Source organism: Aspergillus pseudotamarii (genome assembly GCF_009193445.1).
Source record: "Aspergillus pseudotamarii strain CBS 117625 unplaced genomic scaffold BDV38scaffold_26, whole genome shotgun sequence".
NCBI classification, from domain to species: Eukaryota; Fungi; Ascomycota; class Eurotiomycetes; order Eurotiales; family Aspergillaceae; genus Aspergillus; species Aspergillus pseudotamarii.
The window spans coordinates 1-219,475 of NW_022475040.1; the positions used below are offsets into that span (position 1 = coordinate 1).

At 48.1% G+C, this 219,475-nt stretch overlaps 80 protein-coding genes across 80 annotated transcripts; 37 read left to right on the plus strand and 43 right to left on the minus strand.

Moving 5' to 3' along the window:
- Positions 1–789: 789 nt before the first annotated feature.
- Positions 790–2,587, minus strand: BDV38DRAFT_271139 (fungal specific transcription factor domain-containing protein; the record flags this gene model as incomplete). The annotated part of the gene is made up of 4 exons (XM_032057258.1): positions 790–1,046; positions 1,111–1,586; positions 1,643–2,335; positions 2,565–2,587. The coding sequence occupies 4 exons, from the start codon at positions 2,585–2,587 to the stop codon at positions 790–792; spliced, it is 1,449 nt and encodes a 482-aa protein (XP_031913594.1).
- An 867-nt stretch (positions 2,588–3,454) lies between these two features.
- On the plus strand, positions 3,455–5,198 carry BDV38DRAFT_84447 (sideroflexin family transporter). The gene is made up of 4 exons (XM_032064024.1): positions 3,455–3,878; positions 3,941–4,169; positions 4,237–4,768; positions 4,825–5,198. Exons 1-4 carry the CDS (start codon positions 3,775–3,777, stop codon positions 4,971–4,973), a joined length of 1,014 nt encoding a protein of 337 aa, XP_031913595.1. The 5' UTR covers positions 3,455–3,774; the 3' UTR covers positions 4,974–5,198.
- A 225-nt stretch (positions 5,199–5,423) lies between these two features.
- Positions 5,424–5,939, plus strand: BDV38DRAFT_282786 (uncharacterized protein; the record flags this gene model as incomplete). Its single annotated transcript, XM_032059880.1, has 2 exons — positions 5,424–5,820; positions 5,881–5,939. 2 exons carry the CDS (start codon positions 5,424–5,426, stop codon positions 5,937–5,939), a joined length of 456 nt encoding a protein of 151 aa, XP_031913596.1.
- A 2,410-nt stretch (positions 5,940–8,349) lies between these two features.
- On the plus strand, positions 8,350–10,136 carry BDV38DRAFT_271141 (major facilitator superfamily domain-containing protein; the record flags this gene model as incomplete). Its single annotated transcript, XM_032057259.1, has 4 exons — positions 8,350–8,406; positions 8,690–9,002; positions 9,055–9,147; positions 9,229–10,136. 4 exons carry the CDS (start codon positions 8,350–8,352, stop codon positions 10,134–10,136), a joined length of 1,371 nt encoding a protein of 456 aa, XP_031913597.1.
- A 4,199-nt stretch (positions 10,137–14,335) lies between these two features.
- On the plus strand, positions 14,336–14,819 carry BDV38DRAFT_282788 (uncharacterized protein; the record flags this gene model as incomplete). The annotated part of the gene is made up of 3 exons (XM_032059881.1): positions 14,336–14,441; positions 14,505–14,714; positions 14,785–14,819. The coding sequence occupies 3 exons, from the start codon at positions 14,336–14,338 to the stop codon at positions 14,817–14,819; spliced, it is 351 nt and encodes a 116-aa protein (XP_031913598.1).
- Positions 14,820–15,242: 423 nt separating this feature from the next.
- BDV38DRAFT_271142 (putative C6 transcription factor) lies at positions 15,243–17,760 on the minus strand (the record flags this gene model as incomplete). Its single annotated transcript, XM_032057260.1, has 9 exons — positions 15,243–15,754; positions 15,806–15,989; positions 16,040–16,200; positions 16,269–16,413; positions 16,610–17,154; positions 17,202–17,342; positions 17,391–17,494; positions 17,550–17,669; positions 17,723–17,760. 9 exons carry the CDS (start codon positions 17,758–17,760, stop codon positions 15,243–15,245), a joined length of 1,950 nt encoding a protein of 649 aa, XP_031913599.1.
- A 511-nt stretch (positions 17,761–18,271) lies between these two features.
- On the plus strand, positions 18,272–18,583 carry BDV38DRAFT_282790 (uncharacterized protein; the record flags this gene model as incomplete). The annotated part of the gene is made up of 1 exon (XM_032059882.1): positions 18,272–18,583. One exon carries the CDS (start codon positions 18,272–18,274, stop codon positions 18,581–18,583), a length of 312 nt encoding a protein of 103 aa, XP_031913600.1.
- Positions 18,584–19,338: 755 nt separating this feature from the next.
- Positions 19,339–21,530, plus strand: BDV38DRAFT_246326 (copper amine oxidase). The gene is made up of 2 exons (XM_032054538.1): positions 19,339–19,739; positions 19,792–21,530. Exons 1-2 carry the CDS (start codon positions 19,431–19,433, stop codon positions 21,334–21,336), a joined length of 1,854 nt encoding a protein of 617 aa, XP_031913601.1. The 5' UTR covers positions 19,339–19,430; the 3' UTR covers positions 21,337–21,530.
- Positions 21,531–22,344: 814 nt separating this feature from the next.
- On the plus strand, positions 22,345–22,955 carry BDV38DRAFT_246329 (uncharacterized protein). Its single transcript, XM_032054539.1, has 2 exons — positions 22,345–22,560; positions 22,652–22,955. The coding sequence occupies exons 1-2, from the start codon at positions 22,530–22,532 to the stop codon at positions 22,786–22,788; spliced, it is 168 nt and encodes a 55-aa protein (XP_031913602.1). The 5' UTR covers positions 22,345–22,529; the 3' UTR covers positions 22,789–22,955.
- BDV38DRAFT_246330 (M28 family metallopeptidase) lies at positions 22,956–25,180 on the minus strand. Its single transcript, XM_032054540.1, has 2 exons — positions 24,544–25,180; positions 22,956–24,449 (listed from the first exon to the last, which is right to left on the minus strand). The coding sequence occupies exons 1-2, from the start codon at positions 24,607–24,609 to the stop codon at positions 23,025–23,027; spliced, it is 1,491 nt and encodes a 496-aa protein (XP_031913603.1). The 5' UTR covers positions 24,610–25,180; the 3' UTR covers positions 22,956–23,024.
- A 1,045-nt stretch (positions 25,181–26,225) lies between these two features.
- BDV38DRAFT_271145 (major facilitator superfamily domain-containing protein) lies at positions 26,226–28,381 on the minus strand (the record flags this gene model as incomplete). The annotated part of the gene is made up of 10 exons (XM_032057261.1): positions 26,226–26,297; positions 26,363–26,553; positions 26,630–26,933; positions 26,985–27,148; positions 27,198–27,370; positions 27,416–27,514; positions 27,562–27,635; positions 27,682–27,881; positions 27,938–28,031; positions 28,082–28,381. 10 exons carry the CDS (start codon positions 28,379–28,381, stop codon positions 26,226–26,228), a joined length of 1,671 nt encoding a protein of 556 aa, XP_031913604.1.
- A 595-nt stretch (positions 28,382–28,976) lies between these two features.
- Positions 28,977–31,575, minus strand: BDV38DRAFT_292756 (putative poly(ADP)-ribose polymerase PARP; the record flags this gene model as incomplete). The annotated part of the gene is made up of 6 exons (XM_032062083.1): positions 28,977–29,809; positions 29,860–29,942; positions 30,000–30,848; positions 30,910–31,203; positions 31,322–31,435; positions 31,524–31,575. 6 exons carry the CDS (start codon positions 31,573–31,575, stop codon positions 29,240–29,242), a joined length of 1,962 nt encoding a protein of 653 aa, XP_031913605.1. The 3' UTR covers positions 28,977–29,239.
- A 1,499-nt stretch (positions 31,576–33,074) lies between these two features.
- On the minus strand, positions 33,075–35,135 carry BDV38DRAFT_271147 (glycoside hydrolase superfamily; the record flags this gene model as incomplete). Its single annotated transcript, XM_032057262.1, has 5 exons — positions 33,075–33,311; positions 33,366–33,648; positions 33,701–34,164; positions 34,200–34,751; positions 35,112–35,135. 5 exons carry the CDS (start codon positions 35,133–35,135, stop codon positions 33,075–33,077), a joined length of 1,560 nt encoding a protein of 519 aa, XP_031913606.1.
- Positions 35,136–37,454: 2,319 nt separating this feature from the next.
- Positions 37,455–38,970, minus strand: BDV38DRAFT_292759 (FAD-dependent oxidoreductase; the record flags this gene model as incomplete). The annotated part of the gene is made up of 3 exons (XM_032062084.1): positions 38,217–38,970; positions 37,948–38,154; positions 37,455–37,889 (listed from the first exon to the last, which is right to left on the minus strand). Exons 1-3 carry the CDS (start codon positions 38,901–38,903, stop codon positions 37,455–37,457), a joined length of 1,329 nt encoding a protein of 442 aa, XP_031913607.1. The 5' UTR covers positions 38,904–38,970.
- A 4,414-nt stretch (positions 38,971–43,384) lies between these two features.
- On the plus strand, positions 43,385–43,993 carry BDV38DRAFT_246336 (uncharacterized protein; the record flags this gene model as incomplete). Its single annotated transcript, XM_032054541.1, has 1 exon — positions 43,385–43,993. Exon 1 carries the CDS (start codon positions 43,730–43,732, stop codon positions 43,988–43,990), a length of 261 nt encoding a protein of 86 aa, XP_031913608.1. The 5' UTR covers positions 43,385–43,729.
- A 957-nt stretch (positions 43,994–44,950) lies between these two features.
- Positions 44,951–46,897, plus strand: rfeD (putative transcription factor RfeD; the record flags this gene model as incomplete). Its single annotated transcript, XM_032057263.1, has 4 exons — positions 44,951–45,064; positions 45,267–45,435; positions 45,501–45,646; positions 45,743–46,897. The coding sequence occupies 4 exons, from the start codon at positions 44,951–44,953 to the stop codon at positions 46,895–46,897; spliced, it is 1,584 nt and encodes a 527-aa protein (XP_031913609.1).
- A 252-nt stretch (positions 46,898–47,149) lies between these two features.
- Positions 47,150–48,771, minus strand: BDV38DRAFT_84516 (Lactonase, 7-bladed beta-propeller-domain-containing protein). The gene has a single exon (XM_032064025.1). The coding sequence runs from the start codon at positions 48,304–48,306 to the stop codon at positions 47,401–47,403; it is 906 nt and encodes a 301-aa protein (XP_031913610.1). The 5' UTR covers positions 48,307–48,771; the 3' UTR covers positions 47,150–47,400.
- A 514-nt stretch (positions 48,772–49,285) lies between these two features.
- Positions 49,286–50,296, plus strand: BDV38DRAFT_84597 (Zn(II)2Cys6 transcription factor domain-containing protein). Its single transcript, XM_032064028.1, has 3 exons — positions 49,286–49,527; positions 49,587–50,143; positions 50,196–50,296. The coding sequence occupies exons 1-3, from the start codon at positions 49,471–49,473 to the stop codon at positions 50,200–50,202; spliced, it is 621 nt and encodes a 206-aa protein (XP_031913611.1). The 5' UTR covers positions 49,286–49,470; the 3' UTR covers positions 50,203–50,296.
- BDV38DRAFT_84519 (uncharacterized protein) lies at positions 50,274–51,036 on the plus strand. The gene has a single exon (XM_032064026.1). The coding sequence runs from the start codon at positions 50,391–50,393 to the stop codon at positions 50,991–50,993; it is 603 nt and encodes a 200-aa protein (XP_031913612.1). The 5' UTR covers positions 50,274–50,390; the 3' UTR covers positions 50,994–51,036.
- Positions 51,036–52,193, minus strand: BDV38DRAFT_84557 (flavin-dependent quinone reductase). Its single transcript, XM_032064027.1, has one exon. The coding sequence runs from the start codon at positions 51,673–51,675 to the stop codon at positions 51,079–51,081; it is 597 nt and encodes a 198-aa protein (XP_031913613.1). The 5' UTR covers positions 51,676–52,193; the 3' UTR covers positions 51,036–51,078.
- On the minus strand, positions 52,150–52,802 carry BDV38DRAFT_246361 (uncharacterized protein; the record flags this gene model as incomplete). Its single annotated transcript, XM_032054542.1, has 1 exon — positions 52,150–52,802. A coding segment is annotated over exon 1 (167 nt), but the record flags the coding sequence as incomplete, so codon positions are not given.
- Positions 52,803–53,047: 245 nt separating this feature from the next.
- Positions 53,048–54,640, plus strand: BDV38DRAFT_271151 (HET domain-containing protein; the record flags this gene model as incomplete). Its single annotated transcript, XM_032057264.1, has 1 exon — positions 53,048–54,640. One exon carries the CDS (start codon positions 53,048–53,050, stop codon positions 54,638–54,640), a length of 1,593 nt encoding a protein of 530 aa, XP_031913615.1.
- A 1,789-nt stretch (positions 54,641–56,429) lies between these two features.
- BDV38DRAFT_271152 (cytochrome P450) lies at positions 56,430–58,387 on the minus strand (the record flags this gene model as incomplete). Its single annotated transcript, XM_032057265.1, has 7 exons — positions 56,430–56,586; positions 56,689–56,852; positions 56,918–57,037; positions 57,112–57,396; positions 57,460–57,691; positions 57,753–58,065; positions 58,135–58,387. 7 exons carry the CDS (start codon positions 58,385–58,387, stop codon positions 56,430–56,432), a joined length of 1,524 nt encoding a protein of 507 aa, XP_031913616.1.
- Positions 58,388–59,168: 781 nt separating this feature from the next.
- On the minus strand, positions 59,169–61,229 carry BDV38DRAFT_282801 (fungal specific transcription factor domain-containing protein; the record flags this gene model as incomplete). Its single annotated transcript, XM_032059883.1, has 4 exons — positions 59,169–59,872; positions 59,921–60,064; positions 60,125–60,395; positions 60,447–61,229. 4 exons carry the CDS (start codon positions 61,227–61,229, stop codon positions 59,169–59,171), a joined length of 1,902 nt encoding a protein of 633 aa, XP_031913617.1.
- An 850-nt stretch (positions 61,230–62,079) lies between these two features.
- BDV38DRAFT_292768 (thermophilic desulfurizing enzyme family protein) lies at positions 62,080–63,527 on the minus strand (the record flags this gene model as incomplete). Its single annotated transcript, XM_032062085.1, has 3 exons — positions 62,080–62,948; positions 63,000–63,121; positions 63,181–63,527. The coding sequence occupies 3 exons, from the start codon at positions 63,525–63,527 to the stop codon at positions 62,080–62,082; spliced, it is 1,338 nt and encodes a 445-aa protein (XP_031913618.1).
- Positions 63,528–64,694: 1,167 nt separating this feature from the next.
- On the minus strand, positions 64,695–66,827 carry BDV38DRAFT_246365 (SIR2 family NAD-dependent protein deacylase). Its single transcript, XM_032054543.1, has one exon. The coding sequence runs from the start codon at positions 66,374–66,376 to the stop codon at positions 65,168–65,170; it is 1,209 nt and encodes a 402-aa protein (XP_031913619.1). The 5' UTR covers positions 66,377–66,827; the 3' UTR covers positions 64,695–65,167.
- Positions 66,828–67,182: 355 nt separating this feature from the next.
- Positions 67,183–68,276, minus strand: BDV38DRAFT_292769 (uncharacterized protein; the record flags this gene model as incomplete). The annotated part of the gene is made up of 1 exon (XM_032062086.1): positions 67,183–68,276. The coding sequence occupies one exon, from the start codon at positions 68,274–68,276 to the stop codon at positions 67,266–67,268; it is 1,011 nt and encodes a 336-aa protein (XP_031913620.1). The 3' UTR covers positions 67,183–67,265.
- Positions 68,277–69,881: 1,605 nt separating this feature from the next.
- BDV38DRAFT_271156 (uncharacterized protein) lies at positions 69,882–70,771 on the minus strand (the record flags this gene model as incomplete). Its single annotated transcript, XM_032057266.1, has 3 exons — positions 69,882–70,156; positions 70,193–70,422; positions 70,488–70,771. The coding sequence occupies 3 exons, from the start codon at positions 70,769–70,771 to the stop codon at positions 69,882–69,884; spliced, it is 789 nt and encodes a 262-aa protein (XP_031913621.1).
- Positions 70,772–71,423: 652 nt separating this feature from the next.
- BDV38DRAFT_246366 (uncharacterized protein) lies at positions 71,424–73,225 on the plus strand. Its single transcript, XM_032054544.1, has 2 exons — positions 71,424–72,205; positions 72,257–73,225. The coding sequence occupies exons 1-2, from the start codon at positions 71,680–71,682 to the stop codon at positions 72,964–72,966; spliced, it is 1,236 nt and encodes a 411-aa protein (XP_031913622.1). The 5' UTR covers positions 71,424–71,679; the 3' UTR covers positions 72,967–73,225.
- On the minus strand, positions 73,206–74,457 carry BDV38DRAFT_84647 (type 1 glutamine amidotransferase). The gene has a single exon (XM_032064029.1). The coding sequence runs from the start codon at positions 74,384–74,386 to the stop codon at positions 73,472–73,474; it is 915 nt and encodes a 304-aa protein (XP_031913623.1). The 5' UTR covers positions 74,387–74,457; the 3' UTR covers positions 73,206–73,471.
- Positions 74,458–75,068: 611 nt separating this feature from the next.
- On the plus strand, positions 75,069–75,472 carry BDV38DRAFT_246368 (uncharacterized protein). The gene has a single exon (XM_032054545.1). It carries the CDS (start codon positions 75,181–75,183, stop codon positions 75,379–75,381), a length of 201 nt encoding a protein of 66 aa, XP_031913624.1. The 5' UTR covers positions 75,069–75,180; the 3' UTR covers positions 75,382–75,472.
- A 749-nt stretch (positions 75,473–76,221) lies between these two features.
- Positions 76,222–78,599, plus strand: BDV38DRAFT_246371 (DUF4246 domain-containing protein). The gene is made up of 5 exons (XM_032054546.1): positions 76,222–76,423; positions 76,498–76,571; positions 76,628–76,706; positions 76,754–77,731; positions 77,784–78,599. Exons 1-5 carry the CDS (start codon positions 76,292–76,294, stop codon positions 78,384–78,386), a joined length of 1,866 nt encoding a protein of 621 aa, XP_031913625.1. The 5' UTR covers positions 76,222–76,291; the 3' UTR covers positions 78,387–78,599.
- A 1,229-nt stretch (positions 78,600–79,828) lies between these two features.
- Positions 79,829–81,664, plus strand: BDV38DRAFT_292771 (uncharacterized protein; the record flags this gene model as incomplete). The annotated part of the gene is made up of 2 exons (XM_032062087.1): positions 79,829–80,096; positions 80,166–81,664. 2 exons carry the CDS (start codon positions 79,829–79,831, stop codon positions 81,662–81,664), a joined length of 1,767 nt encoding a protein of 588 aa, XP_031913626.1.
- Positions 81,665–82,272: 608 nt separating this feature from the next.
- BDV38DRAFT_271159 (transferase family protein) lies at positions 82,273–83,863 on the minus strand (the record flags this gene model as incomplete). The annotated part of the gene is made up of 2 exons (XM_032057267.1): positions 82,273–82,295; positions 82,441–83,863. The coding sequence occupies 2 exons, from the start codon at positions 83,861–83,863 to the stop codon at positions 82,273–82,275; spliced, it is 1,446 nt and encodes a 481-aa protein (XP_031913627.1).
- A 2,193-nt stretch (positions 83,864–86,056) lies between these two features.
- On the plus strand, positions 86,057–87,381 carry BDV38DRAFT_271160 (TauD/TfdA family dioxygenase; the record flags this gene model as incomplete). The annotated part of the gene is made up of 4 exons (XM_032057268.1): positions 86,057–86,332; positions 86,387–86,652; positions 86,705–86,965; positions 87,018–87,381. The coding sequence occupies 4 exons, from the start codon at positions 86,057–86,059 to the stop codon at positions 87,379–87,381; spliced, it is 1,167 nt and encodes a 388-aa protein (XP_031913628.1).
- A 79-nt stretch (positions 87,382–87,460) lies between these two features.
- Positions 87,461–90,211, minus strand: BDV38DRAFT_292772 (anaphase promoting complex subunit 2; the record flags this gene model as incomplete). The annotated part of the gene is made up of 2 exons (XM_032062088.1): positions 87,461–89,807; positions 89,870–90,211. The coding sequence occupies 2 exons, from the start codon at positions 90,209–90,211 to the stop codon at positions 87,540–87,542; spliced, it is 2,610 nt and encodes an 869-aa protein (XP_031913629.1). The 3' UTR covers positions 87,461–87,539.
- Positions 90,212–91,136: 925 nt separating this feature from the next.
- BDV38DRAFT_271162 (sugar porter family MFS transporter) lies at positions 91,137–93,909 on the minus strand (the record flags this gene model as incomplete). Its single annotated transcript, XM_032057269.1, has 6 exons — positions 91,137–91,379; positions 91,434–91,510; positions 91,567–91,912; positions 91,972–92,444; positions 92,507–93,014; positions 93,895–93,909. The coding sequence occupies 6 exons, from the start codon at positions 93,907–93,909 to the stop codon at positions 91,137–91,139; spliced, it is 1,662 nt and encodes a 553-aa protein (XP_031913630.1).
- A 1,211-nt stretch (positions 93,910–95,120) lies between these two features.
- BDV38DRAFT_282814 (V-type ATPase assembly factor PKR1) lies at positions 95,121–95,678 on the plus strand (the record flags this gene model as incomplete). Its single annotated transcript, XM_032059884.1, has 1 exon — positions 95,121–95,678. The coding sequence occupies one exon, from the start codon at positions 95,121–95,123 to the stop codon at positions 95,676–95,678; it is 558 nt and encodes a 185-aa protein (XP_031913631.1).
- A 659-nt stretch (positions 95,679–96,337) lies between these two features.
- On the minus strand, positions 96,338–98,530 carry BDV38DRAFT_271163 (glycoside hydrolase family 71 protein; the record flags this gene model as incomplete). Its single annotated transcript, XM_032057270.1, has 5 exons — positions 96,338–96,903; positions 96,992–97,449; positions 97,514–97,739; positions 97,802–98,345; positions 98,402–98,530. The coding sequence occupies 5 exons, from the start codon at positions 98,528–98,530 to the stop codon at positions 96,338–96,340; spliced, it is 1,923 nt and encodes a 640-aa protein (XP_031913632.1).
- Positions 98,531–101,365: 2,835 nt separating this feature from the next.
- BDV38DRAFT_282816 (uncharacterized protein) lies at positions 101,366–101,731 on the minus strand (the record flags this gene model as incomplete). Its single annotated transcript, XM_032059885.1, has 1 exon — positions 101,366–101,731. The coding sequence occupies one exon, from the start codon at positions 101,729–101,731 to the stop codon at positions 101,366–101,368; it is 366 nt and encodes a 121-aa protein (XP_031913633.1).
- Positions 101,732–102,786: 1,055 nt separating this feature from the next.
- Positions 102,787–104,665, plus strand: BDV38DRAFT_292774 (glycoside hydrolase family 15 protein; the record flags this gene model as incomplete). The annotated part of the gene is made up of 3 exons (XM_032062089.1): positions 102,787–103,296; positions 103,356–104,163; positions 104,215–104,665. Exons 1-3 carry the CDS (start codon positions 103,074–103,076, stop codon positions 104,663–104,665), a joined length of 1,482 nt encoding a protein of 493 aa, XP_031913634.1. The 5' UTR covers positions 102,787–103,073.
- An 11,567-nt stretch (positions 104,666–116,232) lies between these two features.
- BDV38DRAFT_282820 (uncharacterized protein) lies at positions 116,233–117,752 on the plus strand (the record flags this gene model as incomplete). Its single annotated transcript, XM_032059886.1, has 6 exons — positions 116,233–116,663; positions 116,722–116,801; positions 116,864–117,092; positions 117,158–117,238; positions 117,291–117,350; positions 117,410–117,752. The coding sequence occupies 6 exons, from the start codon at positions 116,233–116,235 to the stop codon at positions 117,750–117,752; spliced, it is 1,224 nt and encodes a 407-aa protein (XP_031913635.1).
- A 677-nt stretch (positions 117,753–118,429) lies between these two features.
- BDV38DRAFT_246388 (uncharacterized protein) lies at positions 118,430–121,685 on the plus strand. The gene has a single exon (XM_032054547.1). It carries the CDS (start codon positions 118,797–118,799, stop codon positions 121,566–121,568), a length of 2,772 nt encoding a protein of 923 aa, XP_031913636.1. The 5' UTR covers positions 118,430–118,796; the 3' UTR covers positions 121,569–121,685.
- Positions 121,686–122,260: 575 nt separating this feature from the next.
- BDV38DRAFT_282822 (uncharacterized protein) lies at positions 122,261–125,136 on the plus strand (the record flags this gene model as incomplete). Its single annotated transcript, XM_032059887.1, has 3 exons — positions 122,261–122,638; positions 122,713–124,599; positions 124,654–125,136. 3 exons carry the CDS (start codon positions 122,261–122,263, stop codon positions 125,134–125,136), a joined length of 2,748 nt encoding a protein of 915 aa, XP_031913637.1.
- Positions 125,137–125,598: 462 nt separating this feature from the next.
- Positions 125,599–126,416, plus strand: BDV38DRAFT_84845 (mRNA splicing protein SMD1). Its single transcript, XM_032064031.1, has 3 exons — positions 125,599–125,725; positions 125,816–125,865; positions 125,970–126,416. Exons 1-3 carry the CDS (start codon positions 125,712–125,714, stop codon positions 126,278–126,280), a joined length of 375 nt encoding a protein of 124 aa, XP_031913638.1. The 5' UTR covers positions 125,599–125,711; the 3' UTR covers positions 126,281–126,416.
- A 478-nt stretch (positions 126,417–126,894) lies between these two features.
- BDV38DRAFT_246396 (S-adenosylmethionine-dependent methyltransferase) lies at positions 126,895–127,892 on the minus strand. Its single transcript, XM_032054548.1, has one exon. It carries the CDS (start codon positions 127,746–127,748, stop codon positions 126,927–126,929), a length of 822 nt encoding a protein of 273 aa, XP_031913639.1. The 5' UTR covers positions 127,749–127,892; the 3' UTR covers positions 126,895–126,926.
- Positions 127,893–128,066: 174 nt separating this feature from the next.
- Positions 128,067–129,378, plus strand: BDV38DRAFT_246397 (succinate dehydrogenase assembly factor 3). Its single transcript, XM_032054549.1, has 3 exons — positions 128,067–128,319; positions 128,404–128,503; positions 128,590–129,378. Exons 1-3 carry the CDS (start codon positions 128,101–128,103, stop codon positions 128,673–128,675), a joined length of 405 nt encoding a protein of 134 aa, XP_031913640.1. The 5' UTR covers positions 128,067–128,100; the 3' UTR covers positions 128,676–129,378.
- Positions 129,379–129,404: 26 nt separating this feature from the next.
- Positions 129,405–130,297, plus strand: BDV38DRAFT_282826 (GNAT family N-acetyltransferase; the record flags this gene model as incomplete). The annotated part of the gene is made up of 3 exons (XM_032059888.1): positions 129,405–129,786; positions 129,927–130,036; positions 130,130–130,297. 3 exons carry the CDS (start codon positions 129,405–129,407, stop codon positions 130,295–130,297), a joined length of 660 nt encoding a protein of 219 aa, XP_031913641.1.
- A 489-nt stretch (positions 130,298–130,786) lies between these two features.
- Positions 130,787–134,436, minus strand: BDV38DRAFT_84872 (KAR9 family protein). Its single transcript, XM_032064032.1, has one exon. The coding sequence runs from the start codon at positions 134,071–134,073 to the stop codon at positions 130,903–130,905; it is 3,171 nt and encodes a 1,056-aa protein (XP_031913642.1). The 5' UTR covers positions 134,074–134,436; the 3' UTR covers positions 130,787–130,902.
- Positions 134,437–135,227: 791 nt separating this feature from the next.
- BDV38DRAFT_85042 (uncharacterized protein) lies at positions 135,228–137,491 on the minus strand. The gene has a single exon (XM_032064033.1). It carries the CDS (start codon positions 136,908–136,910, stop codon positions 135,381–135,383), a length of 1,530 nt encoding a protein of 509 aa, XP_031913643.1. The 5' UTR covers positions 136,911–137,491; the 3' UTR covers positions 135,228–135,380.
- Positions 137,492–137,944: 453 nt separating this feature from the next.
- Positions 137,945–139,067, minus strand: BDV38DRAFT_282829 (alternative oxidase; the record flags this gene model as incomplete). The annotated part of the gene is made up of 2 exons (XM_032059889.1): positions 137,945–138,746; positions 138,808–139,067. 2 exons carry the CDS (start codon positions 139,065–139,067, stop codon positions 137,945–137,947), a joined length of 1,062 nt encoding a protein of 353 aa, XP_031913644.1.
- Positions 139,068–140,527: 1,460 nt separating this feature from the next.
- BDV38DRAFT_282830 (GMC family oxidoreductase) lies at positions 140,528–142,688 on the plus strand (the record flags this gene model as incomplete). The annotated part of the gene is made up of 4 exons (XM_032059890.1): positions 140,528–140,705; positions 140,797–141,140; positions 141,210–142,015; positions 142,082–142,688. 4 exons carry the CDS (start codon positions 140,528–140,530, stop codon positions 142,686–142,688), a joined length of 1,935 nt encoding a protein of 644 aa, XP_031913645.1.
- A 623-nt stretch (positions 142,689–143,311) lies between these two features.
- BDV38DRAFT_282831 (acylphosphatase) lies at positions 143,312–143,796 on the minus strand (the record flags this gene model as incomplete). Its single annotated transcript, XM_032059891.1, has 3 exons — positions 143,312–143,491; positions 143,623–143,668; positions 143,729–143,796. The coding sequence occupies 3 exons, from the start codon at positions 143,794–143,796 to the stop codon at positions 143,312–143,314; spliced, it is 294 nt and encodes a 97-aa protein (XP_031913646.1).
- Positions 143,797–144,675: 879 nt separating this feature from the next.
- BDV38DRAFT_282832 (putative glycerol:H+ symporter (Gup1)) lies at positions 144,676–146,739 on the plus strand (the record flags this gene model as incomplete). The annotated part of the gene is made up of 3 exons (XM_032059892.1): positions 144,676–144,934; positions 144,985–145,694; positions 145,741–146,739. The coding sequence occupies 3 exons, from the start codon at positions 144,676–144,678 to the stop codon at positions 146,737–146,739; spliced, it is 1,968 nt and encodes a 655-aa protein (XP_031913647.1).
- Positions 146,740–147,501: 762 nt separating this feature from the next.
- BDV38DRAFT_282833 (putative HIT finger domain protein) lies at positions 147,502–148,458 on the minus strand (the record flags this gene model as incomplete). Its single annotated transcript, XM_032059893.1, has 2 exons — positions 147,502–148,112; positions 148,191–148,458. The coding sequence occupies 2 exons, from the start codon at positions 148,456–148,458 to the stop codon at positions 147,502–147,504; spliced, it is 879 nt and encodes a 292-aa protein (XP_031913648.1).
- Positions 148,459–148,614: 156 nt separating this feature from the next.
- Positions 148,615–149,658, minus strand: BDV38DRAFT_246433 (uncharacterized protein). Its single transcript, XM_032054550.1, has 3 exons — positions 149,410–149,658; positions 149,230–149,335; positions 148,615–148,938 (listed from the first exon to the last, which is right to left on the minus strand). Exons 1-3 carry the CDS (start codon positions 149,571–149,573, stop codon positions 148,858–148,860), a joined length of 351 nt encoding a protein of 116 aa, XP_031913649.1. The 5' UTR covers positions 149,574–149,658; the 3' UTR covers positions 148,615–148,857.
- A 219-nt stretch (positions 149,659–149,877) lies between these two features.
- Positions 149,878–156,011, minus strand: BDV38DRAFT_292786 (cellular morphogenesis regulator DopA; the record flags this gene model as incomplete). Its single annotated transcript, XM_032062090.1, has 7 exons — positions 149,878–151,342; positions 151,392–152,857; positions 152,908–153,137; positions 153,201–155,443; positions 155,505–155,654; positions 155,715–155,839; positions 155,921–156,011. The coding sequence occupies 7 exons, from the start codon at positions 156,009–156,011 to the stop codon at positions 150,083–150,085; spliced, it is 5,565 nt and encodes a 1,854-aa protein (XP_031913650.1). The 3' UTR covers positions 149,878–150,082.
- Positions 156,012–156,474: 463 nt separating this feature from the next.
- BDV38DRAFT_282836 (guanine nucleotide exchange factor MON1) lies at positions 156,475–158,624 on the plus strand (the record flags this gene model as incomplete). The annotated part of the gene is made up of 5 exons (XM_032059894.1): positions 156,475–157,078; positions 157,139–158,001; positions 158,063–158,244; positions 158,322–158,556; positions 158,616–158,624. The coding sequence occupies 5 exons, from the start codon at positions 156,475–156,477 to the stop codon at positions 158,622–158,624; spliced, it is 1,893 nt and encodes a 630-aa protein (XP_031913651.1).
- A 124-nt stretch (positions 158,625–158,748) lies between these two features.
- BDV38DRAFT_85254 (proline iminopeptidase) lies at positions 158,749–160,736 on the minus strand. The gene is made up of 9 exons (XM_032064034.1): positions 160,581–160,736; positions 160,288–160,523; positions 159,971–160,215; positions 159,815–159,900; positions 159,592–159,756; positions 159,522–159,542; positions 159,327–159,465; positions 159,172–159,268; positions 158,749–159,114 (listed from the first exon to the last, which is right to left on the minus strand). The coding sequence occupies exons 1-9, from the start codon at positions 160,621–160,623 to the stop codon at positions 158,899–158,901; spliced, it is 1,248 nt and encodes a 415-aa protein (XP_031913652.1). The 5' UTR covers positions 160,624–160,736; the 3' UTR covers positions 158,749–158,898.
- Positions 160,737–160,996: 260 nt separating this feature from the next.
- BDV38DRAFT_246444 (pyridoxal phosphate-dependent decarboxylase family protein) lies at positions 160,997–162,704 on the plus strand. Its single transcript, XM_032054551.1, has one exon. The coding sequence runs from the start codon at positions 161,055–161,057 to the stop codon at positions 162,600–162,602; it is 1,548 nt and encodes a 515-aa protein (XP_031913653.1). The 5' UTR covers positions 160,997–161,054; the 3' UTR covers positions 162,603–162,704.
- A 63-nt stretch (positions 162,705–162,767) lies between these two features.
- On the minus strand, positions 162,768–165,098 carry BDV38DRAFT_292788 (putative Kelch repeats protein; the record flags this gene model as incomplete). Its single annotated transcript, XM_032062091.1, has 3 exons — positions 164,468–165,098; positions 164,261–164,406; positions 162,768–164,195 (listed from the first exon to the last, which is right to left on the minus strand). The coding sequence occupies exons 1-3, from the start codon at positions 164,913–164,915 to the stop codon at positions 162,768–162,770; spliced, it is 2,022 nt and encodes a 673-aa protein (XP_031913654.1). The 5' UTR covers positions 164,916–165,098.
- A 574-nt stretch (positions 165,099–165,672) lies between these two features.
- On the plus strand, positions 165,673–170,407 carry BDV38DRAFT_282840 (RecQ family helicase MusN; the record flags this gene model as incomplete). Its single annotated transcript, XM_032059895.1, has 4 exons — positions 165,673–166,087; positions 166,142–169,707; positions 169,766–169,844; positions 169,899–170,407. The coding sequence occupies 4 exons, from the start codon at positions 165,673–165,675 to the stop codon at positions 170,405–170,407; spliced, it is 4,569 nt and encodes a 1,522-aa protein (XP_031913655.1).
- Positions 170,408–170,745: 338 nt separating this feature from the next.
- Positions 170,746–171,860, minus strand: BDV38DRAFT_282841 (uncharacterized protein; the record flags this gene model as incomplete). The annotated part of the gene is made up of 2 exons (XM_032059896.1): positions 170,746–171,615; positions 171,678–171,860. 2 exons carry the CDS (start codon positions 171,858–171,860, stop codon positions 170,746–170,748), a joined length of 1,053 nt encoding a protein of 350 aa, XP_031913656.1.
- An 880-nt stretch (positions 171,861–172,740) lies between these two features.
- BDV38DRAFT_85312 (telomere maintenance protein PBP2) lies at positions 172,741–174,519 on the plus strand. Its single transcript, XM_032064035.1, has 3 exons — positions 172,741–173,370; positions 173,434–174,310; positions 174,367–174,519. The coding sequence occupies exons 1-3, from the start codon at positions 172,864–172,866 to the stop codon at positions 174,387–174,389; spliced, it is 1,407 nt and encodes a 468-aa protein (XP_031913657.1). The 5' UTR covers positions 172,741–172,863; the 3' UTR covers positions 174,390–174,519.
- Positions 174,520–174,648: 129 nt separating this feature from the next.
- BDV38DRAFT_282843 (uncharacterized protein) lies at positions 174,649–175,437 on the minus strand (the record flags this gene model as incomplete). Its single annotated transcript, XM_032059897.1, has 2 exons — positions 174,649–175,139; positions 175,251–175,437. The coding sequence occupies 2 exons, from the start codon at positions 175,435–175,437 to the stop codon at positions 174,649–174,651; spliced, it is 678 nt and encodes a 225-aa protein (XP_031913658.1).
- A 172-nt stretch (positions 175,438–175,609) lies between these two features.
- Positions 175,610–180,503, minus strand: BDV38DRAFT_85318 (FG-nucleoporin NUP159). Its single transcript, XM_032064036.1, has 3 exons — positions 180,319–180,503; positions 179,559–180,252; positions 175,610–179,506 (listed from the first exon to the last, which is right to left on the minus strand). Exons 1-3 carry the CDS (start codon positions 180,403–180,405, stop codon positions 175,923–175,925), a joined length of 4,365 nt encoding a protein of 1,454 aa, XP_031913659.1. The 5' UTR covers positions 180,406–180,503; the 3' UTR covers positions 175,610–175,922.
- A 369-nt stretch (positions 180,504–180,872) lies between these two features.
- pup1 (proteasome core particle subunit beta 2) lies at positions 180,873–182,192 on the plus strand. The gene is made up of 3 exons (XM_032054552.1): positions 180,873–181,133; positions 181,205–181,252; positions 181,346–182,192. Exons 1-3 carry the CDS (start codon positions 181,008–181,010, stop codon positions 181,988–181,990), a joined length of 819 nt encoding a protein of 272 aa, XP_031913660.1. The 5' UTR covers positions 180,873–181,007; the 3' UTR covers positions 181,991–182,192.
- Positions 182,193–182,319: 127 nt separating this feature from the next.
- BDV38DRAFT_85340 (uncharacterized protein) lies at positions 182,320–184,699 on the minus strand. Its single transcript, XM_032064037.1, has 2 exons — positions 184,344–184,699; positions 182,320–184,275 (listed from the first exon to the last, which is right to left on the minus strand). The coding sequence occupies exons 1-2, from the start codon at positions 184,657–184,659 to the stop codon at positions 182,372–182,374; spliced, it is 2,220 nt and encodes a 739-aa protein (XP_031913661.1). The 5' UTR covers positions 184,660–184,699; the 3' UTR covers positions 182,320–182,371.
- A 589-nt stretch (positions 184,700–185,288) lies between these two features.
- BDV38DRAFT_282847 (class I SAM-dependent methyltransferase) lies at positions 185,289–186,475 on the minus strand (the record flags this gene model as incomplete). The annotated part of the gene is made up of 4 exons (XM_032059898.1): positions 185,289–185,986; positions 186,054–186,215; positions 186,271–186,350; positions 186,450–186,475. 4 exons carry the CDS (start codon positions 186,473–186,475, stop codon positions 185,289–185,291), a joined length of 966 nt encoding a protein of 321 aa, XP_031913662.1.
- Positions 186,476–193,255: 6,780 nt separating this feature from the next.
- Positions 193,256–194,189, minus strand: BDV38DRAFT_85350 (thiamine-binding protein). Its single transcript, XM_032064038.1, has 4 exons — positions 193,952–194,189; positions 193,747–193,852; positions 193,500–193,602; positions 193,256–193,435 (listed from the first exon to the last, which is right to left on the minus strand). The coding sequence occupies exons 1-4, from the start codon at positions 194,009–194,011 to the stop codon at positions 193,372–193,374; spliced, it is 333 nt and encodes a 110-aa protein (XP_031913663.1). The 5' UTR covers positions 194,012–194,189; the 3' UTR covers positions 193,256–193,371.
- Positions 194,190–194,532: 343 nt separating this feature from the next.
- On the minus strand, positions 194,533–195,761 carry BDV38DRAFT_271183 (putative pyruvate dehydrogenase E1 component alpha subunit; the record flags this gene model as incomplete). The annotated part of the gene is made up of 3 exons (XM_032057271.1): positions 194,533–195,038; positions 195,090–195,544; positions 195,607–195,761. The coding sequence occupies 3 exons, from the start codon at positions 195,759–195,761 to the stop codon at positions 194,533–194,535; spliced, it is 1,116 nt and encodes a 371-aa protein (XP_031913664.1).
- A 1,460-nt stretch (positions 195,762–197,221) lies between these two features.
- BDV38DRAFT_246469 (putative DNA repair protein Rad4) lies at positions 197,222–199,921 on the plus strand. Its single transcript, XM_032054553.1, has 2 exons — positions 197,222–197,900; positions 197,951–199,921. Exons 1-2 carry the CDS (start codon positions 197,555–197,557, stop codon positions 199,708–199,710), a joined length of 2,106 nt encoding a protein of 701 aa, XP_031913665.1. The 5' UTR covers positions 197,222–197,554; the 3' UTR covers positions 199,711–199,921.
- Positions 199,922–199,925: 4 nt separating this feature from the next.
- BDV38DRAFT_246470 (uncharacterized protein) lies at positions 199,926–202,087 on the plus strand. Its single transcript, XM_032054554.1, has one exon. It carries the CDS (start codon positions 200,079–200,081, stop codon positions 202,026–202,028), a length of 1,950 nt encoding a protein of 649 aa, XP_031913666.1. The 5' UTR covers positions 199,926–200,078; the 3' UTR covers positions 202,029–202,087.
- A 208-nt stretch (positions 202,088–202,295) lies between these two features.
- BDV38DRAFT_85366 (BSD domain-containing protein) lies at positions 202,296–203,856 on the plus strand. The gene is made up of 2 exons (XM_032064040.1): positions 202,296–203,279; positions 203,355–203,856. The coding sequence occupies exons 1-2, from the start codon at positions 202,361–202,363 to the stop codon at positions 203,654–203,656; spliced, it is 1,221 nt and encodes a 406-aa protein (XP_031913667.1). The 5' UTR covers positions 202,296–202,360; the 3' UTR covers positions 203,657–203,856.
- BDV38DRAFT_85363 (RanGTP-binding protein) lies at positions 203,679–206,506 on the minus strand. The gene is made up of 6 exons (XM_032064039.1): positions 206,360–206,506; positions 206,261–206,292; positions 206,141–206,198; positions 205,999–206,067; positions 205,902–205,936; positions 203,679–205,850 (listed from the first exon to the last, which is right to left on the minus strand). The coding sequence occupies exons 1-6, from the start codon at positions 206,378–206,380 to the stop codon at positions 204,056–204,058; spliced, it is 2,010 nt and encodes a 669-aa protein (XP_031913668.1). The 5' UTR covers positions 206,381–206,506; the 3' UTR covers positions 203,679–204,055.
- A 280-nt stretch (positions 206,507–206,786) lies between these two features.
- On the plus strand, positions 206,787–209,374 carry BDV38DRAFT_85384 (translation termination factor GTPase eRF3). The gene is made up of 2 exons (XM_032064043.1): positions 206,787–209,060; positions 209,120–209,374. Exons 1-2 carry the CDS (start codon positions 206,949–206,951, stop codon positions 209,177–209,179), a joined length of 2,172 nt encoding a protein of 723 aa, XP_031913669.1. The 5' UTR covers positions 206,787–206,948; the 3' UTR covers positions 209,180–209,374.
- Positions 209,357–210,325, minus strand: BDV38DRAFT_85381 (pre-rRNA-processing TSR2 family protein). The gene has a single exon (XM_032064042.1). It carries the CDS (start codon positions 210,143–210,145, stop codon positions 209,570–209,572), a length of 576 nt encoding a protein of 191 aa, XP_031913670.1. The 5' UTR covers positions 210,146–210,325; the 3' UTR covers positions 209,357–209,569.
- On the minus strand, positions 210,326–210,872 carry BDV38DRAFT_85380 (uncharacterized protein). Its single transcript, XM_032064041.1, has one exon. The coding sequence runs from the start codon at positions 210,789–210,791 to the stop codon at positions 210,507–210,509; it is 285 nt and encodes a 94-aa protein (XP_031913671.1). The 5' UTR covers positions 210,792–210,872; the 3' UTR covers positions 210,326–210,506.
- BDV38DRAFT_85399 (uncharacterized protein) lies at positions 210,873–215,983 on the minus strand. The gene is made up of 5 exons (XM_032064044.1): positions 215,616–215,983; positions 215,275–215,563; positions 212,345–215,212; positions 211,642–212,292; positions 210,873–211,588 (listed from the first exon to the last, which is right to left on the minus strand). Exons 1-5 carry the CDS (start codon positions 215,655–215,657, stop codon positions 210,954–210,956), a joined length of 4,485 nt encoding a protein of 1,494 aa, XP_031913672.1. The 5' UTR covers positions 215,658–215,983; the 3' UTR covers positions 210,873–210,953.
- A 158-nt stretch (positions 215,984–216,141) lies between these two features.
- BDV38DRAFT_246481 (WD repeat NOL10/ENP2 family protein) lies at positions 216,142–218,930 on the plus strand. Its single transcript, XM_032054555.1, has 2 exons — positions 216,142–216,410; positions 216,478–218,930. The coding sequence occupies exons 1-2, from the start codon at positions 216,194–216,196 to the stop codon at positions 218,421–218,423; spliced, it is 2,163 nt and encodes a 720-aa protein (XP_031913673.1). The 5' UTR covers positions 216,142–216,193; the 3' UTR covers positions 218,424–218,930.
- The last annotated feature ends 545 nt before the right edge of the window (positions 218,931–219,475 follow it).

A 219,475-nucleotide genomic window follows, 5' to 3' on the forward strand; every position in this document is an offset into this window, starting at 1 on the left:
TTTTTTTTTTTTTTTTGGTTGAAGATAGGGAATAAAAACAAAGATATCATTCACTTTCATTGTCCAAGGTTCAGTTGTACAGTTGTATTTACTGTTTACAGTTTAATCCTTCAACGGTGGAGACTAACCCACTTGGTCATCGAAAGTCACTCGGAAGCCACATACTGATTCGGGTTACTCGTTGCTGATCGCTTGCAGCTCAGTCTTAGACTCTCTTCGCATCCTGCGCCATTCAACGGCCGGACATAATGCGACCCTCCTCCACATACTGCAATCATGTACTTACTAACTATATTTTCTCTCCATCTCCTGACTGCATTTTGTTCCTCCAAAACAACTTTGATATGAAGTACTCCGCAAGTGCCACCAGTTCCAGGGTAGAGCTGGCCAGACCCTTCCATGGCTAACAGGGGGGGAAGCTATACGCCACCTCCAGAGATTCGCTTTCCGCCGGGCACAATAACTTAGAACCCCGGCCTATAATAAGAACAATAAAAACCTACCTGTTAGCCCTCTAGGTGACGTAGCCCATTCGGCCGATCGACTCTGATCGACGAGAGATCGCAATTTATTATTAATTTAGCAGGTATATTGGATTTTTTGATATCGCACGGCCCTATTCTGCATGTTCGCTTTACTTACTTCTGACTCTAGAAATATATATAACCCCCCCGAACAAAAAAAAAAAAAAAAGAAAAAAAGGCAAAGACACATGACTCGATACAAATGAATTCTATACTCGAAATATTCGCCACACTCGTAAAGTATCCGAGGAAAACACAAGCACTTCTACTGGTACACAGTCTCATCAAGCGCTTCCTTGACATGCTTTGGAAGGTAATAATTCCGGCACAGTCCGGTCCAGTGAATTCCATCCAACCGTACCAGAGCCAGATTCATCAACGAGGAACCATCGCTCTGCCTTCGAAGCGCCTGTCGCCACATATGCACTAATTGTCTGGCCCTGATGGCTTGATCTTTCGACGGTGCTTGTACGAGTAAGAGTAACATGAAGCTGGAAACCGTCGCAAAACCGATCCGAGACCCTGAGCGCAGATAATATGTTAGATCATGTTTGCTCAGAGAAAAGAGGAGATAGAAGACGCATACATGAAAACCATTGCCCAGCCAAGTCACTATATGCCATTCTCATCACCAATCGGAGCATCTTCGCTGCGCAGTTCTCGGCCGCTTTGAGAACTGCACTCCCCGCACCATTCTCATTTGACAGGTCTATTGCTGGGGTCGGTTCAATTTCGTCAGGTTCCATGATATGAAAGATGTAATCATCAAGGGCCGTGGTGAAGTTGTTTGTTTCTGTTTCTTCGAATAAGGGCGGCGGAGTAGCTGATCGGACCATAGGTCGCAGAAGAGCGCGGAAGATAAACACTTCCAAGAGCGTGTATGCAAAATGAAGACAGGTTAATTGCGGACCTGTCCCGTCGATGGATGCGAAAAGCCTATCATGCAGTCTGAGTGTTGCCGGTAATTGGACGTACCATTCCCTCAGCCTTTGTAGGAGTGGACGAGCAGTTTTGAGAGATTCCGAGAAATTCGATGATAGGCGCTGTGATGACCGCAGAGCGCTATTAAATGCCGGTTAACAATGATACGATTTCTGTATGATAAAGATGTCACCTACTAAAGGTCGTGCTGCACCTCGTCTGCTATTCGAGACAAACGGGCAAAACATTGGAATTGCTGCGCATGCAGTACATCTTGTGTCAGGAGGCTGTTTGGAGGTGACAACAGGGCGATCTGCGCTTCATCAATTTGGAAATCATTGTTGTCGAGTTCTGCTACATCCCACTCATCATTTCTGATATATGGGGGTCTACCCATTAGGAGGCTTCTCCATTTGTCCTCGGCATGAATCGCCCACCATAGTCTTCTTCGCAATCGCCGCTCCCAGGCCGGAAGGCCCATCGGCCCACATTCCAGCTGAAGACCGAGCGATGTAGCAAGTCCGACGAGCAATCCAACAAAAGACCATACAGATGCGCTGTCAGCAACAGCACTTTGACTCTTTTCGGGTGCTTTGTGCAAGTAAAGAAGTCCTGCTTGAAGGGCTGCTAAGTGAGGAGTGTGTATCTCTTGTAGGAGAATCTCCCACACTATGCGCCAGAGCTGCTCAGTTGGCGGCGTTTTGTAAGCGTTGAGAACTGAGAGATACTCGTCAAACTTGGTAAATGGCTGTGCCGAAGCGTATATAGCGGCCAGGAGATGGACCGGCATGCTGTTAAGGACATGTTGATCGGGTGTGATGCGAGTAGAGGTGAGACCGAATAGTGTCCTAGAGATGATAGGAAGAGTAGGGAAGACGAATTTGACAAACCTGTTATGTCAGTTGATGCTAGTGAATCATAGGAGGCGGCCACTAACAAGGCTACCAGCTTTTGGCCGCAGTCTAGGGGAACAAGACTGTTTAACTCATCCCTCAAACTCTGACTCCTGGGAATCGCTGTTTCTTTCTTTGTGGACGCATACAACTCGTCCGCAGTTACTAGGAAGTGAACGGGAATCTTTTCGTCAAGCGGAACCCCTCCCGCATTTCGGAAATGTACCTGATGGAAAAGAAGAAAACCATGGTCGTCGAACTTGCAATGTCGAAGAAGCCATGGGTCTGATTCGCCTGATGCCCCAATGACTTGATATGAGAACCCGTCCAACTGATCCAACGTTTGAATCGCCTGAGCTGGAGGCCTCTCTGGAAAGTGATAAGTTGCTGGAGCCGTCGTAACGGGTTCGCTTGACGGAATATGTCTTGAATCATGGCCAGCTGAAGGGTCTAAGGAGAGGATAGGCTCTGATTGGCATCGGACCAAGTCATCTGTGTTGACTGAGACGTTTGCCTCCTCTACGGGCTGCACCGTCGTCACTTGTCGGGCCGAAGGAGGAGACGCCTGGCTCGCATCCGGGAGTGCTGTCGATGGCTGATGAACAACCTGAAGGCCACCGAAGGTACACAAAGTACCAGAAGTTTGACATCTTTGACAACTATTTCCTCTCTCCGCTTGACATCTTAACTTCTTTCGACGACATGGATCACAAGGCGGATGCCTCTTAGAACGATACGGGCGATTATAGCTCGGGGTATGAGGGTTATTTGCATTTCTCGGGGAAATTGACTCCATTCTCTGGCTTTTCAATGTTCGGCGAAAGGTAGTAGGGTAAAATGGATTATTCTGTGTCTGCCGAAAAGTATTTCGGAAACGTTCGGCGAAATAATGATCTGATTCGTTCGGGCTTTGGCCCGGACCAATGTTGTGAGAAGGCGCAGTCAAGAGTCAGTCTAATGGGTCTTGAACAACCGTCCAACCAGCCCCCCTAGTGTAGTCAATGCAGCCCCTAAAGCGATTACAGGAAGTATTCTGCATTTGGCTTTTGAGCAGTAGTAGGGACTGTGTCAGACATTGCAGGTTGTACTAGTGCGTGTTAAGGGTAACCGTGGTCAGGTGCGTGTCTACTACTTCAACAACATGGATGCGTTCTCAAAAGGAGACCATGTTTCTATCCTAGACCACATTTAAAACCTTGTAAGAACAAAATACGAAACTGTGAACTCTGCATCTGAGAACATCTTCGGCCTTTGGTGGATCTTCCCCTTAGCCATATGTCTATGTGTTTTCGGAGGGCGCAAGAGTGGCCCTCCAGGAGGCCAAAAAAACAAAAAAAAAAAAAAAAAAGGAAGGCTTGATGCAGTTTGTCTATTAAAGAAAATTTCTAAAATTATTCTGGTCATCAACTCATACCTTCTTGTCGGACACAATCACAATGTCCATATCACTTCCAGGAAATCGGGATTTGCCCGCGTCGCAATATGATCTCTCGACGTATCTGGGACGTGTTCGTCAATGCGCAGACCTATCAGACCCTAGGTAATTTGACATTCATTTTCCAATAATGAGACATCAGTTAACCCACAATGTGATGCTTAAAGGACATTGTTTACATCCAGCGCCGGACTGCAGAATGCGAAAGACCTTCTCACGAAGTACAGATCGGGGGAAATCCAAAGCATGAGCCCAGAACTGTGGCAGGCTAAGAAGATTGTCGATTCAACCTTGCATCCCGATACAGGAGAGCCAGTGCTTCTACCATTCCGCATGTCGTGCTATGTCTTCTCCAATTTGATTGTTACCGCGGGCATGCTTATCCCGGGGATGAAGGTGAATGCGGACTAAATGATATTTCGTTCTATTACGTATGATAAGCTAATACAATGCTCCATTACAGTGGAAAGGCACCTTGGCCTGGCAAATTGCCAACCAGTCCTTGAATGTGGCCATCAACAGTGCGAACGCGAACAAATCCACCCCTCTTTCCACAGCGGGAATGATTAAATCGTATCTCATGGCGGTATCTGCTTCTTGCTCGGTCGCGCTCGGGCTGAATTCCATCGTTCCAAGATTAAAGTCGGTTTCACCAAGTACGAAAGTGATTCTAGGACGCCTCGTCCCTTTCGCAGCTGTTGCCAGTGCTGGTGCGCTCAACGTGTTCCTCATGCGCGGCGAGGAAATCAGACAAGGAATCGATGCTTACCCATTCACATCAGTGGCAAGTGAAGAAGTAGACACTGGAGAGAAGGCACTGGTGACAAGCTTGGGAAAGAGCCAGAAGGCTGCAACTATCGCGGTAGGCGAGACGGCCATTAGTCGCGTTGTCACTTCTACGCCGGTTATGGTCATCCCACCTCTCCTTCTTCTGCGCTTCCAGAAGACAGAGGTGCTGAAGAGGCGCCCATACCTTGCGATGCCTATCAATATAGGTCAGTTAGCCCCTGTAGGAGTATGATCCATGGCCCATATACTAAGCCTTTTGTAGGGTTGGTCTTCTTGACGTCTGCCTTCGCCCTCCCGTTCGCTTTGGGCGTATTTCCACAGAGATTGGTGATGAATTCCGATCGTTTAGAAGAAAATTTCCATGGAAGAGGAGGTGAGAATGGGCAAGTGGTATTCAATCGTGGTATTTGAGGTTCTTTCATCGATGGGGAGGCGTCAGGGCTATCTATAGCCAGAAACGCGTAGTCATCTGAGGCACATCTGAAGCGTGCTCGCACAGTCTATGGCTTGCCCTAGAGCTTGGTTTATCTGTGATGACCAGTTCCTGAAAATATGGACATAAAAAATAGACTAGATAGCCAAATTTCGACATACGACCAACATTCGTATCGAAAGTTTTGAGTGGCAAGCGATATTAGGCTAATAAAAGAAAGTCCTAGAGCCCATACGTGCTAAGAGGCAGTAGATCCTCCCCGGATAATCGGATGTCGCACAGACTGTTCACGTATACATGCATGAATTTAATGACTTCTGCTCAAGGACGGGTCAGGTGGTACTGATTTGCCTACGATTCCTCTTTCTTGAAACTCTGCTATACATTCTTTCCGCATTCTCGTGCATACCTAAGTATCTTAGGTCAAGATGTCTCAACCACAATCAGATGATTTAGTTGATAGAAACCACCAAATAGAAAAGACCAACCTCCCTCAACAGCAGACAATGTTCTACCCATGTGTCTACACCACGCCATATCCAAAAGAGCCTCCAATGTCTGGAACTCTTCTCGATGAGAAGTTAAAGAATTTCGACGCAGATTTCATCAAACTGGGCGACGAGCTCCGCCGTGAAAGGAAGATGAAGGTGGTAAAATACTACACCCAACACTCGAGTGATGACAAGAAGAGGTTGAAACTGTTGCTACGTTTTGCAATCGCCTCGAAGCTACGTAAATTGCAGCGTTTGCAGAAAAGAGATACCGGTAGCTCTTTGGAGCGTCGAGACTTTGCAGGATCTTCTTCGGGGCTTTCCGGGTCGCATGGTCAGTGTGTCATACATAAATAAGTGTAGAATTTACACTAACGGTTGGTATGATATGAAGATGCTGAAAGGCTGGCTATGGTTCAAGACCTCAACCATGGCTCTCATGTGGATGCCTAAGTATCAGCATGGTGATAATCACCTTGACCCTAGAGAGATAGGAAAGCGGCAAGGCATCTGCGGCGGAACAACTGAGATGTATAAGAGTGTTGACAGATTTCTGGTCGAAATGACTACTTTTCAAATTAATCTAATCCATACATCTTGTTAGGGTTGCACCAAATCTCTGAGCTATTAATTCTCGATCCTTGTACATTTTATACTAGTATTATATGTGGACTGATATTACTACCAGGTAGAAACAAACTCATGTTAAGTCATTTAGATAAGGTTTAGTGCACTGCGTGTCATAAAATAACTAGGGTATACAAGTATATTTTTATATTTCCGATATAGATAACAGTCTCTACTATATTCTAGAAGCAGGTATATCATGTTTCTTTTTATTAATTCACTGTTACTCCTTGCCTTATCCTAGAGGAGCAATATCCAAGTAAAGAATTACCCCGGTCACAAAGTCTGGATTTCGGGACTGTTTGATTGCTTAGAACCAGATGGACTCACTGTCACTCACACAAAATTAAACGGCAGAGATATCTACCTAGCAGTGGCCTGGGAGGAAGGCCCATCGTGTTCGGAGACATTACCGTGGCCCCTTGGGTGAGAGGTGCTTCTGGTGATCTATCTTGCTTAACGGGGAAGCATCCTGAAAATTGCTACCGGAGAAGAAATTTGCAGGACTGTGACTCTCTTATACCACCACTCTCTACTAATTGTCTTTTACCGTAAGCTCTCAAACAATGGCTATGGCTCCGATGACTCCGGCTGGTGAAGCACAGCAATACGTACCTAGTCAGATGAACCATGCGGTTAAACTAATATTGCAAATTTAACCAAGATGAATTACTCTGAGAATTCAATCCGTAGAATAAATATAGCGGTGACTGATGTGGTGATGACCATATGTGACTTTGAGCTTGCTTGATGTTCTACCAAAGCTAAATGTATCAGATTTCGAGAAACTGCTATGTCGAATAAGCTTGGGTCATATGCGAGATACGGTGTCGTGATAATGCAGTCTTATTACCGCGCCAGACAGCAACACGGAAGCACAGGAGCCATGGAATATATAGAATTGGATAAACAGCCGATCAGAATACTCTCAGTCAGTTTTCTTACATTTTATTTTGTCTTTTGATGGTGTTTTTGGGTAGTCGTTATGAGATCTCGCACATGTATTTAGTTCTTTATATATCTAGTTATCTTATTGTTACTTGGATATATCTTCGAGTGGTCCTTCACAGTTCGACGTTATGACGACCATCCTATAATTTAGGGGAGCATACCTCGGTAAGTGACCTACTTAGCATTCTCACTCCCTTCTATCACTTGCTACTCTATAGGCCCCAGCTTGACAGCCTGGGTATCAGTACAGTCGCAAGCGCACCCGTTCTAACGAACAGTGACTAGTTATCGCGACAAAAGCGACAAGCAATTGACTGCTTGTAAATTTTATTAGACACAAAAGAGCATCACAATAAGTTCTGAAAGGAATGACCGACGCTAACTATGGGTACCCTTGCGACAGCTGCCAGACCACAAGACCCGTGACATTTCGATAAGAACTCACTATTCAAAAGTAATAGCGAAGGTTACAGTGGTCTTATCGAGAACGGTAGTCCGGCTAGTGACCTAGCGAGTTTTATTAACAAGTTCTTATTGCGTAAGTCACGATCACGATGAACCCTTGCCTTCAAAGTTCCGCCATTGAAAGACCGAGCATCATCTTTCTTCTCTCTCTTGTCAAGCCAATTATAGTTCTCTTTATTTATGCTAGCGTCACTATCCAAGACAGCCGACTTGGAGGTATTATTCTTGGTACTCAGATAGAGGTTCGCAGCAAGGAATCGGAGATATAAAGTCCCAGAACCCCCAGTCCTTTAGTTCCACACCACATATCAACCCTACGTCACGTGCATTTCATAATACTTCAACATCCCCAATTTAAAGACAAGAAAACATTTCAACATGATTGGGGCCAGTAAGCACCGAGTAATGAATCCCTGGCCATGAATAGACAGTAGGAATTATCCGGTATATATGGTAGGGTTAGTTCAAGATCTAGGTGATTTTTCAAAGGTACATGGCAAAAGCTTCCCGAAATCAGCTTTATATGATTGATGATGGTTGAAAGATATGGTTGATCTGGCTGTTGGTCCTTTTGGTTTTCTTCCTGCCTGGCTTTCTAGGCTTAAGTCGACTTCGGCAGAACCTTGAACGGGCCCCTGCCGAAGTCTAGAAGTACGGACTCTCGACGAACTACCTGCCACCACCATCGACGTCATTAAGTCGTTCTAGATTAGTTGGCAATCCTTCCTGTCCTTTGCATCCTCCTAGTAATTGACCCGGTGGTTATTCTATTTACTACGCCGAAATTGCGAAAAAAAAAATGTAATAAGCGTGATCTGTAATGCGTGGACCTGGCAGATCGCCGGTCAAGGCTATCGGCTCAATTCAACCAATAAACGTTCGAGATGCCCGAGCTTCCCATCAGAAGCATCCTTTCTCACTCCACCCAATACTAGCCTTAATCGGCCACTAAACTAGATGGAGTCTTTTCCTCTTTATGTCTCTCCAGCACTGTTCGGGTTTGCTCTGAAAGCTGCTTCAGCGGTCGGTTTTTTTTAGGATGGGGCTCCAATACCGAGTCCACTTGTCGGTCCCGCAGAGAAGGCATAAGATATTTATAAATATATGTACGGAACCATCCATCGCTCTAATGTATCCTCTGGCAACTTTGCTCTCTCGAGAATCCGCTACTCGTTGCCGTTCTCATTGACTTGGATATGTCAGGCAAAGAAGATCGAAGCTTGGCTCCTTCAAGGACGTCCGAAAGCCCCGAGCTAGCAGATCATGGAAGCTATCCCGAAGGAGGGCTCAGGGCATGGCTGGTAGTCTTCGGGGCGTGGTGTGCTATGATCCCATCCATGGGCTTGCTGAACTGCCTGGGGATCCTACACGTCTGGACGAGCACCCATCAACTTCAGGGATACTCCGAATCAAGCATTGGTTGGATATATGGTGCTTATGGATTCTTCCTTTACGTTGCTGGAGCCCAAGCTGGTGAGTGAGGTTGTTTCAGTTACAAGAAAGGTTACTCAACTGTGTGCAACAGGACCAATCTTCGATGCATATGGACCAGCCTATGTCATTATTCCTGGGTCGATTGGAATTGTAACTGCACTGATATGCTTCAGTTTTAGTGAAGGTATGTATGACTGTATCAACTTCTTGCTGGCATCCCTATTCTATGGTCCTCAACATATACCACAATACTAACGCAATGCAGAATATTATCAGATTTTCTTATCTTTCAGCGTCCTCGGCGGACTCTCAGCCTGCACATTGTTTACACCGGCAGTCTCATGTGTCGGACACTGGTTCAATGTCCGCCGCGGCTTTGCAACAGGCATCGCCTGCACAGCTGGCGGACTAGGCGGCGTGATATTCCCCCTGATAATACTATTCGCAGCTCCCAAAATCGGATTCGCATGGGCCATCCGCATCATCGCACTCGTATGCGCCGTTCTCTGCACACTAGCCTGTCTCCTCATGAAAACGCGACTCCCACGCAACAAAAGAGCAGGAGCCTCCATTGATTTCAAAGCCCTCAAAGATATCAAATACGCCACCACAACCGCAGCCGTCTTCCTAGTAGAATTCGCCGTGTTCATACCAATCACCTACATTGCCTCATACGCAGTCCACGTCGGAATCAACGACACCATCTCCTACGCACTAATCGTCTTTCTCAACCTCGGCGCCGTCCCTGGCCGCTTCCTCCCCGGCCTCATCGCCGACCGACTAGGCCGCTTCAATGTCATGGTCCTCACATCGCTCATATGCGCAGCATTAACCCTAGCTCTCTGGCTGAAGGCAGGAGACAACATAGCCGCCATTATATGCTACGCCGTGCTGTTTGGCTTTTGGAGCGGAGCCGCAATCAGTCTAACGCCCGTGTGTATCTCACAGGTCTGTGCGACAGAAGACTACGGGAAGAGAAACGGGACGACGTTCACGATCGTTAGTATTGGCACTCTCACGGGGATTCCGATTGCGGGTGCTATTCAACAGCACAATGGAGGGGATTATTGGGGTCTTATTGTGTTTGGGGGTGTGCTTTATTTGACGGCTACTGTTGCTTTTGGCGTTGCGAGGGGGGTTTGTGCGGGGTGGGCTTTGAAGACTAGATTTTAGAGAAATAGATATAGACTAGAATTTCATGAAGTGGTTAACACATGCTACAATGATGGAGACATAATTTCCTTGCGTACACATTCCGATCTAGCCAACTCACTCAGATCTAAACACTTGGAAATAATGGCTAGATACTAAGTGAAGTTATAATACATCCTCCACCGAAGCCATCCAAGACTGGTCCCAATATAAAACGCAAGATTTTCACATTGATTGCTACGAAACCCCCAAAAGAAACACAAAGACAGTAATGAGCCACAACACTTCCCAAACCAGACACCAAGCCCAGACATGGAGAACGAAAAAAACGAAATGATACATACCAAAGAGTGCTCGAGCCTGAAACCCACCGCTTAAAAAGGCCAAAAAAAAAAAAAAAAAACTTAATGTCTCAACAAACCGTCTCCTATTTCACCCAACCCCCCCAGAAATGACGATCTCGGTGTTAATTCCCAATTCTTGTTATAAGACTATGTTATTCTTGTCAATAGTTGCCTGACTGTCTTGGTTAACTTGGATTTCGGCGAACATCAGATCTATACATACGCGTGGACCAATGAGAAGCTAATTTCCCCGAAGGGTTGGGGCCTTCTCCACTCAGCTGATGTGTACCTGCCCGAGATCCATACTACAGTATGTATGTATACCTATTTTTTTTTTTTTTTTTTTTTTTTTATTTCTGATTTTGTTTCTTTCTTTCTCACGAGGAGGGTTTTCCTTTTTCTTTCTTTCTTTCTTTCTTTTTTTTTTTTTTTCTTTCTTTCTTTTTTTTTTTTTTTTTTTTTTTTTTTTTGACTAAAATGGCGTTGAAGAGGTTAATGAGTAAATATCAAGAATGGTATGAGTTGTACATACATATATATCAACGTCATAGTCGTTTGTCAAGCTCGAGAGAACTCGATGGTCTGTGATAATATATTTATTCTCTTGGGGCTATTTTCTCCCTTTCTTTAGCTTGCCTCTGCTTCCACAAAGCAAACTCTACGAACCTCCCTACCACTTGAATATATATTATAATGAATGAGAAGTCGAGCCCCAAGAATCTCAAGACGAAGATCCAATCATTCCTCCATAGATCAGACCGCACAAGTGCAACGAGAGTCTCTGACACCGACTCGGAGATCACATTGACAGCCAAGTAAGGATTGTGTATTGTACTTTGAGAAACATCGAGGTATCTATACTGACCTATCTTAGGGATCGAACTGATATTACTAAAGAGTCTCGTGGGGACCCTGTTCTGTATAATGGTATGTTTGTTGTGTTGTTTTAATCTTTGAGATCTTCGAGGAGAGTTGACTTTGAATTCGGGTATAGGAGACCAGTGCTTCGGGACTTGTTGTCGGGGGAGTGGGTATCCAAGATAAAGGGATAGAAGTAGTGAGAGAGTATATGTATGTACAGTAGTGATTAGGAACTTGAGGGACGGGGGTTATTATTGACTTGACCGCACGTAGATAGTCCAACGTGGCGACTGCTTCTTGGCTCTCCCGGAGGGGGGGGGGGGATTGTAACTAGATTGCCATTACTGTTCTTGAGCGGGTTCACGATCCGCCAGAGAAGGCAGGAATAGTCTCGAGGACTGTGGTATCCAGGTCGAATAGTAGTTGCGAAAAGGCTGAAAGTGGTGCTAGAAAGGATTGTCGAGTGCTTTGAGCTGCTGGTTCTTGACCTTTAGCCATCCACTCTTCCAAGCTGATTGACTTCGTGGGGTAGTAACTCTTATCATCTTGCAGAAAGCATATATACTATATGCGTTTGGTCTACTCCTCAAGATAAGTCTAGTAGACTAGTGTGGATGCTCGCCTGAGTAGTAGCGACGATAAAGTCACACTGACACCGAGAGTCAGAGGGATATAATGTTTTGGATTCCATGGTGGATGAGTGAAGGATTTAAAACATGACCCTGTGAAGCATATGGATGTATAGATTGGCAGGAAAGAATGTCAAAGACCTTCACCCGGAGAGTATATCTCGCTCTTCAACGTTCGTCCCGTTCTCTTACAGCCAGGCAAGAGTACATAACCCAGCTCCTCTTCTCCGCAGCGCCCCTCTTGTAGGTTTGCAGTCCAGCTACTTTAGCTAAAAACAAATCCTAATTCAGTCAGCCTGGGAAAGTGCTCTGGCGCAGCACTAGTTCATTGGCTGGTTCGAGCTATATGATAGATAGGTAGGATGCTGGCCCATTATCACCAACATGCTTAGCAGCGTTGGCCTCAGCCAGCCTTCGACTACACCTGATCTGAAGACAGATATGCCGGAATCACCAAAGCACTGACAACGCGCAACTTGGATTTTCCCCCTCTACTACGATTAATGGGTCTAGCTAAGATCATAATTTGTTACTCGTCGGCGTCCTGTTAAATTAGCACAAGAGGCACTACTAACTCAGCTTTCTCGGAGGTCGCACTTTTAGGCTAGGTCAGACTAGGTGTTATAAGATATTATACCTGTCCAAGTACGTACTACTCAGAATACCCCTAGCGCCTATGAGGTGTCCCGTCTTCTCCAGGGTTGTTATAATTCTCCGGTTTCTTTTCCATCCACCCATTCTGTGTAAATGCGTCGGTAGGGAAGTCCCCACAGTTCAGTGTTTCCTGCATATTAGGATCACATCCCACCTAGACATTTTTTAAAACGAGCCCGTTTATTAATTCCTCTTTTCTTTTGCCAGCTGGACTGTAGCCATGAATGTCTTGACACCGCACGGGGGAAATAGTCAAGCGGGGAATGCAGACCTATATTGTGGGAGAATACTACCTCCTCCTCAGTGTGGCTTGTCTTAGCGCTTTACAATAGAGAGACATGAAGCGATTGGAATACTGCAATCGATACACGTGAGCAGATTAGACTTAGCGTAATATTTGGCTGTACTTGCTAGCGCGGAGATTCCCGACGCTATATTTTCCATAACCAATCGGTCCAGGCACGGGGTTCTGGTCTATAAGAAACAAGTTCAATCAACCTGCATAAACGAGTGATGATTTCTGCAGGTGGCTAAAAGTCTACTAAGATGTCTGTGTACACTGTACACTTCGCCCTTTACCACCGGGGAATTGCGGTCGCCCGGCATATCCGAGCTTCCGGAGCTTTTATCCTTTGGCTTTGGATATTGTCATGAACTATGGGGTTGATGCATATAATCCTGTTATTATTAGTTTCTCTAGCCTCATGCAGCAGGGAGAGAAAACCTTCTCTTCTTTCTAGTCAATGCCGCTTTTTATTGGTGCAACAAAACAGTTGCTTATTTGGTTTCCTTGCACAAGGTCACAAGGGCTGTTGAGCCTTATTGTTTGCTATACCAATTATGAACTGCATGCTAGAAATAATATTCTAAGCATTGCAAGGAGAAGAGTCTAAAACAAACTAAAAAGTGCTGAGGGATATTATTGACTGAAACCCATAGGGTCTCGGATATTATAACCAACTTTTTGTATACTCGTTCATGTAACCCAAGACATATACAGCACAGCTTTACGCCTCTTAGGGCATCATATGCCACATTATGACACTGCTGTATGCACTGGCAGCTGAGACCTAAGCCAATGACTATAAAGGGTAAAGTGTGGTCAGCCTAACATTTATTCTGACAGAAGTCTATCCTAGGAGAACAGAGAAGTAGTGGCTTGATTTCCTTGTTACCCCATAATAATAGGATGTTGAATTTATGTACAAGATCCTGAGCTGCGTGTAAAGCGCGTAGTGTTTGCTATTAGAATGAAAGGTGATAGCATGTCAGTTTAGTAAAACTGCTTTGTTGATATTCAGTGTTAAGATCGTGGTGGGAGTATAGTAGGAAGCCATCCTGTACAGTTCATCGGCATGGCCGATAAGAGGCTGAAAAGACTAATGCATACCCTGAGCCTAGAATTTCGTATCCTCAGCCAGCCACTCTATGCTGGCTTATTATGGATTCCAATAACAGCATGCATGATATGGAAGTGTGCGGTCGCGAGTCGCGACCATCGGTACCGAACTGCGTACTAGGCGCTAAAGGTATTATGAGATACGCACAACAAGTAACGTTGGTGGTAGGACCATACTTGATGGCCCCTGCCCTTCGCAAAGTCTTATAAATAGCTTGACAAGTATTCATTCCTCAGACCATCAAACACAATCATCTTCTCCTTTCTCTTTGCTCAGAACACCCAACCCACAATTATCTTGCTTATCCTTCTGGCTTTCTCCCATCATACAGCATGAGAAATTTCAAGAGCTTCCTTCTGCTAGCAGCTCTCTCAGGAGCCTACGCTAGGAACTGCTGGTCCGGCCTGGTGTACTGCGGCTGGGATCTCCTTAAAATAGGTACGAACGGCAAAAGCCCCATCATAGCATATACGGGCCAATGTGTTGCTGACCCAATGCCAGGAAATTATGAGGAAGATATCGAAGATGCACTGGAACTTGCTGGACAGCCTATAAATGCACACACCAAAAGAGACTCGCTCTTTTTCTGCGGTGGGCCTGACGACCTGTCGTACCAGGGTACTTGCCACCGCGGTGAGTGCCAGTGGAATAACAATAACGATTACTGCAATGGCGATTACGATATTGCACCGACTTTGCAATTCTCAACTGGTATGTAGAAAAGCAAAAACAAAAGGAAAGCTTCATATACCGGTGTTTTTAACTAACCTGACTTGTAAAGGCGAAGCCTCTCTTCTGCGGTCACAGGGCCATTAAAATCGATGAGACCTGTTCCAGGTGGATGGTATTGTTGGCCATATTTTGCTGGGATCATGGTAAGGATGATGGCTTGAACTGCAACTTGGATGATATAGAGACCCAGTAGCAGAAATGAGAATTATCGCGTATTCATACTCCTAAATGCTTCTGATATCCCGCCCCCTAGCTCAACGCATCTATACTTAAAATCAAGATATATCAATCAGCAATAGGGAGGGATTTTGATTAGGGGTTTGCTGGGTTAGTCGGCTTAAGTTCTTAGTTTATGTATGATATTGAGAGAGCAATTCTTTGGAATGACTGAGGGAATTGGTTCGTGCCTTCCGCTGTCTTCATGACTTCACAGAATATATGTCTGTTATGCAATAGATGCAGGGTAAGAAAACAAGAAACACAGGACCTCAAGTTCCTCAGTATCCTCTACCCATCACTCCACAACCACAAATCAGTCTGCAATCCCTCTCGTTCAGCATCCAGGACCAAGTTATTCGCATTCAACTGATCCGTAACAGAAAGCATCTGCTCCAAAGACAACCCACAGTCTCTCCAATCGAAGTGCATCTCATCGTCGTGAACAACATCAGCAGCCTCTGGCACTGACAGAGCCGGGCTGATACCTGCGTTGAGAACAGCCACAGAATCATTCACCTGCTCCGACGGTCGTCCCTCCCCCACGTTCTTTGCACTACTCCCAGGTGTTAAGGGTTGCAGTTGAGGCTGGAGCAACGGCTGGACTAATTCTTCTAGCTGCACGATTTCGGATTTCCGGAGCTGTGCTACGCGGTTTCCCCGGGCGATCATGTCGTCTAGTAGACTGAATCCCATGTCTCGGTAGCTGGGGTCTGGGATGATGTCCGGGAGGATGGCTGATATCAGGGATAGGATGAAGAAGGATGAGAAGAGGTTTTCGAGATCGAAGGGAAGGAAGGTTTCTGGTTGGTACTGTTAGTATTGTCGGTTGAGGGTTAGTGGGAAAAGCGAACCGAGGAGGTTTTGGTCACGCAGTGCAGTTAGAATCCTCAAGGATTTTAACGCGGAGTCGGTGGATGCGTGCAGAAGGGTCTGGACTGGTGATGATAATGTTCGGAACACGTCGCCTTGCTCGAAGCAGCTGAGTCGCTCCCAGAGGAGAGCTAAGACTAGTGGTCGAGTAGTGACGATGATACACTTAATCCTGGTTAGGAGAGCCGTCGGTGCAATTTCCAAGAAGCACATACCTGGTGACAGGATAATGTCAGCCGTGTAGTGACGCTAGATAGTGACTCTACAGAATTCGAAAACCGATGCGCGAAGACATCCTCTAGCTCGCGCGAGAGGTCCGTCATTTCCTGCAGGACTGATCGAACCTTCCGGAGGAAGATACCACCTAGCTTTCCGTCTGGACTATATACAGCTGAAATGTGCCTAGTTAAATCAAAGTACAATTGAAGGGGTGGACATACTTACTGTCCAGTACGCGAGTGATAACCTGTGTTATCCGCACATGCAGACTCAATGCGGCCTCCTTTTGGTCACAGGTTTTCGGATCTGAGAGGGGAGTAGTTATCTCATCATCCTTGACCGCGTTGGGTGATCCGATCAACGATGAAAACTTCCGGTCTAGGATATACACTGTCCACCATATATTTTGACACCGATCCACTAGTTTTTGACCTAGTTGTTCAACTGGCGGGGCGCGGTGGTGACCTTCTACCAATGCCATGCGCATGGCGTGGCCGATCTACATTGTTTAGCTGCTTGAATACTCAGAAGAAAAAGAAATATGGAAGAAAACGAGCTCGACTTACATAGCAATATGCAGTATCTCTCATGTCGATCGAGTGGAAATAAAGCCCGATGAGAGTAAGAACCTCGATAGCTAAAACAGGATCTTGCCATAAGCCTGTAATATCAGGAAGAAAGGACATGGCCCGTAAGAAATATTTCGTCCAGCTGGCAGCATTGGACACCTTTCGTACCGGCGCTAAGAGAGCCTCTCCGAACGCCAATACGATCAAGAATTGGACGTACCAGAGACGGCTCTCTTGTACCTTCACTTCGGCATTATCATAAAACTCGTACAGATGGTGAAGAAACTCGTCTTCATCAAACAACAAGTACAAATGACTAAAATGGAACTGGACCGTGTTCAGTATATAGAGTGCATGCTCCAGGGATGGCAGACCACTGATGTCAGGAAGCTCCTCGGAGCTGGCTTGCCTCCACTGAAGTTGGTAAGCGTCGCCATCCACAGCGAGGGGCAATGGCGTTGAGTTTTGTGGACCCAGACGCGCTTGGATGGTGTTAAGAATTCGACGACTGAAGGACCAGGTAGATGTAGGTCCGAGGAATACTAGACTGGTCAGCTTTCTGAGAGGGCTTTGACAGCAAGTGACATACACCACGTTCTCTGCCTGCGGCCAGTATGTTTGACGTAGCCAGGCGATACCAAGGCCAAGGGGTTGGAAGCGAATCGTTCCTCATATCGAATGGCCCCGGATTGTTCCGGGGTAGGCTCTTGGGGCGTCTCGGATGTTGGTACTGGTGCCAATTAGCATATATCCGGTGGTATGGTTGCATCCGCCTTACCATAAGTGCTTCCACCCACACTACTGCTCTCCAAAGTACGAATCCGTTTTGGTGGTGGAGTGCACTCGATCTCCTCCACCCTTCGTTTTAGGGATAGAAATAATCTGAAACATTGTCAATATAGTGCAAAGACAATAAAGAATTGTGATATATATGTACTCCTCTGAAACAACAATCTTTCGATCATCTTCAAACACACAATCTAGACGACGCTGTCGACATTTGTCGCAAGGATGTGTGCCGGAGCATTTGACTTTGCGAGATCGGCATCGCTTGCACCTGCGGAGAGTCAGATCCGAATTACTGATAGGCACCGCGGATTGGAGACTTACGCGTTGGAGGTCCGCTTTGGACGCTCAGGGTGATCCATATTGATCACCAATGACTCTTGGCATCAGCCTAAGTTATTGTAGCTAGGATAAAAGGCATTGATATCTCTTCTCCAGTCGGTCCATTCGTCGTTGTTGATGGTATCCACGTGGTGAGTCAGCAACCCCGCAGTTTAATAACCAAAATGAGAATTAGGGCATTTGCCGAGCGGATAAACCGATAAGATTAGATAGCGATATTTCGATTTACAGTGGCACAGTGACAGGGGTTACGGTTGGGACAGTCTGTTCGATATAACTGAAGACAATCTCAATTCGATGTTAGCAAACATCACTCTGAGTGTTATTAACCAACTCCAGCTTACTAGAGCTACTACCAATGTACCACGGCATGATCTACGCACCCAGTTTGCCTTTTCCCGGCCGTTGAATCTTTTGCTCTCGTATTTTCTCTCCGTTGGGGTTGCGCTTCCTCTAGCTGCTGTAGGGTAGTACTGGTCACTCCGACAGAATGGCGTTCCAGCGACGGAAAATGGCTTTCTACAAGTGGTTATGACTACTCGGGGGAGCCCAGAGTTAGATCAGCTGGCGAAGGGTGGGTGCTTAGGGGAGAATCACAACGAATCGGCGCAGCTTAAACAACTCGAAGTTCAGTTTGGAGAGATATCTCGAGCAGACAGTTCTCGAGAGGAGCCGAATAGCCTCGGAGCTGTCACGCCGGAGCTAAGGATGGCTGGATTTGCGCCTAAAGATGAGGTTACTCTTCTCCGTGGAGAAAGATATGGAGTCACGTATGATGATAAAGATGCCAGTAGTAAGGTGCTCGATGGGCTCCTGCTCACTGACGATGATGTACATAATTAACCATGCTATACAATTTTTCGAGTTTCGGCCAATATCCTCTGCGACGAAACTAGAATATGTCAATAGATCAGATTTGAACTCTGCAGGACAATACTCGATGTACTGAAGTTGACTCTTCACTTTAACATAACCGACCTTGTTCCCAATAGAACGCCACTATCCAGAACCCCAATATTTCAACCAGAATCATGATTATAGTGCTAAGCCGAGTCCTACTTGTGTAAACGGTAGAGTGGTCGCCCGTTCAGCCAAAGCTCGAATGTTCCGAGTCGGTTGTGATATTACCCTAAATACAACTGTAAGCAAACTCTTGTGTTATACGGAGTAAAAGAGATCGTATTCAATTAGAAACCCAGTTATAAATTTATAATACCAGCTTCTAAACTATAAGGAGGGCAGATAACAAGAGTGTCCAACCATTCTCGGCGGCCCTTCCAAAGCAAAGAACACAATGTCGCCGAGCTCAACCGGCACCTTTAGCCTATCAGTGCTTAATGGTGGGTATTTTTACCAAATAAATAGATCATTGGCCAAGAGACTATGCATTTGTCCAAGCGCTGCAAACGGTTACATATCGGCTAAACCATGTTAGGCAAGAGATACGCCGAGTCGGGTATGCACCAATCAGCCACCAGTTAATGTAGATGTCAATTCCCGAAGGGGCTTAAAGCCAAATTTACCGCCGTTTATCCATCCCCTTTGGAGCAGGCTTGGCTCTGGGGGATTATCAAAGGCCCACGAGGGGATGTCTGGGGTGACTGCTATATAAACCGGACCTAGCCCGGACTCTTAGCCCATCAATTGTCGGATTCTTTCCTTTTTCATATTCTGTCTCAGTGGAAGAACAATGGCGTCACTTCCTCATCCGTTTGACCCCATTACCCCCGGGGAGATCCAGTTGGCCACTAAGATCGTTCAGGCCGCTTTTCCCGGGGTCTCTCTTCGATACAAGAAGATTGATATTCAGGAGCCAATTAAGAAGGAAGTGGTGCCTTTCATCGAAGCAGAGAGACTAGGAAAGCCATTGCCTCGCCGGCCGACCCGATTGCTGCAGGTTCTCTTCCATCGATTGGACAATGGCGCATTCTACAAGGCATTGCTGGATGCGGGGAAAAAGTCCGTCATCTCGGCCAAGGAATTGCCCAAAGATATTCAGGTATTTTGTATTACATTATGACGATGTTCAACTGTGAAGCTAACATGTCCAGGCCAACGTTGACGTCGATGAGATGATCGAGATGGAGCAGCTGTGCCTGAACCATCCGGCGGTCCAGGCCGAAGTGGCCAAGATGCAATTACCCGAGGGGGTTACGGTGTGCAACGACCCCTGGATCTATGGGACAGATGACCCCAAGGAGACTCGCCGTCTGTTCCAATGCTACATGTATATCGTCGCCACCGACCACCCGCAGAACAACCAATACTCCACACCCTGCAAATTCTCGCCGGTATTTGACGGACTCACCAAACAGCTTGTACGCATGGACTACCTTCCTAGTGGGACCGATGTTCAAGCCACGGAGACCCAGCCGTGGAAGCCCGTGGAGACCATCCAATATGCACATGACCTCCTCCAGGAGCCCCTGCGCACTGACCTGAAACCGTACATTGTCCAGCAGCCTCAAGGGGCATCCTTTGACGTTCAAGGCAATGTGGTCTCTTGGCAGAAATGGAGGTTCCGTGTGGGTTTCAACAGCCGCGAGGGCTTGGTGATCTACAACCTGACCTACGGTGGACGTAATGTGTTTTACCGTCTTTCCGTATCGGAGATGACCGTTCCCTACGGTGACCCTCGGGCACCCTACCACCGCAAGCAGGCGTTTGACGTTGGAGACGTTGGGTTCGGTATTACCGCAAACCAACTGTCCCTGGGATGTGACTGCCTCGGCCACATCAAGTACTTTGACGGCTACCGCTCCGACTCTAAGGGCAACCCGATCCATCTGCCCAACGTTATCTGTCTCCACGAGCAGGATAACGGACTTCAGCATAAACACACCAACTACCGGACCGGGGCCGCGACGGTCGTCCGCAACCGCCAGCTCGTTGTGCAGATGATCTGCACGGTGGCCAACTATGAATACATCTTCGCGTTCATCTTCGACCAAGCAGCCAACATCGAGTTAGAAGTGCGCGCCACCGGCATCCTCTCCACTGTCCCATTCGACAACGAGGAGTTTGGCAAGACCGTTCCCTGGGGTACGAACGTGGGCCCCGGCGTGATGGCCCCTTACCACCAGCACATGTTCTCATTCCGGATGGACCCCGCCCTGGATGGGTTCCAAAACACGCTTTACTATGAAGACAGCGTGCCCATGCCCGAAGACGAAAACAACCCGTGGAGCGTGGGATACACCACCGAGCAAACCGTGCTCCGGACAAGTGGAACCGCCAACACCAGCGTCGACCGTCACCGCGTATTCAAGATCCGCAACGACTCTCAAATCAACCCTATCACCTATAAACCAATTGCATATAAGCTACAAACCGCACCCAGTCAGATGCTCCTCGCCAGCCCGAAGTCCTTCGGCGCCAAGCGTGCCGCCTTCGCCACCAAACCCATCTGGGTAACCAAGTATCAAGACGACGAGCTATTTGCCGCAGGCGAATTCACCAACCAAAGCAAGGAGAGCCAAGGTGTTGAGAAGTGGGTGCAACGGAACGACCCGGTCGAAAACGAAGACATTGTCCTCTGGCACAGTAAGTCATACTCCTCACCCCTTGTGCAGAGATGGATAACTGACATCCAGTAGCATTCGGCCTGACTCACAACCCCCGCATCGAAGACTTCCCCGTCATGCCGATGGAGCGGATCAGCGTCATGCTGAAGCCTGATGGGTTCTTCACGAAGAACCCGGCGCTGGACGTGCCGCAATCCTCGCAGTTATTTAATAAGTCGACGTTGCACCCGGAACCGGCGGCATGCTGTGGTCCGGCGAAGGGCAAGCTGTAGACCTTTCATGTATTTGATACTAAAGAGACTTACAATGAATTGATGACTTATGATCAATCGGGTTTTACATAGCCAAGTAATCTACAGAGTTAGTGAAACTAGGGTACATTAATTCCTATTATCATATAGTATAAAAATTAGAATCCAAACATTATTAGTACCTTCTAGTACTACCCCTACTATTCTGATTAACAGGGGTACGCCCTAGTATAATACCTACTAGTTATTCTAGAGCAATAATTTACTTCCAGTCTCTATCTAGTATACAACCATACCTGCAGGCTACTTTACTGGTTGTATGTATCTTTTACCTATTTATCTATCTACTAATCTATGATCCTAGCTTATGTATGTATATGTCCATGGAGTCTATTTATTGAAAATAGCATATTATTGATTGGATGTAAAATTGATCTAAACAGATTCCAGAAAGGCACAGTGAACCCCGTAAAACGCCGTTTCTCTCATACTCAAAACCCGGCCTCGGCCGATATCAGGAATGTATCAGTACCAGTATCAGTATGAAATCAGGGTACTATAGTACAGTACAGTACAGTAGTATACAGTTACCGTCTACAGTGACAACCCAAACCCATACTCCAAGAACTACTAAGGTATCTATCACAACATAACCCTATAACCATGGAACCCAACATACCACATCTATGACTCTTATTGTAGATCCCTATCCATATCCATATCTATATCCGTATTCATACCCAAGTCCACCTCACCTAAAAGAAACCGAGAACCCCGACCCCGAACCACTCGGGGACTCAACTTAACTTCCCCACCAAAATCGGCGATCAAATCACAACTTAATTATGACTAAGACGGGCACCTTTTTTTTTTCTTTTCTATTTAAATACTTGCTTTTTCAACCACCAATTACTACTACCGAGGAACCTTACTCTGTACAGTTGCTATATTATATTACAACTACACTACTTCTCCAATACATATACATATAAATATCCAAACTCCAACTTCAAAATGTGCATGAAAGCAACCTGTTCTACCTGCCGTATGTCCCTCTTCTTTTTTTTTTTATTATTATTCTATCTCTAGTATTTTATTGGATTGATTGAATGGTAATGACTGACGAAGAAAATTAGACAAAACTTCGTGGTGGGGTTGCGGAGCGCATATTCCCTCTGTTTTGGATGCCGTGCCCGAGAGTGAGCGCTGCACGTGTACGCCCAAGGTTGAGCGGGATGGAAAGGAGTATCCGCCTAAGGCTGAGAAGGCGTGACTAGCCGGTTGTTCGATTCTCTGAGAAAGGTGTTTTTGGTGGCGAGGGGAGTAAGTTGGGTTTGATGAGGTGGTGGTGATATTGGGGGGGGCGGGGATTACTGGAGTCTACTGTGTGGGTTTTTGTTCATTTCTGAGAATAAAACATATTCTTTTTTTTTATTTTCTTTTATTTATTTACGGCTATATGTTTTTTAAACTGAATTTGGTTGACTATGGGTAAAGTGTAGAACTAGGCTATGCCTCGACTTGCGAATGCCAGCATCCAGATCCTGATACGTGAGCGTGCGTCTTAGGCGCTCTCTTGCCGAAGGGTCTCCTGGTGCGGGCTCGTCGGTGGAGGGAGGAAGTGGTATTCCGCTTGGGAATCGAGGAGAGGTCGTTGGCATAGGTGGCTACGGCAAAAGCGGTGGCTTTGGAGTTGATCAGGAAGGCTTCATGGTTGAGGTTGGTCATGTTGTCTCCCACGGCGTGGTAGTTGGCGTCGTAGGCCACGCCGGCTTGGCCTCCCCAGTGGCTGGCGTTCTCCTCGGACATGATGCCCTCGGCACCCGTGAAGAGTCCACCAGCCGGGATGCCGTTCAGAATAAAGGCTTCGTAGTCGGAACGTCCGTCGAACTGAGTCGGGATATGAGCCAAGTCGCTGGAGTCGAAGTAGTCCTCGAACAATTTCTCGATCTGGGCGGAGCCGGCCGGTCCGCTCTGGTTGAACGCCGATCCGTCACCGTCATAGATCATGAGGGCATAGTTGGGCGAGGCGATCATGTCGAAGTTCAGGTACAGTCGGATCTTGTTCAGCTCGGTGGCATTCAAATGGGAGACGTAATAGTTGCTGCCCAGGAGACCGAACTCCTCGGCTGTCCAGAAGAGGAAGCGCACGGCATTCTTCACGGAGTACTGCGTCAGCGCTTTCGCAACGACCAGGTTGCTGATGATGCCCGAGCCATCGTCGTTGATCCCAGGGCCCGCCTCGACCGAGTCCGTGTGGCCACCCAGCGCGACGACATTGTTCGGATCGCCTCCCTTCGTCTGCGCGACAACGTTATACGTCGTACGGTTCTCCTGCTTGCTATCCACCCAGAGATCCACCGAGACCGATCCAGCCTCAGCAAGCTTGATCAGCTTCTGGCCATCCTCCAAGCTGATCCCGACGATGGCCGAATACGGGCCCTTATCACTCTGCGCCGCACCAAGAGTCCCCGCCATGGATCCTGCCACATTATTATAGACAATTGAAGCCGCGGCCTTGGCTTTGGCGGCGAGCACGGACTTGTCGCCGAACGGACATTCTCCACGTTGGATAAGGGCGACCTTGCCGGCGACATCCGATGGGTAATCCGCCTCGCTACATCCCAGATTCTTGACCACAGCCACATCGGCGGTCACCTCGACGCTAGGACTGTAGGTCATAGTCTTTGCCTCGATGTCCTCGTCGCCTACCTTTAGCGTCTGGTCGGCATTGCTCCACAGGTGGACCTGGGGCTGCTTGTAGACGTCGTAGTAACCAGTCTTCTTCAACTCCTCGTAGAGGTAGTTGACCGTGTCGTCATGGGCCTTACCACCAAAGACGCGATTGCGCTCAGGGTAGGCATAAGCAAAGTCCTCGAGCTGTTGGGATCCTTCCAGCAGATCTTCCAACTGAATATCTTCCGGGAATTCGTCCTAGAAATAAACCATTAGTCCGACGAATATACAACAAGCAACACCCAAAAGAAAAAGCAAACAAAAGAAAAGAGAAAAGAAGAAAAGAACCAACCGGCGAAACAAGCGCCCTCCCAGCCAACACGCCCGAAACCACCGAAGCCCACAAAAGCGACCTCATAACGATACTAGGTTTAGTACCAGGCAAGTAGATAAAAATAAGGCTAAGGCTAAACCCAACCCCAAAGGATAATTTGAATCAAGCACCTCTACAAAAGAAGAAAAGGTATGCAAATTCCCCAGGGGTCCCCCCGTCCAATTTAAATACCGTGAAAACACACGCACCCCAATCGCGACTACCCTTTTCCTTAATTTGCCAATTTGCCATCTCTCCCGTCCCAACCTCTCTCCCTCCCCCGCCCTCAATGTTCTGTACTTCAAGTTTCTACGCCATCTGACCAGCAAAGCACGCCTCGGATCGTAATTTGTGAGGGGTCAAAGGAGCCAAGACCTTGGCGGAGATAAGAAGTCGGACAGGAACGAGCCAAGTTGAGGGGCTTGCCCGACGGTCCACGGCGGAGGAGAAAGACTTGGGTTGCACTGGCCAAGAAATGAGGATGTACTATATGATATGATACGAGGGGTTTCGCCGATGATGAGGTGGTCAATGGACAGGACAGAGTATCATCGTTGATTGCTTGGCTTGGCTGAGCGACTATCCTTGCTATTTTGAGAGTGGGAGGGGGTTTCGGGAAGGAGGTTGTTTTTATTGGTGTAGTTTTGTTAGGGGGGGAAGTGAGGAGGTTATCTACCATGAAGGTTACTTGGGGAGGAGGTTGGTGTTTCTTTTCTTTTCTTTTCTCGATGCTTGGGTGTACTTTGGGTTTGGGGTTGGGTTTGGGTTAGGGTTATGGTTGTGGGGGAGTGAGTGGGTGGATGGATGTATGTAGGGTGAGTATAATCCTGGCTGTGGTCTGGACTGGTCTTTTTCATTTTCTTTTCTTTTTTCTTTTTTTTAATTTATCCGATCGATTTGTATATTTTAGTAAGGTACAGAATAGATATTGTCGAATGAGGAGTTATTCAAACTATACCAGTTACATATGTGGGTTACTCACTTACTCTCTTACTCTCTACAGCCTTTTTAACTGTAGTCTGTAGATACTACATTACATCCGATACTAACCCAGACTACGGATTACACTCAATCCACCAACCAGACAATATTCTCTTAGCCAACAAATTACAATCCCTAACCACAGTCTAATCCAAAATTAAGATGATAGAAGTAAGATCTCCCATAAACCAAAACCTCACACAAAAAGACACACAACACACAACCATCTATCTGGAAACCCTCGTTCCCATCCAAGAAATCAAAAACAAAAGGAAGAATGTCGTCTCAAAAGACTTAAGCTCGCATGACCCTAGCAAGGATCGCCAGATCTAACAGCACGAGTCAATTCTCTCTCCAAAGGTCCTCGCTGATCGGCAGGGGAGCCTGGTTTGCCAAGAGGATGTTGGAGGAACATGATCAATGGTATCTAGTTGCGACAAACTAGAAGACTACTCGGAATGAAGACGAGAAGATCTAAGAGGGATGGATGTATTACGCGTTTTATGGGTAAGCGGTGTCTTCTTTTGCTGAGTAGGTATTAGTTCTCAGCGTACTCCATAATTGGGATGAGTTTCCATGATGTGCTGTTCAAGTCGAAGAAATTAATACCGTGTCGTTGAACTAAACTGCAGGCATAATCCCGAGAGATGAAGCAAGTGACTAGTTGGATGCTACTCCCATCAATGCGCAAACCGAAAATCCAACCTCTTACTCCCCGTATCAGTCGTATTATTCAAATAATCCTGTCGTTGCTACAGCATAATTATCAGTAACCTATTAACAATCATATAGAAAATCAAAATGGAAAGATTCTCACCTCCTCAGTCATGCTACTCCACACCCTCTCCCGATGCCGATTCCTCAACACATAGTACACTTTCGTCCCGATGAAGAGCAGAATGCCTAGAATATTCAGGGCGAAGAGGACGGCGTTACCCCGTCGGTATTTCGGCTTGTCGTCTGCTCGGTAGACATTGTTGCCGATGATGTTGCCTAGTTGGACGCACACTGTATCTCAATTAGTATCATATCTACACCTTCTGGTAGAGATTAAGGTCAAAGATAAAAAGTGAACCAAACTCACTATTGTATAGCGCCGCTGAAACAGTCCTGGTGCCTACGTTGTTTGAATTCTTCGATGCCCAACCCACTACTATCGCATGGCAATACGGATAGGAAAGCAACACCGTGACAACTGCGTAAGTCCCCCATGCGTTCTCCATGGTCCCTGGCCAGAAACGCAAAGCTATGACGCAGGGCAGGGTCCAGACACATTGGAGCATGGAGGTTAGGGCGCGCTCGTTGAGATAGCCGCTGAGTCGGGTTAAGGCGAGCAGGAGGATGATGTGGCCTACGCTGTTGGGGATTGTGAGGAGGTTTGTCACAAACTAGTTTCCTTGTGTTAGTTTACCTTCGATAGAAAATGGAAGGGAACGCACCGTGTTAAACCCGAGATCCTTCAGGGTCAGAGTGATGTAGGATTTCACGGGTACCATAGGAGTATAGGCGATAAGACCGATGAGGTAGATGGGCCAGAGATCGTAGTCGCAAAGGGCGTTCCAGAGACGCCTTGGGGTGATTGCCTGGCGGTTATGCATGTCTCCTGCTCTATTGTGAGTTATGTGTCTAGGACTTGCTTGTGGATGGGTTACCTTTTGAGGGATCATCTCGGAGGACGCGGTTGACGACAATGCGGACTTCACGGTCGGTGAACCAGCCCTTTGGACGGAACCATTTCTTTGTCTCGACTGCTGAGGCGGGCATTCGGAAGAATGAGGCCAGTCCGATTAGGAGGGTTATCAAGCCTTCGATGAGGAAGAGCCATCTATCTACGTTAGGATCCGTTATGGATGCAGGGGACGGTACTGACCTCCATCCAGCCCACCCGAGTACTCCCCGCATGTGGAGGATGCCGAATGCCATGAATGATGTGACGATCGTTGTCACCGACAGAGCGGTCCAGAAGATACTATCCCTTGTTAAACACTTCATTGTTGAGCAGGAAAAGGGCTGTACCTCAGTCGAGTCGGGAGTTCTTTGCTAGTATAGAAATAAGATAACCAGAGGACGATGTCCGGAATGAATCCACCCTGTCATCGTGTGAGCCCGGATACGTTGTATGGCAGTAGAACTTACCTCTAGTATCCCTAGCAGTGCCCGTGTCGCATAGAATGAAGACCTCCCCATCAGGCCAGCTTGGCAGGTGGCTACTATAGACCACAGGGAAATCTGCATAGGAATCCATCGATCGGGGCCAATCTTCTTGGATACCAACTGAGAGGGCAGCTCAGCTAAGAGAAATGAAATATAGAATATAGTGTTTCCCGTGTTATAATCTGCATAATGTCTCAATTAGACGGCGATTCTCCTCGAGACTCCACGAGAAACCTACCATTCGAAGAAAGATTCAAGTCGTCCAACAAATTATCAGACACAGCCTGAACCAAATTCCCCCGGTCGACCTGCAACCCAAAGAACATCACACACTACACAAGCATCAGCCACAGCCAAGCAATAAAGCCAGAAAAAGACCTACAGCCCATAAACAAACTCGCCAATCCAGCTTCCTCACCAACGCCCTCTCCTCCTCCGGAGTCCAAGTCAACGTCGGATCGAAAACATGTCGACATTCATACTGCGCCTTCTCATAGATTAACGCATATCGTTCCGCGACCTCCGGATCAGCAAAAGGATTAGTCGCCTGAGAATCCACGGACTCCTCATACGGCTGTGTCTCCACTTGATAGGTGCCCTTAGGATCTGTCGCTGGTTCGGTGTAGTAGCGCCCGTTGTGGTCGTCTACCAACTTCTGGGTAACTCCCTTGTTGGTGGCCATAGTATAGGGGCCAAGCTCTCAAGGCGTGCTCTGGGCATTCTTGTCGTTCTGGGCGGCGGAGGACATTGTTATATGTGGAGTTGTAGACTGGGGAACCATGTCTTAGGGGGGTGGTTTGGCACGCCATATGGAGGTATTGTTGCGTGTAGATAAGATCTGCTGCCGGTTGTTTTTATCTTTCTTGTTTTGTGGCCAGTTACCATTCAGTTAGGGAAATATACTAGCTTATGCCAAGAGGTTTATGCATGTCTCGATGAGATGGGAAGGTGGTTATGTTGCAGGCATCGGGAGATGATTCGGGGGAATACTCTCTGCTGGTCAGTAATTGGTTGTTAATAATTCACAGATGGGTCTATCATGGTTTATAATTAGCTGAAGAATTAATACAGAGTTATTGTACGTCAGGATATCCTTTTTCATACAATGAGAAGACTTTGAGATGGTTGATCCAGTGCCGGAATGGCATCATCCTCCCTCAAGATTCGATCAACTTGGCGTTGGCTTGCGTGACCTTTTGGCACGTTGGCGACATTGGAGTCAGAACTTTAGATTGCATATTGCATTTTGATTTCTGAGCTAATTTGGTAATAAGAATGCTTTCTCTCATCAAGTATCAGGCTATTGTACACACCACTGATATGTGGAAAATAAGAGCAGTCGTTTGTCTATACGACGGCGAAGATAAGCTTAAAGCACGAGCATTGGCAACGAAAAAAAAAAGTTTCTAACCCGAACGCCCCCCCGCTTTCGCTCACTACTAAGAACCAACAGGCAGATTAAAGAGTATAAACTCCCAGACTCCCGCTTGAGAACACCATAAAAGCGAATAAAAGAGACCATTGAAGCACGGCCCAGCAGTTATCTCATGTGCACTTGGAATAAGTATTTCTGGCGGATCTGCGCAACATCGTACACGATGTACTCGTTGTACATCAGTGACTGCGCGTTGGCGCTCTTGGATGAGGCGGAGACATCAGGCATTGTCACCCCTTGAAGCTGTGGATTGACAGCCCCAGCATCCTTCCAAGCTGCCGGGACAGTCCTACCCTTACCGAGAGTCGCAATCTTGCCGTCCTTTTTGGCATCTTCCCCAGCGTTGTAGTTGCTGTGGTCCAACTCCAGCATGGGGTCTCCGAGTTCAACATCGCACAGTAGAAGCAAAGCCATACCACCGCTGTTGTAGGAGCAGCAGTAGTTGGCAGATTTACTGGACATGTCCGCAAAGTAGACACCTTTGCCAAACATGTATCCGCTCACAGGGGCTTCTGGTGGCGCAATGCGCAGACCCTGGCTCAAGATACCACCAAAGTTGGTGCTACGAGATCCATGCCACAACAGGCGGCGGTCGCTGTTCTTGATCTTCCCGTATTGGGAAGAATTAAACCGATCGGTTTCACCATCACGCTCGATGCGGAAGATATTGACGACCTATATTCAATCAGTACTGTGGTATTGCGAGGAAAAGAGGTCAAACTCACGTTGTAACGGATATGATGAGTAGAAGCGCGCGACTGGTTGAGGTAATTTTCCAGCTCAATAAATTCTGTAGAAGAATGGTCCACTATTGCGCGTTAGTAAAATTTGGTCATATAGAAGAGAGGGCGAGCAAAGGACGTACAAGGAGTCATCTCTTGCATCTTGAGGCTCTGGAACTGGCGATCCAGCTGGTGGACTGTGTCGGCGTCCTTCGACTCTTTCATGATCCCGTTTGCAACTTCCATATCTGTCAAGGCCTCGAGAAGTTCAATCTCCTTCTTAATATGCTGGTCAGAATTCAACACGGGAGGTCGATTACGGCCGAACACGTGAGGGATCGTAGTAAAGTATTGGTTGCTGAGGTCCTCTGCAGCTGCATTGTAGGTTGTGCCATATTGAGTGGCTGCCAGATTCGGATCCGCGATGAGCTCGGAGAGTTCCTTCAGCTTCAGGAAACCCTGCCTCAAAGTTCGCTTGCTCAGCTTCCCAAGCGGCAACTTCTTAGCATCGTAATCCATGGAAGCCATTGTAGACAGGAAATGGTTCGGATTGAAAATGAAAGACATAAGATCCTGGACCTGTTCGGGCAATTCGCTCTTCACTTCTGGCTTCTCTTCGTTGTTCTTTTTCGCTGTGCCCTTATCATCATCATCTTCTTCTTCCTCATCAGAGTCTTCTTCGTAGTTGCGTTCGATGAAAGTGTATTTGCCCTTCTTTGGAGGGTCGAGTCTGTCGTCCCATGATAGACCAGACTTGTCCTTAAACTTCTTCTGGAAATGAATTTGTGCCTCGGAAAGACCACCGCTTCCCAAAAGACCATACTGGCCAGTCTCGCCCACTCGACCCCATCGAGTCCAAGTTTTGAATCTAGTCCCGGATCTGTCAACCAAGAGTTGGATGCGGTAGAATTTGTTGGCGTTATTGGCGGAAACAGTCTGGTTGAGAGTAGCATCCCAGATTAGGCCTGCTGGGTCAATGTACACTGCGAAGCCTATCACCAACGTCGTTAGCACCTAGTCTAAGGTACATATAGACAGCAGTGGAATAGTTACCTGAGAGATAACAGCCCTCATCAACAGGAACATTCAAGGTCTTAGAACCCAATTTCTGGGCGTCTTTGGCCTTTTTATTGGAAGTCTCCTCGCTAACCTCGAGCGCTTCTTCGAGTGTACGTTTCTTCTTCTCCTTTTTGTCGCTTTTCTCCTCGTCTTGCTTATCATCTGACTTTGCATCCTTCCTGCTGAGCAAGTAAGGCTTCTCAGGAATTGGCTTTTTCGCGTCTATAGACTCCAGAAGCCAATCGATAGAGACAATATTACAATTGTAGACATTGCAAGCTTGTTTGTCTGTGTTGATTCTGATAAGCCGAGGTGCCAGGGATATTGACGAAGAGACATATGTGGAGTGGGTACAAAACCGACAGAAAAAAAAACAAGGATATGAACGGGTCTGAGAGAAACTTACATTTGGAATTGTTGTTATCCACCTCTCTCTGGGAAGTGATAAAATGTGTGCAATCACCTGTCACAGTAGTGCAGAAGGTTGCACCCTGACCTTCCACGAGTTTTTTCACATCCGCTGCAATCCCAAAATAGCATTGGTTAGCTCTGGTGTTCTCAATGCTCTACAAATTTAGGGGACCTGCCTTGCTTATAGCCAGAAAAACTCCCGGCGACAACGACGACAACGTCCTTGAATAGATTCTTCTTTGGCGGCATGATTCCAAATCAATCCAATGATGGACAATGCGGTGTGAAAGTAGAATACGAGGTGATAGAACCAATTGAGGTAATCAAGCGATAGTGAGGTCGTAGCTTGATGCTTTTTGAGATTGTTGCCAGGGGAGGGAGAAAGACGAATACGATCTAATGTGATAGGAAGATGGCTGGGTTATCAAAGAAATAATAAAAGGGACGCAGGAGAAAAGGGAAGTTGGCGTGATTGAGAGATGACAATGGTAGAGTGAAGAGGATGGGATGTCAATAGAGCCGATACTTATTCAATCTCTAGGGGTCCTACCTCGGACTGGCTGCCTTAGCTAACAGGCCACTAATAGCCGCTGCTGCCTTGTGGTCGACGGATGGGAACGTTGATTGGCTGCGATGACCCCAGGTCTCAGGCACCAGCCCCACAGCGGCTTCGACTGCCTGGAACTTTTCCTAACTCGATCGGGGTCTCTTATCGAGATCGATGAGAACCTAATTAGACTGATTCTTGCCTACGGAGTATGTAACTGGACTTCTCCTAATCCATGATGGTTCTTAGCTTTCCCTTTCCATTCTAGCTTTCGTTGGAGGTTAAGTTACTGTTGGTAGATTTACCTTTTCATGTCCGAGGTATTTTGTACGCTCACGTAGGTGGACTTATAGGTAACTGTTTATTTTCTCGTGTATTCCGAATAGTTATAATTTCAAGCGCAAAATAACCTCTTGAGTAAATAGAAAACGGTGTTGCACCCTGTTGTTCAGACAGAAGTTCGGAACCTTGGACATTCATTAGCCGCCGCTTTGGGCTTTTCCGGTCAGTGCTTCTCCGACGAGCCTGCCATCCTTGGCCTTTGTCTCTATAACGTCGTGAATCCTCAGAGCCACCAATGCCCGGGGGTTTAAGCCCAGCAGCAGGAGACTTCTAGGTGAAGGGTGAATCTCGGGAAAAAAGAAATAAAAAGTAAAAAATAAAAATATAAAAATATAAAATACTCGAATTCAACGCACAATCCTTCAGTGGGCCTGCCCAGCTGCTAGCAAATCTGACAATATTCCTGCGTTTCCGCATGTTTTAGAGAGAACTACCCTGTACATCAGGTAAATAAATAGGTCTAATCACCATAATAAATCTTTCAGCGCATCGTTTATCTTGGATCTTGGAGAAGGTGGTCTCAGTGGATAGAACATTTCGAAACCAGCTATCCCTCACACTCCTGCAATTTCCTGAGGACCATGGGGTGATACACTACTGGACAACCTGCAAGACATTCATGGGAGACGATTCGTGCTATCTAGATACGAACACTTGTACAGTATTATATATAGTATGTGACTCATCACTCTTTACAACCGCTCCACCAAATTGCCGGCATTCACACCCCTCTGGCCTTCATAAAGTCGACCAAATCAAAGAAACTCTTTTTATAGTGACGTTCTTATATAGTGCGATTAACCGTTTACATGCCAAACTGCTGGTCATAATTTCCAAACTCCCAATTGTCAATGAAGGACTACGCATATACCCCTTTAACTGGGACGTGGTCCTCGTGGGTGGCCTTCAGAACTTCGGACATGTATGCTAGGTAATATTGGCCGCGAGGCGAATTGAAAAGCTGATCAGAAAGCTCTTTGGAAGATTCATGATACACAGGAAATCCAAACTCGGTGATGGCTATCGGGACGGGCCAAGTCTGGTAAACGTAATTTATATGCTCGCGAATGAAGGTTGTAGTCGTGTAGACATACGACTGCGATCGATAGCCTATATTTCATCCGTAATCATTCAGAGATGAGGCCTCAACGCACCACGGCTGGAGGGCTGCAGAGGTACTTTGAAGACAGTCTTGAATATTGCTGGTGTTGCCCGAAACTGGAGGGGTCACAACTAAAGGACTGTAAACATCCAGTCCAAGGAAATCTATTGTACCCTTGGAGTGGTTGATGTCCTCAGCAGTGAGGGGATTATAGCTGTCTCCGGTGAAATTCTTGAACAACTCCGGATATTGCTGTCCAAGAACCATCGGGTTAAGATATGAGCCTAATTGAACGGACTTGTAATAATCCGCCGCAAAAATATCGGCTTCGCTCGTTGAATTTGATGGAAATCTGGCCAGTTCCATTCAGGTCGTCCTTGTACCAATGATAGACATCAGCATGTGCTTTAAGAATGTTATAGACTGCTTTAGTGGTGTTGCCAATCTCTGGGGGCTGGCAAAAGGTAAACCACGTCGGAACACGATCGGCATAGTGCGAGAGGACTATTTTCGCGTAGTTGACAAAGGCATCACTGAAAGTATCATTTGAGTATCCCGCTGTCAGATAGCCAAGGCCTTGAAGTCCTGTCTTTGAAAGACCTTTGCCAAGAGCTTGAGGGTCGTCAAAAAGTTGCAACGGAAGATCGAAATGAGTGAGGGTGATCACTGGCACCATCCTCTTTTCAATGATGAAGTTAACCACATCATAATGATCAATAGCCTTTTGGTTCACGGGTGTTCCGGGCATGGCAAAGGGGGGAATGCGAGCCCAGGCAATAGTGAACGAAAAGTGCTTCACACCCATGGCAGCCACCCGTTCAATATCTTGCTTGTAATAGTAATAATGCTCATTGGTGACATAGGCTTTGGGTTCATCATCACCGACAATGGTTCCATGATTGAAGGAGCCTTCCCATCGTCTGCAGCAGTCCCCTCGATCTGGCTAGCAGATGGAGCAACTCCGAACACGAAGTCATTAGGGAATTGATAACAATCAGAGGGTCCAAAATAGTCGCGAGGTGGAAGCACTAACTCGCTACTGGGAATCGATGTAGGGGATACAGTACTGCTATACACGCTAGTCTGGTTGAAATCGACAGGACGAGCTTCTTTCCATTGGGTCTTCCAAGCGGCTTGACCGTACTTGTTCGAGGTGTCGGAGGCGTTCAAGCTCGCACTAGGTTCCCATTTACCCCAGGTGGTATATGTGAGAGATGGCAACAAAGTGGTCAAGGAGTCTGAGGGCGCAGCATAGGTAGTAGAGGATGTAAACGAGGGTACCGACGTGGCATACCTCCCGGTATCGGATGCGCTATACCGGAATTTTCCTGCCACATAAGACGTCGAACTTGTCGGGTGAGTTGAATGGGCTACATTATCCTCTGTCATGCATTGGGGTCGAGCTGTTGCCCCGGTAGTCGTAGTGTAAAGCTGCTGCGAGGCAGCAAGCGAGGCCAATAGCCCAGTCCAAGCAAAATATTACAGAGCGCAATCCAAGAAAAGAATGTACCGAAGGGAATACTGAGTGGGACGATCACTTTGCGCAAGAATCCGATGATATCGATGAACTTTGATTTCCATACACAAAATAATCCTTATACACAAAATAGCGCAATAAGTCAGAGAAGTCCAAACGCGCGAAGCTAGCCAAGGAGCCACTACATAAGAAGCTTTGTTACCTCAAAGGAGGGAATTTCCGGGGTCCCCACATGTAATGTGCCTCTTATTCGACCGTTGGCCTCAGACCTTGGTGAGTCCCCAGTGACCTGAGCTAGAGTCCAGTGATCATCGCACCGAGAAAGCAGAGAAATTCCCCATACAGTGCGGATATACGGGTCCCCCGCTGGGCCCGCGGGGTTCCAAAGGCTGGACTTTCCTGGGTTGTAAGGAACGGACCTGATAAGGCCTAGCGACTATATAGGCCACTACGTATATCGGTTCTAAAGAATGCTGATTGAGGGAACAATCAGACGTTGTGGTCTTTTTACCTTGTTATTTAGCGTACTCTAGAAGCGCTATCCCTAACAAATTGATTATAACGGAAGAACGGTAAGAGTTTAATAGTTTATATTAGGCCAAGTAAGGTCTCTAGAGGGCTTCTAAGCTAATCAGGTAGTGAGTACCTCCTTATACCTAGTTGCTTAGAGTCTATTTAGTTAACTAATTATTACAATGTACTATAACTTAATTCGGAATTTTATACTATAATAGATGTTTAGTAGATAACCTATTGATTTATAGGCTTAGGTTTCGGGTCCAATACCCAAACCCGGCGAGGCCTACCGAACAGTAAAATCTACTAGTGAGCCTGAGCTTGAACGCCCTCATAAAAGCAGCGACAACTGTGATAGGTAAGCTCCAGAAAAAATAGGTCGTACACCTTCCTATACATCTCGTATCTTATGCTACCTCTTCCCTTACCTTCAGTCTGTCATATTTGCTGCGAGTAACTCGCTATAAGGTAAAATCTTTCAAGAAAATGTGTCAATCCCACTTGACCAAAATACCATAACGTGCCTTGAACACTGTCAGGAAGGAAAGGGATCGGAATACAATAGAAAGGAGCGTAACGAATAGAAATTTAAATAGTTCATAGAGATTCCCTTAGTTCAAGACATTGGTAACTGCGGCATCTATTCCTATTCGATTAGATCTAGTCCTTTCATTCAGATATCCATGTTCCTATACAGAGTGAAGTGGAATCAGCTCTCGTAATACCTGAAGTATATTTTATCCACAAAAGATGGGGACAACACCACTACACAGTACACCTTTTCAGTACATAAGAGCCTAGTTTGATTCCATATCACTTCGATTGCTATACAAATCCGAGTAAATCTCATATGAACTGCAGTACGGTCTTTACTCACTACAAGTAGTTTTCTTATTCGTCAGAGCTCAGCAAAATAAGCAACCACAGAGTTCATCTGAAGTAGAGAGAATGCAAAATATAATTAAGTTTATCACAAGATATCTAGAATACCTACTGGCATATGCAGGAATAATGAAAAGCTGAGACCACGATTTGCTGACGTCAATCTCACTTCCAATTCTTCGAAATGCCATACACCACCAAATGCCCAAACCTACAGACCATCAGTCGGAAAAGCGGTGCGGGGAGGAAAAGGGGATCGGAAGTGCCGTCCCCAGGACTTCCGATCGACAAAACATGTCAAACAAGCCAAACCTCAGCAGTCATGTTTGCATTAGAAATGTGGTTGATCGATTGGCCAACGAGCCGCAGCCTTTGAAACTGCGGGTGGGCGATCAATGGCAGGGGAGCCAATTAGATCCATCCAGGACTTGTCGACATCCTTTGCAGTGTTTGGTTCTGCGCAATTAGTGAGGGATCATCTGGTTCTAATGATAGGTACAGAGTAAAAAATGTCTGTTTAAAGAGAGAGGGTGACCAGGATGATCATTGCAATGGTTTTATTGTTGTTCTGGCAGACTTTTCAAGTATCCTTTGCTCTGTGTCTCAATTCACTTGTGCACTTTCAATTAAGAACAATCAATCATGCTCTTCTATGATACAGCACTCCTACCTTATAGCCCGATTGAGTCCTTGTTAAATCCATTTTCCTCCATATGGCGCTGGCTATATCCTACAAGTTCATCGGAGAGTGTATGTGATGAAACGACTGGAACCGAATCAGCCACATCTCTCGCGATACCCATCGCAGTAACACTGAAAGAGGAATAAAGTTCTGGTTTGAACAATGCATCTTAATGTGGAATCGATTGGTACATCGGTAAGTCACTCGACTGGTACTGTAGTTAATTTACTATTGGCTAATATTACAGTCTGTATAGACTCTGATTCTTCTGGAATAAAGTTCATGCCGATTTAGTTTTGTATAATCATTAAAGGGATTTATTTCTAAGCTCGAAGCAATCACAACCAACCAAGGTCTGAAAGAAAAAAATATGCTAAACCCGAAGATCTTGATTATACTTAAAACATTGATGTCACTTGCGCTTTCAAATTTCTTTTAAAACTATATAGCCATGGTTGTATATATATCATAGGATATTTTACGAATAAAGAAAGCTATATACGGGATGATAGGTACATTACCAAATAGTCGCTCTAACAAGACACCAAAAATGCAGGATTAGCAGAAATGATTCCAAGCTCTATATCGACGCCTTGGTCACGCTAGACAGTCTCTTCTCTAAACACTTCGTGGCATCCGCACACATCTGGGGAATGTCCACGTTGGCAATAACACCATTCCGGTAATTGATCGCGTCCTCGATCTTCTTAAAATCACTTCCCACACCTTCAGCTCGCCACTCGTAGCTATCTCCGATAAACCTGCTGCTCTGAACGAGCCATTGGGACCGTTCCCGTCGACTAATATCATACGCAGCAAGAACAGCTTCGAGATCCTTGTGCGTTTGAACCCGCTCATCCGCCAGCAATGTAGCAAGAACGGCAGTGTCTTCGATGCAGAAGCCTGCTCCGGCACCGTGGTGGGGTGATGTAGCGTGTGCAGCATCGCCGGATATCGCGACTCGGCCTTTGTAAAACGTAGGAACCGGGTTTTCTCCAAGATCAAAGATAGCCCACTAGATGTTATTAGTATTTCAGCCACTGGCTTCTGGGTCGAGTAGTGTATAAACCTACCACACTGAGCTCTGCGTCTGTCAACTTCAGCAGGTTAATAACGTTCGGCCCATATCCGGCAAAGTCACGGAGTGCCTCGTCTCGTGTACCTTGTCGCGTTAATCTGGGGTAATCGGCCCATTCGTCCGGAGACGTATGGAAGGCAACAATGTTGAGGGTTTTCCCTTGGTTTACAGGGAAGGTCAACATATGACCACCGGGGCCCATCTGTCACGCCATCAGTATAAGAGCGCACATGGGAGAAAGCATACTAAATGAGGATGTCTTACATGCATACACGAATTGGAAGCTAATTCCTCTCCAACCGCCTCGATCGCTTTTTCCATCGGGACCAGCCCGCGATATGCGTATTTGTGGGTATACGACGGCTTAGCGGAGGGGTGTTCTTCTCCTACAATCACCTGTCGCACCTGCGACTTGATACCGTCACAACCAATAACCAGATCGGCTTCATCTTGCGTTCCATCAGCAAACTTCAACAGGAGTTTCCCGTCTGCCTCCCGCTCGACAATGCTTTCGAGCCGTTTGTGGAATCGCGCGATGTCACCGGGGATCAGTTTAATTAATTCGTCAAGGAAGTGAGCGCGGTGAACGCCAGTTTGGCCTAGGCTGTTGGAGATAGTGAATGCAATATCCTGGCGGCTGGCATTTTTTGCTGTTGTCGAGGTACCCTTGTTGTATCCGTCTAGATAATCGAACCACACTTTTTGTTTCGAAGGCCACAGGTTCTGCGTGCAGACCTTTTCAAATGCTTCGTAGATACCCGCATGGCAAGCTTTCATTGCCTCAACGGCATTTGGGCCGAATGAGACGCCCGCGCCGACTTCACCGAAGGCTTCGGCCTGCTCGTAGATGGTGACTGAGATATTTCGGTGGTACAGGGCGATAGCGAGGGTTAGGCCAGCAATGCCGCCGCCGACGATGGCGACATGGAAATTCTTCCGTTGCGGGGACATTGGGTAGAGTTGCGTGTCTTGAAGTTTTTATGATTTAAGATGTACTTAGGGTGTACTTCAAGAACTCAAACACTCTGAAGGGGATGTTGAGCCAAGAGTCTGCAAAGACGCGAGGCCTCCCCTTTTCTACTATGCATCGCGCACACCGCATTCCATATGGAATAGGCATATCGGAACTTGTCGACGACATCGGCTTTGGGGTAAGGTCCTTCGGATGGTGACGAGACCCGCCTAATCGACCCCCGTGGGGCATCGGCTTGGCAATGGGGTGCGGATTATAGGTTATAAAACTGCCGAGTTACGTGCCGGCGAATCTTAGTTATTAGAGATAGTATTCGTAGTACGGGTTTATCGGAGTTAGCTGGAGGCTCAATATTGGGATCGTGAATTCGTGGGCCTCTGTGGTCGGCTGGTTATAGATATGGTCTTCCGCGATGTAATACCTCACCGGAAGTCCATTTGTAACAAGGTGTGTATACCGATGTGGAAGACTGCCAACTCTTCGGTTTAGCTATGTAGTCGGTGTAAAGACTTGAGGTTCTACCTCTTCCCTCTGCGCATTCTCTTACACCCTCTCCCCCTCTCCTAGAAGGTAGATAGTGCACAGCCTTGTGCTCCTCGCTGAACAGCACTGACTACCAAGGTGACGTGGAGTGTGGAGACGTGGAATGGATCCCACCCGATTATGTAGCTTACGGAGTACAGTGAGAAACGGCTCCCGAGATACAGTATCAGGAACAAAGGCCCGTTTGAGTCTTGATAGAAGCTCCAGTGTAGCTTACCGTTATTTCTGCCAATGAGTGAAGACTATCCAAGTATCCACCGAAAACTATTATGGAAGTTTAGAGACTAAGGATGTATTTACGCAACACCGTTGAGCTTTAAGTGAAACTACCTTTTTAAGGACACCAGGCGACATGGTGAACTTCATACCGTGATGTCCCTTTTGGTGAACTTGACGTAGATCATGGACTTTGGGTCATTCATAGGGTACATCACGAGTGACCCCTAGCGTCGTTATACAATACAACGCAGCCTGACTTCACATAAACCGGAGTTGGCATTGATCCACGTCGAGTCTCCAGGTATGTGACTTGGTCGCATATTCAGCTGACTTTGTTCGGTGCAATTTCCAGCGACGAGTAGAATAGAATGAGGTCATTTGCGCAATGCCCAGAAATGGGGGAAGTCATTCGTAGGTAGATTAACTTTGCGGGGAAGCTGATACTGAGAAATACCTGATGTTGTTCGGAAAGAGTACGACGGCGAAATCCACCACTACCTGAATCGTTCCCGGCTTTTCACGACTCATGCTGAGTATTGATGCCTAAATGGCAAGGCTTGAATCTTGAATACACTAGTCGGCAAAATATTGGGAACCGTTGAAACCGGAGAGGAGGCAATCGGTGAACATCCGGTCAAGCAAAGACATTATCCGACTCCAATTGATTCTCGGTGTGAATTGGTCCGTGTTGATGTATGGTGGGGTTTCCAAGTTCGATGTCATAGGGAACGAGTTACTATATCTGGAGTAGGGATTCATAATTACTCCTCTTACAGAACTAAATTTGGAGAAGAGTAGATAAGTATGTACTATGTAGTGATATCCAGCGTAGCTCCTGTGGGGTCTCAATCTAAGCAGTCTTGTTAGTCAGGATTCGATAACGGACCATTGTACTATCTATAGATACAGGGCACATCTAAGACTCTGCATCCTGTACGATGTACTTCAGGTTTTTTTGCAGGATGAGTACCAATGTTCGCGATTCTGCGATCTATTCTGATCAAATGCCCAAGAACCCCCCCTTTGTGTGAAGCCTCTGTATCGGTACTACATCTTGGAACCGGCTAACAAGTGCCGAGCAAAAGAAAGAGAAAAAAAAAAAAAGAAGAAAAAGAAAAAAACCACAATTTCAGTGGGGGAATTTTCACTCAGGCCGCGTTTTACTTCTCTTTCCATTGGTTACCATGTATCACTCATGCCCCCATATCCACCAATCATAATGCTTTTATTGCATGCAATGTGCTCGAAAGGGAAATTAACTGCAGTGGCCCATGACCCATTGCAAAAACCCAAAAACGAATAAAAAAAGAGAGAAGAGAAGAAGAGACGCAGGCAGCTTCACGCCCCATGCAGGTGTCCTCGCCCGGACTTTGGCTGCCGTGCAGGTTGCATGATGAGACATTACTATTATCAGTACTAATCGTCGTTCCTGGTGTGGGAAGAGTAATCAAGAAATCATTCTGCGAGATGTTCTTTTTTGCATTGAGCAGAATGTAAGGAAGCTAAAAAGGATCATGTTTTGGGGGAAAAAAAAAAAAAAAAGGTCTGTTTTTCTCGATTTCGTTCTTTGTGTGTATAATATCGAGAGTCGTAGTATCCAGCAAAGATGTCTGGATATTCCATGCTCGAGGTCGAAACTAGGCGGAATGGTTGCCTGCTAATTATGGACTTGGGATCCACCTGATAGGTACTTGTACGAATGTCAACCTCTCATTTGATGAGAAAAATTTTCAATCGGTCAGCCATGTGGGTATAGTATGAAACTTTACATTTTCCAGAACAATCATAATCCTTGTCCCTTAGGGCAATAGTTAAGGTACGACGTACAGAGTACCTATAGGCTAGTACACAGTGGTATGGATGTCCTCCAGCCTTCCGAGGAAGTCGTCCGAATAGAATACCTCAATTGGTACGGCTAGTGCATCCTTTCAGGACGTCTGTACCGTCCGTACTCCGTACTTGTTCCTATCCGGGGCAATGCATAGTATGTATGTAAATCAACAATCAGGCTACACTTTTGAAGGTCACCGCATGTTTCAGTGCACTAAGAAGGAAATGCTCTCAGGTAGGGGTCAACCTCCAAGTTTACTGAAGATCCAAAACTCACGGACGGGAATATACGGCGTCTTCTTCGCTTAAATAAATTGGGCACCAACCCCTCTATTCCGTGTGGAAGAATAGTGTGCGTTCAGGAGGACACTAGCCGTTGAGGGTGATGGAGAACTTATTGATTGATTAGGACTTTGAAGGTGGACGTCCTCTCCGAGGTCCCTTGTGCTGTTTCTGTGCCACTTCGAACCCATGGAATATCATCTACGTCTCATCCTTCTAAGGCAAAAAAAACTCTTCGCCACGTTCTCGAAGCATCAATGGAAGCCAAAGATAAAAATAAAAGACTTTTGCAAAAATGTTTCACTTGTTTTATTTTTTATTTGGTATTTTGTATTTTTATTTATTTTTCTTTTCTTTTTTTTTTTTTTCTTCCCCTAAGGGCTCCTGTTTCAACACCGGCCCCACTCGGACGGGAATAAGGAACTGGAGTGGCGGCGCCGCTACTTTGGCTAAGCTGGAATGTCGCCACCGAGTTAAACCTGATCGGTGATAGTCGGACGGAGCACCAGAAAACTTGTGAAAGCTCGAGCTTTGAGCTCTGGGCCGGGTTGCATGGGAAGCTCAACATTCGGAGCTGGGGAGAGCTGGAGAGGTGTGGGAGGGGTCAGGAGGGGTAGGTTGCACATGGTCGCTTTTAGCGCTACTTCGTATCATGGCCGATTTACTAGTAGTAAGCCATCCTTAAAAACCCTGGTTGAACTAGTCATAAAGTATCATCCGATATACTCAAATTCATTTCATTAGATAAGTTTGGTCATCGTCTGAGAATTTCCATTACTCGAGATGTGATCATGTTCTCGAGGGATTGAAACTTGGCAAAAATCCCCCTTATGCTTACCTGCAGCTGTCGCAAACCTCCAGAGAGGGGAAGCGGTCCCACCGGCGTTTCCGAAAGGCTGGTCACTGATACTGTACGGGGGTACTGTAAGTCTGGAGGTATGTACGATACGGTAATGGTGACCTCTGTTCAACTCCCACATGCCATATGTTCCATGTCCCAGGGACAAGTTGCGGAATTACCTCAAGTTACGTGAGTGGAGGATGCAATACCCTTGGGTGCGAAATAATCCGAAGTCAGAATATTGCCTCGTATAGTAGAGTTGAGCCCTTTACAAGGATGATCATCACTTGCCCGAATGGTTTGGAGCAATGAATTTCTCGGGGAGTTCAGATAGAGGCACACCCCTCCCAAGAACATTTCTTACCGTACGGTCATGTCACCCGAGGTAAAATGGATTCATTCTACACTAAAGTTTTGAGTCGCAAGTGGGAGTGTCATTGATTTTTTGATTGCTATGTACTACGCCGTACTACGATTTGTACTTACGTCTACTCGTAGACAGTGTCTTCTATGCATATCAGGAATGACTGAAAAATGTATGAGATCATATCATATCATCGATCATATTATCAAACTCTTCTCGATTGGGGGAATGCAGCTTCGGGAGGCTATTTTACAATAAAACGAGAGCATACCAAAAATGAACCATGTCTCTGGCGGTTATGCCGGCGATCCAAATCTTTTTTTTTTCTTTTTTTTTTGTTTTTCGTTTTCTTTTTCTTTTTCTTTTCCCTTTTTTTCATTTTTTCCCTTTTCTGTTTCTAACTCGTAATACCGGGTTGACTTCTTATTGATGAAGGTTCCAATGTACAGGAGGGCTCATGTTGTACCACGCGATAAAGCCCCCAAGGGATAATCGTATCGGTCAAGGGATATGCTTATCGGCCAGGTGCTACGGTGGTAGCTATCGACCCTGCTCCTCTTACTCAGATGCGATATTATAAGCTTAGGTTTTAACACCCACCGAATCATGTACTCCGTACATGATGTATCAATACCAACGTACAATAGGTGTTCGCAATCGGACGACGAACCAACATAGGAAGAACAACTAGGTAGTAGTAACTTTTTGTCACTTTCCCTGGTACGATGTGGTATTTACCATGTCACAAACCTTGGTTGTGCAGTCTGGGTTTTATTCCCCATGAATGGAGCTTTTTATGTTTTATGACCCGGAAGCCTTTCTATATTATGTTTCCCTTGATGTATCTGTATGCGACAGGCAAGTCTTTTGATGGAAAAACCGCACCGCATCGTCGATTCACTATGAACGATCATTCCTTTGTTCGTTCTTGGTCCTTTCTCGGGGTTGAACCTTTCAGGCTTTCAACCCATTTGCCTCCTGCATAACCGGTTGTGAGGCCACGCGGTCGGCGGTTCCCGGGGGCTGAGGGCCCTCATCCCTTAGGGGTTTAGTGAGGTATCCATACCCAGTAATTAATCAAATTTACACACAATACCACTGAGGGACCATTGAAAGCAAAGGAGCTAAGTTGCGGTATCTGCTGCTGCTTTTGCCCACCCACACGAGATACTCGAGACTTTTTGTCTGTTTTGCGTCCTATATTTGTCTTGGAATTTCTCCTTTTCTTTCCCTTCTTCTCTCTCGCTTTTCTTCTTTTTTTTGTCCCTCTTCGATTTCCTTGCTTGGTTTGTCCTTGCGTCTTCTCTTATTGTTCTTCTTCATAGTCCTATTTTTTTGTTTGTCATCCCCCATCTACGGGCTGTCACCGTGGGCTATAAATTACATTCTCCGTCTTTACAACTCCGTACCGGCACTCACTAAGCTCCAGAGAGAGTATTGAGTTACCCACTAACAGTACGTTAGTGACTACCACTAACTGACCTTAGCTTCCCTTTCCCCTCTCCCTTGACTGCTGCAGCGACCTTTAACTTAGTACTCGACGACCTACGACTACCTACGGTCTCTTCGCAAGGCACTGGAGAATTGCACTATTACTCATTCCTCTATCCCCACAAGCCCTATAGATCTCTTTGTATCTTTTCCTTCTTTTCTCTCTCCTCAACTTCAATTCATTCCACCACTTTGATCACTTTCCTCCACCGAGTCTCCATAACCCCTCTACCCCTCCATAGATTGCATGCCATTTTTTTTTAACCATCGCGGATCATTTTGATTTCCTTTGATGGAGCATGTGCTAGTCGGTTGGGCTCTGCTGGTTGAATTGAAACGTCTCATTTGATCGATTTATGGGATTATCTCCCTTTCATACATTAGCACCTGAGTTGTTCGCCTCCCTTCCCCCCCCGTCCACTCACCCCGCCGCCAAAGACGGATTCATGCAGACCATGCCGCCTCGAGCGTCTTTGACTAGTTCTTTTTCTGTCACCGACGCCAATAATGAGGTCGTCTGTCCCTTGAAGAATAATGACGGCTCCAATTGTCGGAAAAGATGCCTCGGAGTGAGTATTTCCCCCATCTTTTCTTTGTGTGTCGGCCGATCGATCGGAGCCCCACTTCTACTAGCAACACCCGCTATCGCAGCTGTACGACGCTTTTATCGTGCGAAAAGACCAGCATTCCATGTTTATCTGAGCTTATTACCCTATCCGCCCGTTTTGAAATGTATAAGTTCATATCTAACGTTGCTATGCGCCCCTACAGGAGAAACGCTATCGCTCCATGCAGGAGCATATCCGTCGGGCGCATCCGAATAACTACATTCCGAAGCTTCCGGCCACCGAAGAGAGCTTTATCTTAATGGTTACAACCCCTCCGGAACAACGAGCTCACATATCTCCGCCAAATCAGGTGCAATCTCGCCGTCGCAATGGTTAGTGGCCCGGGGGTAATGACTTCTAAAAGCCTGGGTAGAGAAGCTAACTCGCTTAGATGTAGCCGATCGAGATATATATGTCGCGGACGCCAGCTCACCCGCAACCCCACGGGGCATCGATGAAGCTCACCCTGCTGCCGCAACTGCTGCTGTCGCATTGGCCCAATTGCATCATAATCGATTAGCCTCGGACTGGGATACCGATATGGTATGTAGGCCGAATTGTTTTGTTCCTCAATGATTTATTTTTTTTTCTCTCCCTGCATCTTTTCTTCCGCGGGAGATAGGCTAATAATCTTTCAAGGAAACCCACTCTGATAACGATATCGGACGAGATCGCATGCGTTCTTCTATCGAGTTGCCCTCCCTGCGCGACCATTTCAAACAGGAATCATTACCGCCCTTTTCCCCACGTCCACGAGAGCTTCTACCATCGATCCTCAATCACTCGCCTCCTGGTCGCTCATCAACCCTTCCCCCCATCCAGAGAAGGGACAAGTTGCCTCGTCCACGCAAGTCCTCCATATCAGCGGCACGGAAACCTAAACATGAGCGGGTCAAGTCAAAGGAATATGGCCGGCGCCCTAGCCTGGGCGATCGCAAAGCACTATCTGCGGAACCGCAGACGGCAGCGTGGGCTCAAGGCAAGCGCTGGGAGGATCTGATTGAGGCGGCTACGTCGGCTACGGAGGCAGATGATGACCGACAGTCAGAGGTGAGTTCGCTATCAGATACCGAGGAACGACGAGTTCACCCGTTGTCTCTTCGCGAACAGCTTTTAACTGTTCCGTCCCAGGTCGGTCGGTCACCGACCCTTGCACCTCTGATTTCGAACATCACCTCTGCTCCTTCTGCCCCCGGGAATCGGTCATCACTCCCTCCTGCTTTCCAGTCGGGGGGCGCACTGCCCCCACCCAATTCCCATCGCCCATTTCCACCACATTCTTTTGGTGCTTCCTCCTTGCATCAGTCCTTGACTCCCCCGCCGTATGAAACAGCCCGCAACCGTGACAGTGACTTGGAGCCTTTCCCGTCCATTGAGTCTTCTTTAGACTCGGCATCGACTGCATCCGGGAAGAATTTTGCATTCTCGGGCCATCTTGGACCGTTGGCGAGACCCGATTCCAGCCCTGGTTTGAGCCTCTTCCCTCGCCAGCACCATCGCTTCTCCAACCCAACTCCAGCATCGTTTCGGCAAAAGGAGGTCCAGGTCTATTGCGCTAGCTGTCATCGGCCCTGGGCGCTAAGCGAATGTTATGCCTGCACAGAATGCATTTGCGGGGTATGCCGGGAGTGTGTAGGAATGTACATCAGCAGCCCCACTGCATCCTTTCGGAATGTGACGTCGAGTCCAGGTAGCGCCATGTCACACGGTCCGACGAGCTATCCTCCCCGGGGTTGTCCGCGGTGTCGTACCATGGGAAGCAAGTGGAAGGCGTTCCAACTTGAATTTAAGTGAGCCATCAGGGCCGAGGTTTTCAACGGGTTGAAATTTACGCTGCAGAATCATGTTTTACGGATGTTACGATTAATGTTGAGGGTCACGGTTACTCAAAAGGATTACGCTTCAATGATGACATCTACGCTGGCGACAATACACGCGTCCACGAGCCCCCGTCTATCTGAGGACGAACTTTTCCAGGGCTGGACTTACCGTACATGCCACGCACGATAGGATGATTGAAAAGCTGGGCTTTTTTTCTTTTTTCAGTTTCGTTTTTGTTTGAATTTGCAAATTTGGTGTGGTTGTGTTTATAACATCGCTGGGCGGTCTATATACACTTACGGTGGCATTTTGGTGTTCTGTTACACTCTGTATTTGAATGAGTCGCAAGATCTGCATTTGGAATGATATTCAAAGACATACATCAAGACATATGAGGCTGACAGGCGCGTTTTCTATCCGGAAGTACGAATGGTCAAGATATCATGTATACCATACACGTATCCAATTACAGGCATCTACTCGTACCACACGATGCTACTCAAGCCACCCCAGGATCCCTCGGCAGGCGCCTCGCCAACCAGCAGAGAGGCGACTTCATTGAGCAGCTTTCCAGTCTGTGGGTCCCTCTTGATGATGACTACCGTGGACGAATCTTGATTACCCACCGCGACCAGATCCCCCTTCTTGTTGATCACGAAGCTGCGCGGGGTCTTGCCACCGGACGAAAACAGGTCGTCGTCGGTTACCGTCTTCTGGCCGGGTTTCAACGTCACCAGGGAGTCATTTCCATCAAATTGACCATCCTTGCGGACCGAGATATGTAGAGTCGGCCCCGCTGCCCGGATTTCACCTAATGTCGTTTGATTCGAGGGAAAGTTTGAGCCGGGGTAAGGGCGGAAGCACGCCGACAAGGGCTTGAACACGGGGCACCCGTTCTTCACATATGACACATCGAACGAACACACATCGCCGCGGAGTTCTTCCACGGTATACAACGTCGTCTTTTCTCCGTGGCGCCTCGTGGGCCGCTCCCTATGCGGGCTTCTGGCCAGCCGTGCGTGGTGACCTTCACTCGAGGTCACAAACACTCCATGACGCGGCCCGCTTCCCTTATCATAGTAGATCGTCGAATTGGATCCGCACTTGTTCAGTTTCCCCGACTCCTGGTCAATGGCAAACACGTGCATCACATCGGATCCCAAATCTGGTGACAGGAGGAACGATCCAGTGGGGTCGAGAAGCACCTGATGCGGTTGCGACTTGGGCTGTTTTTCGGTGACATTTGTGGGCTGGGGCAACTTCACCACGTCGAAGGGTGCCGGTTTTCCTTTGTCTGCGAAGGGGATGTTGAAGAGTGAGATGGAGGAGTTGCCACTATGTTCCGTGGTCAGTATTGAATGCAGCATCACAGGATCGAACATACTAATGCGCTATCGCGAGGAACTGGTTGTCCTTTCCGTACAGGACACTATCGACACCGCCCGGAGGTGTCTCTACCGTCACGGACTTGACGAACCTCCCGTCCTTCTCGACCTGCAAGGCGGTCAATGCTCCGGGCGTTCCTTCACCAACGCACCATAGGAGCCCGCGGGCAGAGTCGACTGTCAGTGCACTCGTTGAGCCGGCACCGCCGCATGTAGTCTCGTTGTAGCTCTTCGTGAGCGAGAACGTATCGCCTTCCCCCTCCAAGTTGAGAGCGTAGACGTTGCCATCGTAGTGGGTTGCAAAGAGTCTTGCAGCGGTGGAAAGAGAGGGCAGCGCCAGGGAGAGCGCTAAGGCAGACTGCAAGAACATTTTCCAAATGAACGTCAATCGACCAGTCCAGACCGGTCTCAGCTGGGTAGAATCGAAGATGCAAGAGAGTGTGTTTTGTTGCTTGCGACTTTGAAAAAATTTCGAAGGGTATGGGGAAAACATTGACTGATCTGCACGGGCGCGAAGCGACATAAATACTACTTGCTCAGCCTTGCAGAAGTGCAGGAAGCCTCAGCCCTCTCTCACGGTTGGTTCACCCTGTGGCTTTGATTTGTCCAGCGTTGCACAGGAACAAGTAGAGGTGGAGCGACTGGCGCTTTGTCCGGCATGGATCTGCATTGTCCGGTGGTGGACTTGAAACACCTCTAGGGTCTTGGGTCGTATAGAACGAGCAACTGGCCATTGCCCCAATGCCTTTAATCTCATTCTTTTACGCTTTGACGGGTATTGTTCGAGCATTAATAAAGGGAATTGAAAGGGTGATGAAAGATTTACCTACAATTTCAAGGATCCACTTTTAGCCGCCGAAAGGGTCTCATCAGTTTGATGCCTGAGGTATAAATAAATTCACAACATCTCCCCATCCCCTTCAATCCTCATCCATCCATAGCCCTAAGGCAGGCTGTTTCCAAAGGAAGACACAATGACTCCGCCCCCGCCATTCTAAAATAGGGATATGAGCAGTCTGGCTTGGTACACTCGGCTGACACCATATGGCTTGAACTGATCTTAGTCAGCACAAAGGGACCCCAGCCTTGCAAAGTGATTGATCGATAACTCAGATTAAGGCCAGCCATCCACCGGCTCGGTTGGGCCTCCTGTTTCAAGCCATGGTGGGAGTTCCCCACAGCACCGGCTGTGAAAGCTGTCGGAAGCGCAAGAAGAAAGTAAGGGCCACTGATAGGACACTGGAGAAAAGGAAAAGCAGTGATTAACCTTCCGCTAGTGCGACAACAGGGCACCCGCATGCACGGCCTGTGTCGCCTCGGGGCGCATTTGCCCAGGATATCAAAAAAAGTATAAATTTATCAATGAAAACGCATCTCTCCTGGCTCATTATCGCAAGAAGAAGTACCTCCTAGAAGAAATTGGTGCTGACCCGGATGAGACTGTGGCTTTATCGAGATCCACGAGGAATCACATTTACCACACCGTTTACTCTTCCAACTGGATACGCTGGCCCTTGGTTTCTGACCGGGATCATGATAGCGCCAATTTAGTTTATATTCTGCAGGATCCCACGAGTCAGATGGTCTTCCCCTTGAGATCACATGGGGGTTTTTATCAGTATATTCCAAGTCGATTGGGGCGAAATATAGCTCTGGACTCTGCCGTTGCTTGTCTTTGTACTGTGTATGCGAATCTCGTGGCGGCTAAAGGGACTATTTCGAAAGATGCTTGGCGCAAATATGCCCGGAGCATTGGGGCGCTACGCTTGTGCCTGGATGATCCCGATCGTTGCTTCCAATCGGAGACTATCTGTGCTTCGATTGTATTGCAGATGTGCGAGGTATGATCTTGGACCCTTTCGCTGAGCTAGACTAATATGTGACAGCTCTTGACAAATGCCGATAATGGTCGGTGGAACCAGTTGACGCATGGGACTAAGGCTCTCATTCAGAATTGTGGCATACGTCGGTTTCAGGAGCCGTTTGAGCGCGCGATGTTAGAATCACAACGGGCGTTTTTCGTATGGCTATCGATGCATCATTGGAGCTTACATGCTGACAAGTGGTAGATCGTTCAGGATATGAACTTGCGACAGCCGTGCTTTCTGGCACAGCCTGCTTGGCGGGAGTTCCTGCGGGATACGGAAGATACTACATCGGCACCTGCAAGTCGGGCGTCTGTTCTACGATCGCAGCTTTGCGACTGGCTAGTGGATGTTCCTCTGCTTCTTGAGAAAGTTTCGGGTATCCAGCATAGTGGAGGCTACGGGGCGAAGCTGGAGAGACTTGTGCAACGAGTCATGATCATACATGGCCAAATAGAAGGATGGTACCTCACCGAAGTGGTGCCGGCTGTTCCGTATGTTCAACAACACGGGGACAATAGTGCACCACTTTGCCCGTCGGCTGAGTATTCGCAGCCCCTCATGGGTGTACTGGATTGTGTGGTAAACTCTACGCTCATTGCCCTGGAAGATGCCATCTCCACCGCCGTGTCCCTGTTATCCGAGTCGGATGGTTCCCATAAACCCATCGACTACTCTAACACAATTTGGAAACGACAGCAGACTATCTTCAATGCTCTTGAATATGTCCGGGGATACTCCCCAGTGGCTGCCAAGCCCCTAGAATTCGGTTTACAGCAGCTACGATCACTCAGAGCAGATCAAAAAGGCATCTATTGAACGAAGACTTTACCAAACAGAATGATAACACTAACACTCAAACACACTATCGAAATTAACCCTTATACATCGGACTATAAGCCTTTCAAGCTTCGGCTAACAACAACTTCACTATCTCCCGAAAACCCTCCACCACCTCCTTCCTCTCCTCTTCCCAGAAAGACCAATCCAACTCCCGCCCCTCCGCAGCATCCATCAAGATCTCTCTACTGGGAAAGGTCAACCCCACCGTCCGCTCAAGAGGCCTCATCCGAATCCCACACAAAACCTGCTTCAACTGCTCCGCCGCCTTCCCGCCCCCATGTCCGCCATAACTGACAATCATGGCGGGCTTCCCATTCCATTCGTGATACAGGTAGTCAATCGCATTTTTAATACTAGCGGGATACCCCCAGTTGTACTGTGGAGTCACGAACACAAACGCTGCATGGGAAGCGATCTCTTTGGACCATTTCCGCGTATGCGGATGGAGATATTGGTCTGATGAATGGATCTGGGACGGGATGCCGGGTTCGTTATACAGGGGAAGATTCCACTCTGCCAGATCAATCAGGGATAGTGTGACTGCATTTGTGCGGACGCTGTCGGTAGCTTGGAGATCCTTTAGAATGGTAGTTCCGATATGGCGACCGGCGCGGGGAGTGCGCTGGCTGCAGATGATGAGGCCGATTTTAGGGGTCATTTTTGCCAGAAAGAGTGAGTCGGAGTAAATAATGGAAGAGAAGAAGGTTACGCAGGGAACAGGGTCTGTGAAAACTTTTGCATTCTGGGACAGGCAGGGGGGAATTTATAGCTTGTCTACGGTGTAAGTCCGTGATGGGTTCATATCCTAATCAGGCAAGAAAGCTAAAATGTAGGGGTTGATGTTGCGCGCCAATGAGGATTGGCCTGGTGGGTCAGCGATATTCTTAGGCATGGCGTCTACATTAAGAATTAACAAATACTATGCCCTACTACGATAGGGGTATATTAAGAAGTTTTGGATCCAATCATCGCACCAACTTCTAGTTATGTTTCTCCAAGACTATTAGTATATTATATCTAGGTTGGGTAAGGAATTTTATATCTTAATCTAACCGAGGTCAGTTAGGTTAAGTTATGGCTAAGTGACGGTCTAGTGGCGCCTTATTATTGCTCTGCCCCGCACACATAAATGCAGGATTTCATGAAGCCATAACTAGAGTGTCACATATCATTTTATCTTCTGTACCGGCTGCGGTTTATTTTTATTTATTTTTTTTTTATTTTTTTGTTTACCATTCACGACAGTCGGGAGTCAGAGTGGGTATTCACGCTGGCTATCTATCTTTTAAGGTCACTGTGGATCTTTGCGCTAAGACGAACGTTGAAAACAGGACTCAACCCGGCAGATGGTTTTCTGGGGTGAGAATCGAAAGCAACTGAGCAACCATGTCTTTACATGTAAATGCAAAGACTTGGATCCTATCGGTTTACTTACCGGCACAAAATCTTATCCCAGAGAAATAGTATGCCTCGGAACCATAGGTGACCTGAGGCGGAACTTGGACTGTTCTTTTTGCCAATTGTTTGTCCAGGCAATGGAATTGAGCAGCCACAAGGATGATGAAAAGCCAGATACAGCAGAGGTATATTGCAAGCATAGCACCAACACTACTTACCTCTTTCTGTTCACTAGTAGGGGGCTAGGTGGTATAATAGACCTTTCTCGCCAAGACGCCATCCAAGCGAAATCAGAGTTGGCCTACCCTGGCGTCGGAAGTAGTCTGAGTGATCTGAATGATGACCCAGGAGACCACTGTGCGGTTAGGCAAGGCCGGGTTGATGCCGCCCTGATCTGTTCATGGATCGACTGCTGTATACGTGATCATGGACAATACTGTTGTCCACCTACCATGAGGAAGGTCCGGACCTGTATGGGAGAGTTACCCACATATTTGGCGCGCGGGATGACCCGAAGGATACTGCATCTAATGCTCGTCGATGTCCTCGAGGAGCGGCTAGTTGAGCATTCTGTGTCAGAAACACCAGAAATACCATATATCGCCTTGAGTTATGTATGGGGGCAGACCCCAATGCTTCAAACGACCACGGAGAACCTCCCAAAAATGCGTATGCCAGGGGCATTCAGTACACAGAACGTGACCCTGCCACGGACCGTACGAGATGCGATGGCTCTGGTTAAGGACCTGGGGTATCGGTTCCTATGGGTGGATGCATTATGCATTGTTCAAGACGCCCCAAACAAGAGTGATCAAATACAAGTGATGAACTTGATATACAGGCGAGCCAGGTTGACCATTGTGGCGATGGTGGGCGAGAACGCTGACAGTGGTCTCCCAGGCATCATGCAGGGAACTCATATTGGGCCCCCAACTGCGGTAATTGATGGATACACGTTGCAAGCCGGGCCACCATCTTTCGAATTCGAGTTGAAGAGATCGCTTCATTCCACCCGTGGCTGGACCTATCAAGAAGTTCTCCTTTCTCCCAGATGTCTATTTATCTCGCGGTATCAGGTTTACTTCCGCTGCACCAACGGAGTCTCGGTTCAGTTTACAGATCCCTACTCACTTAACCCGATTACTACCCTGGTATGGCCTACTTCAGTCAGGTCTGAGGATGCTGAAATACTCATTGAAGGCTATGAGCGATACGTGGAGGTTTACACGCGCCGACAGTTGACATATGACAATGATATCCTCAATGCCTTTACCGCCATCCTACAGGAGTTGTCGCTCATATTCTCAGTTACATTCCATGATGCGATTCCCAATCTGAATATCGTGCGCGCTCTGCTTTGGTGCCCAACTTGTGAAACTTCTCCCGAAAGGCGTTCCTCCGTCACCAACCCATGTGCTGACTCTACTCCTTATTTCCCGAGCTGGTCATGGCTAGGGTGGAAGGGGCCGGTCACCTATTATATCGCAAACTTTGGGAAGTTACGGAATGAGACATGTATGCGTGGCCTCCTACCCCAGGCATCGCTTTTTTGGAAGCCAGCCATGTCAACAGCGTTCCAGAAAATAGAGACCTCCGACACCAAAACAATCAAACGGGAGGAAAAGGAAGTGAGATGCGGCCGTTACAATTGCCAGACCACACTAGTGGGCACGGGCAGGACTCCACACATAAAGGTCGAAGATGTACCCTATAGGAACCTCGCGGAGAGAAGCCCAAATGAACACCTCATGGGACCTGGAAGCCCGCAACACCTTCCAGAAAAGTTCATTAATCTATCGATTCTCCAATTCCGTGCTTCCACAGTCATGGCCCGAGGCTACTACTTTGGAGAGTGTCAATATAAATCTTGGATGACTGATAAATGCAACGAGATGGACGTCTTACCGATCTACGACATTCAGAGACGGCAGTGCGGTGGCTTTTTCAATCCTGCGATTCCCACCCTTACGTCTGACGAGTCCCAGCAATTTGCTATCATAGCTATGAGTGTTTCCCCTGCAGTGTGCCTTCCTTATAAGGAACTTATTGACAGGTCCTATGGCTTTATGGGTATCGATGAAGAAAAGTGCATGTGCATCCTACATGTCATGTTAGTCAGGTTTCATGGGGAGGTAGCAGAGCGTGTCGCGACAGGCATGATGCATCCTAGAGCCTGGAAGGATGCAGAGCCAGGTCCAGAATATAGACTTATCAATCTGGCGTGATATCCTCTTTTCCTTTTTCTTTTTCTTTTTTTTTTTTTTTGGAACTTGACTGGCAAATGCGGTGACGGTGCTAAGATCCAGACCTTTTAGGAAGGCTATTCCCGTTTAGAAAAATCTGTTAGTTATACATGTATAATATTATATAATAGAATTAAAAATAGAATATACATGTTCTCACTATAAAAGTAGACCTGATTAGGGTACCAGGAAACCGCATCCGAGCTGAGACAATGTCAACGTTAGATTCAGTAAGTGGTCCAGCCCCGAAGCTCTATAGATACCACATCCGGACTAGAGAAGAGTGTATTTTGAACTAGAGTTCTCCCGAGGTCCCGGAGAGCGTCCATCGCGCCTAGTGTTGTAGGGAGCTTAAGGATCTTTCCAGTATTTAGTTCGGCTAGGGGGTATCTCACTTATACAGCTATGCTACAGAACTGCATCCTTCCACAGAATGTCTTGGCCTAAGCTTTCAAATGGCCACTGTGGTCTCTCTCTAGTAGGATTAAATCCCCAGCAAACAAAGCCTGGTGGGGAGTCGGGACTTTGTGATTTTGTCGAAAATTATAAATATATGCTACCTCCTATCTACGCATGATTTCCCCAGCGGCTCGACTATCTACATTCATGTCAATAAGAACTGTCTCCGCTCCTTGATAATGACCAACTACATGTGTATCCAGCGTGTGGTATGTGATTTCCATGTTATGGACAAGCATAACTAACGTTCAAGTCTTTCTAGAGCACGTTGATCTCCCAACCAAGAGTCTTGTCCAGCGTGGACTTAATGTAATCTCGGAGATGCCTCACCCGTAACAATCCTTACAAGCCCTATTATTGCCGCCGCTAGGCTGAGCAGACATCGAAAGAGTTGAAGCTTTGTATTTTTCTCAAACCTGGAAAAATAAATTGTGCTTGTAGAGCAACCGAATACTCACGTAAACCAAGTCATACTCAAAGGGAGATACTATTCACTGTGGAATAACAAAGATGACATTCTATTTATGCAATACTTACGGTTGAAGGTACAGTTCGGGATATTATAAAGTCCTAAATGTGGCTAGATATATAAACTCAATTCCAGAAAAACAGTGCCACTTGCTACTAAATAGTAGTTACTGAGCCAATACCACCACAATAAATCGATGTCACATACAGTCCTACATGAAATATGCCCATGTAACTTACAAAACTCCGATGGACAGGAAATCCCGATCCCTCGACACAAATCCAATGCCGATCCCGATAATGTAGCATTAAATTAAATTGCGGGGCCGACGGGGCCGAGTCGCTTACTCCCGGTTTTCTCTTTTTAAACTGTCGATCTTAGTTTCGGGAAGAAGTTTTACTGTTTCACCGGATAGAATCGTGGACCAGTGATGATGACTGTATTAGGGATTATGCTTGTTCATATAGTTTCCGTAAATTTTGGATTTCTTGGTTTGTTGAAGTGTTAAGTGAGTTTATAGTCTTATAGAGGACTGGGAAAGTGGATTTATAGTTATAGGTGGTGAAAAAATAAGAAAAAGAAAAGAAGAGAGAAAATAAAAGGAAAAGAAAGTCATATCATCCAGGGTATTCATAGATTTATCTAGGCAAACTATGAAGGAAATCTGTGGACCTCAACAGCATGATTATTCATAATGGACCGGCCCACGATGTGATACATAATTCAAAACAAATATTCCATGCACAACATGGGTCATATTGCACGTCCTAAAACCTAAACTACCTAACCCCAGTACAAACATGTATATAGTATGTTGTTACTCTGAAAGAAGCTATACGGAAACTAATCGACAGCTTCGAACTTCACCGGCAAGCCAGGCTTCCCATACTCCATCGTGAAAAAGTCCTTCTGCTTCGGTCGCTGGAAATCCGGCGGAAGACTGGGCCGATAGTTCCGGAATATATATGCCATCACAATCGTGAGTTCCGCGAATGCGACGCTAAAAATGACGAGGACCATCAGTATCCAGTCTCAACCAGGAGGAAATCAAAACATTCTTTGCTAGGCGCAGATATTCAGCAGATAGGGGGTTTGAACTCACTTCTGACCAATGCACATCCTAGCACCCTTGGAGAAGGTACAGAGGTACTGGTCCAGATTTTTGGAGTCGGGCTGCAGCCAGCGCTCGGGGTTGAAGGTTCGGGCATCAGGGCCCCAGAGCTCTTCGCTGTAGTGCATCGTGTAGGCGGAGATTGAGATGACGGTCTAGAAAGGTTAGTTCATCCATTTGAGTTGGACACTACATGGAAAGAAATTGGGTAGATACATACTCCGGGGGGTATGACCTTTCCATCAACAGTAAAGGGCTGAGCTAGGTCATCGGGGACAATGCGAGGTAACCGGCCAGGGACGGGCATTCCGATCCTCAGGGACTCTTTCACGCAAGCCGTCTAAGATCTCTGTCAGTACTCGGAACTGTTCCGTGGCAAAAGGGGTTGCGATAGAGACGATCAAGAGGATATACCAGATAATCGATCTTTTCAAGTTCTATAAGTGGCAAAACTCCCTGCTCGTTTGGTTGCACCGATTGTAACGCCTGGACCAATTTGGTTTGGACCTTTTTGTCCGGGAGAATATGGAGCAGGGCTGCTGTCAGGGTAGATGCAGTGGTATCCGCTCCAGCAATCAAGATATCCATGGCCTCAGTGACTTTCTGAGGGTAGGACACTGAAGTAAGGTGGTCGAAGACAACTGGATGGGGGGTGGTATTGCCGTGTTTCTCGTAGTGATTCATGCAGCTCTCGGCGAACTAATAAGATAGGTCAGACAGTGAATCTGAGCACGAAGGTTGTAATGACATGGTATGTCTTACATTAATTACTTCAACAAAGGATGCAACCTTTTTGTTCAAGATCTTAACAATACTCTTTGGCAAACATGACCCAATCTTCCGCAGTATGGGCCATTCGTGGGCTGTCCACAGGTCGCTGGCGACCGAATCAAACGCTCTCAAGAACCATGAGTCAAATGTCGACTCTTCCTCTTCGAGCATATTGGCGGAGCGCGCAAAAGCAAACTCCATGATAACCTCTGTGGTGAGACATCTTTACGCTGTTAGCCACACGCTCAACACCTTTTGACGGAACCGAATCAGAGAGAGATTACCGAAAGGCATCATAAACGTTTATCAAGTGCTTCTCCCTCAATCTGTCGATCTTTTTCATCATGATGCCCGCCTTGGTATGAATAACCCCTTCAAGCTTGAATACACCCATTCGAGAAAAAAGAGGATTCAGCATTTTGCGTCTTTCTTTATGCAGCGCCGGATCTGTCTCACCAAACAGCGAGTGGTCAATGTTGAATGAGCTGTAGAACGGGGGATGCTTGAGGAAGGGCTTGGATTGGCTGTAGATGACTTTGTATTGGTGAACGTCAGAAAGGTGAAGTTCATTAGGGGCAATGCGAAGGGCCTTGGTTTCTAGATTTTTGAGATGGACGCGTCATTAGCAACATACACAATGTTAAAGCTCCCTTGGGGAGGGCGTACGGTATTTCTCGTGCAGTCTTTCAAATTCATGCTCTGGAAAGCCTGCCTGGTTGGTTTTATAGAGCCAGTTCGTGGATAAAGATGCATCAGGTGGGCCTGAGAATTGGGACAGTGGATGGAAATGGCGACGATAGATGCTTCGGACGATATGTAAAGTCCCCATTCCAATGATGAGCGCTACCAGAATGCTGGCCCCCTGTGTCTTTAGGAAGGGCACGCCCAAGTTGTCTGCCATATTGGCTATGTTTGACATGGCGGTCTGCATACACACTATTTCACACTGGTCCTGATCTGATGAAGGATTACTACAGAGCAATTTCCTCTCAAGTGCTGGACCTCACCGGCGTATTTATAGCTTTGATCCCCCTGCACTTGCTGTGGGAATCTCCACCGACGCTCGATCACCGAGCTGGGATGCATACACATCGAAGTCTCGATTTGACCCGAATACCTGCTCGGAGGCTTGTCTTCTATCTTCTGTAGTACATGCGGAACCTGTTCTGGCTGGCTGCATCTCCGCCGGGTAGTGGATCGTTTATGTATCGGCTCCGCAACGGACTAAGCGGGTGGATAACGCATAAGCAACAACCATTGTCGTCCTACCAAAAGCACTAGTATAGTAATGTAATAATTCAAGGATAGCGCAGGTCGGTAATGTCAAGTTGCTTAACCCCTCTCGTGGGTTGACCATCTTATGAATGATACATGTCAATACCCTGGTCGTTATATAGGAATAGCCTGGCTGTACAACATAGACAGATACGCTTTAGGCATTATACAGATTGCTATGATAGGTGTGTCCATTGTGAACGCGTGAAGTATTGAAATGGTACCTGGAGCCAGGCGATAAAATATCACGAGGCCCATGAGTACGGGGGATCGGTCAACGGTTTCACCTCCTCAACAAGCTCTTCGAGAGAAGATATAAATCCTGTTCGAAGATGTGGCCACGCATTATACGATCTAAGAATACGTTGACATTCCCTGAGGAGACGTGTGGAAGCCCCTGGTTCCAAGAGGACTCCAACACCAGTTTAGTAAGGTCGACAGTCGGCATCGCCAGCAATCCACTGTTTCTCCAGCACTGGATCGGGGTCACGGTCGATCCTTAACAGCCTATATGGCGAAGACCGGTCTGAATGACGCATTTCTGTAGTAGTGCCGGCTTGGAACCGCTCATAGACCCATAAATATAGGAACGCAAATAGGAGACTGAAACAATGGTAACAGGCAGGAGCTGAGACACCACGAAGCTCCCTAATTATTGCACCAGCATGTACTACACATTTACGCGCACGTTCCGTGTCTTTCTCCATCATTTGAGCGATGCGATTCCCGGCAGCGATACTCTCCACAGTAGTAACAAGCCACCCGGTGTAAGCAAGTATATCCCGTATAGAAGTGTATCTAAAGATGGAAATTAAATGATAGCAGATATTGAAGCAGTCAGCGAAAGCGGGCACTGACTTTGCTAGTGTGCAGTTCGGCTCTAAGAGTTGGTATCTGGAATCCAGGCTTGAGTATGAGTTGGGCGTCTCCTGCAAGTACGGCAACGTGCAGGGATTACCGCTAGGCACTAGAAAGCGAGCAGAACACTGAGACGCATTGACAGCTTGCTTCTCTCCGACAAAAAGACCAAGTAGTACTGTTAATCTGTTGAACCAGGGTAGTTGTTCAAGAGAGAGGTCATTACTACAGCTAGGCGACAGAAATTCTCTTATAGTGATCGCTGGTGTCTCTGGTGGAGGTTAGTACTGAAAAGGTCAAGAATCAGATTCTAACTTACCCTGGCAGGATTGGAGATGCGACGCCCAGGAGTGAGCATCCTGGCTGCTCCAGAGTTCATCTGGATATGGGAGTCTGTGCTCAAAATCATCTATCGTATAGCTTGGTTGCATATCATGAAATATGACACAGAACGAGTCGAGCACTGGGTCCAATAGTAAGCCGGTTATTCTGCTATTAAGTTCAAGAGCAAGATATAACGCACGGAAAAACGCATATACTAGCCGGGTGTGGGCTTCTGCTTGGAGCCATGCATGCCATCGGCCGTGGATATTCACAGTTCGGGAGACATCCAGCAAGGCAGAATCTCTTTTGCTGTGGGGTTTAAGAAAAGGGCGGATGAGTGTAGCCAGCCAGGTCCGTAGAAACTGCAAATTGATGATATTGTCTCGGAAACCATTGAACACAAGGTTAACATTGAGCAGCAAAGTTGATTGCGCCAGGGTCACTGCATCGAATTGCAGCGCTTTCATAGCCTGGAGCGGTTAGCATGACCAAATCGCGTTGTATTGAGACGTTGGGCGTACATCAAGAGGGATCGCACGACGTAAGAGTTCGGAGAGAACGATGATGTACTGTCTACCCATAGCCATTCTAGTATATTGGCTCCCAATAACCGCCACGGCAAGCACTAGAACCCACGAGCCGTCGCTTTCGAGCATTATTGGATGTATAAATGGCATCTGTGCATGGAAATACTCAAAATACAGCTGAACAAGACAATTGAGGCGGTTGACGTCGGGAAAAGCCAACTCCTTGAAACAGATGTCCGTCTGAGACAGATAGAAGCTCTGAATCTTTTCATACGTTTCATTACGTATGGCACCAACATGGAAGAAGTTTTCTGCGATCAGTAAATCATCCTCAGAATGGGAATCCAGATCCCCTCTAGAAGATGTAGAGCTAGATACTGTGGGATCATTTGGTACATGCGCTGCGGTTTGGGAAGATTGATGAATTTCTTCCGCGGGAGTAGGCAGTGACCGTAGCGTAGCTGGTTCAATAGGTGTGCTCGACCTGGGCGTTTGTAAAATCGAAGGAGGTTCAAGTGGGAGTGGAATTTGATGACAGAGCGAGTCCAAACCATTGAATCCAGCGCCGCTGTTGAGGGAAGCATTATATTGCGGATCATCAAGGCAGTCGAATGGACCCCATGTGAACAAATTGCCCAAGTTAGGAGCATAGTTCGAATAGCCCAACGCACCGAAAAGGGGCATTACCTCCGGCGGCGGTTGAACGCTAGCGTTTCCCACTAGCTGCTGGTCATCCGGTAACAGCCTAGACTTCCCTATGTCTCCATTGAAGCTCATTTCTGCTTGGTCTATGCCATCTTGACATGATACATGCACTGTGCATGATTTGTTCCGATCGTCATCATCACCACCACCACGAGAGTGATGATCAAATACACAAGTGCGATTCTTGTTAATGCAGCGAGTGCAAGGCGGGTGCCCACTACAGCGCTGTTTCTCCCGTGCGCAGCTTTGACAAGCATGATTGCTTCGAGGCCTTTTAGCCCTGGATGTCAGAAGAGGTTGATTCTGCTGATCGCCATGCGTGCTGATATGCCGTTGCAATGTGTCTCTATGTACCAATAAGCTAGATGGCCTGACTCCATATGCAAGAGCTCATACCTTCGTGAGAACGATTTTGAGCACAAGGAACAGCTAAAAGGGCGCACCCCTAAATGACCCCTGAGATGGCGGTCAAGGTGTTCCTGGCGACGGAAAGTTTCGCGACAAACATCGCAAGAGAAAACCGGGGTATTCTTGGTAGAGCCCATCATTCAAATCATGGACAACCCCTTTCAATGGGAACAGGCCTTGAGATTAGCATTTTTTTTTTCTTTCTTTCTTTTTTTTTTTTTTGCCAACGCATTACTTCTGCAAGTAATGGATTTTGATTGAAACCTGAAGGTTTTCTCGGAAGTTGTGACTGGTCAGTAAATTCCGCTTAGTAAGAGGAGGTTTCCCCGCAAAAATGTGTTGCCTGGATTGAAGGGCAGCAAGGCAACCCTTGTGGATAGGACGTATGAGCAGTAAGTTCGTAAGCACTAGTAGTTCTTACACGAATACCGATATCGGATAATTCACGCAAATACAGATTCATCCATACCTAGAAGCTATGGTTATAGCTAAGCTGTATGATACGTACTACCATCTAGGTGTACCAGGTAGGATTGGGGACTTCATTCAACAACCAAAACCGTCCCAGCTCTGACTCCTTGTAAGCCACAGGATCATGCAATGTATGAGTCCGCACATCCTTCCAGAAGCGATCAAACCCATACTTCTCTGCTGTAGATCTTGCTCCGGTAACTTCAAACACGCCGCTAGTAACCTCCAGGGATGTATGAGTCGCTACCACCTTCACACTGGCAACCCATTCAGCCACCTCACCACGTTTACGTGCAGACAGATCCCTCTTCGGCCCATTATCAGTGAAAGCATCGGCAATCTCTTTACCTGCACGATCAGCTAGAGCATCCGCAGCCCGTAAGGAGGCAAAGAACCTTCCGTAGCGGGACAGAACGTAGTGCTCATCCGCTGGGTTTGGCTTGGGGTCATGGGCAAATGGCCAGGCACGAGTTTGAGTGAGAGTATAATGCCTCGCCGTGCGCAGAGCACCTTGCGCGATCCCAATATAGAAATTAGAGAACACGAGCTGGATAGTAGGCAACAGAAGGGCGGTAAAGGGGACTTGGAGGACTTCGGGGATCGGTGCTTTTGTTTCGCTTGACCATCCCAAAGCGTCCTCCCAAGCGATGGGAACATTTTCAATCTTAACCGAGCCAGACTCCGTGAGACGTAGACCAATATTGTTCCAGTTATGTGAGAAGACGATACCTGGCTGGTTGGTCGGTACAAAGGCGAATATGTGGCCTTCTGTGTCTTCATAGACACCTTCCAGGACGGTGAGATCGGAGACTACACCTCCCGTGTTGAAGTTCTTGAATCCGTTGAATACAAGACCATCACCCGATGGAGCACGAGTAACTCGGCTATCATTATCGCGAGGGTTTACAGCTCCTTGGGAGAGTTAGCCGGCCGTTTTCATGCTAGCAACTCGATGTATGTTACCTCCGATGAAGTAGTTGTTCTCAATGATCAGTTTCTCATATCGTTCCTTTTGTTCATCCGTACCCACAATATGTGCAGTAACTGACCAAAGCAAATGGTACCCCAACAGCATACCAATTGATCTAAACAGTCAATTAGCAAATATCGAGTCACTCACTTTCATTTCGTAATATAGACTTACCCGTCTCCTGCAGCTACCTCGCGGATGACCTTGTATCCTGTCTCCCAGCTCTCCCCACCACCACCGTACTTGACGTCACCAAGTACCTTGGTTAGACCGGAGCTCTTCAGCAAAGAGATCTCAGCTCTGGGTGTCTTTTGGTCTTTGCTCCTCGCCGATGCATCTGGAGCAAGAATGTCGGACACTTTACGCGCTCGCTCTAGCCATCCAGCCGTTGTGGTTGGCTGACCCTCCGCTGCGAAAGCGTCGTGGTGGACTTGGTAGACAGAGGGGTCTGATGCAGGGGGTGCTGGATTTGGTGCAGGGTGGTTTTGAAGAGTTAGAACTGTCGGGTTGGATTGTGACATGATGTCTTGAACTAATACTTGGCTATGGTTCAGCGATGTATGCAGTACAAGTTTATAGGAAGATTGTGCAGGGTCAAGCGTCAGTTTATATAGCCGCGAGTCACATTGTTCAAATGCGTACATGCGTTCGTCCGAAATACCTGCCGATGATGCCATTTCTGATGCGCATTTTATCGATAATTCGTGATCATGATCGACTCTCCGTTACTCTCTGGAGGCCTAATATTCGGCATATGATTTCTGGACTAAATGGATAAGGTGATAAGGTTATTGTTTGGAGTGCAATAAGAGCGGGTTGCTGTAGAATGATTCGCGGTGGGTCGTGATTGTGTGCTTCTCGCTCCGATCACGTCTTCAACTAGTCGCTGACTCAATTTTGGATTTATCGCAAGCTCGCCCTCTTGTCTGGTAGGATGACATTTAAATAAAGGCTAGGTTGAGCCTCTTTAAAGAGAAGAGTTGTAGTTGACCTGAAGGTCAATGTGTTCATCTTGTTCATTACTGAATTAGTACTCTATAGGATGGAGTACATTAGGTGGATGGATGATTTTATCGGCCTTAATCCCCCCAAAGGTTGAAGCGATATATAAGACTAGGTCAATCATATTCTTTCTATCTCGATTGTCTATATTATTGATTTCTTATAACCAAACTGTGTGCTAGGCCTAGAACTGAGCGGGTAACGCGTTGAACCCGACCCGGTGATTTTCTAGAACCCGGCTCTGGGTTCGGGTCCTAGGACCAAACCTATCCTGACCCTAGGGAATCTGTATAGGTTGGGTCAGGTCGAGTTAATTGGATCGTCGAGCTCGATCCCGGGAAAGGCGAGAGCTACCTGGCTGGAATTTGCATCGACAAGCACATCAACGTAGACAGGTGGGTGCGCATGCGAGATCTTATTTGATGCCTGTACCTCTAACAAGCCAAGTAGAATGCTTACCAATACTATGAACGTTGCCCCTTGGCCTATTCTGTCGAATCTACAGTCCTTGTGGATCAGGCCTGATGTTTGGCCCGAAAGCTCATTTACCAGGATAATAGTCCTGGGGTATCCGCTCAAGTGGTCCTTCTTACCTCCCATATTTAGCCTTTCTGTATGTCATTCCCCAGGGCCAACTGTAGGCATTGACCCTGTGAGGTCTCCGGCTTTGGCAGACGAGCCATAGAGGAACAAGGTAAACTTGGAGATGACCTAGTCTTGGAAGCCAATTATTTTTGTTCGCCGAGATTGTACGGGAATCGTTCAAAAGAAAACGAGCGGTGTAATGTCCTGTGCTCTTACTATATCGTGGTAGTTTCACTGCTGGAGAACCTCGCGGGTCTACAGTGCCTTTTTGGTCTTGCGGTTAACTCTACCAATGCAGCGGGATAGGACCGTCACAAGTGGCTTGGGTTTCTGGGGACTAGCAAAATCACTTGATATACAAGCTATAACAGGAAGATAAACACTAAACTACAGTAAGAACTAGAAAGCGGGGACCAAACAATGCACCAGTTACTATGTCTCTTGATTGCATGGGCGGTTACCCCAGCTGACTCGGTTCAAGAGCACTCAGGTGCTAATTGGCATCGTTATTTAGTAAGCCGTGCTGTCGACAAAGGTGCCAATTCAACACTTGGCCTGAGCTTTAGCCATGCTGCTACTCGAGCTGCGAGATAATGCGCGGTATCTCTCCAAAATTCCTCAACCAGATGGGGCGGATCCCCATAGCGAGGTAGTGTTCAGACCGCTGCTCAATCTCTTGACCAGAGGGCACCCGATCGTCGGCCAAACCACCAGGCCACGGCAACAGCGCATAATGATATCTGCCAGGCCACCTTTCAAAGGCATCTTGAAGCAACTGATTCATGTACCTGTCTGAGAATGAACACCCAACATACAAGGCCACGTGAACAGGGTTCTCCAGGTAGTCAGACTTGAAGCATTCCAGGACCTTTGAGACGGACTGCCCATATTGCGACTGATAGCCACTTGTGGCGAAGACGTATGGTACTGTTGTTATAATGAACGGTTTTCTCGGCGTATATCCATGCGGATGGTACACTGGGAGGTATAGCCCACCGGGCCCGATTGATATCGCAAAACGGTTCGGATCACCTGCTATTTCGTCTCCACGCATCGCAATTGCCGCGCTGGGAATCTGCAGATCTGAAAGTGCTTGCTCCATGAAATCATCGTAGTTGTATGTGATGATGGCGTCCCAGCCCATAAAATGGTCCCCTCTTTCGGGAACAAACTGATTCCGTGCTAATTTTGCAATCGCGCGATGTGTCTCGCTCGGCATCCTATTCCCCTCGTAGAGCATGGCTGTCATCAGGGTAAACAGTCGCTGTCCGCAAAGGTCGTGACAAACATCAGCGCCGCGCATCAAGACATCAGCATCAACTGATTGACCATTCCTCTGGGCCTGTTCAATACGCTGCAGAACTTCGACCGCGGTCCTCTCTTCATCAGCGTTGTATCTTCTTGCTGATTCTCTGTAATAGCCAATCGTAAAGTTCCGCTGAACGCCATTCTCACCGGTATGACTGTAGTCAAAGGTAGGTGTCCAGTCGGTACCTGCGATCTTTACTGGGTTCCTGGAGATGAACCTCTCATTGACAAGCCCTTGTGGAGCATCAGGAGGCAGCTGCTCCAAGTCCTGAGGCTTGGGAAGCCAAAGCTCCATGACTCTGCCAATTGTCTGGCGCAGCAGACCCTCCACTAGTGCTGGCCAGCTTGGAGCATTGCAAGGGGCCGCCATCGACACGCCAGCCCCAAGCACGAGCGACAGCGCCGAGGAGCGGCGTATCTGGCGAAGAAGAGAAATGTCGAATTCTCGCACATTCCAACCAAGTTCCCTTCTCATCTCCCTAGTTGTCTCGGAAGTGTTGGTCACAAACTGTCTCACACGTTCTTGAGTCGCATCGACATCGATGAGAGCGTGTCCCAGTTGGCTGTTCAAGTGGTGACCCCTCTGAACACTTCTGCAAAGCCCATTGATAATTGTTTCGATCTGATAGAGCGAATGGGCCGAGGGCTCACGTCGTCGCAGGTCGGCAAGAACGTTTGGATCGAAATTAGCAAGCAATTGCCGCCATTGTGTCGGGAAGTTGCTGGGCCGTGCTGGTACGGCAGGTGGAGAGACTGCGCGAGACCATACTGCTCTTAGACGTTTTGACAGCTTACCACAAATCACACTTGGAAAGAGTTATGGAATACCTGGTTCGTCAGTTCCCTGTGGTGGGGGTTCACTATTCGACGCCATTGCTGCGTATTATGAGGATTTCTACAGAAAGTGACAAATAGCCGTTTCATCTGTACTTGAGATCTTGCTAGGATTCTCTAAGGCAATCAATGTTGTCATTACAAGAGAGTAGAACAATGGTTTTCTATTCATGCATCATGAGTTCGCAGAATCATGAGATCAAATATAGGTGATGTAATGTAGGTTCTAGACATTGTTTAAGCTTCGAAATTATCTGAAAGCGGAAACATCTGGACGTGGTATGACCTTCTGTTGTCCTAATCCGTTCTACCCTTCTTTTCGGCTGCTTTTATTTAATTAATTTGTTAGATGGCTCTAGATCAATACCTCTGGATGGGGCTAGGCTCTTCTGCCCCATGACACAGTCCTTGGGGTGAAACGTTATAGCAAAGCACGGCAATAATTACTATCGACTCCGCGTTGGCGTTGCTTTTGACAAAGGACAGACAGATTCACAGTATAAACATCAGTAGGAAGTGAACTATTGACTTTAGCCTGCAAAATCGATTTCCCCATTTTTCACATGCTGAGAGGTATAGCTGACGCCAGCGACCTTGAGCCCATCGCGATCGAGAAGCGTGATAGTGTCACCGTCTGTAGATAAGGGGTAATTTGGAACCTCAAAGGCCTCGGTGGCCTTTGCACCTAAAGCCGCATCCATAGGGAGAAACTGTTGTGCCCAGCGCGAATTGCGGATCCTCCAACCTGCGAGCGATATCTTGCGGTTTGTGAGGTTCGCCAGGGTAACAAACTGCTTCTTGTCTTCTCCTTGGCCAAAAGAATCCACAACGGCCTTGCGGATAGCAACTGAATTTTCGACAAGGTCCCCAGGCAGGAGGTCTTTCCAGGTGACTCGTGATATGGCATGGCCACTATTCTCACTTGTATGCACGGCCTGCGATGCAAAGGCGAGGAAAATACCAACCCATCTATCGGCCTCTGGGACGGCCCCTCGGAATTGGAAGAGAAGCGCGCCGTCCTGGAACACGCCATCGTCACCCGAGTACCTTCGGATGTTGCCCTGGTTCATGTGGACATTGTGTATTCCATCCTTTCTGTTGAATTGCTCGCCGAAGATGTAAACGACAGCCCTCTCGTCGATTGCTTGCTGGACTTTAGGCACCAGGACATCGATAATGTCATTGTTTGGACCAGTAATGTCGTGCTCAAGAACCCGACCGGTATTTACATCAAAGAGATTACCCCGGATGTAATCAAGCCGTAGGCCGCCCCGTTCTGGCTCTTTATCGTCCAATTGCTCGAAGCCGGGCTCGAGCTCCGACAGACCCCCAACGAGCGGATGGCCGCTCATATCCTCATTTACCCAATAGACAAGTCGCGACTCTTGTCGGTCTCCAGACCTGATGTTTATGGCGGCGTGAAAGTCTGGCCCTCCATTATTGTGAAAATTAAGAGTTAGATGAGGTTTTCTGGTCCCACGACGTTCAACATTGTAATCTTTGGGATAGGCCTTCCAGACGCCGTAATTGACCAGCGGCATGTTGCTTCTAAGCTGGAAATGATGATGTGAATCAAAAGCGCTTGTTGACCGTAATATACGACGGTTCTCAGGATGGAATTGGTTAGATTTGGGGGCATCTATACCCCGTGGGTTTGTAGTCATACGATGGGTAGGACGCTCTTGGACAACGTCACCACTTGGAGTGTTGAGACTTCCTACCTTGGTTTGATTTATGTCACGCATAGGTGAACCGTACCTGATATTATCCAATGAAGTATCAATTATACTTGTGTGAACAGGTGGTTTCAACTACGGTAGCCAACTCCATAGCATGTAGATAGACTGAGCACCCCACAGAATAGGCAAAGCAGCTTGATCTCTGGCATTTGCATGACAAAATATTGAGGTATTCTTATGGCGTCGCTGTCGACAGTAAATGGTTGGACTGACTTATCTTACCATGCTGATTTCCTCCCAATATCCATGAGACACTGCAGGGGAGTTGCCTTGCTTATAATCTATAATCGACTTATGTAGAGCCGCTTAGCCAGGTTATATTATAATATTGTCTATCACAATATTGCAGTGATGATGGATCCAGCAGTTCCCAATTACCAATTAATGTAGATAGATAACATCCAGTTGTAGCACAGAGCAAATGAGGTACATAGAATCAGTCCTGTCGGGGAGTTATCCAAAGCAACTTCCGTAAGAAATGTGGTGATTGGCATTTTCTCTTGGTAAGGGTTTGTTTTCCGCCAGTTCCAGTACCTATAAGATGATGACAGCAGGAAGGGTAGCGCGCAGATAACAGTCTTCGAACTCTTATCAAACAAGATGTAAACTGTAGCAAAGAGGTATGAATAGCTCACTACATGCAGAACTGTTAGCAAAAGCAGACGGTGTTTTCCCTGGACAGCAAGAGGCAACAAATTCCAGAAACACCCAAGTAGTAAACCACCAGACGGCACTAAGAGCGTAGCCGCCACTTCGGGATGCCAATAAAGACGATATGAGACAAAGGAGACGATGACTCCTATATAGGAGAGAGAGAAAAGGGTGTAAGGCCATGGCTTTGAAATAACACAATGTAAAAATTTCAAAAGCTCGCTGAATTGGGAGTACCGACTTCGACATAATCCGTTACAGGGAAAACCATACAATATGTCTTCTCTGAGATGAAAAGACAATCTCTAGAATGAACACTGGCTTTTCACCGACAGTTTGAAGCTGAACCTTGGTGAACAGAACAGGATCGTCTAAAAAGATAAAGTTGGAAGCATATCTCATATCGAGTATATACTCGATCTCTTTAGACACGCTGTGACCCGCTCTATTAGATCTCTTGATCAGACATCTCTCTAGTGCAACGGGTGATAGCACGCTCTGCAATGCTGTCATCTACATCTTTCTCGGGCCATCGTCCCCACGTTCTGTGGTCGAACGACATTGGACTTTCGTTTGTCTTCTCATACAGCCTTTCCTGGACTATCTGACTGGAATGGCTAATAAAGTAATCGGCTCGCTTCTATGTTGGCATTCTAACAGAGCACTACCTTTATCACTATCAGATATTAGGAGTCTAATATGCACCCCTTGGTTCCTGTCACCCCTTGGTTCGTGGCGCTGAAAGGCGAGCTGCGACTACAGAATGGAAAGGATATAATAGATCCGCAACCTTTGAAAGCAGCTGGTGAAATGGGCTAGAACCCCGATCCCTGACACATTGCTTTCGGATTCATTGACAGATCCAGATTGCGTTTGGATATTCCAGGCAAAAATCGAATGATCGTTGTAGCGTTTCATAATTTCCTCTTGTCGCCTGACAAAGGCCTTCTGGCTTTCTCCGTATATTAAGGGCATGTTGACGTCAAACAGGCCAAAAAGACAGTACGCCATATCCTCCAGCCTTGTACTTTCTCAGGACGATGCCCAACTCATCCCTGCCGCAATACTTGCTTTATCGATGGAAAGCGATGGGAGCTGTTCACCGTCACCATGGCCAAAAGCATTCGGGTTACTGACTTCGCCGTTACAAAGAACCATCCTGTCGATTCCCGTGGCTTTACTGATCTCCTCCCTCAGTTCTGCCCGGTTTCCAAAGAGCGACCAGTCGGATCCGAAAAACTTTACCTTTCGCAGTGCCAGCAGCTCTTGCGGTGTCCATCCTCTAGTGAACCAGTGACTCTATCGTAATGATTTATTCGGTATATTAGCCAAGAAAACGTAGCAGGTTGCGGCCTTTGATACCAACGAAACATGGAATTGATCGATTCCGAGAGTTCGGCGCTGCTGCTTTTGTCGATGCAGCAGGTGTCAATCCAGACGTAGTTAAATTCATCATTAATGGCCTGTTCGCAGGTTTTATGAATCTTCTCATAGCCTGCTTTGTTTGTGTATTTGCCCGAGGTATCTTGGATGTCATCAAAACTGACTTCACCTTCGCCCCACGTATGCGAAAGAATGGCATATGGAGGTGCCTTGCTCTCGTTAAATTCCTCTAATCGCAAAGTATAGACGTTTAATAGGCGCATTTTGTTCCAGGAAGATACAAGGAGATTAAATGCTTTACAATTACTTTGCTGCAAGGTTCGGAGTCTATGTGTCTCACAACTTCAGCTGCTTCCAGCCATGTTTATGGTACTGCCACAGTTGTGACGCGGCTGCGGATTATTCGCTGGATAAGCTGTGTTCTTTTTTTTTATTTTAAATTATTTTTCTTTTTGAATTTTTGAATTTTTGAATTTTTCACTTCGAAAACACGACACACCATCTTCGTTTACATATGACGATCGCCGCGGGACTAATGAGTACCACTGGTGAGGTCTTAGTTCTATGATTTAGTGGATAGCGTCCAGAGCCAAGCAAAATAGACTTCCCAGATCGGCTTGTATGGTTGTATATAGGCATAAAATATATTTGCAGGCAGGGCAGCATAGTGGTTTTCGATTTTCAACACTCGGATACACACTGGTCTGTTCAGACGTGAGTCATGGACAACACAATACATGTCATCAGGTTGGGCATTGACTCCCTCTCTTTGGTAGGCGACAATCGCTAGAAGCTAGGTCCACCTGGATACCCCTAAGGACCTTCGCGCTAGGCTACACTGATATAAGGCTGTGTGGCTTAGCCTGTAGAGCTCTCAAATAAAAAAGTGCCGGGTGTTGAATATGTCGCGCAGACCGGTATTTTGAAAATGATCGATAAATCAACGTACGCCACATAACCCCACAAAGACAGGGACATGATGGAGCACCCTTTTTTTTCAGCTTCGAGGGCAGAGCGTAACCCTTGCCCCTCATCTGTACTCCACAGCTGAATGCAAGGTGTCTGTGCCGCAGAGAACAACACATCACAGCCACAGCTGCTAGGCGCCACGACGTACAACATGAGATAAGAGAGATTATCTCTGCCAAACAGTGATAGCCGCCACTTGTTCATGTCAAGATATAATCAAGGTTCACACGAGCTACTGATACAAAGTAAAAGAAGTACAAAGCAGAGCGACTCTCACATAATGTCCTTCACTGCAGCTGAACGACGCCAAGTCTTTTTAGCATGCAAGGCGATCTTCTCTGGCCCTCATGCCCTATTTCGAAAGTTAAAGATCATTACCAAACTTGTTACGAAGCATAAATCCTCACTCTGCACTTTAATTCCCGATTTCAACATCAATAGAGTCTCTCTTATCGCTCAGGAACTCCTGAAAGATAGGGTATTTGAGTCAGATATCAAGGCACGCCTCATATTCCCCGATCTTCCTGCGTCATCAACGACCAAGAAGAGCGAACAGGATTCCTTTGGAGACGAGGCAACCCGTATGGTAGCGGAGACTGTCAGGGAGAGCGAGCCAGTAAGCGACAGACAGGAATGTGAAACCACACAAATTCCTCCTGTGTCGGTGTCCGTGGAAGTAGAGGCTTCTGCGGAAGAAAGGACTTGTATCGACCGAGCAATTACTTGCCGTACGTACATTATCTTACTCTTTCGATCGTTCATTGCTCATCTCCCAGCAGTGCCTTCGCCCCCATTATCAGCAGAACCAGAGCTGCGAATTCCATCATTATACCCATTGTACTTCCCATACCATGCTCAACATTCTATCTTGTCACAAGTCCAGCAAGTACTGGAAGAATGCTGTTTTGACTTTACAAAGAAATGGCTGCCGTTGGAACTTGAAAGCCATGGATGGGATTGCGCTGCAGCGGTAGAGCTCACAAAATGGACAAGACTGTTAATGGAGTGGTCACCACAGCTTCCTGATGGCTCATTACAATCGAATGGCTCGGAGTTTCGCGAACGTCTTGCTAACGTTTCTGGAATCCGACACACTGCAGTTCATCGAATCCCAACAACAGCCCGAGGAATCGACACGTTAGTCGTTTCGGCTATGAGACTGACGGAAGCTTTGCGGGATACATTACGCACGTCACAATTGGAAGATCTTCACCTCGATATTCAAGCTAAGATCGAGGCGATGGAGTTTAACAAGAACGCTCTTGAAGAGCATCTTAGCCGTGAGTTGGAAGCCATCCAGCGGCAACGAGAAGAACTGGACAGGAAGGAGGTAGAACTTCGAGCAAAAACTATCGCTAATGATAATGAGAATAGAGGGCTTATGGGTCTCTTGGTCAGAGAATCAATGGAAAGGATCTTTAGCAACGGGACTTATGAGAATAGCTCAACTGGGTTTGTAACAGCTGATGAGAGGGCGGAAGATGACTGAATATAAGTTGTCACTCAACACACACACACACACATAGAGCACTCCCAACATGCCTTACCGTGGTATGCTGCTAGTGATACTATGTATGTAGGGGTCGAATACCCAGAGGGGCTACGACTCATCATGAGGCATCTGCAACAGCGGGCCTCTCTAATGTTACCATAGAGTCGGTGCTTCAGCCCTACAACCCATTCTAGCTAGACCTGCTGCGAGAGAAGTGGGGTTGAAGCTGTGCCACGGTACTAAAGTTGGATTTAGTGGTTATAGCCTTAAAAAGTGATATCCGTGGTAGGGCCAATTATGATAATTGAGCCAATAAGACCCAGAAAATACATCCCAATGACTATACTCGTATTTACAAGATGTTGCTCATAGCTCGATATGGACTATACCAACTTGGATCTTCACATTCTGTACGCCACTACCCAATCTTTTCCAATTAAACCTGTATCCCTCTTGCTCAACACGAAACCTTGAGGCAAGGGAGATACCTATCCTATCAAACTCATTCATTCAACCCACAAAAGAACGTAGCAACCACCTCAGCAGCAACTTTCGAATCATCATCCTCTCCGCCCTCAATCAACCCCACATAACGCGCAGTCTCCTCCTCAGTCCACTTTAGCCTCCTCCCAAACGCCAAACACGTCTCCCGGTTGACAAAGACATCGAACTCAAAATGCCCCTGATACGTCAAAACCCTCCCAGGACAATACAACCCCTGAACAGGACACAGCTCCGTGGACCCAACATTCACCCACCCCGCGGGCAACTCCGCCGTCGGTCCAGCAACAGGGACCACCCAATCCCCATGAATCACCTGCAGCCGCATCTGCTTCCGTGCACCTGGTAGCTTCCCTACCGCCTCCGGAAACGACGCCACAAATTCCGGCGTCAAGTCGATGGGAACGAGACCAGTTTCACGTCCATCCGGACAAAGCTCAACTTTCATTGCGGGGCCCGGCGCACATTGCGGGGCTGATGTGGAGAGCAGCGCCTGTGCGATAATCTGGTGGCCGAAGCAGGATCCGAAGAATTTTACATGCGGGTATTGGGTGTACACCTGTTGGATCCAGGACTCTAGGGGTTTAATCCATGGGTAGATTGAGGTGTCATAGGCTCCTGCTGCGGCGCCGGTGATGAGGATGCCGTCGATTGGTTGGGCTAGTGGGTTTGGCATCCCGTTTTCATTGCTACAGGCTTCTGAGCGCTGGGTGGTGCGCAGGCTTTCCAGTGGTGGGAAGGTTCCTCCTACGACATCGTATGCAGAGGTGAAGATGCTGATTTTACGGCCAGCTTCGGATAGTCGTGCTGCGGCGGATTGCAGAAGATGGCGAAATTGAGACGAGTACAGGCCGCGGGCACTGTAGACGGCTGGAACTGGGACGTCAGTGTCCAGGACAGCGATGTGGAAGGACATCTTGAAGTCGGAAGTGGGATATATAAAGGTGGTTGACGCTACAAACTCCAAGGATGTTGAATCGTTTTATGCTTCGGATCCGGTTGCCAGATCGGGTAATTGATTCCCAACGGCCCACCTTTTTTTGGCTCTCTCGGACGAGTAATGGATTTGGTATATGACTCATACGTGAATTTGAATCTTAGGTAAAAGTGAAGGGATCTTATAACTGCATGTCTTAGCAACAGATACAAAGGTGTAGCGTCAGAGAACGGGAATCATATCAATGTCACCAATTCGAAACGCTTTTTTCAACAAAATGGTGAGCTTGGCAGGATGTATCCAGATGAAACCAATTGGCAGTTGCAATTCGTGTCATTCTATCCTAGGGCTTTATACGCCCTCTATGGGGCAGACAGTACGAGGCCAATAGACATTCCTTGGATACAGAGCCATCAGGTTGAAGCTACTGGTGCGCTCTGGACATGATGGGAATAATATCGGTTAGGGCATATTCCTACACGCTTTGCAAGTCGATACAGTTTGCTCCATCCTGTACCAAGATAATTTACTGAATAGACGTGCTTTGAGTTCGGTAAATGGAAACTTATTTCTCCAACTTTACAAACACTTAGAGTATTTATTGCTGGCTATTGAATGTAATTATATAGCTTCGCTATGTAGGCCCAGGCCCTCTGAAATGGCCTTCAACCCCTCTTGTTGGGCCTTTATCTCCTTCATACGTAACATCATCTTCGAAAACCAATGTAACTAAAATTTACATATTACACCGTCATTCCCCGGTTGACCTTAACATGCATCAACTCCACGCGCAGAGCGCGGGAAGTGCAAGGCCCAGGACCGATTACGAGCGATGGCTTGAGGACCAAGCTCCAGACCACCAGCCCACCGGTGATGCACACAGTACCATCCACCTATTCCGAGCACCAACGAAGATATCCTACCTCTTCATGGTAGCCAGGAGCTTTTACTGCAGAAGCCCGATAGCTCCATAGACTCGAATAATGCACACTCCCACCCAGTACACCTGTCCCACGGCTATTTTGTCGCAGAACCAAGTTCACGAGGGGTCTTTGAACTGCAAAAATCTCTTAGTGGAGCCCTTCTATATTGTTGTGGCATTCTCGCAGTAGTAGTTCTTTTGATTATTGCTGTCCTCACTGTCGCAAGGTCTTTTAGGACTCAACACCACTACCGACAAGGCTCTCAACCAAGTTGCAACGAATATCTCCCCTCTGACGCCGAGAAAGGAGTTCTGGCCTAAAGAGTGGCTCTTTCTTTAGTGTGGAATTCTTTGTTCAAGTTTTGTTGGCTTCCTGGTTGGCTTTGTGTAGCGAGTTTTCTTTGTATCTATAGGCACGAATGCTAACGCACTGCGGATGACTTGTGATGCGTTGAACTATGATCTGCAATAATCTATTTGTTAAATGCTCAGAACCCCCTCCACCCACCCCCAACTACTTCAGGCTCACTATTTCGACATATTCTACGGAGTATGCCACGAACTTTTCACCCCAGCATATCTAGCACTCATTCCTACTTGAGTGAGTTCTGTCTGCGAGAGACAGAAAACAAGACGGGGGACGGGCCAACAATGACATAGCTAAGGAATGTCCGACACTGGACATCCCCCTTGGATGATATGGCGATTTTCGGTTGCCATGCGCTGTATTACCAGTGGAGTGGACAAGTTTGACCAAATAAGGAATTATGGTAGCATAGTAGGGTCACGCTGAATAGATTCAGGCATCCACCAGGCAGGTGAGAAAGCTGTGGGTCCCACACCGTAAAAGGACTAGCGTTGAGTGGGTGCCTGGCGTCTGCCTGTAATTTCGGTTTTGCCACGCTGAACGTGACCCCGCTGTCGATCTCCACCATGCGCTATAAACCTACATCACATACCAGATGAGGAAGATTGTTTATACTTCTTATCCCAGTCTACTATATCGATCAATTAAGCGCTATACAATGTCAGCCGAGCAGCCGAATCGTATTCAGTTACCAGGCTATAACCTACCACTGAATTATAGACCGGATGTTAGTATCACCAACACTATCTGGATCCGAGCAATGCGAGTTGGAAGTATAACTCACCGAGATTCCGTTTATAGAGTGGCCAGAGATTCGGGCGTACACTTTTCCCAAATGCCTTGGATTATGGCGACATTGAGTATGGCTCGGTTGAGTAAGTCTCCGCTATGTATCAATTGCAACGGGCAAGGTTTACTGACGCATGTTTAGCCGTATCAATGTACACAGGGAGATATTGATGATGCGTGTAATGAACACCATCACCGACAAACCTGAATGGGACAAAAAAGTATGTATCTCGTTCCGCAATTGCCACCTACCACTCACACGATCCAGGTCTTCGATGAAACAATTACTGCCAAATGGCGGGAAGAGATCGCCCAGAGCGGCCAGGATGTAACCCCCAAAATGATGGATTATATCATCAAAGAGCTGCAGTGGAAAACGGAGGATTTCCAGAAAACGGGCCTACTCAGCGCATATGATGCGGGTGTGGTGAAATCCGACACTACCATTCCCGAGGACCTGAAACAGGCGTTGAAAGATTCAGTGGCCCCTTTTGAACAGGTTCCGGAGGATCAGAAAGACTATCACCCTGGTTCCGATATGAAGGTGGTTGATTTGGTGCACCCCTCTCTCTTCCCTGTTGTTTATGGCCGTACGCGGATCCTTCCGGACAGAGTCATCGGCCTTGATGACTGCCTGGGAAGTGTAGGACAGGGAGACTTGCTTCCAGGTCCCCCAGAAGAAGAAGCCCAAATTGAGGGGTATAGCGCGAATGCATACGGGTGGCGCAGGTGGGAGGTTGAAGCTCTGAGACCATTCAGCCGAAAGTTTCAATGGCTTCCGTGCGACGTGAAGTTTACTGGCCAGAATGATGACTGTCGCATTGTTTCATACATAAATAATGTCCACCCTTCTGAACATCGAGATCTCTACCATGCAGTGGAGAAGGTCATCGCGCGGACAATTCCTCTTTGGAACAGGACTTTGACTCACGTGCAGGAACGGCGGCATGCACGTATAGTCTACGATAGCGTTGATTATCACCCAGGTTCTACGCAAGAGCCGAATTATGATGATTATAATGATGACGAAGAATTTGACCGGAAGTATCAGGAGTGGCAAAGCTCACAACAAATAGTACTCCCCGAACCAGGGGAGTTCACCCCTCCTAACATGTCCGAGAAGACAGACTTACGGGAACAATTCCATGAATCAGGGCTGCAGATCATCGTGAAGCTGGCTAACATTGAACTGACCCCGGAGAAGCCAGAGTATGAAGGCGGCACCTGGCATGTTGAAGGACAATTAGTACGCTCAGCATCCCATTCCATGTTACCGTTTCAATGCTAACACTCGTCAGAATGAACGCATCTGCGCAACGGCCATCTACTACTATGACAGTGAGAATATCACCCAGAGTACACTTGCTTTCCGCCAGCGCGCAGATAGGGAGGAGCTATCAGAAATTTCCTATGAGCAGGACCGCCATGAATTCATACACCAGGTCTATGGCTTCGATCCCGAGGTCAGTTCCCGTGACGAGACGCAGATCACCCAGGATCTTGGCAGCGTGGTTTGCCAGGAAGGCCGACTCCTTACGTTCCCCAACATCCTCCAGCACCGAGTCTCTCCGTTCTCATTGACAGATCGATCCAAACCAGGCCACCGCAAAATCTTAGCCCTGTTCCTTGTGGATCCTCATATGCGTATCATATCCTCGGCCAACATTCCGCCCCAGCAGGAGGATTGGGGAAAAGAGAAGCGAGAGCTTGTTACTGATATGCTGTCTCGAAGATTACCGGTAGAGCTTCAGGATATCGTGAGCGAGGATATCCTTTATCCGTCCATCAGTCTTGAAGAGGCGAAAGGGTACCGAAAGGAGCTCATGCAAGAGAGGAGTGCGACGACCAGTGAGCAGAACCAGAAATTTGAAACTGGTGAATTTTCGCTCTGTGAACATTAATGGGGTTGTGCATTTGAGATTATCTGGGCAGTCATTCCGCATCTCTACTTTTGCATTCAACCACCAGACGTACAACAACAGAAACCTTCTATATGCAAAGAGGTTTTACCTCAAGGATATTATCTCTGTATAGCTTAGTTGATAGCTACTGAATTACGCCGGAGACTCTGGCCCTTCGCCTCAATAATTAGCAAACCATTCTATGCCTAATCATAGTGTCTGCTTTCGATTCGGTGCTCAATTTCGAGACGCATCCTAATCCCTCTCCCAGCTGCATAAGTAGTAAACACATACCCTCCCATGCCTCTAAGTTACTTTATGAAGAATAAAGACATCAACCAGACCCAAACCCATAGACACTCTTACTCAACACCTTCCTAGTCACTTTAGCACCATCATCCACCCTCCAAACTTCCGGTTCCCGCTGCACCTTCACCACCGTCCATTCTATCCCCGACACTTCTGTCCACCGTAAAACCTACTAGATCTCCACTCAGGTTCTTGTAAGCGATGTCAATCTCTTTATAATTTCTAAATAGCACCCCGCCATACATGCCACGACTTCGGGTCGTATTCTGCATAAGCGGCCCCATCCGGGTAGGGGTGGGAGTCGGGGCACCCTGAGGCTATCGAGTAAGTAAGCTCATAACCTTGTGTCGACTATATCGGTACGAGGCTTTAAGTTTACGTTAAGCTACCTGAATGGTCTGATTTAATCCGCACCTGCTCGTCAGCTTAGTTATTCAGATCAATTCACATGATCATGTACTTGCTTATTTGAGTTTAGTTTGACTCCTTTTCTGGATGTGTTTAGTCGTTCGTTACCAATATATTTGGCCAGGTTAGACCTTCATATCCCTCTTGATTCAAGGAGCCAGGACGAAGGCATACACGAATCCATGCTCTGCGACAATGATCAGATATTCAAATTCAAAGCGTGCACGGCCGGCAAGGATGCCTGCGTAAGTGAGACAACCGTTTGCACGATCGGAGATTACTCTATGTATTTCTAGGAAACGAAGTTCGAATATCTCAGACCCGAGAAATAGTTCAAGAGACTTTACCGTAATACAGACATTATGTCTGGACCTCCATACATCTATTCTCCTAGTCTTGGGACGTAGCCCTCTTAGACTTTCTTTTAACTCTGAAGATTTCAGAATAGACTTTTAAATTACAAAATTCTAGTTTGTGGGTTAGAAAGGCCTATCTACCAAAAGCTAAGGAATAAGCCGCTTGATATATATCCCAATAAATCCTCGGATGCCCCACGTGGTCCAAACAAGGCTGTGACGATCCCAGGCCACGGTGTTAAGATCTGACTCACCAACGATAAAATGAGCCTCTGAAGAACAATGTTGTATGGTCTTATTGAATATCCAGAAGAAGCCTACTGCATCGAGTTTTGTAACACTCGATCTTGAAATTGCCGTCGGATCAAAATGTCAAGCGCTATCAAACGCGCCGGTGGTGGTCGGCAGCCCTATCGACTCCCACTCCTTCTTACTGTTCTTTGCAATCTCATTCTCCTGGCGCAACTGTGCACATCTGAAGGTGTATCTATTGATAGGTACCGTCAAGGCTACCGCAGAGGGAACGCGGTGTATTACGATGACCTATCCGGGATTAAAGAAATGTTTAATGAACCGTTATACATCAAGGCCAATGCAAGCGTCAAAGTTTATCCACCCAAAAGTATAGCTGTCATTGGTATAGTCTCCTTTTTTTTATATTTTGTCTCTTTAAAATTGGCGATGTGACTGTGCTGACATCCTGCAGGAGGTGGTATGGGCGGTGTCTCCGTTGCACATTCGTTCGGGCCGGAAAGCTGCCGTGTCAATTCTCCGCAGGTGACTATCTTCGAGAAAGAAGATCGCCTGGGAGGTCGGATCCATTCCGTCCCCAAATACGACGAGGCCGACTGCGATGTGGCCGAGGCGGGAGGACACACGTTTGACTGGAGAACATACGGGGGATCCGCAGCAAGTATTGCGGAAGATGTGGGTGTGCCTCTTCAAGAAATATATCCCGGGGAAACGTCCAACGACATCTTGGTGAGGGTAGGAGCTTGGAACGGCGAGGAGTTGATTGAAAGCCGGTATGAGCCGGCGCCGACCCTGCGGACGTATCTGAAGAAGCTCCCAAGTCAAATCGCTATGTACATCTGCGAAAGGCGCTGGGGTGACACCAAGGGATGCGAGGAGGATTGGGCTTGGGCAGTCCCAAAGCCAATAACTCAAGTGAATAAGGGAGTATCAGACGCTATGCGGAAATTTGCGGAGTTGTGGGGTATTGATATCTGGCGACACAAGAAAACATATCCACGGAGAGGGGGAAATGCGAGGTTACTAAAGAGAGCAGTGAGGCTGTCTGAGGCAGAGTTGAATTTGAATTCCACCGTGAGTCGGATTGTGAGGCATGAAGATCTTACATTCGATATCCATTGGACCAAAGAATTCCCGGATGGTCAGACCGAAGCGCATGTCGATCAGGTTGACGCTGTAGTCATTGCAGCCCCTTTCCATCAAACCGGCATTACTATTGAGCCTCCCCTGCCATCCACCCCGGTGGAAGTTAACTATACTCCTCTCCATGTAACGCACTTCATAACCCGCCATCGGCTGGATCCCAGGGCGTTCAATAGATCTCAAAGTAATGAAATCCCTGATACAATCTTGAATCTGAATGGTGACAAAGCACCACACGCGACACGACCGTCTTCCCTCCCTTCGTTTCTAGCCATCACTCGAGAAGATTCAAGCTACGCGGCTGGATGCATCGTTGACATGGAAAGCCAATATAGAATTATTTCGCTGAACCCAATCTCCGACAGCGACATCGCTAACTTGATAAATGCTAGTAGACAAGCCCCGGAAGATGTTACATTCCCTCATCAAGCGTGCTACCCAGTCAGGCAGGACTGGGCCATGCCGTTCGGAGTGGACTCGCCTGAGCCGGACCATATGTACGCAGAATTTGAGGCCAAGGCGGCGGAAATCGAGTGGCACGAGCTTGAAGGCGAGGGAAATGATGGATGGTATTTGAGGAATATAGGCTGCGTCAACGCGCCTACTATTCGATGGATCCATCGCCGGTATTGGCCGAATGGTGTTCCCATAGTGAATCATGATGCGAAATGGGATCGACGCATTGAGTTGGCTCCGAGGTTATTCTATGTCAATGGATTTGAGGGCTTTGAGGGAGCGTCGATCTCGCAGAGTGGGAGGACTGGGCAGCGTATAATGTATGACTTGTTGTATAACTACATTAACCCATGACAGCTGGAACCATTCTAATCGGGCATAGTCTTTCTATATCATCTCTAAATTAGGGCCTAGAGTAGTTTGGTCTAACAATTTGCTAAGTTCCGATGTCTTTCTGCGCATGCCGGCTGAATATTTCTTTCTCAGTCTCACCGAACTAATCTGGTTCAGTAGATATCTTGGCTGCTTAGGGCTCGGAAACAACTCTCGATGTGCATGAGACGGAAGGCAGTAGTCGGTCCTCACTGTATATAGTTCGACAACATTCCATATCTTATATATAATTAATCTTTACTCTAAGCTCTAATCATCTAATACTGTACGAATTCACCGAATTCAGAACTCATCATACACAGTCCTCATCGAATTTGAGACACTAAAATTACTTTGGATTACTCTAACTCTTTGTCTCAATACTCTCCAAGTACTCAAGAAGTGCTTAGTGTGTATGCTTCTACTTTCTTTTTCTATACTCCGGATTAATTACTGAGCAAAAATGCAGTCCTGGGCTAGTCCAAGGGAAAGTTGCAAAGTTTCCTACACAAGAACTTGTTTACAAATGCTGGCCTAATCTTAGTCCCGGATATCTTCTACAGTACTGCATCCATGGATATTCATTTAACTCAAATCATAACTGTCATTATATCTGTACATGATATACTACCTAATCTACTTCTACTCATTTCTCATACGAAACCTCTTCTCCAACACCCTTCCCACTACCTCAGCATCCAAATAAACCGCCAAATCCACTCCCCCATCCTCCGCCCCGGCATCCATCACCTGTATACATCCATCCATCTTCGGCATGATCGCATGTACATATCTCGGTTTCCGACCGCGTCCATCGAAATCCACCTCATACATCCCTAACCGCAACCACGACGTGATCAGCGTATGCTTCTGCCCTATAAACCCCTGCCACAAGCGCTGCGGCGCAACCTCCAGCCCCGCATCATATAGCATCGCACCTAGCTTATCAGGTGTGAATTGCTGTATCGTTTCTCGAATGCGAGATGCATTCTCACCAACGCTAGACCTACATACCTCTTCACCAGAAGCGCAGGCATGCGTGATGAAGATCGGTGACCCAATGAAGGTACCCGGGAGGGGTGGTGAGACGCGGGTGCGAGCGCCTAGGCTGAGATTCAGATAGACTTGGTCCGAGGACTGGTCGTATCCGCGGGCTTGATTGATGAGGGACCAGATGTGGGCGAGGAGGGCGTCTAAGCGGGAGATGGGGGGGCCATGATTGGGTCCGAGTTGGGTGCGGGCCAGTTGGCGGAGGTGGTCGAGCTCGGTGCCTGTGAAATGGATCTGGGTGTAGCTGACTGGCTTTGAGAAGTCCCAGGTGGCCCAGGGGGCTGGGGTGGATGGGGAGAGGGTGGTGTTGGTGAGGTATTCCGGGGAGGGTTTGGAGTTCTCGGTGTTTGGGATCATGATAGGTGGGTAGTCTGGGTCGGATGCTTTCCACCAGTCGTAGCGGTGGAGGGGGAGATTGCGGGCTGTTGTGATGAGAGATTGATCGGGGGTTTTGGTGTTGATGTCGCCACTGGCTTTGGAATCGAGCGTTGATGGCTCAAAGACCGGGTCCTCCATGAGTGGGACTGAATTGGAATAGCCGTGGAGGATGCGACAGGCTGCTGCCCACTGTTGCACGAAGACCATTAGGGCTTGCGCGTCTGCTAGGCAATGGGCCATTTTAATTCCGATAGCGTACCCTCCCCCCTCGAACAGAGTGATTTGTATCGTCATGGCGGGGAGGCCTTCGTAGTCGCGGAGATTGCCAAGGGCTAACCGGGTTTGGGAGAGGAAAGTGTTTTGCGTAAAAGCATCCCCGACCCAAAACCCATTGCTGGCACGTTCGGAAGCTGTTGGAGCAAAACTGGTGATAGATTGAGCAAGTCGCACGACAGACCATTCTACACCTGGATCAGACGCCGTGTTGTATGTGATCATGGGCCGGTGGGTTCGGCCTGGCTGAAATGGGACCCATTGCAATTGGCCGGCCCATTGGGGAAAATGATCTAGTGCTTGGATCAGAGAAGCTTGGAGGTTGTGTAGAAACGTTTTTTCATCCGAAGGGAAATCATCGAAGAGCCAAATTGCGCCGGTGGGGGCAAACCGAACGACGGTGGCATCGAGAATGGAGAGTGGAATAGATGTCGGCTGGTGGGTATGAGACGCGGGGAACAGTCGTGTCGGTGAATCCATGATTGTTGATGATCTTAATTGTACTGATGCCAATGGTTCTCAATAGCGGCTGCTGTCTCTTCTTTTATCTCCCCAAACCCGGCGGACCCGCGGCTCGGATCTGAAGCTAGACTTCATTGGTATCATGATTGGGGATGATCCGAAATGACGAGAAATGAGTCATCCCCAAGGAACGAGACGACGCAACAACTTCCAACGAATAAAGCACAATTCTAGCCATATCTGTATATTAAAAATAGATTGAATGATCGATTCAGGCTTCAGATCTGGTTGAAGTGTCACTGCACCAGGTGGGGGAAGTTGCGCTAAGTCTTGACTCGACGGGAATTCGCGATTCGCGACAGTTAATAACTGGATTGGGAATTAATCTAGTAAGTCGAGTAAGAAATACTTTTAGATCACACGCTAATTTATAAACTTTCCATAGTTCCTATTATCCTGGCCCTTCTTCGTAAAGTTAATAGATTTCCGTCGTTCACTGTTGAGCAGTACTGACGTTAGGGCTTTGGTGTTCACGTATCCAGCAATACATGCCCCCTGGTCATATCATAGCTGACAGAGTCCCATATAAAATACTAGGGTTACGTCATCTGAAATTAATACCCCAAGGCCATACATTAATCTTCTGAACATATTCTATCTTCCTTCTAGCCTACCTAAGACCCTTCGTACATACTACTAGTACATCTCTTTTGCTATCTCGATTGTCAACATTATTAGTATACCACAATCATTCATATACTTTTCACCCACTTGCTTTTCAAGAGGGAAAAAAAAAAAAAAAAAAACCTTCGCGAGCCTTGGGAAATATCCAGGCATCGATAGCAAGAGGAGAAGCTTCAGGAAGACGAGTATCCCGAGGCTGTTGACAAAAGGATCGTGGTCGGGGACACAATGGCGGTAAAAGAGTTTTATCAGACTACAAAGAGGAAACAGCAGGATTCAAACACAGCGAGGCTAGCGAGGGCCAATTGGGCGACCTGCAAGATCAAGAAGAACCCGATGGTGACATGACTGATCATGAAGCTGTCTTCACTTACATATGCAAAGCAATTGAAGAAGAGGACAATGCTCTTTTTGGTCACAGATGAGATCAAATGCTTGTCTCTTTCGCTGTGTTAGAAATGAAGAATTGAAAATAGGTTACATTACATATAAATTTGTATGGGAAGATTTAGTCCGCCGTAGGTTAGGGCATTGGTGCTCACGTATCCAACAATTATAAATAGAGAGGGGTAGACGTTATTAGCGAATAGTACAAAGTAACTATACAATATAAAGATACCAGGGCTGTGCTAATTTATATTAATATCTACAAGGCTAGAACATCAGTTCCGAATCTTCCAAACCCATTCTATCTTCCTTCTAGCTTGGTACAGTGGTATAGTAATGCCTCTCCTCTACGATATCGACTGTCAGCATTAGTATTAGTATACGGAGTACACAATCATGCATCACACCTTTTATCTTTTTTAAAAAATAGATCTATACATAATCTCAACTGTAGTAAAAATCCCAATTAATAACAGAAACAAAAGATCAAAGATAAAAAAATATCAAAAAAACATTCACAAGCTCATCTGCCCCAACCTCACTACTAAAACCACCACCCAGAAAGACCCAAAGACACCCAACCAGGAACAAAAACTGACAAACACCGAATGCAACCCAACCCCAACACATGAGAACAAATAAGAAATTCCATAACTCAAAAACTAGACCAGGTATACCTAGTAGTCCACGTACCTGGACCTATTGAAGCACCAGAGCCGATTTTCCGACAAGCCAAGCAGAAGATCCGCATCACAACATCCGGGGCCATTGATTGCGCCATCCGCTCCCCAATCACGGCACTTGTTCATCGGCGCCAACGTCCTATAGGAGGTTTCAACTTGTCCAGCACGCCATGTGATCCACCTCTTGCATGGTCGGATTCTGCATGGAAAGGTTACGTTACTTATCGGGATAACTTTGTATGCGAGATTATCTTGGGGAGGAGGGGTAAAGGAACTTGCATGGAGGGGTGAGGGGGGGAAGTATATAAGGGGGGTCGGTGGTACGTGTTAGTTATAGGAAGCGTATAGGGTTTCCAATCAATCAATTGAGAATTATCAGTGCATTGGTTTGGGATTGTTACTTCTTTTTTTATTTGTATTAGTTTTCCCCGCGATTCAATTGAAGTGAAATACAAATATGGCCGCCCTTACCCAAGCTCCTGTTGCTATTCCCCTTGATGTCTTTCCCGATGGCTTGAAGACTACCGGCCAGCATGCGCCGCTGTACGATCATATTAAGACCTTTGAGCAATTCCCCAAGGAAATCTCCGGTCCGACCGTTTGGAAGGCCGAGGAGTATCGCGATGCGCCGGAGAAGTGGACTCATCGGTTTACGCCTGAGGAGATCACCGAATTGAGTGCGACCGCGGATCAATTCCTGGCGAACAAGATTCCCTTGACTGGTATTTCTAAGGTGGGTTTGGGGATTATCATACATGCTACAGTACATCGGGCTGATCCTGTATAGAGCAACTTCCCCCTTCCGAACCTCTCCAAGCGCCTCGTTGAACTGCGTGCGGACCTCATCGATGGCAAGGGCTTCATTCTCTTCAAGGGTTTCCCCGTCCAGGAATGGGGTAACCACAAGTGTGCCGTCGCATATATGGGTCTGGGCACGTACCTGGGTTACTTTGTTAGTCAGAACAGCCGTGGCCATGTCTTGGGTCATGTGAAGGATCTAGGTGAGGATCCGACCCAGATTGATTCCGTGCGCATCTACCGGACCAATGCCAGGTATGTTAGGCTTCCATGTGCTGGTAGGGATGGCGGTGCTGACAGAGAGCAGACAATTCTTCCACGCTGACGACTCGGATATCGTCGGTCTGTTGTGCATTGCCCGTGCACTCGAAGGAGGCGAGTCCGACATTGTTTCTTCCCACCATGTATACAACACCCTCGCCAAGGAGCGTCCAGACGTCCTTAAGACTCTCACAGAGCCCATCTGGTACTTCGACCGCAAGGGCGAGACCAGCAAAGGACAGGAGGAGTACATTCGCACCAGCGTGATGTACCTTGAGCGGGGCGAAAACGCCCGGGTTTACACCAAGTATGCTCTCCCCTTGTCCTTCTCCCACTGTAACTGATGCTAACGGGCGCAGGTGGGATCCGTATTACGTCCGCTCTCTTTCCCGCTTCTCCGAAGCAGGCATCGTCCCTCCTCTCTCCGCCGCCCAGGTCGAGGCTCTGGAAGTCCTCGAGGCAACCTGCAACCGCTTGTCACTGCACATGATTCTGGAGGTCGGCGACATCCAATTCCTGGCCAACTCGCATGTTCTGCACGCACGCACCGCGTACACTGATCATGCGCCTCCAACCCCTCGCAGACATCTGATGCGTCTGTGGTTGGCGACGCCCGAGCACGAAGGTGGCTGGAAGCTGCCCTTCTGGGATAGTAACGAGAAAAAGAGGGGTGGCATTCAGGTCGACGATCAGGCTCCAGTAGCCCCGTTGGATGCGGAGTAATTCCGTCCTTGGGTTACATGCCAATGATGTTTGATGTGTGTTGTTTTAACGTAATGTCTGTGCGCTTTAGCCTTGCGATTTGTTTAGCTCAATACCATGTTTAATTAGTAACAACCATTAATCTATACATCATTAGTCATAAGTCGTGTACAATCGAATTATTGGACGATCTTGTAGTTGCCTCCGCTGATGATCTCGAGCTTTCCCTTGGCCACCATCCCCGCCAGAAACTCCCGCAGTTCTTCGTTGCTGAACGGAAATCCGCCCGGTACGGCGATCTTCAACATCATCACAATACGTTGCAGCGGCATTGCGCCTTGGTTGGTCAACATTCCCATGATAAACTGCCAGTACAGATTCATCTTCTCCATCGCCGCCGCCTCTGCAGATTCCTTCGCTGCTGCGGCCGCTGCTGCTTCGGCGGCGGCTGCCGTGTCCTCCGATGCATCGCCTGCATTATCGTCCGCGCCTGATACGCCAGTACCTCCGACAGCCTCGTCCTCTTCATTCGGTAGAACCTCCAGCACACGGAAGGTATCTCGCTGCACCTCGGCCAGAATGCGTTTGCTGACCCAGAACAAACATGCGCTGCGCACCAAAGCCACCGACATGTCTAGTTCCTCCGCCAATTCATTGGCGGTTCTGCTAACGGAATCACCGGACGGCGAGTTGAACGCATAGATGACGGTCGCCTGCCACGTAGATACTTCGTCCACAAACACTCGGTCCTCGAGATCCAGCTCGACCGTGACTTGTCCCAAGCCATTCAGCCAGGTGAGCTTCCGAGACTGTTTGAGCGACGCGAATCCTGCCGCATAACGCTGCTGCAATTCTGCAATCTCCTCGGGTACGTGGAAATCCTGCTCTTGGATCTCGGGCCAGAAAAAGTGGGACAAGATCTTGGCATGCAGCTCGGGGATGTCTTCATTGTCCGAGCTAGGCGTAGATGCTGCAGGTTTTCTGGTCAGGTCCTGGTCATTTCTCACAACCGCATCGACTCGCCGCGAATCGAAGATATCCCGCATCATGACCTCGCAAGCCTGCAGAGCATTATCACCAAAGCGAAGCTTGAGAAGTTCCAGCACCGACATCTCCTGATCAAAGTCCGTCCGCTTCTGGAGCAGCCGGTCTGCAAGCATTCTCTGCATTTCTTTCACAAAGGCCTCCTTCGAATCGAACAAACTGATTAAGCTACCAATGACGTCCGAAGTCTTCGATTTCCGATAGTCGGGCGCAGCGTCGACCGGATCAGGTATCCAGTTCATATCATCCCAATCCAGCTCTCCTCTGTCACTCCTCATGGAATTTTGGTGCGCCTTGGTCAATTCTGCGGATAGTTCAGCCAATGTGTCTCCAGAACTAGTCTGATCATGGGCATCGGCAGGATCGGCCATAAGACCCCCGACAATAACCTTCACGGTATCAGGTCGATCTCGAAGATACCTGCGAATGGGCCGAGCGATTCGATCCAGAAGGACACCCTTCGGGTCTAACAGGTTGAACGCGCGGATAATCGATATATAGACCTGCAATATCTCAACAGTTGAAGCGCCCGGGTGCAGAAGACGATGGTCCAACACAGCAGAGAAAGAGTGCGTCACCTGGAATCGTCCTGCTGGGTATGCCGTGAAATGACGCAAATCCTCAATCGCACCACTGCTCGCCGGCCACTCGACTATTATATCAAACAGTTCCCCAGTTCGAAGTGCGCCCAGTCGAGAGAGGCCAACTTCCTGCCACTTCTCCACGTCGCTGAGCTTCACGTCCAGACGGTCAGCCTCTCTGGTTCCAGACTCGGGGACATTGATGATGGATAAGACCTGCACAGCCAATCGAGCATAGACATTTTCTATCCAGTGCCGAAGGTGTTGTGAGACTTTCGACGGCCCCTCCCACTGCCCTGAGTACGCAGCCCTGATAAACTCCGTCATCATGGTGTTCATCACACTGGCGAAGACCTTCTGAGCTCTGACACCACCCAGCCCAACAAGCTCAAGGTCATTGAAGAGCGACAGTAATCGTTCACGAGCAGTAGTAACACGCGTATCCTCGCCTTCGGTCATCATCTGCATCCGAACCTCTGCAGAGGACTCGTCCCGCCAATCTCGATATGAAACGGAGTGCCGTTGGTCGATCTCCATGCTATCCTCATCATCTTCAACAGCCTCATCCTCCAGCGTAACAATCCCCAGTATCGTAACAGCATGTGTCATCAATTCTCTCGTAAGCAATGGCGAGACACGCTGCCAAGGTAGAGTGTAAGCGATCATCAAGTGAAAGCCCCGCCGCCGCTGGACAAAGACCTTTTCCTGCTCCACAGCACCCAGCAGTGGGAGGAGGTACTCCATCAGTGGCGCAAAGTAAATCTTCCGTATCAACTGCAGACAATAAACGATTTTCCGTAGCCCATTCGGCTGGTCCAGCAGCTAGATACAGTATTCTCTCTTAGCAAAGTCATCATCCCGCACACATCCAAGGAAATACCCACCTTCACAAGCCCAGCCTTGAAATTCTTATAAAAGTGCCTCCGCATCTCACTCCCATACCATTCAAATATACTCCATTCCTCTCGATCCGCAACCCCCTTATCCGCCGCCAAATAGGCCAACGCATCATTCACCTCCCTCCCAGGCGACTTAGGCACATAATCTTCAATACCGCGGAATCCCTGGTCCGGAATTGATAAGAATTTCGTCGCTGCCAACCATGCCCGATCCCACGTCGCTTGCTCCGGGTCTCGGGACTTTGTTTTGGGTTTCGGATCGTCAAGCTGAACGGGTGGGAATACAGACGCGAATATACGTCGCCGGTTCGGTTCTGTAGTGGCCATGTCGTTTCCTCCGCCCCTCACTTTTTAAGGCATTGCCGTTGTTTGTCGATAAATGGGCTTGTTTGGCTTCCTTCAATTTGCTACTTTTCGCGCCTGCGTTCACGCGTTGATGACTCAGCGGGGTAGATCTTATCGATAAGGGAGTCCACTAGCCTTGTTTAGGTAAGAGCTAAGCTGCTCCAAGTGTCTGTAGAATAGAAGCACTTACCCTAAGTGCAACTGGGTTTTACATTTTAGGAGAGAATAACAGAATACTCGAAAATAGCAATTATCTTACTTTAATATCTAGATATACAATTTTTGTAACACGCGAAATAGTCCCACAGCAATTTATGGTTATTCCCGCCGTTGAGCTTCTTATTACCCTCGATATATATAATTTGGTGGAGTGATTACCGCACAAATGAGAATATAAACCAACATACCTATACCAGATCTTAATATATATGACGGCCCTCTCGAACATGGCAAGAAGTGAATTGTGAAGTTGGTCGCCTATTTTCCACGGCCTCTTCATAGCATCCTTCATATAATTTACCACGTTAAGTCACCGAATCATTAACTATATTGTGACCTGATAACTGGAGTAAATCGCCTAATGTTGACTCTTAATCTTTTGGACGACGTGATATGGATATTGATAGGCTGTACCAAGCATCTTTGAGTCAGGATGAGCATAGAAACTCTGCCACCGGCAAATCCATATCCCATTAGAGCTCAAGATACATTTCTGGCAAATAGTCACTACAATAGACACAATAATCCATAAATCATTAGCTCGTTAAAGGCCTATCTACAAAACATCTGATATACAATAATATGAATCGAAGTGAAAGGCCCACCTGGGACCCAACATGTCAAAGTCAACATCGAGCGGAGATTCCAACACACAAGGACTCAAAATTCGAGTCTTAAAAACTCAAGTTCAAGCTTCCATTGCGTATCTCTCCGCCTCAGCTCGAAGCAGCTCCACCTCGATAGCATGACGGCGAGCCTCTTCAGCTTCGCTTGAATTATCCTTAAACACATGGTCCATCTGCTCGAGTGTCCGTCCCTTGGTTTCAGGGACGAAGAAGAACGTCCAGACGAATGCGAGGAGACAAAATACTGCGAAGAATGTGTAGGCGCCGAATCCTGTGTTTTGCACTAGGGGTGGAGTGATAAGACCCTGGATGTTATTGTTAGTATGTTACCCTGATTGGGTCCAGTGGCGGATACTTACAATAATGAAGTTGTTGAGCCAGTTGGAGCATGTCGAGAGCGCAACACCCTTGGCACGGAGGGATGATGGGAATACCTCTATAAATCGGTTAAAAGATGGTTTTCTTTTTGGTGGGGAAACAGCGTAAACTCACCAGAAGGCATAGCCCAGCCTACTGGACCCCAGCTGGCGCCGAACGCAATCATATACACCAACAGCAAAGCGACGCAAGCCCAACCCTGCGACCGGTGTGCGGGCCAGTTGTCCCAGTATAGACCGACGAGGACTGCGATGATCACATGGCTGATTGTCATCAACAATGCACCAGAGAGCAGTAGGGATCGTCGACCCAAGGTGTCCATGGTCCAAATGGTGGTGATAACGCCAACTAATTGTGTGACGTTGAGGATTCCGGACATTAAAAGCTGCATGTCGTAGTCTAAGCCCATGGTCTCGAATAGAGTGGGAGAGTAGTAGATCAACGCATTGATGCCGACAAACTACAGTTTGAAAATTAGTCCTAGAGGTTGTAAAGGAGGAGCGAGGTTTGGGTACTAACCTGTTGGAAAAACATGAGTCCAACACCGATATGAGTTCTCTTCCAGCAACCGGGCTTGAAACAATCCGCCCAGGAGGCCATCTCGAGAAGGAAAGCGTCCTTGAGTCCACCCCCCTGGAGATTAGGGTGCTTTTCGGCATTCATTTCTTGGTGGAAGCGAACTTCTGCCTGGATGTCCAGGAATTCCTGACGTACACGCTTATCGGTAGTAGGCAGCCGCCTCAATTTCGCGAGACTCTGGAGCGCTTCCTCATACCGGTCCTTAGAAGCTAGCCATCTGGGGGAGAATGGGAGAATCATGACACCTCCAATGAGAACAAAGCCAGGAACCATTTGCAGCAGGAAGGGAAGTCTCCAGGACCACTCTCCAGCCATGAATCTGGTACCGTAGGTGATCCAATAAGCGATCACGATTCCGAGGACAATACAGAATTCTTCCAGCACCAAGAGAGTACCTCGACACTCGGGAGGACCTAAGATGAGTACAGATTAGCACCGCGCTCCCTTTGACTTAGGATCCATGTTCTGGACATACTGATTTCAGAAATATACAATGGGGCAACCATCGACAGCATACCAATACCCACACCTCCGATCAACCGCGCCACTGTCAACATCGCGTAGTCAACTGCACCGGTTTGGAGCGCGGAGCCAATGGTAAAAATAATGACCGCAACGATGATAGAGTAACGTCTTGAGATCTTATCCGCAATCCAACCCTGGTTTAGAGCTCCCAACAAGGCACCTAACTCGATCATTGCTGTCATCAAACCCTTCCAGAAACCCGAACCCGATGAGTCAGGGGACACTTCAGGGAATCGCTCCAGGAATTGGTCCATGACTAGGATGACTGACACGACGCCCTGATCGTAACCGAACAGCAGACCTCCGAGGGTCGAACAAGCAGCACACATCAAGACGAATGGGTTGGCAACTAGACCCGCAAGGCCTGGAGGACCATAGGGTTCCCTATCATTCAGGATGTCCTCTGCATGGTGAGAGAATCCCTGGATATCGGACTTCCCATCCAGGGTGTCCTTCGTCTGCACAGGTTCGTCGGACGACGCCATGCCTACCGGCTATAGGAAAGGGAGGTAGGTGTGGAATGAGTATATAGAAGTATGGGTAGGCAATGGCAGGGATTTGACCCGGTGAAGTGTACAATTCACTTTACTGTAACGCAAGAGAGGACGGGAAAACCAGGAGCTACTGTATGACTTATATAGATAACATGGTAGGGTTACCCACCCATACCAACTGGAGACCCAGGAGCCAACCAGGGATTAAACAAAGTGAAAAGCCGAGCTGCAGTCCTGATTCGCAGGACGGCCGGATAGCTTCTAGATCCATGAGACAGAAAAGCAAAGAAAAAAATAACCCTACCCCGTCTTAGCTGTCTGGATTGATGGTCGATCCGCCGGATGGCCGAATAGGAAGCGGTTACGAGAGTGGGCCGTCGATTGGAGAGCCTGGACAGACTTGGGCTAAACTACATTTAGAAAGTTCCCGGGAAGCTTTTGGGGAGACTTTGATAGTGGGCCTGCATGGTTGGAAGCCACTAGAAATTCAATCACAGTTGGCAGACATGGAGATAGAAGAGGATAGAAAACCATTGTCGGCCCTAGAATCGTTGTTCGAGTATCCCCTCGAACATCGATCATGTAGAACTTTCTACATGAGTTTGTGCAGGGCAGAGGTCATGTTTGCAGTCGGATAAGCTGTTTAACCCTCCCTTCTTTGATACGACCGTCCCGTGATACTACGCTGGGCACGTGCCGAAGACCGGCCTTCAACCGGTTTAGGTAAACAGCAAATCACGAGCACCGCGAAAGGAATCTTCCGCGAGCATGTCCAGAATCCCCTCCTCCTCCACCGCAACGTGGAATATGCGCCGACATGGATCCTCCCGGTAGCTAGTGAAACCCAAGACGAGGACATGCAGCGTATAGGAGTCGCCAAATTTGTTCAAGATGTCATCATTCACGGCCAGGAGGAGAAACCCATGGGGTCCGATCGTCCCTTTCGTGGGGGTCACCAATGTAGACCTCGGGATCTTATCAAATCATGGCAGGCGGCTTACTACGGGGTTGCGGGGGAAAGGATTGGCGGGTGATCGTGTTTAGAGTTGCATTGCGAGACGGCAACTGAATGAGGGCCTTTCGAAAGCCGACCGGATGTTCTCCGTATACGCCCTTTTACTATGGATGGTAACACGACGTACTTAGGGCAAAGGTTGATTTATTCTAGGCTGAGGAGCAAGCATAGGCATCAATGCGTATAGGGAGAATAGGGAAACCGAGAATTCCCGAGCTGCTCTTCAAGGTAGCCGAAAAATTGGAACTCCCACCAAAGAGCTAGAAACACGAATCAATCTTTTGGGTGCCCGAGTCGGAAGAATCGAATCATTTGGCCTTATCATGAGATTTGTCGATGTTTCGTATCACATCGATCACGGGTGATGCCTGAAGATGACCGGACGTGGAATAGCGTCCGGATCATCCTACCTGACGGCCTGACTGCCTGAGGTTTGTTGTTTGTTCTGCCCCTCTGTTGGTATGACGTGCCTTTTCTCCTTCTTCTTCGCTTCTTCGTTTTCTTTTCCCTTACAAAACCTCCAACTTCGCCAACAATAATTAATATCCATACGTGATTTTACTTACCGTCTTTCCTCCTCCACCCTCTAGTCAGTAATCCCCACGGGGAAGGACCATAGATTTTTAACTCAGGCCTAGCTTCCCCCCTGCACAAACTTGGGGCTGGCTCCAGTTTTCCGGACTTGACCTTCTCCACACCTCGCATTTCAAAGGCCGACCGCTCAGCTTCGGTTACCCGCCGACTTTTCGGAGACCCAAGCGTCCTCAACGTCGTCGCTTCTTTTCACCCAACCCAGACTGTGCCTTGATTCAGCGTGTCCGACTTGGAACCTGGTCTGTGAAACCCGTCCCAGCTTGGCAGATGGCATCCCGACCCGGACCGCGCGTTTGCATTTGCATCACTAACAGTCGTGCAGTAGCGCAGTCGAAAACCCTCCACGGATTCCATTTTCCGATCCAACGTCATTCCACAGCGTAAACCCCTGTCTCAGACACGGAATCCATCTCCCTTCGTCTTCCCCGCGAGTAACCCGGCCCGAAGCATAACCAGAAATTATGGTATCGTTTGTGGAGGATCTTTGGGCTAGCATCTTTACCCCGGGTCCCACTCCCACCTTGCTCGTCGCTGCCAACGCCACCTTCGCCGCACTCCAACTGGTCCTGTTCCTGCTCCTTCTCGCTACCTACAGTATCCACTTCGTCGTCCTCTCCGTCCTCTCCGCGTCACTATGGTGGTCGATCAACTGGTTTGCTCAGGAATTGGCAGCGGTGCAGAAACAAGAGGCTGAGAAGGAAAAGACGCAGTCGAAGGAACTGCTCACGGAGGAAGACAACGATGACAAGAGGAAATCGGAAGTTAGTCGGAGAACACCGGGAGCTCTTGACAGCACGGACAGTGACACTGAGACCGAGAGTCTGATGGAGCGTAAAATCTCTGCGGTGTCCGCTGCAGCTCCGCCGTCCACCACCACTACCGCCACTACTGCGGCTACTCTTCAACCCCCGGAGCAGCAAGGAGGAATTCGGAAACGGCCCAGCATGAGCGGAGAGAGCTCCGGATATGTGAGCACGGATAGTGAATGGGAAAAGGTGGATGACAAAGCCACTGCGTAGGCATAAGTTCTGTTTGGATAAAAATTGGGCGGCCTGTTTTGCAGTGCTCGAGTGCCGCTCGCAGGCATGACATTCTTACAGATACTTTCCGTATCAGATGATATAACTCTATGTTCGACGTGCATTTTGGTTTGCGTGTACCGACAGATACCCCATAGATGACGACTCTGCTTTATGCACCGTTGGTAAATGAGTTTCACCGTGTTAACTCGCTCAGAAACTTACGTTCGTTATGCTAGTCCGAAGAGAATATAAAAATCACAGCATCAACTTGTAGAGTTGAACATGACCATTCCACTCATAGCCACAGTTATGCACAACTCACATAACAGCGATAGCAGAAAGAAATCAGACTTTATAAATGAAGGTCAAAACTACACACAGATAGAGAAAGGGGGAAAACAAAAAGGACCCCTGGATTCCGATTTCCGCAGCACACGACCAGCGAGAACTACCAAACCAACGGAAAAACACCAAACAGATTTCCGAACAATTTCCAACGCTCCCGGAACACAAAAACAAATAATGAACGTTACCACCTGCTAACAATTTGAACTCAGTCCCGTATACGTCAGTTCAAGAAGATAGAGAACGACTGATTGATTGAGCACGGCCCGACCTAAATCCACTCCCAGAACCTTGTCCCTCGAATATATTCATCAGACGAGTTTACACGCCCCCGGCGGACAATATCCATGATCGCAGGCGAAACTGCACAGGCCCTTATATGAATCGTCTAGTCCATCTGCAGGGACACCTCTCTGGCCGGTTGTCGGTGGCGTCGGGACTGGGGCGCCATAGGCATTGCAGGTGCAGGGCCCCGGGGGGCAGTAGCCGTATTGGCAGCAGAAGTCGCAGAGGCCTTTGTGGTTGTCTTGGCCTGTGCCACCGGTGCAGACGGTTCCTGGGGGTTGGTTCGGTGGAGGTTGGTTTGGGGGAGGGTTATTGGTTGGTGGTGGTGGTTGTGGTGGTGGGTTTTGGGTGGTTGTAGGGGGTGGATTTTGGGGAGGAGGATTGTTTGTTGGAGGAGGGTTTGTTGGTGGATTGTCCGTTGGAGGAGGGTTTGTTGGAGGGTTGGTCGGTGGATTGGGATTGATGGTTGATGGAGGAGGAGGTGGTGGTTTTAGGGAAGGTCTGGCTTCACATTGCACCTTGAGGCCCTGGGCGAAGCGAGAGAGACTGTCTGGTTGGAGATTGTCCATGGGCTCTGGGGGGAGCATTCCGACTAGAAGTAGGAGTGAGGGTTGGTTGTCAGTGGGACTGAGGGAGCATATCAAGGTGAGTTATATGTTTGGCGATGATATAGAACTTACCGAAGGCGTTGAAGTTATAGATACCACAGACACATCCGTCGATGATATCCTTGGGGCTCGTCCCGGCCAGGACCATCTTGTTGTCACGGACCACAGCGAAGCTCTGCTTCCCGACGCCCATGGGGGCTTTGAAGGCTGTGGCTCCGGCTTTGGCCTCGAAGACTTGTTGGCTGTTGCCCGAGGAGATTTGGATATTGGCGGGGGATTTCAACATGGAGACGACGAAGACCACGTCTTCCATGGTCTCCCAGCCGTTGGGCCGACCCATGAAGTAATTGCCGCTGCTGTTGTCTGCAGGAACCATACAGGTGTCGGTAGCGTCGCAGTTTACGCCGCGGGGAGCGGGCCGATACCAGTAGATCAACTGTTCGTCCTTGATATATTCGTTGACGGATGAGGCACCCGCCTTGTAGGCGGCTATGAAAGGCCGGGCCAGTTCCATCCAGCCGTTGTGTGGCCTATCGTTGTTAGTTAGTAGTAGTAGTAGAGTGGTGATGGTGGAGACGCTGGTCTGGAGCTTACATGTCATTGACATATTTGGAGCATCCATCATCTGTATGAGGGGAGGCCAGAGGGGCAATGTAATGGGATTCACCGTAGTCATTCCAGGTGACAATTTCAATGAAGCGTGGCTTGAGGTTCAACATCTCGATCCATCGCTCATACCAGAGATTGTCCGATGGAAAGACCCAGTTTTTGCTATATGGAACTTCGGGACCAAAGTGCGTGGAGAACCAAGGCGAGACGGCTGAACGATAGTATTAGCTCTCGACTAGAACGGCATAACTTAGGGTAGAGGAAGTTACTCACGAGCGATATAGGGTTTGCCTCCCAACGCATTCATATACTTCCTATCACCGTCCTGAACGGTGACGAGGTGACCTGGCTTAGGTGCCTTGTTGTTACCATCATTGGGCCAGGCCATCCAGTTCAGCAAAGCATCGACTTTGGAGATATCAGCACTCTCCGGTCTATGGTAATTAGGAGCCCAGTAGATCGGCCGGCCAGCAGCAGAACGGATGGCGTTCACATCCACTCGGTCACCAGCAAAAGATGAGACGAAAATCTTGCCGTCCATCATGAGCTGTGCAGGCTTTCCCCCAAACTTGGCAATCTTTTGCCCAACTTGAGAGGCCTCCGAATCTTCCTTCCACCAGTTGAAGTCAAAGGATATGAACACTTTCATGCCATTGTTCGCGGCCGACTGGTACGCAAACTCTAACTGTGTATCTGTGAAGGGATCCACGCGATCCACGCCAATGTTGAGAGCAAAGGCGTCGATCCCTAGTTCTTTCGCGCGTTTCATATCACTGTCGAAATCGGCAGCCGACTTGCGGTTGCTGACGATTCCGATCTACCAGGCTGTTAGGGGCTTTCTGTTTGGTGCTTGATTATGCGGAGATGGCCTACCATGAAATGTGCAAAGACCATTCGGTCAGAGGCTTGTGGCTGGCTGGTCTCATTGCCTGCGCTTGGTAGTGCGTCCACCAGGGAGCTGAGCACGGAGGCCATACCTAGAACAAAGAGCTTGAGCTTCATGTTGGATAGTGGTCAAGCCTTGTCTGGATAAGGTAAAGAAAGAAGGTCTACGATGATGAGAGTTTCGTATGCCCACATCCTCTCTTATATGCTTCTCTAAAAGTCACGGAGGCCTCCACAGATGCAACCATAATGACTGTAACCTTGAATAAGGTATAAAGGATATTTCCTGAAAGACGGGGGTGTAAAAAGGGAACGGAACCCAGACATGGTCAGCTTTGAACAAAGAGTGGCATAATCTCCGACAGGACTAGTGGATAAGAGAACCTGTAAGACAATCTTCGCCTTCGACATGACCACGGGTGGAGACTATTCGAGGCATCAGGCCGCACAACCGGTATAACGAGGTCAGTGAAGGAGCGAGGTCAAAATTAGATTGGGCAGTTCTATATGCTTCAATTAGCCGCTGGTCTGCAACTGGAGGGGATGGTTGGATAGACACCTAAAGCCTAATCGTTTAATCTTGGGCGCTAAATGACTAGTGCACAGTAGGCACCCTATGAAAGGTAGCTCAAAGTGTTTCAAAGTTGCGGGGTATAAAGAAAAATCGAAAAAACAACGTTTCACAGGGAAGATTAAGTGTGACTTTCATTTTATGTCGAAAGACTGAAGGTTGAGGTGCTGTTGTGGGACATCGGCTTAGGGTTGACATATCACATCGTATCAGTAACAGACATAATAAGCCAAGGACATGTGTTGGAAAGCAGTAACTCGATTGAATGAAATTAAATAAAATAAAAAGATCAACAGTACTGCAGATCATCGGTATCAGTCTGAGAGTATGATACGTTTGGAATCATATTGTTGTACCATAAAACGCATGCGGTACACGGCTCTCCTACCTGTCTCCTCCTCATGGTCCTTAAATGCCGCATAAAATTTCGCTGCCGAATACCAGCTGGAGCCTCTGCATGTATCTGTATCCACATCCAGCTCACAATACCAACAGGATCCGAATGCGTTTGTCCTATGTTCATTGCCGGCGTGACCCGAGTACATGGACGACATCCCCCACCAATAACCCGCATCCCGCCAGTACACCAATGCAGTGCAACTCGAGCACATCACCTGCGCTATCCGCAGCCAAGCCTCAATGGGTGTAACCCACTGCTACCAGCTTGAGGCAAGAACAGGATGCACGCGGTCTGGTGAGTTCTGCACATGGCTAGGAGGCGGGAACAACCTCGCGCAATTGGGTTCGGACTAAACCTAGATTATACATCAAGAAAGTGCGCAACTATCGGCGATTTGCTAGCCCAGTCACATAAGTGCGTTGACGATTCAGACATTGGTCACTTTGCAATTGTCCCGGGTGTGATCTCGAAGCTTGTCGTGCATATGTTGTCAATCTCTGGGGTAGGCCATCCAGTCATCCGTGGTGTACATACCCGAGACCGCGATATTCACTGCAACCACGGGACAGATCACTACTAGTAAAGCCAAGAGGTATCATTCTTCTTTGGGCAGTAACTGTTGCTATTCCCATTGTAGCCCCTCCACTTCTACTTCTATTCGAAAAAGTTTGAGTGTTCACGCGACGCTGTTCGGCGTAGCATTCTAGAAACGCCTCGTCATCAGACATGCCTGCTGATTAGTGGAGCATATGCAATCGAAGCGTTTGCCGAATGTGGCGTGCTGATCTGTAAATTGGAACTGGATTTCGGGTCTTCAACGTAATTATCCTCTCATCCGTTACATTGGATTTGGGTTGTGATAAAGAGTCAGTGCCCAAGCAACCGGTGTGGAGGGCTGGAATGATCGAATGACGCTCTTGAATATCTCTAATTGAGGATTCATTTTCTCAATATGGTAGGAAAGGCTTCAGACACTTACGCATTAGAATATGTGTGGCGGCCACCCGGCTGGATACACCACATTGGCAATAGCCCAGCATGAATATGTAGCCATGCATGTTTTCCACGCATGCCATGCTGTTACGTATATCAATTTAAATGGATTCTAGGTTCAGGCCGGAACACTTAGATGCACTATTAGGGTCCACGCATCGTGACCTTGATTTATGACGCCACATTGTCGGACTTTCTGGAACATATTGCCTGTTTCATCGGATATTGCCGAGCTTACATTGTGCGACAAAGTGAAGGAACAGAGAAAGAAATGGTTACCGGTTAGTGAGACAAGGACGTCTATAATTATAATCGAGATCTTTGTAATATAGACACGTCTAGAGGCAAGGTTCTAGTGTTAGCTCTGTCCACTGTCTTAGTAGGGCGTCAGATGAGAATACACAGTACATCATGACAGACAAACCTTTATATCTCATCACCAGATCGTACCCGGTGGAAGATCGAGCTAACCCTGCTGGCACTTTCTCGATATGCAAACCTGAAAAAGGCTGTGGGCGGTGGAATGCAGCTGACAATGAAAATAACCCACATTTCGGTCCTGAATCGCGTCAATCCTCCATATTCTAACTAGCCCGGTCATATATCGTACGTACTGATTCCACAGAATCAATTCAGCTAATGTCCCTGGAGTGATAGTTAGTATGAGTTACTTCACTTCTAAGATCAGAGCCTCCGTGAGTACGTGCGTAGTATCTTCAAGTTTGGTCAAAAGTTTCGGTTTAACTGTCTTGACTATCGTACAGGCCCCTGCCCTGTTTTAAGTCAATAAACACCGTTGCTTTGCTGGAGGGCTCCCTACATTACACCAAGCCCCATAAGGACAGAAAGTCCAATTTTGGTTGCGAGTGAAAACGCCTGGACTTTCCGGAATATGAGCACGGGGTAAACCGCTAAAGCAAAGTCACAAAACGCCGAGTAGGTTATAACAACAGCTGATTAACCCCAGATTCATTTTCCTTGGCGTAAGCTACTCACGTCCCTGAATATATCCGAAGACCTGAACTCCTTTCCGCCCAGGACAATGTCCGGGTATCCGTTCATCCCATAGCTTCTTTGCAGGGGAACACTGAACAGAGACCAAAACAGCAGCAATCATATTGACGATGAAATTGCTTCCGGCAATAAACCAAAGGAACACCCTCTTGTACTTTACTTCGTGTTTCTGGAGATGGTTTATAAAAACGACAAGGGCAACCTTCCCAAGACCAATAGCAACGAGAGCCAAGAACTGATTCGTCCAACCAAACAACAGAGCATCCTTATCGTCATTGGTTTTTAGGGTAGCTGAGGGAGTTCCGAGGCTGTATGCTGCTCCCACTATGACCATGGCCATGCTTGCAATGCCAAGAGTCTGGCTCTCGTCAGTCGTCTGGCTATCTGCTTAACAGGGGGACCTACAAAAGTAATTATCGACAGAATTAGGTCAGGTCCAGTGTATTGGACAATTTTTCCAGGCTGTGAAGCATCTAGCAGACAGTAGAACCACAGCCAAGCCAGTTCCAACCCAAGTAACCATGAAGAAAGGCTGATCAAAGCCAGCATGCGGGTAGTTATTCATCGGACACTATGCCCCTGCGCAACGGCTACCTGTTACAGTAAAGATATGGCAGTATAGAAACGCACTGTCTGTAATTGGACTTCAACATGGAAACTATGCCTCCGCCCATTGGGTGGCAGCCAGAACTACGCCTCCCATGCCAAGAGGAGGTCTTCCACACTGGTATGTAACCGTCCCTGGTCGGTCTAGCTAAATTCACCCCTAGAGGCATTCTTGGAGTACAGTCAATTAGTCGTATTGCAAGGGTCTCCGGTGGAAACCGAATCATCAGTCGAAGTCGCGGTGGAGGCCATGTGATGACGTCCATGAGATGAATAACGTCATGAACTTTGCTTACTTCGAAAACGTTTACACATCTCAATCCAGGCACCCGAGGATAATCCAAGGATCTCCATAACTACTACCCGTACGAGTGCCAGGGCATCCGTTTTAATTCAAAGCTAAGCTAACCCAAGAGGGAGGCATATGCCGATGCATATATGCATATCGCGAGCTTAAGACATCGTGTCGGCCTAATGGCGGCGAATCGGCCATTCACCGAACTTGGGGCATCTAATTCAAACGGTGAGACATTTACTTGACATGAGAAATATTGCTAAGTTTGAAGAATGCTTGAGGCACGGTCCAGATACTACCCGTATGTACATCACTCCACTCGGCCCCGATCCTGGCTTAACTTAAACCACAGTCAAGAATAACACTCCGCTGGATAAGAATATTTAGACTCAACTAAGACTCGGGGGTTCAGCCCGATGGGGTTTCTACCAGTGACATCCAAGAGAATGGCGGCACGGGCAGATGTCGGGATGATCACTTTTAGTCGCTCCGACGCAATATCGATTTCAATTGGATCCGCCGCGCTGAATCCCGGAAATTAATACCGGACCTGCTTCATGATGGATCCTTGCCCTGCGAGAACCGTTGCGAGACAAGTAATCTCCGACTGATCGGCCCGTTGCCTGCTAGTTAATGTAATGTAACCCATTGCTGATCGGTTCACGGCTTTATCTACATTGTGTCCAGGTCGCGCTATAAAAGCAGCAGAAGTTCTCACACTGAATGAGGCAGCCAACAAACGCCTACGATTATTTCCTGTTTCCTAGAAGCCATCTTCATCATGCGGAACAGCTTCCTTTTCTCCCTCAATGCCATTGCAGGCGCTGTCGCGCATCCGTCGTTCCCTGTCCACAAGAGGCAGTCGGATGTCAACGCCTTCATTGAGAAACAGACCCCCATTGCCAAACAGGGCGTCCTCAATAATATCGGTGCCGACGGCAAGCTTGTTGAGGGGGCTGCCGCGGGTATCGTTGTGGCCTCCCCATCCAAAAGTGATCCTGACTGTTCGTACAATGTTATCCTCAAGACCGCTTCATATGACCACAGAACTGATCTTCCCTAGACTTCTATACCTGGACGCGTGATGCTGGCCTGACTATGGCAGAAGTGATAGAGCAGTTTATTGGGGGAGATGCGACTCTCGAGTCGACGGTCCAGAATTATGTTGACTCTCAAGCGAAGCAGCAGGCAGTCTCCAACCCATCAGGCAGTCTGTCGGATGGCTCGGGTCTTGCTGAGCCCAAGTTTTACGTCAATATCTCTCAATTCACTGATTCTTGGGGTCGACCCCAGCGTGATGGACCAGCTTTACGTGCTTCCGCTTTGATCGCATATGGCAACTCCCTACTCGCCAACGACAAACAATCTGTTGTCAAAGCCAACCTCTGGCCAATTGTCCAGAATGATTTGTCTTACGTAGGTCAATACTGGAACCAGACCGGGTTTGATCTTTGGGAAGAGGTCCAGGGCAGCTCCTTCTTTACCGTTGCTGTGCAGCACAAGGCCTTGGTGGAGGGCGACGCGTTTGCGAAGGCTCTCGGAGAGGAATGTCAGGCGTGCTCCGTGGCGCCGCAAATCCTCTGTCATCTTCAGGACTTCTGGAATGGGTCCGCTGTTCTTTCTAATCTACCTACCAATGGGCGCAGTGGACTGGATACCAACTCACTTTTGGGCTCCATCCATACTTTTGACCCAGCTGCTGCTTGTGATGATACCACATTCCAACCCTGCTCCTCTCGCGCTCTGTCGAACCATAAGCTTGTGGTTGACTCTTTCCGGTCGGTCTACGGTATCAACAATGGACGTGGAGCCGGAAAGGCCGCGGCAGTAGGCCGTTACGCAGAGGACAACTACCAGGGAGGCAATCCATGGTTGGTACTCTCTCTCACATTTATTTCAATCCTTAAACTAATAGACAATAGGTATCTTACTACCCTGGTTGCTGCGGAATTGCTCTACGACGCCTTGTATCAGTGGGACAAGCAAGGCCAGGTGAACGTCACCGAAACTTCCCTTCCCTTCTTCAAGGATCTCTCCGGCAATGTCACCACCGGATCCTATGCCAAGTCTTCCTCAGCCTACGAGTCCCTTACAAGCGCTGTCAAGGCCTACGCAGACGGCTTCATCTCCGTTGTCCAGGAGTATACTCCCGATGGCGGTGCTATGGCCGAGCAGTACAGCCGGGACCAGGGCACCCCGGTTTCGGCGTCCGATCTGACTTGGTCATATGCAGCGTTCTTGAGTGCTGTTGGAAGGCGAAGTGGCACTGTCCCTGCTAGTTGGGGCTCTTCCACGGCCAATGCGGTTCCCAGCCAATGTTCGGGGGGTACGGTTTCTGGGAGTTACACTACCCCGACTGTTGGGTCGTGGTAGGTAGAATGTCGCAAGACTGTACTTTCCAGTGCGTGTAGTCTACTCTGACGTCGTGTCATGGCTGTTGCGTTTGCCTGTTTAGATATGACCATACTGTGTATTCTGTTCTATACTTTGTCACTCATTATTGTTTCAACAGCAAAGATTGCTTCAATTAGTACGCAAACAATATCATTCTACAGTTGCAACGTCCGTCCTAACAAAACCATTGTACGTAAATCTCCAACCAGGGCCTCTCACCCTATCCTCTTCAAACCGAAGCGACCTCACAACAACCACACCAACTAACACAATTCCTCCATAATTGCCATTCACGTTGTCGAAAAGTGGGTCCAAAAGAGGCGTTACCCCTTGCAGCAACGACCATGTCGATCAATTAAATTCTCCCCACCAGCCCTGCTGCCTTGCACCGCCTATTGCTGCCTTCATCTTCACAAGGCCCCGTGCCTAACCTAATAAACATAAGCTATAAAAGTATAAGTATATCCAGATCTTTAATCTCACACAAGAAATTCATCCACTCTAATAATTCACTCAATCCTTTAACTAATTAATCAACTAATCCATTAAACCCATAACAATGAGCAACTGGCCCATCTTCATCACTGCCCCAGAGGCCCCAATCAAAGTATGTGACATGCCCTATACGATACTCACGCCTAACCCAAACCAACCCAACCCAACCATAACCCTAACTACTCGCTCTCATCCCCCAAGAAAACCACCATTCCCTCCCTCCCCATCAACCCACTAAAGTAACAAAACACGTTTAAACAGACAATAAACAAAGCTCTCCTCCAACTCACAGACTACGAATTCAACTGTCCCCCCCAATGGACCCTACTACTCACCGGCCCCCTAACGGAACCAACAACCCCCAGCATCCCACCACTCCCTTTTGAAGAAATCACCCTAACAGACGCCACCAATGAATTCGCCTCCAAATCCCCTGATGAGATATACACTTACCTCGACGATTTAGTCGCCCAAGAGCTATTCAAGGATGGGAATCTGTCGACTTCAAATTGGTTGATTATTGACCAGAAGGGTCTGGAGATGGAGTCTTGTTTGTTGGTGGAGTATGTGCTTCCTGAGGATCGGGAGGAAGATGAAGAGAACGGTGAGGAGGGGAATGGGAAGGGATATCGAATGTGTCGGATTCCATGGACGAGGGCGTGGGGTATGTTTTGTAATTTGGATATTGGGAATATGGGGTTTGAGGAGTGGGTGGATGAGGAGAGGGGACCTGTGGAGGAGGATTTTGGGGCGTGGGCTTGGGTGGGACCTTTTGAGGGGGAGGATATGGAGGATCAGGAGGTGAAGAGGAAGAGGGAGGAGGCTGTTAGGAGGGGGGTTGAGGAGGGGTGGATATGATTTCTTTTCTATTCTCTTTCTTTTGGATGATCGAGTGGGAGTGAGGAAGGTTTGGCTTCCCGACTGAGCCAGCTATATACAATGTATACAAGGATTTTGTATACTATTAGTATACCGGATGCTTCGCTCAGTATCTTAGGAGAGTAAATTTGCTAACTTCCTTCTCCAGGCTCCTATTTCGGCCCCGCAATGTAGGACAGACAAGAGCAGTCTCTGAAAATCCCCCAATTATTGTCTCATATTTGATATCAAACCAGTGTAGGGTCAATCTGGACGGAATGTGGGTCTTAGTTTGTGGATAGAAGATAGTTGTATTCCCCTAGGTTCTAGGCTATGGAAGACTGATTTCATACTAGTTGCTGATGGAGAAAAGCCTTCAAGTACGCGGCCGTACTATAATGAATCAGGGTTGGAATGAGGTCAATCTGATGGTTGTATTGAACTAAGAACCGGGCGATGTGAGACTAATTCATACTCCCTGGTTGTTGACAAAAGAAACATTCAAATACGCGGCAATTATCCTCGGAAGACAAAAGGCCTGGTTATACCCAGATTTTCTTACAACCATTTTCAAATAAGATAAAGGAAAGGGGAGAGAAAACAAGAATCAGGGTCAATATTGGACTTCGGCAAATTGGTATGCGGTCAGTGGGATGGTCCGGGGGTAGGGAACTTCGATCTTGCAATAATCTGATTCCTTTCAAGGAACGACTCCTCCCAAGGAGAGGTGGCCTTGTAATATGGGGATTTAGAAGATGTGGATGCTGTCGGGGAGCTCGGAGGTGGTCCCTTGTCGTCTTTATCTCGTAGGTATCGAATAGCCCGTTTCTGCTGTTCGATGATCCCTGTCTGGGCCTGTAGTTCTTGGACCCCGAGGTCGTGTCGCGTACGGAGGCCCTCGAACTTTTCCTCCAATTCCTCGTACTTCCTCTTCGTGAGTACGGTTGTAATTGGCGGTCATCATCCTCGGCGGACTCATTCTCTGCAAGAAGACCTATTCTCTCCACCCTTTTTGATACACTCAATTCCCTCTTCCTGTTCAACAGGCTCGTCCTATTCAATTGGTACCGTCACTCGACCCGCTGCATCCGCATGACTACCATCGCTGAGCTGGCACTCCTCTGGAAAGAACGCGGTCTGCGGAAAGTGTGGGATTAATGGCGTAATGATCATAACTCAGTGTCAGCCGTTTCGATTGTTATAATTCCCCCGGCATAAGTTTGCGTTGCTGTTTCGCAATGAAACAGCTGTATTTGTTTGCCCACAAGACTTAAGTTGGATTGGAGAAAGGTTTCCATCTTAACATCACTACTCCTCGAGTATGTAAAGACCGGTAGCCAGAAAATCTGACTTTCAAGACTTTACGATAAGTTGAGAGCTTGATAAGCTGTATACCAAAGGCGGGCTCTCATATTGCCGGCAATGTATAATCCATTCTTCGCTCGGCCAAGGGTTATACATAGGCAATATCAGTAGATATGACAGCCAATAGTATCGGTGACAGTCATGTCATATATAACTAGGCGCCTCTCTCTCTCTTGAAGGGTGAAAGTTCTTCGTAAGGGGCGTTTTGAGCATAGTCACACAGATACCTGATGACTCTGTGCATGCTTTTATCGAAGCTCTCTTGGAGAACCTTGTAATCCTTGTCCGAAAGCAATATCTATAGCCCGATACAGAGCCTCGTCCGAGATAAAACCCTCCTCTTCGAGATAACCTGATAAACCTTTTTGGTTGACTATGCTCGATTTCGATATCGTAACCGGCGCCGTCCTCATACTCCAAATATTTGAGGTACTCCTCGTCATCAGTAAGGATAACGTCGGCGTACGCTTCCGAGTTAAAGGGACTTCTTCAGAAATGTTGCAGCGGGTATCGACTTCCCGCATACAAACCTCACTAGCGGTAACAACCACATCAAGGGACCTCCAGAGTACTTGTCGCAACCGGGCACTTACGAAACTAAAAGTGGTAAGGGGTAAGAATAACTATCTAACAAAGGCGCGCGTAGGCGCTAGGCCAGAACGGGAACCCGCGGTCAACACACCCCTAGGCCTCACGCCGTAGAAGCCAGCGTAATTTCCTGATTAGGCAATATCTTCATCCTTCAAGGTGTTGATAGTTTGCAACATCATTCCTTTTCTCGCAGCCATAAAAGCCTTGCGATTCAACGGTTTGGTCAACGCGTCTGCCACGTTCTCACTTGACGGGACGACCCTTAAACGAGCCTCACCAGCCTGTAGGAGGTCTCGTATAAAGAGATATCGGTTGTCAAGCCATCTAGTAGCAGGCGTATAGTTGCCGCGCTGTAGGATCTTCATACTGTTTTGGCTGTCTGTAGAGATATATAAAAGCGTTTTATATCCCCTGGGGCTGGGTACTCCTCTTCCCAACTATCAGCCCATTTGCTATCCTGGATACCAGGCATAGCGGGAAAAGAAAAAGGTAGAGGGTGGCGGAGGGCAATAAAAAAGAGCTTGTCGCTTAGTAGAGAGATATCCTGCAGTTCCTGCAGCAGTGCTGTGGTAATGTGGAAGCAGGTTTTCGGCAGACGCACTAGCTGGGCGTGGAAGAATTTGTGTACTAGTTCAAACGTACTCAGCGAGGCCATTCGCCGGTGTCTCTTGCATCATATGGGTAGAAGTCGATATCAAAACGCGTGCCATAGCCGATCGCAAAAATTAGGAGGCTTAGGTGTGGACGTAGTCATAGAAAATTCTGTTGACCAGTTCGAAAGTGCTGCGAGACATGTACTGGCTGACATCCTGTGTTTCTAGTTCGCTGCTTTTGGTTAGAGCTTCCCGTATGTGCGAAAGGTCTTCCACATATTCTAGGGACTAATTGGATCGGACCTAGTAATCTAGGGTCATAGGGGTTGTAGTCTAAATTCCGTATTCGAAAGATACGCCAATCTCCAAAGCAGCCGATAATAGCCCTAGTGTCATGAAGGCCCAGCGAGACAAGTCACAAGTAGATAAATGACTCGCTCATGAGGCAAGGTTTGCACAGAGTGCTCGGCAGGTTCTATGGGCTCTGGTCTCGCTTCTTCTCGATGAGCAAGCAAGCCATGCTTTCAAAGCTCCCATAGAAAGATCGAGTATGGAAGTGGATATCCAGCTTCCATATGCTGAAGATGGAGAACGCACATTGTACAGTAAGCCGAACCCTCTCATTCTGTGCCCATGGCATAAAGTCGCATGGATAGGGTGTCTTGGGTTCGACCTTCTCCCCTCAATAATTGTAGCACTACGTTGCTGCCATAGCTTTCAACCCTGTTCTGACAGATTCGGGCAGCAAGTGGACCATAACCTCTGTCATCCGACGATAACCGGTGGAAGGTGTAGGTCTATGTTGTATATAAGTATCTGGCTCCTTATATTTGTTTTGCCATGAAGTTGAAAAGTTGTCGAATCCAATTCACTTCGATTGACGTCCTGTACAAAAGCAATCGTCAATCGTTGAGATGTACGACCGGGTGGCTTTCAAGCTTTTATAGTCATAGCCCTAAGTTCGATTCTCGATTCCAGCGCTTGGGCCCATTTCGCGGAGATTACTCGAGATTGCCCAGCGATAGCATTCCCTCGACCTTAAAGAATCGACTGATAACTTCGGGCTTCACTGGACTCCTTGAATGTCGGCGATGAAGTTGTTGCTAACATGGGCTAAAACAAAGATTTGTCCAGGTTATATTGCCGTGCTTCCCAGGCATAAGCAATCACTCCAAGCTTTTCAGCCACGCTGTACCTGAATCGCCGCTTGGGGTTTGCAGTTGAATGACCCATCATCCAAGGGTTTTCTTGTCTTTCTGGACTTGTCCACCAAAGCCCATGTTGTGATGATAAGGCTCCCCGAGCTGCCGGGATTAAAGTAGGGCTTCTTTGCTTCATAAGAGATAGAATGTTCATCTTTCGCACGTCGCTCTCCGCAAAGATTCTGCCTTTAGCCGACTATATTGCCTTTAGTCAATGTCCGAATACGTTAACGTATAAATTGATGTTTTAAGCGAAGATGAGGACACGACTCAATACGACTGTAGGCATTTTTGTGAAGATGCCAAGTCACATACACCAAGACGCGGCGCATCATAATCAAGGGCAACCCGTACTGGTATCGCAGAGCGAAGAAAAGATAGACCCACACGGTTCTAAGCGGTCGTAGTTACTTGAAGCTCCTGCGCCTGTTGCGGCCAATATGTTTTCTTTTCTTTTTTTGCTGCTATATCCCGCAGCGCGCAGTGTCTGTATAGACTCCACATATCTGAGGATCTCGTTCAGGTTATCACCCGACTCGGAATCGACGTATGATAGCTCACAGCGCTGCCTATTTTTATTTCTTTAGGATGAGGTTTGGTGTCAGGATGGTATCTGGCTAGATTACGCTACACGACTATTTATCGAGCAGGTGAACAAAGAGTTTTATTTCACTACGACTACATCGGAAGGTCGTCTGACTTGCAGGGGTCCTTCACAGTATATTAGTGAAATATGTAGATAACAGTAACTTCTAGTCGATATTCAATAGATGCGCCGTTTTTGTCTGGGATATCCTAGTTTGTCTAGCCCAGACGGCACTTCCCTCGAAGAAACCGAACACGTCGCCTCAATTCAATCCATGCACCAAATAGGAGGTTATTCCTTCTAGCCCCCAAATTTCATAAGCATTCCAAACGAATACTAAGAAATCCTCCGGTCGGTATCATGGCTTACCGGTGTAGAATGGCAAAAAAGAAAATTAAATAAAATAAAAAGAAACGGGAGATGTAAGAGTTACTTAAAGGCCCCTGTTTCCTCCGTTTTTGCTTCTTCACTTTTCTAACGTCTATTGGGAATGCAGACGAGTTTCTCGTTCTTTGGCTAATATCAATTCTAGATTCACCAGGTACCTCCGAATAGAGAACGGGATAGAGGCAATCCTGCTAAACTCAATATTTCACACTATAAGACACTAAGACACATAGGCGTGGTTCCGGACCGATAGAATAGTCCGATGGTCATACATATACTTAAGCCCTATCCGGTCGTCGTTTTTTATATTAATCAATTGCTAATTAACTGAACCATGTAACCATAAACTACGCACTGTTGAAAGACGTTGTGAGTGAATTCTCACTACTTGGCATGTATATAATTTCAGACATTTGCCGTAGATTTAATTAAATTGAAGAAATTGTTATAAACCCCCTGTTAAATTGGTTTTAGTGACCCTTATGTGTTGTCCAGAATTATGCAGAAGCGCAGGGTTTAGGCACAGTATATATATCCGGAAAGATCCGCAAGGTGGCCAGCTACTGGTAAATGAAATTGGGAGTCTATAATCAATCATACTATGACTAGTGACAACATTGCGAGTATGCAAGGCTAAGGATCGACTGGATTGCCCGGCTCTAAGATTTTAGTAGTAAGGAGGAGCCTAGTAGGTAGGTCTTACCTAGTGACTTACTACCATTCCTTCGGGGTTAGTTTTTCCCATTCGTAGCCTCGTGAAGGATTTTCCGTTCCTGTTCCTTCTAATCTTAATTTTTATTCACACTATTCCTGTTGTATCTGCACATTGTCATCTCTGGTTATATGATTTGTCATTGTTCTCCTGGAATTAGCAACAAGTAGCGGTCAACGAGGGCTATAATAGCACGCCGTTAATTTATCTTCCGTGTCCGCTGACACAGAAGATGAAACCGCAGTTCCCAGACATGGGGTACGTAGTGCTCGGAACGTAGTAACAAGGAACAACCAAGACTCGGGGATACTTTAGCATTAAGAATTTTTGAACCCACTTAATAAGAATGGAAAGTAAAACCATTTACCTAGCCTGGTAAGTCCTGGCACATGACGTAGCAGAAGTGGACCGGGGGGCCGACGCAGGGGTACCGAAATGGGAATCCCACGTGGGTGACACCGTTTGTTCTTCAACTTGAAACCAATCGACGTGATTGGGCCTTTCCCCATATGGAGAGGCATCTCCCCCTGATTGAACATGGACAGTAGGTCCTAGTCGAGTAATCGGTAGGTGGAGGTACTACATTAGGAGGGAACTCGGCGGAACTTACCGCAGTCAAGGAAACGAAAAAGAAGAGGAAAAAAAAAAAGGTAATATATTATACTGAACCATTTTTAGTGTAGCAAACCATTGTTTGATACCTGTCGTCGGTGGGTTGGACTAGTCCCGGTTCCAGTATAGTTGCTGGAACCCGTCCATCGATCTTTCAACGGTTTGGCAGATCAATTACCGAATAGGGTAAGGTTTTACGACTCAATCGGAGACCGAATGTCTTTCTTTCAGGGTTGAACTGGGAATTGTGTGGGCTCATGAATGGAAAGGATGTGTGTTCCTTCCCGGACCCGAAGCATGGGACCATGGGAGTCGCGGTGGAAAAGACTAGGCGCGTTAGCGACCACATTGTCGGGACCACGGTTAGGGGTGAGACAATTATTAGTGGTATTCCAATTGGTGTATGTACTTTTTTTTTTTTTTTTTTTTGGAGGGTTGTGTTGAGTCTACCTGACTAGTACCGACAATTTTTTGTTCGTGGGCGGTACGTGCGTGCATCGCTTGAGGCTTGCATAGGCCCTGTACTACGTTGGACAAGGAACAGGTACCCGTTGGGCTGGCCTTGAAGGTTATCGCGCTATCGGAAAAGGGAAAGGGAATTAATTAAAGATTCTCTAATCCCGGTCCATCGAAGAACCCCAGCTTACTGGGAGCCCATGTAGAATACCCACTGACCATATGGTATCCCGAACTACGGAGTCGTTGGAGAAACCTAGCAGGATCGATAAAAGTGCCACCGCACGTGGAGACCAGTCGATCGTCTGATCCTGAAGAAAGAGGTCTCGGGTTGAGACACTCGGCCCAAACTCTGTCATATATATAATAATATATATATGTATCCATCTGGTACTAATGAGCCAAAGGTTATATTCAGCGATATTAAGATGTTGAATTGGGCGAGGTGGTGGAGTCGTGATGTTACCTCCCCTGCAAATCCCGCCCAGCAATTTCTCCATCAGGGGCCCGAATCGCGTGCGATGTCGGCGTTACCTCGTGGAAAATGCCCAGTTCTCCCAAATCAGAGTTCATGGAATTGTTTTTCCCAAGTTGAAAGGCGTGTCGGTTGTCGTTCGCCGAGAAACGGCCCCATCATTGAATTGCGATAGACCAATCACGGGCGCTGTGGGGAAAGGAAGCGAAACCGTAGAAAGGCTGAGGACGGAAGAAACTGACTGATATGCCTCCGCGAGATGGGGTTTTGGATCAAGTGACACATACTTCGTAATGGTATCGGCCTAACCATCCGTTAGCTTGGCCGATTAATCTATTTTCCTTTCTGACTTATGTCTAAGCGCCAGTCTAAACCCGCCCTCAATGGTCGATCAATGGCGCCGATAGGAATAGCCACGCGCAATCCCAGACATCAAGCGGACGAGGATGATGTATTCGATACGCTTTCCATGCGAGCGCGTTCCGGCCGAGCGGTTATCGAACATGAAGGTTCTTGATCCTGGCCGATCCTTACCGTGGACGTCACCAACCACACCATCTGCTTTGATTCGTGTAAAACGGTGAAAATAACGTGTCATATCCGTTTGCCTGACCATGTCCGCCGAGGCGCTTCGATCGAGTCTTTCCCGCCAGTGTTTCAGTGTTGGTGTTGGTGCGCCAAACCATGTGATAGTATAGTTGAAAAAAAACCGTATTCGCTTCCAATGGACTGGTTGGATGCCTTCAATAACAAGGTTCTTAAGCTTGCATCAAGAAGTGTCCGCCATGGTCCGGTTCGTTATCTAAGCTGTCTTCCCTCGGGATGTGGGTTTTTTTTTTTTTTTTTTTTTTTTTTTTTTTTTTTTTTTTTTTTTTTTTTTTTTTTTTTTTTTTTTTTTTTTTTTTTTTTTTTTTCCTTTTTCTTTTCTTTTCTTTTTGTCCAGTTTTCTTATTTTGTTTTTACAAGTCTAGTTCAAGTCAGTATTTCGGTTGATAATTGAAAAAAAGAACATGGAGTGGGGATCAACCATGAGTTCAACGATGAAAGAACAATCCAGAACCCAGAGAATGGGTTGATTTTGTTTCTTTTTTTTGCCTTTTAGGGTTTTGTTTTTTTTTCTTTTCCTAACTTTTTTTCCCTGATTTTTACATGGTCGTTCGGTTTTCCCTTTGTAATCTTCGTATTTTGGTAATTTGGTTGGTTTTCGTTAATTGTCAGGGTGAAATCCCCTAATAGCAAAAAGTAATATAATAATACGAATTGTCTTGATCGAAAAAATGCGGATCCCCTCAATTGTGGCTGGCGACGCCTAAGTCAGTGGGGGCCAAACGAACGCGAGAGAAAAGAAGCCGACATTGTGATTATTTATTTTTTTTGATGATTTTCTTTTTTTTTGTTTTCTTTTTTTTTTTCGCTTTCAAAAGTCGTCTATCATGCACACACGAGAGCGGGTACAGTTAATATTGGTAGGTTGAGGAATGGATCTCCATTCCAGGGGCTTTTGGTTGATTGTTAGTACTCGTCGTGACTTGATCCTAGATATGAATTGAGCCCATGCACCACCCGTTAATGTTAATTACCTCAGGGAAGGGTCCTTCCCCCCCTCCCCAAAACCTGAACCACCCATGACTGCTTATCGCCATGTGGTCCCTGGGTCTTGATCTCAAGCACCCGCTCTCCCTATCATGACGATCCTAAGCCCAGAACCTGGCTCCACGTATGCCAGCCGGCGCCCGTTTCCTCCTGGTCCAGTAGTACCCGCCCTAAGTTAGACGCTTAGTTCCAAAGTACGAATCGGCTACGTGCTAACTAGCCACCCTGGCCCCCAATTTAATAAGCAATAGCTGGCCAAAGAGAGACAGGAAAAAAACGGGCACACTACACATGGCGTCCGTTAGCTCCTTGGGGCTGAAAAACCATTTGCGTTTCCCCAATGCCGGGGGCCAGGAGCTTACCTCCCCCGGTCCCTTACGACAGATCCAGCAGCTTGTTCTTGTTCTTGTTTCTCACCATGCGCTTCACCCAGGATCCGCCGTAGCCCTGGGTCCATCGAAAATTCGTAGGCATTTCCAATTGCCTACCCAGCACGTATCTATTCCGAGTAGACACCAGGCATGGTAGGGTGGAGCTAGACGGGAAGATGCGGTTCCCCGAACAGCCTACCTTTTTGGTTGTTTCTTGAGAATGTCGGAAATCGTTGTGCAGAACTATTCTGGATTGAGTATCCCGAGTTAGATCTTTGACCCCGTAGTTGAACGCTTGATGACATAGGAGGGAAATGGGGGGTGGAAGTTGACACAGCAATTTCATCAACAATGAACCTTACCCCATTTGTGTGGACCTTTTTCTTTCCCTTTTTCCCTTTTTTTTCTTTGGTTTGTATTTTGTTCCCACTTGCTCTGACCTGCTTCCTCTCCCTTCCAAGGCTGCACGTGCGTCCAAGAAGAGAACCAAAGTCCAGGGAGAAGAAGAAACATCAAAACAAAACAAAACAAAACAAAAAAAAAAAAAAAGGAAAGGAAACACAAGGGGCAGCCAGTCAGTCAAACGGCAAGATCATCGACGTTGGCTTGCGTTTTAGGACAAAGTCTGACAGGCCTTACTTAGGCAAGTGGCAGTGTGAATCATGCTAACTAAAAAGTATTAGAAATTAATTCTAGGCAAATCAAAAAAATCGAAAATAATAGACAAATGGGATAATAAACGATCACCTTAAAAGTAAAACCGGACTTACCATAAGCTGAGCTGTAGACTAAGTACTAAACCAGAACGAACTGAACTATCTTTGGTTTTCCCCCCCAGGCGAATCTGCTTATTCGCTTACCCTCGTCCGTTTTTCTCCATTTGTTGACCCTAGGATGTTTAAATAGTCGCCGTTGCTCGGTTTCCTAGGGATGGCTTCATTGGTTTCCGTATAATTTTGCATTATTTTTGCCAACAGGGTTCAGTTGTTGGATTTCGACATTACCGCCGTGGTTGTCAAAAGGATTCAGTCTGCGCTTGTCATCTTTCTATACTGTAGGTCCAGTGATCTTTCCCCTCGCCGTTCCCTCCTTCACTGTCCCCTTCTCCCACTTATATGATCACCTTACATGTATGAAGTCTCGGGATTTTTACTGTTCTCTCCCTCTTCGTTAAATTTGTACTGTGTCCGTCTAAATTCAATACCATTCCCATTGTCTGTCTTGCTAAATCAGTGTACTATACCTCTCAAATGTCCTCCATAACACTGGAAACATATCACTTACCTGACATTTCTTATCATGATCGCAGACACCTGGCTAGCTCTCCACTGCGGAGTCTGAGGGGCACGTCAGAGTCATCCGTATCTTCATTCGGACTTCATCCGTCGACTTGGATTGAGCCTTTACAGCCGCGGAATACTAGCCCGCCGAGTACCTCGGGCTCGTATTGGGGTCTACAGAGCCCAAGTGCACCATCCGGCCTCAGGATCTCTCAAGGACAAGACTCAGCAACCAGATCCAGTAGCAGCTCAAGCTCCTCCTCGTCGTTTGAAGCCATTCCGGTCATTTTTGGTACTCCGCTAGCCTGTGAATCCAACTATTTAAGGCCAGAGTACGAAGATCAACCGCCCTCTGGTCTATCCAAGCAGATCCGAGAGGACATCTCGATAGAAAATTCACTGTATGTTGGCCATGGTCTGCACCGAGAGCATCTATTAACAAGAACTTTTATGACAAAGTCCACCGTGCTTTGAGTCATCTATCCAAGCACAGCTGAAGACCGACTTGATGGCAAGTATGGCAGATAATAACACACACAGTACGATACCTAAAACGGTCTATCCATGCAGGCCCATGACATTTCGAACTAACTTCATCTAGGTTATGGCTGGCAAAGCCGGCCATCACATCCTCTTCATCCTTCCTCGATGGCGATGGACCAACAACCGTTTCCCCAACCACAGACTCTCCCACCATCGACTGGATATCATGTCGGATATCATACTCCGCAGGCCACAACACAAGGGTTTTATCAGCCCGGAATTCCCGCACCTCAGTATCTTTGCTCGCCACATCCAGGTCTGCTCCAGAGCCGACAGCATCCCCGAAGGTAGGCCCTCTCCTTACAACCACGGCTCGTGGGACCAAAAGTTACTGACTTGCAGCATTGTATAGTTCGTCCATTCCATATTCCTTTCCCAACAGCCACATTGCAGGCAGCCCTCCAACAATAGCGGAACAATCGTTCACTTCATCGTAAGCTTTCCAGGGTATCTAGAAGCAGCTCACGACACTAACTAGCTTCTAGACCTCCCTCTTACCTAGTTAATCATCAAGAATATTATTATTCCCACGCTCCTTCACTGTCGTCAGTCACACCCCCACACGCTTCCGCTCGAACTTGTATACTGACAATCAAAGTTCCAGGTCAAATCCAAGCTCTTTAGCAGTGAGCCCTCAGTCACAACATATAATGACACCAGGAACAGTATACTCGTCTCCCGATACAGCACCGGCAGGCTCAGACCCTGAACAGCAAGTCCGTGTCATCAGCTTTCGGCCGAAACCGCAATGTTGGGATCATGGATGCAACGGCCGTGAATTTTCAACATTTAGCAATTTGCTGCGTCATCAAAGGGAAAAGTCAGGCGTGGTTGCCAAAGCAGAATGCCCCAGCTGTGGTGCCGTATTTACGCGAACAACAGCTCGAAACATTCATGTCTCCCAAGGGAAATGTAAAGGTGGAGGGAGGGAAACGTCAAGCGAGTGATGATTGCGCCCGTGACGGAGTGGATTCTCCATCGAATCCCAGCGACCTACTTCTACAATAATACTGTTCAACTCGGAGCACCACGTTGCCATTTTCAAAGTCACTGTCAAATGACTGCAGCGAAGCAAGCTCGTCCCTGGGTACCCTTCCAGGAGCGGAGTTCGGCGCCATGGCGAGCCTAGAACAGGGAACGAATTTTCGAATCCTTCTCATGACAAGGATTTAGCGAGTCTGCACGAGAAATATAGACAGCTCTGCATTTTTATCTATATGCATGGTGGAGTAAGGGTACACTAAATTGACAGATATAGCGGTATATACCTTGTACATACTTTCTTCTCGGGCCAAGCCTACACTATACAATTCCAAAGCATAGCCGCGGACCATCTACGCGCTCAAAGATCTCATCTAATATTTCGGTTTTGATACGTGCAGGACCTAAGTACTGCCTTTGATAGCCAAATTCTTTGTTAATGCATATTTCTCGCTGGAAGGAAGAGAAAGGGCCGTATTTGCAGATCAAGGACAGCATGTTCTCGACAGAAGCTGGCATCATGCCTTAGGCGCGTAACCACCACGTGGCCCCTCACATGCTTACATCACGCGTCACCTGACCGGAACATGTCATGCAGTACAAGACGATGGGATGCCTTAATTCCTCAGGGAACACCAAGTGAGTCACTGTATGCTCTCCACCATGTCGCCGGCGTCCTTTTAAGTGTCAACTGCCTATGTTTGTATGACTTTCCAGGACCTTCTCTTTGGAAGGACTTGTCTAGCTTCCGGTCAATTGCGCCCACAACTACATCTCTAGCAGCAATATTTTGAGACCCCAAGATGACTCGATTATCAATAGCATTCTACAACCTATGTAAAGTATCCCAAGCTTGCTGGCACTTACACTGTTTATTGCCCCCTCGCATACCTCGGTCTAGCCTGGTACCTATCTGAGTCATTATCTGTTCAACCGCTCGCCTCATCACGCTGTTCCGATTCAGAACCACGGGCTGCTTTTGATATACTTTGCCTTGAAGAGCCTGAAGTATGGCGTCCATCTTTACGTACGATCCTGACCCTCCAAGGGTCTCTTCTCCGTGGTCCACCTCCGGATCCTCCACTCCGCAGGTAGCTGGGACAGGGGGCCGTACTGTGACTCGGAATCAGTCCGCTACCAATCTGGATCGTCCAGATCCCAATGTCTTGTCTGACTATGGCATTACGAAGCTAGAGCCGGAGCCGCAAGAAGGACCAACTGAGTACAAGCTGCATCTTCTTCTTCGAGCAAGGAGACTCTATACAGCTATGTCCACCGGCCATCTCGTTGGTGGTTCCTATCACTCCCGGTTGCCTTTGTCAACCTCGGTTCCAACATCTTCCAGTTATGAATCAGCCTCGAAACAATTCCAAGCTCGCTCTACCCAGAGCCGTCAGCAAAGATTGCAGCAATTGACAACTCAACTTCTGTGGCGCTTACAGCAGTCCTCGCCTTTTCATTCGTCCACCGCTGCCAATCTTGTGCTCCCCGTTCTCCCAGAGGCAGCATTGGAGCTTGGTATCCCTCAGAAACCGGCTCGCTTACTCCCTGGTCTTGAGGAGAGCCAGGGTGCTCTGTACGAGATCGGAGTTGCCGACGATGGCACTTTTGTCGGACTCACTTACGACGAGCTGGAAGAGAGTCTGTTGAATTTACAGGTGATGGCTGGTAGCCTTGGCTGCAAGGTCGAAATTCTTCGCCGGGTAATCGTTGGGAATTGCGAGTGGACCGAGGACACCTGTATGCCAAATGCTGAAGTTGGCAAAGCTCATGCGGAAGACCTTTGGGTTGCTGAAGCTTTAGTGAGTCCGGATTGGGATTATTACCGAATTGAATCTCCAAAGAATGGTTCCCACGAGGGCAAGTCGTCTTCGCTGGCGGCCAGACAAGGAGGACTGGAGGGCGATCACTCCAAAACGGAGCAAATACGCATTTCCATCACTGGCCCAACTACAGCTGGAAAATCGTCGCTTTTGGGCACACTGACCTCATCTGTCCTCGACAATGGAAGAGGCACCAGCAGACTTGGTTTACTCAAGCATCGGCATGAAATTTCTTCCGGAGTCACTAGCTCAGTTGCACATGAACTGATAGGGTATGCCGCCAATGGAGTGTCCGAGGATACCCTCGAGGTGGTCAATTATTCATCGGGCAATGTTGCAGCGTGGGACGATGTACATGCAGCCTCGGCACAGGGGCGTCTAGCATTTGTCTCTGACCTCCCGGGATCAGTTCGTTATCTAAAGTCTACGCTTCGGGGTCTAGTTAGCTGGGCCCCACACTATGTATTCCTGTGTATCCCGGCAAATTGTGACGATGAGGCCGTAATGGAGCCTCAGCCCGATTCCGCGGAGCAAACTACCGATATCAACTTGGCATTGTCGCACCTCGACCTCTGCAATAAGTTAGAGATCCCTACAATAGTGGTCATTACCAAGATGGACCTTGCGTCTCGCGCTAGCTTGAAACAAAATCTTACGAAAGTTCTATCGGCGTTGAAACTTTCCGGCAAAAAGCCCGCCATGCTGCCCGTACAACCTGGCAGTCCTGAGGCTTCACTAGACCTGCATCAGGTCGGACCAAAGGATAGTATGGAAATCAAGAAGCTGATCGCTACTACCGAAAATTGGTCTTCCACCGTTCCAATAATCCTTACAAGTGCCGTCGATGGCTCTGGAATAGGGAGGTTACATGCTTTGCTGGGAAATCTCCCAATCCCTGCAAGACCATCACTCCGAACCATTTCACCGTCGAAGGCACTACCACCACCGGCACTTCCTACAAACATTTTTGATGTTGACGAAGTGTTTGCCATCCCTCCGTCGAAAGTCTACTCAATGTCCGCGGAGCAGTCCTCAAAGGAGAACCACGGGGTGGTTCTCTGTGGCTTGGTCCGCTACGGATCAATTTCAATAGGTGACGAGCTGGTCATCGGACCTCTCCTTGACAACGCTCTACTGGAACATGGAGGTAGGGTTCGTTCAGAGCGGCGCTCAGACACCCAGCCCCAGTCTGAACCTTTTCGGAGTAGGCCATCATCGGGGGACTTTTCCACCTCGTTTGTCCAAGGATCCTTTCCGGGAAAGATACCCTATCCAACTCAAGCACACTGGCAGCGTGTCCGTGTAGTCAGTGTTCGGAACCTCCGATTGCCCGTCCGGAAGTTGGTTGAAGACCAAGTAGGCACAGTAGGCGTGGAGCCCCTCCCCAGTTCCCAAGACGAGCCACCTCCTCGGCTTGGCCGGGTTCGGAAAGGAATCATCCTGGCCAACTTTCCAGCACCGCCTGCCAACTCCATTCCCAAATCACTATTATTCCACACAGGCTTTGTCGCTAGCTTTGACTCTAGTCAGTTCGCTTCATCGCTATCCCCACCACTACTTCTGGGAGGGAATGCGATCGTATACATTGCCAACATTCGGTCCACTGTAAAAGTGACTTGTATGGCACTTGCGGATGATGAAGTCGTCTCTTCACCTCCATCGCCAACAGAACCTGAGTTCTTCAGCTTTGATAGCGATGCGAATGATCGCGATAAAAGTGACCAATCCGAACTCAACCATATGATTAGGTCTTCGGCCAATTCGAATGTTGGGGATGTCAAGATTACATGTTGCTTCGTGGCGTCGGTCGAATGGGTTGAAGTTGGGTCTCGCATACTTCTCATGCCAGGGGCATCGGCTGCTTTGGCTTCTGCACATGGCTCAGGCTTACCTTCCGGACTAGAGGGGTTTGTTGGTCGGGTTTGTGACGTGGTTTCCACCGCAGATTCCAGTAAATAATAGGATCCACTGCTAGCCATCAAAGTTGTCTGATGTAAGGAAGATCATGTAGTTACATGCTAGGACTTTTCTTTTCTTTTTATGTTATCCAATTCACACGCTGTTGTATGTTTTCCTGAATGCTTTGAATGTAGTTGTACTCGGTTAGGTACTATATTTGTAGAACTAAGCCACTGGCACGTGCGGTGTGGGGAAAGGTGACTGATCGGCCCAAGGCGGCGACCGTGCCGCTGTTAGTGTGACTTTAAATGACCTCAGGCTCACGGATGACCCCAAACTTGACCAACAAAGAAGTCGGCATTCCTTCCACAACCCACTAAATTTGCTCGACTCCCAACGATACTGTGCAATATATGAAGTTCTCCTGACCAGAACGGTTGTGGAACGATTTGTCCCTCATGGGTACTTCTGAAGTGTCTGAAACTTGACCGGATTTGATTGGATAGGCATCATTCTGTGGTACGAGCCATTTGGTGGTTCCCGCCGCCGCAACCTCGGCTCATTAATATTACCTACTTCGTTTTACCCCCGGATTTGACCCGCCAGATTCCGCATCAAACAATCAGGAGCAATCGCGACATAAGAAGGACGATCTTCGTACTGACACCGCTACATTCTCCTTCGCTTGTTTGTGTTGGCCTTGTAATGCCCCATAGATATCTGGAGTATCTGTGCGCAGTTACTAGTACGCAATGACCTCATCTGTCAATAACCTGGCAGAGGCCAGCAGCGCGTACGCGGGTTTTAGAATCAACACCGATTTAAATCAGCACTCGGATGACGACGATGAGTTTCTTTCAAGTGCGAGTACGACTTCTGAGGGGGTTCAAGAGCATCTCCTGGAGTACAAGCAACCTGCATTAGAATCTATGAATTGCCAACAGGGGACCCTGTGCGACCCCACAGCAATATCATCTTCGAACAGCTTGCGGGCTCAGGAAGTTGAGAGGTCCGGGGTGGAACCGGTAGAAAATAACTTCGTACGCGATGGCAAAGCTCTGGAGGTTAGCCGACGGCCTTTGCATTTGCTTGACCTACCCATGGATATATTGCAGGTAATCATTAAAGAAGTAAGCACGGGTCGACTTCCTTTTAGATCACCCTTTCCCTCTGTTGCTGATTATAGCCATCTTTAACGATATAGGTGACACATACCAACGACCTCACCTCGCTAGCTCTAACATGTTCCAGTCTGCATGCTTTAGCGATTCCTCAAATGTATTCTCGGTTTGATATCGTATGGCCAGAACCAATGTCACCGTCTGTCCATCCCACGGGTGTCGATGCTCTTTCTTACGGATTAGCAACATTAGTAATGGGCGAAGATGTTTTTCACGAGCTTCCTCCACCCCATCGTCCCGTTGCGCCCTGCCATCACTGCGGCTGTAGCGCCCAGCATGTTCAACACGGCCCCCGACTTGAGGCAGATGGCATACGGAGGATACGTCGAGGGAATCACTATGCGCAGTATACACGCAAATTTTCTGTGGGCAATGGGCCGCCAGAGTGTGTCCAAGAGTACTCTGTGACGAAAGAGACGGGCAAAATGCTGGGAACTCTGGTAGCGCTGGCAATCGCTCGCATGATAAACCTAGAGTCTTTCATTTGGGATATGCCGACTGGCGTTTTGCGGGACGTCTGGATAGCGCTGTCATCTCTAGCAGATCGACCGGGACATGACTGCCGTCTGGAACGTGTTTGGGTTCGTTGGCACGATAACTCCATGATACGCATAGTTCGGACACCATCAGACATGACACTACCGGGCATGCCGTCTCCCTTCATCTCTCCATCTGCTAGATCAACGCGTCTACAAAATTACGCCCATGTAGAGTATCCTACTCTTTCGATTTTACCCCCGCTGAAGAGCTTAAGCGTTCTCGATATAGATGAGTCATCATATATCGAGGAAATGGCTGTACTCATTGAGCGCTCACGAGGGCGCTTAAAAGAACTACGCATCGGGATTTCCTCGAGAGTCTACCAATACAATTGGTTAAAAGCATTAGGAGGCTGGTCTCCTGTACAACAAGACGCGTCCAACCCTGTGGTGTCCGGTTGGCCTAAAGTTGGCGGTGTACTCGGTGTCCTCCTGGGTAATCCCCACACTCAATTTCCCTTTGAACTAGCTGCCGATCAGCCTTCCTCGAAAGAAGTGCAACCGGGTCAGCATGGCAGTCACCAGGGGCTTAGCGGGACGGTTCCGCCAGCTGGGGATATTGCTAGTAACGGCACTTCTAATGGACATTCGACTACACAACTTCCGGATACGGCACCTCTAGAGCACTCTCCCAAAACCACCGGCGCTTCTAGGATAGATAGTGTGACATCTCCCCAAGTGACCGAGGAGCCATATCCCACCCAACCACCGAGACCTGGAGATCTACCAGAACCATCAAGCAAGCGTGTCGGCATCAACAAGCCCTTTGCATCCGCCTCAGCGACTAGCCCTAAGTCTGACAGATTGAAGTTGGAGGTCTTGGAACTAGAGCGCGTCTCTTTGTCCATCCCAGTCATGATGCACGCGATCGATTGGACCCGGATCACGACCCTGACAATCCTTCGCTGCGATGGTCATGAAAAGCTCTGGAGGGCGCTCCGTCGCCAGTTTTCTCCGTCCGCGGCACTGCGCGGTAGTCCAAAACCAGAAAATAAAGACATAAATAGCTCATCCTCGGAGTACTCTCTAAAGCTCAAGCATATTCACACAGATGCTGTATCCCCATACCTGTTACTCTTTATTAAGGATGCCATTGCGCCTAATACACTGGAGACCTTATTTTTACATGAAGCCCCGATGTACGACTCTATCGTTCATGTTGACGCTATCTATCGAAATGTGATCCGTAACCATCGAACAAGCTTGAAACACATCTTAGTTGATAGCACAGAGCGGTCACCTGGTGGAATCGAAATTAGCACTAATCGCTGGCGTAAGTGGATGTTCACCCGGGAAATGATCTCGTTCATTACTAGCGGCCGTATGCCGCGGCTGCGCGAACTATCGATGACGATGCATTCCAAGGACTGGGTAAATTTGTCTCTCTCAACACTGTGTGGTTAATCCCGTGCTAACTCTCTTCAGCACTACTTTCTCCAGAGGCTCCCTAATATGCCCCAGTTACGCGCCCTTCATATTCCTCACATCACCAATCCTATTCACCGAGACCCGAAGGAACTCGCATTACAGATCCTTGATATTATCACTATTCGCACCGAAGTTGGAATAAGCTACATTGGAATGATCAATAAGTGCTACGAAATCCTTGAGGGCAAGCGTGGTGAGAAAGACGATTTTGATGATGCGGACGACAGCCCCAGCGAAGGCTTTGTGCCAGGCAGTGATGACTGGGCACCGTCTGACACAGATGATGATGATTCGGATGACGGCGGCGCCGGGAGCGCCATAGAGTCAAACTCAGAACTCTCGTCAGACGACCACAGTTCGTCTGATGGATACGACTCCGATCTCGAGAGCAGCAAATCGCGCGTGGCTTTTCGGCTACGGGAAATTCTATTTTATGATGATAAGATCTCCATCTTCAAGGCACGACATGGAGTTCTATGACCTGCGAGCTTGTTTATTGTCACTGACTTGGTGTTGGGTGATTTCATTGGATTACTTCTTTTTCTTTCGCTTCCTCAGGATTCTTGTTTTCCTTGTGACCTTTGAGATACCATTTGATCGGACTGGGGCAGAGTAGAATTCATATTTCTGTCTATCTATTTGATGCTGGTGTGATGTTGCATGTTTCGGGTTATGAGAATGAACACTGCTGCATCACATGCTTCTCTCGCGTGTACGCTTGGTAGGCACATCAATAGAAGCTTTCATTTCTGGAATCTATTGCCCAAGGACTGCATTAAGTTACTATATTGTGTAGAACCTTCTTGTCAGCTTCTATGCATTGTATGACTAAGCTATGCGACAGTTAACTAGTTGCGAGTAACGTGAGAGTGGATGACTAAGCCTGAACCACCTCTGCAATCACCGCCGCAAGACAGCAATCGCAAGGCTTGAAGGTACATCTGGTCCCGCCCAACCCGCCAGTGTTCAGATATCAAGGCTGTATTAATACTCATATTAATACGAGCATTCTTTCTTCGACCTGATTTTTCGGCGTTTTGCGCGTAACCGTCACCATGAAGCTCGTCCGGTACGTTGCTCCAAGCTGTTGAAGAGCTGTTTCCACAAGCAATTCGCAACCGTAAGCTAGCCGACTGATACTGACATGGTTTGCTTCCAGGTTTTTGATGAAGTGCGCCAATGAGACGGTGACTATTGAGTTGAAGAATGGTCAGTCCGTCCCTGCCGCAGCTCTGGCAATCCCACCGATTACAGTCGCACACGTCCCGTCAGACGTCTTTTCTTTCCTGTCCTTTCTAACACTTCACCTCCAGGCACAATCCTCCATGGCACAATCACCTCGGTCTCCCCGCAGATGAACACCTCGCTGCGCACCGTCAAGATGACGCCCAAGGGCCGCGACCCTATCTCGCTCGACACCATCAACATCCGAGGCTCGACGATCCGCTACTACATTCTCCCGGACAGTCTGCCACTGGATACTCTCCTTGTCGACGACCAGCCGAAGCCTAAGAACAAGGCGCGCAAGGAAGCTGACCGCGGTGGTCGCGGTGGCGGCGGCGGCCGTGGTGGCCCTCGCGGCAGGGGCCGTGGACGCGGCCGGGGACGTGGACGTGGATTCTAAACGGGAACATAGACAATGGCTAGGAGTTCTTCTCTTCTTCCGATTTGATTCATTTTGGGTGATATCTGCGATGGTTTCATTTTTGCACCTCGAGGGTTCAGCTTCTATTATTCCTTTGTGCAATGGGCGGGAAAAAAGAGAGTTCTAATTCACCTTTTTTTTTTCTTTCTTTTTCATAAATTTTGTCGGATTCTGGTCGTATGCATCAGCGGCAGAGGGAGCGCTTGAAATCAGTGAGACTATCGGTCCTCAGATGCGGTTGTTTTTTGACATGATTGACAGACAGCCATACCTCGGGTCTCGTGCAAGCTCAAGGCATGATTAGGCTCTTGTCGCCGGGGGGAGAGTGGGTTTTATCACGCATGAACGAGGGAGCGAGATCATCGGACATTGCTGCAAGCTGATACGTGTTGATGGGAGGATCCATGGATTGACATCTAACAGAAGGATGGGTGGCATGGCCTGCCATACGACACTTGAAAACGATTTATCTCGCAGAAATATGATCAACCCTTGGAAAAGAATATGTGACGGATAACGTCCACCGGCCTGTAAAGCATCACTCAATCATCAGTCATATCGGTCATTAGTCTATATTGCTCTATTTTGATCTCCCTATATCCGTAGTCTAATCATCATCACCAGATCATGCCGTTTCCTTCCATATCCGAACAATAACCAACTTCTCCCACCCAGCCTGCTGGCCACTGTTCCCAACCGTCTCTGCCTGCCATCCATTCCCCCAAGCCCTTATCCTCTCCTTAACCTCCTGCGGCCGATTCTGCGCACAAAACAACACATATGCCACCCCACGGCCAGGAGCCAACAACCCCGGGATCTCATCCAACAACCGATCCGTTGTCTCCATCCCATCTCGGCCCCCGGCATACGTCAGCGACAAGAAGTACGAGTCGCGCTCGAACTTGGCAGACCTCGACATTCCCGTCTCGTCGACATCCTGTTCCGTAACGGAGGGTAACCGTGGCAGGTCCTCGCTGGGCACATACGGCGGATTGAACAGAAGGACATCCACGCTGCCTGGGCGAAGGGAGCTCCCTAGATCGGCCATGACCGAGGACAAATACACCGTCTTCGGACTGTTGGCTTCTTCTGATTCTGTATCCGTTTGGCGTTCTTTAATTGCTTTATTGGCTGTTTCGCGGGTCGCGATGCAGGCATTCCGATTCACATCTATTCCTAGAGGAAGGATATCGCGCCGTCCAAAGATCACTTGCGAATTGGCTGCTACGAAGCCGAGCACGACTCCCGAACCGGTTCCAATCTCAACGACAAGTGGGGATGCGGTGGATTGGTCCGGGGACGAGGGGGTAGCGTTGAAGCGCTGAGTGAGCCATGCTGACTCGGATGTGGAGGCAAGGGTGTCGAGGAAGAGGTAGGAGTCTTCGGAGGGTTCGTAAATGGTGTCGAAGGAGACGTGGGATGTGCACGGAGTGGGGAGCATTTTCATGTATTTCCCTTGTTATATCCACACACACACACCAGTTGGCATTGATCACCCAATATAGCCAGTTATGAATATCAAAACAGTCGTCAATAGAACACCAACATGCACCATGAAACAAATCGTAACAAATATACTAGTAGTGATACCCAATGATCCTAAATAAATGCAATAATTGAACTCCCGACAAGTTCAATCAGATAACCCGATAAAAAAAAGCCTAATCCCAGCCCTCCAATTGGCCAATCACTCTCCGCCTCCGCCGAACCGCGGCAATACAGTACATCATCATCATCATCAATCGACTCTCCTCTAAGCCAACACCGACACCAAGTCCCAATTACACCAAACCACCACAATGCGCGCCTTATCCCGCCTCTTAATGGCTACGCCCTCAACTATGGGCTCCAAATCTAGCCTCAGCGAAGCTCTCGCCCTCCTCCCTCCTCTCCAACTCTACCGTCGCATCCTCCGCGTCCACCGCAAGAAACTCGACCCCGAGATGCGCATCCTCGGCGACTCCTACCTGAAGAGCGAGTTTAGGGCTCATAGGAATGTGGAGAATCCGTTGCATATTGTATGCCTTTTTTTTAATTCTTTCTCTTGTTATGTATATACTGTGTGGGGTTACATGAAGCTAATATTGCTGGAATGAATATAGATCGGCTTCTTGACGGAGTGGCAATTATATGCCCAGAAGTTGGAGGGTGATACCTGGGTTGGGGAGAAGTTGGATAAGGATAAATTGGATAAGATGAGTGGTATGTTTCTTTGATTCCATTACTTTGTCATACTCGTTCTCGTTCTCTTTTGGGTGTATGTCAGGCTAACTATTAGTATTATACAGACCAGCAAATCGGCCAATTATACGAACTCATGAACGCTATCAAGAACACGGAGGGCGAGGGCGAGGGCGAGGGTGAGCAGAAATGAGTGAATGAGGTTGTTTCCATGATACTACTCTATGATTATCGAATTATCTTGTCCATTGCAGTCCCCCATGTTAGAGGGTATATTGGGATATGGTCCGACGCTGATAGACCATTCCCAACCCTTTCAGTGTCTTGGATAGGAAGGGCACCATGCTGGATATTATATGGTCCGGATAAGGACGTGCTAGACATGCAGTCAACGACACAGGGTCCTGGTGTATAATAGAATGTACTATATTATATTGTTGGCAGCATATACATACATATATCTATTCCCTCGATAAATAGAATCCATGTAAGGGTTACTATTACTGTATCTGGAACAGTACTAATATACAGTTACACATGCATAAATCATGCATTGGCATATGCATATATCAATAACATACAATCAACCAAAAATAAACCAAGAAATGAAAAATACATGCATCCGGCTATTCTTAAACCCCCACCAATCAACACCATATCCGGCTCACGCCCTTCCCAAAACAAAACAAGCACCATAAAAAAAATGGAATCAATGACTAATCATACGATAAGATCCAGTTAAACTTTTATATACCCCAGAAAAGCAATCTACAACATCCTTCAATTCCCCCAGAACTTATCCCAGAAACCCATCCTAGTAAATTCCCCCTCCCAACCCCCCAAACTACACAAGAACCAAAACCAAACCAAACAAGAAAACAAAATCAAAAAGAAACAAGGAAAGGAAAGCAAAAGAAAGAAAATGCCGTCAATCCTCGAAGACCCCACCACAATCCTCCCACCTCCCCAACCCGCCCTCCAAGCCTCCCAAACCCTAACCCCCCGATCCGCCCACCTGAAAGACGGCTCCCCCGTAACCCTATACCCAATTGCCAATGGACCGCAAAGCATCCCCTCCGACCTGGTCGCCTTGCTCCACCGCGAGTTCAGCGCCGAGATTCAGGCCGGGTGTACGTATCCCATGGAGGAGCCGATGACGTTGGAGCGTTTCGCGGAGTATTGGTTTGGGACTTTTGCCGTTGTGGCTGTTCTTGGGGAGGAGAATGAGAATGGGGGGTTGAGGGAGGGGAGGGATTGGGAGAAGGAGTGCTTGGGGACGTTTTATATTAAACCTAATTATCCTGGTTCGTTTCCTTTCTTTCCCTTGTTTTTTTTTCGTTGGGTGATTTGTTTGTGTTTGTTTGTTTGAGAGAGTGGAGGAAGTGCCGGGGGTTTAGTGAGTGAGTATGTGAGTGCTGATATGGTATTATTCTATATATGGCAGGTCGGTGTTCGCATGTTTGCAATGCAGGATTCCTGACAACAGTTGCTGCGCGAGGCCGTGGAGTGGGTATCGTCATGGGCGAGACGTATCTGCAGTTTGCGCCGAAGTTGGTAAGTATTCTCTTTTTTTTTTTGGTGTCATTCTTTTGGTTTGGATGTATGTATGTGTGTGTGTGTTATGTCGGGTGTTGACTGCTGCGTTAGGGTTACAAATACTCCGTCTTTAACCTGGTCTTTGAGAACAATGTTGCGTCGGTTAAGATCTGGGAACGGTTGGGGTTCAAAATCATTGGTCGCGTGCCTGGGGCAGCGCGGTTGGCGAATAGTGAGGAGTTGGTGGATGCATTGATTATTGGGAGGGAGTTGGTTTAGTTGAGTATTTATCAGCAAGGCATGAGGGTTTAGATGGGGTGTTTTTATATATAGATTTATAGATTGAATAGATCCATTGGTTTACATCTTTCTTCTTCTTTGAGGATTGTTGGCTTGTGGGGATAATGAATGATGAGTACCTTTGCTTGGGTTATCTTAAGATAGGGTTAACTGTTATTCTCGGGTGATTACTTTTCCTACTCATAAAGAGAATGTAAATATACGTCCTGAAAGGCATGTGAGATTTATTGAAAGTGTTAAAGGTCCTGTTGGCTATATCAAATGCAATTAATTGGTAAATGCTGAGAAAAAAGCTGGAGTAAAGAAAAAATAATAATAAAAAAAATTCATGAAAAACAATGCCATGCACCATACAAGAACGCTAATCTCAATCACAATGCGAGTGGGGAATCAAGAAAACCAGTCTGACCCGCAACGATATGGTATATGGCGACACCACAAAGTACCCGAACCGCAATGCACATAATACAGGGGCATTAAATATGCGAGTATAAAGTGAAATAGTACATAAAACAGACTCCGATGATGATGAGGGTGGTTATGATACGGTGAAAAGGACTCCGTCGCAGACAGATTCGAGCAATTTATCGCCACGGCGGACGTTCACTCGGCTTACTGTGAGTGCCCGCACTGCTATCCCGGCCGCTTTTGTTTCGCGGCAAAGGAAGCAAGCTGATGCGACGACTGCCCCCATGACCCAGTGCGGTGCCCGGGCGTTCAGCCTTGGTGGGACTGAGCAGGCCACGGTTATAATCGTGTGAGACACTGCGGCCAAATGACATCCCGGCAAAGCTTTGTCGGCTTCGAGGGGTGTTGTTAATGCCTTCCGCCCCCGGCGGACGTCGAAGCTTGCTGTAAGGTGGAGGGTCGAGGAGGGAACGATTGGGCGTGGGAGAGCCGGAGCGGTTAGGGCTGCGTGATGCAAGGCGACTGGAAACGCGGCTGGAGACACGGCTGGGGGACCGTGTTGTTGAGGGAGCGGGAGATGCAGCAAGATCCCGACGGGACATCATTGATAAGGGACGGGAGGTGCGGCTTGGAGCTGAGGACTTGCGGAATGATGTGCTCGATTTGTAGACATGACCGACTTCCAGATCATTGGTGTTCACACTCGAATTCCATCGTGGGCGATTGTCCTTGGCAGGTGGAGGCAGGCGTGGCACCTTCTTCGCAGCTGGAGTAGGTGTGAATAGACCACTTGGCTTGGAGGGAGATGGGGCTGTCAGCGTCGGTTTCGGGATCGCCGATTTCTTGCTCGTCAGGGTTGTCGTGGGCTGGGGTATCCCTGAGAATCGTCGAACCTTGGCCACGGTACTCCGGGCGACTGAGCCCACAGAACTGCCCCGTCTGCTAGAGCTTCCCAGAGAAGCACCCGTGCCCTTGTTAGCAGGAGTCATGACCACCGATGAGGGTGGGGAGCTGCCGGGAGTGTCGATAAGACTGGTGGCGGGACTGTCCATCGTGACAATAGTTGATATAGAGTCGCGCAAGTGCTGGCCCGGGGCCACGTTGTATTCCGTAAGCGAGGAATCCATCACCTCCACGCTCCTTTTCAGCGCATCCATCCTCGACGCCATGTCTGACAGGAGGTTCACCGTCTCGCCATTCACCGTCAGTTGATCCTTCACCCCCTTCTCAATAAGAGATATAACTCGTTCGATGGCAGGGATGTAGTGCTGCTTTTTGGCCTCGTAACTCTCAACGCGCTTCGCTAGTCCCGCCGGGTTATGCACATGGGCGCCTGTTTCAAGGGCTTCTTGCAACTTGGCAATGCTTCGTTCGACCGACAGGAACATTTTCCGCGCTTGCATGCCAGCATTGCGGAAAACAAGAACCCACCGGTCCTCACTGAACTCCTTCCGCAGAGCTTCCGCATCTGCCTCCAGGGTCCTATAGCTCTGCTCTAGGCCTTTTCGCCGCTCTTCCATCTCCGCACAGGCGCTGGGGAAAATCCGCTCCGCTCTGCATTGAAACATGGACAATCGCATGGGCAAGAACGCAAGGGATGCCCGCAAGGGTTGTATGCGGGCAAATACAGCAATGAGATCCGCATGCTCCGAGTCATCCTGTGGGGTTTGGATGAGCGGGGTATCCAGGGTCGGTGGCGCATCGAATAAGATACTATGTCGGTTACTATTCGAAAAACTGCCGTTATTTGGTGTTTCCTCGACGATGGTCTCCAACTCGCTAATATCGAGCCCCGAGCTATTCGACTCCTGTTCAGCAGCCCATGCATTTGCCATGTTGATGTGTCGCTTCTCTTCGATCTCGAAGAGTAGTCGGCTCAGACTCTCAACCTCGGCGCTGACATCTCCCAGAATGGTATTCCAGAGCTCCTCCCATTCCATGGCCAGCTCCACTTGTTCCTTCACATTTCGAAGCCGGTTCTTGATATCTGCCCAGCTCTGTAATATACCGTCCATCTGGATCACAATGGTCTTCAAACTGTCGGCACTGACGTCGCCAATGTCGTCTCGGAGCTGCACATCTTCAATGGCTTTCACGTAAATGTTCATCAGACCTTCGAACCGCGTAATTGCTTTGTCGATACCGTCTAACCCTTCGCGTCCGCCGGCTGCCGCCCACTCTACTTCATCCTCCGCATCGAGACCACTCAACACATCGGAGGCCTTCTTTATCCATATCTGAATTTGCGATGCGGACCCCGTGAGAGATTTGACGGCCAATGGCGCGTTTGGTATTGCGGCAATGCTGGCTTCTAGGGACGACGGTTGGGGCAGTGGGATGGAAGTAAGCTGGGTTAGCTGGTGACTGAAGGACGCGCGAGAGAAGGAGTATATTGATTCGGGGCGCTGCGAGCCTTGGGGGTTAAAGTAAGATTGTACGTTCGAATTGGCGGACGGTGGACGCGGCGAATCTTTTGGTGGAGGCGGAGGGGGTTGCTGAGCTTCATTGTCACCGGTACTTTGGATGAACTTCTCGAAATCTGTTTGGACATGTTCGACCTGTGTGTTAGGGGGAGCACCTGATTCGATGTCCACCGGCGCTGGCGGAGACGCAACGGCAGCCATGGCCACTGGGGCTTCTTCCGGTTCCTCCACGTCTTCCACTTCTCGGGTTGGGCTGGCGTCTGCTGTTGGTGTTTGATCGACGAGGGTTTCTTCGACGGGATCTTGGTTTGCGACCGACGTCAAGCTTTCCTCGACAGGTTCTACCGGTTCTGACTCCACTGGGAAAGGCAATTCTGTGTCCGGGTCGTGAACCTCCAGGTAGGTCGACTCAGTCTGTTGCGGTTGTCTACCTTTACCACCAAAATGTACACCATTCCACGACCGGCCTCGCTTTTCAATCTTGATCGAATGGTCTTTGTTGCGGCTGTCTAATTCCTTGATATGCTCCTCGGGGATCCGACCAACGGCACCGGGGCTGCGAGTGGGAGTCGCGGTCTTGTGACTCCCATCCAATAGCTTGACGCGCGCTGCTAGACCAGGAGACAAGCGACGAAGGATGGAGGGACGAATGAGGGATTTGTCCGACCCCGGTTGATCGTGGATGTCGTCGAGATCGTCGTCGTGAAGGCTACTCCCAAGACTTCCAAGACTGCGGAGACTGCGCAGGGATGATTTCGACTTGATTCGTCGCGGCGATGAATTCTCTGGAGGAGAGACGGCGACGGCGGGAGGTGGAGGAGGAGGGGGAGAAGATAGCAAGTGCGATAATGACGATGTCGTGGGCGTCTTCGGACCGGAATCCGGGTGGGTGGGTGCAGTTGTGACAGTTGACGTGGTGAACATGGTACGTATTGACGGGGCGACCGCCCTGGTCTGTTTGTGTTTGGTGCAGTAGTGTGAAGATAGCGTGGAATGTGGTTGGAGCAAATCAACGTTCTTTGGGCGCGTCTTTGGGTTCTTGGGGGTGGACTTTGTTGGTATGCCAGACGGTCACTCCCCCCTTTCCTGATCGCTTTTTTTTGTTGGTGGTCTGCAAGTATAAATAAAGAACAATCAAATATATCAGACTAGTAAGCCAGCCACTAGTTAGTATTTATGTGCAGTCAGACGAGTTGCAAGATTAGTCCACGAGTGTGAGTGCCTCTTGAAAAAATAACAATTGGGGGCGATACAAATGATCGGCTACATGGTAAGTCAGTAACGTAGGAGTCGTAGTAGTTGTTGTTAGTTGTTGAGGTGGTATTTTTTGGTTTTCTTTGGTTTGGGCAGCGGGTAATCTGGCGGCGGAGGGAACCTTAAAAGACCGCAGGTGAAATTGGGAAAATTAAATTAAAAAGGAAATTAAAACCAAAAAAAAAAAAGGGTATGAAATCGGAATGACATTTTCATCTTCTCCCTTGTTTTCCGGAAGCCGTTGATCGTTCCTTCAGGAGAACACCACTAGTAGTGTATATTTCCCCTTCCAGGTAAGGTCGTCATCTCGTCTCTTTTTCAATTCTCGGATTCTTCTTTTTCTCTTTTCCTTTCGACTATTTTCTGTCTTGGTTTTTCTTCTCTTCCCTTTTCTCTCATGTTGTTGAAATTCCTCAATTCACCAATCCTCTTTTCTGTTACCGGTTTCTTCACATGTAGAATCAAACCTAACCTTAAAAAACAACCCGTGGTCAGGTATGTTGTAATTCATGGTATGTTTGGTACCGTCCACACACACGGAGTTCTCTTCTGTTATGTACACATCCCGTGGGAACCCAACTGGAACTCCGAAATAATCATTTTAGGCATATCCCCAAAATCATGTAGTTGTTGAAAGAAACATTAAATATAGAGAATAAGAAAGACACAAAAGTGACAAAATTGGCAAAATGGGCAAAATTGTTCATAATCTCAGCCAAAAAGAAGTATATAAATATGAACCACCTGAGAAGAGCAAATCCATCGAAAAATAAAAAAAAAAAAAAAAAAAAAAAAAAAAACCAAAAAAAAAAAAAAAAAAAAAAAAAAAAAGAAAACTCCCACATAGCAAGCAAGTCTCCAGCAAGTAAGGGGTATCAAAGTGGACAGCAAACAAACGTAATAGGGAGCCCAGAATACTACAGTACGTGGTCCCAGCCATCAGGCACCAAAACTCTCCTTCATACCGATCGCGTCCTTCACGCAGGGTCGACGCCCACCCCGTCATGAGGCACTGCATCGGCCTTCCCTGAATCAGCCCCCCGCCAATCTCGCATCAGCTCTTCGCGAACTGCCTTGCACCAAGTAAGGAGGGCTGTGTCAAACTGCCTCCAAGCCTCATCGCTATTCCCGGAAACCACTCCCATTACATCCATCTCTAACTTCGTTTCCCACCGGATTTCCGCAGCCTTGGTCCAATACCGAATATTGTCCGCCCGGCGGTACGGTTTGGCGACATCCTCATGGAAAGATTTGATTTCGCAGAAGGGTCTCTTGGATTTCTTTACAGCCTGATTATGGATTTGGACCAGGCCGCGTCCGTCTCGGAACCATTCGAGCATCGGCGTTGGTAAGGCCTGACCTTCGGGGGCTGTCCATGTTGGCAATGCATCCGTCTCCAGCAAACTGCGCAGGAAAGCTTCCTCGCGCGCCCTCTCTTTACCACTCCAGTCGCCACGCGCCCAAGCCCATCCTTGTCGCTCCTGGGCTTCCGCCTCCTCCATATGAACTTCTTGCGCCAGCATGCTGCGCACGTTGGCCATCCAACCCATGATGGACGAGCGCTCGTCGTCCCGGAGTCCACCGGTGAAATTACGGGAGGCCCATCGTTTCAGGACTTCCAGCATGTCAAACAGTTCCTGTCGTATTTCCCGCTCACTTTTGATCGAGGCCAGACGCTCTGGCCGTTCGTGGGCGGTGTAATAAATCCTAGCAGCCCGAATCGCAAGAGTCACAACATCCAGGATACGCATGCCCTGGATCTCGTGCCAACCCAATGGGGTGGCTCCTGCTAACATCTTGCTCGTCGGGTCGCCAGTGTCAGGAAGTTCGTCTACGTTGATACGTGGAGGCTTCATGTTTCGTGGCGGCTCCTTCTCGGATCCAACCGTCTCCATGATCTTTCCGGCCTCGTCGAGCGCATCCCGGAGATCCTTTCGCAGGGCTACGAGATCTGGCGGCGGTGGGAGGTGGAAAGTTTTCACGCTATAGGTGCTCACTGTCGGAGGCAGCATCACCTCCTGCTCATCGTACTCGTCGTCGGCGGGTTCCGAGCTCTCGTCCGTCGGGCTTTCGGTCATATCCTCAATGAAGCGAGCATTTGGGGTGAGGAGTAATCTCGGTATGTCTTCCGGCTTTTGCTTCTTCTTCCACTCCCGAGCCTGGCCGCCCTTCCCTTCCAACAAGCCTGTGCGGGCAAAATAATACTGCAGATGCGCTATACTGCCCAAGCTCATCACACTCTCACGGTGTCTGGCCGATTCAGCAAACTCGACCCCCTGGGGTCGGATATACCCTCGTCTTCTCGACGAGACGGTGGACACGGAGGATCTGGCATCGGCAGACGTGGCGGACGAGACGGATCGGGACGAAAGGGTCGACACGGTTGAGACGGTGCGGTCTGAGGGGGAAGGACACGAGGAGATCGCAGGCGTCGGTACGATGGATGGTGAGGGTGAAGAGGCTCGGACAGGAGGGGCAACGGACTCGGACTCGATAGGCTCATCCATAATCGCGTAGATCTAATGCGCTGACTCTTTTCGGGCGGGTTATGTGCAGCACCGTCGAAGAATTTATAGATCTGGGAGAAATGCAAGGAGGGACACAGATCTGGTTGGAGATAATATGATGTATCTCAATCCCAAGCAGGACAGGACAGATGGACGGTAGGTCGACCGCAGAGACAACAACAGTCAGGCGTTTATTAAAAACAGGGACTCGTCCTCGGTTGAATTGGTAACGGTGATCGATCGGCAAAGAGAACAATTCTTTGGAAGTTCGAAAGGGGGGCACTTTTTCCCACTAAAAGGGGAAGCGGGTCGATAGCGTCGTGAACACGTCTTCCTGGAATTAATTACCTCCTCGGTAGTGATGGTATTAATAGATCAATCAATCTCGCGTCCGGTACTTCCGTTTTATCCAGAGAAGCCCCTGACGCTTCTGCATGTTTCCTGTCGAATTGTTCTGTAGCCCTGCGAACCTAGTCATCCGAGTGATCCATGGGTCTTGCGCATCCCCTCCGAGGTTCCCAAGTTATCGATGGCTCGCTTTACCATCTTTCTTTTTTTTTTTTGGGTTTATCTCTGGGCGCTAGACCCGTTGGGGCTTAGGGCGGGTCCCGTACCTGAACGCCCCGGATTTCGACCAACCTTTTCATGAGCGCGGATCACCTTTTCCCATTTTCTTCGACGCTTCGGTGTTTCAAGATGAAATTAAATGGCTTTTAAACCGGCAATGATTCGATCACTCTAGGCAAACATATTCAAGAAGAGGAGTTCTATATTCTATTTACAACCTGTCCATATGCCAATGAATATGTGCTTTGCAACAATCATTGCGCCTGAAAAAGACGTGCGCCGTGCACAATGAAATCCCATAATGAAACAAACTTGCTTCAGCACGGCCAGTCCTGCTAGGTGCTATTGAGGTAGGAAGAAAAGAAAAATACAAAGAAAAGAAAAATACAAAGAAAAGAAAAAGGAAAGGAAAAAGAACAAGAGAGATTTAAACATTCACACCCAGTCCTTAATGTGAATGACGACACTCAAATCACTTCTTCTCTCTCCCACCCCGTTGCTTTCAAATTCGCAATGCCCTTGCCAGGATGGGCTTTGCTTGGGTCCTTGTACTTGACCGAGTACGGATTTGGGTCTGCGGCTTGATTCAGGTTTCCTAGAGTGTGGTTCACCTCACGGTGCTTGGCCTCGTCGGCGCGGACATACATCAGCAGGTCCTTCATAGTCCGTTGGCCCTCGGGCATCTTCCAGTATTGGACGGCGATCTCCGGGGCTTCCAAATTTGTCCACTTGGGGAGTTTCCCGTGGTCGATGTCTTGGATCGCTCGAGTGTAGGTGATCACTGCCTCTTCTTCAAGGTAACCAACGAATCGGTGGCAGATGCGCGGCGACATGAGATAGGAGAGGAAGAAGCCGTTGAAGAAGACGCCTTGTGCACCAAGGACCATGAGTCGCATAAACCACCCTGGCTCGGCGACTTTCAAGAAGGTGAGCAAGTGCATGCGCTCGTTGTAGGCCTCCTCGAGCAGAGTTTCGATCCATCCATTGTCCCTCTTCATCCGTCTCAGGCTTCTTAGATGTCTCAACATGCCTCCAACCATTCCTGGTACCCCAGCAACACTCTCCAGGAAGACGAATCGAGTGAGCCATTTCTGCTCGGTCATCTGGAACTTGGCCTCATGTTCTTTGCCCGGAGGAGGATGTCGGTACCCGGTTACAAAGTCCATGCCCCATCGGAGCAATCGAACGGTGCTGAGTGCTACCCAGTCTGCCCAGTCCTTTGTTTCCCGGTGAGCAACTGTGACGTGGCGCATCTGTTCTTCGGTATAACTAGTATTGTTAGCACCCACTCTCATACTAACCAGAATGCTTTAAGTGAAGGGGTTCTTACACAGGGTGGGCCCATGCGGTCTCTACCTCCTTGATGTGAGGCGCAGTTGGTGGAGGGAAGAATTCCTTCGTTTGTGTGTGCGGTGTCGATGAGATGGAACGTTTGGTGTTCCGGTGGTTGATTTTGCTCGCTAGCAATGGACCGCCGCATCGTAGTCCAGCTGTGGCAACAGAACCGGTGCATCCTCGGATTGTGAGGTGCAGGTAGGACTTCGGAAGTGAAGCTGCCCTAAGGGGCACTGCGGTTGTTATCGAATTCATCCGAGTATAAGTTATTGCAATGAACTTGAGGTTCAGTAATAGTAGTAGTAGTAGAAAGAGTCCTGTTTTGATCACAAAAGGCTTGCTGTTTACTGGATACTGGGACCTCACGTCTCTACTGTGTATCTATATATAGTCTTGGATGAGAAGGTTATGGCAGAAATCGGAATAAGGCCGGAACCAGACAAAGCCAGTATACTGTCATAGGGCGCAAAATCTTCTCGCCAGAACATGCTGACAATTCGGACGACTCTGAGCCACACCGGGATGACCAACTGAGATCCGTTTGCGGGATTCTGACATGCCTTCCAAACAATAAAATCAAGATATGGAACGGGTATTTCTTGGCGGGTCCTCTAGGGACCAAACTTTCAAGCCTTTAGAAGTTACACCGAAGTTACATGGAAGCCACCGTCGCGAACATCCTCTCGACACCTAAAGTCCTCAACTGACGTATGTAATACTGGAACCCCCCTGGATCCTTTCTGCAGCTGAAGTGAAAGCGAATTTAAAAGTCTCCCCATTATCCCTATACCCGAGAAAGAACCTGGGTATCCAGCGGCGAGATACCGTATATTACATATTGATACGGCGTGTGTAATTTAAAAATATACGAAGGGGCGGGCAGATGACTTCGGTGGAAACCGGAACGGCGTCTGACTCAACGCGATGCCGAAGCTTGACCTCCGAGTCGATTCGGAACCCCGATCGTCTTTGGTTGATTCAGTACGGAGTACTCCATAGTACTATAGCAGTTTATCGGGCTCTCCATACGTCAGACCCCTTGCAAATTTTCCTCAGCTCTGAACTCCTTACGTACAGCAGATCCCGAATGCCCTTATATGGAAACCCTTCGTACTATATTATATCGTGAGCTTCACTTTTCCCGGCCGAGAAGTAGAGATATTTTGTTTGTGTCGATTCCCAAGTAAGGAACGGGAAGACAAGTACTCCATACCTCCACAGTGCATTAGTGGAATTATGGCAACAGCAATGTGATAATGGAGGGCCTCCCCTTCGTTTATGATGCGTGTGAGGGAAAGGGAGGGTGAGAGACACCGAACTAACTACTAATCGTCGAGAGTGACAGTCCCTAAGTGATACACGATATATCCATTGAGATCTCCTTCTGGGATTAACGATGATGTGGCACTAGACTTGACCTTGTTGAAGTCACCCAATGGCCGGGGTAAGAAATGCAAGCTGATTGTGCTTGCTTTATCTATGACACATTGATTGGCCAGCTTGTTGGTTATTTCGAGATTTGGTGGTCCTAAGGCGGACAGTTAGGATGGGAGGCCTAACTGCCTCAGCCTCGAAGAAACTCTGTACTCGTCGTATGAGTTGAGCTTATTCTTGGGATTCGTATTCAATTCAGGGCGCAAGAGATAGATGGGATCGCGGCGCCATCTCCAGCTCTATCGGCCTCCTCGATGTGTTTGAACTGCTGCGCAGCCACCATGTTCTCCTTCCTGAGTGGTACTCAGAGGACTACGCAGTTCTGGTTTCGTGCTCTTATCTCCTGGACCTTCGCCTCATCGCTCGTCTGCGCTGAAACACCATTCTCACCAGTCATGGGTGGACTCTACAAAGAGCTGCCTGAGGGGCTTGACGAGGTCGATGTCGTCATCGTCGGAGGTTCGTGGATCCATACGGACTGCTGCACTGAGTTTCGGCTTGGTCAACATGCTATGAACCACGAAAGCTAACCAATGGATTTTTGACATAGGCGGCACCGCGGGCTGCGTCGTGGCATCTCGACTAAGTGATGCCTACCCCACCCTATCCATTCTGATTGTTGAGGGTGGCCGAGACAACCAAGGCCTTCGAAATGTCACCTACCCCGTGCTCCTGCTCAACAACATCTTGCCCGGAAACACCGACACGCTTTTCTATGAGGGTATCACTGAGAAGGCCGTGGGCAATCGCTCGCTTGTCGTGCCGTCCGGCGGTGTCCTCGGCGGCGGCTCGTCTATCAACCTGCTCACCTACAGCCGTGCTCAAGCCGTAGACTACGACCAGTGGGGAGTCGAGGGGTGGTATTCCAAGGACTTGGTTCCCTATCTCCAAAATGTATAGGATGCTGTATCCACTGATCTAGTTCGTTGTGGGCAATTGGGCACTGGCTGACTCGCTCGGTAGCTCGAGACTTATAAAGGTGAGGGCACGCCCGAGACACACGGCTACTCTGGCCCCATGATCGCCACCGCAAGCAACTACACGGCAAAGGCGTCCGAGGAGGGCTTCATCAAGGCAGCTGCCAAGCTCGGCTACCCGGAGGCTCGCGACATCCAGGACCTGGAGACCATCAATGCCACACAGCGCAACATCCGCTACGTGAGCGGAGGCAAGCGCCAGGATGCCGCCTCCAACTACCTGCACCCGCGCCTCGGTGATGGCGTCCACCCCAGCCTCTACGTCCTCACGCAGCACCAGGTCATCCGTGTGCTCTTTGACGGCAACAAGGCCTCAGGCGTCGAGTTCAGGCCCAACCCCAAGTTCAACGATGGTGCCGAGAAGCCTGTGCAGAGGGTCAAGGCCAAGAAGCTCGTCGTTCTCTCCGCTGGCGCCCTGGGCACCCCGCTTGTGCTGGAGCGCTCTGGCGTGGGCGACCCTGAGATCTTGGGCAAGGCGGGCGTCGAGGTTGTCGCCGAGGTGCCCGGCGTGGGAGCCGAATACCAGGACCATCAGCTGATGACCTACGCCTACTACTCGAGCCTCCTGCCCAACGAGACCTTTGACGCGATCTACTCAGGCCGCACCAACGTCGACGAGCTCATTAAGAAGAACGACCCCATCATAGGCTGGACCGCCGCCGATGTCTACTCGAAGCTCCGGCCCAGCGACGAGGAGGCCAAGGCTCTTGGGCCTGCGTTTGAGAGCGCCTGGAACCGCGACTACAAGACTTACCCAACGAAGCCACTTTCCATGATCACTTCGCTCAACGGGTAAGCCGTCTCCAACCCCTTCTGTCATCGTGGTTGCAGAATATACTGAGAACATTTCCTCTCCAGCTTCCCCGGCGACTCCACCGGCCAGCCTGAAGTCCAGTACTTCTCCTGCTCCACCTTCACCCCGTACCCCTACTCCCGTGGCCACCTCCACATCACCTCCAAGGACCTTGACGCGTCCGTCGACTTCGCCACGGGTTTCTTCGCCGACGAGGGCGACATCGACATCAAGAAATCTGTCTGGTCCTACAAGAAGCAGCGTGAGATTATCCGCCGTATGGACGTCTACCGCGGCGAGTTTGCCCCGCTGCACCCGGCTTTCGCCGCCGACTCGGACGCCGCCACCCCCTCGGAACCCCTTGACGCCCCTCTGCCCGACGATGTACCCGACATTGTGTACACGGCCGAGGACGACGCGGTACTGGAGCAGTGGCTGCGGGCTAATGTAGGCACGACGTGGCACTCGCTGGGAACGTGCAAGATGGCACCCAAGAGCGAAGGCGGCGTTGTCGACTCGAGCCTGAGCGTGTACGATGTCGAGAAGCTCAAGATTGCCGATCTGAGTGTGCCGCCGGGCAACGTCGGTGCCAATACGGCTAATACTGCGTTTATGATCGGCGAGAAGGCGACCGACATTTTCATTCAGGAGCTGAAGGGACATGATGACTGAGGCGGCGACAACGGATGCCCTTAATCATGGCACATACATGTAAATAATGCTGCATTTGTGCATATTGTCTTATTGCCTGTTTCCTTCTGATAATTTAAATTCCAAAACTTGCGCCTCAGTCCCTTGGCTATAAACTTTCATCCGAAAAGATGGTGGCAGGCTAGCATCCCGTCTATACTACTATCAATTATTATATATATCATCATCTCGTGGCTCTCTCCTGATGACGAGACTTGTGATGATGGCCGGCCTCTCAGTTCATCATGCCCTGTTCTCACAACATTCGCCCAGCTTCGAATTAAGGTTAATTAGACATTTCACTAAGGCCTCCGAGCTCCGAGGGAATTTGAGCAGATTATAGGTCGGAGGCAAGTCATGACTTCCGCGAGCAATGACCTACCGGAGGTCGGTCTTAACGCTCCGAGCAACACAACTAATAGAAGAATACCTACCTATTTCCTTCGATTATATTGGCATTCATAGTGACATCCAGGAGTGTATACATGAACATTATTCACACAGCTTAGTATATACACACCTCATTCATTGGTATACCCGTACATACAATCGATCGCTCAAAGCCCCAAGTTCGCCTAATGACAGTCACACATTAAGAAATGAGATCAGTTCGTAGCATCAAAAGCCGACTCGGAGGTGCGCATGACTCCGAAATAGGCCTCCCCATCCTGAACGGCAAGATCCTTCTTCTCCACTTTCACAACATGCGCCAGTCGTGGGCCGTTGTTGATTTCCTTGAGCAGTTTTTGAATGGACTCTGGAGTTCCTTGGGCTTCGCCTTCGACCTGATGATCTGATCAGTCATAGGAGGCGTTGTAGAAGCTGGACATGGGATTGACCCATGTTCCAGGATTGTTGACCAGGGAGGGGAAAAGAAAGAGTAAACACGAACCCGTCCACAGGTAGTATTTCTCACCCAGCCCTTTAAGCCAAACTCGGCTGCACGCCTCTGTGTGAAGTCACTGCAACATAGCAATGGTCAATATATTGCTCGGTTTGCTAGTAGAGTGGCTGAGCCCTACCGGAAGCCGACACCTAGATGATTGATTGCTCTAGTTAGCCACCCCGGTTTCCATCTTCCAGACTGCATTGTGCTCTATTGACAGACTGATACAAACCTAGACACGATCTCGTAATTACCTACCTTGAACGGTACCACTGACCTTGAATGCAATCTGCATAACATATCAGCCTCACTTCTGCCCTGTACAGTAGAAGTAATGACGTAACGGATGAATGCGGGGTGTTGTTGTTATCTTTTGCTGGCGATGAGGGGAGGGGACTGTACCCGTTGGGCAGACATGTTGAGATAGCTGTGTTTTCTTTCCGGAGAAAGTATTTCTGCAAATATCGATCTATGTCTTCGTCTTGATCGTATACTATATTGTAGTTTGTTTGATGTTCACAGCAATGGAAGTGGTTGTAGACCCATTAGTCATCTGCCTGTACGAAGAGCTGTGACAAGGCTGTTTGTCAATTACAGTACGGTGTACTAACAGGTTCAAATACAACGAGTTGACTGGTGTTCTTATTGAGTTCTACCACGAAGATCCCCTACACAGTAGTATTTGATAGCTATAGTTACGGCAACCTTGACAGATCGTGCTTATATGTCTAAACTTTGAGTATTGACGTCATTAAATATACCTCCAAAGCGATCTATGTTTTCTCACTGTCTTCACTCTTTGTAGAAATAGGTAATTTAATACCCTCTTTCTTCTCATTCTACCATTCCTAGAATAATACATATGGCCCAATTGATTAGTACTTTGATCGAAGCTCATCAGTGACCAGTCACCTGATTCCCCCAGATCAACCCGTGATCCCGCTTATCGCCAATCAACGTTCCGCCCCTGAACCAATAATAGATTTAATCCTCGGTTTGTTCCCAAAATATTGTTGTTTCTCCGCAATCAGTCCCCCCTCGACACATCTCTGAGGGGCTCTGGCCACGCAATGCTCAGTTAAAATGACTTCAATTCTCTCTTGGTTCCGACGCCTATATTCTCTGGATACGTTGGATACTCGTTTCATTGTCTCTTCAAATACGCCGCTAAAGGCCGTCGCTGCTGACACGCGATCTGCTCCCGCAAAAGATGCCCGCGCAAATGCAATTGCCAGCAATGCTGCTCCTCCTAAGTGGCGCACGCCCGAGTTCTGGGTATACTATGTCATCTTCCTCATTGCAGTACCGTTGATGTTCAAAACGGTTATCGAAGTGTCACAGGGTATGGCATTCTGCGCCAACGGAGACAGGCCAATGCTGACTATGCTGTAGAGAGTCATCCAACCTATCCAACATATTCTCATTTACTGTCCCCGGGCTGGATAGCCGGGCGCAAAGTGGTAAGTGCTTCGGTCTATACTATGCGGTATACTGTTGTTTATTCTTCGTCTCCCGGGCAGGACAATTCGGATGCGCAGTATTCCAGCTTTCGTGATAACATCCCTTACCTCCTCGCGCTTTTGGTTGCCCATCCACTGCTCCGTCGCGTCTACGAACACTTTGGACAATCGGTCGATGCAAGCTCTACTCAAACAAAGGCCAATGCGACTACAGCTCAGGGAGACGCTCGCCTGGCCCGTCGGGTACGGTTTGACTTTTATTTCGCCCTGATTTTTATCGTTGCTCTCCATGGTGTGTCTGCCATAAAGGTGCTCGGTATACTATATGTAAACTATAAGGTCGCGAAATCGCTTCCACGACAATATGTGCCTACTGTTACCTGGACATTCAACATTGCGATACTGTTTGCGAACGAACTCTGCACGGGCTACCCCTTCGAGCGCATAGCCGCCATGCTGGTGTCTCCAGCAGATAGCGCCGGACAGGAGTCTCCTTTAGTCCTATGGGGTCGGTATCTCGATAGCTTTGGAGGTATAATGCCTCGGTGGGAGGTGCTTTTCAAGGTCACGATATTGCGGCAGATCAGCTTCAATATGGATTATTATTGGAGCCTTGATTATCCAGCCTCGAGTCCCATTGAAGTAAGTCATTGCCCCCATAAACAAGTTCTTGTCTAACGGTTATAAGAAGAAACAAGCTGATCCTACGGCACTATCGGAGCGTGACCGCGTGAACATCCCGGCGGAGCCCTCCGCATTCAATAGCCGCAATTATCTCGCCTATGTCCTGTATTCGCCATTATATCTAGCCGGGCCTATTTTAACATTCAACGATTATATCTCACAGCAGCGCTTCCCACCTCTATCTCTTACCAGGTCCCGCGTTACTCGCTACGCCGTCCGATTCCTTTTGACTGTACTGGCCATGGAATTCATTCTCCATTTCATCTACGCAGTGGCCATCTCCCAAGCACACCCGGACTGGTCATTATATAGCCCTGGCCAGCTCAGCATGCTGGGCTTCTTCAACCTGCACATCATCTGGCTGAAGCTCCTAATCCCATGGCGATTCTTCCGACTCTGGGCCCTAGTGGACGGCGTCGACCCACCAGAGAACATGGTCCGTTGCGTCTCAAACAACTACTCCGCATTTGCCTTCTGGCGCGCCTGGCACCGCTCCTTCAATCGCTGGATTGTGCGTTACGTTTACGTGCCCCTAGGCGGAGGACGAGGTCGAGCACGCGGCGACGATAACAAATCCTCATCTGTACTCTTTACCAAAGCCCGCCAGATCTTCAACTTCCTCATCGTCTTCACCTTTGTTGCTCTCTGGCACGATCTCAACCTCCGTCTCCTCATGTGGGGATGGCTCATCACCCTCTTCGTCCTCCCCGAGATCATCGCTACTCTACTCTTCCCCGCGCATAAATGGCGTTCCCGTCCTAATACGTACCGCGTCCTTTGTGGGATTGGTGCTGTAGGGAACATTCTCATGATGATGATTGCCAATTTGGTCGGGTTTGCTTTGGGCTTGGACGGAATCCAGGGCTTGCTAAACGAGATGCTGGGGTCTTATTCTGGTCTGGTTTATCTGGCTACGGCCTGTGCGGCGCTGTTTGTAGGAGTCCAGGTTATGTTTGAAATCCGGCAAGAGGAATTACGAGCTGGTATCAATTTGAAGTGTTGATTTACATACATAGATACATACATATACATTTTAGTATGATAGAAATCGAAAGCTATATATCTTTCTTCCATCAAGCTAGTGATATGAGCGCCGTAGGTTTCACGCCGTTTGCTGGATATTGGGAAAAGGCATCCGGGTCTTGAAATGCGCCCTAGACCTTTGTTTGCAATTCTGGAGAACTTCACAAGCCTGAGATAGATGGTTCCTATCTGCCTTTTATGGGCCGGACGTCTCTGAGCGGTCAAATGGACCAGCGGTACCCATGGTTAGGGGCGCGAGCTTGCACGAGACAGCCGCCCGCGACTATGTTTGAATGAAGACGGACGCTTTATTTCCTTCAACCTATGCATCGGAGCGTCTTTCTGGAGAACAAGCTACTCAGCCCGTACAACTTGGTAGCGTTAAGAGGCGCCGAACCTGAAGGAAGGCTTCTTCTGTGCCTCATCAAGTAGGAGTGGAATATATCGGGGGAAGCTAATAGACACATGGCCTATACTGTGACTATAAGATAATAGCACCCGTGTATTTCATGATGATGTCGTCAAGACAAAGTAGAGCCTCTCTCTCTCTCCCTCTCTCTCTCGGTTCTGGAAGGGAATATGCGTTGGTGTCTGCCTTGGGCTGCGAACAGCGGATCCCGCTTCAGGCGAGTGTAATCTTCTCCCATAAAGCGATCTGATGTTTCCAATATGACGATCTGGACGCGAAAAACGATCATCCGGTAGGTGGTTTTTTTTATTTTAGCCGATCCGATTGAATGGCCTAATAGAACGCCCCACATCTTGAGTCCTCATGAAGTTTGTAACAATCCAAGCCGCAGGTCCGCGAAGGGCAGTTCTTGCAGCGGATCTTGCCCCAATAGCCGCACACGCAGCAGAAATACCGCTGCGATTTCATTGTGACTGGCGGACCGGCGCGAGAAGCATTATACGTCAATGGTGGCTCCGCCAGAAGTGCCTGCATGATACGCTCCGACGGAGCAGAGGGAATATACGATTTTAGGAGGGGGTCATTGTCGTGCTCGGTTTTGATAAGTGCTTGCTTGTCCTCAGGTTCCTTCGTTGGCTCCTTCTCCGTGTCTTCTGTGGTAGCGGCGCTCGGTGGTTCTGCAGGTGTTGCCGATGCTCTCTGAGACGCGGGTACCGTGGAGGATTGTTTCTTCTGACGCGAGGATTCGGGTTTGGGCGTTGTGGCGGGTGTGGAGCTTCTTCGTAATGATGATGGTTTTGTTACCTTGTTGGCTGGGGGACGCTGCGTCGTAGTCGACTGGGCTGCTTGCGCTAACGCGGCTTCTTCGTCGTCGAGATAGTTTCTGAAGGTTTTCTGCGATTGAAGGATACGGCGCACGTTCGAGGTAACCTTGCCCCTTGTTCCTGGTGAGTGGTAGAACGATTGTTAGCCTTTATCCTGTCGCAAAACCCGTCAACGCATTTCGGGGAAGATCAAGATACCTCTTCCAGCTGCATCTTTTTGTTTAACGGGGATCGGAATATGGACATCTTTGTGATTTTCCCGATCGAGTTCTGCTAAATGTCGGATGATCGCATTGGCCTGTCTTGATGATACATCTCCACGGCTGCCGGGGTCGCGAATGCCTCGTTTCCTGCCGATGGTGGGCGTGATCGCTGCTTTGGATGGGTCGAAGCCCCTGTCAGGGACGTAGGTCCATCCCGGAGTGAGGTGAGTTGTCGTACTCGGAAGAAGTTCGACGTGATACATTGCCGGTACGAAAGGGGAAAAGGAAAACGGATTGTATATCAGTTTTAAGACAATGTTATCGCAATGGCGTTTCTTTTGGCGTTCCCCGAAAATGTTCCATGGAACATTCTGTGTTTGCTATGTTTGCATTCCAAAAGGAATGACGCAGTTGACCTGATGGCACTTTTACTACAGTAGGTTACAAGGTAAGATATCAGATGTCCAGTTAATATATAAAAAAATACGTCTTTTTATGTAGTAATAGATGTAGCGCATGAACAAATCACGTTCTCCTATTAAAGCTCACTCAATGCCGGACATAACTGCATCTGAAAATTGAATATGTTGTGAAAACCATGCGGAAACAAACTCCTGATAAAAGATATGTTGGGAACTGGTTCTGGCGTTATTATGTGAGGACTATTTCTTCCTCAGCTGGTCCACTTTCGTCTCCAGTTCACCGATGTATGTCTGAAGCTTCTGTGTTGCTGTTTGAAGCGCCTGTTTAAACTGGTTAGTATGATTACCTCGAGCGAACAACCCGAAATGTGAAAAATCAAGGGGTAAGAGGGGACTGTATGCTATGTCTTAAACTAGGTGACACTTGTGTGAGGAAAGACAAATCTGTGTTGAGCATCAAAAAAACAGATGGAAGAATTGTCGGAGGCCAAGTGATGAATCAGAAAGAAGAAAATGAAACGAGAGGGAAAGCAAAGACAAGAGAAGATTATGATAACGGCAAGTTGGAGGAAAAGAGAAATATATAAAACAAAAGAGAGACCCATAACATACGTATATGTCCTCTGTCAACATCTCGTTGGTCACTCTGTACTCCCCAAGGATGTAATAGTAGACGGAAGCACCGGCAACAATAGTGCCAGTAAGGAAGCCAAATATTCTAGCATTACGGGCGGGTTAGTTACAACCAAAGGGTAGCCCTGCCTGCTAAGACGTATACTCAGTAAAGCTTACCCTCCGCGAAAAGCCCCAACAGGTTTTTTAGCGGGCAACGTGGAACCTGCAGCATCTCTCACGGATGGCGAGGTAGAGAAGCTCCTTCGCACGGGGATGACCGCACGCCTTGTTGCGACTGAGCGCAACCCAGGAAATGCCATTCTGTAAGCACTCATGATCATAAATGCCCCAGATGTCTGATACTCGGATTAGCAAGGAACATTCCGGAAAAGAAAATCACAGCGAGGATTAGCTGCTCTTACAAGTTCAGGTGATGGAGGTTCGGCAAAGCTTGAAGTGACGTTGGTGTTTGCCATTTAAGCTCGGGTGGAGACGGCCGCTAATCATCACGGGCCCGAAGTTAAGCATGTACGTATCCCTGCCTAAGGTATCCGCTTGGCTACTAGTACAATGATAGTCATTGTCTTCTCATCCGCAGAATTTTTTCGCTACTGTCAAAGAAAATACTCCAAATATATGTTTATTCATTCATTGACCGTAAAGATCCCTGGGATATGATCCAATAGGCTGTTCCCAAACGCCTGACTAGTCTCGCAAGGGGTCAAAGCTGCACAACAGCTTGCAACACTATCTAACTCTTGAACAGGAAAGAAACTGTACCCAGTATTTGGATATAATACAAATGAGATTTCACCATGGTCGCCTAGAAAGCCAAAGGAAAAGGGGGGACTTAATTTGCCATGGTACTCTCGTTGAATAGGTCCGCCAACAGATCATCGTAAGATGTTGTCAAGCCGGGACTGCTCATGCTGTAAGTGCTTTCGAAAGCATGAATGCTGAGTTGTTCAAACCAAGGCCGAAGAGCCCGGTCAATGAGTTCATCTTTCGCCGTCTCACGGATCCAGTCCGCTGTTAGACCCGGCTGTTTTACACTATAGCCAAGCTCGGTCGACTCCCTGGGGCCGTCTGCGGCCGCGGAGCGCGTTCCTAAGCTCTGTGAAATCTCATCCGCAAGGGCCATAGGCTCCCAGCGTTCTGGTGGATAGACGGCATCTATCGTATCTGTAACATAGAGCCATTCAAGTAGCTGAAAGTCATCCGGGGCAAGGACGAGTAACGTGTCAAGAAGCTTACACGCCTGCAACAATGCATATGGACTGTATACTTCTTGCTGTAATCCAAGCGGAACTGCAGCAATAGCTTCTTGAAGCTCCGTATTGATCAACGGCCAGAATGGAGCCAGCACTGTTGTAGAACTCTTCAGTGCAAGAGCCCGAAGAACCATGAATATCTCCGCTCTAGTCGTGGATGACGGTGATGATGAACTAGTAGCCCCTAGGAGATCTTCTAGCTTCTGCAGAAGTCCCGGTAGTTCTCCAATAAAGTAGTCATTGTTCGCGGACAAGATAAGCAGAGTAATCCTACGGAGGTTCAATTGTGCCTTCCTATCGGCATCTAGGCGGGCAGCAGACGCTCCCACACCAAACATTATTCCCGCAGTGCTCGGGGGTGGAAGCCGAGACATCAGCTCAGATAATCGATCCTTATCAGCAAGCACCCACTGTCGCAATAGGTTCATCCATCCACCCTTCACAAGTTCGAGGTGAGAACTGAAGAATCTAGGATCATTGAAGGCTTCCGCGACGTCTTTCTTCCAGACCTTCGCGGCAGCCGGAACCTTTGCGATATGTTGCAAGAGAGCCATAAAATTGTGGCTGATGTTGTTTGGGAAAAGCCGCGATCGCAAAAGTGGCCCTATTACATTGGTTGAAATGCCTGATACAGCTGTAGTAATACGATCCGAGTCGCCTAATGTAGTTGTGAAGGCAGGCATAGAACTAGCAAGGATGCTGAGCATGTCATCAGGTCCGATATGAGGTGCTGACAGATTATCATGCTCTAAAGAGCCTCGACCCAGCAAACCCGACTCCTGTGACAGCCCCAGAGGCTTGCTGGTAAATATTGCCGTGAGCAAACGTAGCAGTACATCCTATGAAGGTTAGCACATGTAATACCTCATCAACTGATAGGTCACGCACCCCAAGTTCCTTCCTCATTCGACGATCCTCACCGAAGCTGGTGTTCTCCAACTTCGCACCAAGGATAGCGGCGAACTCAACCAAACGAGGAAGTATCTGTCTGTGTGGGAATGGGTTGCTCAAAACATCACGCAAAAAGGTAGTACAGTCTGTCCAAATCTCGTCGAGAACATCGTCATCAAGGGATCTGGCATAAGTGACTAGAAAACCTGCTAACTCGTTTTCTGTAAGTGTCGACGATAGAGTAGATTTACGACTGGGTTCTAGAGCGGAAGGGTTCGTCCTGGTGTAGATGGCGTTAAATACAGCCGGGATGGTAATTTTTGGTCGAGAACCATCTAGAGTGTGAAGTAGGCTGAAAATCAGAGACGAGGTAGTACTGTCTGTCTTCGTCCACATCTCTACCAATGTCTCAAGGCATTCAAGGGCCTCCGCTGTAAACAGATGCTCGAGAATCCGACGGGAGCGGTTCCTCATTCGCAAAGATGTATATTGGAAGGATGCCAGAGACTCAGCATCTTGAGGAAGAGTACTTCTCTCCACGGCCCCCCAAGCCCAGATAGAAAAGCACAGGCGCACAGCATCTTGGAAGCACAGTAAGACAGTAAGTCTATTATTTGCAGCGGTCGAACGACCGTGGCTGGCGTCTGAGGCAAACACGCCTGATACCATATTTCCAAAGAACCCCTGAGGTTGATCTGGGCTCTTAGCAGCAGGGACATTGGCTTCATCCACGAGAAGACGCTCATGAGCAGTAGCAATGCAAGTTTCAAGACCGGTGAGTAGAGCTATAGTGGCATGTTCGGACCTATCCTCGGGCCAACCTTTTGTGTGCTTGAATGAAAGTTGCAGATTTGCGTACGCAAGTTGTATCTCTTTACAGAAGCAATCCACTAGCATCAGGATGATCTGGAATATAGACCCTGAATATAGCGGAAGCACTTCACAGAGCAACATCGTCCATCTTTCCACGGTGCCCCTCGAGTTCGGAGAGCTCATACCTTTGAGAATACATTCTAGGAATTTCTGTGGAGGTTGTGGCATGGCGGGGATCGGGGGCGCTTTTTCGGCCTTGTCGCTCGTAAATGATAGAATAGAGGGACTTGTTAAGCGCTCACGTGAGCTGGCTCTCTGGTGTTTTGGCTTAGGAGGAGGCTGTGGTAAGTACGCCTGAGCAAACCGAACCTTCAGGGATGCAAGAAGAGTGTCAATGAGAGCTCCTTGGATAGCGATGCTACCACCATCATCCAGTACAGCAGATAGTCGTTCAACAAGTAGGGAGTCAATTCCAGACTCAGCCACCTCTTCCGCTCCTGGGCCTAGCAGGAGTTGGCGCATAACAAGTAGGGATGTTTGTTGCAACTTAACTTCGTCGAAGCTTGTCTGTGGCGTCGTCTTCGGACCACTAACTATTCTTAGGATGGCGTGGAATATGATCGAGTGTAAAGTCTGGGTCCCAGTGTTATCTGTAGGTATTGTGAGTTTTGGCATGTTAAATTGAAGTCACGAAGCTCACCTTCCGAAGCAGACGTATCATGGTGTCGGTCACCTTGAGCTGGCGGCTGGGTCAGTAAAGTAACCCACCCATTGTGGGGGATGACTGATATGATGTTATGAATGGTCTCCAATAGATAGCTACATTCCTTGTAATCATCGGGAGAAATGGAAAGGGTTGTTTGATTTGCCCCAGAGGGATCCGTTTGGGTGAAAAGACTATCCAGCCGTGAAACAACGATATGGAAGACCCTATTTCATCCTTGAGTAAATATATCAAAAACAAAGGCCTACTTGAAGAATAAGGGAGCTTACTTGTGTATGGAGGGAAGATCTTGGAGCCAACGCTGGACCACCTCAGAGGCTTCGCTAGGGGCTTGGGAGAGCGAGTCTAGGACAATAAAAAGTGGACGTTCAAGCAGGGAAGATTGGTAAGAAACCTGGATCAGCGCCGAATCCTGTGCGTGCTTCGAAGGATGCTCATAGGCACCATGGTGGCTGTGATTCCACAATACAAGGTACCTTCCAATCTGTTCCTCCGACAAGAGTTGACGTGACGTGTTGGATGAGTTGACTATTAGTGATGTTATAGATGCCTCAACAAGGTGATCAGACCATGACACTGAATGTAAGTGCCACAGGCAGCGGACTGCCTCCACATGAAACTTCGGGCTCAATGGTGAGAGATATTGCCAAATTTGTTTAACAAGTGACGGAACAAGATCAGAAATATCTTCGTAGCTGATATAAAAGCCGGGACTCTGGATAGAATATAAATTTGTGACACCGGTGGCAATGGATGAGATAGCCGAGAAAGTGGCAGTAGATTGCTCGGCATGATTTGCACTGACGCGGTTGCAGATGGCAAGGTAAAGCCGTCTGTCGCGCGGTATGCGTGACTTAGGAAGCTTCTTCAACAGTACAATAAGGAGATTTACGTTCTCCTGTATTGATGCGATGTCATTATCACCCGCAAGTGATGATATGACGAGTTCGTAGGCTTTGCTGATTATCAGCTCCGCAAGTTGTTTAGAAGCGAAGGGTAATGGAGGGGGTTCAAGGCTGCTGGTGCTTTGCCTATAGAAACCATGAATCTTCTCTAGAACTTCAGGCATATTGAGGTCACCAGTCGGATGGTCTTTGGTTGTCTTTTCAGAGGCCAACTTCTTGGAGAAAGCTCTTTCTGTAAGCAAGCCCGTCAGAGAGCTCATCACTTTAAAGAGTCCATGCGACACAAGTCGTAGTTGATCATGTGCAGCTTCAGGATGATTTTTCGGAGAGAGCTCATTCATCTTCATAAGGACCGAGAGGGTCAGCAGCGGGACATGGTTTAGAACCATGTCCTCCTCTCGCACATTGAAATTTTCCAGAATAAATTGAGCGAGCCTAAGGTTATCCATTACCCGACCATTTTCGCGAACAAGACTCTCTGGTTCCCAATCTATCAACTTGAGCAGTTCCGAGAAAATTACTCCGCTCTCGACACCGTCAAAAAAGGCGCTCGCACTGCGGAAGACCTCGTCAAATTGGGGTTTGGAGGCTACCGTCTCAAAAGCTTGGACATTTCGAATAATGGGGAGAAAGACTGCAGTGACTATGTGCCCACCAACTTCCCATCGGTCCATCAAGGACAGCGATATCCGGAAAGGCCTTGTCTTCTCCGAGGGGATTACGGTTTTCTGTCCAATCATGCCTAGGAGACCTCTCACTAGTGGTTCTAGCCCAAACTGGCGGAAGTATTCGGACTGTGAAAGTTCTTGACTACTAGCGGTGGATGCATCTGCGTTTTCCGATATCGAGTTCCTAGCTTCGAAAGAGGTTCGGTCATTTGCAGGGTCGGGGCCTAGAAGCCAAGCCCATAATCTCCGATTCAAACTCATATCTCTTCGAGCCACAACACCCACAGCTGCAATGAGTAACCTTTGGAGGTCATCATCCGTGATTCGAGATTGCAAAATTGGCGAGCTGAGTGGCAGATGCGTCACAAGCAAATCGAGAAAGTTTCGCTGGACAAGGACTTGCTCGTCGGTTAACCCGGTCGCAAAACAACGAATAAGTAAACCAGGTTCCGGGAGGACAACTGAGTCTGCTGCCATCTGCATGTCATGTGGCATATCGTTGGAGCCGTTGCTGCTGCTTTTGCTTGGTCTTCGATCCGTGACACCAAGCTTGGGGAGATAGCGATTCAGGTAAGCCAGCACTCCTGAACGCCTACTTGGACTAGTGATTGACGCGAGGAATAAGCACTGCCAAAAGTATTGACCGCTTGTGTTGGCATCTCCGCCTTGCCTCTGTGTGTCCATCTGGCTAGCTATATCGCGAAATTTATTGATAAGCCGGAGAGTTGGGTCAAAGTCATCGCTGGTTTCTTCTTCGAGTCCAGGTAGAAGGGCTAGGATGATCGCCTTCAAGGCGGGCCTGATAGCCCATGGCTCCAGGCCACAAATATATGTCTCTACCAAGTTTAAGAATAGAGGGCGGACGGTAAGTGAGGCGAATGCTAAAGTAGGTGCGACGCCGGGCAGATACAATGGCAGATCGTGCGATAGTCCTTCTGGCTAAGAGTAAAGCGAAGTATTAACAGACGCTGCTCGAAATAACCCAAGTAACACGACCAACCTTGATCAAACCAAAGACATATGTATATACTTCAAGTGCCTTCTGATGGACACCAGACGGCAAAGAAGGATTTAGGCATTGCGCAAGCCGTTTCGAGACGAGCACCTTGTGCGGGACGATCGGTAGGTCAGGAGGGTGAGATTGAAGGGCCTAACGTTGAGAACCATTAGCGACCTAGGTGTAGTTGTCTTTCGGGGAATATTAATCCACCTTCAGAAGCCGACTGAGGAAAGAGATATAGTCCGCCCATTCCTGCAACGCCGTGTCGAATAAAGAGAGGGCTCGCTCGACGCTCGACGCATAACGACGGTAATTTTTATCCTTCTTTAGATGTTCTACACGATTTCATAGACATTAGACTGCAGGTTCTCCTCGAAACCTAGCTTTCAGCCGTGGGATGCCGGGTGAGCGCAGACCTTCTTTGCCTCGTAAGCGGGATCGCGCGAGAGAGCTATCGGAGCTTGCGGGGGAGTTCGATCTCGGAAACGAGCTCGGATCAAGGCTCATGGTGCACACGTCGAGTATTCAATCATAAAGTATTCGTCGGAAAATCGCACCTCTTCATATTTCGCGCATTAAACTAGAATGCGACCGGAGTTGGAGCGGTTGTTGTTGCTTAAAGACACGGAAGCCACAACAAGCGCCAGGCGGACATGTTTTTGGTGCCTTAACCGTCCGCCTTTTAGAAGCTCCGAACGGGGAGATCAATTAAATCAGCCTTTCTCCACTTAGTCCACTATTTAATCAAGCCGCCGAACCCACATAACTAACGTTTCCTCACCTCAAGTGCCGACCACGTCGCTACTGTACTAGGCAATCTATCGCCGATTATCGATGGGTGTTTCTATGACATCACCCCTGACAAGCATGTCTTATACGCCCTTGTTAAGTTGCGTATAATATACATGAGAGTATTGTTGGCGGTTGGAGTAGCACATACATACCAGTCAATGCGCCGAAGTCAATCAACATGGATTCGGAGAATAAAAAACAGCCACAGGACTCCCCTGATGGTAATGATGGTAGCAAAGATGAAGCTACCTGCTCCTCAGAATCATCTCCCACAATGACAGCATCTAGTGTCAGAGAACGCAGCCCCAGCCCTGAAGGACCACCGCCACCTTTACCCCCGCGTCCGAATACTTTAACTTTGTTGGACGAAGGGGCATCATCTTCTCGGACTCTACGGCAGTCAACTCAAAGCGCCTTGCAGTCCAGAGCTACTACGGCAGTGTCCCTGACAGACATTGCTTCCCATGATGGTGGGAAAGAGAGTTACCCTGCTCGCAATCTACCTGGGACGCTAAGGGCCAAGGCAAGTCTTAGTCACCTGGCTAGTCCAAGAGGCAGCGATACAGCTGATTCTGCAAGTATCAGAAGCTCTGTACCACAGGCGGACTTTGGTGAGGTAGAGAATGTCTTCAGTGACTTCGTCATGACAGAGTCTGGACCCATGCAACATGATAGCACAGGTCTGCTCCAATTCCCGGAGTTCCAAGCAGACGATGTAGATGATGATTTTACAGAAGAGTTTGAGCCCGTTGGGGACATTGGAGACGAAGGAGAGAACGAGGGTGCGTAGCTTCCGTAAAGCCACGAAACTGTTGAGTTGCTAATCCACGACTCGACACTAGAACTAGTCCTCGAGAATTGGAAGTCTAAGCGAAAACATTATCTTATCCTATCTGCTGCTGGAAAGCCAATATGGACGCGACATGGCGATGGTGGTCTGGTATCCACGTATATCGGTGTCATTCAGACCATCATATCGTTCTATGAAGATTCGCAGGATCGTCTGAATAGTTTCACCGCTGGAGATACAAAGTTCGTCATTGTAGCTAAAGGACCGCTCTACTTAGTGGCGATAAGTCGGATTCTCGAAAGTGAAACTCAACTTAAGCTTCAACTAGAAGCTCTGTATATGCAAATTTTATCGACCTTAACCCTCCCATCTCTGACACATCTTTTCTCGGTGCGACCCTCTACCGATCTCAAGAGACCATTACAAGGCTCAGAGACTCTATTGTCTACATTGGCAGACAGCTTCACGAAAGGTTCACCGTCTACCCTCCTTTCGGCATTGGAATGCCTAAAAATCCGCAAGGCGCACCGCCAAACAATCAACAATGCTCTTCTTAAAACTAGAACTAACAGCCTTCTCTATGGTCTGGTGGTTGCAGGCGGTCGGTTAGTTAGCGTTGTACGGCCAAAGAAACATTCACTTCATCCTGGTGATCTACAACTGATTTTCAACATGGTCTTTGAAGCAGAGGCTGTTAAGGCTGGGGGTGGCGAGAGTTGGATTCCTGTCTGTTTACCGGGCTTCAATAGCAGTGGATATCTCTACATGTATGTCAGTTTCGTTGATCTAAGAGAAGATGCTGGCAACATTGCGGATGACACGGCGACGAAGGAAGAATCTGTTGCGGTCATCTTAATCAGTACAGATAAAGAACGGTTTTTCGAGTTACAAGAGATGCGGAACTCGTTTATTGAGGTAAGAGAATATTCTCAGTTTTTATCATGTGACGTATAATTCTGACCATCACTACTTTTAGCAACTGGAGAAGGACGGCAGCCTCAAAATCATGAAAGAAGCCATTGACAAGGGCCGACCAAAGACGACCGACATTGTGCCGGGAACAGTCTTGCATCATTTTTTGTACAAGTCGCGAGGAAACGTGCAGTTCACTATGTCCTCTTATGAACCCGATTTCTTGTCTGTCTCTCGACGTCGGAGGTCTGTTTGGCACAGTTAGCTCCCTGACAGGGGTCCCTAATGGTACCAGTTATAGTTGACTGACGTTGATCTTACAGACTAATGTCGACCTACAATAACCTCCATGCTAGCATCCATGCCAAGCACGCCCACGTTCGCGTCCACCATTGTGTCTCACAATCCTCAACCTCACTCGCATGGGTGACCCCGGTATTCCAACTCTACTGCGTCGCTGGTCCAAATGCCAATCGGAATGCCCTCGCTCACAGTGCGAGCAAAATTGTCCAGTGGGTTCAACAAGAGGAGGAGAGACTGTTCATTATCGGCGGTGCGGTATGTTATCTCGCGGTAGTTATTACTCTTGGTCTGGTGTGACTGACTCATGCAAATAGGTCTTCTGAGATTCATCTTGCTCAATATTTTGCGATATATGTCGTCTACATCTCAAGGTGTCACAAACTATCCGGTATATACTGAACCAAGGTTTTGGATTATAATTATAGACGCGCGGTGATCACAGCCCAAAACCTATATTCTAGAAATAGCCTAGACGACATGACAGTGAATGAATACCACCCACTAATCAATTGTGTCGTCCCTCAAGGCAAAAAGCTGCTGCATAACCTCGTCCGACTTAGCTCGGAGAGCATTATGATACATGGTGTTCGTAATGAACTATTTGATTCCCTTGATCTTCGCGGCGGTATTTGAGGCATGACTGAAGTGCACGTACATGTCATCTATGTACGTAGCAGCGTAAACTGGAACTTCATTCTTCGCCAGCTGGGCTTCGTCATAGAGTGCAGGCCAGTCCTTTGTAGTTGCGAGGATGTCTGCCGTTTCTTTGATCTCGTTGAGCTCGTCGTACGAATCAAACATGTCCTTGTAAATCTATATCGTGCCTATTAGTCAAAGTGGCATCATTCATAGCTCCCGAAAGAGTCTCACCATCTCGCCTGTAAACCAGATCTCTGGTCGATTGGCGTCAATGCTGAAGTTTGAATTGGCTGAGCGAAGTCTATCGGCAGACCAATTTGATGCTTGCCTGTTTATCATTAGTAAGGTAAGGCCATCAAAATTCAAAGGGCTTAAGGAATTCTCACCCTTGGCAATAGATAGCTTCGTGAAGAATGGCATAGATAATAGCACTATCAAAGCCACCTGCAGCATCGAGTGAAGTGCGTGTAGGATGAGTCAGGAAGCCAAAGATCTCGAGATCATTCCAGGCGCGCAGGACAAGTTCTAACAAGTGTTAGCCCAAAAGGCTGCACTTACTCTAAAGCGTGATCAAACATTACCGTGGATACTATCAAGGCCACCTATAGACGTCAGTATCGCAGCCATGGCGTTCCAAATTAGATTCCCTACCATGCATGCCAAATATAAGACCCAATTGCTGGAATCTCGCCGGTGTCAATTTCCCGGACGGAACAGATACATCGTTCTCCTTGAGATACTGCATGATTCTTTTGACTCGCTCAACATCTTCAGGAAACTTGGAGTAATAGGCCTTGTTTCTCTCCTCCAGTTTTTCTTCATTTCATTGGGTTAGGTGAGGTAGTTAGGAACTGAAGCTTTTAAGGATGCATACCGTATGTCCGTGCATAGACTGAGTCAGGATCATTGACAAGAGGAGGCAATCCGCCACAAATAAACGCCTCCGCAAGTCCTTCTGGGCTTTTGTGTGTCAAGACTCATCAGCACTAGAATTAAACCATTCACAATATAGTTTAGCGATTCAACTCACAACATAGAAAGATATGTCACAGCGCAGAAACCACCGAAACTTTGGCCGATAATGCTCCATTTACGTTTATCTTCGGGATAATCTACGGTAAGGCATCGGCGAATAGCCTCACAATCCCTGACAATATTATCCGCTCGGAAGTTCTTCAGGTACTCCGCCTGCTTAATTGCATTGCCTTTCAAGGCAAGGGTACTTGCAGTGATCGTAGAGCTGAGGCCAGTGCCACGTTGGTCTAGGAACAGAACCTATGCGCTATGAGCATATGGGCATTTGCGCGGTGAGGGAAGAAAATTGGATTTGAGATTAATATCACCCACCTGGTATCCCTTGTCAAGGGCGGTGCCAATCCAGCCATTTTCCTGAGGTGGTCGACATCCATAACCGGGTCCACCCTGCAGGTATACAAGCCAAGGCAACTGCTTGTCCTCCTTTGGGGTCTCAAATGAAGTCGTCAAGCGTCGAACACTACGGGCAAAAAGCCTCAAAGTGCCGTCATTTGGCCGGCTGTAGTTGACTGGAACGTCAAAGAGCAGTTCTGCTACACGGAGCTTCCCTAATTCCCCGCAGTATCAGCTTCTATGTTACACTCACAGCTCCTCGAGAGGCGCACCTGGGACGTTGTGAAGCTTCTTGTCTACTAATTTGGCAGCCATTGCTGTTCGTGCCTTAACTGTAACAGTTATGGCTGTGCTTGGAGTAGCAAAGAACCTGTTATTAATGTTCCCTGAAAGACAAGAATTGATTGTTGATACGTAGTGGATAATTGTGGAGACGTTCGAATGCTACCTTAGGCACACCCGTCTGTGCGCGCCAGCCAGTTGGCTAGTCCCTTAAAGTCTAGTCCACCCGACGGAATCCTCTTTGAGTTTAAGCCGTCGTAAGCCAACCACTATATCAACTGGGGGCCATACGGCACGGTGTTTGCTCGCGGTGATTGACTCACGGGATTGGACTATGGATTAATATATAACATTTCAATTTTGGCATAAGATAATATACCCTCGGTTACAGTTGGCAAGCCTATGTCGGCACCTTCAACAAGCACCATCTTTGTCTTGAGCTATTGCTCTCCCTTACACCAGTCATGAGTGACAGAACTTCTATGGAGCTAAAAGACGTCACGGCCACAGCAGAAACGCAGGCCAATCTTCAACAGCAGTTATGGGAAATTAGTCAAACACCCTGGAGATCCGGCATTCTTCCCAGTGCCAATCATCTTGCTCGGGCAAGAGCAAGTTTACCGTCATGTCTTGCAAATGAGGGACTTGGGTTTGAAGATGCGAAGCAACATATCCTGAACGATATCGTCCCAGCTTTCAATGGAAGCAGCATAAGTCCCAATTACTATGGCTTTGTCACCGGAGGGGTAACACCTGCTGCCTTATTTGCAGATAACATTGTATCTGCGTACGATCAAAATGTCCAGGTTCATCTTGCCGACCACTCTATCTCCACGGATGTTGAATCCAACGCTTTAGGCCTCCTTGTCGACCTTCTGCACCTGGAGCGAGCTGACTGGCATAACGGCATTTTCACCACCGGGGGATCGGCGAGTAACATTCTCGGCTTAGCCTGTGGAAGGGAATATGTATTAAATGTCGCTGCACGCAAGGCAGGAGTCCCAACCCAAAGCGTTGGAGAGCATGGGTTGTATGAAGTCATGCAGGCATCTGGATTGTCAGGAATTCAGGTTTTATCAACGCTACCGCATTCGTCCCTAGTCAAGGCAGCTGGGGTTCTAGGAATTGGTCGAGCAAATGTTAAAAATATCTGCCAAGAAAGCAACCCGCTCCTTTTTGATATGGAAAAGCTTGAGCTTGAACTAGCAAGGCCCGATAAGGCAAGTATCGTCGCAGTATCCTGCGGAGAAGTCAACACTGGACGTTTCGCGACGACCAGCATCGATGAGATGCGAGAACTGCGGAGATTGTGCGACAAGTACGGTGCCTGGTTACACGTTGACGGTGCCTTCGGGATTTTCAACCGCGTTCTAGATGATAGCCCAGAATTTGCCACTATCAAGAAAGGAGTTGAAGGCATAGAGCTAGCCGATTGTATTGCAGGCGACGGGCACAAATTCCTCAACGTACCGTATGATTGTGGCTTCTTCCTCTGTCGCCATCCTAGTGAAGCTTTCAATGTGTTTCAGAATGCGAATGCGGCCTATCTAACAGGGAATAGCAACGACCCTCCCTCAATTCCCTCGCCATTGAACATCGGTTTAGAGAATTCCAGGCGATTCAGGGCGCTCCCTGTCTACACTTCACTTGTCGCGTATGGCAGGATTGGGTATCAGTCTATGCTGAAGAAACAAATTCGATTGGCCAGGATGATTGCCGGATGGTTGTTTGATCAGTCGGAGTATAACGTTTTACCGGAGGCTAGTACTAAGGAGGAATTAATGGACCAAACATTCATGGTTGTCTTGCTTAGCGCGAAGCAGGATGAGTTGAATATGATTCTCGCCTCCAAGATAAACGAGACATCTGAGATGTTCGTTTCTGGGACGTCCTGGCAAGGGCGACCGGCTTGTCGAATTGCCATCTCTAATTGGAGAGTTGATGAAGACAAAGATTTTGAACTTGTGGCAAATGTGCTAAAGAGTGTTGTTGAAGGAGAAACAACCAATTAAGCGTATGTGTGTATGTGGTTGGAAACCGAGGCGAATACAGATACATCAGTATAACTTATATAGAAAATTCCCAGATCAGCTGAACTAATGGAACAATGTACTTTAATGTGAATATTTATTGGATATAGTTGTTTCTTTGTCTCCAAACCAGCTTCAGATGCAGCATTACCGACGCCGGCCAGCACCGCCAGCATTATCTCTCTCGGCAAGGCTGACAACCTCGCCGATTCCAGCCTCCTCCTGTTCATCTTCGAGAGCCATGACTTCTTCTCTGCTATCCCACCACTTCTCTTCTGCAATGTTGAATGCATCCTTGCGCAGTTCCTTGATATTCTTCTCCGGCTCCAAGCCCTTTGTTTTTAACGTTTCGAGCAAAATCTTCTGCCACTCTTCAGAAGTACGGTTGAAGAAATCACGCAAGCTCTCAAAAGGTCGGGGAAGAGGCCTGCTATCCTGTACAGATGGCTCTCCCTCTGGCTCTTCTACCTCGAGCTGCTCCATCTCTTGTGTCACGGATGGCACCGTTGTCTCCGTAGGCGCGGGGGAGGCAGCATCCAGTGACATTGCATCTTCCTCTTCATCTCCCTCCTCCTCGTCATCATCTTCGTCGTCATCCATTTCATCGTCGCTCTCTTCCTCCTCGTTAAGGAGGTTCCAGTTCTCTGGTTCGTTATAGAAGATCTCCTTGACACCGTCAAGTTTGACGAGATCGATAGAGTACATGTCATTAAATGTAAACTCTCGATCACCTTTCTCATAAGTACCACCGAATATGAAAAGAGTGTCATCCTGTACGGTAAGCTGTGCGTTGAACCGCATATGAGGCATTTCGAAGCGAACAATCGAGGGCTTCTCAGGCTTATCAGATTCCTCTTCAACTGTGGGAGTATTGAGCTCCATCTCATCGTCGTCGTCCTGACTGCGAATGCCTTTCTTCGCCTCCAAAGCCCTAAGATTCTGTAGCAGCTCTTCCTCATCAGCTTTAGTCCTGTCTCGTGACTTAATCTGATTTGCCTGTTTTTTGGCCTGTGCCCTTGGGCGTCGGAGACTCAATGGGAAAAAGCGGTTCCGGTCGGTATTCCAGGCGAACAATGTATTAAAGAATTCACTGTCAATTCCCTCCTCACTGAGCTCCACATCATGGACACCACCGAACATGATGCCTCGACCCTTGTGATACGCCATAGTAGCACCTGCGCGGGGTGGATTCGGGGCATTTGCAGGCTTCTTTCTGCGTTCCCAACGAATTGTGGGGGTTGCAGATGCAGGAGCATCGGCGGCAGGTGGTGTGATCCGAAGAAGCCAGGTGTCCTGGTGAACCATAGGCTTCATAGTCATACGCTGAGCACCACCCTTCATCTGTTTCCCTCCAACACTAGTGGTGGCCTTCACGCGGGAATAACCACCTAGGAGGACTGCACCTGCTTCGTGAGGAAGGAAAGAGAAAGAAGAGCGAGGGTCAGGTTTCTGTGATGCAGGGGGCAGTATAGGATTATACCAGGTATACTTCGAACAGTCGTAAATCCACAAGTCTTGGAGATATTTAGTTTGCTGCGAAGTGTCCTGGAAACCACCAAAGAGGATAATGTAGTTCTTGACTCAAGTCAGTTTCAAAAGTCTCATTATCGGGAGGAATGCATAGCTTCTGGTATGCGAACCTTGTAGTAAGTCATTCTATGGCCACTCCTGGCTGGAGGACCTTTGCCTTTAGTCTCAAGACGGGCCCATTCTTTCGTCGATGGGTCGAGATACCAGAAATCATTGTAATGATAGAAGGTACCTTGCTTTGGAGACGAGAACTCGCCTAAATGGTCCAAACGTTCAGTAAGGTGTTCACAAGCGAAGTAAGGATCCAGGCCCCATACCTCCAAAAAGATACACGCCTCCAGTATTCCCACCACGGCACCAAGCATGTCCACTCCGAGGGAGGGGAGTATTGGGACTAGTGACCTCTTTCCATTCGCCTTTGTCAATGTTGTACACGAAGAGATTGTTGAAAAAAGTAGCAAGAGTGCCATCAAAGTACTCTCCACCGAAGACCAACAATTCATTCCGATTTGAGGGGGATGCCAGCACAGTTGCGGAAGACCTAGGAGAAGGTGGTCCCGAAGCAATTTCGGTGACCTTGAGGAACTTCGCCTGCTCTTCAGCGTATTGCGCTAGGATGGCATCCAGATCTGCATCCTCTACATCGCTGTCTGCATCCCGTCCCTTCTTGCCCTTAGTTTTCTTTTCCTTCTGGGCAGCTTTCTTGTTCTGTTTCGCTGCAACACGTTCTTTGTGTTCGGCGGACTTCTTATTTTTCTTACCCATGTTGTGAAACCGCTTAGTTGTCTGTTTAGAATGCCCCCTGTATGTGTTTTAGAAGGCGACACCTTATATGTATATAGACCACCAATTCAACGGCGTTTTTAATGCGGGGGGGTTGATAACATTCTATAGTGGGGTTCAGAAAAAAAAATTAATTCCCCTCGTTTGGTTACGCGTAAAACGAATACCATATCAAATCCCCAATAACTATAGAGGTAAACCATTACAGGCACAATATAAATGGCAGTATGTCGACCCCCTTACATAGCTTACCAATAGTTACTTGGTTATGGACAAAACCAGTTGTTTTTTATTGTGAGTGGTGAATAGTGCATTGTAATCATGATTGAGCAGCTATGGATAGTAGGGATCCATGAGATATATAATCTAGACGGACCGATGAGATCTGATATACTAAACCCTACAGTTTGACTACGCATCGCGTAAACTATAATCTATTAGGTAATACTACAAATGGAGGAATTAATACAGGTTTGAAACTATATCAATGCCTGGCAGCTTGTGTCTTGTATAAATATGGGTGAATATCTCAGGCATCATAGTACTCAACTATGCTATGTATGGATGGTACGGGGCTATACTCAAAATATAAGGTAGACTCACCGCCCAGGTGATAACGCGCCGGGACGCGTCCCTTTGTCTTCTCCGGCTATGGAATTCAGTGACATTTAGACGAAGAATATCGCCAATGCCTTGCTGGAGAATAAGAGCAGAATCATGAAAGTGAAAATACGACCCTATGACTAGGCACAACTTGGAAGTTCATCTCAAATGGCTGTTGCAACAGGGCCCTTCGCTTTACCCCTCTTTATCGCCATCCGTACGCGACAGTCGCAATTCCATTCGAGAGAATCACACTCAAAATCGGCCGATTCCAGCACTGCATGCAACGGATAACCAGGTTTCAGAAATCGCAATCGGGGACTCCCAGCCATTACAGAGTAAATCTGTTGACAATGCGGACAAAGGATTCGAGCTAGAATCGGACGAAGACATGGCACGATTGTTATTGGCCCCCCAATCTGCGAGCAAACCTCGACTATTCAGTCGTCCTACGGATGCTGTTAATGGGTCACCCTCGAAGCCGAATGGTCGTACACATGCTCAATCGCCAACGCGACAGCGGGAGGCACGGAAGAGTCCCGCAATAAAAAGTATGGTTATTGATTTGCTAAAGTCTTTTCGGATAACTAATGATTAATGTCAAGGTACTCAAGGCGATACGCTTTCGTCATTCAACAGTATTATCAAGACGACAGCGACGCCATCCCGGACGAAACATAAGTTTGACGTCGAAACTTCGGATATTGATACTATTGATTTGACTGGTGATTTTGATAAAACTACGGCTTCATCAGGCACAGTAGATGAGCTTGGGGAGCCGCACCGGCTATGGAGCGAAGAAGCGCCCAGTCGAAAAGTTTCTACGGAGAAGCGAGGCAAGAAACGCAAAAGCGAGGAGTACATTTCAGATCTAGTATCTCCAAGAAAGAATGCACCCAAGGTGCGTTCACCTTTGCCCAACGATGAGACCACAGATGCTGCCCGGTCCGGTTTGACGCGCTCGACTAAAACCTATGTTACATCTTCCCCGACACGGAAGTCCATTCGTGAAGCCTCGCGCTCTCACGCTAGCGCCTCGAACCAGATCATAGCCGATTCCGACGAAGACGGCGATGAAACTCTATTTGATGATTTGATGAGTGACAATGATGCGCCCGTCATAGATAGCGATAAATCTTTATACCCTGTTCTTCCTCAAGATGCATCTGGGGAGAATAAACAAAGACGAAGGGTGGCAAAGAATGCAATGCAACGTTCTCCACTGGCATCGGAAATGGATTCCATTCCATCTGTTACCAATACGTCCCCCAGCAGGACATTCACGAACCCTGGTGATTCAGGTCTGACTTGTGCTCTCGGATCATCAGGGTCCCAGCCAAAGAGCAGCGATGTCATGAAGTTCTTAACTCTTTCCGCTGAGATTCTGAATCAAAGGATCTCGGGTTTTGAGGATACTCTAAGGAAGAATTCAGAAATCGTTTTTGAGCAGGCTATGAAGGGTGAGCCCGCGCCTGGATTAATTGCTGAGAACAAGAGTATTACAGCTCGGATAGAAGCAGTTAAATCCCTAAAGAACAAAAAGGCTGCCTATCACGCTTGTGAATCAACCAGAGATCAGCTGAAGAAAGCACTCATGCAAGTTATCTCTCAGGGTGGTAGCCCGAATACAATGCCGGAGGAGCTCGAACAAAGCCGAAAAGCCACATTACAGCTAGAGCAGATCGAGTCTGATATACAGCGTCTGCTTGTACAAGCTGATCTTCTACCGGTTCCATTTTCTTCAAGTACAGGACCATCTCGGCAGGGCCCAGAGCGTTTGCAATCCCCTCGATCAATTAGAAACATTAACCCTAAGAAATCAGCCCACCCTCCGGATCCCGAAGCTATGGAGACTGCATCTTCCAGAGTTCCCTCAGGGCTGAGTTCCCGTGTCTCTAAAGTTGACATACCAGCAGGGACAGCAAAACCATCTTTCAAAAGTGCCGGCCCTTGGCCTAAAACATTTGACTATGATGAGCCAATGATCAGTGATGATGACCATGCTTTTACTCGTACCATGGGATCTCCGCTTCCGGCCGAACAGCTTGACGAATTTGACTTGGACGCTGATGATGAGGAAATGCTTGAGGCCGCGGGGTTCCTTGACGATGGCTACTCAGTTTCAACAGCGACTAACAATCTCCAGACACGCAAGGCGTTTGCTGAAACCTCTGGAAACGTTGCCCGCACTCCTATTACACAGAAGTCGCAGACCTACAATGGCTTATGGCATCATCACCCGTGGTCCAAGGATGTTAAAAGCGTTTTAAAGGATCGTTTCCATCTTCGAGGCTTCCGCCTTAACCAACTCGAAGCCATCGATGCCACTCTGAGTGGGAAGGATACATTTGTTCTAATGCCGACAGGTGGAGGGAAGTCATTGTGTTACCAGCTGCCCTCTATCGTCAAGAGTGGAACTACCAGAGGAGTCACAATAGTCATTTCGCCATTGTTGAGTTTAATGCAAGATCAGGTGTATCATTTGCGCCAGCTCGAGATCAATGCGTATCTGTTGAACGGCGAGACGCAGAGGACAGAGCGACAATGGATAATGAGTACACTATCGAGCTCGGACGCAGAAGGTCAAATCGAGCTGTTATATATCACGCCCGAGATGGTCAACAAGAATCAAACCCTCATCCGTAACTTGGAAAGGCTAAATAATAGGCGTCGACTTGCACGCATTGTGATAGACGAAGCTCACTGCGTGAGTCAATGGGGACATGATTTCCGTCCTGATTATAAGGAACTTGGGGGGCTTAGGGCTCAGTTGCCCGGCGTTCCAATGATGGCCTTGACAGCTACTGCCACAGAGAACGTGAAGGTAGACGTCATCCACAACCTTAAAATGGACGGTTGCGATATCTTTACCCAGAGCTTTAACAGACCAAACTTGACATACGAAGTGAGGCAGAAGAAGAAGGGTAACGAGCTTCTGGCTAGTATAGCCGACACGATCAAATCATCCTATCACAACAAATCCGGTATTGTTTATTGCCTTTCGCGTGATACATGCCAGAAGGTCGCCAAGAGTCTTAGGGACGATTACCGCATTAAAGCTGAACATTATCATGCCGGTATGAAACCTGACGAGCGGGCGGAAGTTCAACAACGCTGGCAGTCTGGGAGGAGCCATGTCATAGTGGCGACGATCGCCTTCGGTATGGGTATTGATAAACCGGACGTACGCTTCGTTATCCACCACAGCCTCCCAAAGAGTTTAGAAGGCTATTATCAAGAAACTGGCCGAGCTGGCCGAGACGGAAAGCGTTCAGGTTGCTATATGTATTACTGTTACAGGGACACGATTACCATCAATCGCATGATTGACAGCAGCGATGGTAGTAAGCAACAGAAGAACCGACAGCGACAAATGCTACGCAATGTTGTGCAGTTTTGTGAAAACAAAAGCGACTGTCGAAGAGTCCAAATCCTTGCATATTTCAACGAGTATTTTCGTCGAGAGGACTGCAATGCTTCCTGTGATAATTGCAAGTCAGACTCTGTTTTCGAGCTCCGTGACTTTTCTCACTACGCGGCCTCAGTAATCAAGGTTGTTCGACACTTCGAGGAGTCAAAAGAGAATGTAACATTGTCGTACTGCGTGAACATTTTCCGAGGAAGCGCAAAAAAATTTAGGTCTCCTCAGCACAGACAGGCCCCGGGGTACGGAGAAGGTTCTTCGCTAGAAATGGGAGAGGCGGAAAGACTCTTTTATCACCTTCTTAGCGAGGGAGCCCTGTTCGAAGAGAATGTAGTCAACGGCAGTAGATTTGCTGTGCAGTACATCAAGCTTGGACGTCGTGCCCCTGATTTTGAGAGTGGTCGGCGTCAATTACAGCTTCATGTTAGAGTTTCACCAAACAAAAAAGCTCAACCGCCTCGGAGTGAATCTCGCAAAGATTACCATCCGCAGTCCACAAACGTGTCATCGCCTGTTCAAGCGGCGAACCAACGTCGCTTAGCCCGTTATCAATACGAAGCAGGCTCTGATAGTGATAGAGACAGTGATGGCTTCGAGAGAATTCGGATAGCTGGCAAGCCGAGGCGCGAGAAACCGTTTACTCCAGGCCCGCCGATTACTCAGGATTCCAGGTTTGACCGGCTTGACCCTCTCCATAAGGCTGTAGCGGAGGATTTCATGGTTTATGCTAAAAATTACTGCCAGGATGTGAGACTTCCTCTTCATCTTGCTGAATTCGGAACATATTGCTAACTTGTCTTAACAGATTGTACTTAAGAAAGGCCTTCGCAATCAGCCATTCACTGACGGGGTGCTGCGGGAGATGGTCATAGCCTTTCCCAAAGGTGAGCAACACCACTAGCCATTAGTAATAGGGAGCAATACTGATGTCAGAGCAGACCTGTCGGAGCTTTCCAGAATTCCCGGCATAGATAAAGATAAGGTTACTCGGTATGGTACTCAGATACTCAAGCTCGTACGAGATACGCAACGCCGTTATGCGGAACTGAAAAAGGATCGTGATGACGCCGACGGTGTTGTTCCAGACCCCAACCATCACAATGTCATCAATCTCACTAGTGACAGCGAAGAGTATGATGACGGTGATATTCTGGATGATGCTTCAGACCTTGATATGGATAACAGTGTCATCTCTAGTCGGTACTTCACCACCGACCCAGTTCCAGAAGATGACTCGTCTGATGCCCCTGGGGGAAGTAAAAGCTCCAAACCCCGCAAGCGTCAAGCTACCAGGCGAACTCGTCGAAAGAGCGCTGGCGAATTTAAATCCCGTAACAAAACCCCAAGACCCAGAAAGAAAACCGCCAACCGCGCAGATAGCCGCCCACCCCGGAAAGACTCAAAAGCCAAAGAACCCATGTCCCGGATAGGAATGATGCCTATCTAGCATCTTTATATATCGGGTTTCATGTTCTTTACGATGATTTTATTGATATATTGAAGAGCGTGTGAGCAGAGTTTCACTAATGGTCTGCTGCATCAGGTGCATCCACCGGCGTTGAATTGGAATTCTGACTACCCTTTTGTATCATGAGGACTTGACGAAGCGATTCTATGAATATTTACTCGTACTAAGCGCATGTGACTGTATTTTTCTCTTGACTTATTGCAACTATCACCGTATATAGCCTTAATTTGTATGTGTCCCACAGACATTGGTTGGTAATTCCTAGGGTTTGGTAAAAGCTGGACCTTGCATCAAAAGCAATTATTGAGAGTAGCCTTTTAATCGTTTAACGAACGCCCGAAGTCAATTAACCTTAATCGTCTGGCATCACGTGGATGGAATTGAGCTACTTTAGCTCTTATAAGGAATCGGGAGGCGGCAGACTCTCGGGGAAGGTCAATGTAGGAGGTACCTGCGTCGAGTAACGCGGCGAGCAGCTCATGCATCTCAGCAGCCGCTTTCTGGCGTTGGTTTGACCGGGTCTCTTCTTGATTGTCTCCTTGAGACGTTTGACCCCTGACGAGTTCATCTATTCGACGCTGGCCGCTATCATGGCTCGCTGCCGAAACTTTCGGCTTTTTGGGCTTACCATGACTTGTATAGCCCCTCTCCAACGTCTCATCAGAAACACTCATTGCATCTCCCACAGTCGGACCACCGAGATCTTCTGCAGCGAGCATGGGTGCCAATGTTTCATCAATAAAATTGTGGAGAGAGACATTCAGCTCTTCCGCCGCCTTGTCAAGCTCCTCCTTCTTTTCTTGCTGTTGATCGACAAGATCATGCGCTAGTTGGGACGGCGACTTCTGCTCCTTCTTGGCTTGTTGTTCACGGATACGAGCTATCCGTTTTTGTAGTCCATCATTGATGGCTTGGGCATCACGCAGATTAGCCTCTTCAACTTTTAAGCGCTGGCGGTTGGACGAAAGCTTATCTGCTGTCATAGTGACAGATAGTTTGCTCTCCTTGACCAACCGAGATATCTCCTCGACCGCAAGCAAGGATGGCAGAGGAGACCCAGAGCTTGGGAGCTCTGTTTCCAACCCCAGGAGAGAGTCATACGCCTTCTTGGCTCTTCTAACTTGCGAAACGCGAGACCAAGGGTCCGCGCCGATCTTAGAAAGATCAACCGCGTTGACCGAGCGGAGCTGTTGCGCGCATCAGTATCGCGTCTCTGTTTCTATATTTGCACGCTCTTCGGCTTGCATACCTTGCGCAAATCATCTTCTTGGCGTTTAACTCGGTCCTGAAGATTTTTCAGGGTCTCATCCAGCTTCTTATTATACGCCTGGAGAGTGGCCGAGCTGATTTGTTGATCATAACTCTCTTCGGCTTTCTCCCGTTTCACTGCGAAACGCTGGATCTTATCAACTGTCTCCTGAGGTACATCCATAGGGATAGATTGACGGTGCAGCACGATATAGATGAAACACGGGTTGGGTTGTCGAAGCTTGGAGAATATCCACACCAGCAAGGCCACAGGATCTAGATCAATGTCTGTTTCTTTGAATCACAACAAAGTGAGAGGAGATATCTTGGTTTTCATGTATTGCTTGGGCTTGTTTTCTATGCCCTCCCCGCACGTGATGATGACGGATGGGTAGACTATGCCAAAGGCAGGCTAGTGTGATCCCGTGCCACCGTTTCGCCTCAATCACACCTTAACCTCATCTCTTCACCGCGACATCGCGACTTCCTCCCCTCCATCCATCATCGTCACCTTCTCCCTTTTGCTTGGCATCTTCATCTTTGTCGCAACGGTGGAGTCGACTGCCTGTCTTTATTACTTGGCTCTTATCCGCTGTTTTAGCGTTTGTTCAAGCCCCTTTTAGCCCGGCGCGTGGCAGACTCTCTGTTCTTACACCCTGCGACTCGATCATAAACGTTGTGTTTTCTTTGGAGGAAAAGGGATAGTAAAGATTTAGCAACTTGACTTTGCTCTCATATTCTCCCTTTGCCCACGCTGTCAGCCTGTCAGCTCCCATTCACGTTCGGACCCTGAATCCTCACCACCACTACTATCACCGTCTACATCTCTCCGTTTTATCGTGCCCGATCCGATCATCTCTTCTCCTCCTCTCTTTTTCCCAGCACAGCTTTGCACACGCGAAGCTTTCTGCTCATATCCAAGGCCCGTGATTCCCAGCATATTCACTCTTCCACCGGCTATCCTTCCTCAACATCACTTTTTCTCATCACTGTGCACGATTACCACCAGCATTCCTAGTCATTTCAAGCACCAGATTCCCTCTCCCGATCGCCAGCACCAGCAAGTCTTATTGGGAACTCCTGGTGTACATAGTCGATCAAATAAAGCAGAAAAAAAAAAGAAAAGGCTATTTTGATACTTCGACTTCCTGCGTAAGTGAAGCAAGACTACACAGTCGAGAAGCAATATGTCTGCCTCTCCATCAGCTTTGCAATCCACCAAGCGTCCCTTGGAGGACCCTTCCTCGCCATCAGGTCCCAATGATCAACCGGAGGCCAAGCGTCCTGCTTTGGACAAAGTAGTAAAAGGCGATGAGTCCGAGGCGTATGCGGAAGTGAAGACTGAGTCCTCAGGTGTGCCCAGTGCCAATGCCGATAGCCAAGACGATACGGTTGTGCCTGATGCTCCTAATGCGAAGGGCACTCACCCTGAGACCCAGCCTATCCAGTCCACTGCGTCCCACGCCGAAACTGGCGCTCAATCCGAACAGCATCGTCCCCAAGACGAGTCAAGCTGGATCCATATTCGGGCTGTAATCTCTAGCCAGGAGGCTGCTACCGTTATTGGTAAAGGTGGTGAGAATGTATCACAGATCCGTCGTCTCTCCGGCGCCAAGTGCACTGTCAGCGATTACTCTCGTGGAGCAGTGGAACGTATCTTGACTGTCAGTGGTCCACAGGACGCTGTTGCTAAGGTTGGTTATATGCATCCTTGTTACTTAGCCGAAGTTTAACTGGCCTTGCTGACTGGGCTTTAGGCTTTTGGTTTGATCATTCGTACCTTAAACAATGAACCCCTTGATGCTCCCTCCACTGCCCAATCCAAGACATACCCCTTGCGTTTGCTGATCCCCCATATTCTCATTGGTTCCATCATTGGCAAGGGCGGTGGCCGTATACGTGAGATCCAAGAGGCCTCTGGCGCTCGTCTCAACGCTTCAGATGCTTGTCTTCCATTGTCCACTGAGCGGTCCCTTGTAATTCTGGGTGTTGCGGATGCAGTTCACATTGCCACCTACTACGTTGCTGTGACGCTGGTTGAGCAGCTCACGGAACGATTTGGTGGACCGGCAGCTTCTGCCTATGCCACCCGTAGCGGCGGGCCTGCTGGAGCTGTGCCTGGTGGTATGCAGGTTGTCCCTTATGTCCCTCAGCCCGCTGGCGGTCAATATGGTCACCCTGATACGTTCAAGCGCCACCACCCACACCCCAACCGGGCTGCTGCGGGTGCTTACGGTGTTCCTTATCTTCATGGACAACCCGCTCCCGCCCCTGTAGCTCAGCCTGCCATGCACTATGGCGGTGCACCTCAACCGTATGCCGGCGCAGGCCCTCACCAGCCTGCCCCGTATGGTGCCCCTCAGGCTGCTCCCGCACGCGGTGGTCCGACTCCAGTCGCCCCTGTTGGCGGAGCTATGCCCGGTCAACCACTGACTCAGCAGATCTATATCCCCAACGACATGGTCGGTGCTATTATCGGCAAGGGTGGTGCTAAGATCAACGAGATCCGTCACCTTAGTGGCAGTGTGATCAAGATCAATGAGCCACAGGAGAACAGCAACGAACGTCTGGTGACTATCACAGGCACCCAAGAGTGTAACCAGATGGCTTTGTATATGCTTTACTCCCGACTTGGTTAGTTTTGACTCCCGGATCATTCTCCAGTATCCCGTTACTAATTTGCTATATAGAAAGCGAAAAGCACCGTATCTAAGCGGAGGAATGAGTCTACGAGCTTGCTTAATCTGTTCTATTTCTTCCAGGAGCATATGGGGTTTCCTTTTTCCTTTTTCCCTTCGCTTTCTTTTTGCGTTGCTCAAAAGTCGTCTGTTCATGGTGACTTTAATGATTCGTTTCGGGTATATGCCTTCCAACTTGTAATTTATGGAAAAGCGCTGTCCGTCAACATTCGTTGTACACATTATCACCAATCTAACGTAATTCAATTCACACTCCCTCCATTCACAACCACTTCAAACCTTCCTAAAAGAAACATGCTTCATTCCCAACGGCGGCACAGAAGGAATCGCCTTCTCCCTGATAGGCGCAATCGTCCTCTTAAACTCCTCCGTCTCCCTCGCAGCCTTATGCACATCGACCGAATCCCACCCCACTGCCAAAAGATGCAACACCGCCTGTCCAGACGGACTCTTCTCATGGTCCAACGTACCAGGCCTCTCCACCTGCGCCATAGCCCATGACTTCGGCCTTCCACCCTTAGGCAACTCCTCCGTCAGCGCAGCCCGGAACTCAATCAGATCGGCATTGAGCTTCTTTTGCTCGTCGGGCGTCAGGGAGCTGGGAAAGGTGAGCGCGACCAGCTCCGTGACGGGGTTGGTGGTTAGGGACTCGGTTTCAGTAATTGATGGAGTGAGTGTCGTGAAGATGACGCTCACTTGCGTGTCGGGTTCGAGGTATGGGCCTAGGAGTTGGGGTTGGATTCCTTCGTGCGCGTCGGCCCAGTCTGTGGTATCTGTTTAGTAACTTGTTTCGTTTTTTATTTTGGATAGGATTGTCCCCTCCTTTAATTTTTTTTCTTTTGGGAAGAGGAGAAGGAAAGATGGTGGGAACTCACTAACTACCCATACTATAATATTCTCGTCCTCTATTGTTCTGCCCCATGCTGAGCTTTTATATCCGCTTTGGTGCTTAGCTGTTTGAAAGAGTTGGAGTAGTGCTTGGCCTTCTTCGTTTGAGGGGTCCTCGGGTTTTACTGAAGGCTTGAGCTGGAAATGAATAAATTCGCTGACTAGGAGAGCCATCTTCATTGGTGGGGTTGTTGGAGCTTTGTATGATATGATATGGTGGGTTGCAATTCCAAGACCGACCCAATTCAACTTGGTGGGTTCAAAAACTATATATGTTGAAGGACTGGTGAAGATTGACCCGGGCTTGGAAAACAAAAGTCGAAAAGGTAGAAGAAAGTAAGAAGAAAACAATTGTTTTGATGAAATCATGTCACCTTGCGGGCGATGATGTCAGTGCCAGCGCCTCAGTCATCAAGGCCGCAGTTCCCCACCCTAGTTAGATCAAATGTCAATAGTGGTAGTATGAGGTTATTGTAAAGATATCACATCATTAATGAAACATCAGTAGCGGGTCAATATCCAGACCGATATGCCAATCAAACAGCGACTAATGCTATGTACAGAGAAAATAGCCAATTGCTCCCCACGCCCATATCCCGCTATTTTTAGGATTGTTCATATCATGAATCAAAGACAAAACAGATTTCAAACATGCACCTCTACAGGTCACCAACACTCCTAACCTTCGACTTCTTCTCACCAATTGCCTTCTTCAGGTTTCCAACAATATGTTGCCTGCGTTGCACCTTTGCCTTCCATTGCGCACTCTCTTCTTTGCTGACAAGATCGCCAACGCCTTCCACGCTTCGGAGGCGGCTAGCGCGCGCTGACCCATTGATGCTAGAGCGGAAGCGAGCAGCGGAGTCTGGTGTGTGGTATGAACTGAGGGGACCATCAAGAGAGCCCCGCGACCCTGGCGTTGTAGGGAGTCTTCCCACAGACTTTTTAGGAGTTGTAAATGGCGACCCCTCACGGCTTGCTGGCGATGCAGTCGTGTCAATACCCAGCTTCTTCAACTGTACTTCCAGAAAATCAATATCGCTGCTTTTGCTTTCAGCCATGTTCATCATAGTAGAGATGGTTGATGTGACCGCTTCGACTGTCGGCCGTTTAACGGATTGGCGTGAGGCACTGTCAGAGCGAGGGGCCTCGGCAATCTTGGCTCGTAGGAGAGAAACGGCGGACTCCAAATCTGCTAGTCTTGCCTGTATCTCGGTAGACGCTGTCCGAAGATCCTGTTGAAGACTTGCTTGTTCTGACGACAGTGGCGCGGAAACGATTGCAGCGGAGTCCGTGTGGGCATCCAGTGTCTTCCGAATACTAGCACATTGGCCTCGCAGTGTGAGTATATCTTTGCTCAATAGTTCTCGACAGTCCTCGAGTTTCTTCTCCACCCCTTGGACTCGTTGTTTCTCAAGCTCGCCGGCAAGCATGACTAGGGCATCATCAAGCTGCTCGATTTCAGAAAGACGTAGCTTCTCGTCCAGAAGATCTGCTGGGTGGTCACCCTGCAACACACTGACCCAGTCTGAATTACTGGATGATTGTTGGTACATAAGAAAAGCGGTCAAGGACCGTGCGTTGATGCCTAGTGTATCTACCATAGAGTTGATATCCCGGTATAGCCTTTCAATTTGGCCGGGGATACCTGGCTTACTCGTCTGGCCAGTGTAGTCTTGATGAGGGAGGAAAGGATCGAGGGTAGGCACGGGTTCTACGGGCCGAGCAAGGTCGGCACGAAGCCTTTCGTCTTCGTCATCGTCGGAGAGTGACAGTGTCTCTTCCTGTTGTCGCTGCGCTTGGAGTTTCTGTTGAGCTTGTGCTTCCTCAATAGCCTGTGCCGAAGGCTGTCGGAATTGATTTTCACGTTTCGCTAAATCACCGAGAGACGCCTTACGTGCAGCAAGGGTGCTGCCTGGAGCTTGCGACTTGAACACACTCTTTGGGGCGCCATTTCGTACTGGACTAGGCGACCTTGGGAACTCGCGATTTGCCGAGGGCGCTGGAGGTAGGAAAGGTTTTCGAACCTCTCCAAATAATTGCCGTGGCGGTTGATTCGAAGTCTGACTAGGTTGGGATAATCCCGTGAATAACCCACCAGCTGAAGTTTTGTTAGAAAACCCAGTCCCAAACGAACTTTCTGGTGATATCTCCGGAGTTTCCGCCTCAGATTCTTCCTCCTGTTCCTCAGCTTCATCTTCAACATCCTCACCACTATCAGCGAAATCAGACTCTTCTGCCTCATCACTATATTCCTTCTCGGATTCTTCTGCTTCTGCTTCTGAGTCATCAGGGACAGGGCCCGGGACATCTGCAGGAGTGGGCGACGGCTTTGCTGCAGTGAAATCAGGAGGAAGTGGTGCCTCTTCAGGTTTAGCTTCCTCGAGAGCGTCTTCCTTGCTCTTCAAAGTAAAGTCAGGAGGCAGCGGTGGCTCTTCCCTGTCATCCTGCAGAATGGACTTTGGTTGTGTAGTGAAGTCAGGAGGAAGAGGTGCGTCATCGATGGAGCTCTTAGAAACGTTGGAGGACGCGGAAGTGTCACCAGGTCCATAGGAGACCTTGCTCGTTGGGTCGGGAGGCAGTGGTGGCTCTTCTGAAGCACCAGGAGTCTTCTGATCATCAGCAAGATCTTCCTTTTTCAAGGGTGGGCTGGCAACGGGTGTTTTGTCTGATGGTGGAGACAGAGGGGTCGATGCTTGCTTATCAGAATTGCCGAGGATTGAGAACGGAGATTTGTTCGTCTGGGCTGCGCCAAAGGGCTGTTGAGGTTGGTTGGAAGTACCGAAGAGCGACGAAGGTGCAGGTGTGTTAAATTTGGTCGGCGCTCCAAACAATGAGGGCGCTGGCTGCTTGGCCTCTGGTTTCTCCTGCTGGGTGGTGGTGGGTTCATCTTCCATATCGTCCATGGATTCTATAGGCGGGCTGGCTTTAGTAGGCGTGGAAACCATCTCATCGAAAGAACCAAATAGCCCGCCGGAAGGTTTCTCCGGTTTGGGGCCATCATTGACAGCAGTTCCGTCGCCCTTAAACGAGGGTTCTAATTTGAACCCACCAGTGGGAAGACCGAACGGGCTCTTTGCCGGTTCTGTTTTCTGAGAACCAAAAGCTGTGCTTGTATCAGCTTGGCTACCAAACACCGATGGACCGGAAGGCTTCGAGAAAGGGCTTTCTCCAGCCTTCTTCCCGAAGGGCGATTCCCCCGGTGGCTTGGATGCTGCAAGCCCAGCAAAACCTCCCGTACTAGCAAATGAACCGAAGCCGCCTCCAGATGTAGCACCCGGAGTTCCGAGCGAGAAGGAAGGAGATCCCGTCCCAGGTGTGGCCAAAGGTTGCCCAAAGGTCGATGCGTCCATAGATCCGAAGCTAGGTTTACAAAAATGGAGGGACCCACGGTTTATTGCACTCGGAGTGCCGAAGGAATGTCCCGCCTGGGATCCTATCTGGGACGGGGCAGCAAATGAAGGTGTCCCAAATATAGGTTGTGAGCGGCTTCCTAAAGCCGGTGCGGCAGAGGGTTTTCCAAACGGAGAAGGTGCCCCCAGTGCAGATGGACTGCCGAAACCGGATTGTCCAAACGCTGGCTGTTTGGGCGGCTGCGGTTGCGCCTGCTGCTGGGGCTGGGGCTGGGGCTGGGCTACGGAGGCCAAGCCATGATATGGAAGTTTCTGACGAATAGACTCGGAGTATATGAACCACCATGAGCAGAGGATACCTTCATTGTTGAGAAGCAATAGGTTCGGCAAGGGAGTTGAGCTTTCAGAAATATCTTCGCCTGCTATGGGAGAGACAACAATTTCTGTGCTGCTCAGGTCGATTCCCAAACCAATCACTGAAGTCTCCTCACCGGAGTCTGTAAGGGGAGGAGAAGCCCTTTTTGTGTCATCATTAAGTTCGGTCGTGGCGAACAAATTTATCGTGGCCTTGGCTGCATCATCACTTGCCAATGGTTGCTCCGACCTCGTCACAAGGCCAACGTCGGTCGACGCAGTAGAAGAGACAATTAGAACATCCTTCAAATGTGGCTTATAATCTCTGAGACGTGCAATAAACTGGTAAGCCGGGGCGCGTTTGACTCCAAAAGGTATGCATAATTCAGGCAGCTTTTGGATCAGAAACGGTGTCTGTTTTCTTCTTGTGATAACGTAATAAGAAGATGACGGCGTTTGACCGGATTCATCCTCGGCATCATTCGGCGTATACACCATCAAAAATATGTCGTTCTCTAACCAAGCAATAGAGGACACTGAATTCAGTTAGCTAATTGAGAACCTATGACATGTGGCATTGAGCGTTACCATGGCAGTTCCCCTCTAGATCAGAAGGACGTGGTACCAAGTCTTTCTGGGTACCATCTGGGGTCATTTGGTAACCGGTTCCATCAGCAAGTCCCGCAACGAGTTGCTTTCCCTTGTTACTCCAGCAAACGGAGCTCACCCCAGTCTTCAAGACATTGCCATTCGGCCCCGAAACTAGGTTTCCCGCCTTAAGGTTGGCAACCAAGAGCTCACCATTAGTCGTGACGAGCGCGACGAGCGACGAATGCGCCTCATCAGATGGCGGCGCAGGATTCGGAGCAAGGGATCTAAAAGTGGCTCCATTCGTTGGTATAGATAAGGCCGGCTGCGCATTGCCCGTTGACAGACTCGTAGTTTCGTAGACCAGAAGCTGAGAGCTGTTCTCTGTGGCTAGTACTAGGGCGTCATCGCCTGAAGTGAAGGCTACATGCGTGGGACGTGCGGGAAGGGGTATCGTTGCTTGTGGTTGGAAGGGTTTTGTTTTGGCCTTGTCTTCGGTGACAGCGGAAATAGCTTTCCTGACTGCGTCGGAGGAGGCAATTGCCAATGAGTCCGGGCCTGCACCAACGACGATGCCTTTCGTGGGCGCAACAGCTAGAAGCGAGGATGATGGAGCCGGAAGGGCATCGTCAGGCCAAGCCGTAGAAAGTAATCGGACGTTGCTGTCGCTCGAGACACCTTTGAATCCGACTTCCTGTATTCAGAGTTAGTTCGTCTGCGGGGAACCTAAAACAATGACGGGCATAGGAGCGCGACGGACCTCAGCATAGACATCTGGGAGCTCAGGTCCTAGTTCCGCTGGAATATTGCCGCCAGCGGGGTTAGACGCCCCGAAGCTGAAAGCCATTCTTAGTCTGTCGAAGTCGGCTGATATTGAACGGGGACGGTCGCCTAGTGATACCCTGCTCTTTGGAGCATGGGGAGAAGGAGGGCTCTGTGGTAAAGATGAAAATGAGCGACGCTGGAGTGCTTGGGGACTCCGGTTAAAAAGCTGCCAAGTGCGCGCAAAAATCTTGAATACCTCCCCTCAAGGGAAGGGAGAATTATAGAGAGTGAGAGAATGGATAAACTACAGAGTGAAATCTGTACACAGAAACCGAGTGTTGTAAACAAGAAAAGCCAAGCGGCTTGGTGAATGGTAGTTGACAGCAAGCAAGCAATTGAAAGCAATAGCGGCGGACGATCTCGACGGACAAAAACAGCAGGAGCTTCTCACGGGCCGGGCGTCTTCAGCGCCTGAGGCACCGAGATCAGGCTGCGGGAGCTTCGTCACTCCAGCTCGACCTCGCCGCCATCACCAACCCACTAGCTACAGCTGTTTCCTTCTCATTTCCGTCACCTTACTTATCCTCTACTTGTCCTGGGTAGTTTGATAGGGTGAAACCTTTGATCTCTTGAATTTACGTGGCTGTCTCTCTATACAATCTATAATTACTCCACACCAACACCATGACCGGCTTTGACTTCTCCAACTACAACCGCAACGCGGCTCTCCACGCCAAGGGAGTGCCTCTACCTAAGGCTACAAGTACAGGTACCACTATTGTGGGATGTATTTTTGACAATGGTGTTGTGGTATGTTATACTAGAATTCTGATAGCGATCTCTTATGACCCTTTGTCCTTTAAAGCTGACCCTCATCACAGATTGCGGCAGATACCAGAGCTACTAGCGGACCCATCGTAGCAGACAAGGTACGGACCGACCATCTACCATATCCTCCGTCTTCCGCGGCAGCTACGGTTACGTGACAAGCAGCTTTACTGATAGTAATTGGTGGGATACAGAACTGCGAGAAATTACACTATATCTCGCCTAAGATCTGGTGTGCTGGTGCTGGTACAGCTGCAGACACGGAGTTCACCACCGCCCTGATTAGTTCCAACATCGAACTGCACTCCCTCTCAACGGGCCGGGACCCTCGAGTAATCACCTGCATGACCATGTTGAAGCAACACCTCTTCCGCTACCAGGGACACATTGGTGCATATCTGGTGGTAGCCGGTGTTGACCCGACTGGCACCGGTCTATACACAGTCCACGCCCACGGTTCGACAGATAAACTTCCGTATGTGACTATGGGTTCTGGATCGTTGGCGGCCATGTCCGTTTTTGAGTCGACGTGGAAGCCAAACCTGAACCGCGAGGAAGCGGTCGAGCTCTGCGCTGAGGCGATCAAGGCTGGTATTTTCAACGATCTGGGATCGGGTAGCAATGTGGACGTGTGTGTCATCGAGAAGGATAAGCCCACGCAACTCCTGCGGAACTATATCAAGCCCAACGAGCGTGGTCAGAAGGAACGCAATTACCGCTTCCCTAGGGGCACTACTGCCTATTTGAACCAGAAGGTCATAAGCAAGGAGGACATGAGGAAATATGTCACTGTGGAAGAGGTCTCCGGGGACCCTAACCTGATGGAGGTGGACTCGTGAGTTAGGAAGTAAACCGATATTGACAGAGCCTTATTCTTTATTACACTGAATTACGCACGAAGGAATTACATGATGAGTATATCGCGATAGTTTTGTTGTGTATTATTCAGTAAAGAGCCTACGAAGATACAGGTGGAAATACACAGGTCACATCTGGTAGTTAGCACGACGTAGGTGTTGAATACTAGAGCGCACGTTGTCCGACCGATATTCAACCGATCGAATCTTATTTGCTAACAGTTGCATGATTGTATTTACAGAGTGATGTAGTATACATAACGTCAAATACACCCGGGTATAATTCATAATCACTTCAGAAATTTCTACAGATAACAAGCTTCCTGCATTATCTTTCAAGTTTCGGAGAAGACGAGACGAGGGTCATTGCAACTCAAGCTGACTAGTAGATGAATCAGATTGGCCAACCCTCGGCACCATGATATCGAGGACTTCGGGACCTTCGACCTCCTCCACGACATCCAATATATATGCGTATTGTATTGATGAAAGGCGCAGCCCCTCCCTTCGGTACCGTACCACCCCAACATGGTACATAGCACGCACAAGGGAGGGCTTCACGGGTGCACCATGCTTTACTAAGAAACGATAGAGCCATTGAATCAGGCCGTAGGCACGGCGTGCGCTTAGCTGCTTCGAGCTAGCGATCGAGATGGCAATGAGGTGCACCATATCAAGGGCGGCGTGAGGATCTGGGCACTCACTGGTCCTAGCTTCTGGATAGTAGCGTACAAGGGCCTTTTGTGAAGGGTCTGGAATGGGTCCCCACGATCTTGACAAGGCGATTTTCAGGGGTGTGTGGCAACGAAGTAGCCGAATTAAAGTCCAGACATTCTGAGAATCACCCGTACTTGCAATATGGATACTGTTTTCCACAAATGAAGGACTTGTGACATTAATTTGCCGGACCAACCTTTCGAAGTCCGAAAAGAGATGAGGGACCGTCTTCCTGTAAGCATCCCCATTTGCGAAAATGTCTAGAAGGGAGACGTTTGACGACTCTAGCCTATTCAAAGTACGCCGGGTCGCTTTTGTCATCCGCTTTCCGATCTTCAAGTGAACGGTTAGCATCAGAAGGCCGCTAGGTGGTATACCCAGGTCATGAATCCCCCCTACGAGGCTGCTCAGGAAGCTCTCAGTGTTGGCCCTGTCCACATGACTTTTGTAGAGACTGAGGAGGCGGGATACAGAATAATCTGTGGCCCTTACAACTTGTCGCCATAGGGGCCCTTCAGGGAGGTACTCGCTAAAGGTTCGCAAGACCCAGAGTCGCAGAATTATCCGTTGTTCTTGTGTCAGGCAGGAGGTACTGGATGATGTAGTGACCCGTAACTCACTCCAGGCTGATGAGGAAACGAGGCTGGGGATGTTCTGAAGCCGGCGTAAATGGTCCTGCCACATCTCAAACAGACGCTGTTTCCGGGACGAAGCCAGTAATTCGGTGACAGCGATTATACAAAGAGAGGCCTTATCAAGTGTAAAGCAACTCAAGAGACTGCTTATGTAGTCTCCATCCGGTTTATGATCGAAGGATAACTTCAAGAATCGTGTGATGAACAATGAAGCCCAGTAATGATCTTGTGTCGCGCTGATTATGTCTTTTGCCAAGACAAAAGAGCCGTACAAGTCCATCTTCTCTAGCCCTTCTAGCCATGTCTCAATTGTTTCCTTATCCAGGTTTTCGTATTCGTAGATGTTGCACCTTCCAATCGCATCCCACATTCCCCTGTAGTAAGCTGTCAAAATTCTCGCGTCCCGTTGTTTCACCACAGCACCACCGATGACTCTTTCACGCAGAACCTTTATGATCTGGCATAGTTCATTTTCAGGTATTCTCCCTAGCTCTAGTGCTGTAGTAACGTTGCCTAGGAGAGCTGACCGTTTGGATAGGTCCGCCCCGCAAGAAACGAAACGCTCCACTGTGTAAAGGTAGTTCCCTGCTCCCCGAGTGTTTAAATGTGGATCATCTAGAAACCTAACGAGTTCGTCGGTGGCGCATTTGTGAGACAGTAGATGCTCGAATATTGACCGGCTGTAGGCAGGCTCCTGCTGAAGATCGATTCGCATTTTACGAACAATATCCTTGATAGCCGCAATCGTCTGACAGTCCTTCAGGTATTCCGCCAAGCTTTGTTCGAGAGACGCCTTGTCGGCTACATATGAAAATCCCGGCCACCCAGATGATCTGGCGAGTTCATTCGATTCGGCGGTCTCATTGTAGAAGGGTAAAGGATAAGCGGGCGAACCAATTGCGTAAAAAGCTGACCCTGAAAAATATTAGATATTCTTCTAGAACTGGATTGAGCATATGCTCTCTTATCCGATCAGCGCCTACCTTGAGCCTCTTGCGGTGCGTTCCGTGATTGCCCACCAACCCATTTCATGTGCTCCCGTCCATTGCGCCCAAACAAACACCCAATGTCATCCAGTGGCCCCGATCCTGCTAGACTAGCAAGTGCAGTGTTCCTCCTCTTCGCCAACCGTCTCCTTGCCTCTAGAGGTCCCGGCACTCGGCTCTCATAGCGTCGTTGACCGTTTGCGAACCGTCGGAACGTTGACGCGAGGAAATCTTCGCTAATCCATACATGATCAACTAAGCAGTGTGAGGAAGGCGGTACAGCATGCCTATATGCATGTCTACCGAAAGACATGAGGGAGTGAAAGCATGCGACAGCAATTGAATGCCCGAGAGCTGTCGACAGCTATGAGTACTAGAGAATCGTTGACGGAGGAAAGTTGATCACGGAGTTCCTTAGTCAGATGACTAAGCTATTGTCCGCACCAACCAGAATTGCCCGATTTACATACCTCAGGTTGCGGTAGTACGCTCCTGCGCCCTTACATGGACACCTCGATGGATGCTGCCTTGGATGTTCTGAGTAGAATGACCGAGTTGGTCGTCTTATATTGCAAAGTATTAGCAGATAAGACATAGCCTTTATGAGTCTATATATAAATCCGTCCATCCACTTGTCTTCCTAGTCTTAAGCTAGTTACTGCTTATTGGCAGTCTCCAGCTCGGATGCTCTCTTAACCATGGGGTATATTTAGCAATGAAGGAAAATTGACATATTCAAAGAGAAACTGGAGAGAAAAGCAAAGTGGAGGAGAAAATCAACAATGAAGGAAGTGGAAGAGAGCCCTACACGCCTTCTCATGCATAACTTTTTTTCAGTCAATGGTATCTTATGCTAATGCACGCCAATAAAGCCAACAAAGTGAAAGAAAAGACAAAAATGTATATGAAATGGGGACTTGGGAGAAGCGGTGAGGCAATGCATTATGGTTTTTGCTCCCCTGGCAGTGGCTTTCTTCCTGTCACGACAAAAAAGTCCAAGTAACTGTGAACGTCACGGTTCTGGATACTTTTCCTGACGTCGACCAGGAATACCTCGATTTCAGGCTTCGACCAGCCTAAGGCAATAAGAGGTTTGTAGGACCATCCCGATAGGGCTTCCAGCCAATTTGTCTCATTCCACTTGCCGATTTCTCTCATGCGTGGGTCGGTAGGCCATGGGTTGTTCGGAACTTTCTTGATGCGTTCTTGTACATCCTCAAACCCAACTTCTCTCATCCAACGTGCAATTCGGTGAGCTACACGAAACTGCCGTGGCGGATCTGTGATCTGGCCGGAGCGAACGTTCAAATCACACCAGTCTTGCAAAGCAAATTCACTGAATTTTTCAGGGTCGTCCGGTGGCATTGTACCATCATCGCACTTTGGTTTCGGGTCGAATTCATGACATTCCATATAACCTCCTGGCTTCAGGTGATTAAAAGCCTTGCGTAGGAGTTCTTTAAATGAGGGTAAAGACCCTGACATGTGCCCAGTGTGTATGAGGTCAAAGTGGTTGGGGCCCCATAACCACTCATCTTCGGTGGCATCATCCACTAGAAAGTGAACGTTTTCGGGAACTTCGGTTGGTTGCACGGGTGAAAGATCGGTGCCTATAATCTCGGCTTCTGGGAAGATGGGCGCTATGTAGGGCGAAAATGATAAGGGACCGCTCAAAAATGGCGCGGAGAAACGGATGAAAATACTTACCCATCTCGATGGGCCATATTCCAGAGCCGGTGCCAATATCAAGAATTCGCTTAGGATGTTCTAGTGGAGCGAAGAACAGGCGTCCACCGTTGACCATTTTTATCATATGGTGTTGCATGTCCAACCGGTCCAGTTCCTGTTCGTCATTCGGGTATATATACGCTGAGAATGTCAGTCAGAGAGCCAGAAACAGCATTTTATCCAACAGACAACATACATCCTTCATGGTACTTATGGTATCGTCTGCCATTCTCAATGGGGTAGTCTGTTACACTTGCCGTCAATGACTGAGTGTCACTGTTTACAGCTGTTAGTTCCAAACTTCCAACCAACTCAGCTCTATTTTATCCACGGCGGAATTGGACAGGCATTATGAAGCAAATAGTAGAGACTTACTAGTCACGACTGGATTCCTGAGACATTGTTGGTTAGTGTCATTCGAGTGGAGGAAAGCAAGTTGACAAGGGCTGAAATTATGGGAAAGCAGCTGTTACTTTAACAAGCTGACAGTGAAACCAAGGTACTATGGTAAATTTTAGAAAGGGAAAGGCTTACAGTCGGCCTTGCACCCATACTGATGGCTCCGCGCTCTGGGGCTATCAGGCTGGCCTTGAGTGGGGTGGCTGATAGTTTTCAAAATCAAACAACCGGGAGGATCAGTTGAAGGAAGAGACAAAGAGATAGGAGCCAAACTCAACGGCTTATTGGTGATCAATTTTTACAAGAAGACTGGTGATAGGAATGGTATTGATGAGGAATAATGACGATCCCAGTTATGATTATCACCATATGCAGTGCAGCACGCGCATAGGAAACAGCGTGAAATTCGATACTTTCAGTGCCACGGAACTAGAAAAGGAATTATACTTAAAGTAGCCTGGTACTCGGTAGGCTCATGCCATTACTCCCAGCTAGTCTAGGCAGGGGGAACCGATCGTGTGGGTTAGGGACTCCGTTGATTTAGAAGGGTAACCGGACACCGTACGGAGTCGTAACCTAACTAAAGTAGTGGTCGGCTGCCTTTGCCTCTTTTTTTTTTTTTTTTTTTTTTTTTTTTTTTCCAAGAACCCGACAGCCTGGATTAAGTTTGACTTTAGCAGGACGGAGTTAATCATAACCTAAAAGGATATGAGCGAAGAAAACCACTTTGTAATAGTAATAGGCTCAGGAGACATTTACAAAGATGACGACCATGCCAATAATTCTTGGATAATTCTTGTCCATTTCATTAAGGACTTTTCAACCAGGAATTGGCAAGGGGCGCAACGTTTAAAATTTTATTTAGTTATATATTTATTTCTTTTTTTTTTTTTAAAAAAAAAAAAGAGGGGGAAAAAAACAAAAAAACTTAAAGAGCTATCAGGTCGATGCACAGCGTATCTGCCATTCGTAAATACAATACAGGATGTGTCAAATTATCTTGAACGGTTCGGGCGGCGGCCGGCGAAAAAAAAAAAAAAAAAAAAAACTAAAAATTAAAATAAGAAATCAATGAGAAAATTACCCACTGCATTGAGATTTGAAAGGTTAGTCTTAAACAACAAAGAACATACTAAAGCTGTTCTTCGGAAACTTTTCTTTCATGCAGTGTACGGTCCAGATGAACGGGAACTACTGTAGGTGGTCAACTCATTCTACTGCAAGACGTAGACATTTAATTTGTTCATCTAATTTCTGTGTACAACATTACAATCACTTGAGAATATCACGAGGTATCTTGTAGGCCCCTTCTTGAGAGGGCAAAAGGTCCACTAACCATGCGTAAAGAGCATAAACCCAGCAGTTTGGTATACAGTGTAGCACAAACTAATGCTCTGCCATTAGTAGGTTCCTTGTGTAACCGCCATACCCCTGCCAGCTGGCCCCGGCTCCTACTAAGGACCTAAGGAACAAAAGCACGGGCGTCCCAAGCTGCCGGGAGAGTCAGTGACGAGAACTGAGGACAATACGAAATGGGCAAATCAGTGGTGGCTTGTAAGTTGTATCTTCGGTACGTCAGGCAGAAACAACCTAGTAAGGAGGAGGGCCCAGAAGTCCTTTCACACCGACCAAGCCACGCTTATAATTGCTACCTAATAACAAAAGTACTGTGTCTAGCTGCCAGATAGTGGTAAGAGAGCAGTACCACTAGTACCGTAAATAGGTAAGAGTGAAATGATCTTCAACAGAAGCCGGGATCCAATGACTGTTGGTACCACACTGCTGGGAAATTCCCATCCATGGGTCGCTCCTTATTCCGTAGGACGACTGGAGCCATTGGACGACGCTACGCATGTACTTCGCGTTGTCCTATCAGGATAACCATACTCCGTAGATGCTTACTCTGTAATGGGAGTCTTTATAATTCAAATTGATAGATAATTGAAAGAAAGTAAAAGCAAATATAGCTTAAGTGGACCAACAAGTAATTCCCCTTTAAGAAGCCTCGGGCTCCTTTCCTCTTCACTTTAATTTTCTCCGTGGTTACACAAACGTGAAGGAGAGTTACCACTATCCAGGCTGTCGGATCCCTGACCCACCCACACCGACGGAATTACCCTCCACTTCTGTCCCACTTGAACTCCAAGTTTCTCAGAGCTTCTCCGCCGAGAGACCCCCCTTTATTATCACTATTTGAAATACTGTTTCAGTAGAAGACACTGTTAGTAACTTGGTCAAAAGATGAAACTTTTTCAAAAGATCGGCTATTATTCTTGTTCCGCCGCTTTCTAGTATTGTTATTATTATTTTTTTTTTATTATTCTAATGTTTTATCGATCCACTCCTTCCAAGCCTCGGAGTAACATCCACGTCGAAGAGTACTCTCCAAAATCTACGGGGTACACTCTTCCATTTTCATTTGCTCTCCAAGGTAAAATTTATGATATAGGTAGGACATGATTCTATCCCTCATCGCAGATTATAAAACCTTGCAAAGGAGGACGAATCAAATCTGTGATAATGGCAGGTTATCTTCAGCTAGGGGTCTTGAGATAAATATTGTAGAATGCCGCCCCGCCGACCAAGCCCGTACCGGCTTGGGACAACTTCGAGAAGTGCAATCAAGCGAAATGAACATTTTATCCTTGGTTCAAGTCCCGGGCGTACCATACATAAGGAATATTGGTTCGACGCACGTCGCCAGAGGGTCTTACCTATTCGGCATCCACTACTCCGTACTCCGTAGAGTATTACAGGAGAAGGAATGAGCAGATTAACAAAAAGAGGATATCCTTTACCTTGTATTAACCGAAAATTTACCAAGATCGATTACGCTGAAATAGATGCTGCAGCTGAAAGAGTGTTGGGTGAATTGCTACTGTGCTGAAGGTATGTTACCCTAAAATTTTAAGTAATTGGTAGGCCTCCACTGCTCGCGAATGCGGTGGGAGGGCCTCGGTTACGTGCTTCCACTGGTTCTTTTTAGAGAATTTCTGTCGCTAATTGGTAGATGCACATACTGCATACTCCGTAGTAGAAGATACCACACCTTAAGGATCTACTAGCGGCCTTCGGAATACGGCGATTGTGGATCCATTGCAGAGTACGGAGTATAAACAAGAATTTTCCTGGTTGTAGCAATTATAGTCCAAGTAAATTTTCTATTGATATAAGCTATCATACTACGGACACGTATACAGTCAAAACATATGCTACAGAGCAAGTCTCATAGTACTTAAGTTGTATGCGGAGTTCACCACCTCCGATTCAGCACTATATATGCACGAAGTGTAAACGCCCAACCGCGTACGGTTAGGGGAACCACCATCAAACGTAGTCCCATACTACCGTGACTCTATATACACGTAGGGCACGCTGTTATACTGGGTATAGTTTTGCAATATTGTTGACGCGGCACCTAGTGTCGAGTATTGCACCGTGTGCTCCATAATCTTCCCCATATAAATTCCCAAGTGCATCGGCGTTTACCGATTGTGACGCGTAAGGAATATAGGGTGAAATGTGATAATAACTATTTTATCGCACGAAAGCTTTAACTTTCAATGACATGATGGCCTCGGGAATTCCTCGGACGCCCTGGGCTTATGAGAAAGATGAGATAGACTACGCCACCCGCTCAGGAGTCCCTCCGTAGGCACAGAGAGTCAATTACAAGGTTATCGGAAGCATCTTACCTATGGCAAGGCTGATAAAACGTCCATCAATCAAGACTGCAGGCTGCAGCACCCTTTCGTAGGGGCACTAGATTTTCAAGGCGCAGAAGGCTGTCGTGGACGCCGCCCAGAGGCCATGAACTCTGACAAATCTAAGCAACTTACCCGGGCAATGGGGTGGAGACAAGTGCTGTCAACAGTCCATTGGTGATTCCTCTCGGGGGGTGGAATTTTCCAGCTCATCACTCTACTAGTCTATAGTGTGCTGCTACTAGTTCCCAGTAAAGCATAGTGATGTTGGCTACTGCATGGTGGGAATATCCATCGGCTGGTAGATGAGACAAGTCATCTCAACGGCTGTCTGATCCCCATCTTTCCCCTCTCATCTTGTGTGCCACTGTGTGCCGTCCCTTCTACGTCCCTTAACAATCTTCACAAGACATATTCCCATCGTGAGCAGCCGTCGGTGGGCTTTAATTTTCGGATTACAGCCACTAGGATATTGCCATTTTTGAGAGACCAGTTTCAGGGTGGAAAATCGTAAGGAGAGAAAGAAGCAGGTGAAAAAATTTTTTTTCTTTCAGTCAGACGAACAGCGCCCCGACCTTAAATCAGACGGCCGACAAGTGCTCCATACACCTACCCGGAAATTAGGTGGAACTGCAAAAAGCCTATCTCGAACATCCATATTATCTCTAGGCACATAAGTATGCATGAGCTAAGCCGAGCTATACTTGTATGTCATGCGTGTCGAGCGCCATTGCTTAGCTTCCAGCATATGCTTCATTGGGCTGCCACAGGTTCAGGCACGTATGAGGGTGCGATTACCCTTGTAGAAGCGACGTACTATACTCCATTAAGTAGACAACACTGTAATATACTTTGAACGAATTTTCAGGCATTCGTTGAGAGTGTATGCAACGTACGTATGTATATAAATTCATACCAAGACTTTTGTCCTTGCGAGTTAGATTCAATGTATTACTTCTTTAGGGAAGAGCCATATTTTCGCCTATCAATTAGCAATTAAACACCCATAACTAGAACATGTTTATCATGGAGGGCTCGACTCTCGGCGTCTACCTTGCCTAGTAAGGTTGAACCCGGTCACGAGCCCAAGGCTATGATGGTTTACTCTTTACCTCGTAGGGAAAAGGCAATGAAGGAATCGCCAAGGCCTACAAACCTGGATCTTCACGCACATCCAAAACACCCAAGTAGTCATTGGATTACTGCGATGGATAGTGGAACTCATGCATACTCGTGACCCGAGGTGGTCCTAGGGTTAGCGGTTAATACTGTTTGTTGTCTGGTGGGTTACTAGGTGAAGCTGCCAGCAACTCACAGGCCGGAATTCCCGGCCCAGCCTCCATATGCAGGGAATAGTACGTTGAAGATCCGCGGCCCTGTCAAGAAAAGTAAGAAACGTCCAGAAGGTAAGATAGTTCTCTCAGGGAGCATCTCTAAATTGATCGTCTTTCAGCCGACAGTATGTCATACGACTTGTTTTTCCATAACCAGATCCTCGGGTCTGGAGGATTCAAGGCAGTGACCTGGCAAAGCGAAGCTAAAGAAGCCGCTACAGGGACTGCTAGCGGCACCCAAGCTGAAAGGATTCTCCCTCGCACACCCCCAATTGGCATGGTCTATATGCACATCCAACAGTTTCAGTGGGAGGGGAAATCGTTCCACCAAGCATTTACACGGAAGCTCCTCCGAGGTACCGCCTATTCACTGTACAAGGGCCATGCATAAGTGCAATGGATCCTAAAGTTTTCTCAAATTTTGTCCTTGCCGGGACGCATATGCACTCGTTGATAGGACGCGGATACATGAATGTCCACCAGTGATCCCGTCAAAAAGCAAAAATAATATGTTACATCGCAGATTACCTCCATTTTTAGTTAACGCCAACAGTAACGACCATCGGGGTTTGAAGCCATTTTGGTGTATCTTTCTTTACTACGGCACGGCCTGGTGCTGTGGAAATACCTAATTGAGTCATTGCTCGTTTAACTCTGGCAATTACTCCGCCACGCCAATCATGCAGGTGAGCGTCTAGTTCGTCCTTTGACAGATGGTAATATTAGCACTGGAGCCAACTTGGCGTCAGGATGGGGAGATGTTCTTCATTAGTGTCCCTCGAGATGGGGTATGAATAATGGTAGCAAGCTGCCTGCTAGTGAATTACACGTACGTACTCCGTAATAATTAAGAAACGCCAATTTGTCATAATAATTCCAGATAAGACTATAGCGCATATATAATATTGGGGCATCTAGAACCTAACAAGGGTGGAAGCAAGGATTAACCCGTGGACGGTTCTCTTTCTCTAATCTCCCCTCTTAACAAGGATTCTAACCTGTAGGCGAAAATCTAACTGGGAACACTAATCCCTGCATCTGTGACTAGAGCTAGAGGCAGGTCTAGTACTATAACTTCATTGTAATCTGCTGTCTGCTGTTAGTATGTTTCTGTCTCACATGCGTTTTATCTACTGTCTTTTATCTTGTTCTTGAGACCGTAATGGATTCCTGTCATTTGTACTACTAGACATGTGGTTAATTTTGAACCTTCTGTGCTGTACACTAACTACAAATATGTTACTTACTAATATCCACACCCCCAGTAACTACGTAAATATACTACCTGGGTATTTGGTTTTACCCCTCATATCAAACTTTCCAATTGACAAATACGGAAATCCATAATGGACGTGGGTGCGTCGTAGGTTGCAATGGCCAATCAAACGGATTGAGTATCAGGTAACGAGATAATATAAAGTTAAAAAAGGATCGCTTCCGGACCATTCGGTCGGGTCGTGAGCCAATCTGGGTGTAACACAAGGTACCGAGTACCTGGTATCTACTAGTTATAGACGTCGCCTTCTGTGTCAGATTCTTATACCGCGGCGAAAAGTTCTTCCCAAAACTGCATTGATCAATTTATTAGGTATTTTCCTAGAAAAGAATGGCTGGGTTGTACAGTCCCCGGTGCGTTCGAGCAAGACGGAAGCTCGAGTTTGAAAGTACAGTACATCATCATCAACCAGAGAACGATTAGAGTGTCAAAACTAGACATCAATCACATTACATACAATTCACGCCTTTTCCTTCACACTATCCCCCAGTGTGGTTTCTCTACATACATTTGGTTCCTGAAGAAAGCAATGCTAACACAATTTCGATGATACTCCACAACCACAGCTGTCTTCCGCCCATTTTTCAAGTCGCTAAGATTTTCTCTACGGACTGCAAACTGCCCTCCATCGGTTGATCCTTATCCGTCCTACGCGTATACAAAAGTTAGAGATTCGATTCTCAAAGATTTGTCACGTCAAATGCCAACTCACCTGGTGGTGATGCGGATATCTGTCTGGATTCTTGGTATACCCTCCTGGTGGATCAAAGTATGGGCATAACCAATGACTCGGGCGACTTGGTCCCAGGGTCCCTCTAGATCATTCAATTAGTGGCTCAAATTCATCATATCTGTTTACACTAATATCTTTCAATTCCATCTTGAACCGATAAATCGGTAAGAGTGAATCATCTCGTCGAAGCTCTGATCAAGTCCATTATTGAATGACAGCAACTCACCAACAGCCGTTCCAGTGGCAGTCATCTGATATTTCAGGCCAGACTTCTGTAGCAGCTCTTGAATTTCGGCGATCTGTTTGGAAAATGAGGCGTTCTGCGAGCCGATCTAACATGCGAACGTCAGCTAAATGTATCCCTTGGACAAGTCTTTTTGTCGTCTTCACGACCTTCCACCGCGATCGTTATTTGGGACACGGAAACCTACTGGGATCAGGGAGAAATCGGCGATGCAGGTAGGAGGGGTTGTCAGATCAGCAGTCTCCATGTCTGTTGCTGCTGTTGTTCTGGTGGCTAATGCTACTCTGTATCAAAGGTGGATGCAGGACGGTTGATCTTCCTAAGCGTTAAGGATATCGATATACCTCAAGCTACGTAAACCCAGCTTGGTGTTCAAGCGGTTTATTATAACTCGCAGTCTACCATATAATCAGAGTGACGTGCGTATTGATCATCAGCATTTCTCGCTAACCACGAATGAGATGTTTGGTTGCAGTTATGTGTAGGTTTTCCCGACCAGTGCATACAGTTGGGTTTTACGCCATACGGGCGGCACCTAAGCTATATTGATGCAGAGCTGTATGCTCTGGGTTCGCTTGTTCCATGGCTCATCCGCATGGCTTAGTGCCACATTTGATTACTTTAAAACTGGATCTATCTCATGACTGACACTTGTTCGGTTGTCTAGATTTCCATTCTCAAGCAGCCTTATCCTCATCATTTCGAGCTGTGTATCATTAGCCTCCTATCAGCTTAGGTATCCATCATATCAAATGCTAAATTATTCGCCTAACCACGATAATAAGTTTCATCAATGGTCCTCCCTCGCCGTTGCTGCGGCTCACTACCACGAACGTATATATCCTCAAACAAGATGTCAAGTTTCGTCTCAGGCTCAGCCATCTTTTCAGCCTCGGCCACTTCATCGTTGACTTTGCTTCGCACCTGTTTATCGATTGTTTTGGCGTCCTCCTCCGAGACTACACCCCACTCAATCAACCTCTCTTTTAAGTTAGAGATTGGGTCATTCGCACGTTGCTCTTTCAATTCTTCCCTGCTTCGATAAGCGATACCGGGGTCTGACATTGAGTGTCCAGCATATCGATAAGTGAGGTACTCGTAGACCAGTGGTCCATTTCCTGCTTGGACAAAATTCTTGCCGTATCTGACCGCGGAAAGGACGGCAAGGACATCCATTCCGTTAATTCGTAACCCCGGGATATACTGGCCACGCTTGTAATACTCGGTCATTGCAGAGGCCCTTTCAACAGATGTTCCCATGCCGTATTTATTGTCTAAAGTGTGTTAGCACATTGAGTGAGCGCGTATCGAAATAGTGAACTTACTCTCACAGCCAAATATTACTGGTAGATTCCACAGTTTAGCCATATTAAAAGCTTCGTGGACTTGGCCTTGATTGGCTGCCCCATCACCATAGAGATCGATCGTGACATTATTCGCATCATTGTATTGCTGAGCGAAGGCGATTCCAGCACCTACTGGCACGCTGGCTCCGACGATCCCATTCCCCCCGAAAAAGCTTTCGCAGAACATGTGCATAGAGCCACCTTTGCCATAGGAGATGCCATCTCTTCGTCCAAGCAACTCACCAATGATAGACTTCACGGTCCCTCCGCGCATTAATGTAAACCCGTGGGAACGGTACGCCGTTATAAGTTTGTCATTTTTAGTAAGTGCATGCTCGATTCCGACAGCAACTGCCTCCTGTCCGGTTGATAGATGGCAAAAGCCACGTATTTTCCTGTCTTTATATAAACCATCTGCGGCAAGCTCCATACGTCTGCAAAACAGTCAACCATATTGTCTGGCAAGAAAGGAAAAGAGCAGAAAGACCAAGCAGACCTTATCAATGTCATATCATGATATAATTGTTTCAGTTCTCTCTTGGTGATTTCAACTGAATACGGAGGCGGGTCTAAATGATACGTATCGAAGCTATCCTCTGCTATCGGAACACTAAATGGCTTATCATCTTCCTTAAAGACGTCGAGTGTCATTAAATGCCTTCTAGCAAAGGGATAACGCATTTGTCACTTACAGAAGGTAAGTCTTCCAAATTAGCGACATGTGCTAGGGAGCGCCGACAGGTACAAGGAAGCACTGGCCGCACCCAAGGGACCACCCTAGTTATTTTCAAGGCTCGTGAAAGCATAGCTTAGGTTGTAGCAATGCCTAGTGCCAGTGGCTGCTATGCGACCACAAAGAATCTAAAGGAAATACCAGGGGAACTTGTTGGCGTGCTTCAACTGCCAACTTTATATTTGATTCTGTAGAACTTGTCGAAATTGTCACCCTGTAGTAGGTTGGGACTGCTTCTAGTGGACCATCAGATCAACTGTGTGACGCAATAGTGAACTCACCAGGTCACATCTTCGACTGTATTGCTTCGGCCTCCAAGTAAGGCTAAGATTGGTATCTATAGAGTTCCGGCACTATTATGCTGCCTATTGTCAGAAAGAACATCTAACTAGTCTACAAGCACCTCCAATAGGTGCACCTATAGCCACTTGGCAACGTTGGCTACATCCTCTGACGGATGGATGGACTAAAATCAATATTACCCGATCTGGAAGTGACACCTCTCCGGAACGGATCAACGGTACATCCGTGATGACGCATTGTTGCCCTGAGCAATTCTGGAATCGGTTTCCAAGTTCCTCCAAAAGAATATCAAATCTTATGCTTGTAAATAAATAGGCATAAACTAATGCTGTATCTTATGCCTGTCCGTTCGACGAGCCGAGGAATATCATTACTTGCACTCTAATCAGCATAGCGATGAAGTCATCAAGGCACTTTTCGCAGTTCCCAATTTGCCACATCCACGCGTTGAGACGCGTATAACTATTTATCTAACCAGTCAAAACTCTGCCCTATGGTTGCGAATAGATCTTGCTGAAAGTATGCCTCGTACGACTCGTGCCCGTTCCAAGAAGAGCGGAGCCCCTGGCGATCGCCAGTCAAGAAAGCAAGATGATGAGGTCCCAGAAGTATACCGGGAGATGTTGGCAGAAGCCGAAGCTCGAGATCCTGGCAGCCTAGAGAACGATCGACCAATAAAAAAACGAAAGATACAGGGGCAGCCACTGGCGTCTTCTGCTTCTTCTCAGACTACAAAACAAAAAGATCAATATCCTTCAAAGAAGCAAGAAAATGTCAACCCGCAAGTACAAACGGTGTATGACTCTTCTTCCTCTGATGAATCGGAGATGGAGTGGGAAGAGGTAGACATTTTGCAAGCACCTGCTGCTCCTATCCAAACAGCCCCTGCTTCTGAAGAAAACGAGACCATGCAGATCACCCTTGACCCTCATCAGGATCAGAAGCGGAAAGTAATTAGAAGGCGGAATCCAATTACAGCAGCGGAGAGAGAGATGAGATCACATGTCCACAAATCCCATCTGCTTTGTCTTTTATCTCATGTCCAGTTACGAAACCTCTGGTGCAACGATGAAGATATTCAGGTGCGCCTTTGCTTCGGCAGGATCCTATTCGCACCCTTAACCCTTAACTAATGTAAACTTCAGAGGTTTCTTAAACAGATGTTGACAAAACGTGTGACCTCGCTTCTGAATCCCTCACAGGAACAGCCACAATATACAAGGTCGACCACGTTTATTGACGGACTTAATCAGGCCAGCGATGCCTTTTTGAAGAGGTTCAGAGTTACGAAGCCGGGTTTGAAACGAGCTCATTGGGCAGATGATCCTCTTTCCTTGAAACAAAGAGTGGTATTGTAGTCAATTTCTGTAGTATAAGGGTTGTGCTTATGTTGTCCTAGGAAGATATTATGTCAGACGCAGAGCTTTTCTTATCGAAGGAGGATTTTCTAAAACAGGCTAAGACACTTCAAGGCTCTCGTGATTTTGGTGCACAGCTGTTCTGTGCCCTACTGCGCTCCGTAGCTGTGGAAGCCAGGCTCGTCTGTTCATTACAGCCATTGTCATTTACTGGAACAACCAAACAAATGACTCCTATCAAGCCGGGACGGCAGATTATCGTGATCTCGTCTGATGATCATGATACCTCTACCGATGATTTGACGAAACGGGTGGCATCGCCAGCACCGTCAAGGACCAGACGACTTGGTCGACCACAATTTAAACCCTCGACTCAACCGAAGAGCTTCGTTGCCAGTATGTATTACCACAAAACAGTATGTGGATCCCCGTATTGACACCTGAAGACTCACGCCCTAGTATCCGAGAATCATCGTACCCGGTATTCTGGGTCGAGGCTTTCAACGAAGCGATGCAGAAGTGGGTTCCTGTTGACCCATTGGTGACGAAGTCGCTTGCAAAATCTTTCAAATTTGAGCCGCCATCAAGTGATCCGTATAACTGTATGAGTTACGTTATTGCCTTTGAGGAAGACGCTTCGGCGAGAGATGTCACGCGCCGCTACTCAAAGGCATTTAATGCCAAAACACGCAAACTACGCGTAGAGTCTACCAAGAATGGGGAAAGATGGTGGGGCCGGGTCATGCGATTTTATGAGAAACCTTTCCTCGAGGACCGTGATGAAGTGGAAATTAGCGAGCTTACAGCCAAAATTGCTGCAGAGCCTATGCCTCGGAATATACAAGATTTCAAAGATCACCCGATCTATGCGCTCGAGCGTCACCTTCGCCGTCATGAAACCATTTTTCCGAAACGTGTCGTTGGACAGGTTAGTGTTAACAAATCAGGGTCAAAAAACCAGGTCTTGGAACCTGTTTACCGGCGCTCCGATGTCCATGCTTTGCGAAGTGCGAACAGGTGGTTTCGGTTGGGGCGGGACATAAAGATTGGTGAGCAGCCGTTGAAGCGTGTTCAATCTCATAGGAATCAAGCCATGGCTCTCGAAGAAGATGGGAGGGACTCTGAACAGTACACCGAAACAGCTTTATACGCTTATCATCAAACCGAACTATATAGACCGCCATCGGTCATTCAAGGGAAGGTTCCAAAAAATGCCTTCGGGAACCTGGATGTCTACGTGCCGAGCATGGTTCCCCCGGGAGGAGTCCATATCAAGCATTCTGATGCTAGGCATGCCGCTAAACTCTTGGGTATTGACTACGCAGATGCCGTAACAGGCTTTGATTTCAAAGGGCGCCATGGAACAGCCGTGATTCAGGGTGTTGTCATTGCTAATGAGTATGCGGAGGCATTAAAAGAAGTCCTAGGTTGCCTTGAAGACCAGAGGTTACAGGCTGAGCTCGAGCAAAAATCGGCCGAAGCGCTTCGGCTTTGGAAACACTTCTTGCTTCGGCTTCGCATCGCAGAAAGAGTTCAAAGCTACGCAGTTGAAGGCGAAGAGGCTGATGACGAGGATAGCATTGCATTAAGTAATAATGACCATGACAATACAGAAGAGGCCGGTGGTGGGTTTATCCCTGAACCAAACAAGGATACTATTGGTTCACAGAACGTCGCTCAAGAACGCCACTTTGAAAGCCTCACTACGCCCAAAGAAGATGATTCTCTCGGTGGAGGATTCATCCTTGATGAGGATGAGGCCCGTCAGAAGACTGATGAAGAGTCAGTCCTTGAAGTGGCAAATGGCCCCTCATACACGAGTAGAGAAGAGCCGTCTCACTACTCGCTTGTTGTCGTGTCCGGTGATACGAACACTGCGAAAAGTACAACACCTTACCAAGGCGCCACAATATCGCCCGAGGCTTCAGTGCCCGCCTCAACAGACAAAGAAGTCGCTAGGGATGAAGACTGTAGAATCCCCAAAGGGGTTTCGTCAAACACCCCTATCTTGGTTGAGTCGTCAACAGCAGCGAACACGCCCTCTACGAGTGTTGAGGTCATTTCTCAACCCCTTTCAGCAACACAGTCACGTATCGAATCTCCCGTGACTTCAGACAGAGGGTCGAACAGTAATGATGAGGGGTCCCTGTTGTCGCATGATCCAGAAGATGAAGATGCGATTCCAGAGTGGCTCATGTCTGATTAACGAGTCCGGGTTTCTCGATATGTGTACAGACTAGTATTAGATTATATTGTCATCAAGTAAACTCAAATACACCTGAATGATACGTGATACTACCCATTACGGTGCGCAGGTGGTTGTTAGCATCGTACAACTACAATATGAGTTAAAGTTGCCTTAAGGATCAGGCCATCAACACTCCCATCCGAGTTTAATGGTTTTTCGTGCACAGACCATCCGCTTATGGCTTAGCGACGCGTGAGTCGCGTTTCGCCAGTCGACATAATAAGCAAAGCTAAGACAACGCCACCAGACCTTCTCCATTGTGTAACCAACAGTAAATTCTATGGCTTATTACAATTTACTACATCATCTTCACTATTTGTTTTGCGATGAGACGAGGTGATACAAGTGGGACGAACGCGCAAACCAGTCAGGAACAGTTTCAAACTCCGGATAAGCCTCCTCTAGGTCCTTCAACGACATCTGACAACTTGAGAGAATCATTGACTTCAAAGAAGAGAGCCGGAACACCCGCATCTTCAGCCTCTACATTTAGGTTATGGAAGAGGGCTTCATTTGCCGGTGCCCGAGATCAGCCGACACTCACGCAGATCGACTTCGTGACGCAGGTATCGCAGCCTCAGTCAGATGATGACGATGATCTCGATTATATTGCTGAGGCACCTAAAAATGGTAACAGGGAGCATAAGGAAGTCGTCGAGATAGCTGATGACTCTGGGAATGATGCTGATTATCGACCATCTTCAAATTCGCGGGCCCCGCGAACCCGCAGCGTCAGATTCGACCAAGATACGAATAGTGTCGGGTCTAAACAGTCTAAGGTGGTTAGTCAAGGTGATGGCCCATCGAAACGGGGTCGGAGGAAAAGTGGTGACGGTGTCAAGGGCAACAAGAAGGGCAAGGACAAGCAGCTGAAAGATAAGACATTGACCCAGATGGACTATGTAAGGCGGTACTTGAAGATCGAGCCCGATGAGGATGTCAAATTGGAGTACACATATACCACTCCGCAAAAGCATGAGCGAAAATCTCATAATATGCATCCTCTGAGCGCTGAAGATACGCCCCGCAGTCCGAATGATACCTATGCCACCTCAAGTGAGTCTAAGAGACGGAAGCTGAATGACGAGGCCCGATCAAATGGGGAGGCGGAACCAGCCGAAAACTCCAAAATGGTTCAATCATTTGGAGGCCCAGTCACGCCGCGGAAGCCTAGACGATCGGAAATACCCTCCTCTCAGTCGCCAGAGAGTCCCGGACTCGCAATCATCACATCATCGCAGTTCCGTAGTGCAACTCGCTCTCCCTTTAAACGGGAGTCCCCGATACCAACCATTAAACGCATCAAAGAAGAATCTCCTGGCCACGACCAAGTAGAGGATGCCCCTCAAAATCCGGAACGAACATTGTTCCATGATTCAACACCACCATCTATGAAACCCCATCCTCCGCCGACAAACAAGCTTACCTCAAAAGAAAGCTTAGAGACCAATGCGAGCTCCACTCAGTCCTACTCTACGTCGGGGACAACTGTTTTAAAAAAGGGAGATGATATACATCATGGCCTTGATGAACACCCCATGACTACGCAGAGGACTGTCGTTTATGAAACAGACGCTGAGACCGACAGTGGCGACTTTCAAGACAACGAATTCGATATACCTGACTCACCTTCCGAGAGAGTGACCGAGAACCAATTCCACACTTATGAAGATGATAATGAGCTGCCAACCGAAGATTCTCAAGATCTTCCACCAATTCCTCCATCCGGGCTGGATGTTGAATCCGGTCCTCTGCAATCAGAAACCAATCTGCCATCTGATGCATCAATATACTACCGCAGGCCGCAACAGGCTACACAGTTCCCACTCGAGCCAATACCCGCGCTTAATTCTCAAAAAATGGCGGAGCTCTTTCCGGACTATCAGCAAGAGTCGGCTACTGGCTCCGAACCGCAGTCAACACCATACCGTCTCCTTTATACCCAAACGCAGACCCAATCTCAAACCCAAGTCCAAGATAAACGTTCGACAGACTTTGTTCCCGAATCATCACCTATTGTACGTTGTGAAAGCGATGTGAATCCAAAAGACGCTATTGAACGAGGTGCTGTTACTCGAGAATCTGTCGTGCAGGTGGAGTCTTCACAACCTGCAGATAGATTTCAAAGGAAAGCCGATATTGATAGAAGCTCTCAGCCACGTGGTATTCTATCAAGAAGCGATCTCCTGACATCGAGTGTAATGGAAAGTATACCATTGCCGGCATTTATATTGGGCAGTCAGGATAGTATCGGAGAGCCTTACTCAGATATCTAATAGTAATGCAACAAGGCGGGATTGAACACAGATTATGATCAATACACAACAGATGAGTAATGAACCCTAATGAATGAAAAATAAAAATAACTATAAAAATGTTATCTTCTCTTCTTGCCGTACACGTAGTATACGTATCTGCATGCATTAACACGTAGATCCGTTAAACTAACGGATAGCGGGGCGTCGGCCCGTCTATCACCCCGGGAACGGATCAATCACACTGACCCAAAAGTTGTTGGCGCTTCCCTCCGCAGCTCCGCAATCAAGCACTCAGCCGGACTCGAGGCTTTGAACTTACGCCGCGCACATATATAAAACAAACAAAAGCCATGGATATAGCATACGATCACATCCAAGGGGAGATCCTCTCCTCCAACGACACCAAGAAGGAGGGCACCTCCCAAGACGAGAACAAAACACAGCAGCAGTCAAACGTCGACCTGAACGCCGAGCTGCAGGAAACCTTCCGCGCCTTTTCCGCGAGCCCATGGGGCATGCGCATTGGCGGCCTATGGGACAATGTTCGCAAGCAGGGAGAGACTTACTACGAAGGTGCGAAGCAGGAGTACGCCGCGGCCAGCGAGGAAGCCGCCAAGGGCTTCTCGGACTTGAAGCAGAGTATCGTGGGGCGCACGCGGGGTCTATCTCTGAGCACGGCGTTTAATGCCGGTGCCACGGATAAGGCGGGCGAGGGGGATACGGCTGCTACGCCGCAGGTGTCTCGGTCGGTGGATGCTCAGGGGGAGTCTAGCGCCGGAGAGGGCTTCCTCTCAAGGTTTAAGGCGGAAGCTGCTAGACGGCTGAAAGAGATTGAGAAGGCAGAGGAAGCTGCCGATGAAGCTATTATGCGGTTCGGGATGAATATTGGACAGAAGTTGCGCGATGCGGTTAGCATTGTTCCTCCGGAGTCGGATTCCAGCAAGCTCCTCTTTGAGAGTAAGGATGCGGAGGGAAAGAGGGTTATTCATGCTACTCGGTTTGAGGCTCAGTTGCATGTTATTCATTCCAATATGGAGAGCTTCACTAAGGACCCGGTGAGCGGTGAGTGGCCTGCGTTCAAGGAGAAGTTCAATGTGGACAATAAGACCACTGAAATCGCTGCCGATCTTGAGAAGTACCCTGAGTTGCGGTCTGCTATGGAGAAGCTGGTGCCTGAGCAGGTTGATTATGCAACCTTCTGGTGTCGATACTATTTCCTTCGTCTCGTCATTGAGACTGAAGAACAGAAGCGCAAGGAGCTTCTTAAGGGTAAGTCTTCTGCTGCTTGTTAGATTGTGCTGCGCTACCCGTTCCATGAAGGAGATATCTGACTGTAGCATAAAGGTGCCAATGTTGACGACGAGGAAGAGGTTGGCTGGGATGATGACTCGGATGATGATACTGATTCGCCCTCTACCCCTCAAGCTAAAGTTGGCAGCAACAAGGCCAACGTCGCCCAGGGCTCTGCCAGCGCTGCTCCCAACAACAAAGAATTGAAACCCAATGAGCCCCGCAAGTCTAACGACCAACAATCCCAGCCTGACAGTGAATCCAGCTATGATTTGGTCAGTGGTGCCACCAGCCGGACTCCTGCAAGCCCTAAGGAGAAAGCCAAGGATGACGACAGCGATGATGACTGGGAGTAAGAAATAAAATGAAATATGAACCGGTCAATAGAAGGGGGCACCTTTAATAGTCACAACTTGACCAATTACTTGACCACTGGCTGGTCCGAATAACACTTGGTAACGAGGGTGCGAGGAGTTAGGGTTGTTACTTCTTTCTATCTACTTAGTTGGCGTTGCAGGATCCTCCTTATTTTCTTGCGTTCTTCAGCGATTTACGTGATATCAATATAAAGTGTTCCGTATTGTGCATGTTGATTATCCTGGATATATGCGCAATACATGTTGCTTTAAGATTCTGCACGTCGGACGCTAATAGGCCTTTCAAATGGCCAGATGATATTACTAGTCCGTCGCTATGTCGTGGTCAGTATATTTACAGTAATATTTAGCCTGCAATCCCGCCTGCTATCGTAAAAACTATGGTTTTTCCTCATTTGATTCATGTCCAGCACGCTCCGAATCATCACCAGATGCAGGTGTAGACTGATTAGGAAGCGGAGAGTTTCTTCGGGAGCCTCTATCCATATATGCAGGCGTGCTGCGTAATGTACTGTGCTGTCTCATGTCAGGTTGTCTAGAAGTATTACGGCGAGATCGTGGAGGGGTTTCAGGCGTATTCTCCCGTGAGCGAAGCTGGAAGCCTCGGAGCCTGTCGCTAGGAGAATAGGGAAATTCGGTGCTTTCACGCGGGTATGATGATGGTGTGCCTTCAGGGACCCAGCCATACTGGTAATCTTCACCTCGTCGCTTCATAGGACTCTCATCGTAGGGATCCCATCCGACTCTGCGGCGTGCATCAGCGCGAAGACGCTGGCGATGTTGTTCGTCTCCACCAGCTCCAGTGGTTGAAGACTCCTCCAAGAAGAAGTTCAGGAGCTCATCGCTAATGGATAGATGCGACTGCTGTTGGAATTGTTGCAGGGAAGTCAGACGGAGGAGCGTCTCTAGGAGGGACAGAGAAGTACGGATGTTATTGAAATGAGGGTTTGAGACTGTAGTTGTAGCCATATGTTGAGAGGAGAGCGACTGTCCTGAGGCTCCTTGTCTGAATGGTGTTGCATCTGAATCAAGGGAGAGTTTCGCCATCAGCTCTGGATCTATGGAATCGCCCTTAGCTGAGGATCTAGGGTTCTCGTCATCAGATTCTGAGTCTAATTCATCATCCTCATTGTAAACCTCGAACGCGATCCACTCAGGGTCAAGGTTTTTGGGCAGGCGCCATTGTTCTGGTACTGAGCTCTCGTGAAAGTTGGGATAAGTGGATGGCACGCCTGCCCCATTCAACTGGGCGTCCAGTTGTGCCTGAACCTCATCTACTTCCTCCTCGTCTTGATCCGAGTCCTCGTTTGAATAACCGAATGCTTCATCCCTTTCGACCATGCGCCGTGGAGGTATAGCATTGATATCTCTCTTCAGGAGTATTACCGGATTGTTAACCTCGCCATCAGGGCTGATATTCAGAATTTTACCAGTGTCGGCATAGAAGATCTTCGAGATCTGGTGTATTGGAAGAATCTCGCGCACGCCAGCGGAAACGACACCTTCAAAAGTCTGGGGTTGAAGCTCATCTTCTTCGAAAGTATGGACTCTTCCATCATCTAAATCCTCTATAATTAGGAGTTGATAAACATACTCATCTATCCTTGCTTCGGCAGCGATTTGCGTGCGCGGTAGCTGTGTTTGAGAATTGACAGCGAGGTCCATTGGCACACGTCGAAGTTTCACGCGTGCTTTATGCATGACCTCCTTCCACGTTGTTTCACGAATGCCTTCTTCGTCATGGGGCCGAAGATGACTTGCAAAAAGCATGTACATTGATAGAGTAAAAGTAGGGCCTATCTGGACCGCTTGTGACGGGGACATTGAGTACTGGGTGTCGCCAGCAGTAAGAAATGTACTAGCCTGCAGCAGCCGGGATGGTGATATTGTTGCTGGCAGGTTAGTTGATAATTTGGCGCCGGAGGTAGTGATGGCAAGATTCATAAGCGGCACAGCATCCTCGATTCGCACTAAAAGTCTCCTAATGTCCTTTATTATGGACTTGATCTCTTCATCATTCTGAGAGCGACTTCTCGAGGACTGTCCCCCCTTTCGAATTATTTCTTCGGACGCAGCAGCAGTTGCCAATCGCTGGCCTAAGGCCTGAATATCCCACCGAAGAGATTTTGTGAGAGAAACTGCGGACTCAAGAGACGTGTTTCCTCGCGCAGCACTAGGCAGAGTCAGAACTTCATCCAAATACGGAGGATTCCGGGTTACCTACATTAGCTCGATCATGTCAATAGCAGGTGAAATGACCTGTCCTTCATATCAGCAAATGTGTTAAGACTAGCTGAGTTCATACACCCAAAGTGATTTACCTGAATCTTGCTTTCTAGCCGCTGTTGTAGTACAAGAAGCTCTTCGCGTTCTTCGGCATTCTCAACATTCTACCATCGGAAGTCCGTTAGTCCGAATACTTCAACACCTAGCTAGCGACCAATATGATCGATGATCGCTTACTTTAAGCAGTCGCGACGACTGGCGAATGGCATATTTAGCCGTTATAGCGATTCCAGAGCTAACATTTTTAATGAATTAGTCTATGAAACATATGATGTCATCTCAAAGCATTACACTTACCGAATGGCATAGTTCATAGCCTGGTGAGTGAGCTACCAAAGATGGATCAGTTTCAGGCATCGCACACCAAGTTGGATGTCTAAAGTCATAAGAGCATACTCTAGTCAAAAACGCATCCATATTGCAATCGCAATGTCATATGGCGTCGTAGCTTCAATGTGTGTTTCCTTTATGTCTTTCCGAATCCGTTGGGCTGCCCAATCTCAGATTGATTGCCAATATCAAAATGTATTGTATGTGGCGGGCGGGCAACGCACGAGGGGTTTGCGTTGCTTATCGATAACAAAGACCGTCTGTGGCTGATGCTCGTAAGAGAAGACCATGCGCGAACTGTAGGCCATCGAAATCTACACTCTTGACAGTTCCTTCAGAATGGGATGCCACTTAGTAGTACACGATATCATAGCAAAATGGCCAGTGTATGGTCAATATACATCGTTGCCCAGTGGCTACAATCCCTTCAAACAAACAATGCAAAAGTCCCCTGATTGGGCGAAGGCGGGGAAAGAACCCGTTTTATGGCTGAGTCAGCGGCTGCAAAATTGACGCTTTCCAAAGGCCCCTCACTATCTAAACTACTCTTCACTCGTCAACTTTTAGATCCACCCCCAGACTACCTCTTTTTTTCTCTCTTTAATAGAGACGTGTTTGGTTTGTTCGCCTTGTTTTTTGTTCTTCAATTTCAAACATGGCCGGCCAAACTCCGGAGTCCTGGGAGGATGAACTCTCCCAGCAGACTGAGGGCGTCAACTTGAACGCACAGTCCCGGCCACAGCCCCAAGCTCCGTCTTTCCGTCCAGGAATTGCCTCTTTCCAGCCCGGAGCCGCTTCTTTTGTGCCCGGTCAGTCTTTCCAAGGGTATGGTGGCTATCCACAATATGGCCAGTATGGCCAGCAAGCCTATGGCGGTTATCCATATGGTCAGCAGCAGCAGGCCTATGGTCAGTATGGAGCGTATGCTCAGCAGCCTGGTGGCTACAACCAAACATACAACCAGCAATACGGCGGTTACCAGCAACCACAGCAACAGCAACAATTTGCTCAACAGCCACCCCAAGCTACGCAGCAGCCCAAGGCTGCTGAATCCCAACCTGCCCAATCGGCGCCCAAACCTGCCGCCGCCGCCGCTCCCAAGGCTAAGGTTCTGTCTATCGGCGGCGCTAGTGACTCTCCTGCAGCCCCCAAGACCAAGGTCCTTTCGATCGGTACCCCCTCCCCTGCTCCTGCGTCGAAAACATCATCTTCAGGATCTGCGACTCCCGGAGACTCCAAGGGAGCTGATGCTGCTCAGGCTGCCGCCAAGGTGACAGCCACTAAGGCTATTGAGAAAACGGAGAAGAAGGCAGAACAGAAGGCTGCCGCCAGCGGCAAATCATCTCCTGCTCCTGCGTCCGGTCGCTCTAGCCCCGGAAGATCCAGCCCTTCCCGAGCCGAAGTTGCTAAGGCCGCCCGTGCCGCAGATGCCGTCGCCAAGGAGCAACAAGCCGACGTTGACGAAGCTACACTGAAGGAAATTTACGGTGAGAAGAAGGAACACGTGAACATCGTGTTCATCGGACACGTTGATGCCGGAAAGTCTACCCTGGGTGGATCCATCCTGTACGTCACTGGCATGGTGGACGAGCGAACTCTGGATAAGTATAAGAGAGATGCCAAGGAAGCCGGTCGTGAGACTTGGTATCTTTCTTGGGCTTTGGATTTGACGAACGAAGAGCGAGCCAAGGGAAAGACAGTCGAGGTTGGCCGTGCTCACTTCAAGCTTGATGTAGAGTCGCCCGACGGACCTGTCGAGAGACACTTCTCCATTTTGGATGCCCCTGGTCACAAAGCATACGTTCATCACATGATTGGCGGTGCTTCACAAGCCGATGTTGGTGTTCTGGTTATCTCCGCACGAAAGGGTGAATACGAAACTGGATTCGAAAAGGGTGGTCAGACTCGTGAACACGCTTTGCTGGCGAGAAACACGGGTGTCCAGAAACTGGTCGTTGCTGTCAACAAGATGGACGACCCTACTGTGGAATGGAGCCATGCCCGTTTCAAGGAGTGCACGGTCAAGGTCTCGAAGTTCCTGGAGAACCTCGGCTACAAGAAGGATGATCTTACCTTCATGCCTATCTCCGCTCAAAAGACATACGGTATCAAGGACCGTGTTCCTAAGGACCTTACGCCTTGGTACGATGGTCCCTCTCTTTTGGAGTACCTGTCCAACATGAAGTTACCCGAGCGTAAGATTAATGCGCCATTCATGATGCCCATTACCGCGAAGTATCGAGACATGGGTACCATGGTAGAAGGCCGCATTGAGTCTGGTGTGATCAAGAAGAACGGTAATTGCATCATTATGCCCAACCGCACTAAGGTTGAAATCACAGCTCTCTATGGAGAGACTGAGGATGAGATCCCGACAGGCACTTGCGGTGACCAAGTTCGCATGCGTCTCCGTGGTGTGGAAGAAGAAGATCTCCTTCCCGGATTTGTGCTTTGCTCTCCGAAGCGTTTGGTGAACTGTGTGTCAAGCTTTGAGGCCAAGATTAGGATTCTCGATCTGAAGAGCATTCTCACTGCCGGTTACAATTGTGTTATGCACGTTCACTCGGCTGTTGAAGAGGTTACATTTACCTCCCTGCTGCACAAGTGCGAGCCTGGTACAGGCCGTAGGAGCAAGCGCCCGCCTCCCTTCGCCAGCAAGGGTCAGACGATCATCGCCCGTCTCGATGTCACCAGCACTGCTGGTGCCGTCTGTGTCGAGCGTTTCGAGGACTACAACCAAATGGGACGGTTCACTCTGCGTGATCAGGTAAGTAGCTATGTTGTATACTTGTTGAATAAAAGGCTAACTGGACGAAACTTTAACAGGGACAAACCATTGCCATTGGTATGATCACCAAGCTCATCAAGAGTGACGAAGACAACTAAGCACGCATAATCACGAACAAATCCCGGCTGCTTCTATGTTAGTCTTTCTTAACCTTTGGTGGGTTACGACTGCGATCGAACCGACTACGGTCAGGGAGGTATGGGTGGGCAGAAGGTGGATGAGAAGATCCATAGACTTCTCCCTCGGTTGATGATGATGAACCTTTTCTTTTCTTATAGATTGTTTCTCATGCTGTTTCTTCGCTGAAATGGTAAAAAAAAATCTTCTTGGACGTTTCACGCCGGTTTACATTATATGTAGATATCCACGTATATCCATCAACGCATCAAATCATGAAGCAATACCCATACATGCAGAGAGTATCTATATATCTAAACAGCTCATAGCAACCAAAACACATAATGAAGAAAAGAGGATCGAAGGAAAAATCACCGCTTCTTCTTTCCAACAACCTTAGTAAACCCATCCTCATCCACCTCAGGTTCAACTTTCTCCTTTGAAGCCCTAACCAAAGCAGGAGCCTCCCCCATATCAACATCCTCCTCATCCTCCTCAGAATCCTCCTCAGAATCCTGGTCCTCATCCTCACCCCTCTTGAAAGCCGCCGCAATATTACTAGCCTTCTGCTGACTCTTCGTCTGGTAGGCCTCCCACGCCTGCTTAATAGGACCGAAATCGCCCTTCGCCACCAACCCTCTCGCCTCCATAATCTCCTCCGCAACAGGCACCGCACTCTCATCGTCAATCACCACATCAAACTCATCATTCATAACCTGGATCAACACGTCCTCGAGATCCTCTGCATCCGTCTCCGGTCGATCATTCAGCATATCGGAGATCGCACCGCAGAGCCAATCGCGCTTGTCGGATGATGTTGGGCCACCCCAGTTGGATTGCACGGCTAGAGTGAGGGCGGACCAGTTGTGAATTGCGAGCGTAATACCGAGGTCGAGGTAGGCGGAGGGGGAGTTCGACTGGTTTCCTTGGGGCAGTTGTTGGGACATTTTGGCGCTTTGTGAGGATTTAATGATTTTGGGTATTCGTAGGTGTGGAAAGAATTTGGTTTCTTGGTGGGGGTGCTTTTGTGGTTGCGGATTTGTATGGTGGGGTTTGATATGTTTCTTGGTGTTTGTTGGTGCGCGGGGTGTCGGTTTTCGTTATTTGATTGCTTAGGTATGTTCGCTGCGGGGGTATCGGTGAACTGAGGGCTTGTGGGATTGTGTATGGCCCTGTGAGATGAACAATGGAGGCTTGAAGTGTTAATATAAATTTTTGATTTTTTCGATATCACTGGGTGATTAGATATGATAAGCGGAGTATGGTCAGGTGATCATGTATATGGTGCGGTGAGTTGATGGTGAATGTTCAGAGGCGTTTAGGATGGAATTGAGGGACTATGAATAGATAAGGAAAGTAGAAGTGTTGTAATATACTAGAAGGACAAGCATGCAATATTGAAGTTGTCAGACAGTTGTTGTTAGTTATGATGAGCGAGTAGCTCATTCTATGGAGCGCTGTACATAAAAAATATATCCGAGTAGATGTACCACAAAGCTCTAGTTTATAAACCAGGTATGCTTTCCCGCTCCATATGCAAAGAACAATAACATGAAATGAGGCGCTCTGATGCAGAAATGATTGATAATACATAGAGAGGGAATAAAAAAAAAGAAAAACAAAAAAAAGTACGCCTGGTATATCCAATCTTGCGAGCGCCAAACAAGAGCCGCTTATGTACAGAAGGAAAAAGGAACCCAGTCAACCTCCAACGCCACCCATTGCCGTTGAACATGGTATCAATTCAGTTACAAATCACAAAACATGACTTAGCATTTCCTGTGCTCTTACTGCCGTGGCAATATGCCAAGGTAATGTGTTTCGTTGTACAGTGCGGGTGCCTCTGGCTCGAGCAAGGGTGCCCAGATCACGGTACATTCCTAGGGTTTCTCGAAGAATTGTTTCGCAGGAAGAAGGTCGTTGGGTATATATAAGGTTGAGAGTCATAGCATATACACCATCTCCGTCGGTGTCTCCCTTGCGGCGAAGTAGGTAACCGCTAGCCAACGCTGGTCGGTACTCGGTTAGGTGAGGAGAATTGTTGAGGCGATGGGAGAGTATGACGCTCCAGGACTCATCGCAAATGTCTGTAAGCACGGATTCGGATTCGGCTTCTAGAGTAGGTTCTGTGGGTGTTGGGGCATTTGCAGGCCCATTTCCGCCACTGGGAGGCGTAGGCGCTGTGCCCGATTGATCCGGCGAAAAGACGTTGCCACTAGCATTCGGTGTAGCAACAGGTGTCGACGAGGTCTGTGGATTAAAGATATTCATGGACATGGGTAAGAAGGGAGGTTCAAGGTGCAGATCGGGCGCAGTGTTTACGCTCAATACCGTCAGCTCTAAAGGTATGGACTTGGTCTTGTTATACTGCTCGACAAAACCCGTCCATGCTGCGAGTGTAAGTTAGCAAAGTGCGTGAGAGACATTTTGGGGACACTCTTACAGTCAACCTCGTCCTGATCGACAGGCTCGGTGCTCACGACGAAAACCTTCCATCGCGCTTGGATCCTGTCTAGGATGTCCTTAGTAGCTACCCAAATCTCGCTTCGCACGTCTGAAATGCTCTTAACCGCACTGGCATTTCGGTAGCGTAGATTATAAGAGATTGTACGTTGGAGTGCCCCAGAGTTGTCAGACCAGGCAACGCATATCCAGCGCTGATCTTGACTTTTTGAGTATGCAATATGAAGACATTTGCCTTCTTGTAAAGGTGAGGTTTTCTCGGAGGCGAGTCTAAAGCTGATCGTCTTCGGGAGAGGCTCGGCAAGAAGGACTGGAGGTGCGCAGTTCACGAGACTCGACTGTACTGCTTTGGGAGGACATCGGCTGTAGATTTCCAGTGCCAAGTTAAGGTACTGGGTTTGTGGAGGGACGACCACAGAGCCTGTTGACATTATAAAGCTAATTGGAACGATCTGTAGCACCACTTCATTCAACTGTCGGGCCTGTTGTTTGCCGGTGTCGGCAATATATTTTTGAAATAGACACCAGAAGGCGGAACAAATATCGACGAGGGCCGATGCATGTGCAAATGGATTGACTATGTAGATTACTAGACTGTCATTGCTCGGAGAGCTTTTCAGAAGGGCCGTCCCTGTGAATGTTAGTGCATGATTAATATACTGCTCACCGGATCACCAACATACCAAGCTCTTCGCAGATTACTTTTAAGGACTGCATTGCAGGAAAAAAGAGTGCGGTCTCCATAGAACCAACATCCCATGAGCAAAGCCCCCGTTCAAAGGCACTAGACCTACATCCCCGAACATGTTTTCCAAGGTTGCAACTCGCGTAGAGTAAGCTAAGGCGTTCCAGGAAGATATCAGCAGCATCACCAGCAATTTGAGGATGAATACAATAAGCTGAGATGTCCTTTGGGCCGTCGGCTGGTTCCAAGCCGAATGTTTCCCAAAATGAGATTGCAGGAGGCAGAGCTTCCAAGTATTCCTTGCCGCGACGGACGCGTAAATGTGGCGGGGAGAGTTTTGTTATAGAACCTTTCCCCATCTCTTTACGTTGAGAAGATTGCCGGGCTACAGCGCCGTTGGGTGCAGGAGACGCTTGCTCATTGTCCTGGAGGGATATCCAACTATTCAAATCAAGCCTTTCAATGCTGCCCAATATACTTTCCTCAAGGAAACTTTGAACTGAATATGCCGTGGTATCAAGTTCGGAGAGACAGAAGCCACCATCCAGCTTATGATCCAAAGAGGACTGCGTAATTTGGTCGACAAATAACTGGGCGATTTGAATCTGCATGTCTTTGCGGGTGAGAACAGGAAATAGCCGATTTTCTGTTAATGAAAAATAACCGGTCATTGACCAGTCAGAGAATGTGGATAACAAATTTCCCAGAAATATTGAATGCTCAGGTCTATGGGCAGGGATTTTGTGGTCTGCCTCCCCAAGAGATTTCACCTGAGATAAGGCCGGTGAGCTGACGGAGTTAGAACGGGCACGTTTTCGCTTGCGACTTAGCAACGGTGGAGCATCACTTTCCGAAAGACTACCATCGCTTTCCTCGCTTGTATAGCTGCTGGAATCCGATAGCGTTTGTAGATGTTGACCTTCGCTTGATGGACTGGCGTGACCATCTAGGCCCATCAAACCGGCGCCAGCGGTGGGGTACTTCTTAATGCGGCGAGGCATACCGACAGTTGGAATATCGGAATTTGTATACGCTTTGGAAGCAGACGGGCCCGCAGTTGTAAACCGGAACTTGCCGTCAGCGCCATACTTCTGATTCCAGGCAGACACATTCGGTTTGAACGCAACTGGGTTGTAATAGCTTTGCTTGCGGCTGCCCTTGGTTGGGACATGATTGTCCCCGTTTGGTTCTGGTAACAGTATTCTCTTGATTTCCACCGGGCTTAGAGGGGGACTTATTGTTTGGTTTTGTTCAGTATGAGGCGAGGCCGCCACTGGGGTTCCCTCTGCATCCATATGTTCGGGTTGAACTATTGGCGTTGCCTCTTCTGGACTTGCTTGGGCTACTTCAAGATTCTCCGCTGGTGTTTTCTGAGCTGGGAAGTCTTCTAACAGAGCATCTTCAGAGATAGTAGGATGTTCCGCGGCAACCCCTAAGTTGACCATGTCAGGAACTTCTTGAGCGTCATCAGCGGGAGCATCTGTATCCATGGCAGCGAAGCTAGGGTCATCGAAGAAATTGAAATCTGCATCGGTGATTCCTTTAGTGCTAAAGTCTCTTTCATCCATGTCTCCAAAGAGATCATCATCCTCATTGGTGTCGTATAATCCAGATCCTACCGCAAGCCCCCCTAACGGGCCAAATCCCGCCGATGGGTCAGCCTCTGAGCGATCTTTGGTAGTTAGTGGCTCGTAGTACTTTGGCTTGATTTGGTTTTGTAAGAGGGATGGCACAAGTTCTGGCTCTTCAGCAAATGTGTCTGATGGGCCTGCGAGACTCAATCCCATTGCAGCAGCTCCATCTGGCGGTGTCGGATATACGAGACTGACAGTCTGGAGATCAGGATATTCAGAAGCTCGAGATAAGCTTTCTATTCCCTCGGGAATGTCTGTCGTAGCAGCGGATGGCTCTGGGATCCTTGATTGCTGTTCTGGATGACTAGACGGTAGTTTAGGACTTATCTCATCCTGCTTTGGCTTTTCCACTACACGCCAATTCTCTGCAAAATCCAAAGGATCGCCGACCACCGGGCAAGCAATTTCCATCCATTGTGAGGATCCAGGAGATGCTGACTTTGTTCTCCGAAAGCAATACACAGCAGGCCAGAGGACACGCTTCAGGGGAAGCGTAGATGAGTTATCCTCATTAAGCCGTAAAGTCTCCCCAGCTAACCTAGAGTAAAACGGCTCCCAAACCTCAACTTCTACCCAGGCTGTTTCATCAACAGAATCAATCGGCAGCCCAAAGTTTCTTAGCCACTCTAGCACATTGACTTTCCATTGTTTGCGTCCTGCTGCCCCCAAGCTCTCAATTCCAATGCTTCCCATAGTCGGAAACGGGGACGAGGCGTTTGGTAGACCTGGGTTGGTTGATACTAGCCTCGCAACAGAGCCGCTGGGTGATAACCAGATGTCAGCTCCGGGAGCTACATCATATATGTCAGATGGACTTTCCCCAAGTCTGCATAGTGGGGCAATGCCTGGCTGTGACGTTGTCTGCAGAGACACTGTTAGTTTCCCAGCCGAGGTCAATTGAACTTGAAGTGTAGTCAGAGCAGAGATTGAAGAGGGATCATCGTTGACTATTCTGGAGGCCCCGTAATAATCTCTCTCGACGACAGTGAAGAGCGTCCGTGACCCTAGAGGGATCGCACTACTGCGACGGATCAGTTGAAGGTTTAGTGAGCCGGTTATGGCTGAAATAAAAGCTGCGTAGATTGCAACAGAGCTACTATAGCTATCAACACGTCTCGTGGGTGTGGGAGTAACCTGTGGTCGTTGCGACCCGGTTGAACCCCCTGCGGTCTGAGGATCTGTCGAGAGATTCTTAACTAGTTCGCGAGGCGTAACACTTCCAGACGCAGAGACTATCGTTACACGGTCAATGTACAATGTATCGAAGAAATTCAACGGATAGTTGGGCGCAAACCTTTTAACGTCGATGAGCCAACAACCAGTCTGCTTTGCTCGCCTTTACTTTCATCTGACCGCAAAGAGCTCACAGACTCAAATTCTGGAGTCGCAGAAAATACCCATAAGCCAAGGCGCCTAGGGTAGCTCGAGACTAAGCAGTCCGAGCTCCTCAATCGAAGCTCTAAGTCCTTGAGGCGACTTAAATGCTTAAGAATGGTGAAACCGTTGGCTGGAGCCTCGCCTGGAAGATTTGTAATGTTGGGATCTTCCGTATATATTCTCCAGTAGATATTGGAGAATCCATCCTAGATTCTCAGATTAGAAACTTACTTGAAACCCGAGTACAAATTAACCTACAAGGACGCGTATATTTGTAACGGACCCTCCGGGAAAGTCCATGATTTAAAGATTGCTCCGAGGCAGATCCTGGCAATACTCATAGATAGCCAAAAAAGCCTTTAAAAGAATAATAGGGATCATCTCCAGGTGTGTCTGGAAAGCAAACTATATCCCAAGAAGCAACCCATAGCCCATGGAGTTAACTTATCGAAGAAGTTAGCAAATAGATCGGCTCCCTGGCGCCATCGCTCCGCAGGGAAGGGTCGCAAATGCTATACCAATAATGAAGTTGGCGTATATATCAAAATGAAGCGAACATGATAGAGGCGCGAACATAAGAGATTCTGATAACGGATGGCGTTCAAGATATAGAATGTCGCAAGTCGCTGTTTCAATCCAGGCCTCCGACGCCATGAAACCCGACGGAGGTTCGTCCGGACCGCGTGAACCAATCATCAATGATCGACACCCGCTGGGTCACGTGGGTCCTGCTATCGCTATCATCGAAGGCTTTTTTTTTTTTTTATTGAGTCGGAGCTTTACCAGTCGCAGCAACGCCAGGCTCTTTCTCGCTCAAAGAGCAACACTGCGCAAAGATGAAGCTTTCGAATCAGTCAGAGGTGCCAGTTTATACAATCTCTGGATCGAACACTGCACGACCACTTCCTGAATGGCTTGCGAGACGGAGAAAGCGCAGTCTTAAAAATGACCCGGAGTATGCGAATCGGGTTGAACTCCTACAAGATTTCGAGTTCGAAGAAGCTAGTCAATGTGTAAGAGTCAGCGAAGATGGTGAATGGGTTATGAGCACAGGTTAGATCTTGCACTTTGAGTAACGCGACTTGGACTTTTTGCATGCGACTGACGATAAGAACATTAGGAACCTATAAGCCTCAGATTCATACACACCATCTTCCACAGTTGTCTCTCTCATGGGCTCGCCACACAGATGCGCTAAACACCACATTCCTCCTTCTCTCCTCCGACTACTCCAAATCTCTCCACTTACAGTCCGATCGCTCGCTCCAGTTTCACACACCTGCAGGGTGCCATTACACAACAAGACTTCCCAGATATGGCCGTGATCTAGTTTACGATAGACAATCTACTGAAGCATTAATCCCTTCTGTTGGCGTCAACCAAGATGGCATGGGTGAGGTCTTTCGACTTAACTTGGAGATGGGTCGGTACATGCGGAGTTTCGAGATTGATGTAGGTGGTGACGACTTCACATCCGCTGGTGGAGGAACGCTGCAAGGTGGTATCAATACAGGTGCTGTCAACACGGGAGCTATTGCGGAGGAAAGCCACAATCTGCTTGCCTTCGGTACCACGTTAGGTACGGTGGAACTCTGGGATCCAAGAGCGAAAGGCAGGGCAGGAATCTTGCTACCGCCCACACAATCAGTCCCTGATGAAGGCCGCCATGAGATCACAGCATTAGAGTTCCACCGTTCAGGTTTGACCCTCGGTACGGGTTCCTCCAACGGGCTTATTCACCTGTACGATCTTCGTTCGCCAGTTCCCCTACTCAAAAAAGACCAAGGATATGGATTCCCCGTTCACACACTTAAGTTCTTGCAGCCTTCCTCCTTGACACGTGAACAGACAATGGAGCCTAAGATCCTCTCTTCCGACAAAAAGATCATTAAGATTTGGGACCCTCGGGACGGCAGTCCTTGGACGTCTGTGGAGCCTGCTGTCGACATCAACTCGGTTGCTTGGTGCAAGGATAGCGGAATGATTTTGACTGCCAACGAAGGACGCCAGCAGCATGCATTTTTCATTCCTCAGCTTGGACCCGCGCCGAAGTGGTGTTCCTTCTTAGACAACCTTGTTGAGGAAATGGCTGAAGATCCTAATGATCCTAACGCATTCAGCAGCGGGCAGGCAAGCTCTGTGTACGACAACTACAAGTTCTTGACCGTTCCTCAACTGCGCACTTTGAACTTGGAGCACTTGATTGGCCGGACCAATCTCCTGCGCCCTTACATGCACGGTTACTTTGTGGCACAACGCTTGTATGAAGAGGCTCGTTTGATCACGAACCCCTACGTCTGGGAAGAGGAACGTGCAAAGAGAGTCAAGGAGAAGATTGACAAGGAGCGCGAGAGCAGAATCCGGGGCAAGAAGAAGGCTGCCGTCAAGGTCAACAAGAAGCTGGCCGACAGACTTATGGCGATTGAGGAGAAGAATGAACGTAAGAGGGCGCAGCGTGTACTGCAGAAGGGCGGTGATGAGGATATGGTCGACGTACCTGCATCTGCGCCTGCAGCAGAGAAACCCGGCCAAGGTCTACTGGGCGATAGTCGTTTCGCCAAGTTGTTCGAGGATGAAGACTTCGCCGTCGACGAGGCATCGCATGAGTTCAGGCTTCTCAACCCTAGCACTGTCACAGACGTCCCAGAGAGAAAGGAAAGAGGTCTTACGGCCGTTGAACAAGAGGAAATCGACGAAGTGCCCGGCTCCAGCTCCGATGATTCAGACTCTGAGAGAGAAGCAGAACGTCCTGTCAAGGAGAAGTCTTCCGGAAAGATCTCGACTTCCTCCTATAAACGTACCAACCGGTCTCAGCAGCCCCGAATGCAAGTTTCTTCTTCATCTGCCGCCAACTCTACTCGCGACCGTTCGTTTGGCTCTAGGGCTCAGAATATGCGGACTAAGGAGAGGCCATCGCGTCGTGGCGGCGTCGTTGGCGAGAGAGAGGTGACATTTACACCCCATGTCAAGTCGAAACAGAACAAGGCCCCGGCACCATCTCGGGATACAAGCTTCAAGGCGAAGGAGAGACGCAGTGCCTCCGGCAACACTTTCCGAAGGATGTGATTCTGCAAGGTTTGACGAAGTTTACGTCAGGTAGTTACGGTGCACTTCCATTTACGAGGAGCTTTTTTTTTTTTACAAGGTACGCTGTACTACTGGCTTCAGTTACGCAAACGCTATATCTTCAAATTGGGGTCTATTGGAACAGATTCTGATGAGAGGGTTTCCATGATACCTCTAGCATAAACTGTGTTGGTATCCAACATCGTTGCTGGTGCACCAGATACAGGGCGTCCTAGCCATTATGGCTAGCATGACATATTCGAACATGGTCTCTAGACTGAGGGTACTCCATATGAAGCGGACCCATAGAAATCCAGCTCCCACATGGATGCCCAGAGGTTATCATGGTTTGAGCTTCAGGGCCCTTTATCTCAAGATGACTTCGCTGCCTCATGTTCTCAATATTTAACGCCAACGGCAATCCTGCCCAACTTACGGAATGAACAGTGCATCAGAATGCCATACCATTCAATGTATATATAATCAATTTAGAATACTGGATGAATTGAAATTGAAAATTCATGCTGAACTTTGAATTATGATGCACCTAAGAGAAATATAGTACCGGTAAACCAGAATAAAAACTTCAACTCCGAGCCGTCCTCCAACCATAAACAATAGAACAAACAGTAGACATCAGCTCCTGGAAGTACTTACAAGAATCCCAAAAGGAAAAAGCCGGGTGAGAGATAAAGAAAGACGATGCTCACGACCTTATTGACGCTCCAGCGTCAATAACAGATCAAGAATTCTAAATAGGACACTATGTCACGCCAAAAAGGAAAATGCCCAATAAACGAGAAATTTTGAACACGCAAAAAAGCTCCGTGCCATTCTATCCTCCATTTCCTGATTGCATCATGGTGCTCGCAAAGCAGTCTATAAGAATAGCCTTCCTGGCTCCAATGGCACGATAGTAGGTAAGAACCTTCGAGTATGTTCGAATAATCGCTGGACCAGGGAATCAATCCCGGAAAAGGAAAAGGCAAAGGAAACACATCAGGTCGCCCAAATTATACGGATATAATTGAGAGGCAAAAAAAAAAAAAAAA

Bases quoted from the DNA above. Each gene is read 5' to 3' on its own strand.
- BDV38DRAFT_84447 (XM_032064024.1), top strand. From the start codon at position 3,775: ATGTCCATATCACTTCCAGGAAATCGGGATTTGCCCGCGTCGCAATAT. The intron at 4,170-4,236 runs GTGAATGCGGAC...GCTCCATTACAG, and splicing joins TGCTTATCCCGGGGATGAAG to TGGAAAGGCACCTTGGCCTG. The intron at 4,769-4,824 runs GTCAGTTAGCCC...AGCCTTTTGTAG, and splicing joins TGCGATGCCTATCAATATAG to GGTTGGTCTTCTTGACGTCT.
- BDV38DRAFT_246326 (XM_032054538.1), top strand. From the start codon at position 19,431: ATGGCGTCACTTCCTCATCCGTTTGACCCCATTACCCCCGGGGAGATC. The intron at 19,740-19,791 runs GTATTTTGTATT...TAACATGTCCAG, and splicing joins AATTGCCCAAAGATATTCAG to GCCAACGTTGACGTCGATGA.
- BDV38DRAFT_246329 (XM_032054539.1), top strand. From the start codon at position 22,530: ATGTGCATGAAAGCAACCTGTTCTACCTGCC. The intron at 22,561-22,651 runs GTATGTCCCTCT...GAAGAAAATTAG, and splicing joins AGCAACCTGTTCTACCTGCC to ACAAAACTTCGTGGTGGGGT.
- BDV38DRAFT_246330 (XM_032054540.1), bottom strand. From the start codon at position 24,609: ATGAGGTCGCTTTTGTGGGCTTCGGTGGTTTCGGGCGTGTTGGCTGGG. The intron at 24,450-24,543 runs GTTGGTTCTTTT...GTTTATTTCTAG, and splicing joins GGAGGGCGCTTGTTTCGCCG to GACGAATTCCCGGAAGATAT.
- BDV38DRAFT_84516 (XM_032064025.1), bottom strand. From the start codon at position 48,306: ATGTTCGATCCTGTGATGCTGCATTCAATACTGACCACGGAACATAGT.
- BDV38DRAFT_84597 (XM_032064028.1), top strand. From the start codon at position 49,471: ATGGTGGGAGTTCCCCACAGCACCGGCTGTGAAAGCTGTCGGAAGCGC. The intron at 49,528-49,586 runs GTAAGGGCCACT...ACCTTCCGCTAG, and splicing joins GTCGGAAGCGCAAGAAGAAA to TGCGACAACAGGGCACCCGC.
- BDV38DRAFT_84519 (XM_032064026.1), top strand. From the start codon at position 50,391: ATGAACTTGCGACAGCCGTGCTTTCTGGCACAGCCTGCTTGGCGGGAG.
- BDV38DRAFT_84557 (XM_032064027.1), bottom strand. From the start codon at position 51,675: ATGACCCCTAAAATCGGCCTCATCATCTGCAGCCAGCGCACTCCCCGC.
- BDV38DRAFT_246365 (XM_032054543.1), bottom strand. From the start codon at position 66,376: ATGAGAAGGGAACTTGGTTGGAATGTGCGAGAATTCGACATTTCTCTT.
- BDV38DRAFT_246366 (XM_032054544.1), top strand. From the start codon at position 71,680: ATGTCAAGATATAATCAAGGTTCACACGAGCTACTGATACAAAGTAAA. The intron at 72,206-72,256 runs GTACGTACATTA...ATCTCCCAGCAG, and splicing joins CGACCGAGCAATTACTTGCC to TGCCTTCGCCCCCATTATCA.
- BDV38DRAFT_84647 (XM_032064029.1), bottom strand. From the start codon at position 74,386: ATGTCCTTCCACATCGCTGTCCTGGACACTGACGTCCCAGTTCCAGCC.
- BDV38DRAFT_246368 (XM_032054545.1), top strand. From the start codon at position 75,181: ATGCATCAACTCCACGCGCAGAGCGCGGGAAGTGCAAGGCCCAGGACC.
- BDV38DRAFT_246371 (XM_032054546.1), top strand. From the start codon at position 76,292: ATGAGGAAGATTGTTTATACTTCTTATCCCAGTCTACTATATCGATCA. The intron at 76,572-76,627 runs GTAAGTCTCCGC...ACGCATGTTTAG, and splicing joins ATTGAGTATGGCTCGGTTGA to CCGTATCAATGTACACAGGG. The intron at 76,707-76,753 runs GTATGTATCTCG...CACACGATCCAG, and splicing joins AACCTGAATGGGACAAAAAA to GTCTTCGATGAAACAATTAC.
- BDV38DRAFT_246388 (XM_032054547.1), top strand. From the start codon at position 118,797: ATGGCGTCCATCTTTACGTACGATCCTGACCCTCCAAGGGTCTCTTCT.
- BDV38DRAFT_84845 (XM_032064031.1), top strand. The intron at 125,866-125,969 runs GTCAGTCCGTCC...CTTCACCTCCAG, and splicing joins GACTATTGAGTTGAAGAATG to GCACAATCCTCCATGGCACA.
- BDV38DRAFT_246396 (XM_032054548.1), bottom strand. From the start codon at position 127,748: ATGAAAATGCTCCCCACTCCGTGCACATCCCACGTCTCCTTCGACACC.
- BDV38DRAFT_246397 (XM_032054549.1), top strand. From the start codon at position 128,101: ATGCGCGCCTTATCCCGCCTCTTAATGGCTACGCCCTCAACTATGGGC. The intron at 128,320-128,403 runs GTATGCCTTTTT...GAATGAATATAG, and splicing joins TGGAGAATCCGTTGCATATT to ATCGGCTTCTTGACGGAGTG. The intron at 128,504-128,589 runs GTATGTTTCTTT...AGTATTATACAG, and splicing joins TAAATTGGATAAGATGAGTG to ACCAGCAAATCGGCCAATTA.
- BDV38DRAFT_84872 (XM_032064032.1), bottom strand. From the start codon at position 134,073: ATGTTCACCACGTCAACTGTCACAACTGCACCCACCCACCCGGATTCC.
- BDV38DRAFT_85042 (XM_032064033.1), bottom strand. From the start codon at position 136,910: ATGGATGAGCCTATCGAGTCCGAGTCCGTTGCCCCTCCTGTCCGAGCC.
- BDV38DRAFT_246433 (XM_032054550.1), bottom strand. From the start codon at position 149,573: ATGATCATGAGTGCTTACAGAATGGCATTTCCTGGGTTGCGCTCAGTC. The intron at 149,336-149,409 runs GTAAGCTTTACT...CCGTAATGCTAG, and splicing joins GTTGGGGCTTTTCGCGGAGG to AATATTTGGCTTCCTTACTG. The intron at 148,939-149,229 runs GTATGTTATGGG...CAGTTTAAACAG, and splicing joins TGTTGACAGAGGACATATAC to GCGCTTCAAACAGCAACACA.
- BDV38DRAFT_85254 (XM_032064034.1), bottom strand. From the start codon at position 160,623: ATGGCTGCCAAATTAGTAGACAAGAAGCTTCACAACGTCCCAG. The intron at 160,216-160,287 runs GTGGGTGATATT...CATAGCGCATAG, and splicing joins CCCTTGACAAGGGATACCAG to GTTCTGTTCCTAGACCAACG. The intron at 159,269-159,326 runs GTGAGAATTCCT...AATGATAAACAG, and splicing joins GAAGCTATCTATTGCCAAGG to GCAAGCATCAAATTGGTCTG.
- BDV38DRAFT_246444 (XM_032054551.1), top strand. From the start codon at position 161,055: ATGAGTGACAGAACTTCTATGGAGCTAAAAGACGTCACGGCCACAGCA.
- BDV38DRAFT_85312 (XM_032064035.1), top strand. From the start codon at position 172,864: ATGTCTGCCTCTCCATCAGCTTTGCAATCCACCAAGCGTCCCTTGGAG. The intron at 173,371-173,433 runs GTTGGTTATATG...ACTGGGCTTTAG, and splicing joins CACAGGACGCTGTTGCTAAG to GCTTTTGGTTTGATCATTCG. The intron at 174,311-174,366 runs GTTAGTTTTGAC...TTTGCTATATAG, and splicing joins TATGCTTTACTCCCGACTTG to AAAGCGAAAAGCACCGTATC.
- BDV38DRAFT_85318 (XM_032064036.1), bottom strand. From the start codon at position 180,405: ATGGCTTTCAGCTTCGGGGCGTCTAACCCCGCTGGCGGCAATATTCCA. The intron at 180,253-180,318 runs GTCCGTCGCGCT...CTCTGAATACAG, and splicing joins TCCCAGATGTCTATGCTGAG to GAAGTCGGATTCAAAGGTGT. The intron at 179,507-179,558 runs GTAACGCTCAAT...AACTGAATTCAG, and splicing joins TCTAGAGGGGAACTGCCATG to TGTCCTCTATTGCTTGGTTA.
- pup1 (XM_032054552.1), top strand. From the start codon at position 181,008: ATGACCGGCTTTGACTTCTCCAACTACAACCGCAACGCGGCTCTCCAC. The intron at 181,134-181,204 runs GTATGTTATACT...CCCTCATCACAG, and splicing joins TTTTTGACAATGGTGTTGTG to ATTGCGGCAGATACCAGAGC. The intron at 181,253-181,345 runs GTACGGACCGAC...GGTGGGATACAG, and splicing joins GACCCATCGTAGCAGACAAG to AACTGCGAGAAATTACACTA.
- BDV38DRAFT_85340 (XM_032064037.1), bottom strand. From the start codon at position 184,659: ATGTCTTTCGGTAGACATGCATATAGGCATGCTGTACCGCCTTCCTCA. The intron at 184,276-184,343 runs GTAGGCGCTGAT...AATATTTTTCAG, and splicing joins CGCACCGCAAGAGGCTCAAG to GGTCAGCTTTTTACGCAATT.
- BDV38DRAFT_85350 (XM_032064038.1), bottom strand. From the start codon at position 194,011: ATGGAGACTGCTGATCTGACAACCCCTCCTACCTGCATCGCCGATTTC. The intron at 193,603-193,746 runs GTGAGTTGCTGT...TGAATGATCTAG, and splicing joins TGCCACTGGAACGGCTGTTG to AGGGACCCTGGGACCAAGTC. The intron at 193,436-193,499 runs GTGAGTTGGCAT...GTATACGCGTAG, and splicing joins GATATCCGCATCACCACCAG to GACGGATAAGGATCAACCGA.
- BDV38DRAFT_246469 (XM_032054553.1), top strand. From the start codon at position 197,555: ATGTCAGACGCAGAGCTTTTCTTATCGAAGGAGGATTTTCTAAAACAG. The intron at 197,901-197,950 runs GTATGTATTACC...TGACACCTGAAG, and splicing joins ACCGAAGAGCTTCGTTGCCA to ACTCACGCCCTAGTATCCGA.
- BDV38DRAFT_246470 (XM_032054554.1), top strand. From the start codon at position 200,079: ATGAGACGAGGTGATACAAGTGGGACGAACGCGCAAACCAGTCAGGAA.
- BDV38DRAFT_85366 (XM_032064040.1), top strand. From the start codon at position 202,361: ATGGATATAGCATACGATCACATCCAAGGGGAGATCCTCTCCTCCAAC. The intron at 203,280-203,354 runs GTAAGTCTTCTG...TGTAGCATAAAG, and splicing joins GCGCAAGGAGCTTCTTAAGG to GTGCCAATGTTGACGACGAG.
- BDV38DRAFT_85363 (XM_032064039.1), bottom strand. From the start codon at position 206,380: ATGGATGCGTTTTTGACTAGA. The intron at 205,937-205,998 runs GTAAATCACTTT...TATGAAGGACAG, and splicing joins GGCTAGAAAGCAAGATTCAG to GTCATTTCACCTGCTATTGA. The intron at 205,851-205,901 runs GTAGGTAACCCG...GACTCTGCCTAG, and splicing joins ATTGACATGATCGAGCTAAT to TGCTGCGCGAGGAAACACGT.
- BDV38DRAFT_85384 (XM_032064043.1), top strand. From the start codon at position 206,949: ATGGCCGGCCAAACTCCGGAGTCCTGGGAGGATGAACTCTCCCAGCAG. The intron at 209,061-209,119 runs GTAAGTAGCTAT...AAACTTTAACAG, and splicing joins GGTTCACTCTGCGTGATCAG to GGACAAACCATTGCCATTGG.
- BDV38DRAFT_85381 (XM_032064042.1), bottom strand. From the start codon at position 210,145: ATGTCCCAACAACTGCCCCAAGGAAACCAGTCGAACTCCCCCTCCGCC.
- BDV38DRAFT_85380 (XM_032064041.1), bottom strand. From the start codon at position 210,791: ATGTATTATCAATCATTTCTGCATCAGAGCGCCTCATTTCATGTTATT.
- BDV38DRAFT_85399 (XM_032064044.1), bottom strand. From the start codon at position 215,657: ATGGACTTTCCCGGAGGGTCCGTTACAAATATACGCGTCCTT. The intron at 215,213-215,274 runs GTTTGCGCCCAA...GTGTAACGATAG, and splicing joins TGGCTCATCGACGTTAAAAG to TCTCTGCGTCTGGAAGTGTT. The intron at 212,293-212,344 runs GTATGTTGGTGA...TAACATTCACAG, and splicing joins AGTAATCTGCGAAGAGCTTG to GGACGGCCCTTCTGAAAAGC.
- BDV38DRAFT_246481 (XM_032054555.1), top strand. From the start codon at position 216,194: ATGAAGCTTTCGAATCAGTCAGAGGTGCCAGTTTATACAATCTCTGGA. The intron at 216,411-216,477 runs GTTAGATCTTGC...TAAGAACATTAG, and splicing joins TGAATGGGTTATGAGCACAG to GAACCTATAAGCCTCAGATT.